The sequence below is a fragment of the Paramormyrops kingsleyae genome, chromosome 15 (assembly GCF_048594095.1).
Source record: "Paramormyrops kingsleyae isolate MSU_618 chromosome 15, PKINGS_0.4, whole genome shotgun sequence".
Taxonomy (NCBI): domain Eukaryota; kingdom Metazoa; phylum Chordata; class Actinopteri; order Osteoglossiformes; family Mormyridae; genus Paramormyrops; species Paramormyrops kingsleyae.
In genome coordinates, this window is record NC_132811.1 from 24,093,871 (window position 1) to 24,337,663 (window position 243,793).

At 43.3% G+C, this 243,793-nt stretch overlaps 8 protein-coding genes across 17 annotated transcripts; 6 read left to right on the forward strand and 2 right to left on the reverse strand.

Annotated features, from left to right (window-relative positions):
• Positions 1 to 72,867: 72,867 nt before the first annotated feature.
• On the forward strand, positions 72,868 to 119,114 carry fnbp1l (formin binding protein 1-like). Of its 3 annotated transcripts, XM_072699745.1 has the most exons (16): positions 72,869 to 73,089; positions 102,137 to 102,252; positions 105,323 to 105,373; positions 108,080 to 108,227; positions 108,406 to 108,468; positions 108,885 to 108,989; positions 109,244 to 109,372; positions 109,509 to 109,655; positions 110,014 to 110,217; positions 110,556 to 110,708; positions 111,933 to 112,042; positions 112,236 to 112,368; positions 113,193 to 113,287; positions 113,441 to 113,583; positions 115,180 to 115,338; positions 116,158 to 119,114. In XM_072699745.1, the coding sequence occupies exons 1-16, from the start codon at positions 73,066 to 73,068 to the stop codon at positions 116,163 to 116,165; spliced, it is 1,788 nt and encodes a 595-aa protein (XP_072555846.1). In that variant the 5' UTR covers positions 72,869 to 73,065; the 3' UTR covers positions 116,166 to 119,114. The 3 variants fall into 3 exon arrangements, with proteins under 3 accessions (XP_072555845.1, XP_072555846.1, XP_023677156.1); XM_072699744.1 differs by lacking the exon at positions 116,158 to 119,114 and having other exon boundaries at positions 72,868 to 73,089; positions 115,180 to 115,875; XM_023821388.2 differs by lacking the exons at positions 110,556 to 110,708; positions 116,158 to 119,114 and having other exon boundaries at positions 72,870 to 73,089; positions 115,180 to 115,875.
• Positions 119,049 to 181,918, reverse strand: bcar3 (BCAR3 adaptor protein, NSP family member). Of its 4 annotated transcripts, XM_023821382.2 has the most exons (14): positions 181,545 to 181,918; positions 168,674 to 168,906; positions 165,157 to 165,271; positions 152,557 to 152,881; positions 147,026 to 147,065; positions 129,420 to 129,548; positions 125,984 to 126,423; positions 125,146 to 125,246; positions 123,876 to 124,648; positions 123,330 to 123,445; positions 122,849 to 123,020; positions 122,629 to 122,740; positions 121,423 to 121,629; positions 119,049 to 121,084 (listed from the first exon to the last, which is right to left on the reverse strand). In XM_023821382.2, the coding sequence occupies exons 2-14, from the start codon at positions 168,761 to 168,763 to the stop codon at positions 120,909 to 120,911; spliced, it is 2,796 nt and encodes a 931-aa protein (XP_023677150.2). In that variant the 5' UTR covers positions 168,764 to 168,906; positions 181,545 to 181,918; the 3' UTR covers positions 119,049 to 120,908. The 4 variants fall into 4 exon arrangements, with proteins under 4 accessions (XP_023677150.2, XP_072555844.1, XP_023677151.2 ...); XM_072699743.1 differs by lacking the exon at positions 181,545 to 181,918 and having other exon boundaries at positions 168,674 to 169,052; XM_023821383.2 differs by lacking the exons at positions 165,157 to 165,271; positions 168,674 to 168,906; positions 181,545 to 181,918 and adding an exon at positions 157,079 to 157,459.
• paox1 (polyamine oxidase (exo-N4-amino) 1) lies at positions 133,867 to 196,679 on the forward strand. Of its 4 annotated transcripts, XM_072699747.1 has the most exons (11): positions 133,867 to 133,913; positions 134,013 to 134,150; positions 146,976 to 147,181; positions 173,278 to 173,370; positions 192,026 to 192,181; positions 192,554 to 192,989; positions 193,102 to 193,295; positions 194,673 to 194,922; positions 195,159 to 195,271; positions 195,793 to 195,950; positions 196,150 to 196,679. In XM_072699747.1, the coding sequence occupies exons 5-11, from the start codon at positions 192,034 to 192,036 to the stop codon at positions 196,342 to 196,344; spliced, it is 1,494 nt and encodes a 497-aa protein (XP_072555848.1). In that variant the 5' UTR covers positions 133,867 to 133,913; positions 134,013 to 134,150; positions 146,976 to 147,181; positions 173,278 to 173,370; positions 192,026 to 192,033; the 3' UTR covers positions 196,345 to 196,679. The 4 variants fall into 4 exon arrangements, with proteins under 4 accessions (XP_072555848.1, XP_072555847.1, XP_023677159.2 ...); XM_072699746.1 differs by lacking the exon at positions 146,976 to 147,181 and having other exon boundaries at positions 133,867 to 134,150; XM_023821391.2 differs by lacking the exons at positions 133,867 to 133,913; positions 134,013 to 134,150; positions 146,976 to 147,181; positions 173,278 to 173,370 and adding an exon at positions 189,347 to 191,723.
• Positions 196,680 to 199,931: 3,252 nt separating this feature from the next.
• Positions 199,932 to 201,315, forward strand: mrpl55 (mitochondrial ribosomal protein L55). Of its 2 annotated transcripts, none has more exons than XM_023821359.2 (3): positions 199,932 to 200,109; positions 200,340 to 200,535; positions 201,066 to 201,315. In XM_023821359.2, exons 1-3 carry the CDS (start codon positions 200,066 to 200,068, stop codon positions 201,213 to 201,215), a joined length of 390 nt encoding a protein of 129 aa, XP_023677127.1. In that variant the 5' UTR covers positions 199,932 to 200,065; the 3' UTR covers positions 201,216 to 201,315. The 2 variants fall into 2 exon arrangements, with proteins under 2 accessions (XP_023677127.1, XP_023677129.1); XM_023821361.2 differs by having other exon boundaries at positions 199,932 to 200,105.
• A 466-nt stretch (positions 201,316 to 201,781) lies between these two features.
• slc5a9 (solute carrier family 5 member 9) lies at positions 201,782 to 211,180 on the forward strand. Its single transcript, XM_023821355.2, has 13 exons — positions 201,782 to 202,018; positions 202,410 to 202,481; positions 203,423 to 203,527; positions 203,647 to 203,811; positions 203,968 to 204,073; positions 204,155 to 204,235; positions 204,642 to 204,847; positions 205,440 to 205,575; positions 205,778 to 205,885; positions 205,996 to 206,146; positions 208,277 to 208,445; positions 208,991 to 209,206; positions 209,720 to 211,180. Exons 1-13 carry the CDS (start codon positions 201,890 to 201,892, stop codon positions 210,044 to 210,046), a joined length of 1,971 nt encoding a protein of 656 aa, XP_023677123.1. The 5' UTR covers positions 201,782 to 201,889; the 3' UTR covers positions 210,047 to 211,180.
• A 700-nt stretch (positions 211,181 to 211,880) lies between these two features.
• On the forward strand, positions 211,881 to 218,785 carry gclm (glutamate-cysteine ligase, modifier subunit). The gene is made up of 7 exons (XM_023821367.2): positions 211,881 to 212,157; positions 213,520 to 213,585; positions 214,744 to 214,828; positions 215,095 to 215,151; positions 215,290 to 215,492; positions 215,668 to 215,782; positions 217,406 to 218,785. Exons 1-7 carry the CDS (start codon positions 212,038 to 212,040, stop codon positions 217,573 to 217,575), a joined length of 816 nt encoding a protein of 271 aa, XP_023677135.2. The 5' UTR covers positions 211,881 to 212,037; the 3' UTR covers positions 217,576 to 218,785.
• Positions 218,786 to 221,624: 2,839 nt separating this feature from the next.
• Positions 221,625 to 232,605, forward strand: dnttip2 (deoxynucleotidyltransferase, terminal, interacting protein 2). Its single transcript, XM_023821401.2, has 7 exons — positions 221,625 to 221,722; positions 228,219 to 230,002; positions 230,125 to 230,263; positions 230,361 to 230,456; positions 230,956 to 231,120; positions 231,598 to 231,707; positions 231,968 to 232,605. The coding sequence occupies exons 1-7, from the start codon at positions 221,648 to 221,650 to the stop codon at positions 232,083 to 232,085; spliced, it is 2,487 nt and encodes an 828-aa protein (XP_023677169.2). The 5' UTR covers positions 221,625 to 221,647; the 3' UTR covers positions 232,086 to 232,605.
• Positions 232,606 to 232,747: 142 nt separating this feature from the next.
• Positions 232,748 to 243,234, reverse strand: spata6 (spermatogenesis associated 6). Its single transcript, XM_023821402.2, has 13 exons — positions 243,067 to 243,234; positions 242,435 to 242,572; positions 242,052 to 242,100; positions 241,916 to 241,957; positions 241,677 to 241,801; positions 241,474 to 241,554; positions 239,208 to 239,468; positions 238,309 to 238,420; positions 238,121 to 238,161; positions 237,636 to 237,799; positions 234,956 to 235,055; positions 233,941 to 234,098; positions 232,748 to 233,112 (listed from the first exon to the last, which is right to left on the reverse strand). Exons 1-13 carry the CDS (start codon positions 243,157 to 243,159, stop codon positions 232,956 to 232,958), a joined length of 1,521 nt encoding a protein of 506 aa, XP_023677170.2. The 5' UTR covers positions 243,160 to 243,234; the 3' UTR covers positions 232,748 to 232,955.
• Between the last annotated feature and the right edge of the window lie 559 nt (positions 243,235 to 243,793).

A 243,793-nucleotide genomic window follows, 5' to 3' on the forward strand; every position in this document is an offset into this window, starting at 1 on the left:
CCCTACCCAGCCTTAACTAGGCATGCAACGATGAATCGGATAAAAATCGATGTAAATGTATGATGATTTAAACCGGCTGATGTGGAAAATGAATAATTATTTTAGGAGTACTTCACAGTAGTTTAACAGAAGAACTGGTGTGATATTTCATTTGATTTCACGACGTGAGTTTGACATCAGATGTCACTGCGTATTCACGTTGACGTCGGACGTCAGTTTTTGGTTTTGACCGAAAGCCAGATGACGAGTGAATTTGAAGTTGAGGACGAATGACGGTGGCGCAGTGGTTAGTGCTGCTGCCTCACAGTACGAAGGTTTGGTCCCAGGTCCTTTCTGTGTGGAGTTTGCATGCTTTCCCCGTGTTCGCGTAGGTCTTCGCCGTGGGCTCCAGTTTCCTCCCACGGTCCAAAAGTGTGCAGGATAGGTTGATTGGTGAATCTAAATTGGCCCTGTGAGTGTGTGCACCCTGTGGTGTGTAGGCAACTGCCAGGGGGGTTGGTTCCCGCCTGCGCCCATTGTTCCCGGGATACGCTGTGGTCCCCCCGCAGCCCCAGTCAGGATTAAGCAGTTTCGGAAAATGGATGGATGGAAGCACCGCCTGATCTTAAATCGGCGGTGTTGCAGCATTTTAGCCTTCTGGTAATCACAAACGAAAATTCACCCCCGCCAGAGCGAAGATTATTAAAAGGGCAAACCACGCTAAAAACCTGCACATGCAAGCCTTAGTTTATTTATTTGAAGATTTTTTTAATTTATTTATTTTGATTAGGGATTTTTTTAACAGTATTTTATTCAATTTCAGTTGCACTGTTAAGAGGACACGTTTTGCACAGTTTAGAAAGATAAAGGAATATTTTTAATACATTTGTCTGCAGCTCATTCTTTTAAAAAATCGTGAGAAAATCATATCGTGAACTCAGAATCGTATCGAATCGTGAGTTGAGTGTATGGTTACATCCCTAGTCCTAACCATAACTATAAGTAACCAAGTAAAATATAAGAGTTTTCCCATTTTTAGTTTTTTCATTGCAGTCACAGATTTTTTGTAAAAAACTGTATTCATCACGTTGTGGGGACATTGTGTCCCCATAAGGTAAGGTATACACGCACACACACACACACATTGTGGGGACTCTCTATTCATTTCTATGTGGAAAACTCTAATCTCAACATGAGAACCTTAACCCCTGCCCAGCCCTAACCTTAACCATAACTTAGTAACCTAACAAAATATGAGACTTTTGACATTTTTAGTTTTTTGATTGCGTTCACAGATCTTTGTGGGGATCTGAAAAATGATACCAAAATAATAAGTTTTGGTCACAATGTAATATAAACCTAATACACACACAGACCTGTATTCATATCTTTGTGAGGACTGTCCATTCATTTCTATGGGTAAAACCCTAATCCCCACATCAAAATAACAGGTTTTTACCACATTGTAGGCACATTTGGTCCCCACAATGTAATGGATATTTGACCCACACAACTGTGTCTGTGTTTTTCGAAGGTATCAACATTCCTACATAACAAAGAGTTACATACAGTAATATATCTAAGTATAGGGATTTTCAGTATGAGTCCAGTTGTCCAATACTTAATGCTGCACTTGCCCTACACAAGGTGAGTTTACATTAGTCACAGAAATATCTTTACCGGTCAAAACTGTGTAGTTGTCACATGGTGAACTGGGCAATTAAAACCCCTTGTTTCTAGTCTGTGTGAGAGTGTAATATGACTCCCCTATGTTACCTACAGTGAGGCTGACATTTGGTTAACAACTAAAAAACACATAAATTACATTTATTAAACAGGAAGACATTATTATCCAAAGCCACATGAATATGAAAGGAAAAAGTTATAGTCATGTGGTTTTAATGTAGGTATGTTACAAGATTGTATTTCAGCTTACCAGATGCATTATAAATGGTATAAATGAAAAATGCACATGGACACTGTAATCTCAACTGAGCAACAGTAAACCAGCATTCCTGATAACTCTAAAAGTCTGTCAATAAAATTGACCAATCGCAATGAGCAGATAGACGTCAGAGTAGCACTTGTTTATCTTAACCCTTTCCATTAAGATTTAGCATAGTCTCAGTGAAATATGTTACACAGACGTTATGTCCTCCTGAGACCCAAGGAAAAAGGTGTCCTTCAGTCATAGGCTATTTGTCTTTGGAGGAAATAAGACATCTTACAATTTAGATTTTTTCAAATTTATTTTTATTTTTAAATTCACAGCGTGTCCTCTTTAGTGTACAACAGGAATAAATACGTTTCCTTACATCAGTGAAAAGATAGATGCAAAAACAATATGTCCACTACAATGGACATAAATGAATGGGTGGGGTCTCAGGAAGATATAGCAGTAGCATTACCTATATAGAAAGAAAAACCTTCTTCTTCCTTAACGTTAACATTACCCGTAACATTATTTAAAACTCAAAAATTAATTGGCAGAGGGTGTAGTTTTTCCACATATCCAACATAATAAGCAATAACTGCAAAAATAACTTTTTAAATAGTGCACATTATTGATTCAAACATAGAAGACAGTAAAAAATCTATCATACCGAATAAACAAAAAGAAGCTACTGGCTCCACTGCGGTCTTGCCGTCAGTCAGGGGATGTGCCTCATAGTGTATCTGCAGCCGGACCCTTCTCGGTTGTCTAGGCGTAAAACTAAATGCCATCACACACTAGGGGTCACAACCTGAAGAGAAGTTTGACCAAACTACAAGTGCTTTGTGAACCCGGCTCATTTCCACTCCTCGAAACTCTAAGTGTGAATCACCCACTTTTTAGGTCACCTTCATTTCACCATGTGGATTGTCCCTCAAGGGAGCAGATTTATCTCTTATCTGCTCTCTATTGCATTCTCTGTTGTATTTCTATCCACTTCTGTCTGAACTCCTTCTGTATGAAGGAATTGCACCTCTGGCGTCTGCTCCTTCAAAAACCGGAACGGTCTGACCTTCTTTTACAACGACCACATTTCAACTCCCCAGGACATCCAGCTGTGTACAGACACGCTGCCCCCCTCAGGCGGTAAAGGTTTATTACCAAGGCTGATGGTTTTCAGACAGATGGTTGATCAAGATCTCCATCTCACATTCCGTAATGTGTCCTGAAATTCAGAAAACGTTACGTAAAATATGGGGCAACATAGTGGTCTCACACCTTCAAAGTCGTGGGCCCCAGTCCTGCTGCGTGTGGAGTCTGTACATTGTCCCTCTGTTCACATGTGCCAACTTCTCCAACAGTGTGGAGAAATTCAGTTTTTGTGCCTCTGAATTTCCTTCAGTGTATGTCTGTGTGTGTGTGCATGCGTGTCACCCACATTAAATTTGATGAATGCATCTTTGTAATGTTATTACTGCATTTTAAAATCAGTCTCCTGCCACACAGTACTGTCACCGTAATATTAATTATTAAGCTGCTATTGTAATGAAATTCAATCAGATTGTCACCTTTTTCGGTAAAATAATTCTTAAACTCAGTTGGTCTGGCATGTGAAGATAAGACAGAGGTTTCAGACGTACCCTTAATGTTGTTTACAATGATTCTTAGCTCCTATTTTAAAGACAAAAATGTGTTCCGCACTCTCCTTCACTACACTGATGTTCTTCTGTGAGTAGGACAATACTCTATAAAATGTGTACTGTACCTACAGTTTTTTTGCTGTTGCATCTTTGCCTCCTTTCCCTTTGACTACACAATGGCACCAGTACAGCTTTCCGCCTGTCTGAAGTCCTGTCTGCATTCTCCCCTTGGATCCACCAACCTCCTATCCTGTGAATATCAGCTCCAGCAGGCCAGTGCAGAACAGACTTTAACCCTTTCACCTTCTCTACCTCTGTCTCTTACACTCCAGCATCTGGTGATCTGAATAACAGATGCACACAAAACACATGTGCATTTAGTCGGGGGGGGTGGGGGTGGGGGGTATCTTTGTTACAGTATCAGGTGACCAGCTTTTGTGTATTGTCTGCTGATTTGGTCCACCTCTCCCTCAATCCTCAAATATATTGGCTGTTTCATTTTTATGTCCCCAGTAACACAGGTAACAATAACAACATCCAAATCCCCATATTGAAGTCCTGCTCGATCAGTGCCATGATTTTTGTCTCTCATAAACCCAGCTCTTTGTTTCCAAGTGTGTCAAGTTAGTTCAACACTGCCCTAACTCCCTCCAGCCTCGGAAAGGAAGTTTTGTAAATAAATCTGTCTCTCTTTGCCGGATTCCTATGTTGCATCACTCTGCTTGCCACTCCAGTGGAGAGATTCACAATATGTTTTCATTATTTATTAAAATAAGACTTGTTTCTCAATAGAAACTTAATAAAATTAATCCTTGAATTCGGTAAGCTGGAGCACATCTCTTAGAAGCAACCACAGACATCGAGCCGGTCTCTAAAATCTTGTGTGTGTGTGTGTGTGTGTGTGTGTGTGTGTGTATTTCTGTTTACTAAACTGCAGCTGCTTCAGATTTGTGGGATTTCAACCCACAAAGTTCCTATTAGAGTGGAATTCTGGAGTTTCCAAAACAGATTTCTTCCATTATTTTGGTATTTTTTTCAGTTCCCCTATTTACTGCTATCAGACACAGAATTTTCCTGAATATTGTAGTTAGGGCTTCATCAACTAATAAATACCACTGATAATAATCTGTAACAAAAATGGTTGACAACAAATTTTGTCACCAACATGGCTTTTTTTCTGGTTTGCTGCGTGAATTGTGCATGATGACATCACCATCTTGCCACGTTAATGTTGGTGTGATAAGCTAGTTCATGGTTCACGTTTCTGCATGCCATTATGGTCCGTGCAAAGTTGTACATGCAGAAGGATTCAGGGGTTTCATTTGTCAAATGCAAGGTATACAGTCTGACTACAATCTACACTGAACTCTTGTGTACATACTACATTTGGGTCACATTTTACTTGAGGGGACATGAATAATGTAGTAGAACTTGCTTACTTAATGAATTAATTAACCAGTAACTATGTGTTAGTTAAGTACTAGTCCCATGCTTGTTCATCATTAATAAATCATGACAGTTCATATATTCTATTCAGGCACTATATTAGTTAACAGTAAACTAATTAGTTGATAATGGTAAGATCACTTGATGGGGCAAAAATTACATATTAACTCATTTACTACTCAAGAACAAATCATGAAATACACCAACTCTCATGATTGATTATTGATGAATGAACTTGCGATCAGTACTTAAACACTTAGTTACTGGTTTATTAATGCATTAGGTAAGAGTGTGCTACTACATTTATGCCCCCTCAAAGTGTTACCACATTTGTCCGTGGACACAGATGGTCATGGTTGGTGCATACGTACAGCAGTGATATTCCACCAAACCAGCAGAGTGCAGATGTGTTGCAACGAACACAAATACAAGCAGTTTAGTGAAATGGGTAAACTTCTTTTAACAGTTTTAAAGTTATTAGTGTAGGTGTTGGTGTTATTATTATCTCCAAGATTTAAAAATGCTGGAATTGTTGCTTTTGAAAATACTGTCAATGAGCAACAAGAGAGAATTTAAAAATGATGTAACAGCAATAATTCCTTAATCAGTATGTAGGGTGCCGGCGTGAAGATCGTCAGGTGGGTGGGGCGGGTCGCCGACGACAAACGTTGCCAAGCATGGGGGGGGCTGGGTTCAATCTGTGGGCAAAATTTTATAAGTTTAACTGTTCCATTTTCATCTAGGCGGGCTGGGGCCCTATTGTTCAGTGGGGCCCTCCGATGTGATAGCCTAGCCTAAGAGACAATGTGCATTTATCTGCCCCTGTCCACTAGAGGCAAAGCAGCTCCTGACCATGCCATTCCACTGCTAGTTGGGCACATATAATGCTAATTTTGTAGTAGACAGCATTACATCTACACCAGATGAGTCACCTCACACAAGAGGGCCACCAAGACCTTATCCTGGTGATCATCGGTTTGAAGAATTACCTTGATCTAGACATATCATTATTCTCATCGTGTAGACGAGGGGTAGGCAACCCAGATCCCGGAGTGCTGATATCCAGCAGGATTTCCATCCTACCTGATGAGTCACTATCTACCTGAGATCAGGTGTGGTTCATCAGAGACCAGGTGGGACAGCAAACCTGCTGGATCCCAGCACTCCAGGATCAGGGCTGCCTACCCCTGCTGTAGACTGTACCCCTGGTATAGACTGTTCACTTATTTTTGCACATGCATAGGTTAATTTCTACCTCTTTATTCTATTCCATGAATTCCATTCAATTCCATGCATTTTTCCCTCTAAAAGCACACATAATTTGTATTTGAAAAAGGCTGGCATTAATTAAAGGATTGTATAGTAAAGATGTGATATTTCCAGCTATGTTCACATGCTTTCAAGTACTGCTGCAGGCACTGGAATTAAATCCTGGCTCTCCCAAATAACTGTAACAACTCTATAATAACTGGATTTTCGCAAAGGTTTACCACACTCAAAATATCATCTCCATTAACATTTCATAAGACGATTATAAACAGATATCCCCCCCCCCCCCCTCAGGGAATCTGTATTTCCATCTGAACAGACATTAACTTACCAAGTTAGCAGTGCTCAGGCACTAATGTACATGAACAGTTTTGAGAAATGTCCTCTGGAGAATGAATTTGGAACAAAATGTAAGAGATCGATAATTTGCGTAGCTTTGCAATTCCAGTATGCCGTAATGAGTGACCCAGTGCATTACATACAGCAGGAATGGAAAGACTGCTTATCGGAAACGAATGGTTCACAGCAGCTTGACATTATGTCTTTACTTTTTTCTGTGTTTAATTCTACTTCTTTATTGCTTGAATCCCTTTTCTCTTTAATTGAACCTGTTCAGATTTTAATTGAACACCTTTTCCTTAACATTCAACATAATTTGTATTTTAATGAAGCTTTGCAAGCCCTTTAGCTATATAAACCTGGGTGAATTAACTTCATGAGTGCTTCAAGAAACTGCCAACATTTCGGAAAAAAAAAAAAAAACATTAACAACGTGAATAAAAGTAATATATAAAGCGAAGATACCAAGAATCCATAAGATTTGTTCCGAATTGGGATTTGGCAGTCCCTGTATGATACTCACTCTTCAGTAAGACATGTATAGAGTGAAACTAGGCAGACGTGAGGCAGTGGAGTGGAGAGAGAATGAGTGGGCAGCACCTCTACCATCCATTTATGTTCAGGAAGCAAGGAACCAAGGGGATCTTGAGAAGTTACATGTCTGGTCAGATGACACAGCAGTGCTGGAGGTTGCCTCCTCTCTGCCAGCCCAGGAAATGGTTTTTCTAACACCATCTGCTCCCATAACACCAGGAGCCTGTCAGGCGCTCTTTGACCGCCCGGCAACGAAGGTGACTCCACAGGTCTGGGGTCAGCTTGATAACCCCTGCATCCACAGCCCAGAGGCCTGACCTGAGTCCACAGAATCTTTCCATCAGATGCCATGTCCTCCCACCCTGACCTCACAGGTAGCTGGGTAACTAAGCAGCTGCCTCACTCTCCTACTGACTGGCCAGCTGAGGCAGCTTTTTACAGCAACCTTTTGTTCCCCGGATTCCTCTCTTTTCTAATGTGTAGAAGCTCAGCGTAGACTTTTTGGACTGTACAGCCCCGGCTTTCTTTGTCTTGTGTGGGTCAGGATGTCGTTGGCCTCTAGCTACTCTCTGATTGCTTGCCGCGCCTAGCCTCAATGGGCCTGAAGCTCGGGGGGGTGAAGATATGGGAGACAACACAGAGCAGCCCCATGGCACAGAGCAGTATTATTTTCAATTGACTTGCCACTTTGAGTACAGCTGCTTGCTAATGATGAGCAGCTGCCTCTGATCCAAGTTAACAAACTGACAAAGGAAATGAGAGGCACCCGGTTAGATCATGGAGAAGGCTGCTGCAAGGTTTACAGGGGAAGCCTTTTCACAGTTGGTTACAGTGCTCTGGGTAGCACGGTTAACACTGTTGCCTCACACTTCGGGAATCAGGGCTTGAGTCTCAGCCATGGCTTCATGTGTGTGGAGTTGTTCCACCCCATGTTCTCCCCAGTTGTTGTGCGGTTTCCTCCAGATATTCTGGTTTCCCTCCACAGTCCAAAACCTGTGGACTGGAGTTACCAAGGTGCATGTGTGTGACTGGTGTGTGAGTACGCTCTGTGATGTGTTGGTGCCCCATCCTGGGATGTTGTCTGTTTTGTACCCATAGATTCTGGCCTTCCTGTGGCCCTGAATAGGGGAGTGAGTCCTGTAACTGGGTGGATGGATTATGCTGTACATCTTAGTTTATCAGCTTATGCCATTTTACTCACTGTGTTGTTTTTAGTCCCTGTGTTACTCAGAGCTTGCTCTTTCACCTGGTGTCAGGGTCAGCGCTCGTCCGTGTCTTCCCCACTTGGCCAGCAGGTGTTGCTGGCCATCCTGTTCCTTCCTGTCTTTGTACTAGACCCTTGTGTGTTTCTCCTGCTCCTCAGAGCACCACAGAGCTCAACAGGCTAAGTGTGGGGCACAGAAAGTTTACTTGTTTCTTGATTTTTCTCCTAGTGTAGTGTAGTGTAGTGTAGTGTTACCTTAGTTTCAGGTCTTGTAAGTTCCTTAGTTCTGTGTTCATTAGCGTTAGTTACTTCACCTGTGTCTTGTTGCCCTGTGCCCCTGTTGATTGGTTGTTTTTGATGATTCACATCATCTGCCTTTTGTTAGTCCTTGTTATCAGTGTATTTACACTAGGAAGTACAAGTAATAATCCTAGGATACACAAAGAAAAACAGAAAACCAATAAACAAACAAAACAGGTAAGGCTGGCCTCAAACCCATGTCTACAAGGTTATAGCCTCTGTGCCACAAGCTCAGCCTGTTGAACTATGTGGCTGTCCGTGGAGCATGGAAAACACATAAGGGCCCTAGTACAAAGACAAGAGGGAACAGGATGGCCAGCAACACCTGCTGGCCAAACAGGGAAGAGACATGAAGGGCAGGGATGGACAGCTGCTGACCCTGACGCCTGGATGTGTTTTACTACAACTTGTTCCATTTATGTCCCTTTTGTCATGGTAATAAAATGAAAGGGGCTGCTGTCCGCTGCCAACCCATGCAGCCAAATTTTTGCTGCAATGAGTGACATTAGTTAAAAGGATTTGTTTAATCTATGGACTTTAGAAATATTGTGCAACATGATACAAAAAATATCTAGTATAAGGTCTTAAGTGACCTATGATATAGTGTCTATTATTTACTGCTATTTAATAAAAGAATATATTACATGTTAGATATTCGGGGATGTAGTGGTGTTTACCACTCAAAACACATATTCGCATGGGCCCGCTGATGTCAGTACACTAAATGTGAAATAAATGCATTTCTTACTTAGGAAATGCTGAAGCTGCATATTCTGCTAAACTAGCGATGATCTTCTGAGCATCCTTGCTACCTAACATTAATGTTATATGTAACCATGAAATGATCATATCCCAGTGGCATCATGAAAAGAAAATCAAAGATTGGAAGTCACTAAGAGAAAATTTGCAGATCAGTTTCTCCACCACAAACCCCTGATGAGGATGCAGCAATCTGTACAAACACAGACGTTGGGAGGCCCCAAAGTGATGGTTAGAGTGGGGCTCTGGAAACAGCAAACCCATCCCCAATTCCGGGAATAGTTCATTTGGCCTTTTTAGCAGCACAAAGGTTTTTTTTTCAAATCAATAAGACTGTCTCCTGACCAACACACCATTATAAAATTAAGGTTATTAGAATCAGGATACTATGGCATTCAAGATTAAGCTATCCTGTCTCATGACCAAAACACCATTGTAATATTAAGGTTATTAGGTTCAGGATACTACGGTGTACAGGATTAAGCTATCCTGTCTCATGACCAAAACACCATTATAATATTAAGGTTATTAGGCTCAGGATACTATTGCATTCAAGATTAAGCTATCCTGTCTCATGACAGAAACACCATTCTAATATTAAGGTTATTAGGTTCAGGATACTACGGTGTACAGGATTAAGCTATCCTGTCTCATGACCAAAACACCATTATAATATTAAGGTTATTAGGCTCAGGATACTATTGCATTCAAGATTAAGCTATCCTGTCTCATGACAGAAACACCATTGTAATAATAAGGTTATTAGGCTCAGGATGCTACGGTGTACAGGGTTAAGCTATCCTGTCTCATGACCAAAACACCATTATAATATTAAGGTTATTAGGCTCAGGATACTATTGCATTCAAGATTAAGCTATCCTGTCTCATGACCAAAACACCATTGTAATATTAAGGTTATTAGGCTCAGTATGCTACGGTGTACAGGATTAAGATATCCTGTCTCATGACCAAAACACCATTATAATATTAAGGTTATTTGGCTCAGGATGTTATGGCATACAAGAGTATAATCACAGTTAAAGGAAATTATTAGCCCTCACCTTGGCAACCCTCTAGCTGTTACAATGGTCATGATATGCCACTTACCTGCCTTATGGCTTTTATAAAATTGTTAGTACATATTTTAAATAGCATTAAGAGCATATTTCCAATGGTTGCTAAGCAACAAGCAACAGACAACTAAAAAAATGGTCCCACTGAAACTAAGGCCAGAGTCACAGTGGCTGTCATCCACAAAAGCTGTAACAAGCAAGCTGAGAGCTATGCTATTTATTTACGTTTATTCTCTGCTTCCATTAATTTTGCAAGGCTGACAAAATATCACATTAAATTCAGTGGTGCAGTTTTTCTGTCATCCATAAGAATATGATTCCATTGTTTCCTGGCCTTGTTTGAGCTGTTTTTATTTAGAAATTTTAGCGTGACACTTTCAGATTGTTAGCATACTAATTGTACACCTTATTAACAGGTAATCAAAGAAATTCAAATGACTGGCCTTTGAATTTCTAACCCCAACACTCAACATGAGCATTAGATCTTAAATTATTTTTTAATAACTTTAATAATCCATTTTTTTCTGAAATTGCAAAATTCTTGAGGTACTGTACATAAACAGGTCTCTTCAAATTTTTTTATGTAATTCTTATTTCTAGTCAGCGCCTATTCAGATATTCCTAGTGTTAGATTTTTTTGACTGGTGCACTGCATACAGATTCCCTTCTTGCATTCACAGTCCTTATTTCCCTCTGACACATGCCTCGCAGTAGCATTTTAATGGGATGATGTCATATCTGATTGCACTTCAGTTTCCCTATATGTGATAGCTGGGCTGTAATAGCTGGGCTGTAGCAGCTGGACTATAGTTGCTGGGCTATAGCTGCTGGACTATAGTTGCTGGGCTGTAGTAACTGGGCTGTAGCTGCTGGGCTGTAGTTGCTGGGCTGTAGCGTCTGGGCTGTAGTAGCTGAGCTGTAGCGTCTAGGCTGTAGTAGCTGAGCTGTAGTTGCTGGGCTGTAGTAGCTGGTTGTAGTAACTGGGCTGTAGCAGCTGGTCTGTAGCTGAGCTGTAGCGTCTGGGCTGTAGTAGCTGAGCTGTAGCGTCAGGGCTGTAGTAGCTGGGCTGTGCACCAGGCATTAGGACTAGTGTGATTTGTCACCATTGCTTCTATACTGGACCTCACCATCGTGCTGCAGGTGCTTCATTATTGATTCTTTTAGGAGTTGTGCCTCCGCCCATTACCCACCTCGGGCCTATGAACATCGGGTTCCAGATTGCGCAACATGGTTCCTGCCGCAAGTAAAGCCACCAACTAGCCGCTACATTCAGTGGTGGCGGCATTATGACAAACCATCCACGGGTCGATTTTCCATAACTGATTGTCTGGATCTCGGTAAACCTTGGAACCCATCCCAGGAAGCAGAGGGAATCGACACAACAGACCTAGGGCAAAAACGCTCACACATCCTCTGAGGGCAACTTAGAGACAACAGCCCACCACACTAGCATGCAACCCACATCTCTGGAGGTGTGAAACCACTTTGCCCCCCTGAAGAGTCACATTTAAAAGCAAATTAAAAAGTGGTCTTTCCACCATTGGCTCTATGTGAGGGAATGCTTGCACCCTGGAAAATAAAATTTACACCTCGCAGCAATTTGATCAGACACCCACATAATAAATTACCATTCCGAAAAAAATCAGAAACTATTATGTTGCCGTCAGCTTAACTATCATAGGTTTCCAATGCGCAAAAACAGAGGCCATATAAAATACAAAAATGTTTGGCATAATTAATTTCAGATTCTAGGAATAGCATCCTAATCCTTCTCTGCCCACAGTTCTGTTCTTTTCCATCCCCATGACCAGATCAGTGGATAAAAAAAGAATCTAACAGTTTGTCAAGTGGAGATTCACTTTCACAAAGATTAAATAAGGTTCACATCTTGGGAGGCCCTAACTGGGAACAGAGATAAATACTCACTGGAAAAGAACTGTCTACATCATCAGAAGAAGTTATGTTTTATTTTCTATAATAGAGCATGCATTTCATATTAAATACCTGTCAATAATTCTATTTACCTTTATTTGCTTATTATTGCTAAAAATGTCATTACTACTACTGGGTTATACAAGTTAGGAAAAATATATATTTATTTTCTGAATAAAAATATCCAGGACAGGTACTGTATAAATATCTGCCCTTGAGACACTTGCAGATTTCTGCTCCAATTATGTCTGGAAATTTTCATTACTGGACTTTTTAATATGTTAATAATTGTTATTCCCAACTCAGGGTTGTTTTAATAGGTGTTTAAAGATACTTTATCCCCATGTAAGTAGATGTTAGAAAATGCAGTGCCAGAATGCAAATTGCATGTATGCCCATTGACACAATGTTTACACACTGAGGAAGGGATGAAGAAGCGGTTGTTAAATAGGTCATCTACATAACTCCCATTCAATTGAAAACAGAACTGAGCTTAGAGCATTACATTTTAAAGCCAGGACCGGGGTTTAATAAGCATTTCTGTATCCGGAGGATTGTCCATACAGTTTGTTCTGCAGCACAGCAGTGGGGTTTAACAGTCTGCCCCTGTTGCTGTAGCGACCAAGGGCTGCCTCCAGTTGACATTTAGATTCCAGCTTACACACACATCCGCCACCTGAGGGAATGAAATCGCCATTGACGAATCAGGAGCTGCAACATTTTCAGAATCAAATGGTTACACCCCAACAGATCATCCAAATCTGGCTGCATCACAGCACTTCTAAAATCCCTCTGCTACAACACACTATATCAATTCTAAATCCCTCAGCTAATCAACATATGATCATTTTAAAAATGCCTTACCTAGACACCGATAGATCATTTCTAATGTTGATTGGCTACACTTCAACAGATCACTTCAGACATCCCTCAGTTACACCTTAAATAATTACTTCTAAAATGTCATAGCAGTACCCCAAATTATAATTTCAAAAATTGATTAGCTATACCTCAACAGATCACTTTGAAAATCCCTTGTCGACACTCCAAAAGACTTCTTCTAAAATCCCACCACAACAGATCACTTCTGAAATCCCTCAGCCACTCCATAACTGCTTGTTTCTAAAATCCCTGACTATACCATCTATTTTCTGAAACTGTTTGCCCCATTCAGGGTCGTGGGGGGTCTGGAGCCTACAAGCACAAGGCAGGGAACAACAACTCAGGATGGGGCATCAACCCATCACAGGGCACACTCACACACTCACACACCATTCACTCACACAGTCACACCTATGGGTAACTCCAATTAGCCTCAGCATGTTTTTGGACTGTGGGGGGAAACCAGAGTACCTGGAGAAAACCCCATGATGACAGGAGGGGGACATGCAACCTCCACACACACACAGAGCCATGGCAGAGACCCAAACCCTCGTCCCAGAGGTGTAAGGTGACATTACTAAACACTGCGCCATCTTGCCACCCCAACAGATAATTTCCAAAAGAGATCCCTTGTCTACAACTCAACTGATCATTTCTACTTAACTTGGCTACACCCTAAAACAGGGTTATTCAAATCACGGTCCTCGAGGTCCGAGCACTGCTGGTTTTCCAGCCTTCCTTTACCTGTCAGTCAGGTGTGAAGCCTCTGACCAATCAGAATCAGTAATTATTAAACTAACTACCGTGGAGAACTGAAAACAAGGCCTGGATTTGGAATTGAGGTCCAGATTTGAAGAGTCCTGCCCTAAAAGATCATTTCTAAAACAAACTGGCTGCATACTAACAGGTTCTTTATAAAAGTGTATGGCTGCTCCCCAAGGTTTCCTATATGTAATGTAATCTTACAAATTTTACTGGTTATACAAAAACCTTTCTGATATTGACAGTGTAAGGTTTCTCTGTATCTTCCAATTCATATAGCCAACCAGCCAGGGAGCTTGAATAACAATATCTGCATTCCCCCCTTATGAGTGTTTGATATTCACTGTCATTTAAAAGCGTCTAAAAATGTCCATCGGATATCTGTTCACTTAGTCCATCTCACAAATATATTGGGTACATTTGCTTTTTTCAGGATCAGTATAGCTACTACACTGCAGTCCTAATACTGTACATAGTAGGGGGGTTGGGGGCTCTACTTTTAGTGAAAGTGGTTCTTGATGGTGCTGCAGTTATTGGTGGTCTCTATAGGGGGCAGTGTGACAGTTAGAATGTTTCTGCAAGGGAGGTGATTTTGCTCTCCTGGTGTGTTGTCCACTTCGAGTAAACAAGTGTACATTTTTGTAAGGCATGGCTGTCACCCACAATGACCCTCATTAAACAGCTTAAAGAAAGCGACTGATTCATTTAGCTGCGGATGCTGCAATGTATCTGGATCCTGTACTGTACTGGAGAAGCTTCCAGATGGATGGATAAATAGCTTGACAACGATGAAAAACTTAATAACGCTTAAAATTTTATTCATGTTATTCATATCAAGGGGTGACCTTTATCTTCCCACTCAAGTGGCACTTGCTGAATGCCTGATTAACAAACAGCCACATTTCTGTCTTCATAAATGCTCATTTTGGTATTTTAAAAACTCAGTTGGTCTAAAATATGTCTTCCTCCTCTGCTTTTTCATAAAGGTCAATAACCGTATAAAATATTCAGTGAAAAGAAACAGAAATTTCCCTCAGCTACCTATAGGAAGTTGCATTTGGATACTGTAGCTATGTGTGTTTATCCCTAAGCAGGGCACCTAGAGGTCCAATAGTTCACTATGTTAATTCACCTCTGCTTAATGCCACTGCAGATAAGACAATGTTGAACTGAGCGAGTTTGTGGGTATGTTTTCAATTACAATGAAATTAAAATCATTTCCCAAGAGTACTGGTATCTTTTCATTTTTTAATTTCTATGGATATTCAAAGCACTGTAAATTTTTAATTGCTGATTGTGGATGCCGTCAATTTGATTCCCTTTTTTTAAGTTATCCATTAATATGAAAATACTTATCTGGAGTTTAAAGAAAAGATTGACAAAGTGATTAGCAAATCACTGTTCTTGGTGAGTCAAACTGTTAGCAGTTGTTAATTGGCTGCAGTTGGTTAAAGTCAGTCGATTATTCAGGAATAAATTAGCTGGTTTAATGCTTAACTGAATTCCACCTTTTCCCATCAACAGAGAAACACACAACAAATGTAATCCCTGAGTGCTGAGCAAATATATGGCAAGTGTACAGCATTACATTGGTTGCATGTCCGTTCCTGATAGTCCTGTGGAATAGCGGGACTCAGCCATAGCATCCCTGTAAAGTGTGATATTGCAGCTGGCTGTGCTCCCAAGTTTAGCTGTATGGACAGAACAAAGTAAGTTAATATGAGAACAGCTTACAGTAAGTAGCTGGGATCCGTATATGCAGACACACAATGAAAAAGTCTTCTGACGGAGATAGGGAGGAAGCTGGCAGGTTTAATCAAGCTGTGGTTGGCTTGACAAGTGCAAAGGCCTGGAAAAAGGCTGTCAAGTCCCATGTTTATGCAGTGGCATAAGCCGAAATAAATAATATTGTCAGGGTTAAAGTCTGCTTAGAGGAGCACTGAGGTCCTGTTAGAGCAGGGAGAGCATCAGCCGCGTGGCAGCCTGCCTCACACAGGACAACAGATCTGTGAAGCGCAAAGGCTTGCTAAGGCACAACCGAAACGCCACGCCGGGGACCTGCAGCACGTAAACAACCAGGGTCCCTCCGAGACTGTAAATCACCCTTAAAAATGGGGCTGCCAGGGACACAGCACTTGTGTATTTTTTACAGAAGCAAATGGAGACTTTTGTAGTTATGTATTTGTGTTTCATAGCAGGCTTTATAAATTTCTGCAGAATTAATTCTATACTGAAAAAAGTTCTGTGCATTGCCAGATTTCTAGGTGCTGCCATATACAAGCTTATATATGCACTCGTTTATTTAAAGGAAAATTAATAAATGATCTTACTTGGTCAATTTACATGCACTGTTATTGCTGACAATTCTTTCTAATCAAACATGGAGTAAACTATAGAAATACAGTAAATAATGGATCCCACTTCTTTCATTGATTTTGTTATGCACATAATTTAATTGCTTGCAAACATTTTTATAGTAGCTTTAATCTTTATTTTACTTTTAATTTGTTGCATATAGAAAGATAGGGGGCATGCTTACATGTGACCAGCATATTCAGACGTAGAATATACATTTCAGATAAATCTCAAGCCACAAATTGTGACCAACCCCCCTCCCCAAGCCGTAGCCCTAACGGTTTGTTTTCGAGGTGCTTTGTTTTGTTTGCTCCCAGCTGTTAATACCATCTTCGCTTGTGCCTCCACATAAAATCCCTGTCCATTCCTGTCCCGGAGGCTCTGTCTGCCATTGTACCAACGCAAATGTAAAACTTTGGAAGGCTTAACCATTACTCTCTCATGATTTTTAATAACACTCCCACTGAAAAAATGCTGGAATATATGTACTGCAGTTATATTGCAGGTTTTATACACCCAGAATCAGCCTGGGTGTGTCATGGGACAAGTTCAGGGATGGGCATTGCAGTTTGTATTAATAACGGACCCTCATGTTGGTCCGTTATGCCTGATGATGCGAAGGCTGTGCACGTCTCACTCAGTCTGTACACTTTATTTCACTATTACCTTTTGCCTGAGGAACGCCATTGGGCTGCCCTTTAAAATCCAGTCATTCTTAATTTTTATAAGGTCAATTTGAGACCATGTCTTTCAAAAATAATACATTTGGCTTTTAATATTTGCCTTTCGAGAAATTAAAATGCAGACTTAGAGGCAAATTATTGCCATGCTAAGAGAAATCTCTTTAGGATAAATATTTTATCTGAAAACTCGTAAGAGAAATCGTATTGACTCTTATCTGAATAGAATAACTCTAAAGTCCTGTTAAGTCCTCATCAAATGTAAATGTTGACTTCACAGATATGAGAAAATTTTTGACGTTAAGCTCAAAGACGTAGGGAATCAGGTTTTGCACTGTAGTTCTGATTTATATCGTGATTTAAATGAGTGTGAAAGGATATGCTAAACGTGCATTTTTCTTATTGCAGCAACAACTGATGGGTTGATTTAGAATGTGCTGTATCTAAATCCTTTATCTTTCTCTTTTGATGTCCTTCCTTCAAGACTTCCTTAAAAATGCTTGGAACTATATACAAAGTTTCTTGCAATCATTAATGCATTTAGTGTCACTGCCAGAGCTACATACTTATTTTTAAGCTGTACTGAGGGGAAAAAGCTTAACATTATGGGGCAATTGTAAAGAAAATTAACTTTCATGTCAAAAAAAAGTTTGAAAAAGTTCAGTCTTTTTCCCATGGTACTGCCCTTATTTGAGTACCTAATTATCTGGTAATGAATTCAACCTTTAATAAACACATTAATTTAGCCAGTGCAGTTTGGCTGATCATGTTTTACAATCGTCTGATAAAGGACTTGATTGGGATTTAATGAAAATGTCTTGGATTAGTTCAGGATTTAGATAGAATTCACTTCGCATATGTACCACCTGCAGACTACCTGGATGAATAGCTTGTGCGATGCACAAAAAATATCTGCAGAAAAACACCATGAAGACTGAAACTGCAGCATGTGTGTCAGGTTCGCCTACAATGTGAGTCATTAGCGTCACACAGTTATTTATTTATTTATTTTTAAACATAAATGTGAATTAAATTTCCCTTTAATGACAATAATCCTTGTTCTTGGCAAAAATCAAAACATTTTCTAATATGATTAATGTTGTAAAATGTCAGTTCCAAGTCCCAGATTAACAAGAGTTTAATTTTCCATTAAAAATTAGTGTTTTTAAATATATATCATTTAAATAGTGAAAGTATAATAATCCTGGAAATTAATCAACCTTTCCATTATCAATCCTAATGTGCCAGAAAATCCTGTGTTTCACAGTAAGTATATCACATCTGACTCTAATTCTGACTTTGGACTATGCAGGAGTTGAAGTAGCTGTATACTGTGCAAATAATGTTGGCCTTCAGGTGTAACTAAAATGTATTCTTGGGTACTTAAGTGTGTTACCAATGAGAACCTTTTAAGTTCTATCAAGGCACCAGCATCTAAAACTGTAAGGGCATTAAGCATCTTTCTCTCCATGGGATATTTCATCACAAAAGCCAATTTCTAAGTTTGATAATGAGGCAAATTTAAAAATGTAAAAATCAAACTAGCTTAAACATCTTCAAAAAGAAGGCAGTTTTACCTCAAACAGAAATGTCACCCTGCACAAAATAATTAGTTGAAATTATATTAAAAGTGCAATTGGAAAAAAAAAACTTGAAAACTATTTTTGTTATCATAAATTATTCAAATCTCTCTTTACTAGGCCAATTGGACAGATACATAAAATTACTGATATCACCCTTCTCATTAAAGTAAATTGATTGGATGAAAAATATATGAAAAACCATTAACAGGGGTTACTGCACTACAAACAGGAAACTATACAATGTATAAATTGTAATGGCACTTACATTTGCTAGAGAATCTGAATGTATATCACCAATTTATATTTAATATTTAATGATAATCACAAAAATAATTTTGTGTAAGGATTGTTGTTTTTAGGGGGGCAATGGGTGGAAAATATATGGTTGGAAAATAGCTTATAAATGATCGTCACCATACATCACTCTGAAGTTTAAATCAATACCATAGCAGCCAGAAAGCATTGTGTGTCTCATTTTATTACTGGGTATGTCTATGTGTATGCATCAACTACATGTATAAACCAAAAAAAGAGTGTTTGTGCGTGTGTGTGTGTGTGTGTGTAAGTTTGTATCAGACAGATAAATACATGTAGACTATTGTTATTTTACTTAATTGACTTAAATATATAGGACAGCTTAATATCATGCTGTTAGCCATTCACAAAATATATTTGTATTACATGAAAAACTATAATTAATAAACAGATAAATACATGTATTATCTTTGAATTGCATATTTGTATTTGATTAAAATTGATTTTTGTGGCTATTTGTCATGAACAATTGAAAGAGTTTTTTTCTGTTAGATTGTAATCTTAACCCACATCCCTTTTACTTAAAAAGATTATTAGTGATTGTTATTATTTTTGCAAGGCTCAAATCGCTGAATTGACATTAGAAGAGACAAAATGAAAGCCTTGAAGCCAGAGCGAGGTGCACTGCCTGCAGGGGGCGGTAAAGGGGTGACATAATCTATCCTTTTTCAGTATAGCTTATGCCAGAGACAGTAACTTATAACTCAAAGTTAGTGCTTAAACTTTTTCTAGTGTTTGAACTTTGGTTCTTTAATGTAGTGGCAGTGAGTCTGAAGCCGCTCTCTGGAAGCAGAGGGCCGCCTCACCCTGGACAGGAGCCCATCAGAGTGTGGGAACCTCTTTGAACTGTGAGGGGAAAAGCATGAAAAATACAGACCTTGAGAGAAAACCGGCCCCAGAGCACCAGCAGCACAAGGTGCAACCCGCCCAGCTAGCCAGCCACATGCCCACTGATACACCGTGCAGGTCATGTACAGCATTATATGTAAAAAAGGGAAAATAATATATGTAAGATATATAGATCAATAAAATAAGCAGTGACTTTCTGTCATTTGAGGCATAAATCTTTAACCAGAAATGATCATATCAGGGCCTTTTGCTGAGTTAGCTATTGAGATTTACTGATTTTCTGTACGTCCAGCCGTCTTCTGAAACCACCTCTCCTATTCAGGGTAGCAGAGGTTCAAAGCCTATGGCTGCAAAGCAGGGAACAACACAGGATGGGGTGCCAACTCATCACAGAGTGCACTCACTCACAACTCACTCATACACATATAGACAATTTGGTAACTGCAATTAACCTCAGCATGCTTTTGGACTTCGGGTGGGAAACCAGAGCACCTGGAGGAAAACCAACGACGACACGGGGAGCAGAACATGCAAACTCCACATATATGGTGCCATGGCAGAGACTCGAACCCCAGTCGCAAAGGTGTGAGGCAACAGGGCTAACCACTGCACCACTGTACTACCCTACTTCCTCTACAATTAAAATATTTAAATTAGTTCACATGATTTGAATTAGTTCTAATATTCAAATCCCTGAAACATATATATTTTTACTATAAACAAACAGAAACAAGTACACTAAACATGAATCATACAGAAAGTATACGTCCCTGCAATGCCCTATTGACACACAAGAACAAAAACTATATAAATGGCATTATAAGCAAATAACTAGCTTATAGTAGCACACCACTATATCTCTTCCACAGTTCAGTAGTGCATAGTAAGCAAACAGTAAAGTCATGTGATCAAAGTGTCTGATTGTAAGGTCGCAAGTTACACTCAGATATTACAACCTTGGGGATAGCCAGTTACTGACACGCTGGTCAGCTCATTGCCTATAGCGCTACCCAATGTAGGTTAATAATGACTTTAATAAAAAGAAAAAAAACAGCACTAGACTTCAGATTTAGCTGATAGCTATTAAATGCTTTGATCATTACAATACAATATGCAAGCACTATTTCAGAAACTAGTTCAGAGACTTCTACTTAATAAACATGAAGCATCAATTCTGAAAACAAAGTCTACTACTTATCCACCAGATTCCATTTTCCATATACACACTCAAACATTCCCCCTTGGTGCATTTGGGGCCAGTTCTTAACGTAATGAACAATCCCCACTATCAGGTCTGGTTCCTCATTCAAATTGCCTGTAGGCAGATGATTCCATAAGAAGTTAAACTTGAACCTGCATACTCCTAATATACCTATTCCAAACCTCTATTTCCTTTTAAAAATTCATGTAAAAAAGTTGATTCACAACTGCAAACAAATTTAGCTCCCGTGATATATTTGTGCAATTTCAGCCTTCCTTTAAACAGTTTTGTAATGCAAACATATTCCCCAGATCACAGAGGTTTAGACTATTCACCATTCCTTTCTATGACATAGGTAAGAGTCCAGGCCTACTGTATCTTAGTGTCGTTCTCCTCTTGTTTCAGTAGTTGTTACCATTATCTACACAACTATCCCATTACCATTGAACTTTCTTAGCTCTCACGCCTACCCTGGGGGGGTCAAATTGACCCTAAAGGCAGCTGTCAAGTGACATCTGATTGATGATTATTGTAGGAGCATGTAAGAGTTAGTGAAGTTACTTTCTTGCTATATACTTATGTTTAATACTGTATGTTCATTATACATAAGTATTATTACTTTCTAACTAAGTGTCTTTCTCCCCTCCATATTCCTGGCAGCTATCAATTCTTGATTTCCAAGATCTGGAGTAGGCAATACCAGGCCCCAGACCTGATAGTTTATACTGGTTGGCCTAACATAGATCTATAACATAGTATAGATACTACTCTAGTTCACACAGCACAGACTACCTCTTCTCTGGCTGGCAGGCAGACCCATGTGACACAGAGAAGGGGGAGGGAGGAGATCATAGGCTCGATCAATGGCTGGGTGTGTATTCCAGTCCGTCAGGTGACAGTGACAAGCACAGCACTGTTTGATGCTACACACCCTGCTGCATAAACTGGTATAAACACCTCTATACCTGGCTGCTGTATGACTCTGTGTTAGGAGTCTGTGCCTATTTCTAAAAGGGCACAGTTTCAAATATTGCAGTCAACAGAATGATCATATCACCTGTGGGCCCTTGAACAAGGCTCTTAACCCCAAAAAACCAATCCAGGGGTGCTGGATAAATGGCTGACCCTGTGCTCTGACCCCAAACTTTGCTCTCCCGTATCATAAAGCAAGATAATGTGTCAGATTTAAGGTAGTCTTAGCTAAATGTGATTGAACGAAGATAAAGTCCATGTAAACTGGGGAACCTTAAATCCGACATATTATCCAGCTAAGAAAGAAATCTGGCTTTGTGATACAGGCCCCTGTATATATGCGTGTGTATCATAGGCGAGCAAGATGGGAAAAACCAAACTTCCTAAGTGCCTCTGCTTGTATAAATGGTGAATGAGGTATCATTATTCTTATAGTACTTAATTTGATATACGTATATGTGGTTAACATGTTCAGGTTTGGACTGCTACAGTTATTTCTCTCATCTATGACTGCAGTAAGAGGGTTTCTCCACTTCTCCATCATACTCTGGGGTTTCTCTATTCGTTATACCTTACTATTGTATGATATTAACAGTAGTGTCAATCTGTTGTTCTGTTTTTGTTAAATGTTTGTCAAACGCTTATGAAAATGATGCTGGACAGGGTGCTATATAAATATGAATTTCACTTGACAGAAGCAATAAAGTTGTGAATTGCAGCTGAGCTCTGAGGAATGGCATGCATCTGAACATCTAGATTGTTATGGAAAAAAAAATCGTCGCATTTTTTGTAGGTAGCTATATTCGTAAACATATAATTTTATGGGAAGGTATATTACTCTATTTTACCCTTTATTGGGTTCTCTGACCCTTTCCCCTGAAACAGAATGCTCAATCAGCAAAAGCATCATGTCTTCACACTACGCTATTTAAAGCAGGTAGGCAGGTGCCCCGGGGGGTTCTGGGTGTTTTCGATTCAAAAGGAGAATCAGCAAGAGCAAAGGTGTAAACAGTTTCTAACAGACCGCGTTAGCTGCAGATAGACTTGCCAGTGCGAGTATTTTGGGAGCAGCTGTGGTTTTCACGCACAGCAGTGCCACCAGTGCATGGGGAATTGCCCGCCACCAAAGAACATCCAGCTAATGGCTGTGCTGTGGTTGGAAACAGCTTGTTGATCATAAACGCTGACACAGGCTGGCGGAGAACCAGACGGCCTACAGTCAGTCGAGTAACAGCGGAGGCACGCATCAGGATGCACGACCCATCCTACCCTGTCATCGAGGAAGTACAACACCTATAAGCCTCTGCGCGTCACTCCTGGTGCCATAAAAATAGAAAGTGCAGTTGCAGTAAAGTAAGAAACATGAGCACTGAAGACTAGAAGGGACTGGAAAACATCTCCCAGCCTCTTCCTGTTGTCTAATAAGGGACTAGAGTATGGCAGGAACCGAACAAGCCCACAGATCCCGTGTGCTGCATATACCACGGGCTACGTGAAAATAACTGCTGATCAGGTACACCAGTAATAGCGGCAGTGTTTACATCTATACACGGCTTTCGACAGGACAATTCCTCACGCCACAGGGCCGGTATTGTCGAGGAATGGTTACAGGTACGTGACAGCGGATTCAGCTTACTGCAGTGGCCCGCCCAGTCAACAGATTGCAGCATCAATCCGGTGGAGCACCTGTGCTACATAATGGAACAAGCTATTCCAAGGGTCTGCTACCAGATAATCTGCAATGACTAAACAATGGAGTTGACATGGGCCAGCAAGCCTGTTGTGCACGTTGCTGCTCACTATTGCACCTGTGTTTTTATGAGATTTATATATATGAATATATTATTACATAATTTATAATATATCTAACAAAAACTGCATATAAAATCTGGCTTTTCAACCAATGAAAACTAATTCAATGTTCATAAAAACTGAATTTGTCATGATAGATTATTTACTAACTAGATAAATTTAATTAGGTAACAGACCACACTTGCATCACTCCTAGATCTTAAAACAATCAGTTTGAATCTTTCACTATGAGAAGGATGAAAAACTTGACTCTTTGATCAATCGTGGATGTGACAGACACAGTATATGAAAAAATGTTAAAATATTAAATGTCATTTTAATATTTTATGCAATTTTGGTCTGATGCTAGCTGGGGAGTTTGGCATTGGCGGCCTGATGCAAGGACTAGAAAAAGACTCTGAATTGCATGCTGTCCTCCCTGCTTGCACACTAGTGAAGCGTAGGGAAAGGAGGAGTCCGGCTAGAACTCGTAAGGAGAAGTGATGTTATGCAGGGAAATCCTAAGTAAAAGCAGAAAGGCAAGGAGACAAGTATGTGTCAGAAGCAGACGGTGGGCCATCAGATCTTTGTTTTGTGCTTGAATTCTCAGTGAACCTCATTCAGGATAATTGGAAATAAACATCACGTGATGTCTTCTTATTGCAGCCATGTCTTCAAGAAACATTTGGTCAAAAGCTTCTTATAAAATGCAACTTAGCCTGAAAAGTCTCCTTAAAAACAATTTCAATATACACAGCTGCATAATAGCATGAAAAAGTTACTATGCTAAAAGATTATGCTATTACAAAAAACAGGAGATGCATCACCAGAGATCAAAGACATTAATGTTTAAAAAGTTATTTAAATTGACTATTTGGATATAACATCCATGACAGTATATTCCATGTTTAAAGATTTTAAAGGGGACCATATTACTGTTGATGTTTGTACTGGGCAGGACTGAATCTGAGTTAAGGTGATAGCCCTGTAGTGACCAACAAAAATGACATGTTGCTGTCTTGACTTGACATTTTATGTTTGAAAGAATAACATACAAACATGCACTCCAGGAATTATGCGTACAAGCATAAAGTTTGGTGCCTTGACTCATGTGAGTAAGGCCATCCATGTAAAGCCTTACAGAGAAACACACAATTCGGAAATGTATTTCTGTGGCCTTACTTGCAATGAGAAGCACTTGTGGATGCATGTAAATGAAAAGCAAAGATACTACCTGAACCATTCCTGCCTTTTCTAGTCACAGATACACAATGCTACCGTCAATCACTGAGGACTCAGCCTTCAGCAAGCGTACTCAGAAAGTAAGTGTCTTCTTTATTCCTAAGTTTGCCTTTTACTCTTCATTGTCTCTCATTGGCTCCCCCTATAAAATTGTATAGAGCGTTCAGCTGTCGTCGCTATTACTAACATTAAATGGCTAATTCCACCCTTTCATCATCCACCATCAGTGCTGGAAGTAAAATATTACAAAGTAATGCATTACTATAATTCTGTACTTTTGGCAGCAATGAGACATGTAACTAATTACCTTTTTGAATTAAATAACGCAATTAAATGCACTGAAGTTTCCATAGGTTCATTACTCGGTACTTCTGTCTTACATGAAGATATTAATAGACAAATGCAGCCTATTCCCCTAATTTCTGTTTATGATCTAATGTCATCTGTCTTTATGGTGACACGATGAATGGGTGATATTACAGGTACAGTGATACATAAAATTTGACAGTCGTATTGTGTCGCACTGTCACAGCAGCAACACTAAAATAATATAGCTATGCAGACTATGCATTAATTAAACAATTGAAGCAATTCAATGTTACATTCCCTAGTAACTAATTACATTTTTAAGTCATTGATTTACTTTTGAATGAAGTAACTAGTAACTGTAACCAGTTTCTAATTTTCAGTAACTTGCACAACACTGTCTACCATACTGGCATGCAGTGTTGGGCTGCAGTGAGCCTAGGGACTATCACAGGAAGATGGGCTGGGAAACCTCTTGGTAAAGAAGTCAGTCTATCATGGGAACATGCACGTTAACGGCAATTTGGAGTCACTAATTCACTTAACTATATTATTGGACGGCAGAAGACACTGGAAAACCCAGCAGGAACTCATGCGTACATGGAGTGAACATGCAACCCCACACAAAGAAGAGAATAGAACCTCCACGCTGGAGGTGTGAGGTTCTGGTGCCACCCACTGAGACACCATGCTTCTCTAAACGGTTTTTAATATAACTTGGAAATCTGCCTGAGTAAGTTTCACAGCATTTGTGAAGCCCTCAAGGAATCTTAATGGCAATAATGTTCAGGGAGCTTGCTTTTCCATGGTATTTGGCTGTATTTTAATTTGTCGGATGCCATCTTTCATCCAGGGAGTTCTCATTTTAGGGGGCATGTTTAGCCAGGACAACCGCAGCTTAATCAAGAGAGCTTTCATCACATAGGGGTACCAGTGGTTTCAGGGCTTTGGACCAACATCAAGGCTGTAAAATGCAGTGGAATGTCATTGAGCCTGTAGATGAAACCAGGGCTCAAAATCAAAGTGATACGTTTCAGTCCACTTTATAATTCAGTTCAATTGTTTTGTTATCAACGAAAGTGCAAGGGCCTACTTGCATGGCCCTTGTTTTAAAAAGCTCTAGGAGTAATAAGAAGTGCATTGATAAAGAAGACAGTGAGATTATGGTGCCCAAAAGCTGCCTAATTGCCATAGCTTTCAGCTTGAGGAATGTAACAGTGAAAAATTAGACAGCTACCTCATTTAATGGCAAGTGGAACACCTTAAAAAGCACCTTTGCAATTAAAGTATTTTTAATCCCTTTTTTCATCTTCATTGACTTATTTAAAAGCTTTGGAAGAGTGAGTTTTATTAGCTATATTTAACAGTGGAAGCTTAGTCTCCCATTGTAAATGTTAAGGTAAAATGTCTATTATTGAATAAATACTTTCCCTCCAATTTAAGCTACATATTTAAAACCTGGCATATACTGAGAACCTATGGTATACCACAGCAGACAGTTCTCCTCATCAAGAGGTTTATGACAATTTCTACTTGCAAGGTAGACAACAGCGAGTACAACTTCGAAGTCAATCCTGATCCGACCATACCACAGAAGACCAATCCAGTTACAATCCACTTACAGACCCGACTTTCTAAACTGGAGGACCTTGAAATTGCAGATGACCTTTTTTGTTCTTTCACACACATACCAGCACATGCAGGAAAAGGCATCTTGCTTCAAAACCTATGCTCAGCAAGTGGGTCTGAAGATCAACACAAAGAAATCAGAAGTCATGCCACTCTACTTAATAATTGCACTATTTAAGAGCCCTTTAATTTATTATATCGTATATATAATTTATATTCATATAGTTTTATATTTATACTACAATTATTATTATTATATACATACATACACATACATAATTACCCGTTTAATTATATCATTATCATCATTACTGCTAGTTAAAATTAATTACGATATAATTATCACATTACCCAATTGCCATTCTAGTGTTTATTACTTTTCTGTACATACCTTTGCTAATTGTTGTATGTTTTTTGTAATGTCTTCTAAAAGCACCACCAAGGCAAATTCCTTGTATGGAAACATACTTGGCTAATAAATAGGATTCCGATTATAATTGAACATCCCAAACCCTTCACCAATCATGGTGCACAGAGAGGACCTACCCATGACTGAAGAGTTTGCCTACCTAGGCAGTACTGTGAGATATGATGAAGGGGCAGGCGGTGACATCAGGAGCAGAATCAGCAAGGCCAGGAATGCATTCAGGATGCTGAACAATGCATAGAGCACCAACACCAAGCTGTGGTGTGTCCACACTGTTGTATAAATCGGAATGTTGGTGGATGATGAGAAGCGACATCATCATACTGTCAGCTTTCCACACTGGTAACCTGAGGGGAATCCTGCACGTTTTGTGGCCACACTGAAACCATCAATATGACAAGCAGATGAGGGTGGGTAAGATACATCAACAGAAAAGCTCTATTTTGGGCTCTAATTTGACGATCTAACACAAAGTGTAAAGCGCAAAGCGTAACTAAAGTTTATGGGCATGTGCAAATCCATTTAGCTCTTTTGATGGCTGAAAAACCACACTTTTCACCAGTGCAAGGCAGAATTCTGCGCAGTGTGGAAAGCAGTACAACAATGTCATAAGACAGGGAAAGCAGAAGCTCGCTGCTGAAGGAGAGCAGCTGCTGGGAACAGGGACTTAGGGCTCTATTTTGATGATCTAACAGAAAGCATAAAGCGGAACTAACAGTTATGGGTGTGTCCAAATCCATTTCACTATTTTGACAGCAGGAAAAAAAAAAGATTTTGCGCCAAGAAAGAAAGAAAGGCTGTCTTAACTCTCTAATTATTCAGAGGCCTGTTTTGGGCATTACAGGCAATAAACCAGTTGGAATGCGCTTTACCTTTAAAAGGCAGCGGCCCATGATCTACTGCGTTTTGGTATTTTAACGGCGTGTTTGCAAGCCAGATCGCTTTTCTGCTGAAGAAACAGACGTGCCTGTACAGAAGGTGAAATTGCGGGAATTTCATGTACGAGGGCAGCACTGTTCCACCTAAGCCAGCGACTCTCAAAGTGTTTGGTGCGCCTTGCCTGGAGGGCGCCGTGACACTGCGGGGGGGAGGAAGCACAACAAATCAAAGGTGGAGAGTGTGCTGAAATGTGTAGTGGAACCAAAGTTTAATTTACGTGTTTAAAGGCAGATCAATAGCAAACAGTGCTGTTGTTTTTTCTTTTTCTTTTACACATCGAAACAAATTCAAAGTAAAACGGACAGATTCTTGTTAGGGACGAAACGAAAACCTTGACGACAGTTTTAGTAAAACAAAATCTGGTCCATTTTGTTTCTAACGTCTGTTATATCTGTGTGTGTATTTGCACTATTATGACATGAAATCACCGAGCATTTTAACCGTGAAAGAAGTACAAATCAATCACATAAAGGTTAAAATACACGATAATTTCTTAACATAGCAGCGAAAATGCAACAATATAAATATGGATTTGCGCTGCTATGACAATTGCCGCGTGTATTATTGCTTCATACGACGAATGCGTAATTGTATGGAATTGTATACCAGTTATGGGCACCGGCACCAACACCAAAGGGGCGGGGGGGGGGGGTGGGCGGTGCTGAAAAGTCAACTGCTTCCGAAGGGGGACACAACAGAAAAATTTTCGGGGTGAAGCAGGCGTGGGATAAGGTATTGGCGAGTGTCCTCGTTTTCTAAGGGCGCTTTTCCACCGCACAAAGTACGGTACTTTCGGTACGGTACTTTCGCTTTTCCATTGACTTCCGGTCGAGTACCAGTATAGCGGACCTAACAGTTATGGTTGTCATGATCTGATCGTCCACTCCTCCCGTGTGCCACGCCCCCTCGTTAACCCTGTGTGGAGTCCCCGTGTTTACCAGCTGTTCCTGATTTTTGTCATTAGTTCATTGTATTTAGTCCGCATTTCCGTTTGTTTCCCCAGTCCGGTCATTGTATTGTCAATGTGTTATTGCATGCCTTTCCTCTGATTAAACCCCGTGTTCCCCGATTCCTGGCTTCCAGTGCGTTTGTCTGCGCTCCGGGCGCGTACATCGTGACAATGGGTGTATCCAAATCCATTTCACTATTTTGACAGTGGAAAAAACTGATTTGCCATTCTAGTGTTTATTACTTTTCTGTACATACCTTTGCTAATTGTTGTATGTTTTTGTAATGTCTTCTAAAAGCACCACCAAGGCAAATTCCTTGTATGGAAACATACTTGGCTAATAAATAGGTTGTATTATAATCGGAATAAGTCCAAATTCTCTTAATTATTTAGAGGCCTCAATAAACATGAAATTAATGACAATCCCATATTCCGAAGCAAGAGTACACACACATGCACCACCTTCAAGTCTCGCTTTAATTTTCTTTTTCAAGTTCTACAGTTACACTCACTACTTTCCTCTTTGGTTTGCTGCTATCACTGCTCACTTTCTTTGGGGCCATGATTACTGTATCACTAAATGTACTGTAGGTAAAGCACAAAAAATTCACATTGAACACAGGTTTTGCATGTCGAACTCGGTTGAGAGATACCACGAAACAGAGCAATTCATAGGCATCAACATTCCAGTAAGTCCGTTTGCCTTTGTGTCAACCCATCAGAGATGTGTCTCAATCTGTACAAGTTTTAGCGGGTCTGTTTTTTTTTGTCATGTTCCATGTTTTTGGTCAAGTTGCGGTTAGATTTTTCTTGACTTACCTGTTTGGGGTCTGGTTTGGTAGAGTTGAACATGTCTCGACCCATATTAGTTTTACCAGGAACAGTCAAGTTCCAAGATTCCAGTCGGGGTACAAGTCCAAAAAAATTCGGTATCGACATCCGAGTTTGTCAAGTTAGGAGCCGTTCAAGTTCCAAGGTTCCACTGTATTTGTTTTTACTCCTTTCACATCTTGACAGAAGTGGATAGCTCAGGACCAGGAAATACAAATCCAGACCAAAATTTTGTTTCAGCCAACCAGTTGAGTACTCTGTGACTGTGACTCTTTATACTCCACTGGCTGGTTGAGACCAATGGAGAGAAAATGGCCGAGCAGTGAATAGAGAACACAGGAGTCCTCAGTGATTGAGGGTAGCCCTGTGCATCTGTAACTAGCAAAGACGAGGAATGGTTCAACTAATATCTTTCGGCATTCATGTTGCAGGTAATGCTCTCTCCATGGCCCAAAGTGCTATGAGCTGACATTGCATTTCATTTACATGCTTCCACAAGTGCTCCTTATTCATAACGTATTCTAAGTAAAAGCTATAGGTTACATACTGATGTGCAAAGTATATAAAGCAGTCCCAGTTGTGTCCACACACGAACCATTATATTAACCATAATCTTTCCCTTTTAGGTCAAGTTCTTTGAATATCTTTCCAGCATGTTTACAGTACATGTTATTCACCACACCCCTGGAAATGACTGCATATAAACTAGCATGATGAATTAATGGTCGGTGGCTGCTGGTTATTGAAATGTTTCCTAGTTTTAGTATTGGACATGTAAACATGACTCATGATTAAAAAATAAACTTATTAGTAGGTCATTAATTTGTTCTGTACTAGGTAATTGCGTTGCGATGTGAACCCTTATGTCCTTATGTTTTTGTATGAAATATTTTTATACTTTACATCCACTAATTTTTCATCACTTCTCCTGGTCAAGGTTAGTGGGGGTCCAGGTGCCACAGGGCACAAAGTTGGAGATCACCCTGGACTGGGTGCCAGTCCATCTTAAGGCACAAGGCAGGGGACACCCTGGATGGGATAACAGCCCATCACAGGGCAGGGGACAACCTCGACAGGATGCCAGTCCATCACAGGGCAGGCGTACACCCTCGACAGGATGCCAGTCCATCACAGGGCACAGACACGGAAAACCTTGGGCAATTTGTAGACCAATTATATGCTTAAATAAGCATAACAACGTGTCTTTGGAACCTCTGTGCTCAGAGGAAACTTGCATGCCACAGGGAGAACATGCAAAGTCCAGACACACGGAGCAGGAGGTGACTTCTTGTACTCTATACTTTTGGTTTAATCTCTCTTTTGTGGCTTGTGTTCTTTTACCAAGTAGCCACAGTGAAGTGCCTTATCATGTGAAGGTCAATTTGGGTTAATTTAAATTAATCTGGTTTTGTTCGTTTAATAAGCCATAAATTTAATTTATTTTTTTTGTTGATTATCCTATAATAAAGATTATACATGCTGTATTATGGTGTACACAAATGTGACACATTTTCATTCATTGGCCCATAATCATTTTTTAAAATTTGCTGGAACAGGGAAGAACCCTCAAAGCGAAACGTTTTATATTGATAATATTTTCCTCCATAGACCTTTCCCAGAAAAGAAGATGAATTCATCTGGACATATTTTATCATTGGGAATGTGAGCTATCGCTGAAACCAGGTGAGCTAATATCACCAAGATTTCTACTGCAGACCTCAAATGTGGCTGAAATGTGACTAAAATGGATCCTGGGTATTTTTCATCAAACACATCTGGTAATGACTGGCATCCTTCACATTTAATATAATTTTTTACAAATAATGTTAGAATTTGTATATTTATTTATTGAAACTCTGCAAATCTTACAAATCGAGATATTTCTTGTGCTTAGCATGCTGTGAACTGAGAGTGAATAATATGTGTGCCGATAGCTTTGCATGGTGCTGCAAATCCCCTTGAGCATTTTACTGTTATCTAGGCCCTCTTCAAATCCCATGAAGCAGCACTTCCCTTCCCTCGTCACGTCACCTGGGCGAGAGCTTCACGTGATGCTTCACAGAGGCCGAAAGAAGGTGCCTTTCACAAGTAAGGGAAGCAACAGAGCCAACAAGCCCACAGGCTTTGGCCACAACATATAGACAAGTTACAATTTGAGGACTGAGGTGTCCGACAACACACCTGAGCAGCAAGAAAATGACAGCATGTATACTCTATTTAGAGAATAAAATATACAGTCAGAACCATAAATATTTGGACACTGACACAAGTTTTACTGTTTAACCTGTTTACTGAAATATATTCCAATTGAAGTTATACAATGGGCATGGACTCTCAGACTCTCAGATTTCATTTTAGGGTATCTACATTCAAATTGGATGAAGGGTTTAGGAATTTCAGCTCGTAATTGGATAATTCACTTAAAAGCTATTTCATGGACAGGTGTGGGCAATTCTTTCATTATCAATTAAGCAGATAAAAGGCCTGGAGTTGATTTGAGGTATCTTGTTTGCATTTGGAAGATTAGAGTGTGAAAATACAACATGCGGTCAAAGGGACTCAGTATGTGGGTGAAACAGGCCATCCTGAGGCTGCGAAAACAGAAAAAAACAATTCCAGAATTTGCACAACATTAGCAGTGGCAAAATCCACAGTTTGGTACATCCTGAGAAAGAAAGGAAATAATGGTGAACTCAGCAACGCAAAAAGGCCTGCACGTCCACGGATGACAACAGTGGTGGATGATCACAGAATCATTTCCATGGTGAAGAGAAACCCCTTCGTAACAGCCAACCAAGTGAACAACACTCTCCAGGAGGTAGGCGTGTCAATATCGAAGTCTACCATAAAGGGAAGACTGCATGAAAGCAAATACAGAGGGTTCACTGCAAGATGCAAGCCACTCATAAGCCTTAAGAATAGAAAGGCTAGATTGGACTTTGCAAAAAAACAACTAAAAAGCTAGCACACTTCTGGAACAGCATTCTTTGGACAGATGAAACCAAGATCAACCTGTATCAGAATGTTGGGAAGAAAAAAGTATGGAGATCGGCTGGAACACCTTATGATCCAAAGAACACTGCATCATCTGTAAAACATGGTGGAAGCAGTGTGGTGGCTTGGGCGTGCATGGCTGCCAGTGGCACTGGGTCTTTAGTGTTTCTTGATGACGTGACACAGGATGGAAGCAGCCAAATGAATGCTGAGGTGTTCAGAGACATAATGTCTGCTCAAATCCAGCCAAATGCAGCCAAATTTATTGGGCGGGGTTTCATAATACAGATGGACAATGACCCAAAACACACAGCAAAAACAACCAACCCAGGACTTTATTAAAGCAAAGAAGTGGAATATTCTTGAATGGCCAAGTCAGTCACCTGATGTCAGCCCCATTGAGCATGCATTTCACTTGCTAAAGACTAAACTACAGACAGAAAGACCCTCAAACAGCAACTGAAAGCTGCTGCAGTAAAGGCCTGGCAGAGCATTAAAAGGAGGAAACCCAGCGTCTGGTCATGTCCATGAGTTCAAGACTTCAGGCAGTCATTGCCTGCAAAGGGTTTACAACTAAGTATTACAACTGAACATTTTTTTTGCAGTTATATTAATTTGTTCAATTACTTATGAGCCCCTGAATGGAGGGGATTGCGTAGAAAAATTACTTTAGTTCCCCACGTTTTTATGTAATGTTTTTGTTCTACCCACTGAATTACAGCTGCAAGTCTGCACTTCAACTGCATCTGACTTGTTTCTTTTAAAATTTATTGTGGTAATGTACAGAGCTTAAAAATGGAAAAACTTTGTCTCTGTCCAAATACTTATGGTCCTGACTATATATACAAATATACAATATGTATATATAAACTTCACTGAATTCTCTCAGTGACCTTTCAATTTAAAGCAGAATAATTAGGTATTGCTTCAAAAGGTTGTTGGTTCTTATTTAAAAATGTGTCACTAAGCAGGCTATTTTAAGTCTATGTTTAGATAATAACTCTACTGTGATGCACGGGATCAATCAGAAGCATGATTAGCAACCATAAATCAGAATTAATTTCAGATGTCATAATCAAGTTAATGCTAATCATGTTTCAGCCTCGAGATTCCCTCCTGGTAGCTAACAGCGACAGCATACAAATCGGCATGAATCAAATCCCAAACCGAGTTACGGTATTGAAACTGCACGTCTGGCCTGTCACAGTGTTAGCCATTTAAAGTTCATCTTATCTCTCTCTGCGCACCTCCTCGCAACTTCTCCTCATTCTTACTGGAAGTGTCTCTCCTGTTGAGGTCACAGGGAGAGTGAAGTCAAGAAAGAGAAAGAGGGATGGCCAGTGGTTTGCAACGCAGCTAACCATACCACACAGCCATGCCTTTCATGGGATTCGTCCTCTATCATAGTTCACTACTGATGTCACTATTTTACAATGTGACATCATTGCTGAACACTTTTTTGAATATTCACTGCTAAAATACTTTCGGTAACAATTTACTTGAGGGGGCACAAGTAATGTAGTAGTGCACTCAATGTATTAATTAACCATAAACTAACTGTTAATTATGTACTGATCCCGTATTCATTCATCATTAATCAATCATGATGGTTCATGTATTTCATGCAGGAACCCTATTAGTTCCTGGTTTGTTCTTGAGTAGTACCTGAGTAACTAGGTTATTATTGCCCCCTTAATACTACCATACTTCATGCTATTGTTAATTAAGTTGTGTATTTTTGGTGACCAATATGAATACTGTGACAAAATCATTGTCTGGGATGCACATCTCAGTCAACAATAACAGTATCTGATGCTTTCATCCCTCCAGACGCTTATCTTACTGAGGGTAGCAGAGATCTGATACTCTCCACATGAAACCGTCGACTTTTCTTGACCTGCTTTCCACAAACACAAAGTTCCTTCCATGTTAAAGGAGGTGGCAGGGAGGCCCTTTCTTGTCTAAATGCCAAGAACCATATTGGTTGCGGATCCAAGGCGGCTCATGACCCAGCCGGCACTGTTCTTACAGCAGTGTCAGTGGGGGCTGCTGTAGGCTATGGAGATGTCTCTCCTCAAGAGGAACTAGAGGCCGGATTGGGATTGAAGGGGATGAATGCATACTTATTTATGCTTTTGGTTGTGATGAACACCAAGTGTTCTGAATTTTGAGCTCAGATGTGGAGGAGCAAGGCCACTGTCCCTCCCTGGAGGATGAGTCATGTGACTTCACAGGTCTGTCTACGTTTCCTCATGCCTGATTCTTGTTTTCCCTGGTTATATACATAACCCCCTCCCCATCACTCCCCTGGTAAGCCTGCTCCCAAGGGGAGGCTGACTGCCCTGATTGCCTATGCCGCAAGCTGTTTTGTTCAATTTTCCAGTTGCCACCAAAACAGGGATTGATGGCTGTGATGTAGCCCCCTCTGCTCCCTTCAGCACAGAAAGGGAACGCTTTCATAATTAAGGTTGAATCCGCTTTTTCAAATTCCACGTGTCACATGATGCCCCCCCGGAGCTCTGCAGGCTTTCCTACCAAAATAAAGTATATGGGAAATATCTGTCTGTTGAAATGGAGACAGAAACTGAAGAGGTTAATACTGGAGGACTTCCCTAAGACCTTCTGAATATCCCAAAAGAGATTTTAGTGGCAGTTTATTCTTGCAATTTATGCTTGTTTATTCTTACAGTTTATACTTGCATGTAATGTGAATGTAATTTTCGGATGGAATTGACTTTGCAATGTAACATAATGTATAATTTCCGAATTTTGAATTTTAAATGTTGTGTACAATGCAAATGCCTGAATTAGAGCTGCAGCCTTTCAGTCAAGCGTGATTGTGGGCTGTGTTGAGACTATCTGCCATGAAAATTCATTTTTCTCCATGATTTAATAGACTGGCTTATTCCCGCTTATTTTGGATAACCTCCCACAGGTTGTTGCCCTTCTGCTTTGACAGCCCCTCTCTGCACAAAATTCCTCTCTTTAGGGTCTAAACTTTGCATAGCCTTTAGAGCGCCAGTGACTGGTAGCTAGCTAATGAAGCTAAAGTTTGGCGCATAATTTAAATGCATGAAATAGCACAAAATTACAGTAGGAAAAACAGGTACAAGAGCTTCATAAAGCAACTGCTGGCATATACAACTCAAGAAATATTTATATTTCATTAACATTTAATTTGTTAAATGACTTGTTTTAAATTAATTCAATATTACTCCCATGAACAGATGTGCGAAGATGTGCTACTGTTTAGCAAAATACGTCACTTTTTAAAAATTGGATTTTGCTACTCAAAACAGTGGCAAGGCATATCCAATGAGTGGCTTATGTGTAATGTGTAATGGACACTGTGAGTTTAGGATGAGGAAGGCAGAGGTTAGTGGATAAGTCTCTCCATGGATGTGTGATTCATCAGGGGCGTAAAGCAGCCCGTTTGTTGTGCAGGAGACCGTAAGCGTCAGTGTGTCCTGTAGCTTTCCTGCCGCTTGGACTCTGGTAGCGCTGAAACATGGGCTCTGATGCCTACTGTGCCCCTCCAGGCTGTTGCATCCTGAGAGTGCTAATCAACCCCCTCCTCCTTCCTCCCCTCCCTGTGTCACATGGGCCTGTGCTGCTACACGCACCGAAATGACAGTTAGCTATTTTGTCTATTGGTGTAGCTAAATACAGAATCTTTAAGTCATTTTACTTATGTAACACAAGTATATTTTCTGTCCCAATTAAGCAAGCGGTGTATATGGTACACAGTTAGCCTCACATCACTGGATTCAACCAACTGTGGATCGAAAATATTCAAATAAAAAAAAATAATAATTCCAGAACATTCCAAAAGGTGACATTTGAATTTCCTATGTGCTAATTACTACACTGAATTCATGCAAATGAAGTGACATGTAGGCATTCCCTGCTGACAGATCCTCAGTCTCTCTCCAGCACTATTCAGAATCCATGTGAAAGAAGTGATGTGTAGGCATACCCTGCTGACAGATCCTCAGTCTCCTTCCAGCACTATCTAGAATCCATGCGAATGGACTAATGTGTAGGCATACCCTGCTAACAGATCCTCAGTCTCTCTCCACGGCTATGCAGAATTCAGGCGAATTAAGTGATGTGTAGGCATTCCCTGCTAGAAGATTCTCAGTCTCTGTCCAGCACTACCCAGAATCCATGCGAATGAAGTGATGTGTAGGCATACCCGGCTGACAGATTCTGTCTCTCTCCAGCACTGTCCAGAATCCATACGGCTGAAGTGATGTGTAGGCATACCCTGCTGGCAGATTCTCAGTCTCTCTCCAGCACTATCCAGAATCCATGCGGATAAAGTGATGTGTAGGCATACTCGGCTGACAGATCCTCAGTCTCTCTCATCAATTGACCATTGGTTGCCTCGTGTGTCATTTGTTTGTCTCTGTGAACAAGATAACACCTATTTGTACATCATTTACATTGTATTAGGTATTATAAGTAATCTGGAGATGGTTTAAAGTATATGGGAGGATGTGTATAGGTTATATGCAAATGTTACACCATTTTATAAAGGGAGATTGAAGGTATCCTCGAGGGGTCCTGGAACCAATCCCCCGCAGATACTGAAGACCCGCTGTAATTAAAAAAAAAACAGATATGTCCCTCAAGGTATTATGGTACTACTTTTATAATTTTTTGTGGAAGAAAGCATATTGAAAAGTACAGGCTTTTTCGTTGTTACAATGTTGCACAAAAATATCATGTTTAATTAGTTTAATGTTTGCTATTCACCTACTTTTTCTTATGATTAATAACATTTCAGAGATGCTGTGTAAATAATGTGAACTAGCAGTGTTTGCTGCTACATACAGGGAGAATCGAGAGTACTGAGGGAACCCATGTGGAAATACTGGGAGAACAAGCGTGAGATTCGCACACCCAGACGTGGACGTGTGAAGCTACTTATATATTTAGAGTTCCCTTGAAATGCCAGTAGGAGAGGAAGCATAGAAACTATTCTCACAGTGGCTAATGTTTGTGATTTAGTTCTGTTTCTGTAAATATTACTTAATGAAATCGTATTTCAATTCCACTTTATAATTCCACAGAAGGTTAGGCCCTCCCTGGTGGCAGGTGCTTTCCCCTCAGTCTTTTCTTTCCTTTTCTTTGCTTTCTTTCCCAGCCTTTCTGATTATATTAGCTCGTTATATTAGCCTGTCAGCTGTTAGTTAAGTCAATACAGATCACAGCAATGTCTGCCACTTCTGGTTTGGCTCTACCAACTGTAAGGACTCTATCTAAAGAGTGATGTACGTCACGTGAAAGCAGCATGAAATCCAGAGCTCAGACCACCAGGAGAAAAATTATTCGCATTTTTCAGCATTTATTAATAAAGATTAAAAAGTAATAACTTCATCTTAAGCTTGGGAGCACCTCATCATATCCTAATTGCATGTTCCCTATATACATCATAAGGTATGACACCAATAACCATAACAGGAAATAAAAATCTGGAAACTGATCCATGGATGGATGCTACACCCCTGTAATAAATAGCACCATTAGGTAACAGGCTGTTGCCTGAATGTAGTCTTATTCCCCTCTGCATTAAAACAAGCATTTTCATGTCAGAATTTCACATTTCCAGTCAATGTACTGAACTGTATTAAGATATTTTTAAGACCATTAGGGAGATGATATAATATAATGTGCTACACATTTTAGCCAAATATTATTGCTTCTATGGAAAACTTTACACTTATGGTCTTGAACTGCCCTGTTAGTTTCAATGCTAATACATTAATAACAGTTATAGAGAAGATTGTGGCCAGTCACCACTGTGTTATATGAATATGCTTCATGTTTTTGCTTTTACAAACTGTTTAGACCCAAAATGTGATAAATAAAACTGTATTTTAGTTCATCATGTAGCATGTAGGGACAACCATACCGTTAAGGGTCCTCCATTTCGGTGTCACACCATCTAGCAGATTTGACTCGTATACTTTAGGCTTTAATGCTTAAATCCATGCCACATGGTGGTTCTGTATAAATAACATTAGTGTCACGTTACAGGAGATTAGATATCTGCCAAAAATAGAGATAATGAGAAATCCCCAGAAATTGGATTCTCATTTCTCATCACTCTTTCAAAGAAAAAGTGAAAGGTGAATTACCCCCCCCCCCCCCAAAAAAAAGAAAATAAATAAAATAAAAAACATTAAGGAATCACTTGTAAGGGAGCTAAATGCAGTTTGAAAAGCCTCACCTAAAGTAAAACAGCCCACAGAGAGGATGATAACCTTTACAGCCAAATTCTGTATGCTTGTTTAATTTGAAAACCCATCACTGCTGGTATCATTTAAGTGGATCCATGGAAATAGCTGGTTCATAAATAAAGAGGCTTTGAGTAACTGTGACTGAATTTGAGAAGGATTCACTCACAGGATTCATTCTGTTTACAGGGACCAGTTTTTTGTTTTGCCAACTGGGGGCCCCCAAATCTCGGGGGCCTCAAGCAAATGCGTGGTTTGAGTGGAACAGTATTGGAGGTAAACAGCATTGGTGGTAAACAGCATTGGAGGTAAACAGCATTGCTGTCTGCTTAAAACACAAATCTGGGGGCATCAGATGAAGAGACTCAAATGTGCGGCACCCCAGCAGGGTGTACACCTGCATCCAGAGAGTCTGCATCTCTGGCATCAAAGAATACAAAATGTTTTAAAACAACAATAAAACAAACCGACCAATGTTGTTATATTCACACAGCAGACGTGTACCAGGTCTGACATGGTAGAGAAGGGTTAGCAAAAAAATATGTGGATGACTACATTTTATGCTGGAAGAAGAGAGGAGAGGAAACGCGATTTCACTTAGAAATTAAAGTTAGATTAGTGTTTCATTTGCAATTAGAATTAATTCATCAGTCTACTATACGAGTTCCTGTAGGAATCAATGAATTACTCGTGTAATCTTACATTAGCAGGAAATGAATACCCCCCGCCTGACTTCTGCATTTGTCTCTAAGCAACATTAAAACGGTGAATATTTGGAACTTGCATTTCATTACAAGCATAAGACAGTTTAAGAGCTTTTTTGTTTCTTGATTTTAGAGCATGCATGTTGCTGTCAAAAGCACGGAGTCGTAATGGGGCTGTACAAAGCACAGCTAAATATGGATTTTGTCATGTTTGTGCATCTACAAGTTAATAGATTACATAAATGATTTTTTATTTCTTTGTCATCAATAGCAAAGGAAATTGCATTTAGAGAAAGTGCATATTATTTATGCATTTATTTGCTTATCTATTTATTTATTTTCTCATAGTATGTACAGTACTATCATATATGCACAATCAGGAAATTCAATGCCAACAAAGCTACAGTTAAGTGATGAGCGGTGATGTAAAAATCGTGCTCATCAGAACACAAAAGAGCATTTTTTTCCTTAGAAGACATTTGTATATTGTATTTAAATGGCAGGCAGAGAGTCAGACATTCCCTGCATGTTCTCACATCAGATAGGTTGCAGGGTTTACTTTCACTCAGCACCCAAAAATATATGACCAATAAAAAATAAATACTTTTTCCTACCGCCTTCAATGATGACATTCAGTTTTGATATGCATAGCATGTAGTTTCGTCTTTTTTGGGGCTGGGGACTGAAATCTTGCACTAGCACTAAATAAAACAAAAAGTCCTCTGAATAAACAGAATTGCGTGAGCCAGACATTTAAGGATCCTATTTCAGACTCACAACGTCAGGCTTTGCAGGGTCCTGTTTGAAAGGGCAAATATTAAGTATAAATATTTGGCCCGTGGAACGACGCTGCTGTTCTTGAGCCGACTCTCTATCCAGGACATGCGGAGGTGAGCGGTGACGCGGCCCTGGCCAGCGGCTCTTTCCCGGCAAGCCTCGTGCTGTGGCTCGAGCTCAGCGGCTGCTTACTCCTTTTAATTGCCTCACTTTTAGAATCCGGGTATTTCGCTTCATTGCACTGCCCGGGCTCGTCAGCTCACTGCGTCAATGTGTACGTCAACATGTGACTCTGCCATCTCAAATTATTCACTTATCCCTATGTGTCTGTTTTAGAAAAAGCTAATTCATTTTAGGGCATTTTGCTATTAGAATTTTAGAAAAATAGCTTAATACTTGGAGTTTCCTGGTTAATATCACTAGCTACCACTAATTACATTAAGGACTGTACATTGCTATAGTGAAATCTGTTAGGAATTTCTATATAAATACTACATAAATCTACACAAACTCAGTTTCCTGTTGCAGACATGGAAAATTGAGGCAGCATTAATTTATCTGCAAATTTCCATTTATTAATTTATTTTAAGAGATACATTTCCTGGAGCACAGAGGAACATTATGTACACGGCAAACATCCTGCGCTCTTGGTGCAGGAACACGGCCTTGTTTGGTCAGAACAGCAGGTGCTGGGCACATTTCACCCTGCTCTGCTCACAGCTCTGAGGTTATTAAACCCTTATCTCCCATCACCTTAAAGAGCTGACTAAATGTGCAAACCCCTGTCGATGCTTTTAGATTTATAAGGGATGTTTAATCCCACAAGGATCATTATAGCAGATAATTTCATCAACCGTATAACAGATTTAGTCTGTTTATAGTATGATTGCAAGTTTAACACTTATGTCTTTTAACAGGCTATTTGGTGATTTTTACATGTTGTAAGGATGAGAGCAACTCTTTTGACAGGATACTAATAATCAGCTACTTCAACAGCAGAGGGTAGTGCCCAGATTCAGATGTAGCTGAATTGTGGTCAGTGATGGACTGGTAGCCAGGTGCCCTGTGCTTACTGGTGCAAAATAAGCAGTTATAGGAGATATATGCATGGATATTATTCATCTTACGATATTTTAACAGAACTCTACAATGTAAAGAGCGTGCTATGGATAATATATTACAAGGTACTAGGAGCCCGTAGTGACTACCTTATCACGAAGAGTGATGCAAATTAGCCTGTAGAGGCAGAGCGGGTTTGGGGGGAGATAAGAAGGTAAAGGAAAGATTCTGAGAGCTTTTCGCCAGAGAATCGCCTTCATTTTGGCTTGTTTTTTGGCAGAGCGTTTTCTTGGCAGAGCTGAATGGGACACGGAGAGGAAGGGTTGGAATGTTGTTATATGTGTCTTAGTTCTAGAATTATTCTATTTCCCTTATGGCATGAATACCCTGGTTCTGTACCGGGTGTGTGTTGGAGCCAAGCACTGGATGAATGGTCGCAGTGGCTTGAAAGTTACAGGAGTCAAGGGAGCTCGAGGACAGTAGGGAGGAGGTGAAAGGGCCTGAGGGAGGGTGGGAAAAGCACTCAGTTGAAGAGAGCAGACTTAAAGAGGATAGGGGTGCAGAAGGGAGCGATTTTAGGCCACGATGGAAGCGGACCATGGGGGCTATAAGGAGGGGAAGGAAGCAGAGCCGGGTGGAATGAAGCGAAATCGCAGTCGGAGCAGTGCAGAAGTGAAGCTGAGAGCCCCGTGGTCCCCCGTAAATGCAAGCAGTCGGTCGGCCTTGTGTGCAGAAGCAGGCTTGGGCTTGCTGGGGTGAGAGGAGGGGAGGAGGTGGAGGAAGCCAGCGGATTGTGGGCTGTCAAGGTGGATGTTGTAGTCGCCGTGGAGGATTACAGCTGTGTTGTCTGCCGGGAATGAGCTTAGGAGGATGTTCGGCTCATGGAAAAAAGCAGCTGAGGGGACCTGGTGGGAGGTAAAAAGCAACAATACGGAGGTTAGTGGGAGCAGAGATACTTACAAAGCGCTTTAATTAGCTAGCTCACACCCAGACATGTTCCCTGCAGCACAAGCAGCCTCCACACGCGTTTTTTAAAAACAAAACCAAGGCATGTTCCTAATCGATAGCCTGAACACTTGGAGCAAAGGCCTGTGCTGAGCCTGGGGCAATGAGCTTCGAGCTGATTGGCTCGTATGGGCTACAGGTCACAACGGCAGGATCTAGAGCTGCAGTGGCTTATACCACGTGAGTCAAGATAATGGGCCTAATACAATACACACACTTGCCATCCCAGGTATTTTTGTCAGTCTTTTGGCCCCTATAGTAGTATAATGGTGCACAATGACGGGTCAAATCAGGTAATGATCTGTCGGGGGTCCCACCATCTGCCTTGCAGCATCCTCATGTACGACACCGGCGTGCCGGCGGAGTACAGCATGGCCTGCGCAACTCGCCCAGCGCAGGGGGAATTCGCTACTCGTTCTGTTGACTGGCTATTGGTTTAGTCTTGTTTCTGTTGAATGAAGCGTGTAAGATTTGTGGACAGGCGCTCAGGTGTGTCGACCATTAGGCTTCCGACGTGAAGCAAGGCGCTCGAACGAGAGCTCGGTGGGCAGGAACTACACTATCATCTGCAGTGTGCGATGCGTTTATCTGTTTATTTGCTTTTTGTTAGACACTCATTTCTGGGACCTCAGCAGAGCTTGATGTTTTCTTAAAGCATGATGGTTTAAAGCTCTGGGGAAAAAATTGGCCTCCGGAAAAATTTTCAAGCACATCCCTTTTTTAGACGACAGCGGACAAAAGCCTAACGAGCGCCGTGGAGGGAGCTTGAATTGCAAATTGTACGTCTTATGATTTAGTGGAGTAGTCAATGAGGTAGAATTGCAGCTGCCAGATGGTGGCAGTGCAGTGGGGCTCGGTGGTGAGCAGATCCACGGGAAAAAAAGAAAACTTTTCCTGCACAGATGCATCGATTTTGATGGTGACACGCGCGCGCACGGGCCTTTTTAATCGTGCCGTTGCCAGGTAACGTATGACACAATTACTAAGCGGAAATGAATGTCTTAGAGCGACATGCCTGAATGTGGTTGGCGGGACCTACGGTTTCTAATTTTGTGGGGTTTTCACTAAGAGGGGTTATGTAAATGAAGCCGAGAACGAGCCCTTCATCTGACTGCGGTGGCTGCAGCCAGAGGAGCGAGTTTCCGTCACGCCGTCCAGCGTGTCTCATGCTGAGCTTCACTCTGCACCCTGTCACAAGCTGTCAGTCACTGATAACCAAGCTGGATTACAGAGCCGTACGTCTGCAGATAACATCTTTATTATAAAACGGTGAGTGACAGGAAGGAGCCACCCAAGCGCTGATGTACAGTCAGTAAAGCTTTTATGACAGTAGACAGTTTATATGTGATGTTATGGAACTGTTTTGGAAGATCATTGGCCTACTTGAGAAATCAAGTCGGAAACAAATACGCAGGATCTCTTTGTTTTTTTATCACACGAATGACTGTTTTGCATTTTAATGAAACATTTAATGTTTTCTGTCATTAAAAAATATTTAAAATGACAGCCTTTTTAACACAGAAGGGCTGCGACAGACAGGTGATGCATTTGTTTCGTGAAGAGACACACTTTAAAATGGGCAAAGCTGATCCTTAATGTCACAGCTCAGCTGATGATTTTTCTTCAAGGTGTCGAAATCCATGCAACCAAGCAAAGGGTTGCGACAGGGTTTAAATAACGGGCAAGTTTTCAAGCTCAATCGTCTGCTGCTAAGAAAGACAGTCATATAATCTGTTTCCATGGACCCCAGAATGAAAATTCTCAAATTAAGGCTTCTAATTCTGGCCTTTTAGCCTGGACAGAAGTAGTGCAGCGCAGTCAGCAGGCCGCACCCTGGGCCGGTCACCTAAGGCTCTCGGTTTCATGCGCACCCTGCTTTTTGCTATCCAGAATAATATAGGCATGAATCTTTGCAAGTTGACTGGCTTTGCTTGCTTCTCTGTTCCACTGAAATCTTGCTTCCAGTTTGTTTATGTGATGAATATGTATAGCTGATTTACCGTGACACAGGTGCCTTTATCTCAGATCTTATTTATGGCAGCAAAAACCAGCATTCATAGCAGTGAGGTATTGATATATCTACTGAAACAGTCAGAAATGGAATCTGGGTCTGTGCAGAATTAAAGAGGGTTTGGCTAAGGTCTTCATGCATCTAATTATCACTTTTTTCTGTTTTGCTAAGAAGGGATTTCTTAGTCAGTTAAGAACGCGACACAGCGATAGCTTGGGAATACCACTGAGGTTCCCCGAGCAAATGACGGCAGCTGCTCTGTGGATATTCTCACTGCTCTGTGTCCCGTGACATCACAGTAGCTTATGTAAGTTAAGAGGCGAGTAACACTCCAGCCCTGTTTGAAGGCTTCACTCAAACGCATCGCAGGTAAACTCTTCACACGGGGCCTAAGTGATATACCGGGAAAGGCGGCAATGTGAGAAGGGAGCGACCTTTAGCATGTTGCCGTCTGCCACCAGTCCCATAACACCAGCTAACGTATTGCGGCCTTGTTATAGAAAGCAAGTGTGTGTAATATTGTTGACAGAGGACACCTCGTGAAGATGCTCTTTACATCCCACACTGCCACCAAATGTTCTACTACGTGGTACATTGGACCGGTGCCCGGCAAGCGACGTGCTGACAGGCCAATGTCCAGGCAGTGCTGTGAGGAGCAGTAAACAGCAACAGCTACACCAGCAGCGGTGGTATCAATAAGAAGGAGTGTTCATCTTTGAAGAAAGCAAAGCAAAATGAAACATAATCCACAAGCTTATAACATTAAAAAAACAAATAGTGAATCATAGGCTCATATCAAACTATATAAAAATCTGTTTAGCTTTTGCGACCTCAATAACTGACTGTGCTTTTCGCAGTTTTCTGTCCCAACACACATTCAGATCATTTCGACACCCTACATATCTGTGCCTAAACCGAAATAACCAAAATGTAACCTTTACAGCACAGTCCTTTTTTTTAATTGTGTTAAAAAACATGACTAGAAAAATAGCTTAAAATTCTAAAAACATGACAAATAATACATTACTGGAATTTAACAATGCAAAAAGAGAAGGCAATAATTATAGGACAGCTGGAACTCTCTGGTGCGATATTGAGTTAATGGGATGAGATGATAGGAATCAGGGGTCTATATACCTGTACTCAGTCATGATTAGAAGTGTCTTGGGAAAGGAGGGGCGCCGCGTGAAGGCAGCCATTTGGGATTGTCACACAAGATTGCAATTTCCAGCACCGTTCCACTAAGAGATCCGAGACCTTCATTAAAAATCAAGACCATCTTTAGAATTTTTAATTAACTCTGTGATTTGCGAAACCCAACGTCAAGCTCCACTGCAATGTTCCTCTTAAAGTGATTTGGAGGGAAAGCCCCTTTCACATCTGAGGTCGAAATTCACACCGATCGTTTCCGAGCTGCTGCAGAAAGAGGTGGGGAATCTACATGGCGTCTCGATCCGTCGTGTGATGCTAGATGAGGCAAATCATAATTATGATTCTGCGACACGGCTAAGCAGCATAATTAAATCGCTTTCCCAGTTTTAGCTCCCCCGATAACAAACAGGATAAGGAAATTTGAAACAAAGCATGAAACAGTGCCCTTTTAAGGGACAGATCCTTTCAACCTCAATGTTTTCACAGAGAATTTGCCCTTGATCTGTTGTTCAGGAACATGTGGGAAATCTGCAAATGGGATTGCAGGAAATTAAGACAGAGAAAAGGGCTTGGGGTTGAGCAGTTAGAATGAAACATAAACTCCATCTGTGGCTGTGTGTTTGTTGTGTTTGTGCAGCCGTGTGTGAGAAGCCGTGCAGTAACAATTGCTGGAACTACGGAGTCTGACTGCGAGAAAACACTCTTCCCTTTATTCCTGAGTCTTTCATCAAGTCTCTGCTTGTTAGATCGTCTCAAAACCCAAGATGCCACATGTTACAGCCACCCATCTCCCAAACACTTATCCTGGGCACGGCCACTTGGAGCCTATCCAGGCGGCACAACGAGGCTGGGATGCCCGTCATCGCAGGGCACACATATTATGGGAGATTTAGAAATGCAAAAGAGAGAACCTCACTGCATGGCACTGGATTGAAATCCAAACGGAATGGGGAGAACATGCAAACTGCACACGCAGAGGGCATTTGAACTCCCAGCCCTGGATGTGTGAGGTAACAGTGCTTCCCACTGAGCCACCAGGCTGCCACAGACATTTCCAGTTGAATAAATTGTGCATGGAATTGCAGAACTCTCATTGTTGCATCTGAGGAAAAAAAGACTGCCGACTGAGAAGAAAGTGTGGCTTGTTAAAAGGACACCTAGTGTGTCAACCTGATAAAGTATGTTTCTAACTTCCATAGTACAGCCCTTGGGTTACCTCTGGCATAACTACTCTGTGTCTTTTGTTTAGGCGGGCATATTTAATTTTCCAGTGTGGATGATAATAAATAAATGTTGCATACAAAGGATCCGTAAATCATTTGTTAAATGATGCAAGTCTATAGCTAAAATTCACATGCATGATTCAAAATGTTCACATAAGGTCAAAACTGGGAATCTGTCTGAATCCTGTATATCAGCGTGTGTGTACGCACGCCGTGTGTGTGTGTGTGCGTGTGTGTGTGACATCAATGGAGACTTTGACTCCTTTTATTGTTCAGAACCTTGATGAACTGTGAAGTTTCCATGGCAACAGCACTTCACAAGTTAGAAGATCACTGGGCTGCCTTGCAGGATATACAGAGCTGGTAAGATTTCATGCGCACAATCGTTGTGCCACTGGAAAATGAATGGCACATTCATTGAGTGCAACTTGAATTACACAATGTACCTTTTAAACTGAGTACTTAGAAAGATTCAGTGCACAAAATCCCTAAGTATTAGGCCTACTGAATATCCTAAAATAGATGGGTATTTGTACAGTCTCACCGCTCATGAAAGCGAGAGAGGTATTCCAACACAAGCCCAGCAATACTGTTTTATAGAGTGTTTCTAATCACCGGAATTTCATTAGTGTTATATAAAACTCCTTGGTTCATATATGAAGAGAAATGTGCCCGTCCACAAATGTGCATAATGGAATGAAACTGAATAGAGTTTCAAAAACAGAACGGCACTTAAAAATGAAATGGAAACTCTTCTCTTCATAAAATGCTATGGATCCTACATGTTGTGTTCTCACTGTGATTGTTCATTTTAATTCTTCCAAAGAATCTCTCCTAGATTAATGTTGGCTTATTTGGCACTGTGTTTATACTAGCATATTCCTAGTGCACTCGTCACACAGGAAAATGTGAAAGTAATACTCCTTCAGTTTGGGCAGAAACTTAATAGTACATAATAAAAGGCCGCATCCTTCAGGCTCCACTGCTTGGATTGGGGAGATATTTTGCTTATTTACTAAAAGCCTTATATGTTACTGCCCCCTGGTGGATAATGGCTTCACAAGATCTTACGCCTTACCCTGTCCATTTCAAATGTAGGTCAGTTGTGATTATTATTGTGATCCTACTGTCAAGTAAACTGAGGATGAAGCTTCCAAATAATATTTGGTGGCAAAATAAAAGTTGGGAGCAGTAAAACTAAAGCCACTTATTATTTTTCTTTATTTGGCATTTGTCTCGCAAAGCGTTAAGGCAAATCCGTAACCCAAAGCAATGCAAACTCCTACTTTCACTAAAAGTATAACATCAAAGGCAGCATTTGTTAACATTTTAAACCATGAAACATATCTGTTTATATTTATAAAATTAGCATTGAGCAAATAAGTGAATTAATTCCGATATGCATAATCGGTGGCTTAATGGTTAGGGAAGCGCACTTGTAATTGAAAGAGTGCAGGTTTGAATCCCTGACCAGCAAGGCACCACTGAGGTACCTTGAGTAAGGTACTGCTCCCCAGGCACTGAATTAGCATCATTTATGGGTTAAATGCAGAGGACACATTTAGTTGTTGTGAACTGTGTGCTGTAGGGTGTCAACAATGACCACTGATCACCAAATTCAAACGCTGTGTAGTTAGTTGAGGGGGTTCACTTTTCTTTCAGAATGTGCTGCCCTGTGATGGACTAACATCCCATCCTGGATGTAACCCTGCCCTGTGCTCTAGGATAGAGAGGATGCATGGAAAGATCTTATGAAACTATTATTATGCTCCTCGACCCTCAACGATATCCAGAGCTGAATATTTTGCTGGAAAAACATAGGTTATTCTGCTTTCTCATGAGTAGAACAGCAGTACCCCTTGAAAAGATAAGGAGAAGAGGAAAGGATTTGAAAGGGTAAATTTGGAAAGTGTAATTTTTCCATTTGGGAATCTAATCCTAACATGACTATGGTACATTTCATTGCTATGGACCCATTTGCTGTCATTGGTACTTGAAATGTTTCAAGCATTAGCAAAGTAGTTTTAATTTTGGGAAGTGTTTGTTTTGAATGTATCCCTGAAACATGCCAAAGACTGAACATGTTGGGATGTATAATCTCTTTAGACTACATTAGAAACATATTTGGTTAGGTCTTCGTCTACAGGTAGAGCAACAATTCATACATAGAAGTTAGCTGGACTGTGAAGTCTTACCTTAGTTTGTCATAACCTCTTAGGTTATTTTGTAGCAAATAAAAATTCCTCCACTAATTTGTTTGTAACGTACAGGTGGAATCAATTGGTATAGATTGTGCAGCCAAGGCTCGACCTTGGGAGTGGTACCCCTCTCAGAGGGCAGTTCGCTCAGCGCCAGGCCGGCGGGAATTTGTCAGCCGGCCCTCCAATCTAAGCGTCAGCAGCTGCTCTGGAGAGGTGACAGGATCGCACATCATTGGCTGCCCTTCGGCCCCTCGCCGAACATCGCTTTCTGGGAGGACCACATGAGCGAAGGCCAAATGGAATTCTGGCTTTGCATGCTCCCTCTTGTTTTTACAGTCTGACCCTTGAGCAGCACAGCTGAGACAGGTATGCTGAGTAGGGCCAGTTGTCTGGTTCATCTTCTACCCCGGACCACGCTGCCCTCCTGCCAGCATTTGCTGGCGCGCATTTGTTGTGTGTTTTTCAGGTTTTTTTTTTGTTTCTTTTGCCAGAAACTAAATTAATTTGCATGCCTACCTCTGGCATTAATATCACGATTGTCCTCTAGACCTGAAAGACATGAACAGCATTTGCTATGTGATATTTGATGTCCTATCAGTTTAATTACAAGATGTAATGCCCATGATAAAAGGATTTTAGAACAGCCTGACACTGTGAAAACTTTCCCTTGTCCTACAAAAAATATAGATTCCTCTTTCTGATGTATTTGGCCAGTTCATTTCTTTTCTTGAACCTGAAAATTAACTCTATGAGTTAAAATATTTAATTATTATCAATTCAAAAATAGTTGGCTATATGCAAGGGTAGCTTAGTGTTTAACACTGTTACGTTGGATTTCCAGTGTTGGGGTTCACCTCTCACTGCCTCTCAGCTTTCACTCTGTCTGTGTGGGTTTTCTCTCATGCTGTTCAGAAATATGTGAATCAGTGTCTCTAACGTGCCTCCAGTGAAGGCGTGTGCCCTGTCCTGGTCTGGCATCCCATCCATGGTGTCCTTATTCTGGTGCCCTATGCTTCTTGGGATAGACTCCAAGCTCACTGAGATAGATGCTTAAATTCAGCCAACTGCAGCACCTCTCAGATGCGTGATCAATCTCTAACACTAAATTAGCACAGGAACTAGACCTTACAGTGCAATTGCTATGCACATGTTCTTTCAGTTTGAGATATGCTTTCTTGACTTACTGTAGTTGCATTTACCAATGGTTAAACCACATATAGTAATACAGTATCTCCATTTGAATTACATTAATTCTTTGTCTAAATCCTTTCAGGTGCATTATGTATTATTTGCATTTACGGTTGTTTGTCCCTACCCAGAAAAGGCTTATCAGAAAGCCTCAATTTAAGGTAAATGTCAGATTTAAAATTTATTATTCCAATTCCAGCCACTGCGGAGTCCATCTGAAAGAGCACTGCCTGTCAGCAGGTCAAAAGCATGACGTCCAAGTACTCAAATGTCATGAATTCTACCGCTGGCTCCAACTTAAAAAAAATTCAGAATTGTCTATCTCCGCTGGTGTTTGTCCTTTGCTCCGAGTAGAAAGCACTGTAGTCATTTTAGTGGGACATCTCTTGACTGCCTGCCTCTTGAAATTGAGAAGGTCATCACACAGTTATAGCATAGAGAACATTCTTGGAAAGCAGTGACTGCACTGCTCATCTAAATTATGTTCTTTTTCTCCCTGAAGCTTTACGTTAAGTTCATTTAAGCTTTGAAGCGATATCTATTTTAAAAAGAAGCTAAATCCAACACAATGTATATCCCTACTGTTTGTATTCCGTATCTCTCGCAGCCAGAAAGGCCTTGATTTTGTCCTTCGGATTCCGGAACCTCAGTAGGAGCTTCCCCCATCTCACACTGTGCTGGAGTACTGTTTCAGGCTCCATGTCTCTATCCTCCAGATGGGATGTGGGCTGGAACCTTTATAAGCTTCTTGTATGAATGGAAGTAATGATTTCTATAGCTATATCCAAGACCTTCTTCACATTAAGAATTATGCCATAGAGTCCCTGCTGATCTACAGTGTAGAGATTACTGATGGTTTCAGGAAATTCCTCATGTTGATGACACAGCACAGCAAAAGCCATCTTCATGTCCTATCATTCACGTTGCATTCTCTGTACTTTCAGAGTGCAGTTTTCAGAGCAAATAAGCACTTATAACATCTTTGAATGCTCTGTAAATCCATATCACTCGTGAATCACCCTTAATTTGATTGATTACAAGATTGATTGCACGATGTTGCTTCATTGATGTGTTTTCAAACACCACACATTTGAAAACATTCTTCGGATGAGTCAGTTGCCTCATTAGATTTGTCAGATATAGAAATGGAACATTCATATGTCTTTGTCTCAAATCATTTTAGTGTTTTGTCAATGTGTTTTTTGACAGTCAATTGTTTTTTATTGTTGAAATGAATCCTCGTTTCATTTGTGAATCAATAAAGAGTCTGATGTTTGTAAAAGTATCTCCCTGGATCTCCCTATTCAGCTTACTGTGTGCTGCTAATGAATGACCCACACTGAACGGTACAATGACAGCTGTCTTCAGTTCTGTGAGGAGCCTTGGTAAGTTATCCTATTTACTAACTAACTGCATTCTGTAAAATGTTGCTTAATGTTCCCTTTCTTCCCTGTCAACACTTGTGACTGACAAACCTAACATTTTACAAAGCTAAACCTTTGCACATAAAGGAAACAAAATGGTCACATACTAAGTCCAGGAGCACAAATTTAGCACTGCGCTAATGTTAATAAAACTTATGTTGATTAACTTATGTTAGCTGTAAAATCAATTACTGGAAATGGAAATTATGTTTTTATTTTTATTTTTTTGTAAATTCAAAAGTTCCGTGTGCTGAGGTGCTGAGATATTGCAGATAGCTTTTAAACATACCAGTCCCAGTCAGTAGTGTTGATGACATTTCCTCGATTTGTAGACATTACTGCTGTACTGATTAATTTTAGTGCAATACACACAAACTGCTACATAATTTCCCATAATGCTTTACTGCTGTGGCCGTCCACCAGGCTTAAATGGTTTGCGCTTATTTTACTGTTAAATTAACAAGACTAAATAAAGGAAGCACTTCTGGGGAAGAGCCCTCCCTACACCATGATATCTTCGTTTGTTAGGAAAGGTGATAAAAGATGATTCCACTAACGATTTCTGGGGGAAACCATATGGTGTGTTTATCACCGGCCATGTTTATTCCTGCTTTTTATGAAGCTGGGGCTCAAATTAAGCATGCCGAATTTCCTTTACAGGTACAAGAAAGCGTAAAATGCAGGATAATGTCAGGACAGAGACACAGGGCATCACGTTTAGCCAAACAAAGCACATTATTTTGAAAAACAGCAAAATAGGTGCCAGGCTTCTTTAAGCTAAGCAAATTCAACACTACCCAGCCCCAGTCCTGCTAGTACCTAATTAAAAATATACATTTTGTTATGAGAACCCAATTACTAGTAGGGAACATAAAAAAGTAATTAGTTACAAAATGTCTACGAGGTAATGGTATCATTTCTGCCAAAGCACCTTTAATGATTTTAGAACCTTGAGTGTGCAGTTGTCACTGCTAATGTCTGTATAATGAACTGTGGTATTTATATTTTGTAATAGATTATACTATTCTTGTCATTTTGTTAATTGCCAGCAGAGGTGGATAGTTCAGGTACAGAAATTAAAAATCCAGACCAAGATTTTGTTTCAACCAACCAGTGACACTTTATGCTCTTTCCGGACCTGAACTATCCACCTCTGATTGCCAGAAATGCTGCACAATGTTCTTGGAACCATGTTCCCTAAATGTGGCAGTAGGTTAAGTCACCACACTTCCTATCCTACCTTATCATCACAGATCACAAACCCACAATTTTCCTACTCTGCGATAATTACAACAAATCACATAGTCCCAGAATCCCAGATTCACAGTCAGCAAGACCACTGCCTTCACCAAACACCACTTTAAACCCAGGTACTTTTGTTATCTGGCTTGTGGTAATGTCATGTCATTTCCAACATGGGCTGGGGCCAGACCAGTGAACATGCAGTATGTCCAACCCTGGATAAGACCAACACCACTAACTGAATTAAGGGTGTTTGTGAGCCTTTGTCCTATTGCACAAATTGCTTCTCCTCTTCATTGTCTAATCCAGAAAGGCCTGACCTTCCTGATGTCATAAGAATTACCTGCAGCCCCCACTATCTCTAAAGCAGCACCCAAGTAGCATCTCTTTCCCATGTTTTGGTCCTTCTCTCTTGTCTTTATAGAGACTTTCCATCAGGCATTATTAGCCCCATCAGGAGAGGGTCATCAGTGATGCTACTCAAGCTGTAAGTACTTGAGAAAATGTCAATATTCAATAAGGATCTCTTCGCTGTTGTGGAGGCTGCGTGAACACAGTATTAAGCCAAGTCTTCCTTCAGAATCATCACAGATCACAAACCCACAGTTTGCCTACTAATTAATAACTTCCTCCTCATTTGTCAGCCTGCTGAGGTTAGCAGTGTAGCTTCTGATATCACAGAGCCCCCGCCGGCTACAAAATGCTATGTCGATGTGCTAACAGTGATAGCATATTTGGTTACACTTTACATTAACTGCACCTTTAGAAAGCATTCATTACGCATTAATAGAACATTCAGTATACTGCAATAATACATTCATAATGCATTTATAGAACACTCATAGTCAGCATATATCTATACCATAACATCCTAAAATACCTTAACAGCTTAAATATACATTAATAACAAACATTATCAGATTAAATGATTATAATGTTTGTTATTATCGTATAATGTTTGTTTTTAGTGTATATCAAGGCTGTTAAGGTATGTTAAGATATTAAGGTATACTTACATGCTTCTTATGAATGCTCTATAAATGCATTATGTAGGGGCACTTAATGTTATATGAATGTATTATAAAAGCATCATGAAGGTGCAGCTAATGTAAAGCGTTACCGCATATTTTATTATATAAATCAACCTCTCTGACCTCACAGGTCAGAGTGCCACTACAAATGCAAAATATCTTCTTGACACATTGTACCCGAATCCTTCCAAACGGATTAAAGACAGCAATCTGAGCCTAATCTCATGCACCAGTCCTTACCAAGCATAGTCAGATGGGAAGGCTGAACATAAGATGCTGAAAGTCTAGGATGCATTTTTAGGCCATGTGGAATCAGCCTATAATTCTACCATCCGAGACAGGATAGACAGGATAGACATTTTCCCATGGAAAATGACCCTCATCTACCATAAGAATATCTCTTCATTTCATCAGAATTCCGAACAGTACAGAAGAGACAAGTATGATTTGCATCAGGTGATAAACAATTTACTCTTGGAAATTATGACATTTTTAATCAGGAATCACAATCACTGCACCGGAAACACTGATCATTAAAAAAAAGGGGGGTGGGGGGCGGGGTGGATATAAATATAGAGATACATTCACACCAAAACAAACACACCAGGAAATGTGTGTGCCAAGTTCATATATTTGTTAGGTATTTGCTATATTTGATTCAACAGATTGTTTGTGCAAAACTTATCTGTCTTGTTATGGTGAATATAGTGAACCCTTTTTAAACAGAAACATGTCAACAGGATTTATAGCAACATTAGTTTAGGTGGGTTATCTTTAATCCAATTACAGAGAAAACATTTTCTTGTCATAGCCAATATTCCCCTTATCAGTCTGTCCACATCAGATGCTGTGTTATCAACAGGAGAGCCTACAATCGGAACTACGGCATCATTAGACAGTTCAGGCTGCTTATTCTCCCAATTTCTCCACACATTTCAGCCCAAAATTGCCTGATAGGCAGGCAGACCGGAATGAATGCAATGTATATTGTAGGCTTACATTTATCACACATTTGCCATAGGGATGAGATCTGCATTGATGCATAATCTATGGATCATTATAAAATCCCACTTAGCAATTTGATTACTCATTAAATTGGGCTGTATTCAATATAGGATTTACAGCCACTTATCCTGCTCTATACTAACGGTTGAATTTTCCCTTCAGCCAAACCTGCTGCCAAACACCAACAGAATATAGAGCATCAAATTACTTTAAGGAAAGGAGTGCTTAGAGTTAAAGTTGATACCAACTTTTAGAAGCAAGAGGCTGTATCTATTTTCAATGGCTGGACTTACTTAATCCTTCAATTGGAAGTATTTAAAGATATGCTGCCTAAGGAGTTTAAACTGCTTAACTGTGCAATGTGCTTAAGATACCAAAGGTCAAACAGAGAAGTAACGATTTTTTCCCCCTTAGTCTAATACTACAGTCCCATATTCCTGGGTTGAGTATGTACAGCTATTGTTTTATGTATTTTAGGGTACTGTTCCTTAACGTGGTCTTTGGGGACCCCGCAGTTGACCCACATTTTTGTTCCCTCCCATTTGTTGCAAAATTGCAGACTGTCTGGGGGTCCCCAAGGATTGGACTGAGAAGCATTGCTTAATGCTACATAGCCCTGTTATTAAATACATTTGATTCTCTGTAAATATAAATAAATAACTGAAAAAATGTGTTTCAATTGAGGGGTACAGCTGCCATCTGAACAATAAATACATTTTTTGGTAATAATTCACCCCTCTCCCCCATAGGTGACAGAAAGACCTATCCACCTATCTTTCTCATTTTAATCAGGGGAGAGACATTATTCCTAAAAAGATTCTTCCAAACCAGAGAGATCCATATCCCTAAACGTGTTTCCCCCACAGGACTCCAATTAAAAGGTGCAGATGGCAATGAGCTGGCGCACTCTAGGCTTTTAGGCATCATAAGCGATTTAGAGAAATTAATTTTAGAGCCAGAAAGAGGCCCCAAGGATTCTGGTTATCTCCACTAGTCTGGGCACAGAGAAGAAAGGTTTTAAATTGAGGAGCATTATATCATCTGCTGAGAGAAAGGCTCAATGCTTTTTGATTTCCTGAATGGCAGGGATATTCAGGGCAATCCTCACGGCCTATAATTGTATCGTTTGGTGAGCGTCCCTCTAAGTAAATACTAAATACCAGATGCATCTGGTCAGGTTGAGATATTCTGAAGCTATTTGTGACAACACAAGTGCTATGTTTCTCTTCTGGGAATTGAGCATGTAAGAAGTATGGTGGGCTTGAGTGTTTCTGAGCAAAGACGTGGTCAGGGCACAAGCCCCTCTACTCAACTGTAATCAGCTGATATGTACAAAGTGAGTCCTCACTTCATGAGGAAGAGAGAGACTAGGAGCAATGGACACGTCCTCAGAGGTTTCCAGTTAGTTAATGTGAGGGCATTACTTAGTTAGTAGTTAGCACTATTAACCAGCAATGATGTGAGGCCGTTAATTAGAGGTTAGCACTACTTAACCAGCATTGATGTGAGGGCGTTGGTTAGCGGTTAGCACTACTTAACCAGCAATGATGTGAGGGCATTAGCGGTTAGCACTACTTAACCAGCATTGATGTGAGGGCGTTGGTTAGCGGTTAGCACTACTTAACCAGCAATGATGTGAGGCCGTTAATTAGAGGTTAGCACTACTTAACCAGCGATGATGTGAGGGCATTAGCGGTTAGCACTACTTAACCAGCAATGATGTGAGGGCATTAGCGGTTAGCACTACTTAACCAGGAATGATGTGAGCGTATTCACATCGTGCAGTATTACATCGCTGTATATGGGGAAATGAACAACAGGAATTTCTCCCCTTCAGAATCAAGGGTAATGCTTGTTGACCTAAGAAATGAGGGCAAGTGCCTTTTACAAATGCATCATTAAACATATTAATTAGTATTCTACCCCAAAACTGTCTGGACCATGAGACGTATTTGAAAAGTCAATTTTCTGTCAGGCAGGCTTCAAGAATACTGTTTTCCTCTGAGCTCAGCCTTATATAGAGTTTATCAAAAAGTTACACCAGCTTATTTTTTTATTTGTATGCTGTTTATGTTTATTTGTATTTGTTGTGAGTGGTGCGAGTTTAAAGACTGTATTATTTAAGGACATTAGTTTAAGGACAGTATTACTTTTCCTCAGACGGTCAAGTATACAACGCTCTGGCTATAGTAAGTTCTCCAGCAGGTATTTTTCTAGGTGTGTCGGTCTATTTCTTTTTTACATCTCCCGTTGTTTCCTGAGCCCGTTTCTGGCATGTCATCTTCACTGTAAAGTATAAAATTATTACATCTCTGACATTTTCCTTGAGTATTTTTGCAAATCAGGAAAGGGCCAGTGTAATACACATTAGTAAACTGCTACAAAATGCTGTGATCTTTTATCTAATGTGGTTTAAATTGCTGAGATGGCGTACATGACTAATGATCAGCGGGCTGCCATGACAAGAAGACGACTGCATGGTCTGAGACCATGGTCAAGGTTTTTTCAATAGATTTTCTATAGATAGTGTCACTTTCCTTATCTCAGTCTCTTACAGAAAGGGGCCCCATCCTTCAGAAAGACTTGGGCTCAGCTGTGGTCGAATATGATTCCCAGACAGCAAGGATACCAAATCTGTTGCATTTATGTCACATTCATCTTTTAGATCTGATCTGTTGTGATTTACCGCAACCATACATCTGTCCAAATGAATCCCCAAACAGCACAGAGAAGACCATCCATCCCTTGGACCAGGAGATTGCCATGTCCATGTAATGTGACTTGTTCCATCCTGACACCTTGTTTCTCCGGAATCCACATTTGAGAAAAAAAGAACGATAGATGAGCTTCATAGTGTTCCTCCCCTTCACCCTCTGTTCTCCAGGTCATTAATTTTTCATTGGAGCTGCCTTCTTTGTTAACGTGACGCACAGTTCGTAGTACGTTCCATGCTGTCTGCTGATCCAATCTGTTCCCCGCTCTGTTCCTCTGTAGCTCGTATTGTTTGGATTGTTCTGTGATCTCCTTTCATCCTCCTATCTATGCATTGCATTACCACGACTCTCAAGTTTTTCATTAGGGAGTTATTCATATAGATCTGTGCTGCTTTATTAATGAGGGCCTCTGTCAGACAACTGAGTTGTCATCTTCACTGCCCTTGTTCAATTTTTGTGGCACCTTGAAAAATATTAATGTTATATTAATATACACATACACTAGGTTCTGTTTTCTCGCACCCTAAAAATACGGCCAAATCGTACCTGCACACAGCTGCTGCCCTTTCCGTGACCTCCTGCCATTCCGTTTTCTTGCATGTATTCCCCCTGTCATTTGTTGTCGTCGTCTCCACTGGCTTTTTTTGAAATCGCTTTTCCTGTCACCGAATGACACCAAATTCTTTCCAACTCAGCCTCACATACTTCTGTTTGTCTTTCTGTCTGGAGCACCTCCTACAAGCATTGGGACATAAAGACAATTGATTGCATGTACAGCTTTGCTGGAAATTATAGTTTCAAGCAGAGTAGCAAGGAAACTTCTGGAACAGCCACTTGATTTTTGCCTTTATATTATTCATGAGCAGTATTATTACAAAAAAGCTATTAATTTTACCATCTTGAACTATCAAGTGTCTTTCAGGACAGGATAGATAAGCTTAGCTGCATCCAGTCACGCCCTAGCGAGATGATCCTGTGGAAACAACTGCCTGGTATCTTTTCCCTACTACAAACATTAAGGGAAAAAAATGCATAAAAACCTGACCCAGATATAGCAAATGGCAGCAGTCAGCATGGCGGAGTGGTCTCAATGTGGCAGTGTGGGGGGCGACCTCCTGTAACCTCGGCAAGAACCTGGAAGCATTCTGGAACAGACATCTGCAGTTACTTCCTGCTTGGTGTGAAACCAATGGCTTTAGCCTAATTAGCTCCTGGGTCTTATTGGCTTGTTAGGCTTTGATTCTTTTGATTGAGTTCTGTTTTTTTATTTCATTCATTGTCATTTTTATTATTTTGTGTTCATCCTTTTTCCCTTTTTTATGATGTTCGACCTTAGTTTGCGTCATCTTGTTTTTCTTCTAACTTTTAGTACCTTTGCCCGATTTACTCCAAATATTCTGCAAGTACCCTAGACAGTCTGCAGGCTAAAATGATGAGAAACAAAAGCTGCTTTAGGCAGAAAACACAGACACCACATAACAGGCGGACCCTGCATCCCTCCAACCTATCCAGCGTCACAGGTTTTGTTTGTTAGAAAATATTAATAATTTAACAATAAGACGTTAGGAGTACTTAGAAGGAGGTATTATAATAAAACTAGAAAAATATGGTTCAAAAACACTTGTAAAATATTGCAAACTGAATAAAACCTTAATTTTGATGACTGATCCTCCATATGACTGTTTAACGGCATGCCTTAGCTAGGCCGCTGACATTGGATTGGCTGAGTATTATCTACAAATTATCTTACTTGCTGATATTTGGACATCTATTTCAGCTGCCATGGCCAGTATACCCAAGAGGGCTGTGCAGCTACATGACTTTGGACCCATAGAGATCCTCCACTGACTTCTGGCTTTCTCTGCATATTATGTCACGTGTGTTTGGATATATACATATACACAAGCACTTTGGGGCACATCAGTGGAGAAAGGTAATTTATGAAATTGAAATGAATTGAATTGTGCCCTGAAATAGATTGGCATCCCATTCAGAGTTTTCCTTGTCTTATGTATGTATGTATGGATGGATGGATGAAATACAGTACATTTAATGACTTTATATGGCAAACTAGACACACAATAATAAGCAGTTCACTCCGGGTCCATAGGCAGGAATACCTTTCATGGGGTGTCTGGCACAGGCTCACCACAGTAGACTATCGACAGGGGGGGTCTCCCCTGGTAGGGTTCAGCCAAATTTCTGGTTCACACGTACAGTCAGAGAACTGAGAGAATTGTAAATGTACCACTTGAACTCAATCCAGTATTATGATGGGTTTTTTTTTCATTTTATTTAACTTTTCTGCCAAATAACTTCATTTAAATTATCCAGTAGCTGACCGCTTCGGATTCCACTTTGTGATATCGTCTATGTCTCACTTCCACTTCCATACTATGTCACTGTTAAGCGATAGATTGTGAAATCTCGGTTTTCTTTTCATATACAGGGACACGTCTTGGCATGTGTGAGAGTTCCCATATTCTGTAAGACCTGCAACAATGCCCAACAATGAATGATCTGGATCCTCTTCAGAGGCACATAGAAAAAACATAGAACCTCAAACAATTACTACCGCTGAACAATAAGGTATAACACTCTCTTTGGCGGGCGGCATGGTGGTGCAGTGGTTAGCACTGTTGCCTCACACCTCTGGGTCCTGGGTTTGAGTCTCCACTTGGGTCACGTGTGTGTGGGGTTTGCATGTTCTCCCCGTGTCGTCGTGGGGTTTCCTCCGGGTACTACGGTTTCCGCCCACAGTCCAAAGACATGCTGAGGCTAATTGGAGTTACTAAATTGCCCTTGGGTGTGCATGTGTGAGTGAATGGTGTGTGAGTGTGCCCTGCAATGGGCTGGCCCCCCATCCAGGGTTATTCCCAGCCTTGTGCCCATTGCTTCCAGGATAGGCTCCGGACCCCCTGCGACCCAGTAGGATAAGCGGGTTGGACAATGGATGGATGGATGGACTCTCTTTGGCACACCCCTTGGGCTCCAATAAAATGTCATTCCATTATTGAAATAACTCCTGGATTGTTTCAGAGGTGCATATATATATATCGAAGACATGAGTGTTTTATGTTCTGCTCTCCATCAACAGAAACTACAGAGAGGAGGTTCCAAGCATACAGGAAGTCATCAGCTGGGCAATATCCCAGAACATAGCTGACCTTTAAGTCAATGTGCTTCAAATACATTTTTGATTATTTTGGCTATATTGCTAAAATAAACATCCATTCATATTAAATTCCCATTTACTGTAAACAGGAGGCCTCAACAGCAGAAGGAATTTCAGTTTTATAGGAAAGTTATAAAACCCCAGTCAAAGTCTAATCCCACAAATAATGCAACACACACCACATAGGCCCAGCGACAGCTGAACGCAGCATCCATCCAAGTCCCCGTCAGCCACTGTTTCAGCCATTTTCATGTCCGGAAAGAGGGGCAGCCCTCAGCCTGGTAGAGGCTGGCCCAATCCCCCAGGGACTGTCAAGCAAACTTAAGTACTTAAGTATGCACTAGCATTTACTCTCAAGAAAAAAAAGTGCACACACACGAAGTTTAAGCACTTCAAACTATTCAATCTGGAATATTCAAGCGTGTGAGCAAGCTGACAGCTATTGTATATTTAACTGATGCATGGGACTTAACTACAGTGTTCACCTAGAGCAACATTTAATCCCAGGGGATGTTTCAAGCTGAGTAAATCAAATACATTTGTGGAGCATTGAAGAAAATGCAGTTTAGTACAGACAGTACATCACCAGTGAAGGATGGTTTGAAGCACTTAGCAACGGAGCCAAGGATCATTGATAAAAGGAGGTTCTGGCTGACTGATCAGTTTTGTTTATTTTGTTATCTGTGGTAACTGTTCCATTGTTTCAGAGTTGTTGTACTGGTCTATTTACCATTTTTATTTTAAGAAACCAAACCACTCATTGCATACTCAGATAGTACTCACAATACCACTTATGCGTAAAACAGTTTGAGCAAGAAATTTACATAATATTATAATGGTATTTGCATGTAGCATATATCAGGGAGGTGCAGATTTTTGTCTGATGGCAGAGACGGCTTAATCTATATGCAAATAAACTTAATGCATGTGTAATGTTGGCTTTTTGACTATAAGGCTTTCCAGCCTAATGACAAGCTAATGAGATTTGGCTATTACTTGATGAGGCATGATTGCGCAGAACGTCTGAAAGCTAAACAAAAAAGTGCAGTGTCCAGAATAGGCAGAATAAAGTTGGTAAACCTTCAGGGGTAAGATGGACAGCTGAAGATGAAGTGGTTTAGCGAAAGATCGAGAGTCGCCCCAGAGCATTCAGACAGTCATACGGCACCAGACTGACCCTACAGCAGCCCATTCTCAGTGTGGTTCCTTTAGCAAAGGCTAAACAAAAGCAGATTGGAGTATATCTATAGGGGTCCAATGTGAAAGAAGCAGGCCATTGAATTTGAGGTATAACTCATTGGGACTGCTGTTCATGTCAGGGCAATTCACATTCGCTGGTCCTCACTGACATTCAGTAAACATGTATTTAATGACAATGTGACACAAAGGATATTAATACCAGGATTTATAGAGTAATACTGTACTTAATGTACTTGGCCATTTATAAGATAAGCTAGAAAAGTACTGTAAACAGCAAGCATAGATGGTGGTTAATTAATGTAGGGGCGCATGAGAGTGACCGCTGGTGGAATGGGGAGAGGGACAGGGCGAGGCGAAGCACTGGGCGAGCGAATGGCAGCAGGAAGAAAGGAGGGAGGGTCTGAAGCACTCAGCCATGCAGCTGGAGGAGATGAGCCTGCAGATGAAGGTGCTCCTCAACTGAACCGGCTCTCTCCCCAGAAGATGGGCCTCATTATGCAGTGCTTTTCAAAATGGACTCTGTAGGCACTTCATGTGGTAAACCGGCCATCTGCTGCACCTTATTACCACTACAAACTTGCAGTGATAATGGAGCAATAGGAAAAAAAGCCTTCAAGGATAACATTTTGGTTTAATGAGCCAGACTATTTCATGGCTAATAGATGTACCTGTGTGAAACTGTAGAATTTGTACTTTTGAAGGTAATTTCTTCCACTGCTTTTACATTATAATTAATCATTTATAAAATAAATTAACTTTAGTAACTTTTATAGAATGATATCTTTCAGGATGTTGACTGAAGTCTCACAACCTCAGTTCACATTGTGACAATGAAGGCATTGTCTTCCACAATGCAGAAAACTATGGAAACAGTGAACGTGACACGAATGAAGAAGTTGGCATTACTATACAAATGTAAAAAGCACAACACATGAAACAGAATGGGCTGACATAATGCCGCTTTTACTAATGGCGTCCATGTGTCACGTGGTAGTTCTTACTCACAATAAGTATTTTAGGACTACCAACTTCTATATGGATATTATGAATATTAATATGAACAGATACGACAAAGTTCCTTTTGAGTGGTACATATTTAAGAGTGTTACATGGTAGTGGTGTGTCCGGACACTCAGGTGAGCTGCGTAACTTCTAGGCCAGACCACACTGACAGGTCAATGCCGCAGCTCTCTCTGAACTCTGCGGTGCTCTTCTGCACCTGCCTGCCGACGTCTGACATGAGAGGCTCTCACGCGCTCATTTCACGTCCTTGCTGTGCCATTAGAGGAAATAACACCGGAATAATGGATTAGGAAAAAGATTCGGCTGACCACAGAAGCGTCTCGAGCTTCCTCAAGGCTTTCGGAGCGCCTGGGAAGGAGGGCCAATTTGCAGATTCACTGAAGGACAAAGAACTCGCCCTTAATGTATCAGAAGATGGAAATGAGGAAAAGGGGACATTTCCAAGGTGTTTCTGCAATTTTGGATAATGAAATCCAGCTTCCAAGAAACAAAATGTACTGCCCGTCATTCTCCTTATCGAGTGATGACTGTTCAGATACATATAATATGTCTGTATGTATATCCGTACTATATATAAACACAATTCAGAAGAGAAAAAGCATTTTTATTAGATTTCATATTAGGCTTGTGTTTATGTGAAGCCAAAGGCGAGCATTATAATTAAGTTAGAAACAATTAATTTTATTTAGCTGAATTGGTTATACTGAGACATGAATAAAAGAATAAAAATACTTTTTCACAGAAGGCTTCAATAAGATGAAACGTTTCATTCCTGTTCCTTGTTAATATGTATTTGGTTTAATGAACTTCACTCCTCAGGGTGGCTGGGATCAAGACCTCGGGCTGGTGGGGATCACTTTCAATTTTGTAAGTCATTTACAATTTAAAATTGAATGATTACCTAATTAGATTGAATTATTTTGTGACTTTAGTAGGTTAACCAGTACTGGATCGATTAACCCCCTAAGACCCTTTCCATGTATCAATTTATTCATTGATGTAAAATATTTTGTAATTAACCATATATGTAGCCATATTATACGCCAATTAGGAAACTAACATTTACACCAATATTAATTGGCCGACGGAAACAAGATGAAGCAAATGATGGGATCCTCAGATACCCAGGGACTCTTCTTAATATGCATTTTCACACCACTGTACGTCAATTACTGTATCCCTGTAATAATCATCCACCTTTTAATGTGATGTATGAGGAACCATATGTTGTTGCTGTGTTGTAGAACTTTAGCCCCCTCCACAGGCAAAAATGTGTTAAGACTCTTCAGCCTATGAACAAGTGTGAGATGGATACCTGCAAGTCCCCACACTGTATCTTATCTCCCTTATGCGTAGACATCTGGGAAATAACCAATAATAATAATTTGATGTTGTGGGGATCATTTTTTTAGTCCCCACAAGGGGAAATTCAATTTTATAAAAATCTATTATTGCAATCAATAAACGAAAAATTTCAAAAGGCTTGTATTTTGTTTGGTTACTTATGGTTAAGGTTAGGGCTGGGTAGGGGTTAAGGTCATGTTGGGATTAGGGTTTTGCCCATAGAAGAAGAATTTAGAAGAATTAGGTGATCAGTGGTCATTGTTGACACACCATAGCACACAACAACGAATTGTGTCCTCTGCAATTAACCCATATGTGACATCGTGACATAGCAGGGGACAGCTAATTCAGTGCCCGGGGAGCAGTACTTGGGGGCGGTACCTTGCTCAGGGTACCTCAGAGGTGTCTTGCTGGTTGGGGATTTGAACCAACAATCTTTCAATTACAAGTGTACTTCCCTAACCATTAAGACGCTACTGCCCACAATGAATAGAAATGAATGTATAGCTATGAATACAAACATGTGTGTAATGTAATAGAACATGGGTTGGAGCTTCTCGATTGCCATCTCTTGTCAATTACACGGCATTCATGAACTCTGGCTAGATCTAGCCAGGTCTCTGTCAAGTACACAGCAAATAAATTATGTCACAATTGAAAATATTGACTGGAGACCTTCATAGAAAAGTTAGTCTTCAATTAGTAGTAGTGACTAAAGCTCCCCTGAATGGTAATCCTGCCATATTGTTTCTAAGAGCATATCTGAAAATCATAAATGTCCATCACATGCTTGCAATGTGCTATTTCGCTCACTTACACGTCACTTTGGTCTGATATATTAATTAGCTGTTAATCTAAATCCCAAGTCTGCATATACTGCCTGCAAAGTACTTCAGGATTCTGTAACAAAGGTGAGTTAAAAGTGGATTTTTTTACTGTCACAGAGTGTCATTTTTTGGGCAAGCTTTGCTGCAATAGGCCATGGAGAACCTGAACTTGGTGCAGGAATCATGAATCCTGCAGTTACTTTCTAGGGAACGTCACGCTAAAAAGAAACAGCGGGGTTACGAGGCTAGACAGTCATCGGAACGAAAACGTCTGAACAGCTTTTAATTTAAAAAGTTGGAGGGCAGAGTGTGGCCTAACGGGCTAAGCCTCTGTGCCTGTAATTGGAAGATCGCCCAGCCCAGAGCCCAGCCTTGGCAGAATAGTTACATGTCTGTGGGCCCTTGAGCATAAGCCCTTACACCCCTGCTGCAGAGGTGCTGCACGCTGGCTGACTGTGCACTGTGACCCCAAGCTTCCGCTTGGGGATTAATAAAGTATCACTACTCTATTCATCCCCATGCAAATGTTACAGCAAGCCTGAAAACAAGCAGTTCAAAACAAACAAGTAACACCGAGTTAAAGTAGTTCTACACAGACTAGTAGACCAACAACTTCTCTTTGGTGCTGCTCAATAAGTAGAGGAAATATTTATTTGTATTAATTCCGGGTTAAATTAACAACTACAACTAGTTACTGAATTCAGAGTGATGATTACATGCATGTCTGGGTTTATCGTTAAACAAAAGCAGTACCCACTAACATGCAGGAACACTGACTTACCCTTGGGAGAGAGAGCAGAGCCCCCCCCCCCCCCCCCCCCAACACACACACACACACACACACACACAAATTGGGAAACTTGTGTTAAACAGGAGAAAATGACAAGGCTGATCAAAGTGTGCATAGAGTGCTTTATTTTTTTTAGTCACATTTGCAATTCCTGCCAATCTGTTAATGGAACTATAAATAAATCCCCCTTGTTTTTTTCAAAACTCCTCGATTTTTCACTGAGACCCGCAGACACGCAGTGTCTACCTCCTTCACCATTGCAGAGAGCAGTTCTGTACATCTCTTGACACTTTAAAGCCATTATGCAAGGCATCCTGACTGCTGTGCAATGCTCTTATTTTAAATGCTACGTTAAAAAAAAAAAAAAAACATAGAAAAAACAGTGATGAGTAAGAATAATTGTTTGAGTCATTTGAACTGAAGTGGCTATGTTGCACTTGGCATAAATTTGAATGCCACATTAGCCTGTTCTGCCTGAGTCTGTGGGCCTGTGTTCAATTCGAAGCCAAAAGGAGGGAAAGTAGAAGCCTACTATAATATTTCTAACCTTTTTAATGCTGTCCCAGGAGACTTCCTTGATGTAACTAAAATGTCATTCCTTTTTTAAACCTGCCAAGGCACTAGAGCCAGGCCAGAACTCATGTCTCATTTCAATGCTCCCACAGAAGCCAGAAGACTCTTGCGAGTCGTTGTTAACCAGATTCCCACAGAATGCAAGCCCAGAATACTGCAGTCTGTACAATTCCTGCACTGTTACTTTGCCAAAGGCTGTAGATGTGCCTTTACTTATCTTTTTTGTTTTGTTTTGAAGGAAATGTATAGGAAAACAATGAAAAAATTGTAGACAGCTACAAAGTTGGTACTGTAAGAACTTGCTAAATTAGATTATGTTTCTGCATGGCTTGCCTTCATGTTCTTATTTCCCCCACCATGATTAATTAATTACAGGTGATTTAGGTGAGATGTTGTCTTGCAAGTTGCCCTTGTTGTGTAAGTGTGCGTCTTGCAATATCATGCCAATGTGCACTATACTCCATCATATAGGCTCAGTCTTTGCCCCTGCATTATATAAGCCACCTAAGAATGGTTTCTGCTACTCAATGCAAGCTAAACAGGATTTTGCCTGATTCATCTTTATGTGGAAGGGAGAATTCTGAGAAAGTTCTGTTCATTGTTTCTGCCGCCATGTGTTTACCCATTAAAAATAACAATAGAAGTATTTTGACCACAAATGTTTTAGATATGTAAATTATGTGTCACACCCATTGTCATGGTTACTTTGGTCAGAGGTGCAAAGTAATGAAGTACAAAAATACTTTGTTACTGTAGACCTGTACTGTAGTAGGTTTTTTTATTTTTTTTACCAGGACTTTGACTTTGCTTGAGTATTTCAAGTTGTTCCAACATACTTTGCCTTTTTATTCCAGTATATTCTGCACGAGACCATTGATGCTCACTTAATTAAAAAAAAAACATTACAAGGAGCATGCAGCACACTTCAGTGGAGCAGCAAATAGGGAGAATGGCAGTAAAGAGAGGATTGGATTAGGTTCCCTTATTATTAGATTCTGATGAGTGATGCAATAGATATGACAAGACACATTAATGCTAGATCTGTGGCTGTTTTGATTTAAATTTCAAGTGTCTGTGTCTTAATACACTGCTGGGGCCTCCAACTGTGACCAGGCTACCTACAAACAGCATATTTTCTCAGTAAAAAATATCCATTTATCCTCTTGGTATTTCTTATTGTGATGCACTGTAACTTAAAATACTATATTCAAATCTGTCTTTGGTGAATTTAAATGGACAGATTGTTTTTGGTAAGATCAATAAATTTGATCTTATGTGTAGCATTTTTCACTTAAAATACTTATGCACTTTTAAAATCAGCTATGTTTTTTTTACTTGTACTTGAGTAGCGTTTTACTGGATGACTTTTATACTCTCACTTGAGTAACATTTTGATGTGTTACTTAAGCATAAAATTTGAGTGTCTTTTAAAATTATTAATTTTAAAAGAATTAATGTTTCAATAAATAAATGGAAAACTATATTAATTTAATTGAATGTAATAATTGCAAATAAGCAAAATGAAAGGGAGTGGATGAAAAACCCCATTCTTCAGTAATGAGAGTAAGTCATTACGGGTAAAGCTGGTCTTTAACATTCAAGAACAATGAGTTATACATGTAAAAATATCATACATAGTATAAATAAAAAGCAAAATATTACAATTTTAACACTGAAGTGAATGTATTTCGTGATGAATTAACAATTGTTCAAGAAATACAATTTCATCAAATGATACAATTATGGAAGTGGAATTAAATTTTCATGAATAATCAGTGTTCACATAGCAATATACACCGTAAATATACTTTGTGCCTTGTTCTGAGTGGGTAAAGTTTGGTTATGTGGTACCAGTCAAAAGTTTGGACACACCAAACCACCTACAAAGGAGAGTGTTGCATGACACGCAGGAGGCCACCTCATGAAACTGGTGTAGAGGAGACAGTAGGATCAGCCAGTCCCTGGAGCAACTGGGATTAAGGGCCTTGCTCAAGGGCCCAATGCTGGGATCACTCTGGTAATCACGGGATTTGAACCAGCAACCTTCTGAGTCCCAAACAGCACAGATGCCCCCTCCCTCTACCTAAAAATATTATTTTTTGCTTAATACCTTTTTGTGAGTAAAAAATTCCATATATGTTAGTTTTAGAGTTTTGATTTTATTAGTGAAACAAAGTTTCCAAAAAGAAAATCCATCCATCCATCCATCTTCCACCCACCTATACCACTCAATGTCACAGTGGAACTTAGAGCCTATCCTAGGAAGCACAACATCAATCTGTCTCCCTTCTATCTGTCCCCCTTCTCTTTTTTTCCCACTATTTTCGGCAGCCGTGCCGACTAGTGGTTCAAACCCTGTTCCATTTCATTATCGATTGGCATATCCCTACTTGAAATACACAGCAAACTGAAAAGAACGGAGAAAGGTGTTGCTGAGAAGCAAGAGTAAAGCTAAAAAATGCGCTGGAGAAGGATGCAGCGAAATGCATGAAAATTTCAGCTTTATTTAGAATGGCTGAGAAAAGTCGTAGTGTGGTAACTTTTCACTGCTGCCCTGGGTCACGACTTCAGTAGGCCTAGCAGTAGGTGAGACCAAAATAGTCGTCTAGCTAGCTAAGATTGGCCTTGCGGTATGTCATATGTGGGAAATGCACCACACACAGACCGTATTCCAAGCTGACACCGATGCATAATTGTGTCTACAGAGAAAGACGATCTTATGCAATGGCAAAGGACAGAATTTCATATCAGGATGACACAACTTTTAAATTAAATGTGGAAATCTTTTTAATGCTGGGGGATGAAACCATAGTAAATGTTGGTTCATACACCTGTTCTTACGTCTTTGGACAGTGATAAGGCAAGACATTTTAGCTTTAATTCAATTCTAGAGAATATCACAAATTAATTTCTGCTGAGTTATAATGCAAATTTGTGATAACAGAACGTGTTGACATAGTATAAAAATGCATGTCTACACAGGTTTTTCAAATGTGTATTTTTATGCATTTTTACTGTGTCTACAGTTTGGAGACATATGGGGGAATATGCTGTGCTGACATGTATTCTGTATCACGGTTTATAGCCCAACAGCGTTCCATAGGGGTCAGATATTTGACCTAACAGGGCTTCTTTCCTGTGTTTCCCAAGCTAATCTACACATCCAACTACTGACCTCCCTTACATTCTCTATAGCTTCCCAGGACTTTTCAACCATTTCCTATATCTGCTAGGCAGAATTATAGGTTGCAAAGGATTAGCAAGTCGCCCCCCTCCCCAAAAGTGCCTGACAAAGCATATAGTTTGAATTAAGGAATCACATTTGCATTTTGTGAAATGACAATTTTACCTTATGTCTGTCTAATGAAAACCACAATGTTAATGCGAAATACAATTTAAAAATTATACATAGAAGACAAACATTATTATTATAGTGCATGGCACAAGGGGATTGGATAAGCATGATGTCCCCTTCCCATCATTCCATGTGGTAACCACCTACCTGATAAGTGTCCAGCCATGAGCTGACTGAGAAGTACAGTATGAAAGATGTGAGGGGCTCAGGCTGTGACTAGGAGGCCGGAAGGGATAGAGATATACATTCCCAACCAAATTCTGATATCAGGACTTCAGTTGTAACTAGATAAAATACAAATTTCTGATGTCAGGAATTCAGCCTTAACTCTCACCAATTAAAATTGGATGACAAGTAGTTACAAGTGAATTCCTGATATCAGAAACTGGATTTTCAACTAGTTAAAATTTAATTTCTCATATTGCCAGTTGGAATTGTTATTGTTAAATTGTTAAAATTGAATTCTTATATCAGAAATATACGTTATAACAAATTACAACTGAATTTCTGATATCCTCTAGGAATTCTTTTAGTAAATTTCTTTAGTAACTTTTTAGTTGATTTAGGCCTGGAAATTATGTAATGGCACACAGTTAGATACTGTTACTGAAAGTGTCCATTACCAGTTTGTTACCAGTAAATATTTTATCTGATTTAGTGTTTTGTACGGAGCCCCTTAGGTGTCACGGTAGAAAAAAATATTATTTCGTTCCCTCGAATTACTAAATCGTATGACTATGGAACTAGGATTAGGGCCACCATGAAAAATATTATTTGAATTCTGACCTTAATGTCAGAATTCTGACTTTAATCTAAGAAAAAAAGTCAGAATTCTGAGATTAAAGTCAGAATTCAAATAATATTTTCATGGTGGCTCTAATCCTCTTCCGTATATGTCCCAACGGCTTGCCATGAAGTAATTCGATTTACTAATTCGAGGGAACGAAATAATATTTTTTTCTACCGTGACACCTAAGGGGGCTCCGTAGTTTTGCCATTTTCTGAATTTATAATAACTTTCGTCTTATTTAGGGATGTCTTTTCTTGTGTTGATCTCCCCGCCTCACACTCGATATGCTTGTAGGTTAAGAGTTACTTTCAATTTCTTTCCACTAGATAGCGCCATTTCCTCATAAATGGAATGTGGCTGACGTGCATTTTTGGCGTTAGCCAAAAGTACATGAAAATGCTGAAAAAGATTAGATCACAAAACAAAAATCATGATATATAAATAGTAGTCTTACTTGACATTTTTAGTGTAAGTACATATTATATATATATACACACACACACACACACACACACACACACACATATATATATATATATATATATATATATATATATATATATATATATATATATATATATTATTTATTTTTGTTATTTTCTTATGTTCGGTTAAAAAAAATTAAGAACTGTGGGATTTATGTATCCTGCGTACGCCGTGCGTCTTCGTCTCAGCGGCCTAATTCAGGTGCATATGGTATCCCTGTCACCCTGTAATCTCACATTTCTCACAGTAGCTTTTGAACGTTTCAGTGACCTTCATTTAGCGTTTTTAATTAGAGACCGAAACAGTTTCACATTCGCGATGATCTAAGCCAATAACGCTCGCGAATATGAAATCGTGACTGTGTATTAATATAGGAATATAATGCATAGCCCGTATTTTATATCCTGTACTGCGTATTTACATTTATAGTAGGTGTTTGCTTATAGTTAATGAACGAACTTGGATCCAAGTGCTCTTTTGTAATAGGAAAAAAATGTGCAAGTTATAGTATATGCACAATATTCTCTAGCTGGTAAGTGGAGGAAAGTTCAGTGCCCTCAAACCTCTTGTGACAGCATTTTATGTAAAATGAGAACATGTATTTATACACGGGCTACATACTTACATTTTAGATGATGACTAGCATTGATCAACTCATGGAACTTGTGAGGAGATTATGTTATGGCATTGACATCTGGCAGTCTTGGGATTTATAAAATCCTGTAATAAGTATAAAACCTGTAATGCTAAGCATATAATGGTGAATAGTGAAGGATTCAAATTAATAAGCAGATGTATCGTATTATTTTTCATTGTCTTTTACTGATTATGTTACATTTTACAATTATAGGTAGGTGAATACTCTGTTGTTACACCTATAGTATTACTGTATTAAGTTCCAATAAATATAATGAGTTTATTAAAATAGACTATTAGATGTAATTTTTCAAATTGTTGCTTCTTAAATTTTATTAGTAAATTCAAGTAAAGACAACATAGGTGTCACGTTTCCATACCACGTATGTGACTGTGGGATGAGACTAGTTTGGAAAGAAATTTTATAAAAGGAAGAAAGGGTAATACTTGAGATAACACATAGATCTATTGTGGAAATAAAAAACGTAATAATTGTAACAATGGTGAATCATTGTGCATGAGCAGAGCTGGCGTTTCGTCATAGGGGTTTGGATTTCTTGATTTAGCCGAGGAACCTGAACCTCCTGTTTCGCTGCGTCCTCCAAGATCCCAACTTCCTCTGCGAGCGCTGAATGAGAAAAACGGGTCTGCGCTGAGGTGGAGCGGAATCGATACTGGCTGTGGGAAGGGACACGGCGGCAGACGGCGGGGGAGAGCAGCTTCCAGCGGGGATAGGCTGACAATCGACGAGTCTGATCACAGAGCAACTAGAAATGAGTTGGGGGACAGAGCTTTGGGTAAGTGAAACAATCGCTTTTTTCGTTTGATCATGCATCGGTAGTTTGCGTTGTGGTACGGGCGCTAAAATCAACACAAAGGTGGGTTTTTTTTGTGGTTTCAGCGCTGTGGCAGGCGGTGGGATCGCCGAGCCTTTACCTTGGTAGCGATTAACAATGAAGTCGGGAAGCGCTTCATTTCCTTTGGTCGTGCTAGGAATTTGCGTGTCTTAAAAATAAAATGAAATATATTGTACTAAATCCGATTCTCAACTACCGTTAAGCGCCCCAATCCCCGACTACTTCATATTGTTCACACATAAATTGATGTCCTAAGGGCTATATCGTACAAAGAAGTCACCGTATTATTGCGTACAGTGATAATGATACAAGGGAAGTTAAACATTCAATCCAAATCTTTGAGAGTGTATTTATATATGTGCACGTATATGTATGTGTTTGTATGTGTGTATATACATACGTACGTAATCTAACTTGGTAGGCACCCTGTTTCTTTTTGTTTTGTTTATGTATTAGCGTAGTCGATTATCTCATAGGCCTTTTAATTAAGTACTTTTAACAATTTGTACATCTTGGAGGCTGTGTAGACAAACATTTTAGTGGACGGTGGTGTGGAAAACCGCAGTAGCCGATATGCCTACAGTGGGCTTGGAGGATCCTGCCACTGGGGAACCAAACCGGTGTCATTTTAGGCGAGCCCTGCCTTTCCCCGTCTTAAATACGTTAAATGGTTATTTGCTGGTGTCCGCGGTCCTTCGCTGTTGATGTATGAGTTACTGAAACATGACGTGTGTGTCCGTATGGGCTGCTTTACGGGAAATGCTCTGAGGCTAAAGACGTCGCCTTTGCCCTGGAAAACCGGGGACAATGAGCGGCGTGAGATGCGCGCTGCCGGGCTGCCTGGCTGAAGGGGTGTTGCCCTAAAACCAAGAGGCTGCATTCACAATACACCTGCTTAAAACCGACAAATACGTCGCTTATATCATGCATTAAAGCTTTACTATACATATGTGCATTTCAGAAATGTGCTGTAAATTAATTCTAAAATATTTTCTGTACTCTGTTGCCGCTAAGAGGGCAGTAAACGCGCAGCGCATTATAATTGCCATCGCAAATGCAGCACGGCATACTCCTTAATTTACGCCAGTTTTATTTCAGTTGCCTTTGTTTACAAATGCGACAAAATGCAGTGATTTTTCCGTAACGGTATATTTAAATGAAGCTGGTGTGGGTTTAGAACCTTCACCGCTTTGGTTTTATTATGACATCATAATAAAATAGCAAACAAAGAGCTAGTGAGTAGGCTACTTAAGTCTCTGCAGAAACACGATGGTTCCTCTCCTTGAAACTTGGCTATTTAAACGATTCATTTTAAAAACATTTCTCATGAATAAGACATGCTCTATTTCAATGCATTTAACCGGCGCCGTAGTTTTTTCTGTGCCCATAAAACAGTCGTTTCTGTAGGTGTGTTTTCATACTTAATTGCTTTGTCACTAGTGTGGTGGAAACATTGCAGTTTATTGGGGGTGTGTTTGCTGCTGCTATTTTAGACAAAAACAAAATAAAAACTGTATTTGCATATTTTTTTTCATGCAGCATCCTTGACAGTGATGTCATCCTGTAGACCTCAGTTACAATAGAAAACCAGTGAGTGGCATTCACCCAGGCATTTGCACGTGCTTGAATGGGACAATGTATGTTTTTTTTTTTTTTTTTTTGTATTTGTCATATACATAATCTCTCTCTCTCTCTCTCTCTCTCTCACACACACACACACACACACACACACACACACACACACACACACACACACACACACACACACACACACACACGCTCATGTAGGGTATACATATCCTTATGGGGACCGCTCATTCATTTCAATGGGAAAAATGCTAATGCTAACTATGACAAACTTAACCCCTACCCTGCCCTAACCATAACCATAAGTAACCAAACAATATACAAGAGTTTTTGTATTTTTAGTTTTTTCATAGCAGTCACCGATTTTTATAAAATAGAGTTTTCCCTTATGGGGACCGGTTTCCTGTATGTACAAAAAAAACAGATATTTATCACGTTATGGGGGTAAACCTGCTCGCACACACACACATACACACACACACACAAACACACACCCTAAACCACCATCCAGTGGATCAAACATGTTTGTTCAGTATTTGAGAATAACAGACACATGTTGGATGACAGGATTATTCTTGTTGTTGAAATCCCACCAGTTTGGGAAATAATTTGATTGTCTGGTTTTAGCCTGGAAGTCTGTCCCTGTAAACAGGCATAAAACAAAGAGATCTTCATTGTTTCTCCGTTACTAAAATTCTTAAGCAAAAACATTCACTTGTACAAAAACCCTTTTACATTTTTGCATTACTATTGACTTAAAAATGTAAGCTTCAGTAATTGCTTGCTTCACATATACATACAGCTAAATGCATACATTTCTACTATTTTCTTAGTATTAGTATATTAACATGTAATGTAGATGTACAATGTTTATAGACATTTTATATACATCACAAAACAGTACATTATTCCATCATGTTTGACAGTCATTTGCACTGTTGTTCCACTCTTTTTGCCAGCAGTCTGTTTCCCTAACCATGACGCAGAATACCCATGTATTTCCTAAGTGTTCGCTTCATTCCCCTCCATGAGTACGCAGAGAGACTAAGCAGATTTTAGGTCCTTAATTTTGCAGCAGTATTGTAATAGGCCTGATTAATCTGCTGCATTGAAGTGTTGTCATTTCTCCAACCAAAATAATTCAGGATCTTTCTGGACCAATATTAAAGTTTTCAGTTACATTAGGATAGGTATGTCAGGATTTAGAGCCTTGAGCAAAACTACATGCCGACTAAAACAAACGTCAACAGATCTGACATGCATGCTCACTCTGTACAAGCTTTTTAACCACTGAATCTGATCACTTCTGTTGTTCTCTGCAGATGCACACCAGAATAAAATTAATACCTGTTATCAGGTGAAATAAGCTGCAAATTCTCAAGAACTCCAAAAAAATTAGAGCATCGTTTTCCTGCAGTTTCTTTAGTTTGCAGATCCATAGTTTACATAGTTGTATTTCCCAGGTTTAAATGACAGTATCAAGGTCGACTGTAGTTAAACACGAATCAAGAACCGGTAATATTACTTCCAGTAGTCCAAAGTTACTATAAACAGGTTATTCTATAAGCGAATGAGACTGATTCAGTTTAGATTTCTATGTAGGCTATAATATTTCTGAACTCAATGCCTGTAAATAAGTGGATGGAACAAAACCATCAGTATGGGCCTCTGTGAGTCAAGGTCAGTGTCTGTTTATTTTGTAGATGTCCTGACCTTTGCTTTACGCCATTGTTTTGTGTGGTCAGTTTCTCATGGTCTATAGAGGTTGAGTATCATTCAGTTTGTGCCAGTTTGCTAAAAAGTGATTTGGTTGCATGACAGACTCACCTTATTGTAACTCATCAGAACTGTGTAATTAAGCAAACTTTTTCCCAAAATGGATAAACTATGACAAGGAGCCATGACTCAAGCAGAGATTGGAATCAGTCACAAAACATTACTTTGAAATTCCATCTATACATTTTACATAACTGCTTTCCATAACCAGTGCCAGAACGCAGTGAGAGCGGAGCCTGTACACGGAAGCACAAGGCGTGAGGCATGGTATATCCTGGATGTTTTGCCAGTGCACGCAATCTCACGAGATGCCAGTGAGGGTAGACCAGCTTTCGAGGAACGTGGAACAGCCCAGGAAGTGTGACGTCTCAGCACTACCCATTGCGCCACCATGCTGCCCCACTAAGTCTGTAGCTGTGCTGTTGGAAACATCCTTACAGTCATACCTGCCACTTTAAATCCGCCAAGATTAATGCTGGCTCTGGGTCTTGCTATGGAACAAGATTCTACCTTTCTCAGATCTTCATATTTATTATTTTTACATTAATTATTATTATTATTATACCCATAAGACGTGAAAGGGGAATCCGGCCTTCAGGGTATCTTCTGGAATACTTCAACACCACTTGTGGGAAGGTGGATGATTCTCCGCAGGGAGAGGAAGTTGCGCAGATGGGTGGTGCCCCTAGGATGCCCGTATGGTGCAGGGAGGGGCAGCGCCTTGTTTTTGGACGCAGTAGTTTTTGCTGAAATGGCCCATTGGTCCCCATGGGGACGCAGTGAACAACGAGGGGAAACATGGCTGGAGCCCTACAAATTGCCCAGAACAAAGAGGAGGCGGAGGAACCATTGACAAGAAGAGGAAGTCCGTCGAGTTCCAGGCACAGAGACTGAACTCCCGGAAAGTCAGTGTTGATGTGTTCATGGTACATGGTACATCGAGTGCTTTGAAAAACTTTTGAGACTCTTTGTCATTTCTTTGTGAAATCAGTCAGGTTTTCATAACTTATCTGTGCAAGCTTTAGGCTTTTTGTTTGTCAACGAACATTTTATCTCATCTGCAATTTAGAGATGTCTGTATTTACACATGACTGAAGGTGTCCTCATTTTTAGGGAGTGGTGTGGAACTGTGGTAGGAAGAAGTATAGAAATAAGATAATGTAAAGCAGCAGGACAAAGCTGTGGTTTGCGAACATGAAGGCCAATGTCTAGAAAGCCAATGTCTTACAGGCCTGGAGTCCTTTCTTGTGTCAGTCCTATTGCGATTCTGCGGAAAGACGTCGAAACCACAATCCACGAGTGACTCCTCTGTCAGCCTGAGAGAGCCTGAGTGAATCTGCTGGCACTGTCACACAAAACGTGCACCACCGTCTGCATTTTTGGCTGTAATGGCTGCTTTCTGACTGGTCAGGTGCCTAAATATTAATCTGTTGGACATATTTAACATTATTTTTTCCTATAATTTTAAGATTGCATTTCAGGGGGGAGAAAACTCCTCACAAATAATCAGTTTCACGACTGAAGTGTTCAGTATAACATCACAAACCGTGCAGCTTCAGACAGGAGCAGCGTACTTCACCTCCTAACGGTGTACAATTTCAATACCTCATATATAATTTTTCACCTTATTTATTATTTAAAGATGACACAGCCTTTTTCTGGAGAATTCTTTGACTCTTGATTCGCGTGTCCTTCAGGCTTCTGCGACTGGGCCCACAGTCACCTGAAGACTGGTGCTCAGAATGATCTGAGATTACACTCTGGGCTTTAATGTTGTGTGTCATGGTGTGTCAGCTTGATCTGACTGGACCAGTTTTACCTGTTTCAATGCAAAAAAAAAAAGAAACACATTTCCCTGTGTCACCCTTAAATGTATCGACTTATGGAGGAACTGTTCCATCGTTTTATGTTTTTTTTTGGCGGAAAATTTCAGAAAATCTTAACACATTTTGGAATAGGCAGGGTGTTCTGAGTAATATCATTTGTAAAATGGAACATATATAAATGTTAATAGATAATAATACAGAAAATACATGATGGCGCTGTACATTTTGTGCAATGCTCTGAAATAAGGATTTTTAGAATCTGAAATTTTGAATTGAGTATATTTGGTGAATATGTCATCTTTTTGTATAATTTTAAAGTGTGCTGATGGGCTCAGTATCTCCTGAAGGGTGAAAGCACACTTTTTTTTTCTGGATTTGTCACCATAAATCTCAGATTCCTGGAAGGTGAGGTTGGCACTCCTTCAGTATGTTGTTTGTCAACATGGTGGCTTTCTTTAAACACTGCAGGTCACACTGGATAATTAGTAGGAGTTGCTATAGGAGGACAACTTACTCCTGCAACCAGCGCTCTCTGGTTGACTAATACATCTTTTGTTTAGAAATAAAGGACTAATATTTCATAACAAGGCTGACATAGACTAGCTCTCTTGAAGAGTACACGTTTCTTCCATCCATCCATTTTCTGTAACCACTGGTCCTTTTCAGTGTGGTGGGGGGTCCGAAGCCTATTCCAAATGCTACAGGGAACGACCTAGGATGGGGTGCTAACCCATCACAGGGTGCACTCACACACGCACACCTACAGGCAGTTTGGTAACTCCAATTAACCTCAGCATGTTTTTGGACTGTGGGGGGGCTCCCATGATGACATGGGGACCCTGGTCCCAGAAATGTAAGGCAACAGTGCTAACCACTGCATCACTGCAACCCTGCACACGTTTCTTGTGTGTGCAATTTCAAATACAGTTTTGAATGTCAGGTTATCAGACCTGTGCATAAACTAAAGGCACAGAGGGTGAATGTGCATGTCATAGGGAGAGATCAAAAGGTATTCCTCCAGGAAGTTGTAGAGAACACTGAAGCATCTTTTCCCTGAACTGAACCAATTCAACCAAATGCCTCCAACAGAAGGAGAGGGGGTAAGATTGGGGTGAGTGAGTAGAAGATGATCTTGAGCTAACTAAAAAGCTTGGGAGTTCTTTGGACAAGTTTTTGGTTGATGTGTCAGCAGCCAGATACTCAAGACGGTTTGGGTGTAATTTGCGGCAGCTCTTCTGCATGAAGATCTGGACGGCTTGCCTTGGAAGAAACTGAGACGGAGTTGTACTGGGGGGGACGTCAGGCCAGGGTTTTGTGAGCCAAAGCTGAAGTGCAGCTGTGCTGATCAGCAAGACGGTGACCGGAAACACTCCAGTTTATATCTGAACATGGTGCTGTGGATTGACTTGATACTAGCAGTTCAGACTCGTAAACCTTTAGTTCGAAGAGTCACTGAAGCCGATCTGCATGAAAAGCCAGAACGAGGTGTGTGACTGATCAGTACTTACATTAAGGGTTGGGCTGCATTTGTTCCTTCTGAAAGTGCCATAAACAACCAGCAAAAGGGTGTGATTTATTTTCAGGTTTTGGGACATCATGAGTTTACAGATTTTGTGATATTTGCTTCCTCTGGTTCCCATGTCTAGTTTTTCACAATGATATATATATATATATATATATATATAATTTTTGTCTTCGTATGTGTTGTATATTTCAGAGAGGTCTTGGAAAACCATAAATTAATTTTTGGGGGGGGGGGATGTCAATATTAATAATGTGTTCCCTGCAGTATTGGCAGAAGTATTTTCTTTATGAAGTATTTCGAATGCTCTAAAAAGTCAGGGAGAATCCCTCGTGCAGGTGGATTGTGCATATTACACAGTTCATAAATCATTGTATAAATGTACTGTGCGTAAAAGTAGGATAAACTGGCTTTTGGGTTCAGGAAACGTTCTGCAGTGTGTGCAGGTTTGATGGCGTTGTGTACTCTAGCAGATTTGCTGTTCTCTGGATTTTGCCAACGCCGTGTTCAAGTCCTGGCTAAGTGTAGCTGGCATACCAGTTACATTTTGTTATGGGATTTGTCTTCCTGAGGCTGTGAGGCTGGATTGAAGCAGCTGTGTGTAACTACTTGCATATTTTATTTTCCTAGCGGACATCACTATCTGAAAGAGCCAACGCAGCAAAAATCCGCTATGCATTAATGTGAGCGTATTTCACGTACAGGCTGAGAAAACAGCTGCCGTTAAAGCTTACAGAACCTTTTTATGATTTGGTTTAGTTTGTTCTTGAAAGGAATCCTGTTATTGGGGCACCATCCCCGTGGTCTGGTGTTTCTGGAAGGAAGTGTTGCAACAAGAGTTAAGCTAAGGGTAACCTGTTGAACTGGGAACTTCGTAATTCCCCCAGTGATCCGGCCTATGTTTCCACATTATCTTTTAACAGGCCACCATGAACAATTTTTTTTATTTCTTGTGACGTATTGTTACCCGTGTCCTGCAGGCTTAAATGGGAATGGCTTATTACTTTCAAAAGTTTAATGAATGCACTATATTATCTGGTTGCAGATATATGGCAGTATAAAAAAGAATAATGAATATTGTGGTTGATGATAAGCAACCTGTTTTTGCACTTTTTGTCGAAAGTGCATTTAGTGCCAAATGTAGCAAATGCTATATTTAGCAAATTCTAAACATAGACAAAGTAGATTATGCGCGTCTGTTGAGACGGCTCATTTTATTACATGCAAAGCACTCACAGTGCTGCTACGTTCTACAGCATCCTATAACCATGTCTGACTTTTATATATTGTCAGTAAATTATTTACAGGAAGTGGGTTATTGAATTTAACGCAGGGTTAACACACAATTCATTCCTTTGTACCTTTCAGTGAACTGGGCTGGCACTGCTCCCGTCTCCCTCAGCAATCGCATTGAAAACACAGCTGCTGTGCTCTTCCTGCCGGCGCGCTCCTCAAATGTTTCCCCAACTCTCACTGCGCCCCCTGCCAATACTCTCATTTGCTTGGAATTTTAACACTTTTATGAACAGCCACGTTACTCCAGGCTGCCTACTCGTACCCACAGTACTGCACCCTACTCGCATTAATGTATGTCAGTGCTATTCTCATCCATGAAGTATTATGCAGGACTATTACTTCATGGATAAAGTATTGAAAGGCGGTTTTTAGTGCCTCCAGATTTTTATTTGGAGAAATTATAGGACTTCTAACACTATCGATGAAGAGATGTGCAAGAAGTCAAAATTTTCTGATTTGACACATTGTGATTGACATCTATCAATGAAATTAAATTGTGTTCTTCATCCTTAATTCTGAATTCTTCCCAGACAGTTTTGGGCTCCATGTGTCACAATGGGAGTATGGAGCTGGATTTAGCCCTGCTGTCCCCGGCTGATTGAAATAGTGAGGGAGCCCTTGGCTTTTGCAGGCAGCCCTATTTACATATGAAGCAGCTGCCTGCCACCCCCCAGTAAGCAACCCCCCCACCACCACCACCACCACCACCTGTCTCAGGACCCAGGAATGCTGTCCAGCTTGGCCCTGTTCATGTCAAGGTGCTTTAAGTGTGCAACAAAGCTCAAAAGACATGGATGTGTTGATGTGAATTTTGCCAGTGGCACCTACTCTAACTGTTACAATCTGCAATCATGATGCCTGCAGGATTATGCAGGGATTTTTAGTTAATTGTATTTAAAGTCGTTTCACAGACTTTGCCGTAGCATAAACCCTACACAAAGCATCGGGGTAATTTAGAATTGGTTGGCTTTATGCTATTTAATGATCGCTTACCTATTACTGTGCATGATTATCATAATTGCCTGCCAAATGACTATTTCAAAACTGGAACTAAAATTCTTACCTTTGTCGTTTTGTCTGGTCTATCACTGCGTTTGTAGCATCATTTTCTGATTTCAAATATTTGCCGTTGTGCAGTGTTTTGTAATTTTTGGCTCATTGGATTATTCTGTGGAATTACATTATACATTTTAACTGCGTATATGGTTAGAGTGATAAACCTTCTACAGTAAATGAGTGTTTTCAAGAAAGAATAGCAAATTAAGGCATTATAATAAACATTGTTGTAATTTTTCGTTTGTTATAAAAGTAACATGCGATGTATCAGTTTGTTCTGCGCTCATTTCTGTGGCTGTCAGGTGCTGCAAGTTAATCTCTAAGAAGAAATAAGGAACTCTTTGTCATCATGGCTGCCTTCATTTTCAGCAAAGTGTTTGGAGCTTAATGGCGGGGTTGGCTCTCCAGTCACCATAAAACATTTCAGGACAGCTCGGACCAAACAGGCATGACACCTGTTTGTGCAAATAAGCATTTGGCCGGACGCCAACTTTTTGGTGCTATACGGACTTTTATTTACACCCTCAATTTGTGAAGCAGTTTAGTAGTATGGCTAAAACATTAATGAGGCTTTGTATGATGCCCAAAAGTCATTGTTAGTATAAATACGGCATATTCTCATGTTTAATAAATGTGTCAGACTTTGAACTGCAAAAAGTACCACCACACCGCCGACGTCTTTTTACCTTGTTTATCCACAAGATCTCCTCTTTTAAAAGATGTGATGGCTGCTCTTCTTCACCGCGACTTCAGTGCATATTGCACTGAGGTATACCAAACCGTAGTATACCAAACCGTAGTACACCAAAACAGTATTATATGGGGTACTCCGCTAATCGAATTTAAGAAACATAAAGTTTTATACAGATTACTTACTTTTGGGTATCACAAAATGCATCTCATTAATATTTAAGCCATACTACTAATCTTCTTACCAAATTATGGGCATGAATAAATGTCCGTATAGCACCGAAAAACTGGCGTCCAGCCAAATGCTTCGTCTGTCATCTGAAGCCCTGGTAATTATTGCGCATGCGCGATATAATATCGATATGATATCGCCCAGCCCTATGTCACTCCTTTCAACAAGCACATTATGAGGCTAAGGCACTCTTTGGCTGTCTTCTCTGTTGTCTAATATATGCTCCGACTGTAGTGAGTGATGTCTCATTGAGGGAAACCATTTTATTCGCAGTGCTTGCTTGGTGGTTGATGGGTGCCCAAACTGCCCATGAGGTGACACTCCCCTGGTCATGGGTGACTTCAGTGCGACCACTTGCACTGGCACTGGCACACAGTGTTCCTTGACTTTGCGAAAGGTCGGGGGCTACATGTTGCTGGATCTTGGTTCCAAAGCCCTGAGCTGTATCATTGGACTTGATACTCCACTACTGGTGTAGTAAAGGTGATCAATCACATCCTCGTGGGCAGACGCTGGAGGCCTCTGCAGAACTGCATGGTCTACGGAAGTGTCCAGTTTGTGAATTCTGACCACAGACTTTTTGTTGCTATTCTGAATATTCAGCTTCTTTCCAGTGGGCTACCTTCTACTAGGCTGGACTTGGCCAGAAGACCAAACTGTTTCTGATGAGTTTGCATGCAGTTTGAGTGAGGAACTTGCAGATTTCGGTATGACTGATGACTCTGTGTGGGAGACCATCCATGACCCTGAAGGTTGCTGGGGGTTATGTTGGTGTTGCTGGTGTTCCCAGAAGGAGGTGTTTAATCTCGCATGGCACCCTTTATATTATCGAGAGGAGTCGCAGTGCATGACTTGGTGGCAACTCCAGTCTGTACCGGGAACTGAGAGCTGTGAGGGCTCTGAGGGCAAATGAGGCGTTTGTTGGATGAATCTGTGAGCAGGTGACACACCACCTCTTGTCTAGTGACCCACATCCTGCTTACAGAAGTATCAAAGCATTACTTGCATCTGAATCTGTTACTCGGAGAGTCGCAGTAGGGGCACGTGATGGAGCGCTCCTTATAGGTGACACTGCAATTGTAACCCGCTGGGCTGGCGACTTTGAGCTGCTGTTTAAAACTGATCCTTCAGCTAGGATGTTGGAGATGTCTGGGTTCACAGTTCTTGAAGCTGATCTCCCGATCAACTGTGAACCACCCAGTCTCACTGAGATTTTCCTGACTGGAAAACAGGGCTTGTAGTCCCTATCTGGAAAGGGCAGGGTGATTGCCTGGGTTGCGGCAACTACAGGTGGGTAACACTGCTCTCAGTGCTGGGTAAGGTCCTTGCTAGGGTCGTCCTTAACAGGATCCATCATCGCTTGCTTGCCTACCAGCAAGTGGTTTTAAGTCTACCATTGAACGCAGTAAGGGTTCTCATTGAGCGCAAACACGAATATTGGCAGAAGTTCTTACAGCCTCTGTTGATTATCTGAAAGTGTTCGACTCAGTCTTCTGGGACATCGTGAGAATTCGCAAGATCCCCCAGAACATCAAGGATATCATGGCCAGCCTGTACACTGGTACTGTGAGTGTTGTGCAGAGTAGAGGGAGAAACTCCGTGTTCTTCCCAGTCGATTCTGAGGTTCGCCAGGGGTATGTTCTTGCTCATACTCTAAGGCTTGCATGGGCTGGATGTTGGGTAGGATCGTGGGGTCCAGCGGCTGTGGGGCATCTGTTGGTGAAGAAAGATTTACTGATCTTGACTTTGCCAATGATGCTATGATCTTGGCGGAGTCAATGGAGGCTCTCATTGGGGCTTTCGAGAGTCTGAGTGAGGAGTCTGAGTGTCTGGGATTGCGAGTGTCCTGGATAAAAACTAAGGTCTAGGCCTTTAAAGACTTCTTGGGCACAATCAGTAGTATGACTGTCTGAGAGGAAAATGTTGACCTCGTCAAGAGGTTCACTTACCTCGGCAGCAACATTCATGTCTCTGGTGACTCTCCTATGAAGTCAGCAGATGGATTGGGAGAGCATGGGGGGTCATGAGGTCGCTGAAATGGGGTGTGTGGCACTCTGGATATCTTTGCAAGAGGATGAAGGTCCAAGTCTTTAGGGTCCTGGTGCTCCCTGACTTGCTGTATGGCTGTGAGACATTGACACTATCCAGTGAGCTGAGATGAAGATTGGACTCCTTTGGTACTGTGTCTCTTCTTAGAGTTCTTGGGTGCCACTGGTTTGACTTTGTGTCGAATGAGCGGTTGCTAGAGGAGTCCCGAATGAGGCAGATTACCTGCATTGTGAGGGAGTGTCGGTTACAGCACTACGGCCATGTGGCACGTTTCCCTAAGAGTGACCCAGCTCGCAGAATCCTCGTGACTGAAGACCCGAGTGCCTGGACCGGGACCAAGGCCAAGGGGACGTCCAAGTAACACCTGTCTGTGGCACATAGATGGCCATTTCCGGAAGGGTGGGACTGGACTGTGTGTCTGCCTGAGGGGTCACCAGCCGGGATCCCGAGGCGTTTCGTCATGCGGGGGGTGCATTAGTGCATGCTCCTCAACCTGATCTGACCTGTTTGGTTGTTTAATAACATTTTCTTCTTTGTCTCTTTCCAAGTTCGTAAAGAGTGGTTTAACAAGTGGGATCGAGTATGAAGGTCGATATTATTTTTCCCCCTCCTCCTCTTCTTTTCAGTGCCAGTACTGATGCAGTACTTTATCAGTTGCTCTGTATCCTTCCCTCTGCAGAATGTTTGTAAAATTAGGGGAGAAAGGAGGCTTCCTTTAAAATTGTTTCTCTTCTGAAACTGTGAATTTTTGCTGTTCTCTTTTCCATATGTGATGTGAGGCTTGTATTATGGAAACTTTTTCTCGTTCAGCCTGCAGATTTCAGACACCACCCTCCCCATGTGTGAACAACACGCCATGGTGCAGACTCAGCTGTTCCCATGGGCTTTCGGAATATGATGGCGCAAGGCCACAAGCAGCACGTTCTTTGGTTCTGCTGAGATGGACAATGGTACAGGACATTGCTAGTCCATTTCCTTCATCAGCTGGTGTACTGCTTAAAGTTACAGAGTTATACATATAAGTATAATTCAGTTACATTCAGTCTGCTTAGTAACACAATGATGAAAGACCTCAGATTAAGAGAAATGGAATTGTTGTAGGCGGGTGACTTGGTAGCTTTTTCAGTTCGTGTGCAGAGTTCAGATTCGTTTTGAAGATCGGGCCGAGGTCAGGGCTTGACCGAGTTTGGCCTGCCAGTCCCCCTGCCCTGCCACAGGCCTTTTAACAACCATTTGGTCGCCCTTGTTTTCTGAGTACTGAGAACGCTTTCAGCTGCAGGAGGGAGTCTCTGGATCTGGCTGGATCTGGATGGAGAAGGAGCAGAGCTCATTGTTCACCAGTTCCCCATGTGCTCTGACGGGGCCTCTTGTAGTCTGACTAATAGTTTGGGTCTCGTTATAAAGCAGATAGAAAAGCAAGAAGCCTGAAGAATAGCAAACGCTAAAAGAAACTGGCAATTTTTATACTGCTGGCTGATTTGTGAAATAATTGCGCTAGCCTCTAATTTACGCCGGAGGAAGCAGTGAGTTCTGCATGGCCTTTAGGTCATGGGAGCTACCTATTGATGCTTACCGTGCCATTTTCCAGCACCAAACAAAGGAGTGCAGTAAAGTATGAGAGAGTGCTGAGCGGCTGGGCTTTATCGGACTGTTATAGTGACTTGCATACTAAAAGGTTAGCTCTTTGAGGTTACTGGGAAGAACACTGGTGATATGCTTAGGTATTTGCGGCTAGCAGAAGTCTCCCATACCTTCACAGTATTTTCAAGTCGGCAGGGGTGCTAAGTGATCATTTTTAACTGCTTGATCTTGTGTAACCATGAAAAGCAGTAAAAAGTAAGAAAAGGTACACATCCACTCTTTTCAAGTCTTAATCACAAATTAAGTTTAGTGCGGCCCTCTTTCAATAGCCTCTATTGTCACTGTTAGAATTGAAACAAATACCTTCGGCTTGGTTCCCTCCCCTCTGCCGCACTGGGGGGAAAGCTGGCCTTGGAACTGGGAGGCTTGCACACACATTCCCACTAAGGGTTAAATGTTCAGGGGAAGGAGGCGGGATCACCGGAGGTCTCTGCCACATTCTTCTTCCTCCCCTTAAGCAAATTCCCAGCTTGACTCTGCAGAGCTGTGTTATTGAACACTTGCAATTAATTAAATGTCAGAAACTGAGCCCAACAAACACCTTCCTCGTGATCAGAAAATGAGAAATGTGTGAAGAAATCATGCAGCTCTTTTACTGTATGCATTATTCTTAGCTAGCCAATTCGATATTTTAATTTAAAATGAATTACAAGTAAACTATTCATCATTAGCTGCAAATGGTTGAAATATAGATTTTTCCCATTTCAAATGGCCCAATTTTTGAATAACGTTAATTTCATACGTTTTCTTCCCTTTGCTTTCAGTTAAAGATAAGATTTGTTTGAGAAATCCTGTTATTCTGATCCTACATGATGAACAGCAGTATGTGTAGAAGGGCCAGACCTTGGAAGCAATAGGCGGTTTCCATGAAACAGCTGCGTTCTGCTCCATTTTCCCATCCAGCATTCTGAGCTGGCCCTCTTCTTCCTCTTATTTACATTTTTCCCCTCTGGTGCATGATTACAGGTGCAAACTCTCTAGCTGTTACTAGATTGCACGGATATAAACTTGACACTCAGGTATTCCACGGGTCGGTTGGCCCAAAGCACAAGTGCGTGTCTCTGCTCTGTCTGTGCTCCCTGCAGCGATGGGAAAAGACTCATCAATTGAACAGTATGAAGGACACGATCTTACATAACATTCTCTAATAACATTCTCTCTGTTCCCCAAAAAGCTGGTCTTTGATTGGCTGCCACCAGTTGTTTGTTTGGTGAATTAAATGCCCTCATTGCTCATTACTGCTGCCATTCCCGCCCGAAAGGCATCGCTGTGAAATTCATTAAGCGGGGAAATACTTGTCTGTCAGGTTATGTGTATGTAGAGCTGAGATTACATTTCTGCAGCATTTCGGCTGCAGTTGGAATGTGCTCCCCCAGTAAGGCTTCGCGGGATTGTGGAAGTATGGACAGAAGCAGCACATTATTTATTTGACCAGCACTTTGGTTACTCTGTCACTTTTTAATATTTTAGGAAAAACCCATTGATCTTGACGTTTATTATGTGTGTATCGTGGATCAACAACACAGTAATTGCCGGTTCACTTTCCTTTCCAGGAAAAGGGAAAGCCTTGTATTGCTGTTGCCATTATTTCGATTTGCTGTGTGGGAAGGACATTGTTTATCGCATGTTTGATTGCTTGCTTTGCTGTGCTTGCTAAAGGGAGGGGGGAGAGGTGGGGATGGAGCCAAACTGACAGGATCACAGCAGATTTTCTAGCCCCATGTCTAGCTATCCGCCGCCAAGGAATCCTCTCTGTGGGAACAGATCTCACAAATACAGCCACGTTGCCATTTAACACGATACCCTAAATATAAACATACGCTCCTCTGACTTTAGTGAGCATTTTCCTATCTTAGCTTTGTTACAGCGTAAGATACCTTATGAAAGAAAGGGCAATGGATATGTAGGCGTTTAATAAAACCATTATTTCCCTGTCTTGGCATTCTGGGACGCATTGGTCCTTTTGTTCATTTGCCAAATTGACTGCTTTTTTAGGTGCTCTCCAGCTACTAATGTCTCAGCTAAACGCTAAAGAACGCACCTCACAATCTTAAAAATTAAGTACATATATAATGTCAGTGAAAGTTTAATTTTTCTTTCTTTTCTTTTTTTTTTTTACTTGGACTGTTATAAGACGCACAATACAGACTCATAAGATAAAAGAAACAATGAGCTTTTCATACCTAAAAATAGATTTGAATAATGATTATACACGAGTTAAAAAAAAAAGTCACAGATACTAAGAGCCCTGTGGCCTTCTCGTGCTTCCTCTCTTGGCCAGGACAAGGTTCTGACACTTTGATCATTTCCTCAGTGCAAAATGTTTCTACATCCTTATGATCTTCTGGCTGCTTTTTATAGACTGTTTTTGAAACCATAGATGACTTAGCCTGGGGGGGGTCAGGCTTGAAGACTGAGGTGGTTATTTATGGGGCTAATGTTGATATTTTTACCTAACTTTTTTTGTTTTGATGTATTTTTATGACCATTGTCGTCGTAGAATGTTTTGTGACAAAGCTTTCTCCTCTTTGGAGAACAAACAAGATGTTTTGCCATTATGCAAGGTACTGATTTATTCGCAAACTCCGAAAAGGTCTCCGGGACCTGAAGAGGGATAATAAGGCCACTTCTGGAGGTGTCCCTTCGACATAAATATAGCTGACAGCAAACCTCTGTTTGCCTGCATCCCCGAAAGGCTTGCCTGTTACCTCACTGCTTCCATCATAAAAGCAGAGCCACTGGCTGAGTTTGTTTCTTTTGGTTTCCTGTCTCGTTGAGGCTATTTTTATTATCCTGTCTTCACGTTGACAACACTGAGTAAAAACTGTCACCCCAAGCTGCCAGCTTTTGCTTTGCGGGCTGTAACTTTTCAATCTCATTTCTTTTAGTGATGTTTCAATACGTATTTGGATGATTAATTAATTAGTTTTTGACTCACAGGAGTTAGTGACCTTTATTGTTTAATAATTAGCACCACGCTGGAGAGGAGGAGTTCTTTGATTGTCTTGATGGCTTTTTTGGTTCACGTCTCAAGACTTCTTGTCTTTTTGGAATTAATGGCTTTATAGTTTGTGTCTCAGTGGGGCAGGAGGCTTATTGTTAGTGAAGCCAAAGTTATTTTAGTGTTATTAGCAAAGTGTGTGGCTCAGTGGGCTAAGCCTCTGTGCCTCTGATCGGGAGGTTGCCGGTTCGAGCCCGGCCTCGACAGAATAGTCATGGCAGTGGGCCCTTGAGCGAGGCCCCTAACCCCTAGCTATATGGGTGACGCTGCATGTGGCTGCTCTTCGCTGCCAAGCTCGCTCTCACCTGCCTGTGTCTGTGTGTCATGGAGAGCAAGACTCCTGAAGATCAATACAGCATCATCGGAGATTATTATTATCATTATCAAAAATATCCCCCAAACAGAGAGGCAGTTTGTGTTGGCGTGAATAAAAGCTTGGTACTCGGGTGGCTCTTGTTTTATGGAAGCTGTTGCGCTGATTTCCGCAGAGTGCGGTTAAAATGCGGATCCCGCGGCTCGGCCGGCAGTTAGCGGGCGCGACGGCAGCAGCACGGGGGCGTCTCACGCTCTGCATTCCCTCTCCCTCCCGCCGCCCCCGCGCTCTGTGAATGAAGCAGAAAGGGCTGTCAGGAAGAGAGGCCCTGCTCCTGCTGCCTGCTGGCTGCTGGCTGCCGCTTTTAATTGATAACGGATGTTTGGAGACATTTGGCGGGTGGGGATCCATCAAAGCGGACTCCGTGTTCTTAGTCATGCCTGTAATGGAATTTCTCTGCGTACGACACAGCAGGCCAGGAAAGGTGGTTCTTGATGACTCTTTCCTTGTTCACAGGTCAAGGGTGGCCTGCAAGCATGACATCAGAAAGCGGGGAAGTGAGTGGGTGGTGGGAGCTGCCCTTGGGAGCGCACTGGGCCGCATTAAGAGTATTGAGTGCCACAGGGCAACGGCACACATGACGTCGCGTAAATGCATCCGATGCAGGGAAGACATTACATCGGCGTTCTCAGTGAGTGCCGAGTTAAAAGAACAATGTACAGTCATATTAAATCATATTAACTTGTAAAAAGATGTTTGTGAATGGGACTGGGGGGGGGGGTTGTGCTGCGTGGCGCCCCCCCTGAGGATGTGGCGCCCCCCTGAGGATGTGCTGAAATCCCCATTTTGTTAATCTGGGCTGCAGTTTGCTGCCTAGGGTGTAGCTTGGATTATCGGTTAAAAATCTACAGCAACCAGCTCGGCACTCGGCTAATTTGGTTTGTTCAGGCTTGAAGGAGATCGCAACCTTATCCATGCTTACTAATTAGATAAAGGCAAGTCGCAAGCTGAGCTAAGCCTTGGGATGCTGAGTGTGCAAAGCAAGTTAGCTGTCCTGTCCAAAAAGTTCAGACGTTCCCTCCAGTTCTCTTTGTACCTTACCCACACACACACACACACACACACACACGTTTATATCCATATCTTCATGGGGACTCTCCATCTATGGGTAAAACCCTAATCCCAACAATGACAACCTTAACCCCTACCCTGCCCTGACCTTAACCATAAGCAACCAAACGAAATACAAGACTTTTGGCATTTTTAGTTTTTCGATTGCAGTCACAGATTGTTATAAAACCGAGTTTCCCCAAACTGAAAAATGGTCCCCACAACTTCAAAATAACAGGTTTTTACCACATTGTGGGGATATTTGGTCCCCACAATGTAATATATATGCATGGCACACATACTCCTCCCTGTAGCTCTCAGTCCTCTCCGTTCTCATGCTGCATGTGGGCGTCTCGTTTCCTGTGTGCTGAGTACATGTCACATGTTCTGCAAACTCGGCCACACGTATCATGTTTTGTTGGCCTGCATACCAGCACGGAGGGGCAGGTGAACATAAGCACAGGCGTTCCTGATGTGTAGAGGCATGCCCAGGTCCATCCTGGTGCTGGTATGCAGGCACTCTCAGCTGGATGGTGTGAGAATAACACATTGTAGGTTGTTTTTCAAGGACCGTATTTGCTGGATGTTTGCATCAGCTCTAAGGTTCTGCTGGCAATGAGGTGTGTGTGTGTGTGTGTGTGTGTGTGTGTGTGTGTGTGTGTGTGTGTGTGTGTGCGCCTGTGCCCGTGTGTGTGTGTGTGTGTGTGAATGGAATCAAAGAGTTGTCTTCGATACACAAGCCCCACGTCGAGGGTGACAGCAGGGACTGTTTGGTGAGACAGTAACTATGTACTTCAGTGGTCACGTTATTAAGTTCACCTGCTCATTAAGGGAGATGTGCGTTGCATGTATCCGCAAACCGCAGTTCATGCAGCACTCGGACAGGCTCAGGAGGTTCATTACCTGTCCAGCTTAGAACAGCTAAGACACCTGATCGTGGTGATTTGAGATGTGCTATAATGGTTGGCTGCAGACGTGGGGGTTCCAGCATCTCAGAAAACACTCAGGTCACAATGTTCTTCCTTCAGGTCACGATGTTCTCCCTGGCTACTACACAGTTCCTAAAGCAGGAAATAAGCATTAAAGGGCAGTCTAATTACGTGTGATGCGGCTCAGTGATCTGATGTTTATTTTCTGCTTTTGTTCTGAACGTGTCTCATTAAGCAGTATAACCTGTCATTGCATTCTGTGTCTTAATATTTATTTGTGTTTTTTTTTTTTTTAAACTTTATCTTTGTATGTTTCTTTGCAGACAGGTTTCTAGGGACCAGTTTTCCTCTGGTTATCAGATCTGTCAGTGTCTCTCCCAGAGCTGCTCTGCTTGGCAGCTTCTGCAGAGTCTTTCACGGTGCGTGGGCTTCAGTGGCCAGTGCCCTCAGGAAGGCCTGTCTGCTCCACAGGCGGGCGCTCGGCCAAGGAGGCCGTGCTGAATTACGCACGGAGGCCACAGAGGGGCCTTCTTCATTAACTCATTGCCAGTCTCTGCGAACAGCCCCTATCTCTCTGGAAATGATGGCCGATGCACCTGTTTTTATCTTCACAGTCCACTTTCTCCTTGTTCCAGTACTAGATGTAGGTGAGGTTCAGGACTTCTGAAAATGAGATGTTGAACTGAAACCTGATCTCACAATTAGTGTATATTAATTATTGCAGAACTCACAAGCATGCTCATTAGAGCAGCTGGTCGCTGGTGGATTGAAGAATTGAGGAAACTGGTTATTGCGTACAAAAAAAAAACATTCTAAATGCAAATTTATTTCTGTATTTTTTTTTCTATTTGTGTGTGTTCTAGTGGATTATTTTGGTGGGGTGGGGGGGGGGGTTGCTTCATGGCCACACCCTGTCATATGTCACCACTTGGCTCCGGAGCAGCGATGACCTCACCAGCTACTGCCCATATGTTATGGTCAGCTCTGTCGCCCCCAAAAGTCATTAGCTTTTTTCACGGTGGTACCGGCATCACCGACCTCTAGTGGTCGTGTTCTGGTGGATGATTGCCATGCCAGTGTGCAGAGACTGAGCTCTGCAGGCAGACTGACTGAAATATCCGTGAGGAAGGAAGCCTCGGTCTGCTGATGATTCCATCACTGTCCAAACACGCATTTGATGTCCTTGTGACGGTGATTAGGCCTGTGTGTCATGCAGAATGAACACAGTGGATTAGCTCCGCCCCTCCTCTGAGGTGTCATTCAGGTTCCCGGGTATACACTGTGGCGGACAGAAACTCGTGTGTAACTACATGGCCTTTTCATTGGGTACGAGTATCCTTTCCCTGAAACTGACTGCTCAGTCAGAGGCAGCTTTGCATGGGCCATCTGCTGTCTGAAGAAGGTAAGCAGGGTGCTGAAGGTATTGAGTCTCCGTATGGCGAGAGGGATTGATTACAGGACTTTAAATTGGACGTGGAAGTTGGCACCAAATCCACCCATATGGGGGGGGGTGGAAACATGCAGACCTATTTGGAGATTTTTGTGCACTGTAAGGATAGTTTTCCAGAAACCAAAACACCCAGAGGATGTTTTAGCAGGTGGTCGGTCGAGTTCAAGAGAAATAGAGTTGGCGCTGAAAAACCTGTTAGAACGCGAGTGTCGTCATAGATCACAGCTGCTGCATCTCCATGGGTTCCACTCCCGTCAGCGAAGAACATGGACCTGCTGCTGCGTCGGGCGGAGGAACCCCAGCCCCGGAAGCTGACAGATACGTCACGACACAAGTCGCCATGGGTCGGGTACAGCAGCTAGTGACCTGCGACCTCCACTCCTGTCAGCTTAAATCGCAAAGTGTTGTCGCGACGGACTAAGGAACCTAAACGCTGGGCGCGGAAAAAGAGGACAGATGTTTTCTCATCAGAATTCTCTGGTTCCTGCTGTTTCTGGCTGATGGGAGGATTAGGATATGATCCATAGTATGAGAACTGGATTGTTCTGGAATGGTTATGGGAAAATGGTGGTGATTTAGGTTGCCGAGGCCTGTTTAGTCACCTGGGTTCGATCCAGTCGGACATCTTTTTAGAGATGAAACAATACATATCTGCCACTACCTAATGTGCAGCTATGAAAACCAAAGCATTTGGCACAGACCAGTGTCCCCAAGGCACCTCCTAAACATCCTGTTGAATTTGTCACCCGAAAGGGACATCAGCTTACTATAACATGGATTTTAAGTTGAGGCTTTCACGACATGCTCTGACTGTGCCGGACCTCGCTAACATGCAAACGCAATTCGGGTGGAATTCCTCAAGACATGCGCCTCAACTTACAACATTTAGTTTATAGGCCATGGTTCATTAAGTCACTTCAGCCCGTATTTGTTCCTCACAACAAGGTTGCTATTGTGCTTTGAATGGGCTTGAGAGCGCAGAAGTTCATAATGTCACTGAACTGTTTTATATTACAAGAGGCCATTGTCACTTCTCTCCATAGAGCCTATGTTGATTGCTTTTAATTATAGTGGTGGCTTGGTTTCAGTTCTTCTGACCTTTATTTTGGCCTGATGCTTCCTGGCTGCCCATGTGCATTTACCCCTGCCCTGTCCATCCATGTGGGCTTTTAGGCCTAATTTATGTCGATCCATAAAAACAATCTATAAAATTTTTAGTTGCCTTGGTGGACTGTCATTGGTGGCATTTGCCCTAATGATGCAATGTTGACGAATGCTCAGTGGTCATTGTTGGGTCATTTGGGGCTACGGAATACCTTCGGAGAAGGGCTGCATGTACCATGACGTGATCTTTAGGCATTGCCGTGAGTAGAGGAGTTTCTGACCCTATCTGGCCATGTTCATGTGGAGTCTGTTCCGTAATCCGAAGATCAATGAAGACAAACCGAATATCAACGTGCCTCAGTGGTACTATTACCTCAGCGTCTTGATACAGATTTATAAATCTTGTTAGAAATCTTTCTAAGCTGTGTTTGTGACATTTAGTGGGTTTTTTGTTATGCCTTTATTTTGCTGTTTTGCTGCATTTTTTCTGTAATTTATACACCTAATTAAAATAACTTGAAATATGGTTACCAATATGATGTGAATTGCCTTTATAAATGGCATTTGTCAATGTGTGAGGGCCCGAAATTCCACAGTGACTGATCTGAGTCCTGTAATGTGTTCATTTTCCAAAATGGCTTTTATTAAGAACAGTGAGTAAAATATAAATAAGTTCACAAATAATGATACTGCTTAAATACATTAAAAACAGACTCATTATTATTAGTAGAACAGTTAATCTTTACTTGTGGTTGAGTGAGAACTGTCAGCTTCCTGAAAGGTGTTCTGTTTTTCAGCAAATGCTACACCTAGATTTTAACTCTCTCAGATCTTGTCGGGGAGTCATTAAGGAATATAAAATAACTGTGAATAGAGGACCCTTTGCAGGTCTCTGGCAAAAAGTCACTGCCTACGTTTGTGCATGTGGGATGGCGAACGCTCGCTTCAGGGACCCGGCACTGAATGCAGCGGCCGATGGTGTCTGCTCTGCCTCGGCGACCCCCAGCACACCCATCCTGCTTAATCGTAGCCCCTGTTACCTGGCTGAACTTCCTGAAATTCACAAGGACAAAAACATCAAAGTTCATAGCACACTTCCGGCGCTCGTAATAAATGGCTTTTACACAAAATGCAATTCTTTGGCGTGTGATTGGTATTTCTAGCAGCTGATTATTTTGGGATAGAGCTTATTGTCTGTGACCTTTTATTTCGTTAAGGTTTTACTCTCTCCCAAAGCCAGCGAAGACCTTGCTTACTCTTCTTGAATCCTAGCCTGGGCCCTGCGGTCTCGCAGCTCCTGACCTTGTGCTCGATCAAATTAACGTGGTTCCCAGCTTCTGCCACCTCACCTGTCCCTGTGGGACACCCCACACCCTCGACTCGAACCCGGCCTGAGGTCCCACGCAGACGCCAGGCTGAGATAAAGCCCTTTCAGGCTCGTAGATGTCCATGCTGTTAGCCCATGAAGCCATTTATAAGTTTAACATTTTAATCTCCGGAAGTATGTGTCCAAACGGTCTGTTTTTTCAATTTTTCCCTCCCTCCTCCTCCTCACGAGCTGTCCTTACTCTGAAATGATCATTCTTCTGTTTCTCCTAGATACATCTGTATTTTTAGTCATTTGAACGTGGCTTACAGAACAGCTAACGGGGTCGATGTCCTTAGCAGGCAGCCTTAAGCTGTCCGCGCCCTTGGACGGCACGTTTCAGCTCTGAGTGGAATAACAGAGGTTTGCAATGTTTAACTTGCAGTGAGTTAAAATTTATCCCATGGGCTGCTGTATGACAATCAGCTTACGATCCTAGTTGGGGGGGGGGGGGGGCATTCTGTCTCCATGGTCACGATGAAACACACACATTGGCTAAAGGGTGCTATACTCCGTTTACTAACTAGTGTTACACAGTTTTAATACCAGGTGCCCCCCTTCAAACACATGCACACATACTTCAAAGCCCTGTTTAGGTAGACAGGATTATGCCGCCACCCCAGGGCTGGCGGTGCTGATGGGGGGGGGGGGGCTTGTGCCTCTGGGTGACTCATTAGGGCAGCAGGTAGCTGGGAGGATGTGGTGAGCATCAGCTGCAGCATCCTGCCGGCTGAGGCCTATTAACTCGCAGCCACCAGCCCCCCCCCCCAGGCCCCTCTCCCTGTACTTCTCCCAGATTTAAAAAGCAACATTTATGGAACGATTGTTAAGAGACTAAAACGAGGGTATGACTTGAGGAACTTGAGTTAAACAGATTAATTGGAGGTGTTTGCCTGCTTTTGCTCGTTGTTGCTTTTCAGAGCCATACATTGTATGTTTCTTGAACTTTCTTTAAGTCTTTTCACTTATAATTTGGTCCAGTGGTGACCAAAGGGTGTCTTCTTGTTTGGAACTTTAGGTGTTTGCCCTTGTCCTCATTGTGTCACAATGAAGCATTACCCAATGCGTAACCCGGGGCTTCTCCAAGCTGATGTGAGCCTTTTGGACTGGTTGACATTTTCAGCCTTGACCGCAGCAGCTTTTCGAGGTGCTGTATTGTAATTCTCTACGCCCATTGGAATGTTTTTAATCTGTACACTACCCTTATAGCAAATGGGATACTGAGTTGAACTATTTCTTTATACATAAACATTGTGTCAGTGACACACTTCAGCTCCTCTTAGTGCCCGTACAGGGTGAAGCTAAAGGCTTCGGGCCCTGATATGGCAGCTGTGGGCTTCATGTAAAGCTCCTATTGTATGTTAAGTTGTCTTGTGATCAGCCATGCTTTCTGTGAGGTTCAGAGGTCATGGCAGGAAGTAACCAGTTCTGAAGTCATGACCTTCCACCACAAGGTTCCTTTTCCAATAATTTGTTTCTGTAAATGCAGATTTGGACGGGTGCACAACATGAGTGCATTAACCCCCAGTGCCCGGAAGCTTAGAATCAATGTCACAGAAGCAAAGTCTGTGTGAAATCCACCATAGCCATTTATATATGTTTATATATGTGTGGAGGACTTGGGTCATGCTTGCTCATCATGTCAGTCTTTTATTGTCTGGCTGCTCATCGTTTCTGTGACTTTTCTTTCCGTAGCTGGTATGGGAGGGGGGGGGGGGTGTGGATGTGGCAGAGTGCGGCCTGGAAAAACTAGCTTTGGATATGAAACCGGAGAAATTGTTTAGAAGCCACAGACATCGAAATCTGAACACTGGAGCTCGAGGACAGCAAGCAGCCTGGGTAGAGGCATGGAGATGCAGATGGGGAATATCGCAAGCCTCAGACATGTGGGAGCGGGGGAGAAGGTTCTGGAAGCAGCCGGGAAACCTCTCGCACGGCTCTGCTGTACTGCCACTGTGGGGATTCCACAGAAAGCAGTGAAGAGGATGCAGCTTCTTTTTTTAAATCTGTTTTTCCTCGACTAGCAGCTTTAAAAGAAGCACATAAACACTTCAAAGCGTGAGCTATAAAGTCAGCGTGGCCCGGATTAGCCAGGGTGCAGACGCCATAGACACCACTGCTCTCGCTGTCAGAGGGCCAGGCGGGTCGCGGATGGGGCTGCGAGGGGCGTAACGTGATCTTTGGTAGCTGGATCTACAGCAGAGAGGGCAGGAGTCTCCTGGACATGAGCTCACGACGTCAATTATTCATGAGCAGCAGAGCCGTCGGCGTATCGGGGGGCATGGGGGACAGGCAGGCCTCGGAGGAGAGTCTGTTCCCGGCCGTGACCTCCAGAGGAGGGTCTGTGGAAGGAAGGTTCCTGTGAGCTCATGCCCCTGAGGTTCTGCGGGTCTTTCTGTATGGGCTTTGGGTCTCGAGATTAGCTTTGTTTCGGGAACATGAAATTGGCCTCTTGATTTTCCGTGAATTCTTAAGGTGAGTAATTTGCTCAGAGCAGCGTCAGTCAGTAGCCCCCAGCCCCCGCAGCACTGAGGGTGGATGTAACACCCACTGTTTACAACAAGCGGTTTCTCGACCCTTCGGTCGCCCCCCCCAGCCGGTTTGGTATGATGTTTCCACCATGACGGGTAATGTCACTTGGGAAATTAAACAACATGTTCACATTAAATTACTCGCACATAACGTGACATGGCGTGTCCACGGAGAGCATCTGGTGGGTTCTGGGCTGCTATGATCTCACACTGGAGCTTCTAATTGAAAATGTCCATTAGTCAGTGCGGCTTCCCCAATCGGGAGCCCCAGACAGCAGCGTGAGGCCTTTGAGTGCATCAAACATATCAGGCCATCCTGCTTTATTGGGATGCCAGGCAAACGACTGGCATTTAACCAGATGTGTCTATTAAGAGCCTTTCTCAGACCCCAAATGTAATTAGTGTCTATGAGGCTTATTTACGTGGCAGAAACAAGTCCATCCTCGCTGGCAGAATAATTATCATCTGATTCATCAGTGCTGATTCTTTTGCACAGTCCCGACTGGAGCTCATTGCTGGTTTTGGTCCCCTGTCCCTCTGAATACTGGGTGACTCCCTCCTCCCTGGCACGCCACCCCCACACCTGAGCTCTGACGCGCCACAGGGGTCGACGAGCCCGGAGCCTGTTGGCGTTCTCCTCGCTCAGAACCGCCGCACTTCCGCTTTCTTGCACCGCCGTGTCACGAGTTTCTCGCAGGTGGTGTCCTGTTAACTGATACGGTTGTATACTTTGGATTTTGCCCGTTTTATGGTCTGTCTTCTGCAGTAGAAGCAGGAAACGCTGAACGGCCCAGACCTGAGCCTGCTCAAGGCATCCATGGCAACTTTTATGCTCATTTGTTTGTGTTTTTTTTTTGTTTTTTTTGTTTGGGCTCAGCCTTTAAGCTGCGGGGCCGGTCGGGCCGGCGGGGGGGAGGGGGGGCAGGGAGATAGCGGCTCATGGGCAGACGTGCCGGTTCTGTTTTTCCACTCGAGCGAAGCCACAGTCTGCCGCTAAAGTGATTTCCTTGAGGGGGGGCGGTGTGCCGCGGCCCCAGGGCCTGCTGCTCGCTGCCCTGTGAGTAATGTGCTCCTGCTCTCTGAGGCTCCGCCCCCCCCACGGCGCTGGCGTCATCATGCACAGGATTGGCCCACTTGTTTATCATAGTTTCTCCTCCTCCTCTCCCTGAAAGGAGCCCCTCCCAGAGACTGGCCCCTCCGTCACCTGTAATGAGTAACTCTGTACATATTGATTTGCCGTCACGCGTGCTTGTGTGTCATCAATGTTTAACGCTGCCGATTTCAGGAATCCTCCCCCGGCTGTGAAGGGCGATACAGCCAGCTTATAGCTACCAGGAAGCACCTAAACACACAATATCTCTGTTCCAAAAAAGGATCATTTGTTCAGAATATCAGGGATTGATCTCTGAATAATCAGATTTTCACTTTACTTGAACCTTACTTTACTGACAACCTTAACCCCTACCCAACCGTAACCTTAACCGTAAGTAACCAATCAAAATACAAGACTTTAGGCATTTTTAGTTTTTTGATGGCAGTCAAAATATTTTATAAAATTGAGATTAAGGGGACTGAAAAATATGGTCCCCACAACTTCAGAGTAACAGGATATCATCACATTGTGGGGACATTTGGGTGCCTCTGAGGCCCCCAGGGCCGATTCTGGCGTGTCGTGGCCCCAGCTGCACAGAATTGGTGCGATCATCAGCACTCATCAAACCAGACCTGCCACTGCTACAGTAAATGACATTGAGAACCTTATAACCATCCTGCTAATCATGGTTCATAGCAGACGTCCGGTCTTACTGTGAGTGAGTGTAACAGTACATCTTCATAACTGTCAGAAACTGCAGTGATTCAGGAAGGAAAACCGTATGGTTTCAGCGCTCACAGCTACAGCATTCTGGTCAGAGTTGATCTTTCTCTAACACTGAGAGGTGTAGATGTGATGAGTAACGTACACATGACTAGCCTTTTCTCCTCCTGCGCGCGAATGATTCTTGTAAGAACGAGAATTTCTCGCATGGCTGGTGTCCTTTTACGGAAGTGCAGTGCTTTGTCCAGGGGCCCCTCCCTGAGTGAGCTGCACACTGCCAGGCCCAGGAGAGCCACGGCAGATGTGGGGGAGGGTGAGGTCAAAGGTATGCCTCCCTTTGATTTGGCTTGAGGGTGGAGGAAGACCTGGGCAGTCTGGTGTGATGCCAAGGATTCCTTTGAGTGACTAAGTTCTTTTCTTGCGTGGAGGCCTGTGCGTGTCTGCAGGCCTGACCTGGACACTCCTCTTCCTGATCGAAGGCCTTCTTTTCTGAAATGCTGCTGTCGGCCTGGTTCTCTCACCACGTGCCTTTTCCTGGCTAGCGGCGGGAATCCCGCCGCGTTAATTGCGTGTTCCCCGTGCTGGCGTCTCCATCTGCCTGGCTGCTGGGCCAAGCTGTTCCTGCCGAGGCCCCTGTAGATCCTCACGATCCAGCCACCGCGGCGGATGTCCAGCTAACACCCCCGCCCGCCCCAACGCGAGTGGGAAGCGGCTGGGTGCTCCTGCCTGCCCCCCCCCCAGGACCTCCAGCCAGCCATGTGGGACGTTGACGGCTTGCTTAATACATTTAAAATGTCCCTGGGTGAGAGCGCCTTGTCCCATAGTTTGTCCAGTCAGCATCCAGGGGCTGTAGATGACGAGCTGCGTCCTGGGGCCTCCCGTCATGCTGGGAGTCCCTGTCTGTCCTGCCGCTCCTCGCTTCCTGTAGCACAGCACCAGCCTTGTAAAGTGCAGCCTTATGGCTGTTAGAATCATCACAGATCTTAGGATGCGACCCGCAAAGGAAACGCTCCCTGTGAACCTCATTATCTCTGTGTCTGCGTACATGCACCAGAACGGAAATCATTTCCTAGTGACAGCAAACAAGTCCTGCAGAGTCATCTTTGCTATGCATTTCATTTGTAGAATATGTTGGTGTAGGCAAGTTAATAGTAGTGAAATATCAGGATGTCAAATGTATGACACCGCAATATTTTTGGCCCATGTTCAAGGAAGCCTTAAGATAAATGGTTGTATCAGAGATTAGACTTGTGAACACCAGTGACACAATGTGCAAACTGGCATGGTGTTTACCTCCTTGTTCTCTGAAAGTGTTCAGCGCTCACTATCTGTAAGGGTAACAGCACATCTTTGCTTTCTCTAGCATTAATGTACATACAGAAGTCAGCGTCTTCATGTATTTGTTTACTGAACACCAATTTTTCTTGTGCTGGCAGTCCTGTAAAACAGCGGAGTAAATATTCAGGAACGTGATGCTAAATGTTATTTCCAGGGTTTGCAAGGTGTAATTTTTTGTAATGTTCTGCAGTTTGAAGTGAAGCACACGTCTTGACCCTGGCATATTACTGCGCTTTTCGCACGATAATCAATACCACAGAACTAATCAGAACGTATGGCTATAGTGTACAACTGTTTCAAATTGAAATGGTCCAACAAAACTAGCTAATTAACGTTCTTTTGTTTGTTTATCAGGACCAGTTTGAGAACCTTGACAAGCATACGCAATGGGGCATCGACTTCCTGGAGAGGTATGCAAAGTTCGTCAGGGAGAGGCTGGAGATCGAGCAGGGCTATGCCAAGCAGCTGAGGTAGGTCCCACGGCTCTCCGCCTTCATCAGCCTGCTGCATTTCCCGCTTCTCCACATTTTTAAATGTAATTCTAGGTTTTTTCATTGCTTATAACTTATATATTATTCTGCTCTGCATTGATTGATCTCAGTGAGGGCAATAAATTGTGCTGTAAACTCATCTTTATCCTGAGTGAGTCAGTCACCAGTGTTCTCTGAGGAAACGTCTTCTTAGACGTAACATTAAAAGTATTTCTTGTTAGCAAATTCATGTAAAAGAATCTTTCCGACTTATTTTTTTCCCCCATCTTTGTCCTGGGAGAATTTTTTTTTTGTATTCATGAACAATGTAACGCCAAATACATATTCTGAAAGACCTCTCGACTAGAATAATAATAAAAAAACACTTAATTTGCCTTGCTGGGGTAATGAAAAACATAGGCCTGTTTGGGATGGGGGGGTGAGGGGGAGGGCAATCGAAAGATTCTGGATAATCTGGCGAATGTTCTGGCCCCTCTTATCTGGCCGGACCACTGTGCTAGTAAGACCATACTTATTCAGTTCCTCCAGTGCTGTTTATTAATCCAGATTATTAGTTTGTCCATGAGTATCTGATATCAGATAATGTGTTTTGTAGCTCCTTGAAGGAATTTAGTTTTTTTTTTCTTCATAACGGTTTTGTGGTGTGGACCCTTCGTTCAGTTTGACAGTATACTGGTGAGCTTCACCAGCCTGGCCAAATGCCATATGACCCCCCCCCCCCCCGACCCGCCCTTCAACCTGGAAAAAGACGCGACCTTTGTGCTGTTTTACTGAGGTCATATTCCTTTGTATAATATCCCGCGCTTCCCTTTAACTTTTAAACAATCACCACTGCAATCTGAAAAACACTAATAATCCCTGTTGGGTCTCTTTAAAAGATAAATTGCTTGAGGGTTCAAGGGTTAATTTTGTATGCGTGTGACATAGAGCTGGGCGATAAAATCGATTTAATCGATTAATTCGAATTTACAGTTCAGGGCGATGTATTTTCATGAAAATCGATTTTATTACTTTTTTTTTTACACACAAGCGCCAAAAGCGGAACTAATGCGACGCACCATTCTTCACGGGTAAATTAGCGCGGCGCACCCAAACACTGTAGCAGATTCACTAACAACATGGTAATGACAGGGGAAAAGCTGGCACTTGTGCCCAAAGAAAGGTGTTGCTACATCTGTAATATGGAATTGGTTCGGTTTTGCGAGGTCGGACACAGACCAAACAAGTCCTCGTTGCAAAGACTTTAAAAACTGTTGCAACCAAAGGAAGCAGCGCGACTAATTTATTCCAGCATGTAAAGCAGAGGCACGCAGCGGAGTGGGAGAAGTGCCGCTCCCAGCGAAATGAAAATAGTCGCAGCACCAGCACAACAAACAAAGTTAAGCAAGCAACCGTCCCTGACACGTTTTAGAACTATGTGCCATATGATAAGAATCGGGCACGATGGAAGGCGATAGCAAACGCTGTCGCGATGTATAGTGCAAAAGACATGGTGCCCATACATACTGTGGAAAAGCTGGGATTCATTAACATGCTAAAAGTTTTAGACCCGAAGTACGTACCTAATTTTTCTTAACACTGGAAATTTTTCAAAAGCTTTCTTTTGCACTATGTCAAGCCCAATGGCATAAAGTATTTACTTAATACCAAGCTGACATGATAAAATTGTGTTTTTTTTTAAAGTAATATAGTATTGTGTTGTTGCCAGTTTGAAAATAAGCTATAGAGAAAGCTTTCTAAAAGTTTATACAAGTTTCTAAAAGTGTTTACAATGGCGTGGTCTGCCATCTCACTTACAAGCATCTTTTATGGCTTGTCAGATTGCACTTTAACCCTAAAGTAAAAAAAGCTAAATAAAGTTAAAAATTGTTTTGAACCATTTTTGTCATCTGTAGTTTGATTTTGAGTAGGGGAGGGGAAAATCGATTAAAATCGGTAATCGGATTTTTTGTGAAAAAATCAGAGATTTTATTTTTAGGCCATATCGCCCAGCTCTAGTGTGACATCGGTGTGTCGACACCCCCTTAAGTGTCCCACCGCGGGGCGGATGGCCGTCTCCAACGGCAGCGCTCTCCAGCCTCCCAGGCAGTGGCCACGTGGGACTTGTGGCGTTGCCTGGATACGGGACTGAACAGAGCGTGCCCCCCCCCCCATCCCTATAAAGCTTCTTGCTGTATCCCTGCACCCTTAGAGCAGGGAGTGGCTAGGAACACAAAATAGACTTAACTACTGAAAAAGGAAATCATCTGTTTGGTGTACGATGCATTTCCTTTTCCTGTGTCTGAGGTATACCTTTCTCTGTGGCATTTCTTATTACTAAAGGTTAAAACTGAATAACAATAGAACAATGGTTGGGCTAACTTAAACTGGTCATTCAAAAGAGTAGGAGTGTCCAAATCTGGCTAGGCGGGTTGGTGAGGCATATCTCACACGTGGGGAGTGTTCTGTGTTGCTCTTTTTCTGGTTTAACTTTTACAGAACCTTATTTTATTATAAAAGGATTTCAAATTGTACCCCTTTGGCATATTTTTAAGAAGCATTTCCCAAACCTTGTTTTGGTTTGGTGAGGCGTAAAGGAGAGGGAAGCTACAGATAATTAGATACAGCTCAGGGGGGTGACTGCTTTGTTAAAGTAAAAATTCTGTCAGGCCCTGAGAGTTTTAGAATGGTTGAGGGAAGTGTGTGCTTTGCTGTTAAAGATCCCTCTCAGGAGGGCAACTGACACACATCACAGGTTTTTTTTTCTGCATTTACTGTCTTCTGGATGTTTTGGGAACGACGGGGGGAAAATAAACTAAAATATCATGCTTCCAGTTCCAGCACAGAGCGCTTGACCTACTTTGGTTCACAGTCCCTGCACGGACGTGGCTTCCCTGTGCAGACGCAAATCCAGTTTCCCTTCGTATTGATTTAAAAAACCTTTTGTTGCAAAACAATGAATTGGCTTTGAATAACGCATATTTTTAGCTGACTCTCATCCATTGTAAAAGCCTCACGCGATGTGACATACATGTGTAATGCTGAATCTGTCCCTCTGCTCTTCTTACAGGAATCTGGTGAAGAAATACTGTCCCAAGCGCTCCAAAGAAGAAGAGCCGAGGTTAGGCACTGACGTCCATTTCGATCTGTATACGGCAAAGGGCTTTGGCTTAATAGTGTGTGTTAGTGGGTAAGGCTGTCGAGGCCCATTGTGACAAGATACGGTGAACTCATGAGACCAGGAACACTACATCTATTCTGATGAACGACTAAAACAAAAAGTGACACCATGAAGATCCTGTCCATGGATTATCTGTTTCCTATGCATTACATTAGTACACACATCTGCACATCCAGGCCCGAGGGGGTTGGGGGTGGGGGATTGGGGGTGGGGGATTGGCCTTATTTGTGAAACTGAAGATATTTGAGTCATTATTTGGGTCCCACCTGGGTCCCTTTGCATTTCAGCCCTAATGGATCAAGACAGACAAGACCACAAGTGGGCAGTTTAAGGTTCTAACTCATCTACCTGCACTTACAGCTCGCCCTGCCCCCTGTAAACAAATCTGCATGGCAGTGTTAGTATTTACCACCAAATGTCCCCACGATATAAATAAAAACCTCATTTTGACCTTGTGGGAACATTTTTCTGGTCCCCACAAGGGGAGAACTCGGATTAATAAATATCTGTGACTGCAATCAAAAACTAAAAATGCCAAAAGTCTCATATTTAGTTTGGTTACTCATGGTTCAGGTTAGGGCTGGGTAGTTTTTAAGTTTTACCCATAAAAATGAATTGAAAGTTCTCACAAAAATATAGATACCTAATCTGTCTGTGTGTCTGTGTGTCTGTGTGTCTGTGTGTCTGTGTGTCTGTGTGTGTGTGTGTGTGTGTGTGTGTGTGTCTGTGTGTGTGTCTGTGTGTGTGTGTGTGTGTGTGTGTGTGTGTGTGTGTGTGTGTGTGTGTGTGTGTGTGTGCGCGTGCGTGCGTGCGTGCGAGACATTAAGATTCAGAATACTTTATTTATCCTCAAGGGGAATTTTTTGTGTTGGAGTAACACTTCCCATACAAGACACCCACACAAGGCAGGCATAAAGGATGTTGTATCAGAATTACAAAAATATATTCCAGATTGATGTTAATATATTTACAATTAGTAAACATAAGTAAGTGAGTAACACTGCAATAAACACTGAAAAAAAATACTTTATTAGAAATCCAGTTGATATAGCTCTCACTTTGTGGTGAGATCTCACTTTTTTGTGTCTCCATGGGATAATGCAGTAATGGGCACAGAAAGATGATATGGGCACAGCATGTATTGGACTCCAGGCAGAATCCTGTGTAAACACTAGGGATGCATGCAAACTCCTCACGCTGTCCCCAAGGCCATTGGCCGAACCGCTGAGCCACCCTGCCAACCAAATCTATTTTTAGCTAAATGTAAAAGTAAATTTGTATAGAATAAACGCACACACATAAATGTATATCTTGAAAGCAAGAGATATCCGTTTGCCAATTATCATGCATGTACGTAAGACACCCCAATAAGGTCCATCCTGCATCTGGGGCTGGGGTTAACCATGGGTGGTGAGGAGATCCAGGGAAATCATTTGGTTTGCATTTCATCTGGCATTTAGACTGCTTTCCTCTCACACTGATCACACTGTCACTATGGTGACACCTACTGCCCACTGGGGGGCACATGGCTGTGGGGGAGGTAATGAATCTCTCCTACAGGTACATGATGGCGTGCTATATCACTCCTTAAAACCTGCCGCCCACTGATTTAGTAGAAGCGGGTGACTCAGCATGCTTGTGCGTGGGCGGTGTGCTAGGCTTGACCCCTCCCAAATCGATGTGGGTGTCATTCACTGAGGGGGGTGAACATCTATGGGGCTGATTAGCCATGCCGGATTAGGAGGAAATCGGGGGGGTTGGGGGAGTTTTTGAGACGCAGATAATAATGTCATGTCTGATTTTCTAAATTCTTTTAATGTGTCCAAAATTATTTGACTGATTATGGGACCTAGAAGGAAGTCATGTTGATAGATCAAGAAAGATCACGGTAGAAAATCAATACATACCGTCATTTATGTTCACATAAATGACGTAATTATGTAAATTATGTAAAAATCATGTAAAACCATTAAAACATACAAGTCATGTCCCTGTAGTGCTGCTTTTGTTGGGTAGCTGAAAGGGGTTTGAATAAGGGCCACATAAGTTAACTTCATTAATCTTCTCCTTTAGCTACTTAGCTGGCTAACGAAAATTAAATCAGACGTGCATTTGACACAGCTACTTCAGTGTTACCTGCGCAGACATTCAAGAAAAATTGTACTCTGGTTGTGACATCCTGACTCTTCATAAAAGTTCCAAAACAAATTTGCAATTCTAAACAGAATGGTAAAAAATTTGCAATTCAAAGTAGATTGGAAAGGAAAAAGAACCCCATCTAATTTAATTAAAGTTATACGCCTGGATGGAACAAACATTTAATAATATGTAATATGCATGCACATACTACCTCAGCTGCGAGAATTTTGATCTGATGTATTTTAGAATAAATAGATGCAAGTGGAATTTAACTTACGAGTGCAGATGGTACTGCATTAATTCTCTGCCTCTGAAATCAACATGTCATGGGATTTAGACAAATAATCTGGTCCAGATGTAGGCGTGTATCATGCAGTGCGTAACTCAGAAAAAGAGTAAATATTGCATAAAACAAATATTTCGAATGATTGTACCCTCAGCCTTCAACGGAAATGTCTGGTTCCTTCCCAGCCTTGGTTGATGAGCTCTCCTCTTCTCCCCCCTCAGGTTCACATCGTGCCTGTCCTTCTACACCGTCCTCAATGAGCTGAATGACTATGCGGGCCAGAGGGAGGTCGTGGCTGAGGAGATGGGCCACAAGGTCTATGGAGAACTCATGAGATACTCGCAGGACCTCAAGGCAGAAAGGAAACATGTAAGACTCGTCTATGCACTCCAGCCAGGCCGAGATGAGTTTTGGGTTGGAAGTGAATTGAAGTGTAAATGCCAGTACCACCACGATCAGTGATGAATGGCGTGTCAGGAGGCATTCTGGTGGAGTGATGAAAAGGCGCATGTCTGCTTCCTGACCGCACTGCGCTCTTACTTCACAGCACCTCCAGGAGGGCCGGAAAGCACAGCAGTTCTTGGACCACTGCTGGAAGCAGATGGACAACGTGAGTAGAGGCAGCGTTTCACGCGGACTGCATGGAGGGCGATCCGCAGGCACGCGGATGACCTGCTGCTCATTACTCCGCCCAGCGATGCCCACAGCGTCTCCTGTACTGGCCCAGCTGGGCTCTTTTCCAGACACTGCTGGGAAATGTGCCAGACTGTATACCTTTCTCAGTACATAACATGAAATCTTCCAGTTGAATGTTCTTGAAACATTCCAGAAGAATTTAAACATCTGTGTGATCCGTAATCTCCTGGTTACTTGCAGGCTACCTTCATCTGAGCACCCGTGCACTTGTCTGTCGTGGTCTTGTCTTGATTGTCACAGACCGTTTGCACAGGGCTGTAAGTGCAGCAGAAGTCTGTAACCAAAAACTGTGTCACTGAAGACTTATTGTCACTGATCATATATTCACAGAGCAAGAAGAAGTTTGAACGGGAGTGCAGGGAAGCAGAAAAAACACAGCTCCTCTACGAGAGATTAGACAGTGACATCAATGCCACAAAGTCAGAAGTAGAAAAGGTGCGGCCTCATTCATGTTTCTCACTTTCAGTTGATGTTCTTTATCTCTCTCTGTGTCTTGTTGTTATACATCTGCATTGTTCTGTCTTTGTGCTGGTGGAATCTGGCCATATTCACCAGATAGCTAAGATATCTGAGAAACACGCATGTGGTCTTTGTTTAGACATTTATTTTGAAGTCGTATGTGAATTTGATAGCGAGAGAACCCTTCAGCAGTGTACTGGAGCTCAATGCTCACCCCATGTACGTCTCAGGCTAAGACGCAGCTGTATGCTCGGACGCACATGGCCGACGAGAGCAAGAACGAGTACGCGGCCCAGCTGCAGAACTTCAACGCTGAGCAGTGGAAGCATTTCGGCGTCACCATCCCACAGATATTCAAGGTGACCTTCACTTCAAAAGCGATAGCTTCCCTGTTTTGGGTGTCAAGTTCCACTTTTAAGCTTGAAATTTCATGCCGCCCCCTCTGCCAGATGACTTTGCCCAGACTCATTATCCCCGCCCCCCGCCCTCCCACAGAATCTGCAGGACATGGACGAGAGGCGAACCGTGAAGCTGGGCGAGACCTACAGAGGCTTTGCCGAGGTGGAACGGCGAGTGATTCCCATCATTTCCAAATGCCTGGAAGGAATGGTGTCGGCCGCAAAGGCCGTGGATGAGAAGCGGGTGAGTCTGGGCCCAGTGCTGGACGTCATCCCCTATGATCCATGCCAGCACTGAAGCAACTGTTCCCCAGCTCCTCTTAAATGAAATCATGGAAAGAGCATCTCCGTCACTCGCATTTGGCTGGCTGCGGGACGTTACCGATATTGCGCAACTTTGCGTAGGATAGTTTTCTGATAAAGCTTCCTACCACCCAGCAGATTCTTATTTACTTTCCTTATGTTGTACGTGACATGTTGTTCTTTATTATTGTCCTGTTGTGTGAGTTCCGCGGGAAGCCGGCATCTCTCGATAAAGCATTTCCCCATTTTGATGTTAAAAGCTTACGTCTCATCCTGCTTTTCTGTTGGTCGCCCTGCAGGATTCGTTTATTGTTGTGGAGTCCTTCAAGTCCGGTTTCGAGCCTCCTGGTGACTTCCCCTTTGAGGACTTCAGTCAGAACATCTATCGAACGGGTTCCGACGGCACCATCAGCACGCCCAAGAACGAAGGGGTCAAGCCAGACCCAAAGCATTCAATGGGAAAGTCCAAGAACAAACTCTGGCTCTTTGGGAAGAAACCCAAGGTATGGGAGGGGCTTGCTGTACGCCATGTATGTGTTACATAATATCTGGCACTGCTTGTCATAACTCATGTTCTGAGATGTTTTCTTGATCCTCAGTACTAAATCAACGATAATTTCTAGCACAGACAACGCCCAGTGTCCATCGACATTGGTGTATGATTGCATACATTGTTTGTCTAAGTTTTTTTGGAGAGACTGTCTCATTTTATATTACTACAACGTGTTTATGATTGTTCAGCGTCTGGCTTTTGCTGCAGAATTAGCTCGTAGCTGTGACGTTAGTGCTCCTCCAGGGCTAGCTTTGGGTCACAGCTGATCGTCTGTGTTTGCACCCCCAGTCTCCCCCGTCCTCCCCTCCCCCCACTCGTCCCACTTTCACTTCCAGCTACACCCCATCTCTTAAATTTACCAGTGATCCATTAGCTTATTGTCTGTCTGAAATGAAAACGGTCAAACCCAGGATTTCATCATTCCGGGGTCTGAAGCGAGTGGTAAGAGGTCATCCATGTGTGGGCTTGCAGTATTTGCAGTGATTTTTTTTTTGTTTATTTTTGTTTTTGTTTTTTTTTGTCATTCTTAACATAACATTAATCGACACATTAAGTTGTTACATTAAACATGCTACTGTAAGAAATTAACTATTGTGTGAGTGGTCTTGTACACGTTGTACATGCGCAAGTCAGAGATCTCCGCTAATCATTTCCAATAACAGAGCACTAGCCCTTCATAGTACCTTTTATAATTTTCCACTGTCCGGTATGTCATTGTGGCATTTCCAGAAGTGCTATGTTTTTTTTTTTGGCTGTAATCATTCGGATCAAATTTATGGCAAAGTTGTCTTGTCCCTCCGTTCGTTTCTGACGGCCATGTGGGGAGGAGCCAGGGCTGCGTGAATGCGCCGGGTAGCGGGAATTTCAGGCGGCCTGTCTTCTGGGAATGTCTCCATAGCCTGCTTTAATTTTCCTAATGGGTGGCAGAGGTAAATCACTGTACAGTGGGAATGGTAAGCAGCCTGACAGGTGGACACACTGGGACTGCGGAGTTTTATTACGTAGCGGCAGGAAGCAGAAAGATTTCAGTAAAGGTTGAACTTCGCCCACATCACCCGAGTCGTGTAGTAAAGCTCTTACATCCTGTTTTACGTTGATCTCGCAGAAGTTAACATGCATGCACCTTTTGCTCACCAAAGTTGGCTTGAAGTGCATTAAGAAATCACTGAAGTTCCTAAGAGCCTGAAAACTTCCTTCTTAACTTTGCAGTCATCAGTGAAGCTGGTAAGATGTCTTCCTGGAGTGGTGCCGTATTGAGTTATTTTCCTTACCTCTGTCTAGCTAGTCCATAAGCAGAATTCCGGTGATTTCCTGCGATTGTAGTGGCTGTGCAGCTCGACTTCCAAATCCATAGTCATTCTCACTGTCCACATCTCGGCGACATTCACTGTTTTATTTCATTTTGAAGTTAAAAGCCTACCTGAGACCTTGATGATTAGGTTCTAAGAGCTTGTTTCCCATCCTGACCTACTTTGGGGTTTGAGACCTTTTTGCTCGAGCTGCGTCTGAGCTGCCGGCTTCCAAGACTTTCTCTCGCGTGTGAAATGCCGTGCGTCTCGCTCCTTGCATCTCACCTTTCTATCTATTTGAAGTGCATGTTAGGAGGTGGACAAAGTCTTCATCAGAGAGCCCTTGATGCATGTGGCATTTCTTTGGCCTCTGTAGGCACTGACGCTGGAAGATTTCAGTCATCTTCCCCCCGAACAAAGACGAAAAAGGCTACAGCAGAGGATTGATGAGCTTGGCAAGGAGCTGCAGAAGGAAATGGACCAAAGGTACCAGTATAGAATCCGAGAAAGTGGTGGTACATATGCAGTCAACTGGAGATACAGCTTTTGGGGCCGTGAAGATTAGGTCTCCTAATATTGGTATCCCTATGTATGCCTTTCATAATGTTTGGGTGTCATTTTCCCAATGAGATACTCGTTTGTGACTGGATGGCTTGCATCCTTATTGTCTCCCCTTCAGAGATGCGTTGAACAAAATGAAAGACGTGTATGAGAAGAACCCTCAGATGGGCGACCCGAGCAGCCTGCAGCCCAAGATTTCAGAGACTATTTGTACCATGGAACGACTGCGCTCAGAGATCCATAAGAATGAGGTAGCGGCCCACACCCGGATCTCCCTAAACGGCCTAAGCTTTCTCTTGAAGTCAGGCAGGCAAGGAACTTGAGATGACTGATGCTGGAGTTAGTGTCACAGATCCATCTGTCAACACACCACCCCAAATGGTGTCCAGATGTTGGAAACAGATTCGATTTACTTTAAGTAAATATCCGATTTTTAAGTGATTGGGGATCATGCACCCATGTTCAGATTGTTGTGGGTGTTTTCCATTGTGAAAATTTGCACATGTTGCATTGGATGGTAGTTGTATTTTTCGTTATACATTTGCATGATTTTGGATGCCAAGAAATACAGATTTTACTCCAAAGTTAGTGACTTAGTGTATTCACTATGGGGTAGAACTGCCATCCCATCCAGAGAAAACTACTGTCTTGTGCCCTATGTTTCCTGGGACAGACTCCAGGCCTCTCATGACTCTGACCAGAATAAGTAGGTAGAAGATTTTTAATAGCAATTATTCAGGTGATCTCTGTAGTCTGAAGTGTGGGGTCCACCACTGAGGAAAAACTACGTCCTGGGAAATCTGCCACTCAGTCTGTAATCCTCAAACCACTGATACTAAGATCGGAGTAAATCCGTATATCAAACTTTAGCTCCTTAAGCTCTTAAGCATTTAATCATTATTTCAATTGCATTGAATGTTTTTAGCCCCACCTGGTGGAGAAATCTAAATATTGCATTTCCTTTGTGAGGAATTTATCCTGTTGTAATGCTCTAGGTATCCGAGCTGAGTGAGAGAGAGCAGTCCGTAACGTGTCTCTCTCTCTCTCTCTCTCGCTCTCTCTCTCTCACTTTCAGAGTTGGTTGTCAGAGGTGGAAGGGAAACAGAGTTCGCGAGAAAACAGACGACCCAGTTCAGAAGTCAATCATCATGCTCCCCATGGCAGAGAAAGGTCAGTGGGCAGTAAATGATTAACAGGCCTCCACAGCCTGGGAAACACAAGAAGCAATGAAGAATTTCTCTTGTGGTAGTCTCTGGGCATCTCTATGGTGGCCCTGGATATCTACCTTTTCCCTCCATGTGTTTGCTTTCTCCCTCCCCACAGTCCTGAAGGAAGCTACACAGACGACCCTAACCAGGAGCATCGCAGCCCCCCGCAGCCGGACGTCCACGAGTTTGACGATGAGTTTGACGACGACGATCCTCTTCCAGCTATTGGGCACTGCAAAGCACTCTACGCCTTTGATGGTAAGGAGACACAGTCCAAGTGAGGAACGTGATGATAGCATGTAGAACGCAGCATTCAGGCCAAGGCTGTGGTTGCAAATGAACGGGGTTTGGACCCTTGAACCTCAGCGATTGAGTTCGAATCAGATGGAATTTTCTTTTAATTACCGTATTTTCCGCACTATACCGCGCACTGTATTATAAGGCGCACCGTCAATCAGTGGTCTTTTTTCAAACTTTTTCCACATACAAGGCGCACCGGACTTTAAGGCGCTTTAAGCAAAACAAAACAGTCAGATAAGCCAGTCAACCAAAATTTATTTTACATCACGTGTTCACAATGACTGTCAACATTGTTCAAACGTTTATGAGCGTCTTCACTACTCTTTAACACGTAAAAAAACAAGTCTTATACCGCTAAATCAAAAGTCAACGTATTCATAATAACTCAAAATTGAACACTTATAATACGGTCCTATACCGCTAAATCAAAAGTCAGCGTATTCATAATAACTCAAAATTGAACACTTATAATACGGTCCTATATCGCTAAATCAAAAGTCAGCGTATTCATAATAACTCAAAATTGAACACTTATAATACGGTCCTATACCGCTAAATGAAAAGTCAGCGTATTCATAATAACTCTTGAAATTGTTAATTTATAATATGTGAAGCACTACACAATACACTCACTTTTCAATACTAAAACATTCAAATCGCTTCGAGTTCAGTATGCACAACAGAAATTAATCCACGTTTAAAGCGCACTGGATTATAAGGCGCACTGTTATTTTTTTAAGAAAATCAAAGGCTTTAGAGTGCGCCTTATAGTGCAGAAAATACGGTAGTTTGATTGTTCAGAGATGTCCCCGCTTACTACTTTAGTTAGCTGTTGTATGTTCTTCTGGCATATCAGTTTTGAAATTTCTGATTGAGCCCACCCACAATGCACTGGTGATTGCGCTCAAACCTAGTAGCTGGGACTGGATCTGATTAAAGCTGGCCTTGACGGGGCATGAGATAGATGCCCTATCAAAGACAGACATCTGCCCTATGGGTGCATTTCAAGATTTCATAGAAGTGTAGAGTGTGATCTACACTTGTCTCCTGCTTTGTTTCGTGAGTTTTATCTGAGCGCGTAGCTTTTCTGTTAGCCTCGTAGCTACGTGAGCCACACCAAGTCAACCTCCATTGCTGAAGATGGCAATTTGGCTTGTTGGCTTGGTGTTCATCCTGCCTACCAAGATCTGCCATGCTGAGAATAGATGCTGCTCTACAGAGTGATACCAAAGACACATAAGTTGAAGGATTCATGATGTGACTAATCAAAGCAAGAGCAGCCTCTGTTAGCCCTTGCTGGTTTATGTAATTCATATTTTACTTATTTATTTTCTGGCAATATAGTTTCCTTTTGTCATTGTTTTGGAATATTGAGTAGCTTTCATAAATGCATTTGATTTACTAGGTTAAGACATGTTTGGCATCGAATAATTTATTTAAATTTCACATTTCCTAATTCATCACTCCATAAGCAAGTAGGATGCGGAAGGGCTTGTCAGTCCAACCATCCAGAGTAAACAATCTGCACTGACCACTTCGCACGTGTAACCACAGGCCAGAACGAGGGCACGCTGGCGTTCAAGGAGGACGAGGTGCTGTACATCATCGAGGAGGACAAGGGAGATGGCTGGACGCGTGCACGGAAGCAGGGCGGCGAGGAGGGCTACGTGCCCACATCCTACGTGGAGATCACTTTGGAGAAGAACAGCAAAGGTGCGGTCACCTACATATGAGCTCCCAGGCCGGGACCACGGCAGTCTGACCAACCGACGCCTACCTCACGTTGCACATCGGCGCTCCACATGCTACCCACCCGCTTGCGTGTCTCGTCATAGTTGGTCCCCGCCAGCGTGTGGAGGACCTTTCCTAACGCGTTCCTCTGCTTTCAGCAGAACACACTATGCACCAGACCTCACGCATCTCCACAAACACCAGCGGGCTTATTTATATGAAGTTATTATTTGAAAATTATCTTTTTAATGTGGCTCCTTCATGTTATCTGATTTGTCCACTGAGCTCCTTATGATTTTCTTTTTTCCATATGGAATACAAACCTTATTTTAGCTGCTAAATTTGTATGCAATTTTGTAAATATTTTTCTGTCCAGATAATTATTGCATTTATTAAAATGGGGGCCTTGACGGTTGTTCCTATTTTTTTTATCTTTATTTTTCTCTCATTTTTGTTTGAACAAATGTCAAACAGTGTCTAAGTGTTTGAACCTTCTATAAAGGGCTCTATACCTATTTATATGAATCTCTGGTCACACTTTCTTGTAACTTCAGTATTTATATCAAATTCCTCTCTGCAGCTGATCTTTATCCTACCTATAAACTCCAGTCCAAATCTCAGGGCCCTGTGATGTCCTGCCCAAGTGTGGCCATGGGGGCGGCGCTCTGTGGCAGTGATGGGACTCGGCTAGCCTCTGGGCGTTTCTCTGTTCCTCTCGTGTGATGGTGGTGACTGTAATGCTCCTCCCTCCTTTCTCTCCCTCCTTTCTCTCCCTCCTTTCTCTCCCTCCTTCCCGTGCAGGTTCCTGAGTGGAGGTGTGGGTGTCAGTGACATTTGGCGAGGCATTGGCGGAGGGTACATGCAGTTCTCAGTCTCTTTTGGTAGTGGGCAGTGGTGAGGGTTGGGACCTACAGAGGTTTAGAGACAGGTTGCATGTGTGCATGCAGACATCCATTACCATTAACCCCATTCCATCGCCATGGCGACGTCTGTGAGGTCACCGGCGCTCTTTAACGGGCTGGCCCTTACCCCGGAGCCACGCACGAATTTGACACAACAGAGCTGTGGGTAATTACAGGGTAGCTTGCCGACTGTGGCATCCACAACCCAAAGAGGCTTGAGCAGTGCCAGGAAAGCCGCTCACCTTCAGACTGGCACTAACAGCTTGTCTCATCCCCACCCCGTCGTAACATTAGCAACGTCTGCCTGTACCAACCTTACATGCTCGCCTTAACATGCCTCAGCATGGAATATGTATTTTTTTCTAGATCCACGCTCAGGGTGGTTCTTTTGCCATCTTGAAACCCCCCCCCTCTTCATTCATCTGCATCTTCCTGTCTCCTTGTTCTTTGTTCTTATCGTATCCTGTCCATCCCCTCCCTCTTACAACATTCCCCTGCTAATTCCCAATTGTAACTTCTTATGTTGCGCTGTCGTGAACATATGTGTTGCGCCAAGCATGAGCACTTGAGTTTAGAGGCAGAATTGCAGTAGCCACGAGAAGGCGGTCCCGCAGCCTCCCCGTCATCCCATCCCCCACCAACCCTTGTTGGGAAATGGGAGGGCGCAGTGCCACCAAGCGGCCAGCAGGGGGCTTCCTCTCCCCACCGCTTCTGCGCACGCTGTGACAAAGCTTCGAAGACCCTGAGACTGAGACGAAGTTGCCAGTCAACACTCCAGTTCTACAGTGGGATCCATGCCTTATTACGAATCTCGGCAACAAGCCTCGGTCTTCTGAGTGCCAGTCCAACCCAAGCCACATAAAAGGGCTGCTCGGAGCAGCGGCCGGCTTCCTGCGACGCTGCTCTGCAACGGGATGCTCCGTCGCTTCTCCAGGTGCTGCAGGTGCCGGGGGACCGTGTTGCGGTTCGGGGACGACAGCAGTGCATCTCCTAAACTTACATGTCTAGCGCATATTTTTGTGAATGTGATCGTACATATAATCATGTGTATGCATATTTATGTGAGTATGTGTATACATATATGTATATATTTAGTTAGTTTTATTACTGGACTTTATATGTATTAACATCTTTTGTTTCATACTGAATGTGTTTCTCTTGTGACTTTTTATAGGGTTTTTATCAGGTGATATACTCACTTTTCAGCATTGTGTCAGTAGTACATAGTAATCATACTTTTCTTCAGAACACCTTTTGGAATAGGGACTTGGTCTAATATTACTTAAATGCACTTTTTCCCTATCACGTTTATATATAATGAATAAATTAATGAATAAAACTGACTCTCTATGTTACCTGACGTGCAGCAACACAGTAGTTAACATTACGCTTTACACACATATACGCAGTTTTCCCCCTTTTGTTTGGCACAACTGCACCATGGAACACGGCACGGCAGTTTGGCCCAGTGAATTCCTGCCATCATCTCTTCTCAGTATTGATGCATGGAGTCGGTGGGCCAGTACACTTGCCTGGTTAAATGCACACTGTCGTCTCTGTGCCTAAAGCACACGTTTGAGGGGGTGCTGGTGTGGTGTTGCGTATTTCTCTTGCTTTAACTGAGACAAGTAGTTGCTGTTTCCCGCGCAATTAATCTGGTCAGTTTCATGATTCTAATACCAAGGTGGGTATGTGGAGGAAGATGTGGAGACGTTATTACTCACTAAGAACTGGCTTAACTGCCTTTATTTGAGATATTTAAGAGCAGACATTATAAGTACTGACGTCAGTTATAACATCCAGATGTTTAGTTTTGACCTGTAATCCTAATACTCAAAGCTGTGAAGTCGATGTTTTACTTTTAATACGGTTTAAAAAGCTGTTCAGTTTGTTCTGGTGAGCTGCTGAACTTTCTGTACTTTTACTACATTTTAAAAGGCTTTTTTATATATATAAATGCAAGAATCGTATTTGAATGTCATTCAAGTAGTGAAGGAACTGAAAGAGTCTATGAGAATGTTGATAAGTAAATTAGTTTTTAACATCACACCTTTTTTGTTTTGTCGGTGTATTTTGTATCGCAGTTCATTATTCATTTTGACTCGCGTTTATGAGGTGACAGTAATCGCAGCGTTTCTAAATGTAAATGGGAACACTTCAGTCTGGATTTATGGGGGCAAAGTAATGTGAATTGAGGAGGTATGCTGTTCAAAGGTGAAATCCACGGACTATTTCTGGTTTAAGAAAAATCCTTTTGTATAAAGAAAAATGCTTCTTTGCCATGTTTGTTACATGCAAATTACCCATGCAGAAAAAAAACACAACTTTCTTAAGGCCACTTGCAACATCTCTTGCTATGGTATATTTGCAGAAATTAAGTAAAACTGAACAATGTAAGATTTCACAACAGAATCCATAGATGAATCAGAATTTAATGTTTTCCTGCTCCTGCTAGGAATAAAGTAAAAGTGCTTTAATTGTCATTGTCATGAAACTTGCTACCAACATGAATGAATGAAGGAATGAATGAAAACAGAAGAGAACTGAAAACTGTGACATAAGTGATTCAGTTGACTAATTATAAACAGGGTACTAAGCAGGGTGTCTGTTGTAATGTTCCCATTGCTCAAGTGTATGTTCCATTAGTGTCATGTGCGTGAACAGGATACCCATGGCAGTTTTCTTCACATGAATCTGACTGAGTGGACTTGGAATAATCAAAACAATGACAGTAATTGCACTTCTGCATCTTGCTGAGCACATTTTTCTTTTATACTTTTTATTCTTGAGACACTTTGAAAGACTGCTCTCTCCTGAGAATTTGAATTTGTTCTAATAAAATAAATAAGAATCACATTTTTTTTTTCCCGTCTCTGAGTTCCAGAATTTGTATTATTTGAATGTAAATTGAATCCGTTTTGGGTAATAATTTACTTAAACATCTTTACACAAGTCCATAATTTGCCTGCAGCCATATTCACATAACAGTTATTCCTTACCTTTATAAGGTGCTACTTACATAGCTTTACAAATATATACCTTTAATCCAGTTTGTTTTTTTTTTAGTACAGCTGGAGGATGTCAAAGAATAACACTGACTGGCAGGAGCAATCACGGCTCTGTGATTTTTGAACCTGTATTTTCTGGTCTTGATTTCTTCCTTATGTATGCTGCCTAATGCGCCGTGGTAACCTTGAAACTTCTCCACCTGTTTTCTAAGTGAAAATGGTTAAAGTCCAAAGAACCATAAGACAGTGTTTCTCAACCCAGTCCATGGGGGCCCTCAGATGGTTCACATTTTTGCTCCCTGGCAGACAGTCCACATATATGCAAAAACGTGGGTCTCCGAGGACTGTGTTGAGAAACACTGACGCAGAACATAAAAGCAGAGAATAGGTCCTATATAACAGACGATAAAAGCAGTGTGTGCTGGGTCGTAATTTGGATCAGTGAGGGGGGGCTCTGTTAGTGCATTTTTTGCTAAGTTCCACCAACCCCTCCACAGTAGGACATTTGGATTATGTACATGGCAGTTTCAACAGGAGAACACATTACAGTCTTAACTTAACATGCTCACACCTGACCATGACTGTTATTTACAACCACTTCTGACTCTGATACTGTGCCAACAGAAAATCCGCTATTCATACAGCACTTTTAAACCCCTTGTAAATCAGGACAGCCTTCCATCCAGGTCCGCCTCCCTTTCGCGTTTTACACATTCAGCTTACCTCTTTCCTGATTTCCCAGATTTTCCCTGAATTTTCCATCTGAGATAAGACATTGTTACACTTTAGCCATCCATGGCTTTTCAAAAGAGCACTGGGCCTTTCTCATTGCTGTGTAGTGATACACGAAAACTTTGTATTCCAGTTTGCAATGGCCTACTTAAGCCAATGCTCCTTTGCTGCACACAGCTACTGAAATGACAGTCCTGTAATGTAACAGGAGGTGTACAGTAAGTCCTCGGGTTAAGAATGTCCGACTTACGGACAATTCATACTTATGAACAGACTGCCATAAAGCCTAGTATATTAATGTGAGTTAAATACAATGTTCTGTAATAATGAACATGAGCACTACTTTGTGATGCTCAAGAAAACATTGCATGGCTTCAGTGGTTTGATGGCTCAAGGTACATTACTGTACCGTATGTAGTTTAATTTTTACTGTATTATTATTATACTGTATTATTGTTCCAACTTGCCTAGAAATTCGCCTAAAAGACAGACTTAGGGAACGGATCACATTTGCAGCCTGTACTGTATTTTTGTCAAAGCACTGGATCGATAACTTGTAGAGGAAAGGTATATCAGATCAAAATAAGAACATAAAGGTGGATGTATGTTGAACATCTATTTCTAAGGACCAGTCTGAGGAGAGCTGGTGTAGTTTTGTGTGTGTGTGTATATATATATATATATATATATATATAAAACTATTAAATATAAGTACAGTCTATGTACACAAGCCATTTCCTTGCACTTTAGGGCAGAGAGATTCTTTCATGACCACAGTACCAGGAAGTCCAGCCTGTTGAAAGGTTCAGCCACTGAGCTGCTGTTGTTTCTGGCTGAGCAGTGGATTGACGCCTAAATGGTTCCCCTGCTCATCATGGGGGTATTTACATGCTGTTCAGTTCTTTCTGCTTCATAGTTCAGTGTGCTTGACACAGGGCTCCAGTTTTCGGGACAGAGCTGTGAGGATGAGTTTGAACTTCTCGTATCTCTCCGCCTGATTTACTGCTGCCCCGCGGCTTCCCCAAAGGAGCCGTAGCTGAAAGTCTGTCTTGAAGATCTCCAGCAAGTCCTCATTGGGTTGGAAGTCTTGAGGAAAAGATATAAGAGAAAGTTTATTGTTCCTGTCCTGTTGATCAGGGCTATACAAATCACGGTCATCAAGGGCCGAGTATTGCTGATTTTCCAGCCGCCCTTCACCTGTGAGCCAGGTGTGAAGTCTCTGACCAATCAGAATCAGTAATTATTAAACTCACTAACTGAATGAACTGAAAAAAAGGCCTGGATTTGAAATCCAGGGCCAGATTAGGAGGGCGAAGCTGCAGGCCTTCCTTTCTCCAGCCTAAATGTTTAATTGGCTACTGTATGAATGAAAGTTTCTGCAAAATGCATAAATTTCAGACTCTATGGCTCATGTGGCTTGATACCTTGTAGGATGCGCTCTGTGTTGGAGGTGTACACGTCTGCATTGTGAGCCATCTTCCTGGCCTCCTCCAGGTGACGAAGCATAATCTCGCAGCCTTGGTCATTGTTCTCCCAGTGTTCAAAGCCCTCAAAGGCCACTGCGGGGCGCTCCATCAGGGTCAGCAGGGGCATCAGGAGCGGCACAGTGGTGGTCTTCAGTGGCACATCAACTGCACAGGTGATAGAAGCAAAAGTACACCGGCACAGGAATCAAATCGGTATCCAGCATGAATTGAACTCAACAGGAAGCCTCATCCATCTTCCATCTCGCTCAGGGTTACGGAGAGGCCAGAAGCCTCTGGCAAGCTGGAACCCAAGGCAGAGGAGCACGCTGGATGGGCAGCCAGTCCCTCACAGGGCAGATGCACACACAGTCATATGCTACGTGTAGAGATACCAAATATCGGTTACCATATCGGTATCAGGTGATATATCTGTTACGTTTGCATCAGTGTGATGTGGCAGTCGACCGAAATTGCTGCGTGATAATTAGGCTTTAGTCACTATTCAAAGTCAGCCCCAGAGCTACTGGCATAACTACTAAAATGACGGAGATGATAGCATTAGACAGTCAACCCTTTTCCGTAGAGAGATTTCATCAGCTCATTCACCACTCATTACAGGTCTAGCCCATGACATGTTTTCAATTCATTATCTAATCTAGTCCACAAATCAGTCTTTCCTTTTGTACAGCATATAAAAAATAATCAGCTCAAGTTTCACCGCCTGGGTAAGTGGTTCAGAGATTAGCTGGTTATCGATCATATTGGACAGAAATATAGTGGTTATCAGTATCGGTCATCCGGGGGTGTTCCCTGCCATGTGCCCTTAGCCACCAGGATAGGCTTTGGACCCCCGCAGCCCTGAGTAGCTTCAGTGGGTACAGAAAGTGGATGGATGGGTATCGGTCCAAATTCCCACATCAGTGCAGCACTAACTATGGACAGTTTAGAAGCTGCGGTCGGCCTAGCTGCATGTCTCTGGCCTGCTGTAGGAAACCCACAGATACACAGGTGGGATTGCAGCGCTGGAGGTCTGGTAACAGTACCCCCCCACTGAGCCCCTATGCTCCCTGTAAGGAAACTTCCAGATCCTTGTTAAATATTAATACTCTAGCGAGTTCAGTAACAAAGGGAACAAATATCTAATGAAGTATTTTTAATACTCACCACTGCCTTCGTACAGTCCCTTATAAAAGGGCTTGAGGGTCTTTTCATACAGGATGGCCGTATGTGTGTATTTCCTTCTTAAGGTGGTCCACGTTTGGTCTAACCGTGTGATCTGTGGACAGCACAAGCCATGAACTCACAGGCACGCATGTCCATCGAGAAACTCCCACCCTTCCGCCCTGTAGTCCCCCAGAGGCGCCGATCCGGCCCAGTGTACTACCTGTGACATGTCGAGCGCCTTCATGATCGCCGAGAAAGCATAAAGGTCCCCCATGGAGTCCTTAAGTTCCAGTGCCACCAGTATGATGCGGTTGAGGGTCACGGCTCGCTCCTCCAAAGTGCCCGTGCAGCCGAGGATGTCCACAGCCACCCCGATGCACATGGTGTTGTGCCTGAGCCGTGACACTCATGTTAGTGTGTTCTGTGCTACTTCACTCTACTGTGCTCCTGGTCATAATCACCTATGACTGAGACAACAGCTTGGAGAAACATCTGCTTGGGGCACTTACAGCTGGGCTGAAGTACAACACAGCAGTAAGTGCGTGAATGGTTTGTGGCGAGTTCCATTGTGTTAACGGGGACATGATTTAAATACTAAACGTTTTTTATCTATCATCTGTACTCTGAATGTTTGCGAAGATCCCGGACTATTCCCACCAAGCCATGTGCAAGTGCGCAGGCTGCCTGGTTGCCACGACTACCTCTCCATCAGGTCCTGCCGCAGCTGTCTGCCGTGCGGGAGGGTTGCCAGCTCCAGCCCCGAGTTCACTCCCATTGCACATCTCATCTCTTCAGAGACGTTCAGAGTTCTGGCCACCTGAAAGATAAGCACTGATAAGCCGGCTATTCGGAACTTCAGTTCCATAACAAGAAAGCTTCTCTGAGCTCCGCAATCATTCACATTCATTAAAGGAAAAAAGCTTTACAAACCACTGTAATGAGCAGCTGAGCTTTTGAAGACTAAGCCTTTGTTCCATTTAAAATAATTCTTATGTTACTACCAATTTGATAAGATGCTTGGTCACAATTAGGGACTTTGTGTTGCTGACCACGAGTTCCCACTTACTGAAAAGCACAGCGAATTCCAGCTTTATTCCACAACTATGTAAAACCAAACAAGACTCTAGGCTTTTTACTGTTTTTAATTTTTCAGAATTAATAATATCACTTGTCTGCTAGTCAGCCAAGGGCTTCTTCTTTCAGACTGTGGACAGCAGTCTGCAGTGGTCTTAAGCAGTAATGGGTACCTGGCTGTCAGCATACAGCAGGGTCTTGGCGATGGTCCTGTGGTCCTGAGAGACAAGAAGCTGCTTGGCCTGTTTCAGCACAGACATCTCCAGGGGCTTGTTCTCAGGGGGGAGGAGCCTGGTCTCAAACTCTGCAGGCCTGAATGCAGAAGTCGTCTCAAATACAGGCCGCTTGAAGACCTTTGCCTTCAGCTCCATTAGCTGCTCCTCCTTCTCCTTCTTAGTCTCCAGCAGATCCAGGTGTTGCCTGTCTGCGCTCCATTCCTCATTGCTGTCTTCCAGGGCTTCGATGGCTCTGTGGTACGAGCTGCGGTTGACCGAGCCACAGGACAAGCTGGCTTCCGGTGTCACGGGGCATCTCTGGTTCGCCTCGTCTGCCCTCAGCCGCTTCACGTAACCGTCACCGGGGTGCATCTCAGTGGTTCTGTCCCATTCTGCCACTGTGCTGGATCCAGGCTCGCAGGCGCCTGGCTCGGGGTTCAGCTGCGCCGGAGGCTTCTGGGGTTTCTTTGGAGGAGCCGGAGGTGCGATGGGATGTAGCCGTGGGGAGCGAGGAATCTTGGTGGAAGGCACTTTGCTGGGTTTTGGGGGCGGCTTGGGGTACAGCTGGCTATCCGAGCCTCGGATCGCTTGTCCAGCATGCATCTCGAAACAGGGCTTTCGGGGGACAGTGGGGCTGAGAACAGGCTCACTGCCCGTCCTAAACACGGGAGACTTGGGGCTCGAATGGGAATCCATGAGATGGGATTGGGTCTGGGACTGTGGCTTGCAACCTGGGAGATAAAGCCATTTGTGAACATGGGAAACTTACAGCCATTCCTGTGCTCTTGGATTAAATAGTTTCTTCAGTGTCTGGATAGATTTCTGCTTGGAGGCTATGACCAAGATTACTAGTCCATTGCCCAACACAACAGCGGTCTGCAATTTGAATGACCATGCACAAATGACAAGTTCTCTTGCTTCTGATCTGATCTAGTTAGAAAGCTTTATACAAATGCAGTATTATAATTACAGTACAGACTTTATAATTATAAAACATTTAATCCTACACTTTTGACCTAAGTTGTTTACTATGAATAATGAAAATGAAGTGATTTGAGAGGCCCACAATTTTTACGATGGAATCATGTTTTCTTGTTTCAGGATTGCAAAAACCTATACGTCTCTAAAAGGGGGTGTTTAAAGTCTCCTACGTAACACTAGCATGTTGTTTTTCTGTCGGGTTTGCGAACGAGCTGCTTCATCAGAGTGGACGAGAAGTGACTCTTACCGAGTGGCAGGAAGCTCTCGGACTGGTGAGTCTTCAGGGGCCGACGTCTTTCCTGTACGTGGTTCAGACACGCCGGCTGACTCCCGCATTTGTCCTTGTTCCTGTGGGGGGACAGTGACGGACATGACAGCACACATCAGCATGCAGAGCTCTCCCGTCCTCTCTGCCGTCAACAGCAAGCAAGGAAGTCCCAAAAAAGCCTGGACCTAATACATCGTGTTTGTAATGTAAATAGAAGCTTGTAATTTGTTGGGCTTTTCTGTCGTCGTTTGCCCTGGCATCTTCACTGGCGCTCCTGGTTTGAGGTCCTTGGTTTATCCTAGACATGTACTTATGTGTGTTGGTTATAGTCCTGTTGTTTATATGCTGTTGGAACAAAATACTATCAGTTATACTGCAGGTTTTTCTAAAACCTTCCTAGAAACTTTTAAGGGCATCCACAGATTCCAGTGTTTATTGTTTAGACAATGATATGTTTAATTACTTAAAGGGAATTCCAGCCCACCAGTTACTAGGTCAGTCTGCTCATCAGCCTGTGAGGTGCCTCCCTCGATACGCAGCATGTTTTTTATTCATTAGAGCGCTCTACATGTAGTAAACTGTGCAGTGCATTCCCATGAATTCTGCTGCTATCAGACTAAAATATTTATGGTTCATTTGATTGCAAAATGCTCTCTGGGAACTGTATGAAACTGCCAACTGCTGACTCTGATTTATACGCCTGGAGAAACACGCATTTTATTACTGCCAAAAGCTCAATAAGTGTCATTTGGTATCGATTTGAAGTATGAACAATATATATGTATGTGAAAGTCATATTTCTGTGGAATGACCTCACCTCAGGAGGTTCCCCCGGGTCAGGGGGTGGTCTTGGCCGTGCCCGTTCGTGATGTTCAGGCTGAGCCGTTTGGTGGGCAGGCATTTCCGTTCCATTGCGGCAGGCTCCTGCCGGATGGGTGCTGCCCCGTACTTCTCCTCCAAGCAGCGCAGTGGAAGGACCCGGTTTATGGGCTGGAAAATGATCGCCCCGACAACCGCCGACACAGGCTTACGGTTGCCCACGTAGTAGCGCACCAGGGCGGGCACACTGTCGAAGCCCTCGCTCTCAAAGAGATACTGCACCCGTGAGTAGGCCTCGCTCGCTGCCACCATCTTTTTGTTGATCTTGAAGTGCTGTGGACTGTTTTTCCATTGGCAGGTCAGCACATAGTTCCCTGGGCTGGATACGGAGTCCCGGATCAGGAAGTCCCCGTCCCTCTGCAGCAGGGTCTCCGCAACCTGATGGGTCACACAGGTTTACATTCAACCCAATTTGTTTCATTTAATGCTTTCAATAGCAAATAGTCACCTGTTGCTTTGTTAAAGGCTGTTACCGTGGCGACTGCTTTTCCAAACCAACTTATTTGAATAGTGTCTGGGTTCCGAAGGGGCGCGACCCTCAGCCCTGGAAATCTGGCATCAGCTAATAACTGGGGTGTCCCAGTGTGTATTTTCAACCCTGGGCCTCCAGCTTAATTTTAGTATTTATAGGCAGAGATGGACATAACTGGTACACAAGTACCCATTCACCTTTAAAAACAATATGTGTGACAATCGATTGTTTGTAACAGTGTAAATGCGTACTTATTTTATGTACATTTGCGCTGATATGAAAACAAAATATAATGTATTTTAATCTTTATATGCTAACTCTACTTCATTTGCAGTATACAGGTTAAAATGCAAGGTATTTTCTTGTCATACCAGCTCAAATGCACATAAAATAAGTACGCATTTACACTGTTACAATCGATTGTCGCACATACTGTTTACTTGTGTGCCAGTTATATCCATCCGTGATTATAGGTTATGTAATCCTTCTTGGTAGAGGGGCTGGTATTTTAATTAAGTGTGGAGATTTTATACTTTCTTTTCATAATAAGGCTCCTGCCACTAGGGAGACTATTAAACTGGATTAAGGTAAACAAAGCGGCTGCCTTGTTTTCCAAGGGGGGGGGGGGCGGGGGGGCAAGGAGGGCATAAAAGTGTTTTCTGATTAAAAGAAGAAAAAAAAAGGTGTGGCCGTGAAACACTACTACCGTGTTAGGGAGAGGACCCCCAGCGACCCAGCCCTGTGACACCGTCTCCCCCGGTCACAATCAGCCCCGTTTTACACCCCCTCCAGTCTGCACTGTATTATTATTTTATTTTTATTAACCCAGTTTAAGTATCCTGTGTTCAGATTTTCAGATCGACTTCATGGACAGTGCTTGGTCCATAGAGATGGAGGGACTATATTCATAAATTTTCCCTGAAGTTAGGCCAATAGTGTAATTTCCTTCTTTTTTTGTGGATGATATGGTGGGGAGCTGCTTCGCCCCTTGACTATGTGACTGCCCCCCCCTCCCCCATCACCCACGTACGCACATAACCTACATGCACTTTGACACCAAGCTGCACATCACCTCCTGCTTTGTGACATCACGCGGGTCACTGCCCTTCGCCTGTCCCTTATCATCCCGCGCAGACTGACATCTCTCGTCATGTGTTTGTTTGCACAAGACGTGTTACGTATGACATTGTGGGAAAATGCGGAACGTCACCATGCCTTTAAAGACAGGAGGGGAAGAACATGGGTCATCTCATATACTGTCTGAATCTTACTCACTCTGATTGAAATATACCTGCCTTTGTCTTGTCGGTGAACATGAATTTTAGGATGCAGCCAACAAGGGTTAAGGAAATGGTAAAAACCTCATCTGAGACGGTATGGGTCAGTTCCAAGGGGAATCAGGGACTCGATAGCAGAGTTTGTTTAGGCAGCAACACGTGGGAAATGCTGTCTTTTGTGGCAGAGCAACATTGCCAGTAATCAGTCAGTGTTGTCACATCAAGACCAGCCCGAAGCCTTTCTGTTCACTCTCACCGGAAAGTTCCTGTGTCCGGCAGCTGAGCAGAGACCGCCAGCCGTCTGCGGCTGAATGCTCTTGCTGAAAGCACAAGGTTGAGGTGAAAAGCGCAGTGAAAGGCCTGAGAGGTGGGTACAGAGTGTCAGCTGGCAAGGAAGACAGCCACAGCTACAGTGCAAAGGTGCTGGGATACCAGGAAGGCATTTTAATTGAATTTGTTGTATCAAAGTACTGGGCATGTTTTCAAAGAAAGTATACTGTATATTTGATTATTTTTGATGGATAAGGTGTTTACAGTGGTAGAGCTACGTACACGTTACCTGGTAACCGATAAGAAGATGTATCCCACAATGACCGGTCACCAGGTAGACAGCTAGTCATTGGTTATAATTGTTTGTGGTTATATGACTCACTGATACCATACAAGGTCTGTTCGCACAGCTGACATCACTATCTCTGTTTTTTGTGCCTACAATCATCAGTCTGCAGGGAGCTGTATAATAACAATAATCATCATCGCTGTCCGCAGGCTGCTTGGCTGATTTTTCATGCCCCAAACTTGGCTTTTCCCACAGCAGCACAGGTAAGTTTGCCTAAATGTCTCCTCACGTGTTCTCTTTGACGGTCCGATCTTGCTAAAGTTATAAATATTCCTCTCAGCTCCTGGGCTTGTTTTTGAGCAGGGGCCTGTCACCTGTCACGGAAGCCTTCGCCCAAACTCATCGTCTTCATTCCCCTTTTACTTATCTCACATACCAGACCTCCTTTTGGCAGATCTTGTCAAAGGGGCCATTTTAACGCGCCGCTGGAGGTGACCGTCATACTCCATCATGCCCCTCGTCGGCTGTGGGCCCGTGCAAAGCAAACTTTGAAGTTCTAGAAAAGGTTATTTCTTTATCATTTCCCTTTTTTGCCCTTTTCATCTTTTTGCTATCTCTAATCCCTTCCCCCCCCCCCCCCCCCCAAATGGTGGCATTCTCTCTGGATGCTGCCCCCCTGGCCTCGGATAGACGGGTGGCCCTGCTGTGTGATGGACGATGCGGCATGAATTCCCCGTTAATGAAATCAGCAGAAGCCTGCAATGGGACACCACACCGTTGCCATGGTTATTCCGGAGGCCCCTCCTCAGCCGGGACGCTTTGCCGGGGCTCATCGCGTTTCACGGACGGCCCGGAACGCGGCGGCGCTCAGCAGCCCATGTCTCATTCCGTTATTGTTTTTCACTAAGCGCTTGAAGAGTTTGCGCGGCCACACGAGAGACGGGTGACACACGTGTTATTAGTGAACCAGAAAGAATTCAGGAGCCAAATCATTTTGCATTCGCTCTCTGAGTATGATCCAGCCCCCCCCCCCCCCACTTGGTGGACCCACTTGTCCCGCTCATACCTGTCTGGGGATGGCGCCGTGGTACCAGGCATGGCTGCGGGGCTCCTCACTGGCCTGCTTCAGCTCCTCCTCCAGCTCCTTGCGCAGCTTCTCTGGGGGGCCCTCCATGATGTATTTGTCCCTGGAGAACTGCACATGGACAGGAAGGACGGGCGGCTTGAGCGTCCTCAGAGCCATGGCTCGTCGCGAGCGCCTTCCTCTCTCCCGTCTCCTCCCCTCTCACTACTGACCTCTCAGCAAACAGCCCCCCCCCCCCGATAATCGTCTGAGGGCTGTACCTGCTGTACCTGCCCGCTTTGATGTTTACATTTTCATCTCCCGCACTCCTGACAGTACGCCCCCTTCCCCAGGGCCCCACCCTCACCTGAGGCCGCATTGTGCTGCCAGTGACTCACCCACAGTGCGGGGGTGGTGTCACTGACACAGAGAAAAGCGTGATCTGATCGTTCTTGGATATCTGCAGGCCGCCACCAGGCATCGCCGCTCCCTCCACCACACCTTTCATCTAACGTTTCCTCTGATCTGTTATTGCCACCCAGTGACTTTGCCTTCTCCTTGCCGCGGTGGGGCACCCGGCACCCACCTCCGCTAATCCGCAAATCAGAATGTCTAATTAAAGTGATATCAGCCAACTGGAGACGGGATTCTGGGGCCCCAGTGCGGTGGCAGTCCAGAGTAGCTTTATTTTCCTTTCAGATTGTTCCACACCGGCTATTGGAGCAGCTGACATTGTTCTCCATCTCTCTGTTTGTTAACCTACAGCCGAAAAACAATCCTTTCATTTTGCCTAAATTGTTTTCCTAGAGCTCTGGACAGAGAGCCATGATTGTATAGTAACACAGAGAGACGTGGTGGGGGTCAACCCATTAGGTGCCAGAGGGGATTACACAAACACACACCAGAAAATACGCAACAGTAAAAAAAAGATTTGGAATTTGTCTCCCCATTCCGTTTTAACAAATCACCAACTTGCAAACGAATAAACAACCATAAAAAATGATAATTAAAAAATACTAGAGAGCCAGTATGGCCCCCCGATCACTCTGGCCCACTTTGTCTTGGACAGGGGGCGCCAATGCTGAAGCTCGCCTAGGGAACCAATGCTGAAGCTCGCCTAGGGCGCCACATGGGCTTTGACTGACATTCTATACACTTGGATATTAGTTGTGGCTTCAGCACTTTTCCTGGTTTCTGTGGAGAGCATAACACCTCTGCTGTCTTTGGTTCTCTTTGCTCAGTTTGCTGCATAGCAAAGATTGCAGAGAATAAAGACAATGTGATGGAAAATTTCACAGAAGGTTTAGTTAGATCTGAGAAACAGACTCTGCAGGGTTTTGGAAGGAGAGGCTCTGGTCCAAGTACGACAGGACATGCTGAAATGAAATTACCGAAAGAGCTCCACTCTCTGGAGCTCCATGGATCATGTGTATGTTTGTCTATCATGAGTCTCACTGTCATCTCTCTTGTGAGTCTTTCTCCCTGTTTAGTTGCTTTTTGTTAAAATAATAAGCTTTAAAGGAATGGCTAAGCCTGAGATAAAAACAGTGCAACCAGTAACATGTCCCAGTGTGTATCAGTCATCAGAGTGTTGGAGGTTTCTGTATGACATCCCAGAAGGGCCGGGAAGCGGGAGGATTACTGTTACATTTATTCACCGCTCACTTCCTGAAACACAATATTGTAGTGGTGCAAGATTATCGAAGACACCCTGAACCCGCTGGATATTATAGATCATATGTAGCAACCACTTCCCAAACCAGATATGTCATACGGCAGAAAAATGGAACACAGTGTGTTCGCCAGCACACTTTGATCTGTAGCATTAACTCAGTATGTAGTACGCACTGAAACTCCTTCTATTAATTATTTTGTAAAGGATAAAACATGATGAGATGTGCAGTTATACGAAAATAATCCATGACAGCTTGGTGTAATACGGCCCGACGCCATGTCGTCACTAAGTAACCATAAAATCCATCAAAATATGGTTGCAGAGTTACGTCTGTAAACTCTAGCAAATGTGTAAGGTGCATGTAAAGTGTGAAAACCCACTGATGCAGCAGGATAACTATAGAGCAAGGCCACACGAACAGTCATTATGCTGAAGTTCTTCAAACCGAGAGCTAAATATGTCTGCCTATGGTTAAACTAGGCCCTAGAGAATAAAAGGGGGCCTTGGATGTCTTGCTTTTCTGTTGTGGTCGGCCGAATTACATGCTAAATAACACCGTAACAAGTCTGAAGGGTATTGTGTTTATTTTCAAGTCGAGGGGAAAAACCGTAGTGGAAAGTCCATTTTAAATTAAGGCTGTGTTTTGTGTTTTTAACAAAGTACTTACAGTAATTTGCTAGAGAGGGTTTCCATCAGCTGTGGAATTATATATGACATATATGGTTTATTAGGTAGCTCTACTTGAATGTGCAGGGTATGTGACCCCCCCCCCCCCCAGATAAAAATAGAGTTTATGGTTTCATTTAGGAGCAGATTGCGTTCTGTCTTTCAGCAAACCTCAGACTTCATAATTAAAATGAGACCCTGGCAATACAGCATGGTGGTGACGCCACGGACGTCTGGGACGCTAAAGTCATCATGTTTGCTGGTGTTTTCAAGGCCAGAGTCACAAGACAGTCGCGGCGGAGTGATACAGACCGACACGGAGCGAGCGCAGCTCACAGGCCGGATCGCAGCCGAGCCGCACGCACTGACGCGCCGGATCGCAGCCGAGCCGCACGCACTGACACGGAGCGAGCGCAGCACACAGGCCGGATCGCAGCCGAGCCGCACGCACTGACGCGCCGGATCGCAGCCGAGCCGCACGCACTGACGCGGAGCGAGCGCAGCTCGCAGGCCGGATCGCAGCCGAGCCGTATGCAATGACGCGGAGTGAACGCAACACAAAACACAAATACAGATGAACTAGCAGAACTATTCTAATAACATATTTTCCTGAAAAGCTTTTTATCGCTTTTCTGAAAAACACCCATTATGTCTGAAGGTGGTTTTTTTGGAAACATGGTTATTACTGCCCAGGCAGGTTTTACCAAGAACCAAAGGCTCATGTGTCCTCAGCACTGTAATGGGTAGAAAGGACCACTGCGGCATCAGGTGTCCTGGGGCTGAGTGGCCGTCTCCCTGACTTCCCATGGGCTTTCCACGCTGGGAAAGGGGGGAGGGGCACATCGGACCTGTCTCACGTTACGTTCCATCATCTACGGCACAGGGAAGCCACCACAGGCACTGGGAAGACTGGTTCCCATGTTCAGTGAGGCTCTGCACGTGTAAATTAGTCCTGTACATTAACTGTTACTTTTTCTGAATGCAATACCGTGGGATATTCTGGGGCAGGTAAGTGAAAGTGATGTCCCCTTGTTCTTAAAACGGCTGACAGGCCAGCTGTTCAGGTCCGCTTCAGAGACGGATCGGTCACACTGCTGCATCAGTGGGAGGGCCGTCTGTGTTCACTTTGAACACTTGCCAGTCCACTGATGCCTCGAGCTCCTGGAGCCTTTGAAGATGAGTTACATGCAGCGAGGTCGTGTCCGTCACGCCTGTCAGCACACGGCGGGGGCCGTGGGGAGGGGAGGTGGCCAGGCTCGAGAGCTCTGACGGGCAGCAACGCGCTCCTGCTGCCAGGAGGAGCCATCAGGTGCCCTGAGATGCAGCTCATTCTTAAGTTCAGTCAACCCCAACTGCGGTGAGTCACTGGGGCAGGTGAAGAACTTGGTGTAAAAGCCAGACGATCACCACTATACATGACAGCAAAGGTTGCCTTGTTTTTGAAGAGCCATAAAAAAAAATCCATCTTCTTACCTTGGTCCGGGTTGCAGGGGGAGGGGGTCTGAAGCCTAGGCGAGGACTACACCCCGGATGGGATGTGAAGCCCGCCAACCCTGGAGGAATTAGCGACAGTGCTACACACTGAGCCCCCTGACTTGGGTCCTAATTATGCCAAAAATACTCCCCCTGCAAAATAGTGTCACCTTCCTGTCCGCCCTTGAGTCAGCTTCTGTAAACGCCATATTTTTAGAGTCTGACAAAAGACTCTGCTGGCTGGAAGTAAACCCCGATACCTCGTTGTGTTGTAGTGGTTAGCGACTGGCAGCTCTCTTTCTCAGGGCTGACAAGATTCGAGGAGCCCTTTCAGAAAATTCATCACCAGCTATCTATACATGCTGGTGGCCAAGCGACTCCTCTTTACAGACTCGTGATGTAATCTTCATATCTCTCTGTTTATGACTGCACTGCGCAACAACAGCACTGAGAAAACAGCTAAGCAAAGAGTGTGCCTGTCCACCCCAAACCCCCACAGCTGTATGTATTAAAAGCAGCTCTTTTAATAATTTTATTGCAGTGTTTATTTTCTTGTCTTTCCTAATTAAGTATGTGACTGCTCTTTAAAAGAGCACTCATTTAATAAACAGTCACTCTTTAAAATCCATTAGAGTTTGCGCCGGTGACGTGGTTGGAAGTAGAATCATCCCAGAATGATGAAGGTGAAACCACAGAGAGCTGCTGCCTTTAATAAAGCTGCACCTTCTACGCATCCAGTGCGCTTTTAAAGACGTCCTCTCCCTCGGTGTTTTCCTCGGCAGTTCTCTGAAGTTGACGCCTGATGTGGCGAGCTTAATTTGTGGCTCAGGGCAGTGGCGTTCCCAGCCAGCGGCATTCCCAGGGATTGGTGTTCCCGGCAACATGTCCACAGACAGCGGGCCAGACGCAGCGGTGATCAGGTCAGACACGAGCTCTGCGCCTTGAAGGCTGCGAGCGCCTATAGAGTCAAGGCCAGAATGTTTACTAGGGGGTGGCTCTCCCGGAAAGAGAATCCGAGCATGATTAACTCATTTCGGTAAGTGGCGGGTAGCTCTGTCCAGCTCCGTTTCTGTGAAGACGATCCAAGTGTCATCTTTCCAGGTTTCTGACACGGGAATTTGTGTCTTGTTGTGCGCAGTGAAAGGCCTTCTAGGAAGGTTCTGTGGGGGGTTATACACGCATGACAGTGGGTCGGATGGAAAGCATGCCGCTCGCTGGATGTCTGGCTGGTGAATGACGGAAGCAGACCATCGTATTGGTGTCGCTGTGTGGTCTGTGCCAGGCCGACTCACAAACGGCACAGTACACACGCATGTGCTCCATTAATCACACTAATCACAAATAAATCTGTATTGATAGTTACGGATAATCCACTGTGCTTCTCTGCATCACAAGTCCCAAAGATTTCATGTCAAACGCCTTTGGTGGGGGGCAGATTCGCCTGTATGCAGGACGCTACTCTTTTCCCTGGTGTTCTCATGTATCACGGCGGTGCCATATTTACACGGAAACATGCAGTTAGGGGTAATTAAGCCCTTCGGCGTGTTCTCTGGACTTCCTCTGGGGCTTGAGCGATATTCACAGATTGTGCAGATGAAGAGCCTGCAGCCGCTATCACTGCCTCATCAGCGCCTGCTTCCTGCGAGCCCCCCAAACCCCCCCCCCCAGCGGGCTCCCGCCTTTCCTGCCACTCTGTAAACTGAGAGCCATCTCCCCATCACATCTGCACACATCCCATCCACCCACTCCGCTAACCCGCCCTGCTGTGACACCGCCGACTCGTACATGTCACACTGCGAATCCGACTGTCTCTTGGAATTCGCGTCTCCTTTTTGCCATCAGAAATCTGTCTCTGAGTTGTTCCGAAAGCCAGTCAGGGCTCCCCTTGCCCCAATTACATATTTAATAAGAGTTTCCTGTGGGCATTGTAGCTCCCCACCTCCCCCACCAAACACAGTGCAGCTATGTGGGGCCATTAAGGTACTCGAGCCCCCACTGTTTGCCATGGAGGCCTTGGGGAGGAGCCGTGAGGAGTCAGAGACCGGGCCCGTCTCTCAAAATAGGGTGTTGAGCTCGTCACCATTTAGACAGGGGGCTTTGTATATGTTTGCTGTTTAATTTCATAGCACCAGGTTCGACAGGGAATTTTCAAGCAAACACCAAGGATGGAAACACGAATTGTGTCCTGCATCCACTTGGTGCTAACATGGCAGTGTGGTGAGTCCAGCTTTTTTCTTAAAAAGCTGGACTCACTGTTTGGCTCTTCTGGCCCTAGGGACACTCCCCCCTCCCCAAACATACACACACCTCACAGCTGTATAATAACTGCTCTCACAGCTGTATAATAACTGCTATCACAGATGTATATGACTGCTCTCACAGTAGTACATGACTGCCCTCACAGCTGTATAATAACTGCTCTCACAGCTGTATATGACTGCTCTCACAGTAGTACATGACTGCTCTCACAACTGTATAATAACTGCTCTCACAGTGGTATATGCCTGCTGTCACAGCTGTATAATAACTGCTCTCACAGCTGTATAATAACTGCTCTCACAGATGTATATGACTGCTCTCACAGTAGTACATGACTGCTCTCACAGCGGTATATGCCTGCCGTCACAGCTATATAATGACTGCTCTCACACCTGTATATGACTGCTCTCACTGCTATATAATGACTGCTCTCACAGCTGTACATGACTGCTCTCACACCTGAATATGACTGCCCTCACTGCTATATAATGACTGCTCTCACAGTAGTATAATGACTGCTCTCACACCTGTATAAAGACTGTTCTCACGGAGGTATATAACTGCTCTCACAGCTGTATATGACTGCTCCCACAGCTGGTAAAGCTGGACTTTTAAACGGTTAAAATTAACGCCGCCAGGTGTCATGTTCAGGACAAGGAAGTGACTGTGACATCTTCAAGTCAAGGAGGAAGTCCTTGAAATCCCCTTTAGAACTGTTCAACCAATACCATCCATCACACTGGAAATGGGACACATTCCACCACCCAGACCTATGTCCACCCGTGCAGACTAAAATGAAACGTTTCCATGACGACCTGTAGCTATAATAAGTTAGAAACCAACAAAATATTTTAAATATCTTCACAGGCCCAACTTGGGCCTTGTGGAAATAACCACCAGACATGTCTGTTATTTTGGGCTGTGTTCTTCACAGTAGCCACAGAGAAAAGGGGGTATTCACTGGCTTTCACTGGCCGAAAGGCACTTTACAGTGCTCCAGGTCACACCTTCACAGTAAGAAGCAGGCGAGGCAGCGTGGGAGATCAATAGGCAGGAGCCTGCAGAAGAATAAGGACCTGGACACCCCGTCACTGACACTCTGAACGAACAACGTGCAATGAGGGATCCTCCATTTGTCTGAGATGATCTTTCTTCAATACGCTTGTAGACGTGTTATTTACTCATGATTTGGACAATCTATATCCATGTCTGAGCCTAACATAAATGGGCAATACTTTAGTTGCTATCTTAAATAACATACACAGTATATTTCAGTTCCATAGACTAGACGGAATAAAATGATTATTTATTAGGTCCTGTTTTATGTACCTATATATAATGTCCCTCCTTAAAAAAGGTTTTTCTTTTTTCAGTGAGAATTGCAGTGATCCTTCGCGGAAACACCGCTATTTATAATAGTTGCGTGTGTGACAGCCCCGGAGGGTTTGTGACCTCACGCTCCTTACGTTACAGGGCGGCATCGCTACTATAAACGCAGCGCTCTTCACTGCCGGCCAGCTTTTCTATTTCCAGCCGCTCAGACCAATCCACACAAAGCCGCGACGTCAGACTGCCATCGCCGCCGGGACACGCGTGTGTTTCGGCCTGAAGTCGCTCCCCACTTAGTGCAGCATCCCGGGAAGAGGCGTCTTCACACGCGCGTGCGAGAGGAGGCACGCTGCCTGCTCGAGCCCCTGTCCCCTCGCAGCGGGTGTCATTCTGTGACAGATGCCCAGTGAACCAGCTCACTTAATATAATGAGCAGAGCTGTATATCTGCAGCAGCGCGCGGGAGGCAGTAATAAAAGCAGCCACTGCTCCTATTTGAAGCTCCCTAAAAGCCTTGTCCGCTGTCATGGCCGGGAAACCCGCGCCGGACGCCCCCCGCACCACATCGCGGCGTGATCCTCCCGGGAAGCGCCCACCTGTGCCCAGCACATGCATCCCCAACCGTGCACACAGCAGCCGGGCGCCAGCAAGGAAGATGACGGCATGGGAAAGATTTACTTAATACGATTTCCATGTATAATTATATACATACTTTTTCTAATATCTGCAAAGAGATAACTCATTCAAATAATATTAGATCTCTGACTAAGATGCCATGACAGACTCCGTATATTCTGATGTCAGTCTAGGTTGAGAGTCTGATTCGGACCCTGTAAGCGCATTTCGCATGAACCACAGACAGACCTGACTCACCTTGGCCCCGATGACTGAACTCTTCTGGTAGAAGCAGCACAAAGCAGCTGTGATGGTCCGCAGGACGCTGCACCTCTCCGACATGGCTCAGCCGGTCCTCACGTTCACAATTCCAGTAATAAAAGTGTGTGTGGTGCTTTGTGCAGCCCGCGAGCAGGCTGCCTGGCTGCCTGACACTCTCCCTGTGCCGTCAGCGCTCTGACTGCTAAAACACGCTGGTTCCACTCAGCCCGCTGTTCCATGTATGGAAAGAGGACGCCCCATGTGATCTCGCTCCCCCGCGAATGAAATCTTAGCCATGTGGGAGTGCTCTGCCAGAGACAGTTGTAACCCCCCGACACAGACTCGCTGTTTGGGGGGAGGACCTCTGTGAGAAAGACCATTAGGCACCCCCCCCCCCCCCAATAACCACTCCTGTACTGATGCTCTTTCTGGAAACGCCTTTGAAGTTTTTTTGTCTGTTTCACAGCTGTGGTGATGAGTAACACATATGCTGAGTTTGTTTACACATCTAAATTAGAAATCACTCTTTTTCCTTTCGGAACAAAAGCTGTTGATATGATTTCCTTGTGTAGTAAAGGATCGACAGTATCACGGAAATGCAGCGCAAACCTGAGGTACAATCTACAAACACAAGGAAGAAGGCCAGACAGACAATCGACCGAAGCGGCTCTGGCAGCCTTATTGACTGCTTCGCTAAAGGACCTTTTTCCTGTTCGATACAGCCGGTGTGTGCAGGGGCTATCGTATGTAACACGGCTGGGGTGTACTGGGGGCTATCGTATGTAACACAGCTGGGGTGTCCTGGGGGCTATCGTATGTAACACGGCTGGTGTGTGCAGGGGGCTATCGTATGTAACACAGCTGGTGTGTCTCGGGGGTCCTATCGTATGTAACATGGCAGGTGTGTGCAGGGGGCTATCGTATGTAACACACCGGGTGTGTGCAGGGGGCTATCGTATGTAACATGGCAGGTGTGTGCAGGGGGCTATCGTATATAACACACCGGGTGTGTGCAGGGGGCTGTCGTATGTAACACAGCTGGGGTGTCCTGGGGGCTATCGTATGTAACATGGCAGGTGTGTGCAGGGGGCTATCCTATGTAACACAGCTGGGGTGTCCTGGGGGCTATCGTATGTAACACGGCAGGTGTGTGCAGGGGGCTATCGTATATAACACACCGGGTGTGTGCAGGGGGCTATCGTATGTAACATGGCAGGTGTGTGCAGGGGGCTATCGTATATAACACACCGGGTGTGTACAGGGGGCTGTCGTATGTAACACAGCTGGGGTGTCCTGGAGGCTATCGTATGTAACATGGCAGGTGTGTGCAGGGGGCTATCGTATGTAACACATCGGGTGTGTGCAGGGGGCTATCGTATGTAACACAGCTGGGGTGTCCTGGGGGCTATCGTATGTAACACGGCAGGTGTGTGCAGGGGGCTATCGTATGTAACACAGCTGGGGTGTCCTGGGGGCTGTCGTATGTAACACACCGGGTGTGTGCAGGGGGCTGTCGTATGTAACACGGCAGGTGTGTGCAGGGGGCTATCGTATGTAACACAGCTGGGGTGTCCTGGGGGCGGTCGTATGTAACACACCGGGTGTGTGCAGGGGGCTGTCGTATGTAACACACCGGGTGTGTGCAGGGGGCTGTCGTATGTAACACAGCTGGGGTGTCCTGGGGGCTATTGTATGTAACACGGCAGGTGTGTGCAGGGGGCTATCGTATGTAACACACCTGGGGTGTCCTGGGGGCTATCGTATGTAACACGGCGAGTGTGTGCAGGGGGCTGTCGTATGTAACACGGCTGGCAGCCAGAGTCACAATCCAGATTCCTCTGCCTAACAGGAGTGAGGACAGAGTCTGTCAGCTGGGGGAGGCATAGCTTTCGTTAGCATGAGCCGTTAACGAGCTGCAATTCATTAGGGACAGTCCCTCAGCGCTAATGCAGTTATGCTTCAGTCAGCAGATTGTGGAAGGGGGTGCGAGAGAAAACACTCTGGACGTTATTGCATCACTCCAGTTTGTGTTACTGACTAGCGATAGAGAACAAATGGCAACCCATACTGTAAATGTTTCATTTCAACAATTTGATCTGTTCAATCCTTTAAAACTGTTGTGTTTCTTTAATCCTTGGCCACTAGGTATCTTCTTGTTTGCTATTAACACAGGTGGAGGGGATTCCTTTGCTCTAAAAACATTAAAAGAGCCATTCATGGTGCCTGAAAGAGACTCTGGGAGCAGGGTGTACTCTGACACCCACATTAATGATGTAAGCAGACTGTGATGCACAGTGGGAAGCCGCCAGCGCACCAACAGAGACGGATTAACCCGAGCACATCACAGCTGGGCTGCTCAGGATGACCTGCCAGGAGTCACCTGATTAGATGCCTGTGCCGGAAGGTTCCGGCATCCTTCTAACTGAAAAGCCGGGTTTATGGAGTATTTACATTCAATAGGAACTCTTCCCTCTTGTTTTTTTAGCACCTTTTTGAGTATACTAGGAGGAAATCTCATTGGCAGACTTAAGCAACTCTGCCTTCACTCATTTTTTGTGAAGAACACGCATTGGTAGGTCTTTGCATGTCCGAGACGATGCACCCCCTCAGTGTCGCCTCCCCAGAGCTCGGCGGAGGCTGACAAGCCCTGACATTGCCACACGCTTAACTTGTAATTGGTGTCGTCCTTCCTCGGGATAGAGGACATATGCAGAGCGTCTTGGCAGAGTGCTGCGTTAGCACCTTACGGAAAGCCTGCCTGGGCTGTCGTCAACCCTGTGAGATATATCACGTTCAGCTGTAACTCTCCAACAGCTGTGCAATGCGATAAATATCCATCATATATCCAAAGCGCGGCATGCTCTCTCTTGCAATGATGCGCTCTCCATGATACATGTTATGATCAGGTTGACAAGGCTAATTAATGGGACACAGACGGAAAGACCACAATCTGATACATTTTTAAGCAATGCAACTAAATGTATCTCGTATGTCTGACTAAATCCAATAGTCATACGCAGGAGCCCACAGGTAGTTCAGAGGCTAGAGGCTAGTTTGGTTCAGAGCAATTAAACTGTGAATTACAGCAGATTTAAGATGAGAACTAGAAACATGGGCATTTAATATGCAGAAGAACGCGGCAAGATGATGAGAGAGGAGAGGAGCCTGCTTGCCCATCGAGGGTGAATATGAAGAGCCTGCAGAGTCAGATATGGGGGGGGGGGGGAGCGGGGTGTCACCCCAGGCAGCAGAGGGGCTCGGAGCGAGAGTGCGGCCTTGCTGGAGCCTTCAAAGCTCAGCCCGTGGTGCCTGAGGCCTGGGCCTGGAGCCACATGCTTCCCCTTTCAAAGCTGCTGTCTGCCTCTGAATCTCTACTCATGTTAAATCAAAACATGAAGATGAGTTTGCAGCTGTGGTTATATAAGCGAGCCCGCTGGGATGGGTGTGCCTGCAACCAGCCAGAGCTCTGGATGGGGTTATTTACAGTGTGCCATGAGCCTCCCGTTTCCTTTAGAAGGCTCATAATGTGTAAATACAGACGCTGGCCCGGCTGGTGCACCCTCCTAAAATGAAGGAATGCTGTCCCAAGGGAAATCTGCTAAACAACTTAATTGCGCTCAATAAAGTGGCAGCCGCCTGGAAGTAAATCAAATGTACACAACTAGCCTGGGAAAGGGGATCCTGCTCGAGGCGAAGGTAGCGAGAGGCTTCGGGGATTCACAGCTCGCAGGGTGTCGCCACACGACGTCGGCCCTTTCGGAGAGGCGACGCCAAGGCCTGAGAAATGCCACGACTTTGCCAAATGAAAACAGCAACAGCGTTCGCTGAACCAAGCTGCCGAGTTCACAGAGTCGAGCACTGTGTAATAATGACACACTGTGTACACTGCGGTACCCACACCTGCTCTGCACTCAGAAGCCTACAAGCATCACCAAATATGTGTATCTGTCCTATGGGACCCACTCTAAGCCACATTCACCTCTCTGCCTTATATGGTAGAACTTTCATATTATATTCATATTACGCATTGCGTCCATGACCTGTTAGCTCAGTTGTAGCATTAATAATGCTGAGGTTGTGGATTTGAACCCCACTCTTGACTTTTTGCAATTTCCCTTTAGAATTAATAATGTATCATTCTATCTTTGCCGGTGGTCTGTGGATCTGTTGGTGTGGATGTTGTGCCAGGATTGAAAATCTGATTCTGCAGATTGGCTTCACTGTTTCACATAATTAAAAGTTGTTCAGTTTACACCTAATAAGAGTAAGCAGCATACTGAGTTTTGGTGAATGAAACACATTAGAAATGATTTTTTTTAATCAGTTTGCCAAACACCATTTTAAGTGATCATTCTAGCGACTCTGACTTATGAAAGGAACTCGGGAGTGTCAGAATCTCCGAAGCTTTTGCCTGTCATGAAAAGTCCACTTCACACCACTAGAAGGAGCTGTCCCTCTTTCCTCAGGTTTTTCGTTTTTCTTGCCTGCAGATTACGCAGATCAAAGCTGGGAAACCATGGCCTGAAACGCTAAATTGAAATGGGCACCGTTTTTCCTGAGTAGCACCTGCCAGTTTTATAGCTTCATAAGTCATAAAAGCCCAACTGGTGCTGGCTTCTCATGCTGTATGATGAGCATAATTACAGTAACATTTACCCATCTATTTATCTGAATGCCGGTGTCCCGCTTCTGACACATGACCCAAAGTGTGTCATTTCCCCATGGCAAACAAATGAAGCTTTAGCAAGGAGAGCAACAGATGTGTTGAGTTTACAGAAGCCCGGTTCAGGAGGAAGACTCGTTGTATTGTGAGAAGTTGCTCGACTAACAGGACTGAGGCTTGCATAGAGGTGTCTAATGGTCCCGGGACAGCCTCCTACTGACAGAGACTGTCTCAGATCCCTCTGCGTCTGTCCACAGTCTACCGGTCACAAAAGAGGCACGTTTCTGCTCCAGCAGAATGGGCCGCACTGATGGCCAAAGGCTCCATTATTATTTGGGTTCAGAGAGAGCTGTAAACCCCACAGGCCAGACAGAGAGCCATTGTTTCCTGAGTCTCTTTCATGACAAGCTAAGGCTCACTGCATTGGGGGCTCACTACATACCATCAATCCAGCTCGATCTGTGCCATATGCAGAAAAAGAACAGCACATGTTAGACAATAGTAGAGTTGATGCAAAACAAGAATCGCAGCTATTTGTAATTCCCTTGATGCAATGAAACACATTTTAAAGTAAAAAAAAAAAAAAAGTAAGAAAAATGTAATTTCCCCTGCCAAAGCATTTCTCACAGGCCATGTTTATTTACAGATAAGCATATAAATTAGCTTTTGCACACCCAACTACCCACAACGTCATGGAAACCAGTACGCATTTCGCCAAGCAGCTTTGCTAAAGCCCGGTTCGTCTCGGGACATTGCCTGGCGCTGGTCCAGAGAGCGGCAGATCACACGCTGGGTTCGTGTTTCTGCACTCATTCTTGGGACAGTGAATCTGACCCGGGCGGCTTTATTTTTTCGTTTTTTTAAATTATTTTTTATGGGAGTACAAGACCGCAGGCATGCTCTATGCTTTGCATGCATGCAGTTCAATTAAACACAATCAGTGCCGGAACGCCTTCATAAAACGGGATGCACGATTCTGTCGTTTTTCAGCTCTGTACAGTAACATTTCCCTTGGGGGTCCCACCCTGTTCCACAATCATATTTTTAGGCGCTGAAGCTTCCTCGAGCTATTTCCACTCTCCCGCCTGGAAGATCTTCTTTGATGATAATGCTCGCTTCTAATTTGCAAAAAAGCAACGAGCATTTCACACGCGACGGTCCTGCCTCGTTGATTCTGAGCCAGATTATAGCCTCAGTGTTGGAGTGTGGGCAAGGGCCGGAGGCTTTATTCCCTGTCGTCGGCTCTACGAACGTGACCGATGCTGACCTTATCCTGACCATCTTTAACCCCACATCTCCAGGCCACAGGAAACGGCTTCAGAACATCAATGTCTTGATGTTTTGTCTCCTCAGATACATTCTTCTACTTGCATCTAAAAAGTCATTTTAGCTGCTCAGTAATTTCAGTGCTATGAAGAGAAACAGGCCCATTTGAATCTGATATTAAGTACTCATGAATTTTGCATGGAGAAATGCTTTTGAAGGCTGTTATACTGTTACCTTTTCAACTATGGGTGAAGAATGACACACAAACAGGCAGCAATATTGAATTGTTTACTGCTGTCATGTTTTCTGGGAATATCATGGTGATCATATTTTCCTGCGACTTCCTAAAATGATACAGAGAAACGTTTGTGTCAAGCCACCTTGTGTTCCCTCACCACTCTCTCGGATGTTGGCTGAACGTCGCGGCCGAACGTGACCCCGGCCGGCAAGCACCCCGTGAATTTCACCTTCTGCTGACTGAACCAAAAGCCATGATACTCCTTCTCTGTGGCACTGCGGTCAGTCCTGCTGGCCCTGAACAGAGTGCGTGGCCTCACCTTGTATTCCCTGTGTTTCGGTTAGAAGAGGCGACTAGACAACAGTAATCTGAGAGCTGACACTTTCCCTCGGTAATCACCGTCTTATGCTCTGTTATAGAGAAAAACAGACAGTTTGGCAGATCATTTATCCTTTGTTGTGAAAAGTGTCCATTCTTGTCTTTTCATTCCAAGGTGACTTGCGTAACATTTGTGTTATACTGAAGATACAGTAAGGAGAATATCACAGGATCGGTCCTTAACAACACAAAGCATGAAATCTGCATACACAAGCAATAACCCAGACTACACGCAGAGGGATAATCACCGGGACAATGCTCACCAAACGCCGTCAGCAGTGCTTTTACAACTGAAAGCCTCAAACATAATTTCCTCTCATCTCTAATCAGTCTCTCATCAGCTAGGAGAAGGTTATACTCAAAGCTGGGGCCACCTGTCAATTTCCATAACGAGCAGTTAAGTCGGCCTTTGTGAGCACTCCAAGCTTTAGACTGACGCCGCGCTCAGATAAGGGGCCGGTTCCAGCAGATGTTAGGAGCCTTGATGTAGAATGCATCGACATGCTCATATTTCTCTCACACCAATACAAATTACCCTACCCGCCCAGTTCTAGAAGATTCAGCTGGCAGGTCCAGCTTCTCCTGGCCACTGGTAGGCCGGCCTGGTACAGGTCTGTCACATATGACACCCAGCTGTCCAAGAGAAACCTCAGACCACATGCAAGAACATTGATTTAATGCTGTACTTTGAATATTTGGAAGTGTGAAAGTCTGCTGCCGAGTGTGAAGCAGAAGCCTGCTGTTAAAGCTGTCTTTCTATCCGCTAGGCTTAAGCCAGGCAAGTTTTATTTGTAGAATACAGGAAACTCACAGCCCCTTCTGGGGACAGTCAGCTAGCCGGGTGACTAGAGCAGCAGTGAGTTACAGCACATGCCTCACCTCAGGATGCCCTCAGGCAGCCTGTCTGTTTGCCGCCCTTCCCGTGAGGTTACCAAGCACCGTCAAGGTTTGCTTTTCACACTAGGCTGAAAGGAGAGGCAGACTGAGGAGAGCGAACAGCTGCTGGCATCTCAGACGGCTGGGAGAGGTCACGGCCCAGCGATGGGGCACAACAGTGGCACTCAGCGCTCGCAAATCAGGCCGTGCTGGGGCAGTGCTCAAATTTAGGCCGGCACAAATCAAGCGGTGGGCTTCGGACTGAAACCGTGAGACGCGGACAGTCCATGGGAATCTACATTGCTGTCCCTGCCATGCATATAGTGCGACTCATTTTCAGCCCGAGAGTTTTATACCCAAGACTGGCCCATTTTGTCTGGGGGAACTTTGATAAATGATGCCACAGTTCAAGTCTTATTATTGCGATTCCTTCCATCCATTCATCCATCCATCCACCCATTTTCTGAAATTGCTTGTCCTATTCAGGGCCATGGGGGTTCCGAGCCTATCCCGGAGGCTATGGGCAGAAGCCAGGGGACAACCCAGGATGGGGCGCCAACGCACCGTAGGGCACACTCACACACCATTCACTCACACACCATTCACTCACACACCATTCACTCACACACCATACACTCACACACCATTCACTCACACACCATTCACTCACACACCATTCACTCACACACCATTCACTCACACACCATACACTCACACACCATACACTCACACACCATTCACTCACACACCATACAGTCACACACCATTCACTCACACACCATACACTCACACACCATTCACTCACACACCATACACTCACACACCATTCACTCACACACCATACACTCACACACCATTCACTCACACACCATACACTCACACACCATTCACTCACACACCACTCCAAAACACTCCAAAAGTACAGTAGCTAAAAGCATGAATATTCAGAAGCAACAATGAATGCTCATAACAATGCCATTTTGGTAAGTCAGACAATAAATATTCCGTATTCATAGCATCTTGGAATCATCTGATTATGACTTAGATGGTTGTTCCGTTCTCCCAAAAAGGCATAACTTATTTTACTTAAACTGTCCTCTCTCTGTAATGTAATCTGAGATCACCTAGTGGGTCTTCTCAAGAGAAAACGGTCCTACATAAAAGTGATCACAATCACATTCCTGCCCCCCACTTTGTCTGTTACTGCAGCAACATAAACGAAGCTAACAGCTACTAGCCCTGTCTGAATAATTACTTCTTTAAATAATCTTTTCGTTCTGTAAAAGTCTTCTTTTCTAACCACAGAAGTTGATCTAAATGATGTTTTAATTAAAGGAAGGAGGTTGTTTTTCCGATTAACTAAAGCTATACCAATCTGAAAGTGCACTTAAAGTGTTTTCTGTTCATTACACTTGATTTATTACCTGTATAAACCATCCATCTATGTAGTAATTCAGCCTATAATACAACAGCAAGTAGAGTATTTCCAGTCATGTGCACTAGGCTGTGCATACAGCCTCAAAACATCATCTTACACAAAACACCACACAATGTGTGTGGGCAACATCCGACTGTATAGCCGGACGTGTGTCTACATGTCTATGACAATGAGTCTCCATCTTATGGGATGAAAATGCTGGCCCTTTTTGCCTATCTATGCTGCTATAGGACAAATGTGGTTCATTAGTATTTCTAAGTGAATAACAATAGAAACTTTTAGGCAACCAAACAACCTGAGAGATGAAAAATGCTACCATTTTGAACCTTTTTCAGATGTAAATAAACTGTAAACTGATGCTATGATGATATTGTCATTAATAAACTTGTTTTAAAGAAAGGCTTTTTGTCCGGTGTTATGTAGAAGCACAGTGCTGCCTGAATATTGCCCCCAGTGAGCGGGATCCATCTTACCTTGACGTAGTCCATGGTGGGGTCCAGGATCTGCCAGTCCCTGCAGGGGAAAGAGAAGGTTCTCTTAGGTGCTGGGATCCAGAGGCATTCCGGGAGTGCGTGTGTCCCTCCTGACGTGCACTGAGACACTGGGAGGCTGAGGACTGCCCCTCGCAGGTACGCGTCCCCCCCGCTCACAGTCCACAAGTGCTAATTCGCACGGCCGTACAATCTCTCACTCGGCGGGAAACTGCAAATCTGCCCCTTGCCAACCGTATAAGAGAGAGGGGCTCAGTCAGACCTTGTGATTTCTGTTCCCTCTCAAAAAAAAAAAATACACTCTCTCTAAAAGGTTCTGAAATGACAACTTATCTGGTGAATGAAAAAAACCTTTTCATAGGATGAAAGGAAGCAGACCCATTAAAGATCATAATACTGACAAAGATAACTGCTATGGTCTGAATAAAAAGCCTGTTTACTTTAGCTTCCTGTTCTTCTTCTTTACATGTAGCTCCTCTTTAACATTAAACACAGAGGGTTACAATTCATGTCCCATATCCTGAAACAGTGATCAGGAATATTAATCCAAAGATTTTTACACAACATTTCCCACAAGGCTGGGGGACAAAAACAATCAAAGAATAAACAGAAAAAACAGCCAGAAAATCTCAGTAAACAGTTTATGTTTGCATAAATCAGAATTAACTTCGACTAATGGGTAGAGTGTAAATGACCCTAAGGTAACTTACCTACATGCCCTTCTCATAACGTCCTGTTCTTTTCTCTCAGTAATCATATTGTCAGAAAACAGGTGGGTGAAGCCTCAGGACGACAGAGCGCCTGGTCAGTCTCCCAGCATGCAATGCAGGTCCTGCGCTTCAGCAGTCTGCTCCCGTCACCCGCACAGGACACGTTCAGCTTTCATCTAGAAACTTCCGGCTGAAACCTTTTGATTCTTTCATCTCCTATTACACAAAAACCTGCCTTTATTTTCCTCAGGGTGGGTGGCTGGGCGTAACAGTCCCAGCGAATAAAGTTCATAGTGGTTCCTCATTGAAGTCACACTGCTCAAAAAAAAAAAAACAGGTTTTATGATGTGTGTCTCTGCAAGACCCCACGTGAGGGTTTTGGACGGGACTCTTCCTGACCCCATCGTCAGGTTCGGCCTGAAAAAGAGCCCTTGTGATTTAAAATATCCTGTTTAATGTCCTTCTGTTTTGGGCCTTTTATGCACAAATGGACATTTCCCACAGAACGTAATGAAGGGTTAGCCAAACAAAAGAGCTTTTCTTTCCGCTTGTATTTGCGCCAAGCAACCACTGTATTGTACTGCAGAAAATAAACTGGTATTGTGCCTGACCACTGACTCTTGCCACCCCTCACCGCCTGACCTGATGATCAGCACTGGGAGGCAGTGGGCTGTAAATGATAACCTGCTCGCAGCCGTGCGCCCGCGTTTGTGTTCAGACCTCTTAAGGAACGCTGATTCTGACACGTGTAGTTTTCACGGTAAAGCAGCATTCGGGTCTTACTGTGGCTCACTCTCCCACGTCGTCACATAACTCTGGCAGCAGGGGGAGCCGCTCTCCAAGACAGGTGATAGCTAGCATGTCCAGAAGAGCTCTTCGGGAATCAGGTTTTTTCTAAAATATTCTGCTAGCTAAATTTTATATGCCACTGCCACCTCACACCTTCAGGGTGGAGTGTTTGAATTCCGTCTTTTCTCTGTGTGAGTTTCCCGTATCGTCCAGATTTCCTCCCACAGTCGAAAGGCAGGCAGTTTGGCTAATTGGCATCTCTGACTTTCCTGTTGTATATGTGTTCTGTGATGGGCTGGTATCCAAGGGGAACCTCCGTCCTCTGCCCTGGGCTATCTGGGATAGGCTCCAGGCCTCCCATAACTGCTCAGGATAAGCATGTGGAAGATGGATGAGTAAATAATCAGGACATGCCTTGGATTCCACGGAAACTACTGTTTCTCTTAAAAATTAAGGCCGCATTTCATTAAGCGCATGTACGGCCTGTCGCCATCACATGACAATTGACCTGCTTGCTATCGCTATGGACAAAAGTGTAAATATACATTTAAAAATGTAAACGTAATGCAGAGCTCAACGAAATTGCTGGAGATGAATATCTGGAGCCTGGCGCTTTCTGCGAGGTTCTGCTCTCGTTTCTCGTAAGCGGGAGGCGTCGCCTGCAGCTCGAGGTGCCACCTGACATCCTGTGTGAGCACTGGGCTGATAAAGGCCTCAGCGCCACGTCGGTAACCGTTTTTACGCAAAGCTCTGAACATGGAGGCAGATATAGGAGCAGCACCTGGCAGCCGGCTGCTCGCCAGTCATCGACGGCAGACGTCTGCCGCGAACACAGGTCAGGTGCCAGAGCGCTCTTCACGCCGCAAAGCTGGCCTTGAGTCTTTGGTGATTATTTCCGATATCATTAAGACACCAGAATCCCTGCAGGCTGTTCCGTCAACACTCGGCGTTGTGGCTCCCAACACGGATACTCACCTGATAGTGGATATGTGCTGGAAAACGGCACACAAAACATCCAGCTACAGCACTGAGAAAGACACGCAAACACTCTTATTTGCCTGCAGTGTTCTAAACGTCCAGCTCTGCCATTCACTGCCCCACACAGCCCTCTTTCCCAAGTATTTAACCTACTTTCTGTCCTTAGCCTTGATTCTGCTAGGAAAAGTTTTGTTGCCTTTCTGCAGCAAGCCTGGTCTGTATACAAACGGAACGACGAGTTCGGTACTGCTAGACCAAAAGGAGACAGATCACAGCCCAGAGAGCTGGGGGGGGGGGGTTGTGGCACATGCAGCGTCTTTGGAGTAGCTTTGTATGACATTATAATTGACAAATTTGATGGCAAGTTCCACAAAAGACACCAAATAGTCTCAATAGGATTTCAATTGTTAGAAATGTCATATCGAATCTCTGTCTGTCAAAATAAAACATACCCACTGGTTCTGGAGGCTGGACTGAACCGCCACCAATTATTACCTCACAGTAGCAGCTGTACCAGTATATATATTACCAGTATTAAGAGTCTAAGACTTATTACATGATCCTATAATCTACACAGTGTTTGGCAGTTTATTTTTATTTTTACCACCAAGAATAAAAAACTCTTCTTTTAAGTTCCTACCAGTGCAAAACATCCGAATATTTGAAAAATAATTAAATTAGAAGAAAGTCAAATTACACTATGAATTGTCAACAAGTGGATAACATCGTGTGTTTAACAAATATTTTAAAGTAATCAGTTGAACATTAAATGCTAGAGAACATGAATAGGACAGGACTCCTTTTTTCATTCAGACTATGCCTAGTGAGCAGTGAAAAGGAACAATGGCTTCTCCTAGCTGTGCACCTCATCACTAATTGCTAATAGACTTTGTAGACTCTGATGTTCTCCTCCAGGTAAACAAAGGACCTACCTCATACATTAACCACAGCATTCGACCTGCAAGGCAAGAAGTGTCCATCTCAAGCTGTAACTCCTGTTAGGGGTAGCAGATAAAGTGCCTTTTGAATATATATCTGAACTGTTAGCTTCCTCTGTCTGCTTCTAGGGTTACCTGAGCCGCGCTTTATGTGAAATATGAAAGCTTGCCTTTTCAGAAGGTGCCATCAGATCCTTGAAGAAGCGACCGCACCTTGGGATCCCCCTTCGAACCCCCCCATGCCTCCCGCTCTGAGCCTTGGTGCTGGTGTCTCTGCTGCCATTAAATGGCAGCGCCGCTCCCTGGCGCCGTATGCAGCCGACAGGGGGTGGGGAGGGAGGGCGGTTGTCACAGAAACCCAGGTTTCGTATGAGGTCATCGGTAACACTGTTAGTCTATATCGGGAGATTTATTTTGTGGCCTTGGTCCATTATTATCATCATGGTACCAGCGGCACTGCTTTGCTGGATACTGAACAAAACATCTTCTCCGCTAACCTTTAAATGTCACATGGCCAGTAACTGGGAAAACGCTCCTGACGTGGCTGACCCTATCAGCGCCGCAGGAGTCCAGCCGCACAGTGCCTGTCCAATGCTCAACGCCCACAGGGCTGTCAGGAGAGAGAGCCGACACTCGGAGAGTCTGTCTTATCTCTGCTCACAGTCTGGGGGCTAATATTTGGGTCTCTGTCTGGGCCAGTTCTGCACCAAAGTGACACAGACCAAAACAAACCTCTACATCTCTACAATACTTTAAAGTGTTTTGTCTGCTAATACAGGTGAAGTAATAGATTAGCATGAAAATATTAGCATACATACACTTCATATATTGTACTTATCAATATCTATGATATGTTTTTTGGTCATTAATTCTTTTTGGTCTTTTGGTGATTAGGACTGATCAATGTTTTTCAGATTTGCTTTGAAAGCCAAGACTTCCTTCATCCTCAAAGAGCTGTTGCATCTTAGATTAAGATGTTTGAAGCTATTGCTTTAAGATGGAACTGAGGACCAGCATTGCAGGTGAACTCCTGGATGAACAGGATGACACAAAGCAGAAATGGGGCACTCCCATTCTCCAGGCCAATGGAGCGCTGTTTTAGGGTTTGGAGCTTGACTGGATCCAATTCACTCCAGATAACATCTGGCCAGTGTCACTCACTGACTTGGTTGAGACGGGATGAAGCATGAAGTATGAAGCAGACCAGACTGAGCCAGTGCTGACTAGCAGACAGTGATTACATCTCAGGCAACCTTGTTAGTGTGCCAGTAAGACAAGCCTGGGTGCCGTTTGAAGGATCTGCCTGAGATTCACAGCAGGCAAAGAGCCACTTGGCCTTTCCACCCAAGAGCCTGAAGTTTGTTTTGTCGTTTCTGCTGTTGACGTCTGACATATCAATTTGATTTTCAAAATTTACATTGAGATACTTTGCCCTTCTAAAGAGAGCCTTCAGAAATCCTGGGTTGGTTTTCAAAATGACATTAATGTCTTGAGACAGTTGCTTATTTGTAGTTGTTAGTACTAGTAATCATTCATGGAGAGGGACATGACCTGACAAGGATGTGGGTGAGGGGTGTGTCACAAATTACACATTTAAACGTTGCATACTGTATAAAGAGCAAATTTCCAAAACTAAATCAGTTCATTTATTTGTTTGTTTGTTTATTCTGAGTTGAGACAGACAAGACCTAAATTCAGACTTCCTTATCATATGGTACAAACCATATGCAAACCAAAATGAACTCACTCCTCAAGAAATCCAATGAACAGCTTTTATTCATTTTCAAGTCCACAGAAATTTTCTTGAAAACATTTTGGAAATTTGCCCTTCATATATTATACTGAGCCATGACTCTGGCCAGGAGAAGCATTTGGAAGATGGATGGATGGATGGATGGATGGAGGGAGGGAGGGAGGGAGTCACTAATACCAAGGGCCACATCTCAGCAGGATCTGGCAGTGTTTACAGCTCACAGCTTCTTTCCAAAACTTTGCAGGTGTCGCCATCTTTAAGCTTAACTTTCTGTGATTGTGTTTCGTAAGCAAGATGAATGATGTAACGAGAGCATGAGCAAGAAAGGGTGTGGGCTGTGGTCACCTGTTGGTGGGGGGGTACTCCATGTCAGCTGGTGGGGGCCCGTGTTCCACGATGACGTTGTGGACGAGCTGGGGGGACCGCAGGCGCGAGCGGGCTGGCAGGGTGCCCGTGTGGCCACGTGTGTCCAAAGGCCAGGCCGGTGAGGAGCCTTTCTTCTTACGCGGTAGGGTTCCGTGGATGGAGACGCCCCGGAACCTGGGTTCCACGTCGAGAACAGGTGGCCGACTGCTGAGCAGATCCATGGAGGAGGCCAGAGAGCACTGGCGGTCCGTGTGGACGTTTCGGGGCAGACTGGCAAACCTCCCCTGTGACATCATCCTCAGCTCTGCGGATCACATTCAGAACGAGCAACAGCATTGTGACATCACACACAGAACAAACAACAATATTATGACATCACATTTGGTGAAAGTATGGGCACTTAAGCTTATCGGAGCAGGGTTCTTTTTTATGAAACTAGGTCTCAGAGTTTCGCTCCGTCACAGCTGTCATCAGTCACAGATGGCCTTTAACCTCTTTTTTTTTTACTGGTATGTTCAGTCCACGCACAATTAGCACTGTAGGGCAGGAAGGCTGCAGTGTACGCCTGCAGTGAGAAGATGTGCTGGAATGGCCTCAGGCTGAGCTCCGTGGTGCCTTAACCACAAGCCAGCAGATTGGGATCTCTCCCAAAACATGTTTACCTCAGCATTCCTCGTCAAGGCTAGGACGCCACTAATTGTAGCGCTGGGATAAAGAATCTACTCACAGAGAAGACGTGCTTATTCATTACTGCTGCCTTTCCAACACAAAACAACCAGAGGAACAGACTAGTAAAATCTGGGGGTTTGGCCCCTCCCCTTCATAGCCGCCCCAGTGTTTGCTTCACCTGTTCTTGGGAACATCTTTTTTTATAATAATATAATATAATACAGGGGTTTCCAGTGGCAGTTCTAGAGACCCCCAACCCTACACAGCTTGGTTCTTTCCCTGTGCCACCACACCTGATTCAGCTCCAGAAATGGGTGGTAATTAGCAGAGAAGTTGAATCGGGTGTTAAATGAGGGGAAACCCCAAAAACGTGCAGGGCTGGGGCTGGAGACCCCTGATATAATACAACTTTCATTTTTTATAACTTAAGACAGGGATGTCAAACTCCAGTCCTGGGGGGAACGGAGCCCTGTGTACCTTAGTTCTTTCCCTGTTCCACCACAAATGATTCAACTCAAGAGTGTGGTAATTAGTACAAGGAGTTGAATCAGGTGTGTTAATTGAGGGGAAACCCAAAACTGTGCAGGGCTCCAGCCCTCTGTGTTTGGAGTTTGAAACCCCTGTCTTAAGGCTTAAAACTCAGATCTGCAGGTGGTTTTGAATTTGTGAAACTTTAAAAATACACATTCCACAAGCCCTGATTTACTTCATACGTTACAGTTTTACAGATATAATGGAAGATAAGCACATAGCAGCTAATATACAGGGGTCTTATTCTTAATGAAAAAAAGTGCAAAGAATGAGCAGGGACCTTCATGCACGGACCTTCCTATGGATGCAGCACCCAGAAAGAGAGACTGTAAGTAAAGCCCAGTGACCCAGACAGCAGCTGAGCGCAGAAAGTGCGCTGACCTCTTTAACCACCATTCAGCACACGCTCAGTCACACACTGAGGCACAGGAGCTGCGTTTTAGGATGTGAAACTCAATCTCCCCTCCAAGGGGCACTCTCTCACTGGAGGTCCAGGCGATAAAGACATTCTTGGGCGGGGCAAGATTTCAAAGCTGTCTCAAGTGCTTTCTGATGGTTAAATCAAAGAGTCCTACCAGGAGTCAATGGGCATTGCCATCCTATACCATTCCTAGGCAATGCCACCGCCTGACACTCTCAGGATGATCAAGGCGTTGGGCCTCAGGGATTCACACGGGTTTGGAAGTGCTAGACTGTGGGATTCACACGGGTTTGGAAGTGCATGCGACTTATGCTTGTTTCTAAGTGGGTACAGTGGAGATCTTCTGCCCAGCGTGTGATTCAGGCATTCACAAGAAAGAAAAACACACCCATTTTCCATGAACCCAAACCAGGTGACCTCATGTGACATCACTCTGTAGGGCACTAATGCATTAAAGGTGTTTTAGCAGCAAAAGACAGTGTGAACAGGCAGAGGATATTTAAAAAAAAAACCTTAAATGGGCCAAGTATGATTATCTGGCGTAAAATATAATCCTGACTAAGGAATCTGTGATACCTTAATGCTTTTTTCCCCCACAGCATGTACAAGTATAAAATGTCATGTAGACCTGAAATATATCAAGTAACCAGTGAAATATTTTGAAATCTCTATGACTAATTCATTGTTACGCCTTATGTAAAACTACCCAAATCTGGTCAGATGCAGACCAATAACACGCCTCCTCGTACTGAGTTAGACATGCTTGCCCTAAAACTCCTCCACGGTCTAATCTCTTTGGGCTCACGTCTGATTGGCTGCCGTGGCCCAACCCCCACGGAGTGCCAGCATAGAGGATCTCAGTTGTTCTGTCAGATGAGCGTGGTCCTTCAGGAATGCCGCTGAATAACTTGTCCCCCCGCCCGCCTTTGTGCGGCTGCTGAAGTGAAAGATGACATCAGGGGTTGCCCCTGGGAGCAGCCCGCCCCAAAGCTGCACCCCCCCTCCCCCACACACCATCACAGACTGTATCAGTCGTGCTTTTTGATCTGGACCGGCTGCTGCTCTGCACTCACACCATACTTTACCATTTCCTGCCAATGACATCATTCTCCACACCATCCAGTGCAACATGGGCTGAAGTCTCTCCCAAAGTTTGCATTATGCAGCTCAAACCCAACCGGCATCCAAGCTGTCTGTCCTGGCGGAGGTCTGTGAGATCTGGGGCCACTCGCAGAAACTGCAAGGCAGCACCATGCCATGGATGTGACACTCTGGCCAGGTCACATGATATGCAGACTTGAGCCAAAGTTACCCACAGACCTTTTTAGTCATTTCTAATTTGCCGGTCATACTGATGGCATCCAAAAATCTATGTGGAGAGCCAAAAGAAGACAGCCATTTTTCATTGTTTGGGTCTCCAAGCTTATCCCTGCCCCCAGCACTCTGTTGGGAAGCCGGGGAATTAGTGAATTCAGACCTGGGCTGCACAGACAATGGAATCAACAAGTGTGGAGGGTTATGGGAGGAGGAGGTGAGGAGGCAACTGGAAGGAGGAGGTAAGGAGGCAAGTGGGAGGAGAAGGAGGAGGTGCTGGATGGAAGTGGGGAGGCTGGGTATCTCTGTAGGATGCTCATGCCCATTTCGGCTTGTCACCCACAGCTCAGACATTCCTTCCAAAATCTGTTTCACTCCTCCTGAACTCTCCGTGCAGGTCCTGGCTCACGCTCACCCGATCCACATCTTCAGGGGGCTGAGGCAGCCCACGCCGCAAGGCTTATCAGCGGAAAGGGGAAGTTTAAAAATAAAGAGCGGGCTGAGCCAATCGGCTGTGGCGTGGGGCGGCCCCAGTGCCCCAGCGGCCCGGTGCCCCAGCGTCCTTCCGCTCGTGCGTCAGCAGCACACGCTTCGGAGGCACATGTGACAAGCCTGGCCCCCTAATTACTCCTCTGAACTGAGGAGCCCGTTAAAGAGAAAACACTGAGGCAGGAAAAAATGCAGAGCGCAGATAAGCAGGCAGGAAAGAGTAGCAGCATGCAAGTGGCTACACACAGACGCAGACAGGCAGCGCAGCCGAGACACAGCCACCTCACTCCTTACTGCCGAGGGGAACAATAACTGCCAGTGTCACATGATACTGCTTTCACATCTTTGCATTGTTGAGACTTGGGGGGGTATAAATGGCCTCCCCTTGTGTTGGTGGGGAGGACTGCCCCCCAGAGCGGCTTTCAGTCGGCATGACTGCATGTGACATATTAATCAGCGAGTCATTAAAAGCAGGCTGTCCTGGTGATACCACACTCATGCACACACACACAGGATGAGCCGCTGCACTACCTTTGTGTCGTTCAGTTTACACTCAGTAGTTCTGTTTTCTCACTCTGCTCGCCACCCGTCACATGAAACGGCTCCTGAGATAATCCGTCATTATCCCAAATTGCCTGTATCCCACAAAGCCCGTGTCCCGCAAAGCCATTCCCAAACAGGCTTGTCCAACGTTGTTTCAAATTATACGACTGAAAACTTCAAACTCACACCAGCGTTACCATGAGATTCCTGTCAACAGCTCCAAAGCCGAATCTGCCCTTTACTTATTAAAATTACCTGATGCGTGTTCATCTTGCCAGTTTGTAAGAATCAGATATTGCATCTTCTATTACGCTTATTGTTAACGCTCAGTTTTAAATGCCTTGAGAAGTTTCAGTTTACACAGCAGCAAGATTCCAGGAGTATTAAATGTAGAATCTGCACAGTCCCTTACCCAAAAATGAATAAGTGCATGTGAACCATGTGTGTCATTCCACCTCAAGCCGTTTACCCTGCATGTCCCATAACACACCTCTGTCTGACTGATCCCAGAGCAGATCCATCACCACAGCTTACCTGTTTCTTAACTTCTGCAAAGTCCAGTTGGAGGGTTTGTCCAGTTCTGGAGGACAAAGTCACATTCCGCAATCTGGCATGTACTCAGACAGCCCCCCTCCAGCAGGAATACCACTCCCCTGGTGCTGGGCACTGCAGGTCCAGTCGAGCCCTGTTGTGCTACGCTGTGCCGGTGTTCTGGCCCCTCCCGAGTCAGTGCACTCTCTTCCCCCTCTCTGCCGCGGCTTGGTGGGACCGCCCCGCCACTGCAGTGATTTATAGCTTTCCAGCCACACCCTCCAGGCTGGGCGGAAACAGAGGGAGAGCAGAGGGCCAGGCCGGTCCAGGCCCCGCCCCCAACACCAGGCCCACTCTCTGCCAGATGGTAACGGTCTCACCCATGAAAGTTTATAACTTTACCCAAACTTTCACACTGTCACGCAGTGCTCTCTCACAAGGCAGTCACACTGCGTATTTACGCTGCACGTGCCACTAAGAGAAAGGCTTATTCTCTAGTTACATTGACAACAAGGCTGGAAAGATCACATACGATAACATAAATCCGGGAAAAAAAGAATCTGTGGATAAATCAGTTCTCTTATCTGTTCAGAGCTCTTCAGCGTGGGCCACGGTAAACAGCATGTTTTGTCTGTTCCTCCTACAGCAGCTTCACACCAACGCCATGCCCCGTGACATAGGGGGCAGGCGCTGTGTGTTTTTTGTTTCGTGTCGTACATTGACACTCCTGCGCTGCCTGGATGCCTGAATGTTCCCTTCTTATTACATTCAACAGGCGGGTGTTCGGGCAGCTAATAAAAGGCCCTGTTTAAAAGTCTGCATAGCGGTCGGCAAACGAGCCGCACTCTCCTTTGCGGCAAATTTTCTCGCTTGCCCTGACACTCATTCCGTGGCCAGAAGGTTTATGGCCACGGCGTCCAGCAGGAGCTGAGCCTGCCTGCTCACAAACTGCCCTTATCTGATGCTCTGCATCCCCAGGCTGCCGACCCGCCGCGGCCCGTCCAGCTAGGCAGCTCACCTGCCCTGCAGCCAAGCCGGCCTCTTCACAGGGCAGATGCTTTCAGTCTGGGTGCTGAATTATCTATAAGTAAAATGTGTCTTTTAAAGGGAGGCTTCATTTTGGCAAATATTGTGGAGATTCTTGTACTCTGAGATTGTGAAATAAACCTTATCCTGCCATTGTAATCAGGACAGGCTCCAGACCTCCATGACCCTGCATAGCACAAATGGGTATGGAGAATGAAGGAATGAATATTAATCACAGGTGGATAATTCAGATCCAGAAAGTAAAAATCCAGACCAAGATTGTGTTTAAATCAACCAGTTGAGTAATCTGTAACTATGACTTTATACTCAACTGGTTTGTTGAAACAATATGGTCTGTTTTTTTTTTTTTTACTTTCTGTACCTGAACTATCTACCTCTGACATGAATAAGCTTTAAACATAAAAAACTACAAATAACTTTTTCCTCAGAACTAAAGTTGGGGACAAAATACTTAATCTTGAAAACTTTCCGGGAATTTGCTGATCCTTGACTTCCAACCCAAAACCAAGCATTTAGTCATTCATGACTCATGAAGAGACACGGATCACAGAGATGATCATAAACTTCTGGACAGTCTGTGATGGGTCAGTCACTAAAGAAACTATTCAATAAAAATACCAGCCATATCATTGTTAAGAATACTTTGTTTTGGTACTTCTGGGCAGATGCTCTATCTCCTTGATCACAGGAACCAAAGCTGAAAGAAACAGCTTTAAACAAAACGCAAATGAGAATCAAATGACCCCATTAGTTGTCAGCGTTTCCTTGGATGTTCTGGCCGTTTTAGACAGCTCCGAAAAGCTAAACTTCAAAATGAAACAAAACAATAAATGAAGTTTATTCCAGTGTGATGGACAGACACTGGAAATCCCTAGTGCACTAAAATTGTAGGTAACTATGCGAGCACTAGGGATGTTAGCGTACTGATACAGTGTGGTTCTTCATATTTTTGTGATACTTATTTTTTTATATATTTCATGTAGTTACTTCCTCCGATTGAAACTATGTTTTTCAATATTTTCACTTCAGTCCCAAAACATTTTTTTTATTCAGGATTAAAATGCAAATCTCAACCCATGGAAACCTAAGGAGGCAAATCGACATCCTTGGTGATGCTGAGACATGCTATCTTTGGATCAGAGTCTCAGCTGAACCCGACGTGGAATCTTCTTACCATGGTAACTAATGTTTTCTATCAGGCATAAATAACAGCTCATCTGCATGCTCCTGCATGAGCAAACATCATCTGGCATCTCATGTTACTCCGAATTGTCATCAAGAAGAGGTCAAGAGAAGATTTAAAGAGGAACAGTACATGATAGTCAAAAGTGTTAATGATGAGATACTGTTAAGGGCTTGGACTACCAAAGACAAGAGCGAATAATTCAGAAGGTACTGAAGTCAACCAATGCACAACTTCAGTCATTATCTACTTGCAGGAGGTGTTTCAAGATATTTTGCCAGCAGTCTTACAGTGACTGTTTGTTTATTTATTTGAAACACTTAAGCTGGGGGGTATTACACGAAGCAGGATTAAGGGAAAGTCTGATTTATTTCCACAAGTCTGGCTAATTTAAGTGGGAATTCCGTTCCAATCAATGTGTCTTAAATGAATCCCCGCTGAGCTACCATGGTAACTTAGGTGAGTGAACAAGTCTGCTCCGGATCAGGTTAACTGTCTCGCTTAGTTTAGCGTTGTCTCAAAGAACGTGCGGGAACAGATTCCCAGATCGTTCCGCCGGACGAAATTCCGCGATCTTACTACTCATGTCATGTAATCTGTTGAATTATGTGTCCTCGTCTGTCATAATATTTTACATTATCTGATTGAATTATTTTGTTAACCTGCAAGGTATACCAAAAATGACATGATTTAATTTGAGTTAGCGGGAGAATGAGTCTTGTATATACGTATATAAAAAAACGGAACCCTGTAGTCAGTGCTGTGAGTAAAAACAAGACGAGAAAGCAGAGAATAAAAACCATCTTTTCTGAAGTAAAGTTCTACGTGATACTTCCATAATATGGAGAACAGAGCTGCGATTGCTACATAATCAATATAATAAAGCCTGTAAAATCACGTCTTAGCATTCCAATTAATTCTAAAATAATTACAGTAAAATCTCGTTATAGTGGACTCGCTTATAACGGACGAGGTCCGCTGGTCCCGGCCGCGCGCAGAAAATGCATCGGATATAGCGGACTCGCTTATAACGGAATTTCGCTTATAACGGGCAAACAATTTGGTCCCCAGGGCCGCTTTTTGGCTGTAGTTTTGTTCCGCTATAACGGACATGCAGGCTCCGCGTACAAGGCGCGTAGCGTGCAGGTGATATCCAGCGGAGATATGTAGTTGGGATTATTAATAGTCACGCATCTGGTCAGGTGAAGTTGGATTACTATATGTACAATATCATAATCTATACCACGTGCAAGTTTGTCTGCTGGGGTGTGACATGAGTAAATGGTGTCCTGTAGTTGTGTTCTGGGCATACAGCAACTCTGGATATAACGGACTGTTTTGCCAGGTCCCTTTAAGTCCGTTATAACGGTATTTTACTGTAAAATCAAAGCATACGCATATTACAAAGGTCAAACATGATAATGCAATGACTGAAATAGAAAAAAAAATCCGTTAAAATAATATGAACAGGAAGATATATTTATATTTTGTTTAGTCACTGTCTAAAGTTTATTACTAAAATAGCAAAAACAAGATATGGTTATTTGTGCAGAACATTGCACACGGATGCAATTAATGGCATTATGATCAAATAATACAGAATAGCATTATACAGTAAAAATGACACGTGAACTCAACCCAGAAGGTTCCCTGTTGGCTATGGGGATCGAACCAGGAACTTTCACATTGTAAGGCAATAGCATAAACCACTTTATCACCGTACTAGGCACTTGCAACATTTACGTAACTTACGCATTTAGCCTGTCTGCAATTCAATGCCAAGCCAACTCTCTGGCTGTAGTTATGGCCACAGTATTGCCTTTTTTAGCGATTACATCTTTGTATTTTTCATACAGCTCCATCAGCAGCGTTTGTTCTGCAGCGGAAAGAAACACCGCTCTCGTTTTACAGGCTTTCCGACTCATTTGGTCGATTTATCGTTCATCCATTCATTTGGGCTTGAAGTAAGACTATGCAAGTCTGTCTTGAATGAGCCTTGATTAGTTAAAGCTGAACTGCGTTCGTGGAACGAAATGAGGCTAAGTGTAGAGATGGTGCTTGGTTGAGTCTGACTTTTTCGGGAAAGTCTGCCTTTCTTTAGCTACTTTCATGGAATACCCCCCTGGCTCTGTACTTCAGACAAAATTGTAAGAGGGACTAGCTGCAGACGCCTGTAGATTGGAGCTCCACCAGACATACGTCACCTCCACATTCTGCGCCCTCTAGGGTATGTATGGTGTAACCTACAACAAACAAGGTGGCAGCGCCATCTTAAACATTCAACAGGTCATTCTCTATCCACGTCTTTAATTATGTTTTGTCCAGATGTGGTGTGACTGATCCTGGACAGGGGTCCCAAGCAACTCAGGGCAGGAGGACACCCAAAATATGCAACGGAAACCCACACAACTCAGAAAGTAGGAACTGGATCAGAACCCACAACCCTAGTGGTGGATGTTAACAGTGCTACCTACTGAGTCACCGGACTGAGTCACTCACACCCCCAACCGCTACAATTTCTAGAATGACTGGAAGGATCATATGGAAATGTAAAAGCCAATAAATGTGTTTGTACCCTAGTCATGACTCTGAAACTACACATTCATTTACAGGTATTGCACATTCCACTTACATGCCAATTTGCACGATCTTTCCTCACCAGGTAGGTGGTTACCTGTATTTCTTAATGTAGTCCTGTAAGTCTGTCTTAATGTAATCAGGTTCACCAGCCTGTTCTTTCATGTTCCACAACTGACAAGAATAGGGCCAAAATGACACGATCAAATTCCAACTAAGCAGCATTGCTTCAATTTTAGGAGCGATTAGTCAGAAAATTCGAACACTTCCAGATCGTTACCCATACAATGCACAGCTTGAAAAAGATCCTTCAACTAATTTCTGAGTTATCGCACTAATGGGCTCAAGTGCCATTTTGTTTGCTATCACTAAGCGATCTGTTTAAAAATTTAATCCATTCCAGTTTATCATATGGACAATGTGACTGCATACCTTGAAAAGGGTCTGTCAAATACTTTTTGAGTTATTGCGCTAGCAAAGAAGTGTCTGTGGCAGTGCTGGTGGACTGGTCCCAAAAGCATACAGTATGTATTGCCTAACCAAGGAATACAGATATATATAGGAAATGAGCGTGATTAAAGAAATCTAATACAAAATTATCCTGAAACATTCCAAAGTTATAAACTGTTTTCATAGTACCTCAAACCATGCAATTGGATCTAAGTTTCCTTTCATGGGTTTCTTTCCTTATCATATTTTTCATGAAATGTCCATATATTGCTATGGCATTTGTGTTATCATTTCATTTAATTTCAGTTTTGTTCACTCTCTGCTGTTTCCATGTTTTTGCACTTGCAGAATGGAATCTGCATTCCCATTTTTATCACTCGGACATTTGTTCACTCCATTCATCTGTTCCCTGGTTTCCTCTTAAGTGAGTTAGAACTTGTGTCTCTCTCATTCAGTGAAAGTCTACCGGCTATTCGCTGGAGTCCACATTTAGGTTAGTGGGTGCTGCTCCAGTGCACACTGCCAGGTCTTTGCCCTCTGCTCTGAGGATCTCTTTTCTGCAGTGCAGTTAAGGGGAGCACAGATCTAGCCTAGAGGGGCAGCTCTCAGGCGCCTGACATGTCAGTGAATCCGCAGCACAACAGCCCCAATGCTAGTCTCCCCCTCCTCCATCAGGATGATGCATCAGGGTCCTACCTAAACAAAGCCAGCATATGCGGTCCCCAAAATAATGCTAACATGCTAATGCTAAGCACATTCACTAGTACTGTTTTTTTTCAGCTGGGCGTAATAATACGATATGAAATATCCTATATACACACAGCCTGTGTGTATTTGTAGAGTATATTGTTCATTAAAATATTGAATTATTCATTATTATTAAATGGTAAAAAAATATATATTATTGTCTGAATAACAGCGTGACCCTGTACGGGAAACGTAGTCCCTGGAAATGGATGGATGGACACTCAGGAAAGCACAATATCTTTATCCCTGTATTTTGATAATAAATGTTTAATATTTTCAGTTAATTCTTATTTATTTTCATAAAGATTTGTAGAGAAAAGTGGTTCTTATATGAAAATTGAATCCAGACCCTAGTGCCCTTTAAAGAGTTCTTAATATTAATGTTCATAATGGTAACCATAAGTTAATACTTAGGTTAATACTTTTGTTATAATAATAAAATAACAGATTTTTTTATGATAAAAGATGGATGGATGGATGGATGGATGGATGGACATACTATAATGAAGCCAGAGAGGAGTTACCATGTTGTGAGGCTGACCAGGGGCAATTGATGAAAAAGGTCAGTTGTTAAACAGACTTTTAACACACTTCAACAGGCAACCCTGGCCATATGTCCCCCATCTCTGTTATCTTAGGGCTCCTAGCAATAACTCTGATGCCTTTGGAACATGTCAAACTAAAAGTGCACAGATTAATGTGTAAATAGATACCAGTGTTACCGAAAAGCCCCCTGCACATGGTTCCCGGTCCCTTGCCCCCCGCTGAAGGTAAGGTGGTGATGCGTACTGGCAAAGTCCTGCCGGGCTGAGCCTGTTAACCAACCAGTGATTCTGAGTGCGAATCCCCTTATTGCCTGCTCCCGATGTGCCGCAAGCAAGCAGCGGCCTGCCTGCAATCCGTACTGACAATTTATACACGCTCCCTTAGCGCTTAATTACACAGCGAGGCTCACTGCCGCGGGGCAGACCGCCGGCTCTGCACCCAGCGCCAGGTGACGAGTGCATAATCACCTGTTGGACACTGGGATGCGTTCCCACTACCCGTGGCTTCCTCTGAGCCGGGGGGGGGGGGGGCTGGGGCATGTCATTGTGTCTCCATGGCAGGCGGAAACAGAGCCGCGTGCTATCTGTGCTTACTGTGATGAGGTGTTATGTCTTTCTCTCCTGGCAGCCAATCGGCACTCCCCTCTCTGACCGTATTTATATTCTGATGAATTTCCTGTTCTCCTGATTGCCTTCACTGAGACCCTAATATCACGGTAATAATCACAGTAATTCCCCGATCAGCATGTAACATTAGTCCCAGTTCAATGGCACGCTCTGGTTTAGGAGCTAAACAAAGGATGCACATGAAGGAAATTCAGCCAGTAAGTGCTCTTGACTTTAAAGAAGATAGTGACTGCTTTGTGTTTGGGCAGATTATGAAGAGCATTGTCATTAAGAGGGCGTGCGGTAGCACCTCTGGGTGGTCTACAGTGCTGTAGCAGATGGAGATTTCCTTCTCAGAAGATGATGCCATTCATCTCGTGCCCCTGGACCGGCGAGGCGAGGTTCAGCGTGTGGGTACAGCAGCTCCCATCGCACGATTCCGGCCTTCGCGTTAATGCCTCATAAGCTCTTTTCCCTCTCAGACCAGACACCCTGTCAGGCACAAGCAGCCCAACATAAACAGAGCACAGGAGGCGGGAAACAGGGCCTGACCGTGGTCTGTAAAAACAGGTCTGGCAGATCTAGCCGATAAGAGCCGGTCCTGTTTGGTCAGCCGTGTGGATTTTGGAGTAAAGTGAGTGATTCTGCTCCGCTTAAAACACCCGTTTCCCCCCTGTGTTGTTTTTGTGTCGGTATAAACAGAAAGAAAGGCTGCCATATCAAGTCCTAATCCTGTTTCTGGCCTTCATTGCCCCAAATGGACCAATGACACCTTGTGAAGTTACTTGTTTGTATTCGCACCCTTTTTAGCAGAAGTAGCCAATTGAATGGCCTGACTCAAAGGCCCAGGCAAGTTACCTGATCTTCACTTTCACACGAATAGTCGGATAAATCACTTGTGGGATGTAGATCTTGCTGAGACTCACCCACGGCCCTCTCGCGCTCCTGCAGCACACGGATGCTGGACAGCATGTGCACTCGATGCACACGGTTGTGGACGCCCAGCTGCTGCAGGTCCAGCTCCGTCAGGCCCAGCAGGTCCTGCGTGAAGGACGAAAGGGACACTATGAGTGCCGGTGCATGCTTCGGCCAGATGGGGGCGCCCCGAGCTCTCAGCCTCTAATCAGCTCCACTATGTGGCAAATCATAGGTCTGTATTCTATATAAGGAAAAGTGTTCAGACATGAAAACATACGCGGATCTGGGGGGTGCAAGCGATGGCCATGCCCCCTCCCAAACTGAAACCTGGCCACCCCATTGGCCACCCCCATCATATTTGCATTTTTGTGGAATTTTGTGGAACTTTTCTCTACAGCTGCAGTACACTGGGGAAGCATCAAACTTGTGCACAAAAACAGCACTGCCTGTCTTCTATTTCAATAATTACAGTCCATGCGTATCTAATACTGCCTTTTTGCATACTGTAAGTATTGAGTCATTGATATTATGTAAGGGTTCCAAAATATATTCATTTATTCATTTATCTTTATTAATATTTTCATTTATTTATTTATCTTTATTAATTTCCCCTTGCTGCAGCCTGTCAGCATGGCTAGAGGTGCAGTGGAACCAGGGCTGTTAGCTAACTGTGTCACAGTCTGTGCCTGTTGCTATGGTTAAGCTTTATGAAGCCTGGTGGAATAAGGTTTATAACAAGCAGATTAATTGATAATATTCCCTTATTTGCTAGATGCCTAATATTCATATTTAGATTTATGTGCCCCCCCCCCCAAAATAACCACTGCTCTCTTTTTTTATAGTAAAATTTATAATTTGCTGGGGGGGAGGTTCTTCATAACCAAATGACTACCTAGTGCATGATTGTTCCTCATATCTCGGTATTCCTCTGTGGGAATCTTGAGGGGAATCTCGCTGATCATCTGGCATCCCTCCTTTTTATCTCTGCCCTGTTTCATGGTCGGCTGTGCCCATATCGACAGGTACTGTGAGCCTGAGGCTGCCGCCGGGCCCCTGCGATCCTCCTCTGACCCGCTATCACTCCGGTTGTCTTGCCTTGGCTGCCCCTGGATGCCTCACGGATGCTGGGACTTTCCAGAGGGAAAGCAGAGGGAATTGAGGCGGCCTGGGCGATGACTGTACCGAACACACACGTCTTGCAGTCATCTGCACCGCTTTGTATGCCCCCGCTGTGCATGTGCCGTCTTGTAACAGCGATTTACGATAAGTGTCTCCAGTAAAAAGCCAGGGTGGTTCAGGGGCTTTGAAATCACAGAAGGTGCCTGAGGATTCCTTAACCACGAGGCCTGCTTCAAATTCACACTGTCTGGGAGCAGTGAGCGCCTGCCCACCTCGGGCCCAGGCTGGATCAGGCCGTGACTGACACACTGCTTTCCAGCTCCAAGTAGAGCTGCTATCTGTCCTGTATTTCAGAGGATCATCCTGCATTTTATGGCAGTGCTTCTCAATCCGCTCCTCGGGGACCCCCTGGTCCATGTGTTTCCTGCCTCCCAGCTCCCTGGCAGACAGTCCACATTACTGGGAGCTGGGAAAGAGCGAAAACGTGGACTGGTGTGGGGGCCTCCGAGGACCGAATTGGGAAATGCTATTTCATGGGATCGCTCTGTTTTGAAAATAAAATTCTGTGTCCAGTTTTGAAGCTTTGGACCAGTACGGGTCATAATCTGTCTTGTATTTCATGATGTGCCCCCCTCCCCCCCCCATGAACATCGGGGTCCCAGTGCGCGGGGGGCTGAATGTTTCCCACATACATAATATCCTTCATCATAAGTGTCCCCACATTCTGTGCTCTGCACTTCTCCTCTAACCTGATCCCATTTTCCAGATAAACAACCTAAGGAGCAGCCACCGTCTCTGGGGAGAAACTTTAATGAAGCTACTAATGGTCTATCTGTTCATCAAGTCTTAATAGCTATTTCATCAACTTTTTGTGTGTCTTCCTGTGGCATTGTAGCATTTCACTAGAGCAGGTGACCTACTTTGTTGGCAGACACAAGATTTAGGCCATTTTCCAGTGACCATTTGCATAGAGTCATTGTCCCCAGACTGTGACAGTGCATGGCAGGGACGTGAGGAGATGCGATGACCTCCACGTTCGGGAATCAGGCTTATTAACGACTTCTCACAAGTGCACAGCGCGCCCATTCTTTCCAGCCGAGAGCAGAAGTGAGTCAGTTCTGCACCTGGGGCTGAGGGTGGACAAGGGTCCCCACACAGTAAGCCAAGTGGCCTCTGTCTCCAACACTATGATGCCATCTTCTAAAGAACAAGACATCATAATTTTTTCTCCACTTACATTTCATTAATTGTTGTACAGTAAGTAGTGATTTGTAAGCATTCCTTCGTCCAGCATACTTTGCTGATATCTTGAAAAGCACATATCCATGAAATCCATCTTGCTGTGAGTGTGTTGGTCCTGATTCCAGGTGTGTGGATTAGTGTAGTCAGCGACCTGTTTACACGGTGTGCAAAGAGCGCCACATTCTTCAAAGGCACTGATGTGTGCCTTGACTGAAGGCTGGCTATTTCTTACAAAAACAGTAACCGTGAGTCAGAGCGAATGGGGAGCAGGAGTTACAGCCTTCTGGCATGTTTACTCAATTCGAAGGCTTGATATCATTAAACTTCTTCCTACCTTTGCCTCGGTAGCCTGGACACACTGTTGACAAGCTGTTAACTGGATAAAGTGCTCTGACTCATGGCTATGCCAGGCTTTCAGAAAACGGGATACGAAGGTCAACTTCCCCATTTCCTCACTAATTTACTCAATAAAGTCCCAAACATTTTGTTAATAACACCCTGTCAAATTCCATGGCTACATGATCATTTCCTTTTTGTGTTTGCTCCAAACGTTCATATCGTATGATCCCCACGAACCTCACAGAAGTTGTCTTGGCATGGCAACCTATTGGCCACTGTGAGCTAACTACTCTGCCCTGTATCACGGAGACAGCTGTGTCAAACCGGCACAGTGAGCACCAAGAGTGTGTCAAATATCCATCTGTTGAGATCTGGATAACATCTCCATGTGATAAATGGCAACCTGCAGTGCAGCGAAATCCAGGAGAGGCACAACACAGAGCCGCCAGCCGTTGAGAGTGAGAAGAGAAGCGGTGCCCTATTTCAGTGAGTAACTGCTACCGTACTGAGTCATGAGTCTCAACATCAATGTGTCATCTTCATCAGGTTCCTGTTCCTGCTACTCTACCTAAGGTTTTCAACCTGCTCACGGACAACAAAAACACAGCGTCTTTTATCAATGTAATTTTCATTGGGATTGATTAATAAGCAATAACAACTATTAAATTGTAACTTGTCAGCAGGGTGATATTCTTTGCTCTAATACTAACATTATATTGTAAGATGGACTCTTTGGGTTATAACATGTAACGTAATGACTGTTGTCGCGTGTAGGCTTTGATCGGCCTGCAGGGGTGGTCTCCTCGCCTTAAGAGATCCTCTTACCTCCACTCCATCGTACTCCTCATCAAAGAGTCTGAGGTACTCCCGGAGGTCCAGCTGGGTCAGCCATTTAGAAATGGCCATGTGTTTCATGGTACGCCCTCCGCTTCCCCCGTAGAGCGGTGTCGCCTGGGGGGGGGGCGTCTGTGGGTGTGCAGGAGGGCTCAGGAGGTTTGCCGTAGCATGAGGACAAGGCTTAAATCCACAGCATTCAGGACTGCACAGAATCAGAGTCCCTGATAAGGTAAAGATCAGAGGTTTAGAGAACATGGGAAGTTCTCAGCTGCATCACATCTGAGTTATATGTGATTCATTTGCAGTTTTTCAAAACTGACAAAATAATCAACGTTGTGACTAATCCAGACTCATAAAAATGATTTAGTCCACATAAAAGGGTATTTCTACAGTGGATTTGTTTTTACACACCCTATGTCAGGAAGACATAATTTGGGTATCACTCAAATGTGCTTTTATCTTGAAACCAGTTACATGTGTTGTGTTTTTGTTGAGGATGTCTGCCCTAACCCCAAGATACATGCAAATATTTACTGATATATAAAAAAGTTAAATGAATATAAAAATCAATGCATAGCACTCCCAAAAGACTCTGAGACAGCGATACATTTCGTATGGAAAAAGTAATGTGCTCCTTTGAAATCTGCGCCCTTGTGACAGTGCCCTGAGATATCACTTGAGCTCGGCCAGGTAAAGGTTACCGCATGTCATCACCTTTCAGACAAAAGTGCTTTGTCAAGTGCTGCCTCTCTACCAGTGGTGTCAGGTTACAGCAAGGAGGGGGCCAGACTCCCAGCTTGGCCAGTAACTTTCAGCTCTTTTTAAAATCCACACAAAGGGGAAGAGTTGGCAGCTCTGGGACTGTTCCATGTCAGGACGCCCGGGGGTGTCAGATCGAGATTAGTGCGCCCCAACATTTCTCCCTAATCTGGAGGCAGTATCAGACAGGTCGTTGTCAGAACACTGCTATCAATTGATACTTTATGTATTTAAAAATAAACATGTATTTTAACTTTCAGTCAGATGATTTGGGTGAGGTGGTATTTGGGCCCCCGGGGCCGGTTGGTGAATGCCAGGTGGGGTGCAATTTTTTTTGCCCAGAGCATGGTCATTGAAGTGAATTACTGTGGTGTAAAGTCAGCTCACTGAAGAGAGGTCATACGCTGTTAGCCTTTGGGTCGGAGCATCAGCCGGGAGACGTAAAACCAGTGAGGGCATGAGGATCACCGGGATTTGGTGCCGAACAGGGAGCTTTCGCTAGGGTCAGCCCTCCCTGCGGTCAGCCTCGGCTTGAACAGCCACCATTGTGGGAGTGACAGTGATTAAGAGCTTTCACCCTCTGACACCCCTCCTGGTCCAGGCTCATTACCGATTCCTCCTGATGCAAACATCTGCCACTGACACAGATAACAACCTCCCCCCCCCTTCACTTTAATAACCCCTAATGCATTCCTAAATAATGGCCCATAAAAATCAGGCAGGAGGTGCAAAACCAGGGCTTGTAAAGCCCCAGGGGAACAATGCGGCTGTAAAGCCATCGTGATCCTCAGGGAGGACCACCACAGCTGAACTCACGGCCTGCGAAAGTGCTCCTCAAGGCGGCCAATCATGAAAAGACGTTCTTGCCAGGAATGTCAGCTGCTGCTACTATTGCTGCTGTTACATCGTTAAACATGCTGCTGGTCCTTAGCCTGCATAAAGTATATGCTTATCTTCTTCTGTTTACCCAAAGCATCCAGAACATATGGGGGTCTTTGAATCCTCTAATCTGTTACATCACAGGATTGACTATGCCACTTGCGTTACACTCATTTCTCTTTATATCATTCCATGGTGGCTCGGATAGCACTGGTGTATCACACCACCGGGGTTGGGGTTTAAGTCTTATCTCTGCTCTGCTTGTGTGGTGTTTGCATGTTCGATTCATGTTGTGTGGGCTTCCTCCACATGCTCTGGTGTTGAAATATGGGCAATTATGCGTTTCTGTGCATTAGTTTGCAATTGGCACCATCAGACAGTCCTGGTGAAGCAGATTCTCACTTGATCCGGATGCTTTTACTTGGTGCCTTTCTAAATGGTATGTGGAAACACTGTAGAGAGTCAGCCTGTAGCTCCAGCTGGGAGAACTCAGAATGCCACCAAAAGAGCTCAGCCCTACCTACTGCATTCGCGCACAAAGACACACGTACACATGGCCTGAGCACAACTTGTGTGGGTGATGATCCAGAACTCGAACAGTTTCCTTGACCCTCGTAGAGCGTGGGATTGAGTTTCAATGGCGCCGGTGAATGGGCTAAAGGCAGAGCACCATCTCTAGAGATCTCTCAGTTCCTGGGAATGTCCTTGGGAACTTTCACACCACAGGAACCAGAACCTTTTTCTGAAACTAGCAACTTTTCTCATGATCACAATTCAGGAGCCCGGCCCCATTGTAGTTACCTGCAGGCAGTTCTGGAACCATTTTTTAGTGCCTACTCCAGACTAGGTACTTTTCATTGGGATACAAACTACTGGGGAGGCGCTAACAGTGATAATTAATTCCATCAATAACCTCTGTGTTTTTGTGTGATATCTTCGGTGCCAGAACTGAAACTTGCCAGTGCTTTTTGGCGAAATGATATTATATCTTTTTTTATTTTGTGGAAAACAAAAGATCGATCTGCTGGCCAGATTTAATAGTGAGTTATAGACATGTTACGGGTTATATAAATAAAATATAATGAAAGGCTGTATCCCATTTTGATCATGATCAATCCCCCCATTAGCTAACAAACAACTAACAAAACAGCTTATTTATCCTCCATTGTTTTGACGTGGAGGTGTAGTTTTGTACAAAATGATGAGTGAAGATTAACCTACAACCATTTTGCTTCACACAAGTTTATTTAGCAGGAAAATCCCAGTTCCTCTGGTGAGGTGTGAAAATGTCACATGGCCAGGATGCTACAAAAGTCCCTGGTCGAGACAGCCCAGGAACTCGGAGCCAGGGCTAGGTTCCGGAACTTCAGTGTGAAAGCTCATCTTATGCATCTGTGGGACTTTGGGGTGTGTGGAGAGAGGCACGAGACTTTGACACACCATAGGCACACTAACTCATTGGCCATGAGTCATAGCAATGCTGCACAAGGCCTGCTAGGCCCGAGCTGAGCCCCCCCCCACCCCCCCCCCAGCATAAGAGATAAGAGGCTAAAGCAGGCACTGATGTGAATACTGATGAAGAGCGCTAACCTGGCAACCATTCAAAAAGCAGCTTAACTTTTCAGTATCATGCTGGTCATGCGTGCATTTCCGAAATATCGCTTCAGACTCATTACTTAATTGCTGCTTTGTACTGAATAAAAATGAGGCGTGACAAGACCCAGAAAATAGACATCTTTTAAGATATGAGTGTACTGTAGGAGACTAAAATCACTCCACTACCTCTATGTGTTATCCTGCATAGGGGTGCATTATTCCTTTGAAACCTGAGCATACTTACAGAACCTTGTTAAAAGCTATTTTTCACATACCTGTCCTACATCATGGATTATGGAGGCTCATCAGATTGAAATATACCTACTTCACGTCTTACTTCCCATATTAATTATAGTAGGACATTCATACTTTTTGAAAAATAAAACTACGATTTAGCAGAAAATGCTAATGGTACCTTAATTTAACATATTAGCTATTCAGAATTATAGAAAAATAAGCATAATTTTTTATACAGCACACTGTAGAATCTGATTAGGTAATAATAAATTAATTTATTTCTCACGGTTGATACTCCATAAATTGTTGCTCCTTGTTTCCACTAAATCGAAACCAAAAACTCAATGAAATGTTGTACTTGATCATAATCTTTTTTTCTATCAACACTATGACGGATTAGGTCAAAGTCAATATCTAACAATGTACAATAAATTAGCCCTGTTAATAAATTAAATTAGTTTTTATTTGAAATAGCAGACTTGTTAATGCAGCCAAGATGTTAATTATGGGTGACAACTCCAGACTTCCGGACAGTTCCAGACTTGCCAAGGGATACAGTGGCTTCACACACAGCAGATCCCTGGCACAGAATTAATTCTCATATTCAGATATGGTTAAAAATATAAAAATAAATAGTTCAGGCCTATATTTTCTTCTTTTTATATATATATATATGCGTGCATTTTTTTACATTTAGCTAAAATTAAACATTATAATAACACTAAAGTGACTATACATCCTCTTTCCCAGACTTTTCCTCCTTTTCGGAACCTAAAAATGCCTGAAATGTCTGCGATTTCACTTTGTTTCATGTTGACATTTACTTTCTGTCTGCATATTTGCATTGCTTTGACGCCTCTCTTGGCATCCTGCCCTCAGCGTCCCCTCTTTTGCAAAACAAAATATAGTATCACTCTAATTAAACTTTGATTTGACATTCCAATGGATACTAATAAAACTTTATTTAGGTGTCAGTAAGATACAAATAACAGGATTGTTCTTGCCAGGACAAGGACAATGTGAAATATGGCAGGGCACCAGCATACCATTCGGGCCGGGAAGCCCCTTCCCTCTAGTAATAAATGTTCATACTAACAGGAAAAATTCCACCTTGCACCCAGGGCCAGTTGGCATCCATTGCCAGGGGTACGCTGCCACCAGTGATACCAGCTATGAAGAAGTGAGGCTCTTCTTACAGACCTGGCATGCCTAAGGTAACATCACTGCTCAGGTAATGGTGCATGGAGTAACCTTTCGAGTAGTGCTGCCTGAGCCACATCGCTCAAGCATTTTCCCATTGAGAATGGGCAACAAATTTCCATCGGGACAATTTTGATCTCAGTGGGCAACTTTTTTGATATCTTCCAATCAGACTGCTAGCAGCCACTCACATGACCGACTTGGACTTACACTGGTAAGTTTTCATGTGTAAATCCAAAACCGGGATTTTGCCTCATAATTTAATGTGCTCAGGCTGTAAATTAGAAACATTTTTTTAACAAAACGCCAACTGTCAGTTGTCATGATTAGCTCTCCTGGTTGCCTATTGCTCAAAAAGTGTCCCCGTGTATCATGACCCTAAGAGTTTGATCATGGGAGTTTTACCTACACAAAAATGTTTTAAGGGCAAAAGGATAAATGATTTGTTCTGAGAGATAACCAATCAGATTGTAGAGGAGGTGGGTACATGCAACTAGAGGAGGGGCCAACCAATCAGATGTCTTGGCCCTGCCTCCTCCAGTCGCTTGAACCCACCTCCTCAACAATCTGATTGGTTATCTTTTGGAACCAAATCATTTTTCATTGTGCCCTCAGAACATTTTTGCGTAAGTAAAACTCCCACAAGCTAAGAGTTTCTCCAGGTGGGATAGGGTAGCACGGTGTGATGTGCAGATGGAAGCATGGAATAGTGAATGTTATTTGGGTTCGGAAGGGGAGTTGGATTTAACAAAACCAGGCAGAGGAAGAAAAATACTGTATAGCAACTCCACCTTCAAGACAATTGGCACAAATGGAAACCAAATTACACCAAGTCTTGGGAAGGGTTTCAGGTGGCTGTGGGATTAGGTGTCAGGGTCTGAGGGTGTGGTCCCAGAGAATAAAACAGAAGCCAATCTGATATTATCAGTGAAAAGGTACAGGTGAAGTGAATGTATGATGGGCTGTTTGAAGATGAGGTCTCCATGCTAACTGGCTCACTGCTCATAACATGACAGATCGGCTACATGGACATCGTCTATCATCGTCCACATAGCGAGAGTCTGTAATTGTCTGCATGATAATTAAGGATCAGTAATCACACCCTGACTGTCAAAAATGTGAACTACAAAGCCATTCCAAACTAGTTTAGAGACACAATATTTTGAGACGCTCACTCTTTGCAAAAGTAATCTCTACTTGATTCAGTAGGGGAGAGTGGGGTAAGATGAGATAAGTTGACCCACCCCTTGTATCTAAGGAACTGTGCATAAGTTTGGTCATGTGACCATAAATTCAGGAAGCATTCATCATTTCTAGCTTGCTGTGGTGTGAGAGGTGGTAAGTAATTTTTTAAACAAATAATGTTTTTTTGCTTTTCAAAGTAAATTTACTACATGTCAGGAATAATGACTGTTATTTAAAAACACCTTTTTCTAGGTGTTAAAACAAATATTATATGTGCTGTTGATCTGATAATGCATTAAACCATGTGAATCACTTTGCTAAAGATTAGCCTGAACTGCTAAGCTAGACCATTTTTTTCCCAAAATGGTGGCTATGTGGTAAAGTGAACCAAGGGTTGTGGGGTAAATTGAGTCATTGGTTCTTACCCCACAACAAGTCAACAAAGTGCAGTTATTGCTCTGAAGTAGTACTGCACAACTGGTTTGGTTTTTCATATGTTGACCAACACGCCGTGAAGAGATGGAGAGAGCAGCTGTTGATGTGAAATGTGGAAAATCCATCAGATCAGTGGTAAAAGACAAAAATATTGACAGGTCACCACTGAGCAGATACAGAAAAAAGATGGAGGCAAAGAAAGTAACAGCAGTAGGATACAGTGGAACAGCAGAAGCAAAGAAGGTCTTCACAGGCGAGGTAGAGAAGGAGCTTGCGGACTATATTAAGAAGCTGGCTGACCAGTTCCACGGCCTTACTCCAAAGAAATGCTGTGAACTGGAAATGGAACTGGCAAACAGAAACAATATTCCTGTCCCCAAGAACTAGAAATAGAAGGGTTTAGTAGGTAGGGTTATACCCTTGCACATCACTGGGGCTGAGGTGGCCAGGGTGGTTAAAGAGCTCCGTGGTGGCCGGGCCCCGGTGGTGGACGAGATCCGCCCGGAGTACCTGAAGGCTCTGGATGTTGTGGGGCTGTCGTGGCTGACACGCCTTCTCAACAGTGCGTGGAGGTCAGGGACAGTGCCGCTGGATTGGCAGACCGGCGTGGTGGTCCCCTTATTTAAGAAGGGGGACCAGAGGGTGTGTTCCAACTACAGGGGGACCACACTTCTCAGCCTCCCTGGGAAAGTCTATTCCGGGGTACTGGAGAGGAGGGTGAGATCGATAGTCGAATCTCGGATTCAGGAGGAACAATGCGGTTTTCGTCCTGGCCGTGGAACACTGGACCAGCTTTATACCCTTGCAAGGGTACTGCAGGGGGCCTGGGAGTTTGCCTATCCAGTCTACATGTGCTTTGTGGATTTGGAAAAGGCTTACGACCGGGTTCCCCGAGGTGCTCTGTGGGGGGTAATTCGGGAGTATGGGGTCCGGGGTCCGCTGTTGTGGGCGATCCGGTCCCTGTACGAACGGAGCAGAAGCTTGGTCCGCATTGCCGGTAATAAGTCGGATGTGTTCCCAGTGCGGGTTGGGCTCCGCCAGGGCTGCCCTTTGTCATCGGTCCTGTTTATAATATTTATGGACAGGATTTCTAGGCGCAGCCAGGGTGTTGAGGGTGTCCAGTTTGGTGGCCTCAGGATTGCATCACTGCTTTTTACAGACGATGTCGTCCTGTTGGCTTCATCAGCTGGGGATCTCCAGCATGCACTGGGGCGGTTCGCAGCTGAGTGCGAAGCGGCTGGGATGAGGATTAGCACCTCCAAATCCGAGACCATGGTTCTCAGCCGGAAACGGGTGGTTTGCCCTCTTCGGGTCGGGGAAGACGTACTGCCTCAAGTGGAGGAGTTTAAGTATCTTGGGGTCTTGTTCACGAGTGAGGGTAGGCGAGAGCGGGAGCTGGATAGACGAATCGGAGCGGCGTCTACAGTTTTGCAGGCGCTTAACCAGTCCGTCGTGGCTAAGAAGGAACTGAGCCAAAAGGCAAAGCTCTCGATCTATTGGTCCATCTTCATCCCTACCCTCACCTATGGTCATGAGCTATGGGTAATGACCGAAAGAATGAGATCGCGAAGACAGGCGGCCGAAATGAGGTTTCTCCGCAGGGTGTCTGGGCTCTCCCTTAGGGATAGGGTGAGAAGTTCGGATATCCGGGAGGGCCTCAGAGTAGAACCGCTGCTTCTTCACGTCGAAAGGAGCCAGTTGAGGTGGTTTGGACATCTGGTGCGGATGCCTCCTGGGCGGCTACCCGGAGAGGTTTTCCGTGCATGTCCTACAGGGAGGAGGCCCCGGGGCAGGCCCAGGACTCGCTGGAGGGATTATATCTCTCGGCTAGACTGGGAACGCCTCGGTGTCCTCCCCAAGGAGCTGGTAGAGGTAGCTGGGGAGAGGGAGGTCTGGGTGCCTCTACTGAAGCTGCTACCCCCGCGACCCGAACCCCGGACAAGCGGTAGATGATGGATGGATGGATAGTAGGTAGGGTGTGCAAAAAAGTTACATGACGCGAGTAGGTAAACATAGACTAATGTATCTTGTCTAGTTTAAACAGAAGCATAGAATAGACAGAAAAGAAAAAATAAAAACACGAATTTTTAGGTCAAGATTGTTTCAAGAATTTTTTGGCACGCCATCATCTCTCCTGCCATATGCCTGAAGCAACATCTTTGGGAAGGGCTACAGCTTTCAATAAAACTACGGTCGGGGAGTTCTTTGACAATCTGGCAAAGGTGATGGACAGGTAACAGCATTCATGCACAGTATTTGACTACATTAATAACTACACCACAGCTGACAAATGAATTACAAAAAATAAACAGAGAGGCAATAGGGAGTGTATCACCAAAAGATGAAAATCACCGTGTTCAGTAGCTCTGAAGACAGTGATGTTGCTATCCCATTTGATGACACTTCTGATGAGAGCTCTAATGAAAAGAGAAGGGAACCAGACATCTCAGATCTCTTAATTGGTGACTTTGTCATAGTAACATTTGCATCAAAATGCAGAAGCTACAATTACACTGGCTTGGTTGAGAGCCTTGAGGGCAATGACGTCAGCGCAAGATTTCTCAGAAGAATCCGGGGGAAATCTGGCAGTGAGAAACCCACCTTTGCATTCAACGAAAAGGATGAGGCATCTTTTCCACTGAGTGATGTTTTGAAGAAGCTACCTCATCCTCAAAAGGCTGGAGAAACAGCAAGGAGGGAGCAACAGTTCATTTTGCCCTGCAACCTTGACGATTGGAATATTTTATTATATTAACTGTTTTGATTGTTCAATTCAGGTTGGAAATAATCTGTGGGTTGTTCTCAGAAGTTCACATCCGTGAAAATGTTTGTAAACTTAGTTATGCACAGGTTACTCATGTTTAAACTTAAAAAACTCAGTGGGTCAGTTTTTCCCGCAGACATACAATGACTTTGATCAACTTACCCCTAACATGGGGCAAGTTGAGCCAAAGGGGCACTTTTTTTGAGAGATCATTTTTCTTCGGGCAGATTTGTCATAGATACATTCTGATAATTTCATTTGATAGGAGAAATCCTGAAATAAAGGCACATGTTTTCATTTTACTTCTGTCTCATTTTATTTCCCTGTGAGGACTTTATAAGTAAAAATTGCCTCAACTTACCCCACTCTGCCCTACTGCCAGATTATGAGTGATTCAATAAATTGATGCATTACCTCAAAAATGATAACTCTACTACTTCTAGTTGTTATATACTGTAATAGTCATGTACTGTCACAGATGTCAGACTGCAGATACATTGTAAATAGAAAGATACTAAACTGCTGTTTTTTTTGGCAATTTCTGTTACTGGTTACAGAAGGAAAGATACAGTGTTACCTTCCTGGCTCATTATTACCGGTATATGTTGTGTGCAAAATGTAATGATCAAATCAAAATCAAAAAGGCTAATAATAACTAATGCAAGAAACTACAGAATTGACTTCTTCAGAGTATTTGCCACATTCCTTAAGAAGATTTTGGTCCAAACTTTCACAATGTCAGCCAGTGTTCAGTGTATCAATTTTCTTAGCAGCCACAGATCTCAGGGGAAGTTCCAGAACTCTCCGCTTTGGACCTAACCCTGTCTCCCGTTTATACATCATGTATCTCAACCAGCTGGTTCCGCCTTTATTGGTGTACAGGCTGAAGCTATCTGTGATGGAGCAATTGCAAGTAGATATCAATAAAATACCTGACAATAATATTTAATCATTAAAGGATAAGAATAGGAATGACCAAAAACTGTTCATTAAAGGGGGTTTCTTGCCAAGTTTATACCATTTATTATCATTTATTACTACTAATTCACTAATTATACAGTTATTTAAATTAAGAGCCGCTCATGTTAAGGAACAGTAAAAGGAAAACACAAAGAACAAAAACTTTTGCGCCTTGGACTAAAAATATTGATGCACTGATAAAAGTGTTCCCTGTGGGATCGGGTCCTTGGCCTTCTCAAAACAGGAAGAGCCCTGAAACTCTGTATCAGTTCCTGGGAACATGGCCTTGAGAGCTAGCCCAATTCCCAAGGCGCAGGGTGAGCAGGACAGAGTCAGGGGCCCATCCGGCCTGCATCATGAGCGCTGTCTGATCAGACTTCCCCTCACAGTGGAGATTTTAATGTAAATTCCTCTTTCTAAGATTCCTCTTTTTAAGATGGCAGCACAATGCATTATAGATGACAGTTATCACCAATGGCATTTTTCTCCACCTATCCGTCAGGTCTTTTTTTATGCTGCTGGGGACCAAACATGGGTTTACATGGGTGCATTGCAGGCTCATGGGAGTTTTACTTGCACAAAATGTTCTGAAAGCAGAAAGGAAAATGATTGGTTCAGAAAGATAACCAATCAGACTGTAGAGTAGGGAGGTACCAGAAACTAAGGGAAACAGGACCAACCAATCAGATGTCTTGGTCCATTCTCCTCTAGTTGCTTGGACCCACCTCCTCTATATTCTGATTGATTATCTCTCTGAACCAGTCATTTTGCATTCTGCATTCAAAACATTTTGTATAAGTAAAACTCTCACAAGCGCATAGCAGCCTCAAATTAAGTCAAGTATTTGTAGAGCACAGTTCATACAACTCACATTGAATAATGTGCCTTCTCAGGTGACGGTCAGTCAGCCCATGACTGTGACGTGGTTGTGGGGATCTTGCCTCCTGACTAACTTCAGTATTAGTTAGTGATTATGTTCTGGACTCAGTCCTGCTGGTGACTGAGTTCATCACATGTCACCATCCCCTGTGTTCACCAAGTGATGCTTGTAATCACTATTTCAGCCTCTTCCTTAATGAATGGGAAGAAATCAGCAAATCGAGTGCACCTTTTTAGCTGATAGACAAACAGAATTAGTATCTGGAGCAAGTGAATATCACCCAAAAAGTGCTGGCTACCCTTGACACCATGCATGGCTGTCAACCAGCAGCCTAATTCTTGGTTAGTTGACTAGACCCCTGCTTGGAAATGGGCTGTAATAACACTTCTGTGGTGAATCCAGCTAAGGTTGAACAAAGGTATTTTCTAGAACCTAATAAGGGTCAGGTCTATGGAGGTATGAGGTTCAAGAAGAATAACATTTAACATTAAATCTGATATCATCAGGATCAAATATGTTTTTTTGAATGAAGGGAACAGTAAGAAATGTTTTTGAACTTTTGCATTTTTCTACATGGTAATGAAGTAAAGGTTTTATAAGTAAGTAAAGGCTTTATATTAGAATGACATTGTCCAGACAATTTCTTTTTTTCCTTTTTGCACTAAGGTTAAATCCTTACTCTTTAGAAATCCGTATCTGAGGAAGGGACTGCATCTGTAATGAAGTATAACAAAATATGAGTGGGCATGCCTGTAGATGCTGCATTAATCCTTTAGTGGACCTAAAAACCAGCTTGACGCTCTGCCAGCGATCATTTTTGTGAAATTCCGAAGAGGGTCACGGCTGCGGCAAGGAGAGCGCGGATGCTGCGCATTCACAGGAGCGCGGGGACGAGCATCGTGTCAGAAGCTCCATAGTAACAAAAAGGCTCCACAGTCATTACATCTGCTATCGATCCGCTTCGCTAAAGTCCAGTTTTGAAGTCTCGTCAGTTTTTTTTTCATATATATTTTTTCATTCATATTGGACCGAACTGCACTGAACAGGGACACTTTTTTATCATGCATACTGTCAAGCTTTTTTGGATGTATGTATATGATTGTACTTTTTTCAAATAAGTTATTAATATATTATTACCTTTTTACTTATTACTTTATCTTTCGCAGCACGCATGGAAAATACTCAGGTTTAGCGGGGGTCACTAACTGTGTCAGCCGGTGCTTGGGTAGCGGTGCCCCTACTGCGGCCAGACTTTTTCCGATGCGAACCCGCTCCCAGACACCTCTCCCACGTGCCTACCGATAAAGGGACCACATTAAAGGGTCTGTACCGCAGTGCCGCGGTTTCTTCATAAATACTACCAGAAGGCTCGACTAATGAAATCGCAACCAATTTAGCAATTGAATTCTGGAGGCTCCTTGTGACTTTAAATAAAAACATCCCATACGGATATAAAATAGGAATCAAGATGTGCGCACGACTTTTGCTATTTTGCTTACATTTCGATTAGGAGTTTTTTTTAATGGATTTTAATGTTTTTCATTTTTGAAGCAAGAATGTAAAGTGAGGAAGGCGTAGAGTCCTTCAAAAACCCGCGATATGGTGCCTGAGCTTGCCAACCGCCGCCTGTCAGAGGGGCAGAAATAGTACCGATGACAGCACAGTGTCTCCTGAGATTGCATACGGCATACAAGCAAGACGTGATACACAGAAGAACCACTACAACGTATTACCTTCTCCCTATCAAGAGATGGAAATGTTTTATGCATGTTTCCCTTTATTGCTCCCCTTTCAGGCTTATAAATGCAATACTCTGATGAAACTCAGGCGCGCATTACTGTACTGCTACTGTACAGGTTCACCATTACCATTTAATCTACTGCATGAACCTACTTTTTATGCCAGCAAAACTTTTATACTTTTTAAATACACTGATTTATGTATTTTAAAAGAATGAAACTTACCTTTGCAATTGAGCAAAGAAGTAGGCTATCCAAAAAATGTCCAGAAGGTACCCCCCAAAATCTGCAGCGAATCACAGTTTTTTAAAGGCTACACTTTCGTGTAGAGTAACAACCAGTCCACATGGACATTGGTTTGTTTCTTGCTGCAGCGGGTTTGCCGTGCGGATTGAGAAGCCGCAGCCAAAGCACGGAGAGCCCTGCGGGTGGCAGGGGACACGCAGCGCGAGGTGAGCATCGGCAGCCCCCGGGCGCGAGCCAGGATGCACACAGGCATGCACACAGGCACGCCGTGCTCTATCCCTTTCTCTCTTTTCCCGGAATGTTGGGAGCTGCTTCTTCCGAGGCGTTCCGTTTGGCATTCCTGTCATACTGCCGCGAGCCATCCCCTGGAGATATGTATGCTACACAGCCACCTTATAAGAATAGTTGGTACGAAACACGCTGCAGTGCACTTAAAATCACATTCGTATACAATTCTTGCTAGCTCTTGCTGAATCCAACTCAAACCCAGTGATTTACGTTTGTCCACAAAAGAACAACAACAATAACAAGATGATGATCATAATGTAACAAAACCAGATGTCATTATTAAACGTCAAACCCCTGTTAATCTATCTTAATATTAACGCTAAAATCCAGAATAGGAGTTGGTGCTTTATGAAGAATGCATGATCATTGACCATCGGAAAAGTAGGTAGAAATACTGGAAAATTTCATCCTCACAAAAATTACTTTTTTAAAATTAGCCACACTTTCTACCCTTTCATTTTTTACTTTTGGATGAGATGGTTGATTTTATAAAGGTTAATAACTTGACTATAAACCCATAACTAAAAGTCAGGTCAAGGTTAGTCAAGGTCGCTCTTTGGGAACATCATTCTTTTGACTAATTAAAGCTTGGGTATATTACTTTCTTAATGCTCAGCTTTATAAGTGTCTGCAGACAATTTTCTTTTTTTCTCCCGGTTTAAAGACACAGGCCGGAATGCCAGAAACTCCCACCATTAGGAAGCTAGTACTGTATGAGGTAATCAGGGATTGTTAAGAAAAAGTTGGCATGACAGGAATGCAGAATCAGTAAGACTTCAGGAGTAGATGAACATGTCTTCATAGCACAAACCCCAGGAAATCCTCACAGAAACTTTTATTTCTACATTCGTAACCCAACAGAGAAAAGCTGCATTCAAAAATGTTATCTTATATTTAAATTTATCTCCTGTAAAATGGGTTATGCTTCTATGTTGCTACTATTGCATAGTGATATATGACAGAACCCTGCATTTACATCGTCTCTGGTTTGCGTCTGAGGTTAGTAACATCACCAAACAGAGACACGTGTCAAAATGAACTTATCCTCAGAGCACGCTGACAATCTCGCCTTTCTCTCTGCGTTACTGAAATTACAGCTGCAAGAATCTTACAGGTCAATCAGGAAAAATATATAGCCTGGGATTTTCCTGCCAAGGTGCAATCAGGGTGACTGGTCCACAAAGGCAGGAGGGTGTCATGAACAGAAACACTGTTGGCCCTTTACAAACACACAACAGAACAGCATTGTGTGCAGTGCATTCCTGTTTACCAGTGTAGGAATGAGGGCACCCACGGAACCCAGAGCTACATACAGTAAGGGCCTAGATGTTCTGTATTGTCTGCTTTGTGCCAATCTACTGTAGTACCACCATATGAGTCATACATAAGGACATTGTTCACACTGCCCAAACAAGTACCTTTAGAAAACCGATCCACTTACAAGAGTGTTGCATCTCATTTGTGTCCATGTACGAAATACTAATAGTTTTTTAAATTATTATTGTTATTGTTGTTATATGTACAAAGACGTAACTAGTCAGTGTGGATGTGCTACATGGCCTGTATATCTGGAATCCATGTTGTACCACATATAAACAAAAAGCTCATGTATCCATCAGTATGCATTCAGCTCACAGGTTTTATCTCAAGACTCTCGAATTTCTCTGTACCTACTGTTCGCTAGCAAAACCAGCCTGCCAGGCAGATTCTCTCTAATCAGCGTCCTGACAGAATGGGGCTTAAAGGAACAATTTGATCTGCTTTGGTCCAGTGCCGTTAAACTGTTCAGCTGCTTGCACACAGATGTAACGTTCGGAATAATCCCTGGGCACTCCTGTCCTGACAAGCCAGCCTGGTGCTGAGTGAAACCCATAACAAACCGTCACTGTGATTTGTCTCCTTAACAGTGACTTCCTCAAAAACAGGCCTTGGTACTTGACAATAAGCTCCTAAACACACCTGAAACATCATATTAAAATATCTATTCTCAATCTCCTGACCAGAGAGTAGAAGTTCCAAGGAATAATTCCAGGAAGTTTACATTTACATGTTACACCCTATTGATGACTGTGGTAGGTGCTTAACATGGGGCTGTTCATGACGCTGCATTTGTAGGAAGCAGACAGTGGCGTCCACTGGCCCCCGCAACCACTCTCCTTGCTCTACAGGGAATGACCTGCTGTTTTTGTTCTTCTACCACATACTGCACTCTGCAATCGCACACAGGACAGCAGAATGATAGATGGCTGTAATGTCTGCTAAGGCAATTGAGAGTGGAAGAACAAAAGGCAAGTTCTTCATCGTGGTTTATTTCACTGCACTCAATACAGTGGCCTGAGTTTTCAGTTTAGTTGTTTTACTAGTGAGAACTTAGAATAACATGATTGATTGAGACTATGAAAATACACGTATGGGACTGTATGTGTAGCAAAAAAGGTCTTTTTTTCCCTTTTTTTGTTAAATTATATTTCTAAGAATAAGCACTCCATATTATAATTCATTTTATTTCCAGCTTACATTCACTTATAAACTATGCTTGTCTGGTTTAATTACTTTCTGTTTTGTTATTTTTGTTACTTTTATCATTAAGTGTGAGTTTTCTCAGAAAACACCTAGAAAAGGCAAATACGCTTGATGTTAAATATGAGTAATGAATGTCATTCATTTACATTTGATTTTAAAATACAGGATTGGAGAGCTATATTTTATTTACACTGTAGCAGTTAGTCTTTTGCTTTGTTGCATTCACGTTTAGTCATACAGTCACCGCTCTGTATAAATGTCTTTATTTAGTAATTATAGGCACTTTTGAAGCACTATGTAATAGTTCACTGCCACAGTTAGGTCATTCTCTTGGCATTCATTGGGGCTGAATCAGCATTGCTGGGAATTCTAAAAAGTACTTTGTTGCTATTTTCCTTAAAGAATGAATTATGTTTGTTTAAGTTTTGTCCTACTCATGGGCACATCAACCAAGCAGTTTTTTTCAGACCTTATTGTAATTATTAAAACAATTTCACTGGTTATAATCTAAAATATTGTATTGGTGGTGCTAAACATGCATAATCTCAGCCAGTGAGGCTTCTGGAAGGGGGCTCCCAGTCTGGGATAGATAGGCAGGATACATTTGTTTTGCTCTGAGTTTATTTGCCATGTATTTGACTGTTGCCTCCATCCTTTGAAGCCAGCACTTTAATATCTACCTGGCTTTTAAAAAACTAACAGGCCTCAGGCTATAAAGTTAAGAAACAATGAAGATGAAATGTTAGGTGCAAGAAACAAATGTATTAGTAACTCGAAACATGCATCAGCGCACACTTTTATTTGGAGTGACATACACAACCAGAATGCAAACTGCATAAACTCTTCACATAGCTGCATAGGTAGTGTGCACAGTGGATGGTTAGTGCTGGTGTTGAAATTCATGCATAGCAAGTGCAAAGTCTTCATTTTGTGGCTGAAAAAGTCAAATGTGGATTGTTAGGTTTAGTCAGAAGTGGTAGAGAAGTTCTTGGGAGTTCAAGTTGTTGGGAGATCATATCAACAAAGTGTTGGAGACAGGACTGTGATACAGAATGGTGCCCCCTAGAGGCAGCTTGAGCTATTAAACATTCAGTTGTTACTGATCTGATTTTTCCTGGTGAATAAGTGTCCACTGGTGGATTCATGGGGGGGGGGCAACCGCCCCCTTTGGTCCCTCCTTGGCTGGGAAAAAAAACGCTACTGAAATACCCTTTACAGTGGCGAAAATGCCGCTATTGAGTCCCCTTCACATGATTTAGTGCCATGGAGATTCGACTATCGATCTCACCCTCCTCTCCAGTACCCTGGAATAGACCTTCCCAGGGAGGCTGAGAAGTGTGATCCCCCTGTAGTTGGAACACACCCTCCGGTCCCCTTTCTTAAATAAGGGGACCACCACCCCGGTCTGCCAATCCAGCGGCACTGTCCCTGACCTCCACGCACTGTTGAGAAGGCGTGTCAGCCGCGACAGCCCCACAACATCTAGAGCCTTCAGGTACTCCGGGCGGATCTCGTCCACCCCCGGGGCCCGGCCACCACGGAGTTGTTTAACCGCCGCGGCCACCTCAGCCTCAGTGATGGGCAAGCCCCCCCCAGCACCCTCGGGCTCTGTGCCCTCAGATGTCTCAAAGGCAGTATGCGTAGATGTATCTGAGGCAGGGTTGAGGAGGTCCTCAAAGTATTCCTTCCACCTCCGGATGATGTCCCCAGGTGAGGTCAACAGCCCCCCCCCCCACTATAAATAGTAGGAACCAGGAGCTGCTTCCCCCTCCTGATATTCCGTATGGTTTGCCAGAACCTTTTTGAGGCCGACCGAAAGTCACTTTCCATGGCTTCACCGAACTCCTCCCACGCCCGGGTTTTTGCTTCTGCGACCGCCCGAGCCGCGTTCCGCCTGGCCCGCCGGTACCCGTCAGCTGCCTCCGGAGACCCCCGGGCTAATAATTCCCGGTAAGCCTCCTTCTTCAGCTTCACGGCCCCCCTCACCTCTGGTGTCCACCATCGGGTACGGGGGTTACCGCCACGACAGGCACCGACCACTCTGCAGCCACAGCTCCGTACGGCCGCTTCCACAATGGAGGTCCGGAACAGTGTCCATTCAGACTCAATGTCCCCTACCTCCCCCGGCATGCAGTCGGAATTCTGCCGGAGGCACGAGTTAAAGCTCCAGCGAACAGGAGCCTCTGCCAGACTTTCCCAGCAGACCCTCACTATGCGCTTGGGCCTACCAGGTCTGACCGGCTTCCTCCCCTGCCACCTGAGCCAACTCATCACCAGGTGGTGATCAGTTGACAGCTCTGCCCCTCTCTTTACCCGAGTGTCCAAGACGGAGGGCCGCAGATCAGTTGATACGATTATAAAATCGATCATCGACCTGTAGCCCCGGGCATGTTCGTACCATGTCCACTTATGGACACCCTTATGCTCGAACATGGTGTTCGTTATGGACAAACTATGCATTGCACAGAAGTCCAATAACAGATCACCACTCGGATTCAGATCAGGGAGGCCGTTCCTCCCAATCACCCCCTTCCAGGTCACACTGTCATTGCCCACGTGAGCGTTGAAGTCCCCCAGCAAAACGATGGAATCCCCCCGCGGCACGCCAAATAGCATACCGCTAAGGGAATCCAAGAAGGCCGGGTACTCCGAACTGACATTCGGCGCATAAGCGCAGATGACAGTCAGAGACCTATCCCACACCCGAAGGCGCAGGGAAACAGCCCTCTCGTTCACCGGGGTAAACTCCGGTGTTAATGCACCGAGCTGTGGGGCCACCAATAGCCCTACCCCAGCCCAGCGTCGCTCACCCGCCGCAACTCCAGAGTAAAAGAGCGTCCAGCCCCTCTCCAGGAGATTGGTTCCAGAACCCAAGCTATGCGTTGAGGTGAGCCTGACTATATCTAGTCGATACCTCTCAACCTCACGCACAAGCTCAGGCTCCTTCCCCACCAGAGAGGTGACATTCCATGTCCCGAAAGCCAGTTTTGTCAGCCGGGGATCGGACCGCCAGGGCCTCCCTTGGCCGCCACCCGATCCACAATGCACCGAACCCCTGACATTCCCCTTGCGGGTGGTGGGCCCACCTGGGGAGTCCTCTAATTAGTAATCTAATTAGGGAGTCGCAGCAAAAACCTGCATACACAACGGCCCTATTTGAATAAGATTGGCCACCCTTGGTCCCTATGGTTACCTTTCCAATAGAAAAGGGTGCCATTACGAAGTGCCCTTCTAGTGGAGAGAATGTGATGCAGTGCCCTATACCCTTACATTGGTTTAAATGGCCCCTATGGGTACCCTTCCAATGTAAAAGAGTGCCGTTATTAAGTACCCTTCTGTTGGAGAGAATATGATGCCCTCTGAGGTGCCCTTCCAAGTGAGAAACCATGATGAAGTGCCCTTGTAATGGAGAGAAAAATTTGTATCTGATGGCTGCTCTTCCAGTGAAGGAAATGAGATATGGTGCCCCGTTAAGAGATGCAGCTTCCTGTACGTGCGAGAAAAGCAGATGGACACCCTCTAGGTGGTCCTATGTGTAAGAAAATGTGATATCTAACTGAAAAAAACACTAGTTCTAGTTGAATAATCTTACATAGTGTACCATTCTACTAGTGTGGGGGTGCACACTTCATGCATTAGGAGCCCATTTTATTTTTCTGCCACTTCTCTTCAAACAACCTGAGTCCGCCACTGTCTTCTTTTGGCATAAAGGTCTGATGGGCAGCTAGTTTCCATGACAACCCAGTTTAGTTTTCCAGTCATCTGTGTGGAGTACACTCCAGGCAGATGTCATCAGCAGTGCTGAGCAAGGTGGACATTGACATCTGTAAGCATGCCCAATGGATTTTTCATCTGTCAGGAAGGATCTTCTGAGTAAAATGGGGTTTTGAAAGATCTCACTGCATTCCAAACAACAGGGTAGCTCAGACAATCTTCTGCTTGAAGTTATGCGTGTTTCTGTGGCTGTGTGGATGCTTTGAGGTCCTGGATCTGCAGATTTTAAGCCTGCCGAACAAAAGACTGGCAGCTCCAAAGGTTTATTAATCCGGTATCTGAGTGTGGAGCAGGCTACAGGTGGGTAAAGTTGCATGTCTGTCACTGCAGGTGATGGATCAGCTGCTGATGGTTTGTCTGAGGTTGGGTGGAGATGATGAATAGATTACAGGTGGCTGCTATCAGAGTTTTTTTCTGCAGATTTATATTATTTGAGTTGAGTTTGGTCTTCTTTCTGGTCTGCTAGGAAAGGTTCCACACACATAATCTTACTACAGTGAAGTTACTATAACTGATCACAAATGTTACATTTGACGCCCACATTAATTAACAAAGGCTCAGTGACTATCCCAGTAACTTCACACTGCCAGACATGTGGGGTCGATCCCCAGCCCTGGTTCTGTCTCTGTATGTATGTTTGAGTTTGTATATTCTTGGTGTGTTTGTATAGAATACCGACAGGAACGCTGATTCCCTACTGTATTCCATTGGCTGTGGTGTGATTACGTGTGAGTGTTTGCCCCGCATCTGACACCCCATGCAGGGCCCCCCCCGACTCTTGGCTCCCTGGAGTAGGCTCCAGGTTCACCATGACATAGTCCTGGATAAACAGTTACAGCAGATGTGTGCATATATATATAAACAAAATGAGTACAGTTATCAAAAGATAGGCTGGAAAATCCTCTGTCCTCCATAAAATAACAGTTCTGTAACAGTATTAAATCATTCCTTTAATACACTCGGTCTAGACGCATCAGCTGCACAGTCACTCGCTTACAGCTAGCTAAAATTATTGTGTGAATGAGTCGTTAAGGTACAGGTCACTCTGGTATGTGGAATATGGTTATTGTCATCTGTCATGAAAAATGCACACGTTAAAGTGGCTCTTTTGCTAAATCAAATACCATCTAAACTGTTATGTTCCGTTCTGTATCTTTTTTTTTTTTTTGTCAAATAAGTTTTATTTGGTCATCGAATAATCTTGCAATACTTACAAATTCCAGGATTAATTTTCTGATATACACAAAAACTTACAAAACAAACAAAAAAAAAACAGAACACACATAGAATAGACCCCCTTCCCCAGCCTGCAGGTATACAATACAGTGACAATCAAAACAACTTTATGGTTGCGATACATTGCTTTAAGGAATAGAATTCCTGTTAAGGTAACAGAAGAAAGGGTCCCAAATCCTGTGATATTGTCCAATGTTACCTTTTTAAAGATGTCTGGTTCGTTCCAAGTGCAGAGTAGATATCAGTTCCTCAAGCCATAATTTAGCAGTAGGAGGATTAACCTTTTTCCAGAACAGTAATAGGAGCTTCTTGGCTGTGATCAGGCAGTATGTAAGGAACTTCTGTTGAGCATTACTCAAAAAACATGTAGGATTGGAATGTCCTAATATAATGAGCACTGGGTCTAAATCCAAGTTCACGTCAAGGACATCCGAAATCACTTTAAAAACCTCACACCAGAATCCCTGTATTTTATAGCAGAAAATAAAACTATGAGCATCCTGTGATCTGTACTTATTACAAATAGGTGACACATTGGGGGAAATCCTATGTAATCCTTTTTAGAGAAGTGTAATCTATGTAGAACCTTGAACTGAATGAGGCATAGTCTACTATTAACTGATTGTTTATCAATATCCTCCAAGCCGCTCTGCCAGACCTCTTCTGAGATTTCAATTCCAATCTCTCGCTCCCAGTCCTTTCTGATCAAATTTGTCGAGGGGAAAATAGCTGCTAGTAACTTTCCATAAATTAAAGATAGCTCACAATTGTTTCCCCTGAACTGTGTAAGACAGTCATCAATGATTGAGGGAGTTACCTCATCTAGGGAAACAGTATGTGTACGCAAGTAATTCCTTATCTGTAAGAATCTAAAAATTCTGTATCTTTTTGACGTGTGAGGTCATTGTCCAGTGGCCGCATTATGGATTACTATAGTTCCAGGTCAGCTGTAAGCCTTACACAGTGTGTGGGCAGAACTGCACTCTTAAAACTCATGTCGCTTTTTTATTTAACAATGAGAATAAGTCAAATCGACGTGTCTCAAGCAAGAGAACAAACAAGCTGAACCTGGAAGCGTCACCCTGCAGCATTTCATTACATACCATGGGGTAGAAGGTTTGTGTCAGGTGGTAACCCTGTGGACTCACACCTCTGGGCTGTCAGATTGATCCTCGCGCTGTCTGAGGTTGTGTGTAGTACGTGCATGTTCTCCCTGTGTTTTTTGGGTGAATCTTGTTTCATGTGATCGATGTATCTAAATTTCCCTTTGAAACCAGTCAGTGGTGTCTTGTACGCTTTGTGAAGTCAACTTCAAGCACTCTGCAACTCTGCTTGGATAAGTTCATCCATTGATTTCGCAACCACATACTCAGGGCAGAGTTACAAGGGGCCTGGAATTAACCCCAGGAAGCAAAGGGTAAAGGGAGGAGATACACTAGACTGGATGACAGTCCATCACAGGGTAAACACTCACACACTATGGGATAGAGATGCCAATTAGCCTGACTGTGGTTAGGAACCAGCAAGATAGAGTGAGGACTTGTGAACTCATACAGAGTGCAAGCAGGATTCCAGACCGTAATGCTGGAACCGTGAGGCAATAGCATTACCCACTGAGCCACTGTGCTGCGCACTAAGGTAAGCGATTATGGAAAATGGATAGATGTTGGGTAAACATTCTAACTCACAGCTGACACATGTGCGGTTTTTGTAGTGTCACAACAGTTTGCTTTATAGCTGTGAAAATTGACTTTGAAGAACCTTTAAAAAAAAAGAAGAAAATAGTCAAGCGTTGAAACTTAACCTTCAGACATCATGTTTGCGATGCCAGTGATGCACTGAGCTGTATAAGGCTGCCATCTAGTGGCTAACGTGATATGAGCACATTAGATCTGTACTGTTGTTTCCCTGTCCACGTTTCTCGTTGTGTCTTTATTAGGGGAAAGGTGCCCCAAAGTCCCGCAATTACAAAAAACATGATTATTAAAAAGCGGAATATCTTCATGTGAAATGGATCAAAAGTAGGCCGACACCACGCGCACTAGTATAGAGGATACATGCAATATCGGTACATTGCAGCAGTTTACTTTATCTTACCAACATACAATGGATATGTGTCCCTTTAAAGGAAAAGAAAGTATCAGGTTTAAGGAAAAGGGAGGCATGCCGGGTTAGAGGCGGTTCCTTTCAGCTCCGGGAGAGTTAGTAGCCACGGAAAGCACAGTCGGTTTCTCCAGGGGTAAATATGTCTATAACGATCTTATCATCTTTGATATAATAATATAAAACGATGATGCTTTAAAATGTATGACGTCACAACGAAATGGAAATATAATGGTATGTTTTAAATAACTCAGTGTGTGCCATTTACTGTGACATGGATATAGGTAATTGAATGAAACTACTGAATGATCCCAGATTTCAAAAATTCGCAGTATCGTATCGGAGTTCATTGCAATGTGAGGCTGAGTTTGCAAACCTACTAGAGGAAGGTGTTATGATTACAGTAATTCGAGACGAGGGATAATTGTTTATACATATATAGTGTTTTTTTCAGTCGGGAACAATTATTTGTGCATAGTATATAATAACGTCGTTATCCATTTCCAAGAATAAAGTTTTGCAACCTGTTTTCATAGTATTTGGGATGAAGAAAGTCCCAAGGATCGTGGTGGTGGGGGCGGGAATAGCAGGAATCGGAGCCGCTTCCGAACTTCGGGATGCGGGATTCAGTGATGTGACTATCCTGGAAGCCACGGGGGAGATTGGGGGGAGAATCGGCAAATATCAGCTGGGTAAGTGCGTGATGTCCCATTTGGAGCTATTCTTCAGAAGTAATGTCTGTCACCCAAATTCTATCTGTCACAAGGGCCCTGAAGTATTCTTTAAAAACCTTGCAATTTCTGATCAGCAAAAGGAGAAGTGAAACTGTATATACTTTTGTCATGTGAAAATTTTGTTCAGTGTTTTTTGAGAGGTCAAAAAACATGTGACTTCCACTTCCTTTTGGTGAAAGTGTGTGGAGTGAGCATAAGTAACCTTCCTGGAACACAATGAAATAAAAACTATATTTATATACAACTGCATATAAATATTTGCAAAGATAACCTTTCTGGTTTAGCTGTTGTTATATGTGTTCTATAAATGGTAACAAAATGCTTCAACAGGAAAAGCTTGGATAGACACAGGAGCTCAATACATCCATGGGACCAGTGAGACAAACCCTGTTTACTGCCTCAGCAAAAAATTTGGCATTTTAGACAATGTTCCTAAAGAGGAAGGAAGGTGGAGCATCCTAAGTGAAAAGGGGAGCAGAGTCGATGAGGACTTTGCAGAGCGTGTGTATGGAGCAGGAGAAATGCTCATCAGGAAGAGGTACCAAGATCACCAAAGAAGCATTGGAGAACATTTTGTAGAAGAGGTCCAAAAGCTGACGGCGAACTGGGAGGCCAGCACCGAGGAAAAGAGGCTGATGGATGGAATCCTGAGTATGGTTGGAAAAGATCTGCTTATAGACACTGGAGCCTCCGACCTCAAGAGCGTATCGCTGGGATCGTGGAAGTACTTCCATGCCGATACTGACGGGGATCTAAACATTGAAGGGTATTCCGAGCACCACGTTTTGCAGTTTGGTGAAATTATGATGTAATGATATTTTTTTCAAGCAATGCTTGAGTATAATTTGATTTATATTGGGTCTATCTTTATGCTTTAGGAACATGTTTGATTTGCCATCCAAACTACTGAAGGAGTTTCCAGATGAATCTTTACTTCTGAAGAAGCCTGTAAGGAAGATTGAGTGGGATGGCTCCTTCAGAACTGGGAATGGAGAACAGCACCCAGTGCGTGTGGAGTTTGGAGATGAGGAGGAGATACTTGCTGATCATGTTGTGGTGACTATCTCCTTGGGTATGTCCACACTTATGGTCATATACATACACCATATGGACAAAAGTATTGGGACACACCTCTTAATCATTGAATTCAGATGTTTCATTCAGACCCATTGCCAGAAGTATATAAAATCAAGCACCTGGTCATGCAGTCAGGCTTACAAACAACCATTTTCTGAAAACGCTAAATCGCATCTGAGGTCACAGGGGGTACCAGAGCCTATCCTGGGAACAATGGGTGCAGGTGGCAACCAACCCTGGGCAGCTGACAGGAGAGCGTTACCTGCCTGACTGCAGTGTGCCAACTGTACATTTTGGTGGAGGAGGGATAATGGTTTGGGGGGTTTCTCAGGGATTTGGCTAAACCCTTTAGTCCCAGTAAAGGACACTTAACAATTCTATGCTTCCAACTTTGTGGGAGCAGTTTGGAGAAGAGCCCTTTTCTGTTCCAGCATGACTGTGCCCCAGTGCACAAAGCATGGTCCCTAAAGACATGGTTGGGTGAGTTTGCTGTGGAAGAACTTGACTGGCTGACACAGAACCCCACTAAACACCTTTGGCATGAACTATCGCTGCCTGACCTCACAAATGCCCTTCTGGAAGAATGAACTAAAATTCCCATAAATTCACTTCAAAATGTGGACAGCCTTCCCTGAAGAGTGGCAGCTGTTATAGGTGTAAAGGGGGGACCAACTCTGTATTGATGCCTAAGGACTTAGAATGTGATGTCATAAAAGTTCCTGTAGATGTAATGGCCAGGTGTCCCAATACCTCTGTCCATTTAGTGTAGCTTATGGATTTTTACATGAAGTATAACTTTTCCTGGGGGCTGGCACCTTGGCACAGTGATTAACACTGTTGCCTGGGACAGGAGTTTGCATCTTCCCAAGCTACACGTGAGGCATGTGTGGCTACATGTGAGTCGTGTGTGGCTACATGTATGTGTGTAGTGGGAGTGGCGGGTAGGGCCCCCCCCACAAGGGGAAACTTTTATAAAAATCTGTGACTGCAATCAAAAAACAAAAAATGCCAAAAGTCTCGTATTTTGTTTGGTTACTTATGGTTAAGGTTAGGGCTGGGTGGGGGTTATGGTTGTCATTGTTGGGATTTGAATTTTACCCTTAGAAATGAATGGACGGGCCTCACAAAGATGTGAATACAAATGTGTGTGTGTGTGTGTGTGCGTGTGTGTCTGCAATGGGTTGGTGCCCCATCAGGGTCTTGGGGGCCGAGAGCCTATCCCAGGCAGCATATGGCATGAGGATGTGGTACACCTTAGATGGGATGCCAGCCCTGTATCTTCAGTTTCTGTAATTTCTCGAGAAGTCTATCACGGTGTGATTCAGTGTGCATGTCTGGTGCCTGCTCACCACAGATGAATCACGTTTCACAGGCTGCCTGAAAGCACAGGCCTCCACACTTTTCAGTCCTCAGCTCCCTGAACACAAGCTTCAGGCCATTGACTGTGTCAGGTTTGGCACGCTCACTAAGATCTTCTTGGTGTACGAGGAGGCTTTCTGGGATGATGACGTGAGCGAGATCAGTCTGTTGTGGGAGGATGAGTCTCCCGTTTCGCTGGATGCTGACCCTGCCCAGTGGGTTAAACACTTACATTTCTTCTCCGTCATGAAACCCAAGGAGAAGTAAGCTCTTTGTTCATTATCACCTTTTCAAACTGTCATTTTATTATTCTGTAGTAGATATCATTTCCCAGAGGTGGATAGTTCCGGTCCAGAAAATACAAATCCAGAGTACACAATTGGTTGATTGAAACAAAATCTTGTTCTGGATTTTTACTTTTCTGGACCTGAACTATCAATCTCTGCTATTTCCAATGGATTTGAGACCATTCTAAGTTATAACTAATCTGCCTCCTCAGATTTGGCAATGTTCTAATTGGATGGTGTGCAGGAAGGGTTGGGGAGCTGACAGAGACCATGAAGGAAGAAGACCTCTTGGCGGCCATTACTGAACACCTCAGAGCATTTACTCGTGAGTATCCCTGAACACCTCAGAGCATTTACTCGTAAGGATCCCTGTTCTGTGACACAGTGGCTGTAAATACTTGGTATACAGACATCAGCTAAAAAAAAACAAGTAATAAATGCAACACAGGCTCCGGGTTACGAATGTGCGATTTAAAGACAACTCGTACTTACAAATGGACTGCCATAAAGGCTGTTTTATTAAAACGTTGACTTAAATACAATGGTTTGTAATAATGAATGCACACACTACTTTGTGACGTTCATCAGCAGTTCATTGACTCCAGGTACAGTTCAGTACCCTATGTAGTTACTTTTATTACTGTATTATTATTATTGTTGTTGTTGTCATTCCAACTTACTTAAAAATATCTGACTTAAATGCAGACTTAGGGAATGGATCTTTTTTGTAATCTGGGGACTGCCTGTAATGGTCAGCAAAATGAATACTGAGTTTTTAAGACGGTCTAGATAAAATGAATATCATTAATGAACACATAGTGAAATGCCTCTTTTGTGGTCGGCCAGGGAACCCATCTCTCCCTCCCCCCAAAAGCATGTTCCGCACACAGTGGTACAGTAACCCCTTTACCCGGGGGGCTTACACGTACCTTCCCGTCGGCACTGACGCTGAGGTTATGGATACGCTGGCACTGCCCCTCTCTGGCACCAAGGCCACCAAACCGGTAGGTCTGGTGTTTATTTACAGATGGAGATAATTTAAATATTTTACCTTCATGTTTTTACATTTGACACTTGTCCTGTTTGTTTTGATGGCAGCTTTGCAAATGTGTTGGCATTTGCAGCTGTTAGCTGTTTTAATGATGCCCCATTGCATTGGGTTTTGGTGTAACAACCTGGTGGACTTCTACGGACTGTTTTCAGGATCTCCAGCTGCTGTTTGCTGGAGAAGCTACCATGAAGAGCCTGTACAGCACAGTGCAGGGGGGCCTGCTGTCTGGGCAAAGGGAAGCGCAGAGGCTTGCTCAGCATTACGGAAAGGTGGCATCTCCTGCCTCACACTGCTCACTCTCACCTCAGCATCAAGGAGAGCCTCTGCAGCCTCAAACAGTACTGTGATGTCATTGAAAGAGTACTATGACATCATGCAAACAGCACTATGACATCATTCAAAGACTCTCTGATGCTTTGCTTCGATGTAAGCCACTGATTCAAGCTAAAACTGTTTGTCTGGTTTACTGAACAGCTGAATAAGCTTGTTAGTTTATTTGATTTGTAGAAGGAAAACTACACTATGTTAAATATCAAATTTTAATATAGTCTACTAAGTACTATTTTAATATAGTAATACTAATATTAGCAGTGCAAAACGGAGAGTGTTTGTCTGGCCAGCTTTGTTTATGCAAGTTATTACTAAACTATTGGAACTAATACAAATATATTTTTTAAAACTATTCTGTTTTCTAGAGCTTTTTTCATGTTGACAATGCAAAGAATGACACTGACACTGCAACAGTACATCCTAATTTGCAGGTGGTTTAATACCCAGAATTATATGTGACATATACCATGAGTGAATTTATTTTTACGTTTTATATTTAGAGGTGAGGTGAGATGGGATGTTATGTTGTGTAGTGTGGGTTGCATGGTGCCTCAGGGAATAGCACTGTTCTTTTGCACTTCCAGGATTGGAGGTTCAAATCGGTGTGTGATATTTGTACATTCTCTTCATATCATGTGGCTTTCCTTTAGGTAGTCTGATTTGCTCATGCAATCCAAAACCACACAGTTAGGCAAAATGACATGTCTAAACTACCCTGTGATGGACTGGCATCCTGTCCAGGGTGTGCCAGGGGTTGCCCTGTGCTGCCTGGCATAGGCTCCAGATCCCCTCACCAAGGTTGCCAACTTTGGTCAGTTGACTGGTATAAGATTTTCAATTCGAGACAAATCTACACACACATGCACAAACATTTATATTTATGTAAAAGTTTTATTACTTTTTTATGTAAGCGTAAGTATCATGTCAGATGCATGAGAGTTGACAACCCTACTGACCTGACCGGTGTGCAGGTTGGTGCCTTGCATGGCAGCCTCTGCCACCGGTGTGTGGATGTGTGTGTGGATGGGTGAATGTGAGGCGTAAATTGTAAAGCGCTTTGAGTACTCATAGGAGTAGGAAAGTGCTATATAAATGCAGTCCATTTACCATTTTGAAGATGGATAGTGTTGTGGTGACTCCACTGGAACCATTGCTGCATTCTATCTCCAGATCCCCAGTGTTGGGTTTGAATCCCTCCCCCATCTGTAGAACATATAAGTATCCAGCCCAAAAACCTGCAGTGTGGAGGAATAGTGTTTCTAAATGTAAGGCAATTCATGCAGGGAGCAGAAATATAAAGCAGAGATATTTTATGGGTTCCACTGAAATAAAGGTAGCTGATTACAAGAAAGATCTCGGTGTGTATGTTGATGCTTCCATGTCCCACTCTAGCCAGTGTGGGGAAGCAATCAAAAAGGCCAATAGAATGTTGGGTTATATCTCAAGGTATGTGGAGTTTAAGTCAAGGGAGGTGATGCTACATTTACAGTCATGTGAAAAAATTAGGACACTGTATTAAATATTTAGTTCTTAATTAAGAAATTGCAACATATCAATATTAAATCTTCTTTCAAATTATATCTTGTAGATGATGGTGATGAAATTGCATCATCTATGCAAAAACAAGAAACAAATTCACTTATTTATGAAAAGACCTTAACTACGATCCTAATTTCCACTGAGGAAAAAGTTAGGACACCCTCACATTCATCACAATTTAAAATTCATAGAATTAGATTCAGGTGGCACCATATCAGGGGGAAATGATCAGAACATCATTACAGAGCTTTTTGGTGGAGCCTGTCTTATTTAAACCATAGGCATTTAGTTTGGTTCGCTCTTGATTGTTTAAATTAATGGTATCATCATACTGAGATCCAAAGAGCTTGCTGAGGCCTTCAGAAAGAAGCTTGTTGATGCACATGAGTCTGGGAAGGATATAAAAAGATCTCAAGAGAGTTTGGAATCAGCCATTCTACTGTCCGGAAAATATTTTATAAGTGGAGAACATTTAAAACAACTGCCAGCATGGCCAGGGCAGGTTGTCCAAGCAAGTTCAGGCAAAGAACCGGCCGCAAGATGCTGAAAGAAGTCTCCAAAAATCCTAAAATGTCATCACGGGTCATACAGGAAGCTCTTGCCACAGTTGATGTCAAGGTACATGCATCTACCATCAGAAACAGACGCACAAGTTTGATTTTCATGGGAGGAGGAAGGAGGAAACCCTTGCTGTCAAAAAAACATCTGGGCAACACTGAAGTTTGCCATTAGCCCACCTAGACAAATACTGGGATTTTTGGAACAACATGCATTGGACTGATGAATCTGAAATTGAATTATTTGGGCGCAGTAACAGAGGACATGTTTGCCGTAAACCAAAGACAATTTTTGAGCAAAAGAACTTCATACCAACTGTGAAGCATAGGGGTGGAAATAGTTTGGGACTGCTTTGCTGCAGCAGAACCTGGCCAGCTCACCATCATAGAATCCACTATGAATTCTTCATCATATCAGAGGGTGCTTGAGGACAATGTGAAAACATCTGTCCAGATGTTGAAGCTGAAGTGGGGGTGGACCATGCTAATGAGAATGACCCAAAACTTTCCAGTAAATCTACCAAGGAATGGCTTACAAGAATAAACGGAGAGTTCTGGAATGGTCAAGTCAATGCCCGGATCTGAATCCTATTGAGATGCTGTGTAGTGATTTGAAGCGGAAGTGCATGCAAGACACCCTTCAAACATCACACAGCTTAAGGAACTCTGAATTGGAGAGTGGGGGAAACTTTCTGCCAGTCAATGTCAGAGATTGATAGATGGTTATAAGAACATAAGAACATAAGAAATGTACAAACGAGAGGAGGCCATTCGGCCCATCAAGCTCGTTTGGGGAGAACTTAACTAATAGCTCAGAGTTGTTAAAATCTTATCTAGCTCTGATTTAAAGGAACCCATGGTTTTAGCTTCCGCTACACTAGCAGGAAGACTATTCCATACTCTAACTACACGCTGTGTAAAGAAGTGCTTCCTCAAATTTGTTTTAAAATGTTCTCCCGCTAATTTCCACTTATGGCCACGACTGTTTAGCCTTGAGCAATGGAGACTAAGGGGGGACATGATCCAGGTATATAAGATTCTAACAGGTCTGGATGCTGTTCAGCCAAATGACTACTTCAATATTAGTTTAAATACTAGAACTCGTGGCCGTAAGTGGAAATTAGGAGGAGAACATTTTAAAACAAATTTGAGGAAGCACTTCTTTACACAGCGTGTAGTTAGAGTATGGAATAGTCTTCCTGTTCATGTAGTGCAAGCTAAAACCCTGGGTTCCTTTAAATCAGAGCTAGATAAGATTTTAACAACTCTGAGTTATTAGTTAAGTTCTCTCCAAACAAGATTGACGGGCAAATGGCCTCCTCTCATTTGGAAATTTCTTATGTTCTTACAATATGCCATAGTAACACCGTAGTAAATATGTCCTTTATTTAAATAAACCACTATTTGTAATTGAGAAACTATAGTGAGTATGATATCTTAAAAAATGAACGGATCAACTAAAGTGAAATAACCGGAACCAATATAATGCGCGTTTTTGGATACACGGAAGATATTCGCCACGGACTGTTTCCTGTCCATATGACCTTATTCGGCAGGCATGTCGTGTAGTGTTCTGTATGTTCACTGTTTTTTATAGATAAATATAATAATATTTGCACTTGCGTTGTTTCCGCCGTAGACTATGGCTCTACATAAAGTATGGACGGCAAAAGGCACAATATGTAGGTAAGCCTACCTTTTTTTAGAATTCAGTAAACGCCAGCTAAATCCTATGTGTGCTGAGAGATTTTTTATGTACGTGTGTTAGATATTACTCATTTTCACTACATCGCCTGTGCCTATATTTGTGATACCGTTTTGGGTAACAAGGTCAGTGATATGTGATCTTTGGTCCACTATGCTAGAAATATCTCGGTTGTTTGTGCAAACTTTTTTGGACATTAATATTTCAACAGATTTGCTCAGGTCGCTGAGAATCTGCTCCCTGCAGCCTGTACTTACCACACAACAGCGACTCGGCACAACTCGAATAAAATCTCCGTAACACGCAGTGGAAGATGGAAATACGAGCGAAGCTACCCGGTGCTGTTAGTGCGCCCCGACGGCTCCACCGTCAGCATTAGATACAAGGAGCCCAGGAGGATCCTGATGGTAAGAGACCAAGGCTGCCAGCCGTTTGTATATTTATGGACAGTCCGTAAAATTGTATGTAAATCAGTAAGTCCATTTTAAAGCTTTTTAAATGTATCAATAGGGTGTCAGTAGAAGATATGGCATGTCAGACAAAACAGACAGGCTTGTGAGTAAAACCACAAATTTAAGCTTGGCAACCCTTTAAGAGGCTTCCATCCAGCTTGATCTCCCTTTTATTAAAAGCGTGACTTCCTGGTGCATCCTAAAATGAATATTAATCGATGACTAATTTATCTTAACTTATGAGAGATTTGCAGAAATGTTTTTTCAGGTATTGTATAACACTTAAATGCAATGTGCAATAAATATTTCCATGAACTAAGACTCAGTCCTTGGCATATTCGTTGCCTGTCTTTTGAAGCACATGCAATGTAATGAAACCAGTGTATTGCAGACAATCATTACCAGTATTTCCTAGAAAACTCCATGGCAATTTTTCAGTTATTTTTTCGCACTGGATGTACAGCATGCTTTTTTGCCATTCTTAGATGCCGCTGGATATCTCCACGCTTTCTGAGGAGGAGAAGAAGGCCAGGTTGAAGAAACATGAGCAGAAGAGAGCAGAGGTCAAACCAGTAGTCGAGGAGTTTGAGGATGACTTCAAAGTTGACGATTACAGCAAATTTTGGAAAAAATGACTTCTGTTTGGAACTTCAGCATCATTCAAAGTGAAGATTTCGCAGTGTGGTGTGTGAGAGTGTGATAGAGCTTTAATTAATAAAGCAGATGTTAACCTTTTCCTTTTTGGTATTCATTCTTATTCACTGAACCATTTTGAGTGTTGAGTATATGTAATATGCATTTCATAAAATAAAGAACCCCATCATTTCAAATGAGCCGCTATATAAAATGCATATCGTGCTTTCTTTTTTTTTATTTTCATTTCTTGTGCAGGTATCTCAAGATATTTTGGTGTAAGACAGGGCTGCCCAATCCTGCTCCTGGAGAGCTACCACCCTGCAGAGCTTAGGTACAGCCCTTGACACACCTGATACAGATAATCAGGCCCTTAAGTATCACCTCAGTATTAGAGTCAGCTATGTTGAAGTTAAGCTGGTTCTCATACTGAGATATAACTGAACCTATATAATTGAATCAGGCTAGTGCCTGATTATCTGTATCAGATGTGTTAAATTAAGGCTGTAACTAAGCTCTGCAGGGTGGTAGCTCTCCAGGAGCAGGATTGGGCACCCCTGGAGTAAGATCTTCTGGGTTATATGTGATCTATTATCTGGTTTTGATAAGGTTACAAATTAATCTTTAACTACTCCCTTGCCTCAAAGTTCATACACATTGGTCTGTCACTCCTAAAATGACTCCAGCAACTGCCACTCCTGCAACGACTTCTCTTCCCGAAACAAATGGGAAGTTTACACTGGAGGTTCCCGATATCATAGTCATTGTCGTCTATTTTGTTTTTGTCCTTGGTGTGGGAATATGGGTATGTGCTCCTGCTAAACTTCTCAGCGTCTCGAATGGGCGAGTGATGCTTTTACTGCTTGCTGCAGGGTGCTGTGAGTTCTGCTTTGTTCTTTGGTGTAGCTGCCGTTTGATGGCTTGTAACATACTTGTGTGAAAACTTAAGGTTACTGGAAAACAACAGCAAGCTGTGCTAATGTGAGAACATCTTAATGAGCATCTTTGTAAGGCGGATGCTGACTATGAATGTGTCCTGTTTTCCAATTGGTATCTTTTCTAGTTTTCAGTAGAAGCACTGTGGTTTCCTAGTATGTCAGGCAGACCCTTTGACCGTCGTCGTCTTCTCCTCTCCTCCTCATTTGATCATTGTCATGTGTACTGTTCTCCTCTTCAATGTCTCATCTCCTTCCTAGTCTTCCATCCGAGCGAATCAGGGAACGGTGGGGGGGTACTTTCTGGCCGGGAGGTCCATGACATGGTGGCCCGTAAGTGTTTCCGTTACGGATAGCCCAACATACAAAGCTTGCACTGTGTCAAAATAGCCACGTCGTCATATATTAAGTATTTATATTGAAAAGGATTGTTTCAATATTTCTGATAACTAATATCCTTGTATATTTGGAAAAAGTCAATTTTGTGTGACTCGCAGGATGACTGACAATCTGAGAAACTACATTTAAATGTACTTAGATGTTTTGGAACAGCTTCAAGGTCAATAAACTAACAAAAAATTGTGTCAAGGAAATATTTAGAAGCTGTTCATAGTCCTGGCATTTATTATATAGTGCTCATACATGTACAGCTCGGGAAAAAAATTGAGACCACTCTACCTTTTTAAGAATCTGCACTTTTAAATCCTGATTTAATCCTGGTTCTGCTGACAAATGGCTACACTGTGAAGCAGGCTGCTTCCAGGCTCAAAGTTTCTAAGACAGCAGTACACAAGAACAAGGTGAAGTAGGAGACACTGGGAAAGACTGAAAACCAGTCAGGTAGACGGCAGAAGCGACTTTCTAATACGAGAGTTGACCATCAACTTTATCTGGCAGTGACCCATTAATCAGAGCTTGACCTCAAGTGACCTTCAAAAGGAATGGGGAACATTAAGTGGTGTGAAGTGCACTGCTAGGGCAATTCATAACAGGCTTCTAGAAGCAGGACTGAAGATCCATAAAGCAAGGAAGATGTGCTTTATCAATGAGAAGCAAGGAAGAGTCAGGCTGGAATTTGCATACCCATAAATTTGAGAAATAAGTAAAACTGAAATTTTAGCTGTGGTCTCCTAATTTTTCCCAGAGCTGTATTGTTGTGCTCACTATATGAATTGTGAAAACATAGTGAACAGGATACGGGATTGCATACCCAACCCGGCCTGCCAGATGGCTCATAGTGTACATTTTGCAATGTGGATGTCATCTCTCCCCAGATTGGAGCTTCACTTATGTCCAGTAATGTGGGCAGTGGCCTGTTCATCGGTCTCGCTGGTACTGGGGCCGCCGGAGGTATTGCTGTGGGTGGATTTGAGTGGAATGTAAGTGCAACCATCCCAAACTCAAAAACAACAATAGTACAGCTGTGTCATGTGACCATATCTATATCCAGTAAGGCTAAAGGTGTGATTAGGGCCTGCCTACTGCTGTTTTCTCTCAGGCATCCTGGGTCCTCATTGCTTTGGGATGGATCTTTGTTCCTGTCTACATCTCCGCTGGCGTGGTCACGATGCCAGAGTACTTAAGGAAGAGGTTTGGAGGGCAGCGTATTCGAATATACCTGTCAGTCCTCTCTCTCATACTCTACATGTTCACCAAGATATCAGTAAGACATCGTCAATTTATAGTCCGGCCAGTTTAACATGCTGGACACACATGCGGCAACTTTTAAAACCTTCAGCCTGGATTTATGCCGTCTCGGGTCTTGATGTTGGATTAGGTAATTCAGTCAGGCTGTTTCTTCACTGTTGCTTCTGTCTAGACAGACATCTTCTCTGGAGCCTTGTTCATTCAGGTGTCTCTGGGATGGGACTTGTACCTTTCCACAGCAGTGCTCCTCATAGTGACCGCAGTCTACACTATAGCAGGTGATGGGTGATTTTCAAATAAGTAACAGCTCTGGATCCATATGGAATATGATGTTACTTGTGTGCCTTCAACCGTTTCAGGAGGCCTGACGGCAGTAATCTACACAGACGCCGTGCAGACTGTCATCATGGTGATAGGAGCCCTGACTCTCATGTTCATAGGTAGTTTCCAATTTTCCAAGCAGATTATTTATTCCCTGTCATTTGGTACTTCCGAATTTGCACCTAGAATAGCAGTATTGTTCCTATGTTAGTATGGATACCTTCCATATCCCTGATTTGGCAGATTTTCACTGGTCATTACAATCAGCTTGTCAGCATCTAGATGATGTATTTAGGTCTTCCTGAACCTTTCTGGTTTCGCATATCCTCATCTTTCGATTTATTTTTAGTCTTTGAAGAGTCACAGATTATTTTCAAAGCAGGAATCATATAGCTCTTCCACTCTTACCAATCCAAACAGCAGGAAGACATGGCTAATCTCCTGTTTAACTTGAACCCAGCATAACTGTAGCAGCGTGATTTCATGAATGCATCACTCTTGGTACATGTTGTTCACTTCCTGCAGCATTTGACAGAGTGGGCTGGTATGAAGGTCTGCTGGCGCAGTATAAGGTGGCAGTACCCAGCCTCACAGTGCCCAACACCACCTGCCACCTCCCTCGCCCTGATGCTTTCCAGATGTTCAGGGACCCCCTGACTGGAGACCTGCCCTGGCCCGGCCTGATCTTCGGCCTCACGGTGCTGGCCACCTGGAACTGGTGTACTGACCAGGTTCTGTACTGACGGACTGAGGATAGTTTACAGATATAAAATGGGGAAAACAGGACAAATCAGTGTTAAAAAATATTATTCAACCTAACTTTTATTTGTATAGTGCATTTTCGCAGCATTACATTGTCTCATCACTTTACATTATTCCTGCACAAAGTCAGAAAAAACTGCCTAGATGGGAAAAACCCTGGGAGGAACCAGAGTCGGAGTGGGGGTATCTTCTTTAGGCCAGAAGAAGAAGTCCAAAATAACAATGCCAATTTATACACTCCAATATGTTAAATACAGGTGTAAATATTACAATCTTAGATCCCTATTTGAAGTTTAAAGACAAAGCAGCTGTTTTATTTTTTACCAATGCAATACCCTTGCAAATTCTCCTAATTTGACCATAGCATATGCTGATAATGGTATATTATTTCATCAACTTTTAACTAAGTTGATTTTTCCAGATATACTATTAGTAGTGCTGTAACATAATCCTTGCAGTCCTCAATCAAAATGGGAATATGTGTATATGGTAACTCCTTTGATAATGACCTGATGAGGGACTTTTCTCTGCCATCGACACCTGTGCTCTTGCTGGCCCCAGGTCATAGTTCAGAGGTCGCTCTCTGCCAAGAACCTGTCTCATGCCAAAGGAGGTTCGGTGCTGGGCAGCTACTTGAAGATGCTGCCAATGTTCTTCATCGTGATGCCAGGCATGATCAGCAGAGCGCTCTTTCCAGGTCAGTGCCAACACCAGCAGAACCGTGCCACCGCGGAAGAAGAAGAAATGCGGTGAAGCTACAGGCCTAGAGGTGTAAATGTAAAATGGAGTTTACAGTGCGTACAGAGTACAAGGTCTCAGAGCAGCATAGCATAAGGTTTGTGGTGGACCCCCATGAACCACAAACTCGGCTAAGATATAATGCTGTTTTCCACCCGCAGATGAAGTCGGCTGCGTTGTTCCTGAGGAGTGCAATAAGATATGCGGTGCCACCGTGGGCTGCTCCAACATTGCCTACCCAAAACTCGTGGTCAATCTCATGCCAGTCGGTAAAGTAACTCATGGCCATTTCTTCTGGTATCAAACATATGTGCTGCTCAGAAACAGTGTTTATCCAAACCTCCTCATTACGTCGCATGTCTTGCTACCTGTGTTTCAGGCATGCGGGGTCTCATGGTTGCAGTGATGATGGCCGCCCTCATGTCCTCGCTGACCTCCATCTTTAACAGCAGCAGTACGCTCTTTACCATGGATATATGGCAGCGCATCCGCCGCCGGGCCTCTGAGCGTGAGCTGATGATTGTGGGCAGGTAATGATACTACACAGAGCTATTCAGTATTTATATACGCTTCAGGTGTCTCTGCTTAATAGTACAGCTGGACCGTGTGATTTTCAGGCTCACTTTAGCAAAACAAGAACCTCTGACTAAATGGGACAAAGCTTTCAGCGCATTTATTATAAGGGTGTAGTGGACAGGCATTCCAGGGCCTGCTAACCCTCTGCCCTACCACAAGGGGTCACTATGAAGTATTCATTCAGATGTATTCATCAAACGCTGTTATCCAAAGCAGGGGCCGCGTAAGACGGCAGTTAGGATAATTTCAAGGGCCCCTAAGTGACAGGGGCTCTAGAAATTTTGGAAAATAACTGGATTGATCAATATGATATGCTTTCATGGGGCCCAAAATCTGTAGCAAAGCCCCCGCTTAACAGTATGAAAAATTCATGCTATGATAACTGTATATCCCAGTGTGGCAGTTTTTGTTCTATCATGGTTTAACCCCCCAAAACACACTCCCTGCCACTCAATAACACAAACATAAATGAAAAATGTATTTAGAAACGTAACTTTTAGTAGCATGAAATTTCTTTTTAAATTGTTTAATCACAATCGCAAACACTAGTAACATGGTCCGTGTGAATGTTAGCCTATGCATTGCCTTGGCAGGGTACTAGTCCATTGGGCTGAACGCGTTCCTCTCTGTGCAGGGTGCAATTCACTGCTAACATTACTTGTATCCTTCATTTCCTCAGAGCACATCTACATCTTTAGACTATATTAACTAGCTAGCCAGCTAACCAAAGACTGTTGTCCAGTGTTGGTGAAGTGCTGTGCTTACGCATGCGTTATGAAAATTAGAGAAAATTATAACAGGTTAGGGATTAACTCTGAGTGAATTGGCAACATTAAATGTAACAAATATTTCATGTGATAATACATTATTAGGGTATTTGCGTGTGTGTCAGTTATTAATATAACTATTTCTGATTATTTATTGTGGTGTACCAAAGTGACGTACAGCTGAGAAAGCAGCGTTCTCCTTTGCCCATACAATACACTAACCCGTCCAGCCACACGCTGCCTTCAGTACTCCTAGAGTAGGGTGACCAGAAAATCCATATCAGGAAGGACACTTTGAGTTACTTCAGGTTACAAACTACATTAAAACTGAAAGATCCCTATGCTTGGCTAAACAGTTCCTTCTTGTGCTTTGACTGGTTTGTTTCCAGTCAAAGTGAAAGACCGATCTGGCTGTTTCAGTGACACATGCTTGATTATGAGACTGACCAATTAGCATACTGCAAGAACTCTGTGCCAAAGTGAAACCCAGGTCCTTTTAATTGAAATGGTAATTTACAAATCCTGTCCCACCTCAAAGAGTCCCCCTGTTCACCCTAATAGAAGTAAATATTGATCATTTTAGACAACACACAATTGTATTGACTTTGTTATTAGTGATGTTTTTTTATATATTTTATAATGAGGAGTCCTGGTTGCAAAATGTAGACCAAAATGAGGTCAAAGAGAGTGCATTTCCTGCACCTTGGTTACTGTGTGTGGTGAAAAATTCACCTCACAATTTAGGCATAAATCACTTGTTTGACTTGCGCAGTTGGCTCATCCAGCTGAACATACACAAGCATGTTCACCAAGTCCTCCATCCGTTGCAGCACTTGACAGCTTGACGTAGACCCGGTTAATTATGAGTGATACTACGTGGTGATGCTCCTCCAGGGTGTTCATCTTGGTGCTGGTGGTGCTGAGTATCCTGTGGATCCCTGTAATCCAGTCAGCCAATAGCGGCCAGCTCTTCGACTACATCCAGGCCATCACCAGTTACTTGGCCCCGCCCATCAATTGTATTGACTTTGTTATTAGTGATGTTTTTTTATATATTTTATAATGAGGAGTCCTGATTGCAAAATGTAGACCAAAATGAGGTCAAAGAGAGTGCATTTCCTGCACATTGGTTACTGTGTGTGGTGAAAAATTCACCTCACAATTTAGGCATAAATCACTTGTTTGACTTGCGCAGTTGGCTCATCCAGCTGAACATACACAAGCATGTTCACCAAGTCCTCCATCCGTTGCAGCACTTGACAGCTTGACGTAGACCCGGTTAATTATGAGTGATACTACGTGGTGATGCTCCTCCAGGGTGTTCATCTTGGTGCTGGTGGTGCTGAGTATCCTGTGGATCCCTGTAATCCAGTCAGCCAATAGCGGCCAGCTCTTCGACTACATCCAGGCCATCACCAGCTACTTGGCCCCGCCCATCACCGCCGTGTTCCTCATGGCCATCTTCTGGAAACGTGTCAACGAACAGGTGCCCCTACAGTTTTTTTTGTCAAATATAACTTACTCTTGTGTTTTACCCAGAATATGTCAGCCCTTTTGGTAACATTTTCCCTGAGGAGGCACAAAAAATGTAGTAGTACACTCTTAATGTCTTAAGTCAGTTTAGTTACATATTGATCCCGTGTTCATTGGTCATTAATCAGTCATAAGTTCATATATTTTATACATTTGTTATATTTGTTCATGATTTGTACTTGAGTAGTAACTGAGTTACTAAGTTACTTGTGCTCCATCAAGTAAAGTGTTACCACCCTTTTCTCTGTTGCGTATTTAGCTGTCACAACTTCTTTATCATTCTTTTCTGGATTGACTTTTTTTTTAAGCCATAATTTAACCACGCACTGCTTGCATATTTAGCTCTTCTGGACCTCTCTGGACATCAGGTTCCCAGCTGTAATGTCTGCTAGTTACTGATTGTGCAGTAACACTCAGATCTAAGCAAACCACTCCTTGCTCTGCGTGACGGATCAGTGCTGACATGCTAGCACAATTGTCCACTGGCTGTTGTCTTAGGGGGCCTTTTGGGGCCTGATGACAGGGCTGGCCGTGGGATCTGCCCGAATGATCACCGAATTTGCATACGGCTCGCCATCCTGTGGTGAAGAGGACCGGCGCCCCGCGCTCCTCAGGGACGTGCACTACTTGTACTTTGCTCTCATCCTGCTCGCAGTCACTGCCCTGGTCATTGCTGCAGTTAGCCTCTGCACCCCAGCCATCCATGACCAACATGTGAGCACGTCCTCATGCACACCTCACATGCAACACTTTGCGCCTGTCCACCTTATATGGAAAAGAGTTCACACTCTCATGTCCTCAGCTAAGTCATTGTTAAATGGCAATTGTAATTTATGAACTTATTTGTTTTGTTAAAATTGAATTCACTGAACTTTCTTGCTTGGAATGAATCTATTATAAGAAGAGAGTGTAAATGAAGCAAAGAATTCTTTCCTATTATTATGGGCAGCAAGTTTTTTCCAGGTAGAGAGATTAAAGATAAGTCTGCGATGGACTGGCATACCATCCTGGATGTTGCTGTACTGGAAAAGTTAATGGATGGATGGAGGGAGAGATGGATGGATGATTATATTTACAAAACCATCCACCCATCCACCTTCTCACTACTTTCCCAGTTCAGGTTGATAGTGGAGATCCGGAAGCCTATTCCAGGCAGCACCGGGCACAAGGTAGAGGACCATGGCTGACAGGTCGAAGCGCTAAGATATGTGTCTCATTTTGCCACAGCTTGTTCGTCTGACTTGGTGGACAAGACACAGTCAGGAAGAGCGCGTCGAACTTGAAGACCCCTGGTCACCGTCAATAGCACCTGAACTCAAGACACGGGACACATCGGCGCACGCTGCAGAGACTGCCCCCTGCTGGAGGCGGGCAGGCCTGTGGCTGTGCGGCCTGTCTGAACAAAGCCAGCCAGACCTCAGCCCTGAAGAACGGCTGGCTTTGGAGAAGAAACTCAGCAGCATCAGGGAGGAGCCTGTCTGGAAGAAAGTGTGCGACATCAACGCTCTCATATTACTCACTGTCAATGTCTTCCTCTGGGGCTATTTCGCCTAACATCATGGTCTACATTTTATATCAGGCAGAAACAACAGACAGCTATGCATTACTGTTTTTTAAAGAATGGTGAACATGAACCATTAACAAGGCATTCTGCATAGATGTATTAAAGCATTTCATGAAGCTGTGAACTGTAGTCCCAAATTTTCATAGCTGGCTCAACAGTGACACATGTAATATATACATAATATTTATAATACTGCTTATGAAAAATGTATATTAGGGTGGGGTGAAAAAATAAACATTTCCAGTAGTAATTTCCAGTAGTGTGGAAAAGTTGTCACTGCACCTCGTTATTAAACGTGCAAAATATCTTTGAAACAGGTTAATATTTTCAGATGGATTAAGCGGTATAGATAATCGATGGATTGATGGATGGTTCTGCAATACGATCAAAGTTTTCACCTGTCACATCAATGGGCAATATACACTATCCATTATCTATACTCATCAGTGTTGTGTTTGTGCACTTTCACAACATGATAATCCGTACAAAATACCAACGTTCAGGTAACGCAGATTTTTACTGGGTATCAGCCATACACGTACATCATATCGCTCTGCGGCTCTACGTGCATTACGATTAATGAGTCGTTTCCCACTTACTCATTGTCACTCACCGATTGTTAGGGTCTTGTATTAAATTGGAACAATTTTACATTGCGTTATGATATGGATGATACGTAGCGTGGATCTGCGCATTGATGTGACAGGTGAATACTTCGATCGTGTTGCGGAACCTGAAAATATTAACCTATTTCAAAGATATTTTGCACTTTTAATAACGTGGTCCAGTGACAACTATTGCGCACTATTGGAAATTGCAATTGAAAATTTGGATTTTCTTCACCCCACCCTAATGTATATACATTGAATATGTGTAGGGAAGTGAAATGGTTAAAAGCATCAGTACATTATAGTGAATAAAGAATATATGTCTTTTATGTCTGACACATTGTAGGTGAAATATGTGAAGAATCCTTGATAATTAACTTTGGTGACTCATTAATGAATGCAGCATATCCAGCTCACACATCTGAAAAATTGTAACCACTTTAAACATCTCTTGTGTAATCTGCAAAGTATTTTTTCAAAAAATGTATAAAATAAAATGTACCGTACTGCTAGAAAGCCTGTGAACCCCTCAACATTTTCTAAATTTTTGCATAAATATTACATATAATGTCATCAGAAGACCTAAAACTAGATAAAGAACCCAAATGAACAAATGACAAAAATATATCATACTTGTTCCTTTATTTACTGAGGAAAATGATCCAACGTTACATATTTTCATGTGAGGAAAAAATATGTGAACCTCTATGATTAACAATTCGTTTGAAGGGCATATTTGAATTAGTTGTCTCAAATAACGAGATAACAACCAGGTGTGTGTGTGTGTGTGTGGGTGGGTGGTCCTTCCTTATTTATAGAACACAAGTCTCAGAAATAAAAGGTGTTGATGCCAGACTGGAAAAGCTTACAAAACCTTTGCTAAATAATTTGTAATACAGCACTCCACTGGATTGTACCCCCTGCTTGACAAATTTAATTGTGGGACCCCCCCACCTCTTTCCGTGGTGGCATGGCACAGTTACGCAGGGGACTGAGCACCCCTAAGGCTCAAAACAATGCCGGTCCCAGCTGTGATGAGCTTATAAAGAGTTTAAAGACAAGCTTGAAATTTCCTCCGGGGGGGGGTTCACAAAGGATTCAACTGGCACTGCTAGTATATAGTGTACTGCAAAATGGTATTCTGGGTTTAAGTGTGTGCTGATCCTTTGTGATCTAAGCCGCGTTTTCGTGCCGGTCCCCTCTGTGCACGCTGAGTTTCCGCGTCGATCCACGCCGCGTTTTCGCGCATTCCTGGTGGCGGGGAGGGCCAGACCGCTGGCGGAGTAGGCCGGATCAGATAGGACTGTTACGGTGGGTGTGCTACTTGTTATTACTTGGCAAATGCAAAGTCATCGTGCTACAACAGGAGTGGTATGGAGACCTGCAAGATCGGGCTTTTGCTCAGCCACGCCACCACGCTCAACCTCCACACAGGCAACCTGGTGAACCGGAGCCGCTTGAAGAGGAAGTGCCCGTCTTCGCCCACAGAAGAGGTAGAAACGCCGGAGGCCCTGATCCTGTTAAATTGGGCAGGTCGTCTGGCAGTCAGATTACAACGGGCGCTTCTCCACTCTTGGCCGTGGCAGCACCTTGTGGTCTCTCCGCGGTAGCGGCGCGGCGATCCGCGTTCCCGCCGAGGACTGGGTGCAGTCCACAGGTCGGCGCTTCGTACAGTGCGGGCGCCTTTGTCGGACCAGTGCGATTTACTTTATATGTACCTCCTGTACACAGGTGCAGCTGTGGGTATTGTTTATTACCGGGCTAGGTTCGAGTAGATGCTGAAATCTGCATTAAGAGATTTTTTAAAAAGATAAAAATTAAGCCCTTGTATAATGAAGACTATAAGTGTATCAGTTACGAGGGATGTGCACGATGCGGTATTTCGTTGATGTCGTTGATGATATATATGCCAAGGTCTGGTTGATTAATATGCTGCCAAGTGAATTTTCATATTGAAGAAGATTGCTTTTAAGCGGTCTTTATTATCCTCATAGGTAGGTTTCAAAAAGACCATCGTAGATGCAACCGTGCCTTGTCAAAGAGTGTGTAGAAATACACTGCTCACATAAAAAAAAAATGCGCGCAGTCATTGTACAGCTTGGTTGACCATGTGCTTATTACTATTATTAGATTGTCAAATGAGAGCATCATGTTTCTTTACGCTATTCTGACTTGCCGCATCATTCATTGAAAATATTTCTCAGTGATATCCCATAGATATTATATACTGCCATGTCCTATGTTTGTACGTGATTACTGCGGCAGTTACTAAATTTCCTTGTAAATGTGTAATCCACTGCCACAACGATGAATAAAAATCCTTCATCCTTAAAATGTCCCAGATAATAGCATAGGATGGTGCTGGCCCATATTGGACTTAAAATCCTTTCCTTTCCCCACGATATCCTAGGCAAAATTTTCTTGTGTCATATTAAAGTTTCAGGTAAATTTCGCTGAATTTGGAGACATGATGAGGGAAAACTTGCATATAAATTAATGAAGGCCTTGAAAGTGAAGTGGAAAATTTGATCGCTTTCTTACTGGAATTTTAAAATGGACACCAGATGCTTTTAGCTTTTTTGATGGTGACTGGATAACTAATGAAACCAGAATGAAATTCATGCTGAAATGGCCTCCCTGTCTGTCATAGTCCCATTGGTGGAATACAGCATACGTTTAACTTGTTGATTTGCAAGTTGAAAACTAACCACCAGGAAGATCATTAGTCATGATGTGTAGGCTTATTTGTTGATAAGGATTTCCCTGTCCTGCCTTTGTGTACGTCAAACCTTTCTTTCTAATCAGTCAGCTAAGCAAGAATGTCTCTTCTTACTTGCAATACATTATCATTTCAGCTTCAAGATTGTATCCAAGCCACGCTGAATGAATGGTCTGCCACAATTCCCACAGCTTTGGACAAAGTAAGTTTGGAACCATATTGTTCCTTTTTGGTGGGATTAAAAGAACATCAGTGCACATCCACTCATTGTCCCTGACTGTGTGTTTGGTACAGTGTCTTGGTGAGTCTGGGGGCACCAAGCACAGGGGGACACCCTAGATGGGATGATAGTCCATCACAGGATGCACAGGCACACACACATACACACACACTCGTGGACAATTTATAATTACCAGTTTACCTATGAACACAAGGAGAACATGCAAACTCCACATCCAGAACCGAAGGAAGGAATCGAAGCCAGAGCCACGGAGGTGTGACCAGAGTAGTAACCACTGCAGCTAACCACATAGCCCTGTGGAAGGGCCGTTAGGATACTGGGCAGAAATGCATCAAACTCCACACACAGAGACCCTGAGGAGGGGATCCTGGCGCTGAGGAACTGCAGTGTTAACCACTGTACCCAGAGCTGAGCCCACATTGCTGTGGGCACGACATAATACTTTACAGCCAGTGGTTAGTAATAGGTTTAATTTCTCACTCAATATTAACTGGACTAAGTCACTTTGATGTTAGATACCAGTGGTTATAATAATCTGTTTATGGTTTTTACATGCCTGCAGTAACTCCAAAATGAGGGAATGAGGCAGCTGGGCGTGAATTTAGTGTACAAAGGATCAGCTTTATACAGCTCATGTTTAAAAACACTTCAGTAGAATGTCACCATTTGAAGGTGTATGAGTGATATTTGGGTTATGCAAATATGTGTTGCAAGAGGCCCATTATTACCCAGTTTAGTTATATTGTTCAAGTGGTGTTTTTCCCAGCCTCGGACCAGTAAAATATGAGACGTTTCGCGCAACCAAACAGGGCGCTCTGGAGGTGGGTGCTCGTTCCCCCTCATTTCTGCTGCGGTCAGCTAATCTACACCGGCGTGCTCAGTCAGCATTGCAGCCATCTTAAACTCCCGTTGGAAAGTTTAGTGGATCTCTCCCACACAGGCCCTAGAAGAAGCTTGCCCAGAAAAGCACATGTACCATTATTACACTTGTAATTCTATATTACACTTATAGTAATTAATTTTAAGGTATAATATTAATATTACACTTAATTTGGAATTTTATACCCTCTGTTGATCAGCCTAATGTATCTGTGGTGGTAACTGAATAATGATTTTTAGGGCTTGCCCAATACTCTGGAATGTTCTGTCGCCGAAGCTGCCGACATTATTGCACCAGAAGAGAGAGAGGAGCTCAAGGTGTCTGGTAAGTGATTCTCCGGAACGTTCCCCTTAGGCTTCTGCCTTGGGTGATTTTACCTGAAGGTAACTAAGTTTGTCAGTATAGATGTGTTTTAGTGGCTGTTTCCCACTGCTGTGAAGTACAGCCTTGGCCAGGTGTTTCGTCACACTGATCTGCAGGAACTGGGAGGAGATGTTTTTGAGCAGTGATTTTGCATTATTTATCTTCTCGTTCTGTGCAGCAGTGTTGCCGTATGGCCTCTGCATGACTTGCATTCTCTCTTCTTTTAGTGAAGCTCTTTCTCAACCGGTCTGATGGCTCATCCATCACAGATGCTGTAGATTTGGGTGAGTGGAGAAGCTCTCCTCCTCCCAGGTGACCTTTCACAGTGCTGCTTGTCACTGCGGACCTCCAGGTGCTTTGTGTCATTCTAGCATGAATGTGATTGTCTTACGCTCTTGGTAACTGATTACTTTTGTCTCCAGCCTGCCAGTCACTGGGTGTATCGCAGCTGGACTCTGTGATTATTGCCCCTCCTCCGTTGGCTGAAGAAGAGAGTCTGTCTGTGGAGCACCTTCAGCCCCTCTGGGGGGAGCTGCAGGCTTTGGTTCAGAACCAGAAGATCGCTGCCATCGGTACGTCCGATCTGGACAAGGTTCTCTTGGAGCAGCTGTACATTTGGGCTGAGGTATGTGGCTTTGCTTTTTTTGTGTGCAGGAAATCAGATGCTGCCTGTCATTCCTGCTTTACCTTTTAACGCTATATCTGTGAATATGAATATGCTGCATGACCTGCACCAGCAGAAGTGCTTCTTTGGTAACCCTTGGATTCCGTGTCTTCCGTTTCTACACGACCGCGTTCAGGTGAAACCCAGCAGCAATCAGGTGAATCTGGCCTCCTGTTGCGTTATGCCTCCTGATCTGACTGCATTCGCGAAGGAGTTTAACATCCAGCTGCTCACGCACAATGATCCCAAAGGTAATGATGCCGTGCGTTAATTTGAGGCTGTATATGTCTGTGGCAGTGGTCTTTTGGCAGCGAGCTATCATCAAATGGACTCTGTTTCATAGCGGAATACACACGATTAGCAGCCGCACCCCCCCCCCCTCGTCATGCGCGCTCTTTTAACAGTGGGCTGGGGGCCTGAGAGGCTTGATAGCCCCTGGAAGTCACTCAACAATTTCATAACTTAATTTCCTTAATTGGCTGGGTGATATTTATTTCGGGCTTGTTGGGTCCCAGCTCCTTAACGTGGATTTTTTCCACCATCGTTCTTCTCGCAAAAGGGTAATTCGATAACGATCTCACCGAATTTAATAATAATAATAAAATGTATTATTATTATTATTATTATTTATAGGCGCCTTTCTAAACACTCAAGGACACCGTACAGAATTTGGTGGAAGCTGCCCCTCAACTGTCGTCGTCGCCATCATCTCTCTCTGGCTGACCGACCTGAGAGCAATCCAAAGCTTTCCCGCATTTTCTGTAGCAGGGGCGAAATTTTCCAGCGCCCCAAAACCATTTAATTCGGTGATGCTGATAGGCCAAATCTTTATTATTTTCGCCTAGCAACCATACACGATTGGCTATTTTGCTGCACTTCTGGGGCGCTTTGATGAGCGCCCATGAAGACAAATGATTGGTGGAAATCTGTCGGTGGACATTCACTGTTGAATGAGAGTCAGTCGGTGGAAATGTTAAATAATTCAGATTGCATGTAGGCACACACTATTAAGTAAAACTGAAATTGATCAAAAAAATATGTTTTTTAATTTTTATATATTTTATATTCCCCCCCACATCTGGGAGGGCGGCGCCCGAGCGCCCCCTATGGGCCAGCCGCCACTGCCATCAATGTTGCCATGGGTCACCCTGGCATGGTGTTCTATTGCAAACTGGAAGTCTTGGAGTATAAAGAAGCACCTGGTGACCCTGGGCATTGGTGTCCTTGACTCTGGCTGTCCCTTGAAGGGGTGTGTGGTCCAAGGTAGAAGGATTGGCGCTGCAGCCACTGGGAAAAATTTCACACTTCCGTTCCATTCGAACAAGTGTGCTGAGGTACCACCTGCCGCATGGCTGCACTCGGGTTCTCTCCCCCGAGGTGGTTCGTTGTGTGGTGGGTGCAGCAACTCGCTGTATCAGGGTGGGCTACTTGCCTGCCCCCAGTGCAGTTTCCTAGGTTTTGCCGTAAAGAAGGAACGTCCAATCAGTGTCAGGGCTGCGTAGCACAGGCTGAAATGCCAGCGCCGCCTTCAGTATGGCCAGTGTGGAGAGGGATCCATCTTTTCCCAGTCGTTCTACCAGCTCATCCACCTGTCAGAGTAGCTGTCAAAGCGAGACACCTTATTCAGTTTTTTAGAAGATTAACTGTACATGCCATTTGCTCATGTATAAACTGGTGCCTCAAACCCATCATAATGTAACTAATTTACCTATTTGTAACATAATGTAACAGTCCTATGCTTGTAATTCGTCACCTTTGAAAGTGCTTGTTAGTTGATATTTGACAGTAATGGGGGAAAGTCATGTCTCGCGTATTTTAGGGGAATTGACTTGGAGATGCTAAAGGCTATCAATCTTTTGCATTTGTTTCTCTAGAACTGATTTCAGCGGAAAGCTTCCAGAAGGCAATGCAGGGCTGTGCCCCGGAGCTGCAGACGGCCACCTGGGAGCTGGCATGGGTTCTCCGCTACTCTGTTATTGTTAAAAGCAGAGGCATCATCAAGTCCAAGGGCTACCTTGTTCAGGCCCACAGGAACCAGCTGTAACACCTTCAACTCGGAGGTGCTTCCAAAACAATCTTCTAGTGACCAGTGAATCCAACTGAGTTGAATTGTCCATGTCATCGTCCATCATAATGGGCTTTTAATTTGCACTTTTACGTGTGGTTTAGAGTGTTTGCAAAGACCAATAGCCTCATATCGGAGGGCCTCTGACTTTGCCTCCTGCAACTGTGGCTCAGGTATGCGGACTTCAACCATAAACTGCAAAGTTCACTGCTGTTCAGTCTGCACTGAAGTTAAGGTTATGGTTTGGTTAAGTTCCTTTTGCCTGCAGATCACTTTAATTTAAACTCTACTGTAATGATCAGTCTAAACTTTAATTGGTAGCATCCCTAAAATGACAATGAACCTTAATTGTAATTTTTAATTATCAATGACAGATTTGATAATTGCAAAGAAGTAGGTAACGGTGGCTTTGATAACCTTAGCTGTAAATTTCTTCCATGGATTAAGAGATTAGAAATGCACTGTGTCAACATTATAGTAAAGGTTTTTCTGTGTTTGATTATAGATCTATAATCCAAAACTTTATTCTTGATATTTTTGTCAAATATTTTACATAAAAAAGTTGCATATGAGATTTTTAAGCCATTTTCTTGAAGGTGGTGGGTTGAGTTAAATATTTGTAATAAATATTCCACTTTTTCCATTAATGTCTGTAAATATGGTGAGAATGGATTTGGATAAAACTCAACAAGTCTGATAGTTTCATTTTGGGATGTTTGTTTCAAGGGTTTTCTGAGAATAGGACTGAATTGTTGTGTATTGACTGGTTGAGGAATCCCCCACTGTTTACTCAGCACGCAAAATTGCCTCAGAACCAAAATAGACTAGTTGGTTTTTATGATTTGTATTAAGTAATTTTTGCTTTTTAAAATCACCAAAACAAGTCTTTAAACCCAGTTTTCTTTTGTATGTGGTAGTTAGAGGACTACTTTTGGTTGATGGTGTCCTCAATCATTAAAAAAATGAAAAATCATTCTCAGTGCGGTATATTATGGATGTTCTTGTATTTTTAATTATAAGTAATTAAACTGCATAATACTTAAGTACTTTTACAGTTCAGGTATTAAACATTTTGGTTATTTATGCATCAAATGGGTCCAAGTTACCATCCTGTGAAGAATATATATACATGTCTGGTTTTTTTGTATATGATGGATTTCATTGTAATTAAATGATTCATCAGATGTAATGCTGATGTGAAATTTGTGTTTCCTAACATTAAAGAAACAAAATGTAAAATACAGACATTTTCATAAGTCAGGGACCGTTATCTGTGTTGGCTCTGTGGTCCCAGGCCAAGCAGTTGATACTATCATGCATCTGTAGAAGCTGGTGAAATTGAATACAGGAGACTGCATTGCCCGCCCATCCATCCATCCATCTTCTAACTGTTTATTCTAGGGGTGTAACAATGCATCGATTTGTATCGATGTATCGATTCAGCGGCAAACGATCCAATGCATCGACGTGACCGCATAAATGTCGATGCAAGCGGTTTTTTTTTCTCAGCTGTTCCAGTATTGTTTTCATGATCCACTCCGACGTATACATGGTCTACACCAGGACTGCCCAATACGTCGATCGCGATCTACTGGTGGATTGCAAAGGTAGTGTGGGTAGATCGTATGGCATGAAAAAATAGAGGATGGATGACGCGTTCAACCGCGCCAGCTGCTGCAAATCTCAAGCAAGCTACCAAGTCGCCTAGTTAGCTTCCAGTTTATTTCTACTAAACTTACGAAAGGGTATAAAAATGAATGGGGACCAAGTAAGAAGCCAAAAACCTACCACTTCCATACGGAATGGAAGGAGGACTGTTTTTTTCCACCATGTCATATTCGAAGTGAATTTGCCTCATCTGTCAGTCTGCCATTGCCATTCCGAAGAAGGGAAATGTGGAGCGGCATTTTCGGACTGTTCATAAAAACTACGACATTAACTTCCCTCCGAAAAGCGAGCTGAGAAATAGAAAGGTGAAGGAACTAAAATCCCAGTTCAATTAAAAAATACTTTATCCCAAAATGGAAAATAGGCCTAATAATAATAGTAATAATAATAAATATTATTATTATTATTATTATTAAAGAATACTCAATATTTTTATACATAAATATGTTTTGCATTTTTATAGTAGGTAGATCATTTGACTAGATCATTTATAAGCCTACCTTCAGAGCGTGTGTTTAGTACGGCAGGTGACATAGGATGCTATGCTCAGAGCACACAATCTCCTGAACACGTTGACTATTTAATTTTTCTTAAAAAAAAAAAACCTCTCAAAGAAGATTACTGACGTACTAGTTTCACCGCAGAAGTCACTCATGTTAATCTTCCTCATTCTACATGTCTGTCCATGCAATGTTTTTTGCTTGTTTTATGGGACATACTTGACTACATTAGATTTTGATTACAATCCCCAATAAAATATGATAAAATGCTAATTATATTTGCCTTTTTTAATTCATTGAAATGTAAAGGATTGTGTGAAATTTCATCACTTCAGCTACTAACCCCAGTATCGAACTGAATCAACTCGTATCGTATCGTGGGATTTTCTGAGATATAAAAAAAGAAAATCGAACCGTTAGCTTAATGAATCGATATTGTATCGTATCGTATCGCGAGGAAAGCTGTGATTTACACCCCTAGCTTATTCTGCTTAAGGTCATGTAATGCAAAAGAGTAGTGATTCACTGTTCACATCTGGCAGTAAAGGGGGCATAGTGGAAAACTCATTGTAAAGTCTGATGACTTCTGGCAGAAGAGAAATAAGGTAATCATCCCACGGAAGTTGCACGGGCTGAGAAACATCAGTGTTGGTGTGCCTCCTTGATCACTGCAGGTATCATTTTCACATGGTTGTCCGTGACTCTCAGAGCTTCACGCTGGTGATCCTCTCCCTGCCACTGTAAATAGGACCATGGTCTGCTTCCTGCAGTCAATGACCACCTCCTTGGCCTTGAGATGTCTCAAATCCATTCTCCCAGAAGCCTCATCTCCTCCCGGTAGACCAGTCATCATTGTTGGTGATCTACAAACTGGATGGACATGGAGCTATGTTGAGTCCTATAGCCATGTGTGATGGAGGAGTACAGTCCACGGCCCTGCAGGGTGCCTCTGATGGATGTCAGGGTTTAGTCTCCCATGTGTGCTGGGGTCTGCCAGTGCGAAAGGCCAGAATCCAGTTAAATATAGAGGCCCCAAGTCTGTTTCTGAACCAGCTCTGAAATGATCGCAGTGTTAAATGCTGAAGTATTGTGCACAAACAATAGTTTGAAATAGGAACTTTTACTGCCCAAGTGAGTCAGAGTGGAATGAGGCGAGTAAGATGGCTTCCTCTGAAGACACATTATAGCCATATAGAAATCCATGGGAATCTAAGCACTCTCTGGGATTATTTTTGACCTTTTCTCTAAACCTCCGAAACACTTCATGGCAGTGTGAGTAGTTCTTCAGATCACACACATTATCTTTGGGACTGGGGTGACTGCAGTGTTTTTAAAATGTGTCAGAACCATGAACTCCCTCGAAGAGATTAAATATCCCATAATAACATCAGCAAGCTTGTCACCACATACTTTCAGAATGTCTTGAAATTCCATATGGATAAGCAGCTTTGTGAGTATTAATCTTTTTAAAATTTCTTCTAACAATTCCATCTGAGACAAAGAAGCCAGTGTTCTTAAATGTTATGGAGACTTGCAGGGGAAGACATTTATTACAATATCAAAGAAAGCACAAATGCATACTGGTTTCCATTGAGCATGACCAGGTTTTGCTTTGTAGTCTGTGAGGCTGTGAAATAAGCCATAAATGTCTATGATAAAAGAATTTTTTATATTAAAAAACTGGCAAGCTATGCATTTTTGCATTGTTAAAACATAATCGTGATATAAGTGCATAAGACGTACACCCAAAACACTCAACAAAAAAAAAAGATTCGTCCACGCATGCGCTTGAGACTCGGAACTCCAGCGATTTTGTCCCGGAAGCGATAAGCATGCCGAACCCACGGTAAACACGTGTCCTACCCGGAAGTGTTAGCAGAAACATGGTGGCCACTAGGAGTGGGGCACGCTTGTGCTCCTCAAATACAGCTGAAGCAGATGAAACACAAAATAATATGGTATGTTCCTTTTTTGTTTTATCTCGTTGGCCGTGTCATTGGCGTTTATTTATTTATTTATTAAATATTAAGCTTTCGACAACATTGAATGTGACATACCTGAATCAATTGAACGACAACTGCGTCTGGTAATGGCAGTTAACTTTATAAATCTTCTATACATGTCGTGTGAACTTGGTGTTAAAGTTGGTTTGTGGAAGCATTTTCTTGCAGACATCTTATGTTTATTTGCATAGTATTGATTCTAGCTTTGGTGGTTACAGTATACCAATGCTAATCAACGGCATGGCCATTTCGGCCCAAGTTTTGTCGGGAAAATATCTATGTACCAAGTTTTCGTTAATAGCCTTAATAGTGACGTTTATTAGCATGCAGTTGAACTAACGTTTTGTATGCATACTGAGGCTAACTTTTGTTTTACTAATCTATAGTTAAGTTCATCTGAACGCCCATAAAATTACATTTTCTTGCTTCACACGAAGTCGCGTTACTGTCTGCCCACCTTAGTATCTAGCATCAAATAAAGGTTCTGTATATTCATTTGTAACCCATCAATACGGATGTGGTAACTTCCCTCTTAAGGAAACTAATACATTCTCGCATTCATTTTGAAATCGAGGTTGGAGTAATACGGTGCCCTACATTATTCTATGTGCTTTGCCATAATATGTAAAATGTGTGAAACAAAACTGCTCGGGTCAGTGAACACTGGTCAGCCATACTGGTTCAGTGCCAGACCCCCCGATCTTGAGTTTATGAAAACTTGATTCAGTGTCCCAATATATTTAAGTTGTCACTGTTTATGTTAAAAGTTTGCTTGATACGATCAAATATGACACTGTTTTAATGAAACCCTGAATTTATTAATCGGAACACATTTAAGCAAACAATAGGTTTAATCTATGAATTAGAATTAAGTGATCAGTGGTCATTGCCTCTGCATTTGACCCATATGTGACTTTCGTGACATAGCAGTGGGTAGCTAATTCAGCGCCCAGGGAGCAGTGCTTGAGGGCGGTACCTTGCTCAGGGTACCTCAGTGGTGCCTTGCTGGTCGGGGATTCGAACCTGCAATCTTTCAATTACAATTGTGCTTCCCTAACCATCAAGCCACCACTGCCTACAACAAGTCACATCTATAATGTGTATAGTTTTGGTAAATTAAAATTGTCGTATGTGATTTCTGCATTATTAAGGGTAAAGAGTGTTTACTGAAAGAAGGGAAGGAATCCCACCATTCACTGTAACCAAGAAACAAAATAGAAGGATGTCATTTTATGCTGCTTTTGTTAGCTAAATGCTGAAGTAATTTGTCATCGACTCCTGGGGGTCATATAGAAAGTGATCTGTCTTTCAGTGTCTCCCAGCTTCTGACTGGCATGTTCACTGTTCGGCTGCTTGATCGTTCCCAGCTTGTTTCTGGTCCTCATCCTGTTTGCCTTCAGCCTTTCCGAGCCTTATGGTCTTTTCTGGTGCACTGGGTCATATCTCTCAAAAACACAAGGTTTAAATTTAAAGATGTGCTTTTTATGAGTGGAGTATCCGTAAAAACTATATGCATTTCACACAAGTCAGTCAGTGTTCCATTTATCATCAGGTTTCTGAGATGAGGTAATCTGTCTGTCACTGACTTTCATAGCAGTGTGGGAGCTCAGTGGGCTGCATGGCTGCCTTTAGTGTTAGTTTTCCCAGGATACTCTGGCTTGCCCCCGCAGTCCAAGGACATGCAAGCCAGCTGGTGTCATTGATTTTGCCCATAGTGTATAATTGTGTGTGTGTGTGTGTGTGTGTGTGTGCCCTGTGATGGACTGGTATCCCATCTAGAGCGTGCCCTGTGATGGACTGGTATCCCATCTAGGGCGTGCCCTGTGATGGACTGGTATCCCATCTAGGGCGTGCCCTGTGATGGACTGGTATCCCATCTAGGGCGTGCCCTGTGATGGACTGGTATCCCATCTAGGGCGTGCCCTGTGATGGACTGGTATCCCATCTAGGGCGTGCCCTGTGATGGACTGGTATCCCATCTAGGGCGTGCCCTGTGATGGACTGGTATCCCATCTAGGGCGTGCCCTGTGATGGACTGGTATCCCATCTAGGGCGTGCCCTGTGATGGACTGGTATCCCATCTAGGGCGTGCCCTGTGATGGACTGGCACAGGCTCCAAGCCCCCAGTGACCCTTACCAGGATAGGTATTTAAAAGATGGGCAGTTGATCATTCCCATAACAAACACACCCATAACTGGGGCTGCATAGTATCCCATCACTGTATGTGAAATTTTCCGAAGTAAAAATGCGATATTTCTAAAACATGATGAAGAGATTAAATAAACTATAGCCAAATAGAACTTGGTTTTATCTATCAACTGAATCTGTTAAATAAGTTGGTGGTTTTGCCACAAGTTGTCAACAGACACAAAACAGTGGTGGCAGATACAATGTAATTATTGTGCATTCGCACATTGTAATGGCAATGCTGAAACTACAGTGGTACCTCAGAACTCGAACTTTATCTGTTCAGAACTCAAATCCTAAAAAGTTAGTTCTGATCAAATTTTCCCCATAAGAAATAATGGAAAACCAATTAATTGGTTCCCGGCCCCCCAAATTACACCTAAATATTAGGGGTGTAACGATACACCAAAGGCATGATTCGGTTCGGTTCGCGGTTTTGGAGCCTCGGTTCGGTTCAGTTTCTGTTTGCTGTGGGGTTAGGGTTGATGTCATCTTAACAGCAATGCTAAGGAACAATAGATTCGCTTAATAACAAGAACAACTAAACTTTTTCTTTATTAACTTTGCCATCACATTTTTAGTACAGTCAGGATACCTGAGTAAACAACAAAAATTAAATAAATACCTCCAATATAGACTAGTCAGAAAAAAACAATTCTAATACTAACTTTAGAATATAATATTTAGAACAAAATTTAGAACAAAAGCTCATCATTACTAATACAATTTAATCAAATGTGATAAAATAAAGATGTGTTTAAATTGGTTAAATTAGTTAGAGACAAGTGACGTCAACCTCAACAATGGGCAGCAGGGGGCGTGAGAGTACCGCGGTACGCCACGAGAGTTTCGCGATACATATCGTGGTTGGTGTATCGCGATATTTCGGTTCGGTTTGTAATATCGTTACACCCCTACTAAATATGTTTTTTTTTAAATACAAAATGAACTGGATAAAACAAGAAGAGCATATAGTACTAAACACATCTAAGCACATTTATCAAAACAAGTAAAGTAAGAAAATAAATGTATCCAAACAATGTGTAAAGTTTAAAAAAAAAAAAAAAAACATGTCCTGCCCCAATCGTCCGCTCCTTCCGTGTGCCACTCCCCCTCGTTAACCCCATGTGGAATCCCCGTGTGATCAGCTGTTTCTGGCTGTTGTCATTAGTCCTCTGTATTTAGTCCGCGTTTCAGTTTGTTTCCCCAGTCCGGTTATTGTATTGTCCGTCTGCGTTTTGCCTGCCTTACATGTAATTAAACCCCGTATTCCCCGATACCCTGACGTCTGCGCCTTTGACTTCATTCCGTCCCCGCTCGGCACGACAATATTATTATAATTAAATGTATTAATGGTTTATTATTAATCTTAAAATAATTTATTTTTTAATATTTTATTATATAATAATTACTGTTACTATCTATCATTGTCTAAATGTATTTTTACTGTCTAAAAATAAGTATTCAGCTATAGTGTAAATATGCACTATGCTGTCACAGCAAATGCCAGGCTGAGACTGAAGCGTTACCCTTTGTTTCCGCTGACAGACGTGCCGCGTGACTCAAGTTATCTTAGGTCGGCGTTCATGGTTTGACTTCTGAGATTCAGATCGAGTTCTAAGTCATTTTTTTAAGAAATTTGAGTTCTAATGAATTCGAGAACTGAGGTACCACTGTATATACACTGCTCAAAAAAATTTAAGGAACACTTTGAAAATGCATCAGATTTCAATGGGGATTAAATCCTGCTGGATATCTATACTGATATGAACTGGGTGATGTGTTAAGAGTGAAAGGATGCCACATCGTTTGATGGAAATGAAAATTACAAACCTACAGAGGGCTGAATTGAAAGACACCCCAAAAATCTAAGTGAAAAAATGATGCAGCAGGCTAGTCCATTTTGCTGAAAAGTCATTGCAGCAACTCAAAATCGTACTCAGTAGTTTGTATGGCCCCCACGTGCTTGTATGCATGCCTAACAATGTCAGGGCATCCTCCTAATGAGATGATGGATGGTGTGCTGGGGGATCTCCTCCCAGATCTGGACCAGGGCATCACTGAGCTCCTGGACAGTCTGAGGTGCAACCTGGTGGCGTCGGATGGACCGAAGCATAATGTCCCAGAGGTGTTCTATTGGATTTAGGTCAGGCGAGTGTGGGGGCCAGTCAATGGTATCAATTCCTTCATCCTCCAGGAACTGCCTGCATACTCTCGCCACATGAGGCTGGGCATTGTCGTGCACCAGGAGGAACCCAGGACCCACTGCACCAGCGTAGGGTCTGACAGTGGGTCCAAGGATTTCATCCTGATATCTAATGGCAGTCAAGGTGCCGTTGTCTAGCCTGTAGAGGTCTGTGTGTCCCTCCATGGATATGCCTCCCCAGACCATCACTGACCCCCCACCAAACCGGTCATGCTGAACAATGTTACAGGCAGCATAATGTTCTCCGCAGCTTCTCCAGACCCTTTCACGTCTGTCACATGTGCTCAGGGTGAACCTGCTCTCATCTGTGGAAAGCACAGGGCGCCAGTGATGGACCTGCCAATTCTGGTATTCAATGGCAAATGCCAATCGAGCTCCACGGTGCCGGGCAGTGAGCACAGGGCCCACTAGAGGATGTCGGGCCCTTAGGCCACCCTCATGAAGTCTGTTTCTGATTGTTTGGTCAGAGACATGCACACCAGTGGCCTGCTGGAGGTCATTTTGTAGGGCTCTGGCAGTGCTCATCCTATTCCCCCTTGCACAAAGGAGCAGATAGCAATCCTGCTGATTAGTTAAGGACCTTCTATGGCCCTGTCCATCTCTCCTAGAGTAACTGCCTGTCTCATGGAATCTCCTCCATGCTCTCGAGACTGTGCTGGGAGACACAGCAAAACTTCTGGCAATGACACATCAATATGCGCCATCCAGGAGGAGTCGGACTGCCTGTACAACCTCTGTAGGGTCCAGGTATCGCTTCATGCTACCAGTAGTGATACTGACTGTAGCCGAATGCAAAACTAGTGAAAAAACAGTCAGAAGAGATTAGGATGGAAAAATGTCAGTGGCCTCCACCTGTTAAACCACTCCTGTTTTGGGGGTCGTCTCATTGTTGCCCCTCTAGTGCACCTGTTATTAATTTCAGTAACACCAAAGCAGCTGAAACTGATTAACAACCCCCTCTGCTACTTAACTGACGAGATGAATATCCAAGAAGTTTACTTTACTTGATGCTATACTCTGATTAATAAGCGTTCCTTTAATTTTTTTGAGCAGTGTATATTGTGCAGTCCTACCCATAGCTAACTATAAGTAGAAAATAAAAATTGCCAGCACTGTGCTGTCTGTGTGTGATAGCTGTGTGTTGCATTTGCTTTGTAAAGACTATATTATAGATTATAGCTTCCATTACTTTTCCAGTTATGCAAGTTAAACTGATTGGCCTATAGTTTGCTGGATGACTTCTATTTTTTGAATATGGGTGTTATATTAGCATGCTTCCAATCAGAAGGTGCCACACCAGCAGATAAGGATTTCTGAAATAGTTAAAGGTTGCCTAATGATATCCCTCATCTATTTTAAAACTATAGGTAAGATGCCATCAAGACCCTGCGATTTAGTTATTTTGACCTTAGCTAGGCTTTGTACCACATCAGCCTCAGTTATACATATATTGGTCATAGACGCCGCTGTATTCGTACTAAATGGTGGTAAGTTACTCGTGTTCTCTACTGTGAACACCCGTGTAAAATAATTATTAAACTCATTTACTATATCAGTTTCATTTTCAATTATATGGCCCTTACTATCCTGCAAATTAGTGATTTCAGCTTTTAGAGCTCTTTAGGAGTTAAAAATTTGGAAGAAACCTTTAATGTCATCCTTAGCCACCAGTGCAATCTTCCTTTCTACATTCCTCTTGGCGAGTGTAATGTTATTTTTTAACTCAACCTGTAGACTTAGATACTCCTGCTTTATTTTGAAATCACTATTTTCTATTTTTGGAACAGAGCCCTTTTCCTCCTGATTTTATTCTTAATTTATGTTCTTTTGTCTGCCTCAGTTAAGTGCCCTCGATCGCATATTGATTAAGGTAACAGACCATAATTAAGATGCGAACTCCAGGGGCCTGTAGGTAGTATTGCTTAACCGAAATAACTTTCTGCTACCTTCACATGTGTCATACAGTCACAAAAAGTACTGTGGGGAAATTTTGTGTGTTTTTGCATGGAAACTCTGGTTAAGTTGGATGTTGACCAGTGCTCCTCACTGTCTTACAGGAGGCCACCCCTTCGGGAAATGTAAGGACGAGGAGTAGAGCTGCGCAAGGGGGCACCAGCTCACAGTCTGAAGTATTGAGCGTTTCTCAGAATGATGGGGGGGTGCCTCCCACCTCTCTGTTACACAGCTCTGCCGTGAGGAGGAACACAAAAACGGCACAATGCCAGGACCTCAGTGCCCCCCAGCTGGACTCCACCCACGAGGCCGATGTGTCCGAGTCAGAGTCCTGCTGTTCAGAGATGTCGGATCGACAGAACCCTCCTGAAGGCCGGGTAACCCGGAGCCGAAGGAGGCGCACCTCGCCCCGGCAGACCGGCCGCTCGCAGAGAGACGGAGACGCGGTGTCTGAGGCGGACTCTGTGTCTTCGTCGGTATCAGCCACCCGGGAACCAAGGACTCAAAGAGTCACTAGGAGCCAGAGGAAGAGCGCTATGTGCCCGTCTGCCAAACAGCACACGGAGGAGCACGAGTCTGAGCCAGACTCCTGCTCCTCCAACGTCTCTGGCCTTCAGAGCACCGTTGTCCGTCGTACGATGAGGAACAGGAAGTTCAGAGCGATTACGCCAGTTCACATGAGTCTCGGGAATGATGCCGACTTAGATGTTACTCCCACTGTGTGTTTAACTCGAGTTACCGTAGCTAAGCCGGCTTCTACCGGTGAGACCACAGCCTTCGACTCGGAAGGGTTTGAGTCTGGGCCAAGTAGAACTCCCAGGAAATCCAGTCGAAAATGTGTGTTAGCCAGGTCGCAGGGCCGTATTTTGGCTTTATCTGATTCGGGATCTGAATCGACTGATGCGTGCAGTTCTCTTGCAAGCCGGAGATCCACAAGAACGAGGGGCACCCCCTGCAGTAGCCGCACAGGGTCAGCCAACAGCAACCGGGCTGTTTCGGTGCCGCAGGTCACACGTGAGGCTTGTGGGTCTCTAGTGGAGGCACCAGAAGCCATGGATGTGACCAAATCGGTGGTTGAGAATGAAGACGCAGTTGAAGGTGTCGGTATGAAATTAGAGAACTCGCTGATAAAGACAAGTGAGCAGGAGAAGACGCTCACTGCTGAGGATGTGGATGGTTTGAGCTCTGAGAAGACTGTTGAACCCCAGGTTTTACCAGAAGTAGCACCGGCCAATAGTGACAAGGTGACTTTGAGTGAGTCTTCACTTGTAAAGGCAAACCAAGAGGAAAAGGCGGATAGCATTGGGGGTGATGTGGGCACGAAAGAGGGTTATGACATGGTTGATGATGCCTCTTCAGTCATACCGAATTTATCAAATCAGAGTCTTAAATTGATCTTATCTGAGTCTGATCAGAAGGCAGAGAAGGAATCGGAAGAGGAAAAGACTTTGCTTGAGGAGCCTTCAGATAATGACACAGAAGAGGCTGACCACCACAAGGAAGCAAAGAAACCCTGTTTGCTTCTGCTGGATAGCAGTGAAGATGAGGGCGATAGTGAGGATGGGCGTTCAGTGCAGGAAAGCGAGTCAGATGGTGACAATATGGACAATGATGGGGAAAACCAAAATTCTTCTTCAAATCAGAACCAGGCGGGTCCCTCAAAATGCGAGGCGCCCATGCCATGCGATGGACTGTTTGTCATTGACACGCAGCCTGGTCTTCGATTTGATGATAAGTACTATTTGGATGAGGAACAGGAAATGAAGGAAAATGAGGTGGGAGAAGAAGATAATGATATGGAGGAAGACCAGAACGAAGAAGAATTTGTTGATGAAGAGGAGGATGATGAAGATTCTGAATTGCTTTTTAAAAGCAAAAACAAAGCTTCGTAAGTATTTATTTGTTTTTAGTGGTTTTCAGAGTAAATGAGATACTGTCTGGATCACACAATGAGACGTGTTGATTTTAACCGGAAGTCATTCGTTACCTCTTAAATTCTTTCTTTATTAGGTTTGAGCTCTCCAGCAGCATTGACCCAGGACTCAAAATAAAGGAATTTGGTGGATTATACATAAATTTCGACGGCAAAAAATCAAAAGGTGTGTCCGATACTTTGAAAAAACTGAAAGAACAGAAGAATCAAGATGAAGTAAGTTTATTTTTTTACAGCCTAAGAATTCAGTTCATGTCCCTTTGCATTTGGAGGGCTATGTGATAGATGCTATTTGTTGATTTTTCTCTGGCAGCTTTTGAAGAAGAGTGTGATTGGCCCTGATTTTGAAAAGAAGGATGCTATACCGCCCTACAAGGAGTCGCAGAAGAAACTGAAAGTGAAGCGCAGGGTGAGTGAATGTCGGCTCAGAGCCAGCTGATGGAGCTGTGCAGTCAGGCTGACCACTGTGTCTTTCAGTCAGAGCCGTAGCAGTATTGGTATAAATGATGCCCGTGCTTGGCCTGTTTTCCTTAGGGGTGGTGTGTAACCAGTTGGGGATCCATATCCCAATCTGGAAGGTCATGAGTTCAAATCCTGTAGCCGACAGAGTAATCAAATCACCACTGTGCCCTTGAGAAAGACACTTATCCCTAGATATTGGGTACAGATTGACTCTTTGCTCTGACCCCAAAATCTTGCTTTCACCTGTATATACATGAATGTCTGTGTCTTTAATGGAGAGTAAGATGGGATATGTGGAAATAAATCAAGTTCCCCCCCATGGGGGTGATAAAGTGCCTCATATTCTGTTCTGCAGATGGATGTGGGTTAATGCTCTGGGGGGGGGGGTGTCTGCACCTGGTTTTTGCTTTGCTGCTCTGTTGACTTTCTCCTGATTCTGTGGCCAGGAGGAGAGAGAGAAGACAACTGGAGATGGCTGGTTTAACATGAAGGCCCCCGAGTTAACAGAGGAGTTAAAGAACGACCTGAGAGCGCTGAAGATGCGGTCGGCGATGGACCCCAAGAGGTTTTACAAGAAGAACGATCGGGAAGGTTTCCCAAAATACTTGCAGGTCTGTGAACGTTACTCCCTTAACAGCCAGTTCATTAACCAATTAAAAAACACCATTTGAGTGGGAGTTTAAGAGCTGCATTAAACTCACATCAGGGGATAAAAAAATCAAAATGGAAAAATGTAGCAATACTGTTGCGAAAACGAAGAATGAAATTAGCAAAATATTGGCTTGTTTTTATATGATGTATATAAGCCAATATTATGCAAATATAAAATGAATATGGAAATCTGATTTTATGTGGCCTCTAAATCATGGGGCTGGTAAATGCTGGCAGCACAGCAGTGTGCTTTACTATCAGCACTCACACCTACTCAGTAAACAGGGAATTCTCTCAGGGCCCAAGTGGTGCTAGCCAGAAGCGCCTAAGTAGCACTTATTTGGTACCAGTACCAGAATGTACTCTCCCCTTACATGCACTGGTGTATTTTCTGATGATGTGGACCGAGGTGTTTTAAGTGTCCCTCCCCCGATCAGGTCGGCACGGTTGTCGACAGTCCTGTGGACTTCTATCACGCCCGCATTCCCAAGAAGCAGCGGAAGAGGACCATCGTGGAGGAGCTGCTGTCCGACGCGGAGTTTAGGAGGTACTGTGCGGCCGTGTGACGAGCTCGGTGGGGGGGCCGGGGGGGGGACATGTCAGCTGTGCCTCATGAAGTGAAGGGTTCTGCACGTCTGTGATGCAGTTTGAAATCTTCATCTCCTTCGGCCATTACTGGTTCAAAAACAGATGATTTGTTTGTAATTTATAAACCAGTTCAGGTAGAACCAGTTCCGTTTCCTGTGGGGTTCTGCTGCCCTGCGGTTTGATGCTCAGTGTTTTGGTTTTTTTTTTTGCTTTCACCAGTCGCAACAAGAAGAAATACCAGGAGATCATGGCCGAAAAAGCAGCAATGGCATCTGGAAAGAAGAAGCACAGGAACTTAAATAAGTCAAATAAAAAAAAGGCGGGCAAACCGCTTTAAGTGTGACTGTATTGCATCTGGAAACAGCTGAGCTGTCTCACTGAATGGCTTCTGGAGTAATAAATGCTGATGACTGACGTGTGTGTTCAGACATTTTCAGTCTGAACAGTGCATGCAGACCTAGATGAAGCCAGATTAACCTATTCCTTTTTTATGTATCCTACTCTGCCCCCTGCTGGACAAAGCACGCAATAATTTGTAAACCGAACCAGAACAAACTGGACTCTATTTTGTACACTGTGTACATTTCCTGTAAGGGGAATAGTAGAAGATTTCTGAAGATAGTGCTACTCTATGACATTGTTTGAATGGGATAAAGGTGGACACTGTTTCAAAGGCAGACTCCATTTTAACCAGTTATGTGAAAGAATCTCTTTTAAACAAACTATATCCTGGGACCTTTAAATCCCTCTTCCATGAGGTGGCGCCGCTGTGAAATGTCATTGACTGAATGTTCTGAGTTGGAGCAGTGCTTCTGTCTTCTTACCCCCAGCAGCACAATAAACAGCCCTGGCCTGCAGGACGCTGGTCTTTCATTGGTGATTGCTTGCATACACACACACACACACACACACCCACATTTTCAGCAGCAAAAGATGCCAGAAAATGCAAAAAAGCAGAACAATAGCAAAACGAGAACAGAATGAAAATCAAAGCCAGGCTACAGGCAGGATGTGCATTTATTTAAGGCATTAATGCAATTTTAAAACCTTGACTGTACTATACAAAAATGTATAAATTAAATGAAAATACATAGCAAGTTCATTGTGTTAACATTTAGAACATTCCAGAGCTTTTTCTATAGATCCTGAGATGGTCATATGGTCCTTCGGGTGTTCGTTTGAGTCAGCTGGGCCGCCACTTCTGCCCCTAACCGCTACCAGAAGCATCACTGTAGAGGTCCTTGTATATCTGACTCAGGCTGTTCTCAAACGCCGCCCTGTGGGATGTCCCTGTGAACCGAGCCACCCGATTGGACCAGATGCCGTTGTTCAAGTAGACAGATGCACCACCGGGAATGTCTTTGCTGGAACAAACAGGCAAATATAAGTGAAAACACACCACCCATGCAGCACTTAACAGTTGAGTAGGGTATCATAGTACATAAAGAGGTGATTTATTGAGCCCTTAGCATTAGCCCTAAGAGTGTTATGGAGCTTTCTAATGACAATTTTTAAAACTTATGATCCTACATTGTCTGTTTTCATTTTGCATTTAAAGCTGCAATCATAAATATTTTTAAAAGGTATGTTTGATAAAATTCTTTTTCTTCTGCATGTCTTTAGTAATTGTGCAGCTCAAATTCTGGTTTACAAAACAGAAACATTGTCTCCAACTTCTTCCTAAATGCTGCAAAATGTGTTAAAGATGCATTACTTTGTATTTCAGGTTTTAGCAACTTGAATTTTGGAAAATGATCATCGGTGTAAGCATCAGATATAAAAAAACAGGTTATATGTATTCGTATTTCTGTATATTTAAATGATTATATAGAATATTAAAAAGATGGTAAAGGCGGCATGTTTTTATCACTGAAAGGGGAATTTAACTGCTCTTAAAGTTTTACTACTTGCAGGCAGTGAATATGGGAAAAAAATGGAATGCAGGGAGGCAATGAAACATTCTGTAAATGAAAATGACCATTAGCAAGTTGTAGCCACATCTCCCTAATGGAAATAGGAGCACAAGCACAGTATAAAGTATAAACACCACAAAATGGCATTTAAATCTAATCGCAGCACTGAAAGTTCTTGTCAGGGCAAAGAAAACAGTGACCATTTAGATAAGCAGAACAAGAACTCATTCGGCATATCTGCAGAAGTACGGTATCAGTGCTAAGAGGCGAGGTATTTACCTGTCCTGAATGATGTGGCTGTCACATTGGGCTGTGTTACATGGTCGCTGAGGGCCACCATGGGCTGTATCACATGACCGCTGAGGCGTGCAGTGAGCTAAATCACATGACCGCAGAGGGTCGCGGTGGGATGAATCCTCTTCTGTACCATCCTCATCCTGGGGGAGACAGGGGCCCAACACTGATAACTTTGCAAAGAATCGGTAGTCTGCATAGTCTTTAAGTTGAATTTGTTGGAACAATAATAATACAATAATAGCAGTAACTGCATAGGGTACTGTACTGCACCTCAAGCCGACCAATAAGTTGGGCGTTGTTAACCCGGGGAATGCTTGGAGTATATTAGAGTAACTGATAATAAGCAGACACTTCATACAGTAACAGCAATTCTGTCCTAATGTTTTTATAACAAAATAAACTGTATTACACAAGGCCCAGTGTACAACCTTTGAGTCAAGAGTTTAATGTTATTAAACCGGTAAAATTACACAAATCTTACATGAGACCATTTTAAATATCCTCGAAAATGGTAGCCAGGCTCCTAAAGAGGAATGATGGAAATGCTTCATAAATAATCCCCTTTGTCGTTCTGCCTTTTAATTGTGTGCCTGGATTGCATTCAGTCCCCCTTTAAGCTGGGCTTACGCCCTGCATTCGAGGCGTCACGTGCCGATTCCTCCTCTTAGTGCTGAGAAAATGAGCCCTTAATGGCAGCGAGCTGCCTGCCGCTCGCTGCCAGCGCTGGATTTCGGGTTTTGCAGTAATTAGTGAGACACAGCTATCAGCTGCATTAATGCAGCCCAGCAGAGGTGGCGCTGCTGCTTACTGGGACGACTGCATTCCTCAGGATGTCTGTCTGGGGCCTAAAGCCTCACAGGGCTTTCAGGCAGAGCCCGTGCCCCCCCACTCTTTTTCACGTTCCCCCCCTTCTCATTCCCTCCCCTGGTCTCCATGGTATCTGTTCCCCCATATTCCCATCACAACCCCCACAGTCCGCAGATCGAGCAGTACTCACAAAGCCCAGCTTGCTGGGGACGGCATGGTTCCTCAGAAGCCTCTGCACGCGTCTGTGGATCTCATCCCAGCAGGCCGGGCTGGCCGGGCCGCTCCGGAACCTGAGGGACCAGCCCAGTTAGCTTCAGTGGCCAGATGGGGTCAAAGAGAGCACTGCGAGAGTCGGGAAGCACGGTGGTGCCGCGCGAACCTCACACTCAAACCACATTTGGTGATGCTCTCAGAACATGCTGCGTGGAGAAAGAGAGGCTCAGCTTTTATCCAATAGCAGCTCCAGCCACAACTGGAGGTTCTACCTTTCAGCCACTAGTCTGTGCTCTAACTCTAAAAATTAGTCTGTAAAGCATAAAGTCGGCAAACGCACATGCTGTGTATCAGCTTGTCAGCAGTCAACATCCCTTAGGATTAAAAAGGTATGAATAAAAATGGTCTTCAACATGTATTATTAGTTATGAAGTGGCTAATGAAGAAATTATTCAAACAGACACGAGTAAATGAAAATAGTTTGCTTCTCAATAGTTTCTCTGGAACTTCAAGATCTTCGAAATACGTGAAGCTTTCTTGGGTGATGACAGAGCCACTTGGAGGTGTCTGTCAAGCGGATATGTCCTGGCAGACATGCAGCCTGATTTAAACAACATGCCAAAGGACTGACAACCATTGATAGGAATCGCCTTCATAACAAAGGTAAACAGAAGAGTTCATTCCTGCAAATGGTTGAGGGTTTTGCCTTTAATTTTACACAGGGCAGCATGCCATGCTGCTGCAAACGACTGAGAAGGAGGAACTGCGCAATCGGGAGGCAGGGATTGGGGCAGACGGCCAGCTAAGCACCTGCCGTTTGTCTTCGCATTGAGCAGCCCCAAAAACGTGCCTCTCTACCGGTCACCGGACTCTGCAGAGGCGCCTTTAATCTCTGGCACCGAGGAACCCACCATATTCTCAATCGAGCAAAGCGGATCGCTCACAATTTACTTTTCATTTCAAAATTGTCTATTGATTTTGATTCCTGCTATGAACTGAAACGCGACCAAACAAACACGCGGTGGCGTTCACGGGCACCTGCTGGGATCGATGGCAGGGTCACGTGTGTATTAAAGTGCCGGGGTCAAGCGTGCTCAGTCTCGCAAAAGACGCGATCAATAGCGTCTCCCTTTGTTTTCCACAGGTCCCCCTTCTCTTAAGCAATAAGCAAACATGACACAACATCAGATCTTGTCATTTGAGGGGGAGAAGAATTTTCCTGCTTTCAAAGATGAGAATAAAGATTAGACAGACAGGGCACCTCCTTTGGCTGTGATGATAAGGTTCAAATTCAGTCAATACAGCCTAAATGGAAATTCATATGTAGAGTTTTTCTCCACCCTTTCAATATACTGGCAAATTTAAATACTTTCCGTGTCTGGGGGCTAATGTTAAATACATAGAAAATAAATTCAAGATAAAAAACCTACCCTCTAAACCTTCAACAGGTTTCAGAAATACCACAGAGAGCCCAGAACCAGAAGCAGAACCTAAAATAGTGACTATCTCTCAGACTCAGATTATACTGAAGCCCACGATGAACGTAGACTGAGGCGATAGCCATTTGCTGATGATTCTGCTCTAGCCTGTGCCCCGTCCGGCAGGATGCCCCCGTGCCGTGGTCCAGCTGATCGACACATTAACAATAAGCCAGAGCGTGTCCCTCCCCACCACGCGAAGCCCTACGGAGCACCCAGGCAGCCCTAGGAGGGCCCTGGCAAGCCGACGGCAGAGAGCGAGGGAAGCCTACAGGAAGCCAGTCCCTGTGGAATCCCCAGGGTAGCAGGCCTACATATGCCACATAGCGCTGCAAAAATAAACTGCACTTAGACTTTTTACTAATGAGAGTCAATGCTGAAGGTCTACACTGATGATTTATATAGCAGATATTTTTGTTTTCCTTTGAGTGAATTACTTTGGGCATTGGGTAATACGCAACGGTATTTTCATCTTCTATAAAATGACTATAATGAATCGTACATAAGAGAAGGGGGCGGAGAGGTCACCATCTGGCTGGGGAGGGAATGTCAGGTGACCATTGGACATGGCTGGGGTTAATTTAGTCTACGTGACCCTTGGTCCCAGTGTGTGTATAACTTGGGCGTGTTGTGTTTGCCTCGTCCCAGTGACCCAGACCTGAGTACCAGCACTCCGGCCGTCCCATTCGGGTTCCCTTTATTTCCATGCGTAGAGCAATCTCTCTGTTCGGGTTTATTTTTTGCCTTTATATGTTTTCTTAATCTACCTCTGGGAATATTTATGAATTTCATTGTTTACCAACAGGTACACGCTGTCCCCTAAGAGGCAGCTTTCAGCCTGTGTTGTGACAAACTATTATACAAAACACAGACATCAGACAACCTGCAGGCAATATTCCAGACAGAATTGGATGGTTTTATATCGTGAGTGTACCTTTTAGCATTAGCATTCAGCTAATCAACCCAATTACTTAATGTAACTGATCAAAGGTCTGTACTGTTACAACCCCCTCATAACTTACTCACGACCAAATAAGGTGACAGTCGTGCTTGATAAACTTTTAAAAGGAATTTGGATTTAAGGGAGCAGAACATCATCGTTATCATGATGACCATGGACACTTCTACACCATGGGTGCAGCGGATTCACGAGGGATGGGGCACAAGACGGGATGTTACCTTTCACGTAGGGAGCTACGGCTCAGCAGGGGACTCTGGGTAACCGTCACGCCAGGCACAGGGGTGGAGTGGGCCGCCAGGGAAGCCCCCGCAGGTGGGCAGAGACACCTCTTTCCTGGCACCTCCCCGGGGGACCTGCCTGCCTTTGGAGAGCTCCTACTCTCCTGTGGGGAGTTAGAGACCATGCAGCTCAGGCGGGGAACTGGACAGCGCATTCACACCCCCCCATTCATAGATGAGGACCCTGAAGGCGAGCCCCCCCCCCCCAGGAAGATGCTTCCGCTTTACGGAGCTGGGCAACAGTGGGTGAAAATTATTCTCCATGCCCTCAGGAGCTGGGGAGCTTCATTCATGTGGCACATTCCTTCTGAGAAATACATTTCAGGAAAAGTAATATGCATAGTTGGGTATTAAGGTGTCTCTCCTTTCAGGTTCCATTGAAGCGCAACCTTTTGATAACACGTTTCTGTCAAAATGTCACTTACTCTCGCAAACTTCGGTCGGTAGCTGCCAAGGAGCGAGGAATCTGCCAAGGAATAATAAAAACAGAAACCAATAAACATACGACGAGATGGGCTTGGATGACAACTGAGCCAAAGGAGCCAGGAAGACACAACCGGACGAAACAGCGGTTCCTCAGAGGACACGTGAAGAATAAGACGTACATGCACACCTTCGAGGTGATTGACTGCAGAAGCTGCGGACCAGCTGTGACGGGGCACCTCGTAAGACGGCTGTGGACAAGATGAAGACTCGTGGAAGGAGGAGTTGGGCACGCGGGGAACCTGCGGGCCGGCAGGAGGACACCGGTGAGCCGGCGGAGCTTAACGGCAGCAAACAAACCACAGGCCTCATTTAGCGCCATATATTTGTCTTTCATTTCAAGTTTAATCGCTTCCAGTAAAGACCACAAAACGCTGAAAGGGAGGAAGTTTGACAAAGCCGGTGAAACGTCAGCTTTGCCCAGGTGTGCGGAGGCTGGAGTTACATCAACTTCAATTAAATTCTTGGCACTTCAATTATATTGCATGATTATCGCTCTCATTAATGAAGAGCAATTCGCTTCCACATAAACAAGCGTGCAGACTTTAAACACACATTAATAATGCATCCAGTGGGCTAAGCCCCTTCAATAGGAAGCTATTTGTTAATCATGGTTTGACTCTTAATTACCAAGGTTAATTGTAGCTCCAGGATGTATTCTGCACAATGCTGTTTTAAAGGCTACATTGCAAGAAAAGCCATACTGACATCCCCACCAAATCCATACATCCGTTTTAATATCTAAGGCCCTGACATTAATCCCCATCAAAACCGTTGCTTAAGGATGCAAAGAAACTGCCAAGGGCATGGCACTGCACATCACCGACATGTTTACCAAGACGTAAACATAAAAACACGTCGAGGAAGAACCTTGTAGGCAGTCAATGGAGAGGTCAAGTTTAGACAGAAAAACTGCCAAATGGCTGCAAAGAGACAGACCAGGAACATGTGAGCCTGCCAGGTCTGCAGGTGCTCTAGGAACCACACTTGGAACAATATGATTCAAGCGAAATGGCCAGAGGCTCCTACCACAAAAGGGGCCTGGTTTTCAGACTCCTTCTTGAACCTGAAGGGTCCCAGTTGGAGGTGGCTGAGCCGCTGCCTGGCATCCTCAGAAAGCTGGCACATGCGCCGGTGGGTGTATGGGGACAGAACCCGTAGCTGGGAGGCCACTGTGGGCCTTTCGTAGCTGCAGATAGGACGGGCCGTAGGGGTCCCCTTTGCCGCAAGGTCAGTGACCCCCCTGGGTCTTTGGATAGATCTGGGTTTCTCTGAACGCAGCTGAAAAGGCTGAAGAGGCATACATGCCATTTAATACATAAAAACTTAAACTGAAAGAAAATCCTCTCTCTCTAAAAAACTATTCAAAAACAAGCAGACACCGAATGAGCGCAGTGAGCACAGGAAGATTCCATTATCACAGTGAACGGTGGGAACAGTCCTCAAGTGTGGTATTCTGGGGAAGTACTGAGGATTTACACTGGCTGTAAATAAAGTAGAAATTCTTTTAGTTCTGAGAATCTTGAAACAAGCTCATTGTAGACAGGAAAAGTACCCCTAAACAAAGGCAACATCACCTTTGTTGGCAAATGGCTTCAATAATTCTAACAGCAGCTAACATAATTCTGTATTGCAATAACTGTTCTCCTGCAGGCGATGTTCGGATAAATAAGTTTTTAAAAAATGTTAATTGCATTTGATGGCCGGGTCCAGACTAATGTGATAATGCCATTACATGGCTGTAAAAATAAAGATAATTTAAATGCTAATTTGAACATCCTGCCATATTAGCTCATTTTAAAAACAGAATAAATAAATCCTGATTTAGATTGCTTTGAGAAGAGAGATTTAATGAAATTAAGCATTTTTGCTTTTATTCCTCTTTGTCCTGGTTCTCTTAAGGTTGGAGCACAAAGGAGCCATTTGCTGCTGCAAGTTGGGCTTGTCTGATGTGATTAGTGGGTCGGCTGGTCTTGGTAATAGTAGATAAAGCAGGGTGTCCTTGAAACAACAAAGCCGGGGCCCCGAGTAGCTTATTAAACAACAAACGATTCCCGTTCAAATGCATGCAAATCACTGGGACAGAACCTATTTATAAAGGGCCGTGTCAAGCCAGGACTTGTGTGCTTGCAAGGAGGACAGGCAGAGATCTGGACTGAACAGCGGTAACAATGGCCAAGTCAGAGAGGGCTGTCTGGGAGACTGAAAAGCAGGGGGGTGAGGAGAAAACTGCCCATTTAGCTAATGCAAAGGCCTAATAGAAAGTAACGGGGCCTCCACACCTTTCTCCACACGGCCTGTTTAATGATGTTCTCGGGCATCGATCAGGCAGCCGCTAGCATGACAGCGGTGCTCACCTCCATCACTCTGAGAATGCGGATCTCCTCGCGAGTCATTACAGGGAAGCCGGCCTTTATGCACAGCTGGCATTTTGTCGATAATCCCCCTTTAAATATATGGCCCCTATAGCCAGAGCCAGGCTGTGGGTCGGATAGAGCAGTGGCGACTTGATAATAGTTGATAGTTTTTCTTTTAAGGTCAAGATGATTTTAAATAGTAACACCATGTCTTCTGGCTGTGCGAGATGCGCTGCTGTTTTTAGATTTAGGTGCACAGAAAACATCTTTCTTTGTTTTGCTTTGTTTTCTGTCAGCTTTTGTTAAAGGAGAAAGTAAACAGAAATGGTGTCCAATGAACAGGGCTGAATTTTTTTTTGTAAACTTCCTTCTTTGGAAATAAAGCATACTTCACACTGTGTATTGAGGTAGCCTAGCTGAAGAAAAATACAATTATAAAAGTAATTATGTAAGAAAGGGGGGGATGAACCTGGAAATAACAAGAACATAGAATCTTTCAATACTAGAAAAAGTTAGATAAGAAAACTATAGAGTGAATATGGCCACTTCTGTTATCCAGGTATCTCCAAAGTCACATATATAAAAATTACATCTTTGCCGTCAAGATACTGAATAAAAAAAAATAATGAAAACGGACCAGACACTAAAAATTATTGCACAGATGTGACTTCAGAAATCAAGCCGTGAAGCAGAGGACAGTCCATGTGTCTTATGGAATGGTCACTGTAACTTTGTTCTCAGCTTATTTAAGCTCTAACTTGATGGTCGATAGTCACAATTTCAAATTTTACCATCAGTTCCTTTGTGTGTGTCTGTGTGTGTGTGTGTGCCCCCATATTAGATGCAATAAACTTCAACTCGCTTAAATGAAAACAGGTCATTTAACTTGCTTAAGATGACAAAAGGTGCGATCGGGAGCAGACACGCTGAACACTTACAGGGTATGAAGACCGCCTGGCTTTTAAATCACATTCCTCCATAATGGTGCTCGTTGTAAATTCCACTCTAGGCGATATTCCCTAAGGAAAAGCAATTTTAAAAGTTCACAGGGAATCAGGGTGGATATATTTTACAAAACCCCCCTGTAAATAAGAAAAGTGATAACTAGGTTAATCTGTGATACTGTTAGTCATGAACCTACAGGGAAGGAGGCTGATTTCTTCATAAGCATCTCTCTCCCTGGACCAGAGCCCCCAGGAGATCGGGTGGGGGCAGGATATAAGAAAGCCCTGGTGTTCATCTCAAGGGTGGCCAAGATTTCACCCTCTGCAGAAGGAAATTAACACAGGCAAGGTCACCATCACAAACATGTGAGTATGGATCACAAAGGGCAAATCTGTGGAAGATGCCAGGAGTTAGGTGACGAATGAGGGAGCTGACCTGGGGGAACAAGCTGAATCAGCTCAAAGCAGGTTGAGTCCACTGCAAAATATAAACAGAGAAATTGGCCATTACTGTAGTAAAGACACACCTTAATGATCATGATAAGGACTGAAATCAAATAGGAGCTACTTACGTTCCAGAATATCAGCTATATCACATGGGTCAACAGCCTCTGAAAATGTCTTTTTGGGAACATTTACAAACCAGAAAACAAGCAAGTCAGCTGGCTCTTTAACTATGGAACTGGGAAAGTAATGTTAAAATATTTTAACAAAATATTAAAATAACAGTGCAATGTAAAATAAACATATCATAAAAGTCACACAGTTCATCACAATTAACCCTATTAAATCTGATTCATGTATATCACGTTAGTATGGCACAATGCTGCAAAGCAAAATTAAGAGAGTCACAGGCATGCTAATAAAATGGATGTCTAAGCAAGAAACCGTTTGAAGAAGAAACGACCTCAAAACTTAATTTTTCAAAAAGCCCCGAATCCTTGGCTCATCCTACCTTTTCAAAAACCATTTTTTCACGGAATAACAGAGGAAACACAGGAGCCAAACAAAGAGTCTTCTGGTATTGGCCTATTATACAAACACTCAGGTATATGTCCTGATGGTTGGGAAGCACCACCCCAGGGCAGGTAACCTGTTATTAACAAAAATATAATAAAAATGTTTCAGTTAAAATACGATATTAATTATGGAAAGGACGTATCTTTAAGATTTCCCTGTTGTTGTAAATATCGTCCAAATTCATTGCATAGTTTCGTATTAAACGAGGGCAATATATTTATATATTTGTATATTTATAGTGTGTTCCGTTATAATTTGCTTTGCAGCTTCCGTGTGCGACGCATGCGAATAACTGCACCAACTTCAGCGATCAAGCAGTGCTTTAAAGATTTTCAGTTTCAGTTCTGATCAGAGCGACATCATTAGAGACTGCAGACTTCCTGGGTTAATGCGGGGTTTCGTTGTTCAAAAGCTTATATGGTGCCACTTTAAGTAGAGGCGGATCGTCTGATTATTCATCTTTGCAGCACGGTTAACTATCCAGTTAGAGAATTATTTCCTTTCCATCCAGTTTCACCATATATAAGGATTCAGGATACCGACACGCACGGAACAACCCATACTTACGACCTGAATATCCACATGCACGGTGCATTTGAGCACTTTGCGCGACATTTTGCACACAGAGTGCGCCTTCTTCGGCGGAGACACCCCACCCATGTTCAAACTTCGGTCGCCATAGCGGCCACGGACGCCGCAACTGAACAGGACGTAAATGTGCCACGCGCCGTTAACGCAGACAGGAGGGTGTTTCTCACATCATCCCCGCAGCGACTTTACTGCCAAGATGCCTTTCATGCAGTGCAGTCACACTCCAAGCGGCGTTTTGCACAAGGTTACTAGATAAATAGATTAAAGGATCACCGACAGCAAAGCTGGGTACTGATGGGTGATATGAAAATATGCCATAGTGTTACATTCGTGGATGAATAGACATTGGTATTTGGATTATGAAACCTCAGAAAACACGTAAAAGTGTACGTAAACGTGGTGATTGATCTATACCTTACAATGACTTCATAAGACACGATAACATTTATTACAAAGCATAAATCACTACACATCTATTAAAAAAAGGCGAAATGGTCAAGTGGTCATCCCATCGTATACAAATATGTCACGATGTTATTGCTAGAAGTAATGTCACAAGTAATTTATGGAATTCTAGACATACATTATACGTATGTACATGTTGGATTGTAGGTTTTTTTCGTTAATATATCTCCACATCTTTCTGTGTTGTCTTGTAAATAGTGCTAAGATTTTAGAATGCAAATTCATGTAGCTCTGATTG

Bases quoted from the DNA above. Each gene is read 5' to 3' on its own strand.
- slc5a9 (XM_023821355.2), top strand. From the start codon at position 201,890: ATGACTCCAGCAACTGCCACTCCTGCAACGACTTCTCTTCCCGAAACA. The intron at 202,482-203,422 runs GTAAGTGTTTCC...ATCTCTCCCCAG, and splicing joins GGTCCATGACATGGTGGCCC to ATTGGAGCTTCACTTATGTC. The intron at 205,886-205,995 runs GTAAAGTAACTC...CCTGTGTTTCAG, and splicing joins GGTCAATCTCATGCCAGTCG to GCATGCGGGGTCTCATGGTT.
- mrpl55 (XM_023821359.2), top strand. From the start codon at position 200,066: ATGGCTCTACATAAAGTATGGACGGCAAAAGGCACAATATGTAG. The intron at 200,110-200,339 runs GTAAGCCTACCT...ATATTTCAACAG, and splicing joins GCAAAAGGCACAATATGTAG to ATTTGCTCAGGTCGCTGAGA. The intron at 200,536-201,065 runs GTAAGAGACCAA...TGCCATTCTTAG, and splicing joins AGCCCAGGAGGATCCTGATG to ATGCCGCTGGATATCTCCAC.
- paox1 (XM_023821391.2), top strand. From the start codon at position 191,690: ATGTATGACGTCACAACGAAATGGAAATATAATG. The intron at 192,182-192,553 runs GTAAGTGCGTGA...ATGCTTCAACAG, and splicing joins AATCGGCAAATATCAGCTGG to GAAAAGCTTGGATAGACACA. The intron at 192,990-193,101 runs GTATTCCGAGCA...TTTATGCTTTAG, and splicing joins GGGGATCTAAACATTGAAGG to GAACATGTTTGATTTGCCAT.
- gclm (XM_023821367.2), top strand. From the start codon at position 212,038: ATGGAGACCTGCAAGATCGGGCTTTTGCTCAGCCACGCCACCACGCTC. The intron at 215,152-215,289 runs GTGAGTGGAGAA...TTTTGTCTCCAG, and splicing joins CACAGATGCTGTAGATTTGG to CCTGCCAGTCACTGGGTGTA. The intron at 215,493-215,667 runs GTATGTGGCTTT...GACCGCGTTCAG, and splicing joins AGCTGTACATTTGGGCTGAG to GTGAAACCCAGCAGCAATCA.
- bcar3 (XM_072699743.1), bottom strand. From the start codon at position 168,940: ATGTTCTCTAAACCTCTGATCTTTACCTTATCAGGGACTCTGATTCTG. The intron at 129,549-147,025 runs GTAAGATGGATC...GTCCATGTGCAG, and splicing joins CCACCATGGACTACGTCAAG to TTCTCCAGGGACAAATACAT. The intron at 123,446-123,875 runs GTACCCATTACT...CTTATCTTTCAG, and splicing joins TGCTGTATGCTGACAGCCAG to GTGGCCAGAACTCTGAACGT.
- dnttip2 (XM_023821401.2), top strand. From the start codon at position 221,648: ATGGTGGCCACTAGGAGTGGGGCACGCTTGTGCTCCTCAAATACAGCT. The intron at 230,003-230,124 runs GTAAGTATTTAT...TTTCTTTATTAG, and splicing joins AAAAGCAAAAACAAAGCTTC to GTTTGAGCTCTCCAGCAGCA. The intron at 230,264-230,360 runs GTAAGTTTATTT...TTTCTCTGGCAG, and splicing joins AACAGAAGAATCAAGATGAA to CTTTTGAAGAAGAGTGTGAT.
- fnbp1l (XM_072699744.1), top strand. From the start codon at position 73,066: ATGAGTTGGGGGACAGAGCTTTGG. The intron at 112,043-112,235 runs GTACCAGTATAG...TCTCCCCTTCAG, and splicing joins CAGAAGGAAATGGACCAAAG to AGATGCGTTGAACAAAATGA. The intron at 113,288-113,440 runs GTCAGTGGGCAG...CCCTCCCCACAG, and splicing joins GCTCCCCATGGCAGAGAAAG to TCCTGAAGGAAGCTACACAG.
- spata6 (XM_023821402.2), bottom strand. From the start codon at position 243,159: ATGGGTGGGGTGTCTCCGCCGAAGAAGGCGCACTCTGTGTGCAAAATG. The intron at 237,800-238,120 runs GTAAGTGACATT...AACTCCCCACAG, and splicing joins ACCGACCGAAGTTTGCGAGA to GAGAGTAGGAGCTCTCCAAA. The intron at 235,056-237,635 runs GTAACATCCCGT...CTGGTCCCTCAG, and splicing joins CGTAGCTCCCTACGTGAAAG to GTTCCGGAGCGGCCCGGCCA.